At 37.3% G+C, this 227,717-nt stretch overlaps 6 protein-coding genes and 1 long non-coding RNA gene across 14 annotated transcripts; 2 read left to right on the forward strand and 5 right to left on the reverse strand.

Annotated features, from left to right (window-relative positions):
- Positions 1–15,850: 15,850 nt before the first annotated feature.
- On the reverse strand, positions 15,851–27,039 carry LOC125278136. The gene is made up of 6 exons (XM_048206976.1): positions 26,912–27,039; positions 23,886–24,431; positions 20,455–20,610; positions 20,089–20,300; positions 16,722–17,035; positions 15,851–16,370 (listed from the first exon to the last, which is right to left on the reverse strand). The coding sequence occupies exons 1-6, from the start codon at positions 26,920–26,922 to the stop codon at positions 16,161–16,163; spliced, it is 1,449 nt and encodes a 482-aa protein (XP_048062933.1). The 5' UTR covers positions 26,923–27,039; the 3' UTR covers positions 15,851–16,160.
- A 249-nt stretch (positions 27,040–27,288) lies between these two features.
- Positions 27,289–33,269, reverse strand: LOC125278137. Its single transcript, XM_048206977.1, has 12 exons — positions 33,052–33,269; positions 31,967–32,654; positions 31,797–31,882; positions 31,606–31,686; positions 31,400–31,463; positions 31,185–31,246; positions 30,853–30,931; positions 30,551–30,765; positions 29,827–30,094; positions 29,571–29,680; positions 28,228–28,466; positions 27,289–27,640 (listed from the first exon to the last, which is right to left on the reverse strand). The coding sequence occupies exons 1-12, from the start codon at positions 33,066–33,068 to the stop codon at positions 27,390–27,392; spliced, it is 2,160 nt and encodes a 719-aa protein (XP_048062934.1). The 5' UTR covers positions 33,069–33,269; the 3' UTR covers positions 27,289–27,389.
- A 3,249-nt stretch (positions 33,270–36,518) lies between these two features.
- On the forward strand, positions 36,519–53,820 carry spint1b (serine peptidase inhibitor, Kunitz type 1 b). The gene is made up of 10 exons (XM_048206978.1): positions 36,519–37,110; positions 37,709–37,866; positions 38,198–38,339; positions 47,454–47,624; positions 50,349–50,387; positions 50,699–50,824; positions 50,909–50,956; positions 51,972–52,142; positions 52,237–52,302; positions 53,055–53,820. The coding sequence occupies exons 1-10, from the start codon at positions 36,702–36,704 to the stop codon at positions 53,240–53,242; spliced, it is 1,518 nt and encodes a 505-aa protein (XP_048062935.1). The 5' UTR covers positions 36,519–36,701; the 3' UTR covers positions 53,243–53,820.
- A 4,155-nt stretch (positions 53,821–57,975) lies between these two features.
- Positions 57,976–139,232, forward strand: LOC125278140 (pleckstrin homology domain-containing family G member 3). Of its 6 annotated transcripts, XM_048206983.1 has the most exons (20): positions 57,976–58,205; positions 68,202–68,287; positions 74,594–74,660; positions 111,211–111,668; positions 116,578–116,678; positions 123,998–124,067; positions 126,401–126,447; positions 127,730–127,880; positions 128,535–128,666; positions 128,795–128,977; positions 129,107–129,199; positions 129,712–129,798; positions 129,885–129,918; positions 130,035–130,130; positions 130,244–130,276; positions 130,736–130,746; positions 131,228–131,578; positions 133,468–133,575; positions 133,779–135,321; positions 137,327–139,232. In XM_048206983.1, exons 3-20 carry the CDS (start codon positions 74,612–74,614, stop codon positions 138,253–138,255), a joined length of 4,476 nt encoding a protein of 1,491 aa, XP_048062940.1. In that variant the 5' UTR covers positions 57,976–58,205; positions 68,202–68,287; positions 74,594–74,611; the 3' UTR covers positions 138,256–139,232. The 6 variants fall into 6 exon arrangements, with proteins under 6 accessions (XP_048062940.1, XP_048062939.1, XP_048062938.1 ...); XM_048206982.1 differs by lacking the exon at positions 68,202–68,287; XM_048206981.1 differs by lacking the exons at positions 57,976–58,205; positions 68,202–68,287; positions 74,594–74,660 and adding an exon at positions 104,633–106,919.
- Positions 139,233–140,624: 1,392 nt separating this feature from the next.
- cep170bb (centrosomal protein 170Bb) lies at positions 140,625–172,276 on the reverse strand. The gene is given in 21 exon segments (XM_048206980.1): positions 140,625–143,340; positions 143,437–143,488; positions 143,577–143,670; positions 144,540–144,628; positions 144,800–144,931; positions 145,408–145,446; positions 145,728–145,887; positions 146,012–146,243; positions 146,676–148,379; positions 148,496–148,622; positions 148,749–148,925; positions 149,276–149,608; positions 149,610–150,388; positions 150,761–151,258; positions 151,359–151,475; positions 156,476–156,590; positions 157,156–157,214; positions 157,440–157,518; positions 165,024–165,113; positions 170,296–170,448; positions 172,021–172,276. Coding segments are annotated over 20 exon segments (5,157 nt in total). The 5' UTR covers positions 170,401–170,448; positions 172,021–172,276; the 3' UTR covers positions 140,625–143,164.
- Positions 172,277–179,422: 7,146 nt separating this feature from the next.
- Positions 179,423–204,815, reverse strand: LOC125278141 (RAC-alpha serine/threonine-protein kinase). Of its 3 annotated transcripts, none has more exons than XM_048206987.1 (14): positions 204,352–204,815; positions 199,752–199,900; positions 192,610–192,738; positions 192,336–192,447; positions 192,027–192,153; positions 191,582–191,713; positions 191,357–191,422; positions 190,443–190,511; positions 190,128–190,253; positions 189,237–189,365; positions 181,102–181,316; positions 179,951–180,038; positions 179,759–179,861; positions 179,423–179,554 (listed from the first exon to the last, which is right to left on the reverse strand). In XM_048206987.1, exons 2-14 carry the CDS (start codon positions 199,795–199,797, stop codon positions 179,475–179,477), a joined length of 1,422 nt encoding a protein of 473 aa, XP_048062944.1. In that variant the 5' UTR covers positions 199,798–199,900; positions 204,352–204,815; the 3' UTR covers positions 179,423–179,474. The 3 variants fall into 3 exon arrangements, with proteins under 3 accessions (XP_048062944.1, XP_048062946.1, XP_048062945.1); XM_048206989.1 differs by lacking the exon at positions 204,352–204,815 and adding an exon at positions 201,913–202,307; XM_048206988.1 differs by lacking the exon at positions 204,352–204,815 and adding an exon at positions 201,855–202,307.
- Positions 204,816–218,429: 13,614 nt separating this feature from the next.
- Positions 218,430–223,388, reverse strand: LOC125278143. Its single transcript, XR_007187058.1, has 4 exons — positions 223,313–223,388; positions 222,502–222,518; positions 222,025–222,203; positions 218,430–218,526 (listed from the first exon to the last, which is right to left on the reverse strand). It is a non-coding gene; the product is annotated as an uncharacterized LOC125278143 (long non-coding RNA).
- Between the last annotated feature and the right edge of the window lie 4,329 nt (positions 223,389–227,717).

The following is a 227,717-nucleotide window of genomic DNA, read 5'->3' on the forward strand; positions in this document are numbered from 1 at the left end:
CTTCCGTTTTTTTTTTTTTTTTTTTGTTCTTTAGCTGCGCTCTGCACTCGGCAACCAGCCATAAAAATGGATGCTTGGCTAATTAAGAAGAAAAAAACAGCTAAAGACCAGGCTAACACTGCCAACAGCCAAAATACCGTCCCGAGGGAGGCCAGCTTGAAAATAAACTAGCTAATGTTAGCAAAGCTACTTCAAGTGAAAAACGCCATAATGATGAAGAATGTGAGGAAAGCGGAACCAGTGGATGCTTTCGACCAGACACCGGAGCAGGTAACGTTACTTCTGAGGATTTGGGAGAACAGCCTCCAAATAAGAAAAGAAAAACAAGACCAAGGCCATATAAAGACTACTTTCTGAAATATGGTTTTGTTAATTATTCCAAAACGAACCAAGAAGCTCGACCCATGTGTGTTATATGCAGCGAAAACTCGCAAATGAGAGTTTAAAACCAACTAAACTAAAAAGACATTTGGAAACACTTCACTTCGACTTGGCAAAGAAACCTCTGTTCATATTATTCTGATAGATGTGCAAAGCATTGAATGTTATATGAAAGGCATGCATTGATTCTGTCTGGTTTTATTGATGATAGGAAGAAAAATAAATGATTGCCCTATTTTGCACTTTGTCTCATTAAGTATAAATTGTGTACACTGTAATGATGAGAATATGAAAACAATGAGATGCCCTGTCAACTCTTCCTTTTTCATTTCACCTCTGCATTTTACTTATTGTCAACAACAGGTAAATAAAAAATAATTGTGCTTTGTCAAATATCTGTATCTCTTTTAAATAGTTAAGTGGAACCTTAACTGACCTTAAAAAATGGTCATACATATTTTGTTAATGCATAAATTCTCTTTGTGATATATGAACTATATGGGCCTAATGTTTATTGGGTCACAAGGATTTATCGAATTAAAATGTGGGTCCCCAGAAAAAAAGTTTGGGAAACACTGATATAATGCATGTGAATGGTAGCATGTCTAGCATCAGCTATCAGATTAAAAAAAACATGCACAGACAAATCCATATTAAACCCTGCGGCTCGTGACGACACATTGATGTCTTAAGACACGAAACTGCAACGGTTGGAGTTAAAAATCTTCATCTGTGTTCTACTGAAGAAACAAATACACCTACATCTTGGATGAAAAATCTTCATTTTTGTGTGAAGTATTCCTTTAAGAACTGGGGTTGTCAATAGAAAAGGAAAACTGTTGTATAAAATAGATTCGTCTGAATGTGTCCCGCACCCTCAGTGCCTCAGCTGATGCCCTGTTCCCTCAAAGACCTTTAATGTAACCCAGCTCACTGCCCTCTGCGCCATCAGTACTGTCAGGCTCTGCACCGTGGTTCCCATTGGCCCTTCGCAGGAAGTTGTGCAGGATGCAAGTTGCCTTCACAATGCTGTCAACTGTCTCTGGAGCCACTTACAGATGGTGCTGGTAGACTCTCCAGCACTGGCTGAGAATGCCAAAAACATTCTCAACTACACATCAAGCCCTGGAGAGCCGGTAGTTAAACACATGCTGGTCATCTGGCAGATGTCTTCCAGGGTAGGGACGGAGGAGAAAAGTTTTCAAAGGGAATGCCTCATCTGCAACAATAACAAATGGTAACGCCCCCAGCTCTGGTGCAGATGGCAGATGAGAAGGCTTGAGAAGGAACGTTTAAACTCCCAGTATTTAAGGCCTGTCCCAATAAAGAATTGGAAAATATTCCACCATCGGTGTTGCTGCCTGATGCCCCTACATCCACCACTAGGAAGCGATAGTCAGCACCTACCAAGGCAAACAGAACCACAGAAAAGGTGCCCTTATAATTGAAAAACTGGGAGCCAGAATTAGCTGGTGCCTGAATCACAATGTGCTTCCCATCCAAAGCACCGATACAATTGGGGAAGTTCCATTTTTCAGAAAATCTCAGGGCAGTTGTCTTCCAGAACTCCTCATTGGAGACTGGCATGTAGGTGTTTTTTAAGGTCTCCCAGAGGACATCACAGGTTTGCTTCACAATGTTGGACACCGTGGAAATTCCAAGGTGGAAACTGGCGGCTATGGTGGTGAAAGAATCCCCAGTGCTAAGGAATATGAGGAAAATAAATGAGGAGAATTGATTAGTAGATAGTGTAAATAAACCATATTTTATCAATAGTAAAAAATTATTGTTCAGACATGTGATTAACAATAAAGGGTAAAACTATTCCTGGGTCTTCTGTGATGATTTGAATTCAGTTATATCCTGTCATTGTGTGTTATTTGTGTAACCTTTGTTACATTTTTTAGCTTTACAATAGAAAACTAAAATACCTTGTGAATGTTTATTTAAACTATAGGTCTAGCAGTTGAAACTTCTATCTGTAGTCCATAGCCATACAATTTCCCCACTGTGGGACAAATAAAGGTTTTCTTATCTTAGACAGAAGCCTATTTATAGCCTGGGCTACTCACAGTATATGTGAGTGGGTTTCTTTTCTGTAAACGAAATGTCCAGTAGATGTCACTAGCTATTCAATCAACATTAACCTTTGACAGGTATTGCATTTCTCAGGAGATTACAGCTCTTGTGGGAGTACATGCAAGTCGCTGTAGGCTATAGACTAGGATTACATAACCTTTTGAGGTAAAACTTGTTGAATTTTTTTTTTTAAACCTAATTGTGTCAGTGACTATGGAAAGTGAATGTGTTGCTGTCAGTATGACTGTGGCACTTAAATGTTTACATTGTGACTGGAAACATCATAATATCAACACTTGAACATGACAATCAGTGACCTGATATTAAGAGGACAGCTCACCTTAAGCAGACTGCCAAACACTGCTCCGGATCGATTGGTTCCCAGAAGTTTGTGGTTTGTCTTGTCAGATGCGGTGCCACTGTCTGGAGGAGCTCCTCAAATTGTCCCATGGACATTCTAAAGTAAGTACGGAACCGGCCATGATAAAGTTTTAGCTCCTGTACAAGATTAGCTTCCATGGTCGTATCAGGACAGATAGGAAGTTCATAGGTCACAAGGCTGGGCTCTGGGACAGAAGTGAACTCTGGAGTGGACTCATGGACTGAGGTGGACTCTGGAGCAGTCTCATGGGTTGGAGTGGTTTCTGGAGCTGACTCATCAACTGAGGAGCAGTGCACGGCCCAAACACACAAAATGGCCATAGCCGTAACGGGTAACACAATTGACAGCAGCAACACCTCAGAAACTCCCAGACTTAACATTACCACTGGGATGCTCGCTGCTCGCACCAACGTCAGTGGTGTGTCCTCCAGACTTGAAGCCAGTCTCCAAAGCTTAGGGAAAGCCTTACTGTCTACATGTGCAGTGCACCGGGAACACAGATGTGGCACCCATGATGGCTGAAGACTCTGGTGAGGCACCTGTGAAGGCTGGAGACTCTGGCGTAGGGTTCGTAATGGCTGGAGGCTCTGGTGTGGCGACCATCTTGTCTGATGACACAGGTGTAGCGGCCATGACAGCTGGAGGTTCAGGCGTTGCAGCCATCTTGTCCGAAGACACAGGCGGAGTGGCCAGCTTGTCCGAAGACACAGACGGAGCGGCCATCTTGTCCAAAGACACAGGTTGAGCGGCCCATCTTGTCTGAAGACAATGGCTTGGCGGCCATTACAGGACGAGACTCTGGAATGGCGGCCATCTTGATCGGGGACTCTGACATGGCAGCCATCTTGTGAACAGGCTTGGAAGTGAGAGCCATCTTGTGAACAGGCTCTGATGCAGGAACTAGGACGAGAAGGTACATAAAGCACAGGAGTGGCAAAAGCATTATTACTGGGCATGGTGGGTAAATGAAGCCTCATGAAGCACTGAGGCTTTCCCCTGACTGTTCCTGGAAAAGATTCAAAGCTTCAAGAGTGTCGAGAACAGCGCCATCTGGTGCTTATTTAAAACATATCAGCCAGAAGCTTTTGGAAGAAGCTCTGTCAGATGACGTAACCACCACACGCTCCACAGTTTCATTATGTGTACAAATAAAAGCCTTACACGTGTGTTTCATTTGTCCATTAAATAAATTAATTTACCCTTTTAAAGTGTGACAATAAAATATTATATGACCTTACATGATTTAATATGATGTAATGTACTAATACTACACGCATTCACTAGTGAAAAAGGACATTGTGGTTATACTATCATCTGTTTTTAAATGTGCTTATGACACTTTGATAGTGCTTGTGTAACTGTAGGAAAGACAGAAAGGGGATAAAATTGTGTTAATTATTTTTATTGACCCATCAAGACTGAGACAACGAGGACTCGTTAAGTAAGATCTGGGGTTCGAACCTTCTGATACGCAAAGCGAAACGCGCACGTGATTGGATAGAAAGTGAGGCTTCATTTGTCATCGATCACGTGACCAATACACACCCCGATAGAAACCTTCGCTAGAAATTGTGCCGCATGCGCGATACGCACATCGAAGCCTCAGTGTCATACGTAACATCACTACATGGTGGTGATCTTGATGTGCCAAGCTCCATTGCCATCAGATGAGTGCAAAGTCAGGCAGGTCCGTAATGACCAGAATGACCAGAAACAACCCAGCTAACACACGACGTAACAGTTACGTAATGTATTCGTACTTTTTGGTAATTTAATGACTTACTAACTGACAACGTAACTGCGACGTCGCATGCCAGTAATTTCATTACCTTCAGATTACCATCTCACAACGTCGTCAGTACGATCTCCTAACGTTATAAGAAAACCAAGGACGTTCCAGATACGTACTCTATTGGTAATATAATGGTCATTCCATGACTTACTGGCAACGTAACAGCAACGTCATGTGCTGGTAATTTCATTACCACCATCATTTACACCTTCTTTATATGTTATTATTAACAGAATTTGCCATTTAAAATGTGTAATTAAACGTCAGACACAAGACTGAAATGTCCCTTAAGTCAGAATATGGATGACTGCTTTTTATATAGTGACGTGACATACAGCGCGCGCCTCCACAAATGGAGTGCGCGCGCGCCCACAGTATGTTGACAAGTGAGTGAAGTTAATTTTTCTGAGAGAAGAATTTATTTTTCCGGGGTGACAACGAATAAATGGCTTTTATAAAAATGTATAAAGTTAACTTTGGAAAGACACAAAACCTTTTTTTATTGTTATGTTTACGTTAGTGCTGGTGGCCGTTAGAGTTGCCATGGCAACCGGGAAAACGTTCAAGCTGCTGGAGAGGACAGCGTCAACGTTTCTCCGTGTTTCTCGTCAGTTTTATAGCAATAAAGTTCAACAACTGCGTCAGATTGGTTAAGTAACATTACCCACAGTCTACTAAGTACTTTTGTTAATATTTTTACCTCTGTGATTATATGGTATCTTTCCTTGATCGTCTGAAATATATGTTAGCAAAATGTTACGCTAGCATAGCATATGTTTTTTAATAATACTGAGTGCAAAACGTCTTGAATGCTTTTAGGCTATATGTTTTATTTTATTATTTTTATTTAGAGTTTTGATCATGTTCTGTGTGTTTTTCACAATAAATGAATTTAATTCATTTTGAGCTCTGCATTCATCATTCACAGCTGTTGGAATAGCCTTTAAATTAGTTTGGGCAAATGAGGACATAAATTAGGTTAAACTACTGCATGTCCGCCCATAGAAAAACAAATAAATATAAAAATTACCAACTGATTACCAGCACACAACTATTGATACACAACGTTGCCACGACGTTGCAGTTACTAACTGGCAACGTCACAAAGTTACGTTGTGGCAACGTATCCGGGAATTTCACTTTTCCGGTTGCCACAACGTAACTAGTTACGTCGCCACGACGAAAGTTTGGTCACCAAATTACGTTGCAGTTACGTAACAGTCACGTATTTTGGTTAGCTGGGAATGGATGCAATGACCAGAAACTTTTGGAATATGTAGAATATGTTGGAACTGTAGAATATGTGTGTGTCATATTTATTCATGTATGTTCAGGAGCCAGATGTTTGAAAATGGACATGGTAAGGGGGTGTAGAGCAGGTGTTATGTTCTGTGGAGGTCACACATTAAATTGGTTCATCATAAAGTTATCACACGACTCCTCTGTTTTCTGCACATCTACGTGGTGTCAGAAGCTGGATCGCTGACAAATCATGGCTCAAAATCTGCAGCTCATATATCCGCTCGTATTTGATGACGACATCGCTAACAACTGGCTGAAATTCAAGAGGGAATGGGACATATACTGCAAAGCAGGGCTGTCGGACAAATCAAAAAAGGTGCAAGCTTACACTCTCCTCAATTTAGCTGGTTCGGATGCCCTAGATAAATATTCATTTAAGTCATTTCACTTTCATGAGGGTGAGGACAAAGAGGATCCTGACACATTAATAAAAAATTTTGATGAGATATGCTTGCCAGAACGAAATGTGATAATGATAATAATGATAATGGGTTCTATGATATTAGACTGTGTAGCCTATAATAAAAGTAATGAATTTCAAACCTGAACCAAACATATTTTTATTCAAAGACCAACAGTTTGTCATTAGTCTTTAGTCTGCCACAAAAAAAAACAACAACATTAAAATCATGAACTCAAATGTCATTGTGAAAAGAAAAAAACAATGACTGTTGTAAGTAACAGTAAGTAACAGTGCATAAATCAGACTTTTCTGTATAGCCTAATGCTAATAAGCTTAAACGAAAATAACGAAATAATTGTGTAGTGAAGTATTTTTTTGTACACAGTGCTGCGAACAATCAATCACTCCGTCCTCATCACCGTCCGCATCACTGTCCTCCTCGCGGCTGCAGCAACTTGCACTCTCTTCATCAAGGCTTAAACAAAAAGGGCATGCAATGCATATCTAAATTCGCGGCCAGCCGCCTACGGTATTTTTTTAGAACTTAGAAAAAAGATGCTGCAGCCAATGAGCAGCCGGCGGGGCTCACGACTCAACCTCCGCAGACAGTTTTTAATGTATATGAGACAATAACTACTCAAGATTTTGCTTTAGTATAATTTTCGGGACAATTAGGGCCAGATTCGGGATTCGGGACAACAGTTTAGATTTCGGGACTGTCCCGAATTTTTCGGGACGTCTGGTCACCCTAGATAATGGCCAGACATGCATTCAATATCATGGTGCAAAAACCTGACGAAGGTATTCAATCTTACATGGCTACATTAAAACTATTGGCTAAAAAATGCAACTTCGGCTCGCTAACTGATGAACTAATAATGACACAGTTTGTGCTCAACTATTAAAGGAAAAAGACTTGACATTAGAATCAGCAGTCAGGCTATGTTTGCTGTTTGAGCATTCAGAAAGGAGTACTAAGGAGCTCAAGAGAGAGGCTGAAGTGTGTGCAGTGCAGCAGAACAAAAGGCGATGTAACAATTGCGGGGGTGAGCACGCTTATGGAGCGCAACAAATGCCCGGCTTTTAACAAACGCTGTAACAACAAATGGAATCACTACGCTAAGTTTTGTAGATCCAACCCTCAAAACATAAGTGGGCGTATGGCACCATTTAGTGGAACTGGTGAAAAAAACCTACACAGAGTAAATGAAGTGGAAAGTGAGGTCCACCAAGATTATTTTCATTGTGAAAGTGTTGACCTGCTTGCAAACAAAGGAAAAATATTCACCACTCTCTCAACAACCTGTAACAAGCAAGTCAAGCTAAAAATAGACACTGGAGCTAAATGCAATGTTATGTCTTTATCCACATTGCAGTATGTTGACCACAACACCAAAATTGACCACTCAAACAAAGTAAATCTGATAGCCTATGGTGGTCAAACAATTCAGACACTGGGCACTGCCACCCTTTCAGGGGGAAAATTTTTATTCCACATAGTGGATAGAAATGTTAAGAGCCTGTTGGGTCTTCCAGACAACATGAGGTTAAATCTCATACAATTTAGCCCAGAAGTACATGCAGTACAACAACAGGCTCCTGAGATGAGAGATTATCAGGACTTGTTTCGTACTGACACTGTTGGTAAGCTTCCAGTCATATATCACGTGCGCCTGGATGAATCGGTGCATCCTACTGTGTGTGCCCCCTGAAGGATCCCGCTGGCCATGAAAGACAAAGTTGCACAAGACTTGAAAAGGATGATCAGACTGGGTATTATCTCGCCAGTGGAGGAGGCTACTCTGTGGGTATCTGCCATGGCAGCTGCAGTCAAAAAGGATGGTACGGTACGCATATGCATTGACCCTGTGCATCTTAATAAGGCTCTCCTGAGGCCTCATCACCTGTTAAAGACTGTAGAGCAAGTGATTACTGATATGCCACAGGTAAAGGTCTTCAGCATTTTAGATGCAAAGTGTGGATTCTGGCAGATCCCTCTGGATGAGGAATCATCGAAACTCACAACTTTTATGACCCCGTTCGGAAGATACAAATTTTTACGAATGCCATATGGGATTTCACCTGGAAGTGAAGTTTTTCAGAGATGCATAGAACAGCTCTTTTCTGGACAGCCATGCGAAATGATAAAATAATGTCGTGGATGACATTTTGATCTGGGGCTCTCCTGTTGAGGAACACGACAAATGTGTGTTAGACCGTGTCAGAGCCATCAATATGCAGCTGAACCCGACAAACTCGCATTTGCATCAAGATATCTCACTGACACTGAAGCATGTTATGCACAGATTGAGAATGAAGTCTCTTGGGACTAGTCTTTGCCTGTATAAAATTCCATGATTATATATATGGCCGCCCAGTAACTGTGGAGACGGATCATCAGCCCCTCATATCTATCCTGAGGAAGCATCTGCACACAGCGTCGGTGTACAGCCAGCGAATGATACAGTAACAGGATAACAAGATAACAAGGTGACGTGGTCCAATGAGTGTCCAGTGAACTGAGTTGCAGGGAAACATGAGGTGAACAAACAATGGAGACACAGGGAACACAGACAGGGATCGTGACAGATTTATAATTCATTATATATATCATTTGAGGAACACATTTAGACTAAAAAGTAACTATATCCCATATTCAGCTGTTTAGGCTCACTTACTTTTATTTTGATAAAGTAAGTACAAATGATGTGAGGAATTGTGCAAATGCACTTTAATTCTCATGTGATAAAATAGCCAGTTATGTTTTAGACTTCATGACTATGGATGCTTATGGGTAGCAATATTCAATTTGAAATGTAATATGCAAAATGGCAATGCATTTCTGTATTTAACTTTACATTTTCGTACCCCAAGTGCAATCATTTCTGATTTGCAATCTCAACAACCATTAATGAATAGTTGGTGAATTCAGTGATATGAAAAGGAAATCACAGTATCTGAGAACCTAGACTTTATAATATCATGTCTGTTGCATGTATGTTGTGTAGAATCCATTTGTTCATTATTCTACTCTTTACAGTCTTTACTGTCAGAGTTATTCAATATGATTATAGCTTAAAAAGAATGTCAGACACAAAGATTTACTCCAAAAAAATCTACACTGCTCAAAAAAATAAATTAAATTAAAGCTGCAAGCAGAGATGAAAGGGCTCTCGCACCTGGACTCACCGCCACCCGGTGGCCTTAGGAAAACTGTGAACATTGGGTGATATTCATTTAAGCGGATGAATAGAGGAGAAATATGGCAAAGTCATTTTGATGGTCAAAGTCATATACAAATGTGTTTCTGGGAATGAATTGCAGTGAAAAGCATGCCATTTCCTGTTTCCAACAGGTGGCGCTATGACTAACTGAATATTGGCATATAGATGTCTTCAGGCCAGGACTCTTATCACACATGTAAAGTTTGGGGCAGATCAGACACTGTATTCCTGAGTTACAACAGTTTCCTCTTTCATGGCGAAACATCAGATTTTATCAGGCCGCCATGGACACGCTTTTCAACAAAAACTCAAAATCTTTGCAATATAACATTGTTAAGGCGTTAAGATTAGACTGACCATATATGATGTGGTTCTGGTTAAATCTCTATGAGGAATTAATCACAGTGTGAAACAAGTCATTTCCTGTTGCCAACAGGTGGCGCTATGACTGTAACTGAATATTGCCATGTAGTTGTCTTCAGGCCAGGACTCTAATAAAACTTTTGCAAGTTTGGGGCAGATCGGACATTGTATGCCCAAGTTATAACAACATCCTGTTTCATGGCAAAACATCGAATTTGTCAGGCCGCCACGGACATGCCCTTCAGTGAAAAGTAAAGATCTTCGCAATTTAACGTCACAAAGGCCTTTAGATTAGACTGACCAAATATGATGTTGAGAAAATTCTAAATATTTCACTTCCTGTTGGGTTTTCAGATTTTGCACCCAGGGGCACGAAGGGCGCTTAAAGGGTTAGTTCACCCAAAAATGAAAATTCTGTCATTTATTACTTACCCTCATGCCGTTCCACACCCATAAGACCTTCGTTAATCCTCGGAACACAAATTAAGATATTTTTGTTGAAATCCGATGGCTCCGTGAGGCCTGCATAAGGAGCAATGACATTTCCTCTCTCAAGATCCATAAAGGTTCATGTGAGTTCATGTGAGTACAGTGGTTCAATATTAATATTACAAAGCGAACGAGAATATTTTTGGTGCGCCAAAAAAAAAAAAAAAAAAAAAAAAAAAACGACTTATATAGTGATGGCCGATTTCAAAACACTGCTTCAGGAAGCTTCGGAGTACAATGAATCAGTGTGTCGAATCAGCTGTTTGGAGCGCCAAAGTAATGTGATATCAGCAGTTTGGTGGCTTGACCCGTGATCCGAATCATGATTCGATACGCTGATTCATTATGCTCCGAAGCTTCCTGAAGCAGTGTTTTGAAATTGGCTATAACATTCCCTATGGCATCTCCAGAATATTTCATGTCTGTCACATGTGCTCAGTGTGAACCTGCTCTCATCCGTGAAGAGAACGGGGCACCAATGGCAGGGCACAGATCACAATAGAAGACGTCGAGCCCTCATGCCACCCCCATGAAGTCTGTTTCTGACAGTTTGGTTTGAAACATGGACACTAGTAGCCTGTTGGAGGTCTTTCTGTAGGGCTCTGGCAGTGCTCCTCCTGTTCCTCCTCGTACAAAGGAGCAGATACCAGTCCTGCTGCTGGGTTGTGGCCTTTCTACCTCCCAGCACTCCTTAAATTCATAAATATCCACATTACCGCCTCAGAAATTACTAATTTTTAATCAATAAATATAATTAGAATAAGACACAGAGCCATTACAAATCAAATGAAATCATTAACAACAAAATTCATCTTTGCATTGCAGAGGTGGCAGAGAAGATGCATCTGAATTGCTAAATTACAAATGTATAAATAACATTGAAAATAATGTTTTAAAAATATTTTTTTATTGAATGTTTGTATAAAAGCAATATCATGTTTACAGTCATGCTCAAATTTGTGAAAACAGCTCTCTTGTGATATTTCACAGTATAATACAAAAATCCAGATCTCATACAAGTACTTTTTTGCAACCATATCTTGATTTTTTTGAGCATTTGTATTAATTTTGGTGAATTTTTTTGACTCAATCCCTCATTAATTTATGAACCGGCACAATAAATAAATCAAATTAGAAGTAAATTATTGATTGCATTTGAAGCAGTAAGTTTTACATCCAATCACATTAATGATGTTAATAAATAAATCAGATAATGCCCCAGCAATTTTTGCAATATCCCAGCAGTTGTGGTCTTGACCAGTCTTGAAACAAAATCCCGAGCCCTCTTAATCTGAGACCGAGACAAGACTGAGTAAAAATTGAGACCGAGACAAGACCAAGACCTTCAAAAAATGGTCTTAAGACCGGTCTCGAATACTACAATACTATTGGACAGACTGATATCCCTGAAGTTTAATTGACTGTATTTAATTTTTAAGTTTAATCATACTGTGATAATTGAGTATTCCCTTAATTTTTTTGAGCAGTGTATTTCAGAAACACATTTGATTGCTGTAACACAGTTCGTATGTACGAGAAGAAGGAGAGTTCGCGGGAACCGGCGAACGTTGAAACAAACTTTAATATAAAATAAACAAAGAACCCTTGCGGACGTCTGCCGGCCACACAAACATAATAAAACATAACGTAAAGTCCAGGCCTGGTCCTCTCTCGTCGTTCACTGTCGTCGCTCCTCCTTCTATGCTCCCGGAGCTCTTCCGTGAGAGACTCAAGGCCGGTGCACCTCCCAGGTGTAGCTCGTTAACTCTCGCGCCACCGGCCTCGTGCCGTTCCCTCACGTCTCTTGCCCGCCCTGCTTGCCACAATTGTTTTGTTGTTGTTGTTGAACCTATTCTTCAATGTCTCTATCACAGTCTCCTCTACACTGACACAGAGCTGTGCACTTTAAGGAGGCTTTTTTTGCAGCCACAACTTAAGAGTGGACTGGCTTGCCTGTGGAAGAGTTGACCTCAATGGTCTCCAATCGCTTGGGTCCATCCAACCCCAGACTGAGATGGCATATTTGGTGCCATCACAAATGTTTTTTCCCTCAACAGTGTCCCAAATGCCACCCACAACTGCTCAATGTCCAGCTCTGACACATGTGTAATGGCTAGAACCACGACATCTGTGTCCACAGTGCACAAGGTGACCTTTTTAAATCCTTTCCTTGCAGAATCTGTCACATGGAGTAGCATACTTCCCTCTGCCTCTTCATGTATGAAGGCAATCTGATTTGATTCTCGTGCAGGCCAGTGTGCCAAAACAGAAACTGAAGACTTTCTTGCTGTCTCATGGTACACCAGTTGTCAATGGTGACAAGCAGATAGTCTTGAATCAGTGTACTGATTGTAGGTCCATATCATCAGGATGTGGAGACTACTGGCAGTTACAAATCCAAGGTCCTTCCTGTGTTCTATGCCTTCACTGGCTGTGACACAATATCTGTATTTGCAACCAGGGGCAAGAAGATAGCATGGGATACCTGGAATGCAGATGACAACAGAGCCCAAATTCCCCCAACTAAGGATGTACTGGTGCAGCACCTCAAAAAAGCAGTGTACCAAGGAGAACAAGCTGGGGTTGGTTGGACCCAACCATTTGGAGACCATTCCCTCCAAACATGCCCCTGTGGGGCCCATGCTGGCTTTTTGCGGGACAGTGGGCTAGGGCCAGCCCACACCAAACTTACTGTAAACAGGCCCAGTGTGGGCTTGCCCAGGCAAATCCCACAGCTTTGGGCTCACTGCAGGCTCTCTGTGAGCAGTCCACACTAGCGAACTGCCCACATTAAGCCCATGATGGCCCAGTGTGGGCCAGCCCCTTCAGGCCTAGAGCAACTTTTGTACCTCTAGGCCCATAACAAGCTGAAAAACACTGTCACATGACTAGCAGCAACAGAACATTAAACGCTAACAGATCTGTCTAGATCTCAACATCTTTACATATTACAATCCAGTTTGACTATTTCTTTCATACAAAACTTTTAGATGTTGAAGTTTTATTGAAAATAGTACATTTTGAAGTGACCGTTATGGATATGAGTGTTTGTTTTAGTTGGGCTCTTGACCCTTAACTTTTCAGCATCAGTTATTCTCTGGCTGCTATAACTGTGAGTTTCTGAAATACATTTGTTTTAGCAAAAATTGCAAGAGAAATTTTGTTAGATAAAGTTGATTACTTATTGATAATTCAATCATCATGTAGTGGTCAGAATCAAAGAGATTTACATTTTACAGAGAAAGATTTAGGGAATATTTGAGTGCCAGTCATTGACCATTTCTTTTTTAATGATCATTAAAGGTGCTAAAGAGGATGTTTTGTTTTATACATTTTTGCAATATTACTTGAAACTGTCTTTACTAACTGATAAAAGACTATTTATTAGGTGCACTGAAAGGAATAATATTAATATAAATCATCTGTGCATGAGGTAGGGCCTTAAAAACATCAGCCAATTTGACCAAATTTTCAGGGGCACTGCGCTAGCAGCCTGCTGGGGACCCTTACGCTAGCCCTAAGTGGGCCCGTAAAGGGCCAGTACAGACTTGTTTGCAGGGTTTTGGTCATCTCTTCCACAGTCAAGCCAGACTATCCTTTACTCTTAAGCTGTGGCTGCAAGAAAGGCTGCCGGTCGGCAAAAAAACATAGCACAAAAAAGTGTATAATAAAAAATGCAGAGGAGTATTCTATGGTTGGTTGCGCAATCAACTTTTGTGATTGGCCAAAATAGCTGCAGGTTGCTATGGCGGGCCGGAAGGTCCAAAAATATGGCTACCGACTTGTCGCGGGAATTCACTATACAATTGCCAGCAGCCACTGAGTTTACCACTGATAGGCCGGCGGTGCATCTGTATACACACTCTCCTCACGCAGCTGACCACTGACTCTCCTAAGATGGCGACTCACTTTCCTCACGCAGCCGGCGAATCACTTTCCTCACGCAGCCGGCGAATCATTTTCCTCACGCAGCCGGCGACTCACTTTCCTCACGCAGCCGGCGACTCACTTTCCTCACGCAGCCGGCGACTCACTTTCCTCACGCAGCCGGCGACTCACTTTCCTCACGCAGCCGGCGAATCATTTTCCTCATGCAGCCGGCGAATCATTTTCCTCACGCAGCCGGCGACTCACTTTCCTCAGCCGGCGACTCACTTTCCTCACGCAGCCGGCGACTCACTTTCCTCAGCCGGCGACTCACTTTCCTCACGCAGCCGGCGAATCATTTTCCTCACGCAGCCGGCGAATCATTTTCCTCACGCAGCCGGCGACTCACTTTCCTCACGCAGCCGGCGACTCACTTTCCTCACGCAGCCGGCGACTCACTTTCCTCAGCCGGCGACTCACTTTCCTCACGCAGCCGGCGACTCACTTTCCTCACGCAGCCGGCGACTCACTTTCCTCACGCAGCCGGCGACTCACTTTCCTCACGCAGCCGGCGAATCATTTTCCTCACGCAGCCGGCGAATCATTTTCCTCACGCAGCCGGCGACTCACTTTCCTCACGCAGCCGGCGACTCACTTTCCTCACGCAGCCGGCGACTCACTTTCCTCAGCCGGCGACTCACTTTCCTCACGCAGCCGGCGACTCACTTTCCTCACGCAGCCGGCGACTCACTTTCCTCACGCAGCCGGCGACTCACTTTCCTCACGCAGCCGGCGAATCATTTTCCTCACGCAGCCGGCGAATCATTTTCCTCACGCAGCCGGCGAATCACTTTCCGCAGCCGGCGACTCACTTTCCGCAGCCGGCGAATCACTTTCCGCAGCCGGCAACTCACTTTCCGCAGCCGGCGAATCACTTTCCGCAGCCGGCGAATCACTTTCCGCAGCCGGCGACTCTCTTTCCGCAGCCGGCGAATCACTTTCCGCAGCCGGCGACTCTCTTTCCTCACGCAGCATTGACTCTCCTCACGTTTCTTTTCAGATACTGTGATGGTGCAATAACTAACTACATCTAGTAAAGTTTATCATTTTTGTGTTGTAAATGTAATTTATTCTGAAGCAATATTCCCATCAGTGTTCTGTAAACTGTTGTTAAGATGTAAACTATTAATCATCAGATTTGTTTATGCTCCCTTAAAGGGATAGGTCAATCAAAAATAAAAATTCTGTCATCATCGACTTACCTTCTAGTTGTTCCGAACCTGTATGAGTTTCTTTCTTCTGTTGAGCTAAAAATATATTTTGAATGTCAGTAAACAAACAGCTGACTGTAGCGAGTGACTTTCATAGTAGGAAAAAAAAATACTATGGAAGTCACTGGTTACCATCAACTGTCTGGTTACTGATATTCTTCAAAATATCATCCTTTTTAGTTCAACAGAAGAAAGAAACTCATATAGGTTTGGAACAACTAGAGTGCAAGTCAATGATGACAGAATTATCATTTAGGTTTAACTATCCCTTGAAATTGATTGTCATGGCATTTTTTTTTTTTTACATTTATAAAAAGGTAATTTTCCCCTAACCTTGGCTATCAATTTCATGTTAATTAGAATAACTCACTGTAGGGCTTTTACCATTATTTTTTCCACGGCAGAGGAAACAGAATCTGCATCAGAAGTGGCATTTAGATGCATGTATAAAATATGAATGTGCAAAACAAGCATGAAAAACACTGTTTAACAACTTTACAATAAAGATCTATAAAGCTTTTGTGGATTTTACAATTATCTTTAATATACAATATTCTGAAAAAGTGACATTGCCATGCTTAAACACTGGTTCTGCAGATTTTTGCCCCTAAACAGTGACTGTTTCACTGAGTCTTAGTGCCTCCAAATAAACATCCAAGCCAAAACACTGACTTGACCTTAGGGGATTGATGTTTTGAGTTATTTCTCGGAGCACAGCCTGCCGAAGCGATGCAGGGGCCTCAGGAACTTCAACAGCACCACAATCCATGGCAGGAACAGGACCATCCCAGTCCACTCCAAAGTTAGTGAAATCCATCTGTTAAACCAGGATAGATGAGGGGGTTAGTTCAGTTTGGAATATCTAGTGTTCAAAATATGTCAAATTATTACATTTTAAAAAATGTATTGTTATAGACAAGTAAAAGTTGTAATTAATGTCAAAATAAAAACAAGGCACAAGCTGCTGTGATGGAGATTTCAAAGCTAAAGGGTGTTCTCAGGCAGAGTACCTAAACCTCCTTAAACACCATGCAAGTTTCCATAAAATAAAGACAAAGCAAACAAAATGTAATAATTTATTAATAACTGTAGTTCTGTGTAGTGTGTCAGGTGGTCACCCTAATCCAAATCCTGCTGAATTATCTAATGTTGTTTCAATACAACTCACTGGATCAGCAGGAAAATCTGTGTTCAACAGTTGACCTGAAACCCACAACTGTTGTGGAGATCTGTTGCCTTCAGATGAGAGGGGATGTCGGTCCCACACCCGTCTGAACAGGTTAAGGTCCACGTTCAATCTAGGCACCATGACATAGTGTAGACATATGAGGTCTTTTTCATTGTCTGGGTCCAGTGCTCCAATTTCCTGCAGATACTGGAAAGCTGCATAGTAATTTGACGTAACTGCACACCAGACATCCCGCCACAGACGCTCAATACGCTGATTGTGAACACTTCTTCCTGTTATATAGCTGGTCTTCTCTAAGGTGTAAACATAGAAGAAAAAGAGAAACAAACAGTCACTGTTACTACAAGAAATAGTATAAAATTGTGTAGAAATATGCACACTACTAGATGAACATTTGGCTACAAACATTTCTTCCTATAACTACATTTTAAACATTTATGTCAGTGGTTCTCAATGTTTCTTTGAGGCCCCCCCCCCATTATTGCTAGTAGTAGTAGTATTATAAACACAGAATAATATTCAGTACTATTCAGGGAAGCATGTAATTGAATGCCAAATAAACATTTTAATTTCACTGAACAGTTGGAATATAATTATTACTATTTTCCAAGAAAGCAAAACAGCCTAAAACAAATTTGTTTTACACTCATAAATATAACAGAAATATAATAGAAATTTGTCATTCAAACTTAAATTAGGGAGCTTATTAGAAACACCAGCCAATGAAAAAAGAAGCTTTCTTATTAATCCACTGGAAAACAAGAACAATAAAACAGTAACATTTTTAGGGGCCAAGCCCCAAAGGGGCTGTAGCCCCTATTGTAATTGTACGTTTTCCCTTTTATTAGGGGCCAAGCCCCAAAGGGGCTGTAGCCCCTATTGTAATTGTACGTTTTCCCTTTTATTATTATTATTCTTCCTCCCGAATGGGAGTCTATGGCAGCCCTATCAACGGAACGTGAGAAAATGATGAAATTTGGCACACTTGTAGTGATGGTCATGTCTAGAAATCTGACCAATTTTGGAGTCTCTAGGACCAACTCTATAGCGCCACCACCAGTTCAAAAATTCAACATTCTAAAGTTTATAACTTTTGAACCATTTGCTCTAGAAAAATACAATTTAGTACATCTGATTCGTCTCTTCATGCTGATTCTATTCAAATTCTTACATTAAGTCTCCGCCCATTACAGTAGCGGCCATTTTGAAAAGTACAGTATTCCGTTTTTTCGCTACTCCTCCTTCAAAATTTGTCCAATTTTGTCCAAACTTTGATCAGGTGATCTTTGGTCTGAGCCGCACAGAAATGACTGAACAGATTTTTTTTATTCATCTTTGTTCAAAAGTTATGATGTCACGAAGTTAACGAGGTTGACCCAAAATTGCTATAGAGGCTGTATCTCGGCCAAACTTTGAGCAATCAAAACTAAAATTGGTACACTTGATCAAGACCATGATCTGAGGTTCCATGCCAAATTTGGGAACAGCGCCACCTACAGGTCATGAGATCTGAAAAATGGCTATTTTGGCCAATAACTTTTGAACACTTTATTAGAAATCAAGATCTTGGTGTCTATGGATTCCCTGTGCCATGCCGAATCCGAGGATATCGAATTCGTCAACATCGGATGAACCACGTGTCCGCCATTTTGAATTTTGTCATAAATTGCAATAACTTTTAAACAATTTGACATATCTTCACACAAATTGGTATGTATGACCTTTAGAAGGTCCTGAAGGTACCTGAGAAGTTTCAACACAGCGCCACCTACTGTTCCACAGATGTAATGATTATTGCAAAACCACTTATAACTTTTGAAAACACTTTCCAAAATGTGTATGCTTTATGTCATTTTATTCCCTGGCTTATGCCGATTCCGACGATGTGTCATTTGTCATTTTCCTTAAATGTACCTGTCCGCCATATTGAAATAAATGGAAAACAGTTTTTTTCGCTACTCCTCCTACAATTTTTGTCCAATTTTGTCCAAAATCAGCTCAGGTGATCTTTGGACCGAGCCGCACAGAAATGACTGAATGGATTTTTGATATTCGCTACCATTCCCAAGATATTCATCTCTGAATGTGACCTTGCTTGTGTTTGTTGTCTTATGCTAGTTAGCTTAGCATGCTAATTGCTTAGCATGCTAACCAGTTGTCATTCTCTTTAATGTGGCTCTTCAGTTATCAAGTTAACCATGAGCTTCATTAGCATTAAGTTAGCTTAGCATGCTAATATGGTTAGCATGCTAAGTAATGCTTTTTTTGTGAATTCTTTGTTAGACTAAAAGGTTTCTTCCACAGTCTGTTGAATGTGCATCCTCAAGTAGCTCAATGTGTAAAGCCAGTTATCTGAAGAGCCCTGTATCCGAAGTTAGTGGGTTCGAATCCCAGGTGGAGCGGTTTTATAAAATAGTGTGTTTTGATTCCTTTACTGCCTCTTGGATTAGAAATAAATGCTTTTTGTTTCATGCTGTGTTCATTTTCATCTAAGCTTATGTACATTCTGAGTTCATTCTTGCCCGTAATTCTGAACCAGCTGTTTCATGTTTGTTCATTTTCTGCTGTTTTTCCTCTTCCTGCTCTGTATTGCACTACAGCATGATGAGCTGCAGAATGATCTAAAGTGCAGCTTTATAAGAATTCTTCATTTTGAGTTCATTTTCACATGAACTAATAAACTTCGGCAGGTGTGGAAACATTCACTTGCACAGTGGTGCAATGAGATGAGAAATGGACCTTGGACCCGGAGGTCGTGGATTCGAATCTCGTGTGGGGTTCCTTTATACAATTGTGTGTAATGAGTCATTTTGATACCTTTTTTATCCAAATAAGGATTGTGCTAATCTTTATTCCTCTTCAATGAGATACAAGTATTTTAGTTCATTCCGTGTTCGTTCTCTGAACTTCTATTGATTTTCATTTCATTTCCACCTGTCCTTCTGAACCAGATGTTTTGCATGTACATTCAATTTCTGCTGTTTTTGCTCTTCCTGCTCCGTATTGCGCTACTGCCCCTACTGGGGCTTGGCCCCGAATTGCTGCTTGCAGCTATATTCTTAAATGTGTTTAGTTTAACAGTACCAGTTTTGATATAGTGTCTGGATGCTAGCCAGAAGCTACATTAATTTGAACAACAACTGTGCTACAGACAAATAACACAAACACTAAAGTGAAGAGAAGTTGCTATGGAAAAGTCATCTCGTTTATTCAGATCGGTGTAAACTGGCAGGTTTTAGACCAGACTACATCATACTCTAACGGCGCAACACATCCCAACAAAAGCAAATAGAACCCGTTATTGTGAGACAGCATACACTGGGTGTGGCACGATGCATGTTGTTACCTGGCCCACGAAGAGGATGCTCCAACATAAATCTTGCCACATCAACATTCTCACCACCCTTATCAATCCTCACTCTACTTGGCAAACCAAACTGCTCAACAGCTTCCAAAAATGCCTCCAAAACTGTTGCTGCCTGGTTGTTGGTGGAAGCCTTCAAATACATGATTTTACGACTGAATCCATCTATGCCCCCATGGATGACGATGCGCCACCTTATAGGATGCACAACCAGTTTAGCTGTTGCACACACTTTCTGCCACCAAATTCAAATTGAATGTGCTGTGTTCAAAGGCATTGTAAATCATTATAAACACACAATTGATTTTTTTTTTATTATTTTAAAAAAATAACTAAAAAAAAACCTACTTGATCAGTCTGTGATTTCCATCGATGTGCCAAAGAGACAAAGGTGAAGGAACTGAATACACTCTTCTGTGAATGAAATTAAGGTGCAATCCACGCAGCAGGGTGCCCACTGGATCCACAGCCTTCAGTGTTTCCCGAACTGTAGATCGTGTTACTCTATATAAGAGCGGAGAGGACAACAGCATTAGCACTTCAGATTTGTACTGTAATCTTATCTTTACCTTCCCTTCTTAATAGTCAAGTCACCTTTATTTATATAGCGCTTTTTACAATGCAGATTGTGTCAAAGCAGCTTTACATTGATAACTGGTATATAATTTTGGCTGCACAGCAGCTCTTAAATAATAATGTCAATGCAGGCAGATCAAAGCACTGTTGAATATCAAATGTCCAGTCAAATGTCAAGTGTCCCCAACTAAGCAAGCCAAAGGCGACAGCGGCAAGGAACCCAAACTCCATCAGGTGACATCAGGTGACAAACAAGTGGCAAATAGGTGTTAAATGGAGAAAAAACCTTGGGAGAAACCAGGCTTAGTCGGGGGGCCAGTTCTCCTCTGGCGAACAGTGCTTTGTTACAATCAGGTTGCTATCATAAGTCTGATAGGATCGCAACAATCAGAGTATTTATTTCAGTTCCATCCAGTTGAGGATCATATTCATCACGCCGGTATGGACGGTCTGTTGAGGAACTGTGGCACTGGCTGTCGTGTCGATGAGGCCTTCACAATGGATGATCTAGTTGACTCGATCTCTGCTGATACTTCAGGGCTGCGTTGTGGTCATGTCCAGTTGAGGATCGTATTCATCATGCCGGTATGGACGGTCTGTTGAGGAACTGTGCTACTGGCTGTCGTGTCGATGAGGCCTTCACAATGGATGATCTAGTTGACTCGATCTCTGCTGATACTTCAGGGCTGCGTTGTGGTCGTGTCCAGTTGAGGATCGTATTCATCACGTCGGTATGGACGGTCTGTTGAGGAACTGTGGCACTGGCTGTCGTGTCGATGAGGCCTTCACAATGGATGATCTAGTTGACTCGATCTCTGCTGATACTTCAGGGCTGCGTTGTGGTCGTGTCAAGGCGCAGGTCCTTGGTCTGAGCTGGATACGGCCCGGATCCGGCTGACTACGGTAAACCTCGGGATAAACAGAAAGACTAATATTAGCGTAGATGCCATCCTTTTCTGATGTAACAAGTACATCTGGTGTTACAGGAAGTGTTCCCGGTTCCGGCTGACATAATTTATGCAGCCTAATAATCCTTTAACGGATTTGAAAATATAAATTTATAATGTGTTATGTGTATGCCAGGTTAAAGAGATGTGTTTTTAGTCTAGATTTAAACTGACAGAGTGTGTCTGCTTCCCGAACAATGCTAGGAAGATTGTTCCAGAGTTTAGGTGCCAAATAGGAGAAGGATCTACCACCTGCGGTTGATTTTGATATTCTAGGTATTATCAGCTGGCCTGAATTCTGAGATCGCAATAAACGTGAAGGACTATAATGCAAGAGCTCGCTCAGGTACTGGGGAGCTAAACCATTTAGTGTTTTGTAAGTAATTAGCAAGATTTTAAAATAGTAACAAAATGGCTCAGGATAACCAAGTATACTATTCTGTAGGCTTCAGTTGTCTGTACAGTTGCTTAGATCAGTTTTCAAACTTTGGTCTGGAAAGGGATGCTAAGATTCCGTATAACAATAGGAAGAAAGTTTTTGTGGTGCTGTCAAAGTTAACATGTTTACAGTAATTAAATAAAGGGGCAGGGTTGTAGGACATCATTAAACTTATAAAATGGCTTTGGAATAGGGTTGCAAAATTCCGGGAATTTTCAAAGCTGGAAACTTTCCATGGGAATTAACGGGAATATATGGGAATTAACGTGAATATATGGGAATTAATGGGAATAAACAGGGAATTTGCAAAATTACAGGTTAGCCTATGACAGGGTACTTAAATGTAGTTGAAAAGAGCATCTTGCAGCATAAGTTTGGTTAAAACAACCATATTTAGTGCAATTTTAGTTTAATTTTTACCCTGACATTGACACAGCACACTACTTACTGCAGGGCTATTGAGGCCACACCCCCTGCATGCACTGTGCATTCTCCCAGTCCATAACTTGCTCATTTGATCAAAAATACAGAAAAAAGCAGTAATATTGTGAAACATAACTACAATTTTAAAATAATGGCTTTCTATTTTGATATACATAAAAATATAATTTATTCCTGTGATGCAAGGCTGAATTTTCAGCATCATTTCTCCAGTCTTCAGTGTCACATGATCCTTCAGAAATCATTCTAACATGCTAATTTGATACTCTGTTATCAATGTTGGAAACAGTTGTGCATAAAAATTTAAAGAACATCATTTATTTAAAATAGAAATCTTTTGTAACAATATACACTACCGTTCAAAATTTGGGGTCAGTAATTTTTTTTCTTAGTTTTTTTTTTCAAAGAAATTAATACTTTTATTCAGCAAGGATGTGTGAAATTGTTAAATAAAAGTGATATTAAATTGATATTGTTAAAAAAATTCTATTTTGAATAAATTCTATTCTTTTTAACTTTTTATTAATAAGTGAATCCTGAAAAAAGTATTACAGGTTCCAAAAAATATTCAGCAACTGTTTCCAACAATGATAATATCAAATCAGCATATTAGAATGATTTCTGAATGATCACGTGACACTGAAATAAATAAGACATAACAATTGTTGCAATAAAAATATATTTATTTTACATATTTACTAAATTAGAATTGAATGTGAATAAATAAATAACTGTTATTTTATGATATGACCAAAGAAAATGTTTATATTTGTTTTTATATGATACTTTTTATATTATATATTATTTTATATTATAACATTTATATAAACTTCCCAAAATTTCCAATTAATTCCCATAAATTCCTGTTAAGTTTTCAAATTGCAATATTTCCAAAATTCCCCAGGTTAAATTCCTGTGGAAAGTTTCCGGAAATTTACCGGAAACTTTCCGGCCCTTTGCAACCCTACTTTGGAACAATATTTTTTGTAAAAAGCACTAAACAAAGTAATTAGAACTGAATCAAAAATGTTTACAGTACACCTATTCAATAGGAAAAAAGACATCTAACAATACAAAAAAGTATGGATTTTATAGATATTCTTTTAATAATTTAATTTGGCATTAAAAGGTTAATAAGCCAATATAAAAGCAATTTCATGATTTTGAAAACATTGACAGTATCACACATAATTTTTTACACATACAAGTAGGTCTTTATCCATGAAAAATATTGTTCCTATATATATTTTTGAAAACTAGCACTAGAGGTCACATACAGAGGATCATTATTATAATAGGGGGCCCTCAAAAACCCCAGACTTGCATCTACATTGTAAAAAGCCATAAATAAATAAAGGTGACTTGACTTAACTTACTTGATGCCTGAACTCTTGAGATATCCAGACACCATGGCATATCCTGAATTCGGACACTGTTGAATGAATTCGCTAACCACCTTTTTCAGGTCTTCAGCTGATATCTGGGTGTATGTTTGTTTCACAGAAAGCCCATATTCCTTCATTCTTCTCTTGACAGTGCTTAAACTGACATGCAACAGGCGTGATATCTCAGGAATCGTGAAGTCTAGCTCAAGGAGGTATTCCAACTGATCCATGCTGATGTCAAAGGCAGGCCGTCCCTTCTCACCAGTATGTTTAAGCACTGGAGCTTTGTAGCCATGAGATGTAGATTCCTTTGTTGATTCAAGCAGCTCATGTGCCTCCTGTAATTTCTCCAGTGCACTGTCCATGTTTCCAAAAGATGACCGGTCAGCACATTTGCCAAGCAAGGAGATTACATTCTCTATTTGGTAGACCACACTATCAACATCATCTTCTGAAACTTCAGGGCTTGAAAGTTTCAGTCCTAAAGACGTCAGAAACTCTGCTATGTGGGCTGCAACATCCTGAGACAGCTCAGTCCTAGAGTAAAGTTGACAGCAAATGTGTATAATTAAAAAAAAAAAAAAAATTCTTTAACAAATTCACATGTGACACACAAGCATACTTTAAGTAAATATTACTGCTATAATATCAAGTACAACTCACTTGTCATTATTAAGTAAAATCTACTTACTATTGAAATAAACATACATAAAGAAATAATTAAATATTACTTAATTAGGAACCTTGCTTTCAGCAAAATATTAAGTAAATCTTACTGTTATGAAATAAGTAGATTTTAATTTGTGTAATTTTTATTTACTTAGTTTTATGAATTTATATTACTCCTTATAATTATGTAAACATTACATATCTCTTTTGTCTAATATTACCACATAAATAAAATACTGTTCTTTACCTTTACATTAACAAAAGTATATCAGTCATATTTACATGACCTAGTAAAGTATGGACAAGTTTATAAAGGGGCATTCACAAAAAACATGACAAGCACAACAATTGTATTTGTCACCAGGGACTGGAACCCTTGTAAAATTCAATTCAATTCAATATAATGCAATTATATGTACTTAAAGTGAGAATTAAAGCAATCACTCCTGCTATATAGCTCTCATTTTACACTCTACTGGTTCATTCTGCAGTGTATCCAAAACCTGATCCAAATCATGTTGAAATAAATAAAAATAAATAAATAAAATCCTCATAAGTTTCTTTTTTAACAAACAATTTACAGATTGTTTGAGCAGTACAAAAAAAATAATTTGACATGACTCGTATGAGAGGCATTACACTTAACTGTTCAATTAAGTTTAATACCATCATAAAAAAAACAGTTCTACTAACTGTGTTGTAATCCCTCATTTGGGTGAATTAAGAGGAAACATTCTAATTCAATAATATTACGTGGATTTACTTTTCAAAATTAACGTTAGCCAAAACATAATCGCTCCTGGCAACAGGAGCATTAGTATGGTGACCGGGAAGGGACATGTTCGGGTCACTTAGTTTTGTCGTGGCCACGACATATAAAGTCGTGGGAACGAGATATTTTTCTCGTGGCCACGAGTTAAATGTGTAAACAACCTGTGCTACCATAGCAACCTGGAACTACCAGAAATGGATAAGATTATAATACTATTTATTTTTAATTAAGAAAAAGCGCGAAATTAAACGATTATAACATGTTGCCTTTTGTGTTGTGTGCGATGCCTACAGCAGCATTCGACTTAAGTTTATCAATAAATATTAGAATATGCCGTATATTTTATCACATCCAACATCTTTTAAATCCATTTACTGATTGTTAATTTTTTATTTCATATTTTACATTATTTATTATTATTATTATTAGGCTATCATTATTGGATAAGTGTTTTTTATTCATTGTTATGTAGCCCTATTTGCTTTATTTTCCCCTTCATTTCCCGTATCCTTTCTGTAGGCCTATATTATGTTAGCTATATTTTATAAATACTTTCAATGCCAGTTCATGCCAATAAAATGTGACTTTATGACTGTATTGACTGTAGCCGTGAAGATAGGATAAATGAGCGTCTGTTATCATTTACCCGTGACAGCATTTGAAAGAAGTTCGAATAATTAATTATTATTAATTGGTTATGTTAAAAGAATATTTAAGCTAAAAATAAATCCATTCACTGATATAGCCTAGACAAAAACTTAATATTGTTCATCATTTTATTCATTTGATTTAGGTTTAATAGGCATATTAATAATAATTATAATAATAATAAAGACACGATCAGATTAAAAGGCTGTGAATTGGGATGGATAAATGGGATGGATACATGTTTTCTTCTAGGCCTTTATTATTTAATGTTCTTACATATTCTTTTATCATTAAATGAAGTTTGTTATCAAATTGATAATAACAAACTTCATTTGAATGCTATAGTGGCAACATCGCGCGCAATAGTGCGATGATGACTATATAGACAGCATTCAAATAATATATTAATATAATAATTTCTTAATTCCGCCCTTATTTTATCATTCTTAATTCCAGGTTGCTATGGTAGTGCAGGTTGTTTACACATTTAACTCGTGGCCACGAGAAAAATATCTGGTTCCCTCACCATATGATCTCGAGGCCACGACATAAAGATGTCGTTACCTCGACAAAATCATCTCGTGGCCACGAGTTATTATCACGTTCCCATTAATTAATATCTTGTGGCCACGACAAAACTAAGTGAACCGAACATGTCCCCTCCCGGTCACCGTACATAAGGCCTCGCTAGTAACGTTATATTAGCTTAGCGTAACGTCAAAACCAAACACGACAATTTATGAGATTAATATATTTTATAGAATTCTATGAAGTTACTATGATAAACCAGGCTATGTCGATTAGCAAGAATTATAAATATACTGATTCTTGTGAAAATACCAAAAATGGCTTGAAGAACACAGACTGACCATATTAAAAGTCTAAACTGTTGTAAAATAGATTATTAAAACCTGGATAGCTCTCTTACCGCTCAGACATGATGCAGGAAACAATTTCTCAACGAGTCATGCAAACGGCAACAAACAAAAGATCGGCCAGCCTTCAACTTTTCTCACCACAAAGTACATCACGAGCGCGTTGCGTTCTTTCCACCGCATTGTATTCTGGGTAGTGTCCCAGCAGTTGAAAAATGAACGAAATAGTTATTAAACATACATTTTATTTTGCAGTTCAGTTGCAGTACTGAAATAGTTATATATTTATGTCCTTGTTATTAGTAATAAATGATTATTATATTCAAATTGTATGGCTTCCTAAAAAACTAGTGAATGTGGACTAAGACACTATAATTCACAAAAATCTGTGTTCAAGAGATAGTCCAAATCAAATAAAAAAATTGTGGACAATACACCAAATAGCAAATGCTTCCAAGATTAATCAAAATTTATTGAAAATGAGCAGATAAATTTAGCAATGCATTACATATGGAATTTTACACAGGTTTGTTATATTTCCCCAAAACCAGCTGATCCATGAACTGCCTCTATTAGGATCTCAAGAAGCTCATTCTCAGAAGAAGTACCTCTTGGTAGATACAGCACTGTTGAACAGGTAGAGGCATAGGGAAAACGTTTAGATGCACTCTCTTGGTCGTAGAACTGAATTTCAGGCTGCTGTGGGAATCCAAGCGGTGGCACCGCATCTGCTCCGGTCACAAACGCAAGCAGGTCTTCAAAGGACAGCTGCACTTGTTTTTCTGTACAATAAAAGTTACAACACAGAATGCAGTTTACGTGCTCAGTTGTTCCTTTCTAGTACTAATCTATTTATTTACTTAATGTTAATTATGCCTAAACACAAACAAATGCCAAATTTATTGCTTATTATTTTTAAAGACATGCCATGGTGCAGTAGTACTTCACAAACATTGAGAATGCATGTTCAGTCCCTGAAAATAAGTACATCCTACTGTTTACAAGTTACAGGCACCCCAGTTGTACACAAACAAGTAATCATACAAAATCTAAACAGCCAAAATTACAATCTTCATAGTCCCACTTGCTTGTTCATTAATAATGAAATGTAATGTTTTAAAGGGATAGTTCATCAAAAAAGGACATTCTGTCATTATTTATTCAGTCAGACATGTCTTTCCCACTTTTTTATGATAAACAGATTTAATGTAGGCTTTTATTCATATAAACATTAAATCAACACATGCATGTGCATTCACATTTTGTAGAGCATTTGGAATATGATGGTCAGTAAATGACAACAGAATATTTATTTTGTTGAAGTATCCCTTTTTTGAAGTTACTTCAAAACTATTTCTTATAAATGTACCTTCAATTGAACTGAGAAGACATTCCCAAGAGAACATTGTGTCCTCCTCTGCTTCCCGCCTGTTGGAACCCATCTCACTCCAGACAACTTTAAATAATGATCTGAATGATGTCCTTTTCAGTAGCCCCTCTTTGTGGGTGAAGATATTCCTGAAGGAATTCCAGTGCCTTTCCACTGTCTCCCACAGTTTACCACAAGAGTTAACCCCTTGTTTAAACTGGTTGATCATGTTAGAAGATCTAAAGCATATGAAGACAATACATGAAAAATGTATACAGCTTATCACAATAGTTCACATCACCATGGTGAAGTCGTGGCCTAGTGGTTAGAGAGTTTGTCTCCTAAGGCACCGAACCCCCAACTGCTCCCCTGGCGCCGCAGCATAAATGGCTGCCCACTGCTCAGGGTGTGTGTTCACTGCTGTGTGTGTGCACTTTGGATGGGTTAAATGCAGAACACGAATTCTGAGTATGGGTCACCATACTTGGCTGTATGTCACGTCACTTTAACTTCACTTTCAATAAAAACAATTTGGTGTAAAAAAAAAAAAACAGTATGGCATTTTGCTTGTTCACTTAAAAAAATAAATCAACACAATCAATGTTCAACAGTCAATGTTCAGACTAATTAAAGTATTTGTATTTTTTTTTTTTTTTAATTATACCTGCTCCCAAGCACATGAAAATGGTGTAAAACAACATCCAAATGTCTTGGGTTCTTTTAGGCAAATGGATGAAATTTATAACAATTTGATAACATTATGTAGGCTATCATAATAATGTTTCACGAGTTTGTTTGCCAAGGAAACCTTTAAGCTATTGAGGTTAAATGTATTTGCTATTGAGGTTAAATGTATTTGGCTTGATATCAGCAATGGAGGTGCTCAAGTGAGTGGCTTTGACCTTTGATATATCTTAGGGACTACTAGAGGTTGTAAGATAAGTATGGATAGCATGAAGATTAAAAATATTAAACTACTAAAAGCACTAAAAATATTTATCAAGTAACCTAAGTATACCTGATTAAATTTAGCGATGTGACATTAAGCGATGTGACATTAACTGCTTGTTTTTCAGAATATTATTTAAGTAATAGCTAAGTAATAGCACATTTAAGTTAACAGTTACAACTGCATAATGTTACCACTTTTTGTGGCAAAATGGCCAACCAATAGAGAAAAGTTTTGGTTTGCAAGAAAAAAAATAGAGAGAACATTTTTTTCTTTTTCAACAATCGGTTTCACCCGGATGTACATCACAATAATGAAGAAAAGATTTGTTACTACTTCTGTTTCATTGTGACTTTAAAACCTCAAATTTAAACTATGTAATCGATAATAATACCTGTGAAAAATGTTTGTGCTGTATATCTGCGGCACTCCACATTCAGCAATCCATGCCCCAAGATCTTCTTTAAGCTTAACAAAATCTTCTTCTGTGTTGCACTGCTTAATCTTTTGTAACAAAGGTGGGGGGGAGAAAAGAGTTAAACACAGATATTCCAAACAGAGAAATATAATTTACAAACTTTTAACAAAAACAAAACTATTTATACCAATCTACTTGAATTTTTGGAACATGTTAACCAATTAGTAAATACCTTAAGGACATTTTCCTGCACCTCCCTGTCTGGCAACACCTCACACTGGAAGTTCTCTACATCTGCATCCTGACCGCACATTAGCAAATACAAATCTGGGTCGAGTGCTTTAAGGTCTGGTCCTCCATGTATCAGAGACCAGGCAGTCAGTTTCCCTGCTGTATAGTACCTGCCCTGATCTAGAGATGACTGATCATACGTAAAAAAGAGGTTTCCTTCCTGTCCCTCAAAAACTCCCAAGGATGATTGGACCTCCTTCATCAAAAGCCTATAACAAATTAAAGAAATGGCTTTGGTTGTAATAATCAAACAACTACATAATTTATTTAACAATTCAATACACCCTTTACAGTTTTAAAGATAAAAAAAAAAAAAAAACTAACACACAAACAAACCCACCAAATATAACAATCAGTACTCTTTGCATGGACATCAGAAATCTGGAAGATTTTCAAGTGTATGTCCTTAGTGTGTAGATAGTGCAAATATTTATCAATGCCTGGCCCTCTTTAAGCATAACCGTTTAGATTTATATGAAATTCTAACACTTTTATTATACCATTCTACTTGTAACATCCACTAAGGTAACAGATGTTGTATAAATAATTTTCATTTTCAGTACGATCCAACTTAGTTTTCAATATCTGTAAATTTCACTACTGGTCGACCTCTAATTTAAACTTAGGTGCATGTAAAGGTCAATGTCTGACCCATAAGAACCCACCTGAAAAACTCCCTTGTGGGACCACCATGGTCTTCAGCAAGCTCACCCACAAATTCAACCTGTGGTCGTCTGTGCCATGCAAAGCATGTTTTGCCAAGGGGAGTGATGGCACTTTGCAGTACACGCTTTCTTCTAACCACCACAGTTAATGTAGTTTCATGATTAATGTTTTCATTTCTGAAGTTACTTAAAACCTTAGCGGGGTCATCCTCATCCTTCATAAAACAGAACAAGACAAAGATTGGGTCAAACATTTAAAAGACTGCCTGCTAAACAAAAGCACAGAATGACAATTCACTCACATGAGCTGGACTGTAAGGTTGAGTAGGAGATGATAGCATCTCTAAATCTTCCTCTGAATCGCTATCCAGCAATACGTCTCTATAAGAAAAATAGTGAAAACAAATACTAATACAAATACAATGTTTATATATATATATATATATATATATATATATATACACACACACACATACTGTATATACTGTATAGCTTTTTATTTAAAGATAGGGTTCATTATGTAAAGTGTACATGTATCTCTGACATGCAAAGGTAGCACAAGGTATCACACTAGCAAAAAAGTAAATTAGTTCTTAATCATTAATTTTTAGTTTAAAGAGCAGAAACAACAAACCCCAGTGGTGTATACAAACACCCTGTATTTAGTCCTGCCGCATGTGTTGTCTGATCTTGTCCCTATAAATAAAGAGTTACCATCACCACATAGTAACTAAAAAATAAAATATTAATTATTATTTGTTACAATGAAACATCTACTTGATTTCACAGTTTCTTTAAACTATTTAGAATAATGCCGCCATAACATTTTGCATTGTAATTTACACTCACAGTTTGTGGTGATGTTGTCTGAGGACATGTGTCATTGTCTTCTGCAAATGTCTCCAGGTCATATCTGGGTAGAAACATGTTGAATCATATATTTTCAGATGAAAATGTTCCTTTAAATGTGTGACTTTGATTTGTGAGCCCAGATGACTTACAAAAAAGTAATCGCAAGAATAAATTTTATTGCAATATTGCTATTGACTACTTACTCTTCAGTTTCTGACAATGAAGCAGATGAGTCTTTACTTGCATCTTTATCTTCAGTGAGGTCCACTACTGTGCTGCAACTCCTAAATCAATAATTAAACTAAATTTAAATTTTATCTAAATAAATTTGTTGCTTTGGCAAAAAACAAAGTTAAGCATTCTGCATCAGTTTCTTAATTTTGTTAAAACATACCTTGAACAATTGTTGACATGTTCTTCCAGTTTGTGAACAGCTACATGTTTAAGGCACAACCTGCACATCTCAACAGCTACCTCCTCCTTCATCACAGGGCAAATAATTTTTAAACTGTATTCACATTTTACAGCATGAAGTGCAATTGCACAAGAAATTCTGTAATAAACCTTTACTTCAGGCTCTTCTGGTTCTATATAAATAGCTTGCTGCAGTGGAACAATATAAGCCAAAGCTTTGTTGAGACTACTCTCATTTCGAAGAAATTTCACGCTGTAGCCAGAATTTGGCACTGGTATCTGTGCCCGGCTCCTTCCACATCTCATTATTTTAAACCCTCCAGCCTGTCTCAGCAAAGGATAAGCACTGAACAGTTGTTCACAAAATTCGGTGTATGAAGAGCTGTTATTATTGGGGAAAGTGATTTTCTGTTTTCCCAGCCCAACACTTTGCAACACACTACGCTCTTCTGTTAAAGGTGCCATTTCAGCCTTAGGGTCAGCTAGACAAAAAAAATTATGGGACCAGGGTGTTTCATACACTCTGCGGGACTGAGTAGACCGCCTTGCTGCTGGCTGTCGATAAGGCTGGAAAAGTCTTGAAAGATTAGCCAGCACAAAATCTGTTCTGGAGGTTGATGGCTGAGGGAAATTAATGGAATTTCGAAATTGATGAGATTCATTTGTTCTCACTGCCAGATGAGAGGAAATAGACCTTATTTGGCCCTCACATGTATTATGTTCAGTAGTAGTTGCTGCAGTGTCAGCAGGGTTTGAGTGTCTGGGTGTTTGGTTATTCAGTAACAGCTGAACAGCCTCCTGGATAAGTCGGGCAGCTTGCAGATTTGTGTCACTTGTGCTAAAAAGAAAAAAAAAAGAGAAAAAAGATGTGACATTACATTAGTACATCAGATTACATTAACCTACATGAGATATAAAGATTTTTAATAAATGTAATAAAAAGATTATTGTGATTAAATGAACAGTAATTGACAATAGACTATGCATGAACAAAAACAGACACAGAATTTCACATAAATCTCTTCATGTGCTCAAGTTATTAATAGTTTCTAGTTTCTAATCAATAGGCTAGCTATTGTCCAAACGCTAAAAGTACCAAATGTTGCAGACAAGATCATACTGTGCAAAAAAAAAAGAATAGCAACCAGCAATTCATGGAAAATAACAAATGGAAATTGAATAATTAATCTGGTAATGTGCAGCCAAAGTGATAATTTATTTATGTAGATACTTACTTCGAACTGGCTGCCATATTTAAGCAGTTAGATAAACCTAAAGGATGAGAAAGTGGGAGCCACAATTATCATGTGCTTTGCCTGTGAAATTCGACTATATTTAATATTCATATTGACTCATGAGTTGAGTATGGCAGATTAAGTTACATAAAGTTAGCCAGCAAATTGAGTGAACATAATTTGTGAAATATAACCCGCCAAATTGCATTGGGATTTGACATCATTATACCCGTCAGTTATCGTTCAACTTTAATATAATATAAATATAACTTAAATATATAAATATAATATAACGTGATGTACTTTGAACTCAAAGAGATGAAGTTTCCCAATACTAACCCGCAGCAGAAGAACATACCTCAAAAAGGCACCAGGACATCAGTCTGAGATCGGAAGTGGGCGGAGTAGAAAGACCAGGAAAAAGCCCTTCTTCAACTTGGACGGATGATGTGGAGGAGTGTTTTGTTTCCAAATTAAGGATGATAATGGATAGTTTTCTTAATGAGTGTTTGGACAAAAATAGTCTGGGAATTAATTGCATATTTATGGAGATTTTTTTTTTTTTTTTAATTTGTCATGTACCTGCTTTGCAATATTTTTTGGTCAATTTATTTTCTTTGGTATGATTTCGTAAAAGCAAAGCACAGCTAATATAATGGCTTTGCTACTTAAGGGAAAAAGTTAATTTTATTAAAATTACATAAATCACTTTTGTGTTTTGTTTTTGGGTTTGATGGATCTGAATTTGCTTGATTCATGCAACCGTGTATAGAACTGTGTAATGTGTATTATGTACTATGAAAAAAGGCTAATTCTGAAATGCTTAAGAAAAAAACAACAACAAAAAACCCATTTTATTTCATTTTTATGAGCATTTGAAAAAAAAAAAAAATTTACAACACAAAGATGATAAACTTTACTAGATGTAGTTAGTTATTGCATCATCACAGTATTTGAAAAGAAACGTGAGGAGAGTCAATGCTGTGATTTGCCGGCTGAGGAAAGTGAGTCGCCGGCTGCGTGAGGAAAGTGAGTCGCCGGCTGCGTGAGGAAAGTGATTCGCCGGCTGAGGAAAGTGATTCGCCAGCTGCGTGAGGAAAGTGAGTCGCCGGCTGCGTGAGGAAAGTGAGTCGCCGGCTGCGTGAGGAAAGTGATTCGCCGGCTGAGGAAAGTGATTCGCCAGCTGCGTGAGGAAAGTGAGTCGCCGGCTGCGTGAGGAAAGTGAGTCGCCGGCTGCGTGAGGAAAGTGATTCGCCGGCTGCGGAAAGTGAGTCACCGGCTGCGGAAAGTGATTCGCCAGCTGCGTGAGGAGAGTCAATGCTGCGTGAGGAAAGTGAGTCGCCGGCTGAGGAAAGTGAGTCGCCGGCTGCGTGAGGAAAGTGATTCGCCGGCTGCGTGAGGAAAGTGAGTCACCAGCTGCGGAAAGTGAGTCACCGGCTGCGGAAAGTGATTCGTCCGCTGCGGAAAGTGATTCGCCGGCTGAGGAAAGTGATTCGCCGGCTGAGGAAAGTGATTCGCCGGCTGCGGAAAGTGATTCGCCAGCTGCGTGAGGAAAGTGAGTCGCCGGCTGCGTGAGGAAAGTGAGTCGCCGGCTGCGTGAGGAAAGTGATTCGCCGGCTGCGTGAGGAAAGTGATTCGTCCGCTCCGGAAAGTGATTCGCCGGCTGAGGAAAGTGAGTCGCCGGCTGCGGAAAGTGATTCGTCCGCTGCGGAAAGTGATTCGCCGGCTGAGGAAAGTGAGTCGCCGGCTGCGGAAAGTGAGTCGCCGGCTGCGTGAGGAAAGTGATTCGTCCGCTGCGGAAAGTGATTCGCTGGCTGAGGAAAGTGAGTCGCCGGCTGCGTGAGGAAAATGATTCGCCGGCTGCGTGAGGAAAGTGATTCGCCGGCTGAGGAAAGTGAGTCGCCGGCTGCGTGAGGAAAGTGATTCGTACGCTGCGGAAAGTGAGTCGCCATCTTAGGAGAATCAGTGGTCAGCTGCGTGAGGAGAGTGGCCTATCAGTGGTAAACTCAGTGGCTGCTGGCAATTGTATAGTGAATTCCCGCGACAAGTCGGTAGCCATATTTTTGGACCTTCCGGCCCGCCATAGGTTGCAGCCAATAGAGACAGAGCGACATACGTCATAATCTGAAAACCACGCCCAGGGGGGGGAAACAATCCAACCCTTACCCTCTCCATTGACTCTCCATTGTATTGTGTGAAGCTGCCTCCTTGTCGTTTCTGACATATTCTGCTATATGTGACAGAGTGTTGATGTTGAATGAAGAGTTTGTGCCACACAATTCATTTATGTTGTTCTGACCTCTTTATGTGCCTGTCTTGATATTCAAGAAAAAAAATCTTTGGAGGAAACATGAAATATGTTTAATATTATTATAGATTATAGAAGATTTTATATCTACATACATCTGAAAAGTAATAAACAAGTCTTCCCAACTAGAGTCCAATAGGGTATATGTCGAACGGAAAACTAGTCTCATTGCATCCGCTTGTCAGAGAAAGTGTTAACAGCAATATGAACTGATGGCATATTTATGGACTTTAAAGGTAATCAGCGAAACTACCAAGTTTACATTGTTATAGGTGTTTTATTCTATTAAATATCTGAAGAAGAAATATGAAAAAAGTTTTTAAATATAAATCTGCATGCGGGGGACATCAGTTATGCTCATCTTTGCTTGCTCCTTTTAATTTATCTTGAATAAAACAGCAATTTTTTTCATGAAGCACATGCAAAAGACCTAAACCGGAAGTAATCTGATCTGTTTTACAGAATATGGAAGTTAGATTGCGCAACCCCTATATACAGTCCAATATGTAGGTTTACGATAGAAAAGCTAAATGTTATTAAAATGGTGACTGACCAAAGCCATTGGCTTGGTCTGCCAGAACAGTTAGCACAGTTCCCTATTTTTATAGCCTCACTGCTTATTTCCATATAGTGAAAATTAACTGAAATCCAAAAATGACAAAACCTATAAAAGAGCAACACTCTGCTTAACATTTTCTTTTGTGCTCCACAGCTAAAAGACCGAAAATCATGAAAGGCAGTGAGTAAATAGGCCTATAGCATTTTAATTTTCTGTAGGCTAAACTATTCCTTTAAGAAAGTTAGTCCATATTTGGTAAATTAATGCAATACACTGTTTTAGTTGCACACAGAAACCCAGAGGCCTTCTTTCATTGTGATTTTAAAGACACAAGGGCAAAGGGAAGAAAACTGTAGGCTACATTACAAGGTAAGTGGACTGAGACCAATTTTGGACCAAAAAGAAAGTCAACTTCTTGGGATAGATGGAATGTAAAATGAACTTTAATTAAATTCAGTTAAAAAAGGAAATGAAGTGGGAAGACACCTGCTAGCCAAAATGCTGTCTACGTAGGGCAAATCACAAGCGATTGAGACACATCCGCAGACTACGTCACCGCTTAATTTCCTCGCTTCCACAGGTAAAAACAACACACACCTGAGCGCTGAAGCAGGAAGAAATCAGATGAATGTAGACACCTTTCGACAGGAAACCCGTGACAAGAAACGATAATAAGCGACTGATCTCGATTTTTACCAGTCAATTCGGTTGACACTACAGCTAAAGTGGATTGGACCGCATGCGCAAGTATCTCACATAAGGATCCCTTTAAATCCATCAGAAATGGGTTCATGTTTTTTTCTTTTCGCGTTCTTTCTTTTTATTCTCGGTGATTTTGGCGGAGAAACCCAGAGCGAGATATCTGCACAAGACCAACAGTGTGTAAGAACTTTCACGGCTGGTCGGGAAGACTTTGTTCTGGACACGGAAGAGTCGATCAAGGATGGGGCCGTTTTCCTGGCGAACCCGAGCGTAGAGCGTACGCACGAGTGCACTGTTAAGTGCTGCAGAGATCCAAGATGCAACCTGGCTCTCGTTGAGGACGGAAACGAGAAGATATCCAACAACGGCTGCTTTCTCTTCAACTGCTTATACAAGCATACATATGTCTGTAGATTTATTCAAAAGCAGGGGTTTACAAATTATATATTGGATTCAGTCTATGAACATTACCTGAACGGCCGCAAAAGTGGTAAATTTTATTCCATGCATTCACATTTTTGATTATGTTGTTAAAGTCACGATTCATGTGAAACTTTCGTTTCATGCTGACTTTAACATAAAATGAATTAAAAAAAATTCAGACTGTTTTGTCCCAGTGCTCCAGCATCAGTGTACTATAAGTGTTACAGTAGTAAAATATAAATAAACATAAGGTCTCCTTCAAACACTTTAAGAATCTTTCAGTTTTTTTGTAATTTTGTATAGGGGTACATAGACTAATTGCATTCATCCACAAATACTTAAGGCACTGTTTGGGGTCCCTCAGACTGCCACATTAGTGGAACCCTCTGGAGAATCTCTTGGCATCTTTTGAAAGTGCCTCAGTGTACTCATGATGTATTTCAGGTTTTATGGGTTCCATTTTGGGTGCCTAGAGGTTCTCTTAAGGGTTTTGATCTGAAGATCCCTGAAATGGTACCTCTGGTATCTTTTCATTTTTAGCTGTATGTTAAAGATGTATTATTTGTCTTTAATTAAGCAAGGTGCAATTATATTAATTTTATTCTTATTGAAATCTGAGTGATTGTCATTTCAACAATAATATGACTATGACTATTTTTCTTCAGATAAGAAGGACAAACCTCCTATTGCCAATGCTGGACGGGATGTGGTGGTCCAGCCTCATGAGGAGGTATTGCTGAATGGCATTGAGAGTTGGGATGATAAGAAGATCGTAAACTACCATTGGACCCTCATCCGTGGAGCTGAATCTGTCCAGATGGAGGTATGAGAATATGAGCAGTCATGTTATGATATTAATGTTGATGTGGTTATGTTATTATGTTTCCAGTTATGATGGTAAGACTAATTTAAAAAGAAGAACTATCCCTTTAATTACGACTAATGACCATTTTAATTCAGCAATTTGGTGGAATGAAATGTCAATTTTTAGAGCACGTTACCCAATGTGTTCTAAACTGCTTTAGCTTCAAGACCCTGATCGGATGTCAAGTGGCAACAGACTTGCTCATTTTGGTCACCTATGACTCGTTGTTTTATGGCAATATTGGGATAATACCCAACATCTGATCTGTTTCAAAACAACTGCTCCACAGAAAACAGAATTGCCGGACCAGATAAAGGTGTCCAACCTGATACCTGGGGTGTATGAGTTCAAACTGACAGTGACGGATTCAGCAGACCATTCTGATTCAGCTAAAGTCACTGTTTTGGTTCTCACTCCTGAGCAATCTGAGCGTGAGTGTTATCTTTGATTCTTCTTTTCCCAACCACTCCCAGACTTTTACCTTTATGAATATGGCTCAGGGTTTATCTCACTGTAAATGAGAAACAAAGCTATTATTATTTCATTCCTCTTTTATGGAGTTGTTCTCCTTCCTGTGATGTTTGTAAATGTTTAGGAATACCATAGTAAAATAGTTGAGCCAAATGAAACCAATAAGTAGTCGATTAACTTGGAAAAGTTGTCTACTAATCTAGATTATATTTTTTGAACTTGTCATTGTTTACTATTAATATTGTTGGCTGTTATGGCAAACCGCTTGTGACTTTCCTTTTTTGTTAGTCGTTTTGGATAAAAGCATCTGCTAAATGAATAAATCTAAAAAGGAAGGATATTAAGGTTTTCAGACGTCTAAATGTCGTAGGCTGACAAATAACTCCATAATGTAGTGATATGTTAGGGATGACTCTCTGTTTTTATTGTTTGAGAAGGCTTACCGCTCCCTCTATGAATGTGCAGAACCGGTTTGACGTGTTGCACGCTTTGAGTCACAGTTGCGCAGTATGGATAACTGCTCTGCGTAAACACACAATTCAGCAAGGACTTAATGAATTGCAGCAAATAGCAAAGATTAATTAACTTGTGGCATTCTCAGCCTTCTGTAACCTTTCTAACAGAAAGGCGATGGTCTTCATTGTGTGGCACACAAAGGAAGATATTTTGAAGAATGTGGGAAACTGAGCAGTTCTGGGGAACATTAACTTCCACAATATTTTTTTTTTCTACTATGGAAGTCAATGGTGTCCCAAAGCAGCATGGTTACAAACTTTCTTCAAAATATGTTCCTTTCTGCTCAACAGAACAAATAAATGTATACAGGTTTGAAACGCATTGAGGGTGAGTAAATGATGACAGAATTTTCATTTTTGGGTGAACTATCCCTTTAAGTCCACAAGACTGCTAGTTCATATGAATTGTGCTGTTTGGGAAAGGGCCATTCTCTTTTTCCTTTTGATGGTTGATTACAATTAAAGGATTAGTTCACACAAAAATGAAATTTCTGTCATTAAGTTCATGCCGTTCCAAACCCGTAAGACCTTCATTCATCTTTGGAACACAAATTAAGATATTTTTTGATGAAATCCAAGAGTTTTTTTTTTTTTTAATTCCCCATAGAAATCAATGTAATTACCATATCCAGGGTCCAAAAAAAGTAGTAAAAACATTGTTAAAATAGTCAACATGACTACAGTGGTTCAACCTTAATGTTACGAAGCGATGAGAATACAGTGCAGGCTTCCGGGTTCTACGTCAGAACTCGTTATTGGCCAGCTTCTGCATCAGCATCACACGTATGCGTCATGGTGCTCACCAGGGTTGCCAGGTTTTCATAACAAAATCTGCCCAATTGCTAGTGTTGTGGCAAAAATTAACCCGACTCTACTGCATAAGAGATAAACACATCTGCCTTTCGAAAGTTTTATTTCTTGCAAGAAAGGTCAGGCAGTCATACAGGCACACAGGTAGCTGCAGAGTGTAAGACAAAGAACGAAAGCTTCCCCTCACTTTTATATCTCTAACCTCCAAGGCTGAAGCCTCTGTCCTTTTACAATATTAGGAACACCTCTTAGTGGCTCTAACTTTCCACACATTGTTAGCACAGACATGTTTTTAACATGCATCTTGCATGTTCCCATACCATATCTTGCTCTTTCTATTTCTAACATCTACGTTAAACACTATGTTAAACATTACTACTTAAGCCAACATTATATTTCATAAGAATACAGGTAAAAATCTTATGAAAAATTAAAATTTCCACAACAATTCCCCCTTATTAACATTCATTAATAATCAGTCACTACATGTTTCACTAGGATCAAATGTATAATAATAAAAATATTAAAACAAGCAAATCTAAGTTATCACATCACCTTTATACTCTTCATCTCTGATCTTCATACAAACAACAAATTAAGATGCATCACCCAATCATAGAGCTAACAATAGCATCCTTCATTTTACAGACATATAGCATGCACCATCTTAGTTGTATAACATCTTATCACAACAAATCCATTTCATAGCCCACAATGTGTCATTGTCCAACCTCAGTGGTGATTTGGAATTCCTTGAGCTGATTTCACCTGTACACAAACTTTAGACAGGATAGAAAACATTTCTTTGCAATAGTTCAACATGTTATGTTCACACAATTCTGTTAATGCCACTCATTGTTTAGCCCCTTTCAATTCCCAAAAATGGGGTCTTCCAACCTAATTTAAAAAAATGTTCAGGCATATTTTCAGCCATACATTCGTTAGTTACCCTCCCCCTTTTAAGAATAACAGGTAAAAATCATATGAAAAATTCAAATTTCCACAACACTAGTCAAAACTAGCCCAAAACCAGCCCAATCGCGTTTCAGGGGTGAAATCCGCGTTTTTGCCGGGGTTCCCCTAGTAAAATTTGCATTCCATGGGCTAAATATCAAGTTATTTGGAGTCGCTTCAATCAGCGGACATGGAAAAACAACCCTCGGCAACAGTTTAGAGTAGCCCAATTCTGCGGGAAAACCGCTGACTGGGCAACACTGGTGCTCACGTGAACAGTGTTGGCCAATTGTTGAAAAGTCATTATTTTTGTTTTGTTTTTATGCACAACAAGTATTCTCGTTGCTTCATAACATTAAGGTTGAGCCACTGTAGTCACGTTGCCTATTTTAACTTTGTCTTTACTACTTTTCTGGACCTTGAATGTGGTAATTATGTTGATTTTCTATGGGGGAAAATACCTCTTGGATTTCGTCAAAATTAATTTGTGTTCCGAAGATGAACGAAGGTCTTACGGGTGTGGAACGACATAAGGGTGAGTAATTAATGACAGAAATTTCATTTTTGGGTGAACTAACCCTTTAATTGCTCACCCTCATGTCGTTCCAAACCTGTAAGACTTTCGTTCATCAACACAAATGAAGATATTTTTAAATAATGGTGTTAGTTTTTTCCGTATCAATTCCAGTGCTAGTCCTCATTCTTTTGAAGTGTATGCAAGGTCAATTTGCAGCGCTAAAAACAGCTTGTCGACAACACGAACAAAACTCTTCCAGGCCTCAGCTACAACTCCAGTGTCAAAGTAGACATTGTTTGCGGGCACCCAATGAAGACCATAGGCAAATTTGTTACATTGTTACGTAGGTATGTAACAGAAAGTCAAGTCGTCACCTTTATTTATATAGAGCTTTTTACAATGCAGATTGTTTCAAAGCAGCTTTACAGTGATAACAGGAAAGTAATGTAACAAAGTTTGTTTTGGCTGTACAGCAGCTCAAGAAGAAAATAGTGTCATTGTCCAGCTTAAGTTCAGTGTTGATTCATTTCTGATGTAAAAATCATTACTTAATTTATCTATACAGCAGCTCTGGATAAAACAGTGATGTCATCATTCAGTTCATTTCAGTTCTCATACAATGGTGTCAATGCAGGCAGATCAGTAATATTGTTGTTGAATATTAAGTGTACCCGACTAAGCAAGCCAAGAGGCGACAGTGGCAAGGAACCCAAACTCCACCGGTTCAGAAAATGAGACTGGAATTGCTGATGTCTCATTTCGGCAGTTCATAATCTATTCTTTCTTTCAGGAGACAATAACTTTATTTGTTGTGCACTATTTGTTGTGCACTTTGATCTTTAAAACTTTGCAGATTACAAAAACCGTTATATTACACACAAAAAGCATGATTTGGCCACTTTAATACAAACAATGCCTTGAGCACATTAGGAACTTTGTTTACACCCCTGCATCTTGAACATGTGCCAAAACCTTTGTTCCCATGTGCAGGTTTCAACAATATCTTGAAATTTAAAATGAACTTGCAAATAAACATGTCATGTCATGTTCTTAATAATCTTGCCTCTTCATAATTATCTGACGTTCTTCATATTTACACTCCTGCTCGTACTTTAAAATCATCTTCTGCACTCACTCTTGTTCTCCCTCGAACTCGCACTACTTCTATGGGGTCATGAGCCTTTAGTCATGCAGCTCCTTATTTATGCAACTTGTTGCCACAGGATGTGCGAAACAGTGAAAGTCTTCGTGTTTTTAAGTCTGGCCTTAAGACCCATATTTTTAGGCAGGCTTTTAAGTGATTATTTTTATACTTGTATCCAGTCTGTCCAGGCTGTAATAATGATTGTTTAATGATGATTGTTTTATTGTGCTTTTGTAAGGTTGGGTTTAATAATAATAATAATAATAATAATAATAATAACATGGATAACATTATTAAATATTATTATTATTATTATTATTATTATTATTAACAACTACACATAAGAAAGTCAAGTCGCCTTTATTTATATAGCACTTTATAAAAAAATAAAAAAAAATATAGCACTTTATACAATAGAGATAGTTTCAAAGTAGCTTTATTATACAAGTAACAGGTATTATCAACAGGCCAGAATTTTGAGATCACAATAGACATGAAGGACTATAATGTGTTAAGAGCTCGCTCAAGCACTGAGGAGCTAAACCATTTAGTGCTTTGTAAGTAAATAGCAAGATTTTAAAATGTATACAATGTTTAATAGGGAGCCAATGCAGTGCTGACAGAACTGGGCTAATATGGTCATACTTCCTGGTTCTAGTAAGAACTCTAGCTGCTGCATTTTAGACCAGCTGGATTTTGTTTATTAAGCATGCAGGGCAATCACACAGTACAGCATTACAATAATCTAGCCTTGAGGTTAAACTAATTTTTCCGCATTCGTCATTGAGAGCATATGTCGTTGGCAAAATGCAATTTTACATATGCTAGAAATGTGGCTTTCAAATAAAAGGTTGGTATCAAAGGTTCCTAACTGACAATGATGAATTGACAGCAGTCATCAAGTGTTAGACAGGCCGAGGTTTTTGCGCATTCTGTCTCCTATGGCGAATTGATACACAGCTGCCCCCTCTCACTCACTTGTCTCATTCACTCCGGTTGAATAGTGCTTGTATTGTGCATAATTTTAGTCATTATATGGCAGGTTTCGTGCTCAACACCAAAAGTGTGCGAACCACTGATCAATATGAGTGGCGGTCTCATAACATAAGGCCGATTCTCAAACACCTCACGAATACCAAATTGACTTCTTTTTCATAGCTCGCTTAAAAACATGCTGTCTTGCTGAGTAAATACTTGAGAGGAAACACATGTTGTGTAACAGTATGTTGGATCCGTGCATAAACTCTTAAAGTGACAGAGGTCTAATATTCCTGCTTCTGTCTGTCAAGTTAATCAAAGAACAAATGATAAAGAGACAATCACTCGCTGCTCTTAACTGAATATCTTTTGTAACTTTAATTGTAAGCATGAATATTTAATTTTTTACAAAAAAATATTCAGTGTTATTTTACATTAATTTCTGTAGTATTTCTTACCTGAATACTACTGCTAGACCTACATGAATAAACTTAAAGCCATTTGCCTCTTTATTCTATTGTATTTATTTGTGCAATCATTTGCAATTTGCTCTTATTTAATTACTGACTGTTTCTTTCTGTAGTTCAATGATTTAAATAAAGCCTCCCTGTGTTGTGTGCAAGTTATTGAAATAGTATATATACAGATATAGTATATTAAAACACATTTTAGTTCATATTCCATGGTGTTTCAAAATAGCATAGTTGAGTACACTTAGATGTTCTTAAGATTATCTCAAGAAGTACTAAAGAATCATTTTTAGTATATTAAGTACAAAATTAGCGCATGAAAATAGAGCACTTTAAGTACATTATAGAAGTGTACTTATTTTGTTTATTTTTTAACCTGGGTTTTGGAGACTCCAGGTCGGATGCCATTCTAGAAAATGATGGCCTCCACATAGGCGTAATTTGCGGGTTGGACATGTCCCCACCACTTTTTGCCAGCGTCAATATTGTCCCCACCACTTTTTGAAACGTCTTGCGGCATGGTTGTACCCAATACAAAAGAAACATGTCCATTTGAAAAGCAATTCGTTCATTTATGTTAAATAAGAAGCAATTTGGCACTGCAATGTTTGTTTTTATTTATTTTTAAATCATGTTGAGTGTTTGTTTCCACTGTTATCAGTGGCAGGACAATGTTCTCTTCTCAGTGAAGTCAAGTCACCTTTATTTATATAGCGCTTTTTACAATGCAGATTGTGTCAAAGCAGCTTTACATTGATAACTGGTACATTATTTTGCACACCAGCTCTTAAAGAATAGTGTCAATGCAGGCAGATCAAAGCACTGTTGAATATCAAATGTCAAGTGTCCCCTACTAAGCAAGCCAAAGGCGACAGCGGCAAGGAACCCAAACTCCAACAGATGACATCAGGTGGCAAATAGGTGTTAAAATGGAGAAAAAAACCTTGGGAGAAACCAAGCTTAGTCGGGGGGCTAGTTCTCCTCTGGCAAACAGTGCTTTAAGACTCAGGTTGCTATCATAAGTCCGATAGGATCACAACATTCAAAGTATTTATTTCAGTTCCATCCAGTTGAGGATCGTATTCATCATGCCGGTATTGACTGTTGTTGAGGAGCTGCGCCACGTGTTGATGAGGCCTTCACAGTGGATGATCTAGTTGACTCAATCTCTGCTGATACTTCAGGGCTGCGTTGTGGTCGTGTCAAGGCACAGGTCCTTGGTCTCACCTGGATACGGCCCGGATCCGGTTGACTACGGTAAACCTCAGGATAAACAGAAAGACTAATATTAGCATAGATGCCATTCTTCTTCTGATGTAACGAGTACATCTGGTGTTATAGGAAGTGTTCCTGGTTCCGGCTGACCTAATTTATGCAGCCTAATAATCCTTTAACGGATTTGAAAATATAAATTGATAATGTGTTATGTGTATGCCAGGTTAAAGAGATACGCATCTCTTTAAAGGGATAGTTCACCCAAAAATGAAAATTTGATGTTTATCTGCTTACCCCCAGGGCATCCAAGATGTAGGTGACTTTTTTTCTTCAGTCGAACGCAAATTATGATTTTTAACTGCAACCGCTGCCCTCTGTCAGTCAAATAATAGCAGTGGATAGGAACTTCAACTATAACAGTAAATAAAACTTGCTTAGACAAATCCAAATTAAACCCTGCGGCTCGTGACGACACATTAATGTCTTAAGACACGAAACGATCGGTTGTGTGAGAAACCGAACAGTATTTATATCATTTTGTACCTTTAATACACCACTATGTCCAACTCCGTTCAGCTTCCGGTGTGTGAGGTCTGATCGCGCTCTGACAACGGAAGTGTTGTCTCGCGCTCATTGAAGTATATGGGCGAGACATCACTTCCGTCGTCAGAACGCGTTTTTTGACCTCACTAACAGGAAGCTGAACGGAGTTGGACATAGTGGTGTTTTAGAGGTAAAAAATGATATAAATACTGTTCGGTTTCTCACACAAACCGATCGTTTCGTGTCTTAAGACATCAATGTGTCGTCACGAGCCGCAGGGTTTAATTTGGATTTGTCTAAGCAAGTTTTATTTACTGTTATAGTTGAAGTTCCTATCCACTGCTATTATTTGACTGACAGACGGCAGCGGTTGCAGTTAAAAATCATAATTTGCGTTCGACTGAAGAAAAAAAGTCACCTACATCTTGGATGCCCTGGGGGTAAGCAGATAAACATCAAATTTTCATTTTTGGGTGAACTATCCCTTTAACCTGGCATACACATAACACATTATCAATTGAACCAATTTTAAGTCAATTTTAGTCTAGATTTAAACTGACAGAGTGTGTCTGCTTCCTGAACAATGCTAGGAAGATTGTTCCAGAGTTGCCAAATAGGAGAAGGATCTACCGCCTGCGGTTGATTTTGATATTCTAGCTATTATCAGCTTGCCTGAATTCTGAGATCGCAATAGACGTGAGGGACTATAATGCTTTAAGAGCTCGCTCAGGTACTGGGGAGCTAAACCATTTAGTGCTCAGTCTTCACATACGTAGATGAGCGCTTCAGTCTATCACTTAACTCCGTTGCGGAGACTCGCTATTCGTTTCTGTGAAATCACAAAATAAAATGCACACAAATGTGACCCTGCTCTTGATATACAATCACTGATGAGAAAAAAGTAATAAACTATTTGAGGGCGGATTAGAACCCAGAACCTGTTTGTCTGTTGTAATTCTCAAATCAAATATGGCTTCAGTTGTTGCAAGTTGAATGTCAATAAGATAAAACATCTATAGTTCTTGTATGTCTTGCTACCATAAAGCATGATGTCAAACCCGCAGCATATTTTATTGAAGAGCTGCTGCAGATGGGAAGATTCTAACCACATTTATGGAAGTTGTGAATGCAAACGCATTTTCATTATCTGCATTCAGTTACGTAAATTACTTGTGATGTACACTGCAAATAATCGTAAACTGTATCACTCTACGTGGTCATTCAAGGGCTGTGTTGAAGGTTTTTTGGCTTTTTCTTTTTATTCTGTGACAACAGACACTATGATACTGTGATCTGCTCACCCAAGTTAATCAACAGTATCTTTTTATTTATCATATTTCATTTGATTACATACAGAACTTTTTCTTAACATGTATGCTCTTCTAATCTTTATTAACATCTTTAACTGAAGGGTTCGTAAAGAAGGAAATGCAAGAAATGTCAGAAAGCATTTTGAATTATGCCTTAATACTTTGGTAAGTATTTGGTAAATGATAAAAGTTTCAGTTTACACAACTGAAGGTATAAAAAGGTGTAATTCCTGGCTTAAAAATAGTATTATACGAAAATGAAATGCATGTTAATGGCAGGTGTAAAGGAGTCACTGTTCATAATGTGGGGAAGGAGGAGGTGGGAACCGACTGAATTTAAACATAAATTTTAATCAAGAAATAAAATTTAAAACGGAAACCAAAACGGGTGACAAGCACTTTTTAGCCCACTGCCGCACACGAACATAAAAGTTCATCTGTTCTCACGGCTCTCTTCCCCGTCCTGCTTGCCAGAGTCAAGAGAGAGTTTTGGATTGGGCCAGTGAGCAACCACTTCACAATGCGCAACAGCTATGTTTTCTTTTCTATCTTTTACAAAATCTTTTTTTTCTGTTGTTCTTAGATGTCATGACTCTAATCTATTCCAATTCCCACTAGGTCACTGTTTGATCCCTAAAAAGGAGGGACCCTGCCGAGGTTCTTTCCCTCGTTGGCATTACAATGCTGCATCTAGCAAGTGTGAGCGGTTCTTCTTTGGAGGGTGTAAGGAGAATAGCAACAACTATCTCTCTGAACAGGAGTGTTTAAATGCCTGTAAAAACACGAAAGGTAATGCAAATCTCATTGTTTTGTAGCAGTGTTGTAATATAGGTTTAAAGGAACACTATAGGAATAAAGGAAATAAGTCTTCATTTATGTATGTTATTCCAAACCAGTATGCAGCTTTTTTCCTTCAATGGAATACCTAAAGAGAATTTTTAATAATCTTCACTTGGTGATTTACTACACCTCATTAAAACGTCCATACTACTCTTCAACTCTTCTGAAAATTTAATTAAATTTTGTTCTTTATTAATTATCTTTACCTCTGCTGCAGTTCTTCAAATCAAATGTGGCGTCAGTGCTTCAGGTTGGATGGCAATAACATGGAACATCTTTAGTTCTTTTTTGTCTGATTCCTATACAGCTTGACATCAAAACTGCAGAATATTTAATTTAAAGAGCTGCTGCAAATGGGAAGATTTTCAATACAAATTCAAAATTCCCCTTTGGTGTTTAACAGAAAAAATTACAGCATATGAGTGCAAAATGAGGGTGAGTAAATAATTTTGGTTGAGCTGCTCTATATGGCCATGCAGACATTTTAGAGAATGCTGTGCATGCAACTTTTTCTGTGTTCTAAAATAACATTACCCCTGTGCACAAAGTGGGTCTATAAAAAATATTTGTAACACTGTACTTAAAGCCTTTATATATAATGCATTATTAAAGTATTTTTGTAATGCACCTTATAATGCATTGTATGAGCTCATGAATAATTGTAACCACAGTTAAAATACAACATAATACTTGTTACGCTTTTAGAAAGTATAATACATTAAAACACATGACAAACAACCAATTTCAGATGTAACAAGGAATCTGCAAATATTATAATGCATATTATGGTTACAGTTATTTATGAAAAGATATAATGCATTATAATGTACATTATGAATACCTTCATGATGCACTATACATTTGGGTGACTTTAGTGAAGAACTTGACTGGCCCCTACTGAACCCTTCCAGAACATCTTTGGGATGAATTAGAGTAGCAGCAAGCTCAAAACCTGACCTCACTGATGCTTGTATCTTGCACATTTAAAGGGTTTCATCACCCAAAAATTAAAATGTTCCCATCATTTACTCGCTCTCATGCCATTCCAGATGTATATAACAAACGTTTTTAGAAGAATAATCCATCTCTGTGTGTCCACATATTGCAAGTGGGTACATACCTAAAATCTGACACTTCAAAAACCATGCAAAAAGAAACAATGCAACCCCGGTTGATTAATCTTCTTGAGCAAAACGATAGGTTAAAAATATTTTTAAACTCTCATTTCCATACCATGGGTTCATGCTTGATGTAACACATTGCAAAGCTTGATTTATTTATTTTTTGTTGTGAAACCCTGCCGAGTTTTCTGCTTCTGCATCACTTTACGCTTCGCAACTTTCTGCCATTTACATCAAGCGTGAACTCCTGAACCCACATTTAAAAGTTGGCCAGAAGTAGTGGCTTATACACACACACACGTCTGGTTCACTATCCTTGGAGGGACTCTCCATAGACGTAATGGTTTTTATACTGTACAAACTGTATATTCTACCCCCTAAACCTACCCATCACACGCATTTGACGCATTTTGATGTTTAAAAAAGGTCCTGTATACTTGCATTATATGGACTTTTTTATTTTTGGTTGGAGTTTCCCTTTAATTTCAAAAACATGGCAAAAAATCATTATTTCCTCTCTTTGCTACTATAATAGTTTACACTGTTTTGGTCTTTCCACTATAAGCTGGCACATGGATGCAGAGATTTGCCCTAATTCCTACGCAAGTGCATCAGTGAGGTCAGGCACTGATGCTGGGTAAATGGGCTTGGCTCAGTTTGTGTTCCAGTTGGGTTTCATGTCTATGACTTTTGCAGGCCAGCCAAGTTCATCTACACCAGACTCCACACAAAACATCTAAAGGGATCTTGCTTAGCATTCATATTCATATTCTGTCCGTAATAGAAAAGGTTATCGCCAATCTGCGGCAGCGATGTTGAAAGGACATCGTTTTCTTGGATTTGTCCTCACAGAAATCATTAGAATAAACAACCCCATTAATTAGAAGGTGCCCACACACTTTTAACCATGTGTATTCCTTTAATCCTTTAAAGGGGCTATATGTAAGATTTTTACTTTAATAAAGCATAAAAATACCCCAATATGTTTGCAGATATTTAGGAAACATGCTAAGTTCACCTACATGTTTCTCAGAAAAACAATGCTACAGCCAGATATTCTACTTTGAAATGTGCGTTCCGTGTCGGAATGTCTGTCTTTGTTTTGGTCTGTGCGAAACCGTATGCTGCCAGTTTATCCAATAGTATTTCGACATCACAGGTTGCCAGTTGGCGGAAAACAGCCATGGAAACCAGCAAACAAACTGGGTCAGAGAATCGCAGATTCTACCCAACCTAAAAAGCCTCTGCATCCATTAAAAAATCTCTATGAATGACAGCATATTAAAACACAGATAAATCAACTCATCAGCTTACAGTGTGTAAGTCTCCTCAGCTTTCATTGACAATTGTGCTCCCTCTTGTTGTGTGTCCACCCGCGTCTTTGAACGAGGGAGCGGGGCAAACAATATTTAGAATTTGGACTGCAGTACCCATTTCGACCACTGGGTGTCATTCTTACATAGAGCCCCTTTAAGACATTTCCTTGATTAAATCCTCAATCTCTCATGGAATATTAGTAAGTAATGTCTTCTCAAATGTTGTCTGTCTGCAGTAAACTCTGGTGGAGAGTCAAGAAAGGTGGTTACGGAAGGTATATTTGCTATCAATCTCCCCTCAGTCAAATACTGTACTGTGTATATAAACTTTCCCTAGAGCAGTGGCCTCAAACTCAATTCCTGGAGGGCCACAGCTCTGAACAGTTTTGCTCCAACCCTAATCAAACACACCTGATCCAGCTAATCAAGGTCTTCATGATTATTAGAAACATTCAAGCAGGTGTAAATTGGAGCTGGTTGGAGCTGAACTCTGCAGGGCTGTGGCCCTTGAGGAACAGAGTTTGAGACCACTGTCCTAGAGTTTGTTGCTCATCTCATTCTGTGTTTTTGTCTTTGTGTGATACAGACTGTTCTTCTTCATGTGGAGAAGACCAATTTAAATGCTCTAACGGCTGCTGTGTGAAGAAAGAGTTTGAGTGTGATGAACAGCGGCAGTGCAGCGACGGTTCTGATGAGGAGAACTGTGAGCAATGTGAGACACTGCACCATAACCACACACACAAACATGACTCATGACATGTACTCAGTTTTTATTTTGACTTCTTTGACTTTTTAGTGAATAAAAGCCTGAGTCGACTTCTTCAGATTGGGGTGAATAAAAAAGGTGAGTTTTATGCATCGATGAGAAATTATAATTGAATTGCCATGACACACAAAGCCAATAGTGGGCCATCAATGAGCACCTGTCGGGTTCGTTTTTGCAGTGTGTTCCACACATCGGCTGTAGTTGGGCTCATGTTGGCAGCAGTTTGTCCGATTGAGCATGTTGAATCGCTGTCAATTAGAGAGATCACTCTGATTGTTTGTTCAGTTTAATTAATGAGTCCGTGCACGAGAATAAAAGCACAAGTGATGAAAGCTTAGCGAAGAACTCAAGACGGCACAGACAAAGGCTGGTCTTATTTTACATCATCTTACCTGCGCATTACGCAAATATTTTCATAACAACATGAGCTGACTGGAATGAAGAAAGTGATCAGAAATTATTGATATTCAAAATGGTAAGCAAGAGCTGCATTAAGAAATAATTCACTTCAAAATTTAAACCACCATATGTAACTCACTCTCATGTCATTTGGAAACTTTATGATTTTTCTTTCTTACATGGAACACAGAAGAAATTTAGTAGAATGTCCTGGCTATTCTTGTCTATATAATAAAAAGTGAATAGGGTGGTCAAGCTGCATTGAATATAAAACAAGACAGCCCATACAAGTCTTTTGAAGCAATTTCATTGCTTTGTGTAATGAACAGACCAAATTTCCCTCCCCACATTTGCATTGCATATTTTATGAAATATGGCTTTTAGATGCATTGAGCAAAGTTTGATTCTCTCACATCACATAACTGATCATGACAGCATTTTGAATAAGTGGAAATGCTTATGAGATATGAGAGCTATGGCATAGTGGAATTTTAGGGTAGACTATGTCTGTATTATTTATTATTGTTCCTTATTACTATTGATTCTAGATAAACATGTTTTCATTGATCAACTTCTAGTGTTTTTTTTTTTTATTTTTGTTATCCCACAAACAGTTTGTGCATTAAACAGATTGCTTATTTCTTCATAAGCTTTAATTCTCTTCTAATCCTGTTCTCCTATTATGATGGTGTAGCCCACTGCACAGATCCCCCTGTTACGGGCCCCTGTCGAGCCAGTTTTACTCGTTGGTACTATGACCCTCTTAACAAAAAGTGTCATCGCTTCACCTATGGTGGCTGTGATGGCAATGACAACAACTTTGAAACAACAGACAACTGCATGAACAACTGCTCAGGTGTCACAGGTATGAATGGTGCTCAAGTCTAAACAACAAGATATATTAGTGATGATGGCTGAAGTATAGATTTGATGTATATTTCTGTTGTCTGTCTTTGTAGAAAAGGATGTGTTTGCTAGAGGATTGTTTGTAATGGGTGATGAGGAACTAGGGGAAACCCGGTCAGGTAATATCTAATCATATTTTTATTATTTTTATAAACATTATATATATATTTTTTTATATCTTAAAATAATATTCTTGTACCTCATTGCTTTTTTATTAAACATAAATACATTTTTGTGAGGTTTATAATTAAAACCTAATTTGAGATATGCAGGGTGAAGCAAGGAAAACTACACCTTACCTTACATTTAGATAACAAGGTGATATAATGGATGGCACTCCTCACTTTGTTGAGGTGGAAAAACAAAGTTCTTTATGACCTGCAGTATTTCTTGTATAAAGATTTAAATGCAAAAGAAAGGCAGGAGAATAAGCTGTTTTTGTTAATTTTAAGTTTAACTTAAAATGTTTGAAATATTACATAAAAGTAGGCTGTTTAAATGTTTTGCCACTTGCTTGAGCTACTTAATATATCCCTATAGAAGTAATAAACTGAATAATCTGTTTAAATTTAGTGCATTTACATGTGAATGTCTATGAAAGACTGTAACTCTATTGTGTACAAAGATAATCACAATGCTGAAAAAAAAATTTTCAGGAGCAACTTTTGAAATAAAAATAATGAATAAAGATGTGTTTGTGATATACAGCCACGGATCAGTTGCACACTGCAAATGCATCATATGTGAAAGCACAATGAGCCTGTGCTGCATCTGCACCGCATACTTGCAGTATACTGCAAACTGAGTATGTGTGAACCTGCCATTAGTTCAAGCAGTGCATGTTCTAGACAATTCTTTTTTCCTCCCTCAGCTTCTGTTGCCCTGGCTGTGGTTTTGGTTGTGGCCATCTTGGCCGTTCTGGCTGTGTTGGGTTACTTTTTCCTCAAGAACAGGAGAAAAAAACATCAGCATCAGCGTGTGGCCACCAGCAGTCCTCCAGTAGCATACAGTGAAGAAGAGAAACAGATGGTTTACAACAGCACCACTGCCAAAGCATGACTCTATCATCTTTAAAACTTTATGGTCTGCCACTCAGATCTACTGTAGGCTGGCTGCAGTGTAGGATGGGTCATATGATTAATTCCTTTATTAAGTATCTCAGTTACGGGTTCCTGACCTTAACGTGAAGCCATATTACATGTTTGGTCACTGAACCAGGTCTTTTATCTCAGGCTTTAATGCACAAGGTGTTTCGTTTTAATGTGGATATTTAGAATTGGTGTATTATGTTACATTGATCAGACCCAAGTGTCTGTGTTTGTGAAATAAGAGAGAGTTTGTAAAGTAGATTTTGGATCTTTGTAACTCCTTAAAGATGGTCTTCTACCATCAGAGAATTTTATATTCTGGTTTTGTAAGCACTTGACCAAAGATAATGTCTTTTTGTTTTATTTGTCTTAAGATTTTTGAGGGGATTAGAATTTCTTGAATTATCTATATTGAAATTTGTTACATTTTTAATTACATATATTTTATGGTGTGACATTGTATTATTTGTCCCATGAAACAATAAGTTCTTGTTGCACCAAATGTAAAATGTCTGCCAGGTGTTTATTAAAGAGAACTTATTAATTTGAGTGCTTGAGTGATATTCCAGTTATTGAGTACTGGGACGAAACTGGGGGGAGTTTGATACATGATATATTTTTGCTTGTATGTCAATATGGGTCACATTTTGATGATGACAAGGACATCACTGTTTTCTGTAGAGCTGCTTTATAGCTGAATTGAATTCATTTCATAATTGATGGACTTTACACCGTTATTAAAGCTAAACATTGACACTATTTTCCTTTTAGAGGTGTTTTACTACAGAATTTAACTATTTGCATCATTGAATCATTTTCCTGTTTATCCCTGTAAAGCTGCTTTGAAACAATCTGTATAGTATAAAGCACTATATAAATAAAGGTGACCACTTGACAATTAGTAGTTTTCAGTTACTGACTTGCATGGGGGACATGGAGGGCAAAACAACCTTAGAACTGCAGCACAGGCCTGTACATTTTCCATCTCAAAAGAAAAACAAACATGTGAACAAAATGCAAGTTTTGGGCACTTGTGATCCATATATAGCACATACTGCATTATTTCACTCACTAGACAGTTGGATATTTTAAAACGCTTAAGGTGAAAAACACTTAAGGTGACTTAATGTACTAAATCAGCATTTAATTTCTATTTCTAAAAGTTATGAGATTGTGCTAACCTAAATATTAATCAACTGGTAGACCTCGTTATGTTTGGTAGACAGCACAATAGCGACATCTATTGGCAGTAACGAGTCTCAGTTGGCAGTAAAATAGCTACCTGTACTAGAGGACATGATAAAAATAAATCAAAAAGCAGAATAAAACGTTATAAAATGGACAGAACATATGCTTACAGGACAATCAGCAATAAATTGAATTTAGTGAACTTTTCCATATAAGTACTAACGTTATAACGGGCAAAAATAGGGCATAAGAAAATGGGCCCATTGCTGTTGCTTGAAAGTTGGTTGCAATCATCGGCTACGAAGAGATTAAAAGGGAATCTAATTCTTATCTTTGTTCATATAGCTGCAGAAAACGCGTGTGATGATGACATCACATGGAACCTGTTACTTTTCTTAGCGCTTATCATAATGGTCTTATCACATTTGTTTTATAGATGAGGATTTTTATTGAATATTTTATACATATTGTTGACACAAATTTACATTTGTATGTCAGATACTTTGGAAATAATAGATTAAAATGTATACATTTACAGTATTCGTATACAAACATGTAATTGTTTCAGTGTACAAATAACAAGAACGCTAATAATAATGAATGGGCATCAGTATGAGACTTCAAGCGCCCCCTTGAGGAAAGATTTCCTGCATAATTATGCATATTTCCTTGAATACTGACCTGGTTTCTTTCTTGTCCACTAGAAGACACAATTTCTCCAATATAAAAGTTATAGCCAATCACCTCCATGTATGCTATGTACTGTATGTTGAAAGCTAGTGTTTTGTCACAATTCACAATCATGTTTGTAATAATTTTGTAATAATTAAAAGTATAAGTACTAATCATTTTTTTCTCACTAGGATTGTATATCATAATAAAATTACATTAAAATTATAACATGCCAGTGACCTTTTCTGTTGTTATGTCTTGTATTTTTTTTTTTTTTAATTTTTTAATTTTATTTTATTTTTTTGTTAACTTCTAACTTAATTCTTCACCTTGAATTACTTGATCGACACAATGGTTTTAGACAAAAGCCAAACATCCACCCAATGTTTCCATGGAATCTGTCACTTCAAAGCAAGTCCTGACTTGTTCGGTCTTGTCTGAAATGTCTTAACTAAGAAACCAGCCATTATAATATCATCATTGATCTCTCAGTGACCATACTGAATAACAAAGCAATCTGAATTAAAGGATAATATTTGACTCTCAACTCAAAGGGATAGTTCACCCAAAAATGAAAGTTTTGTCATCATTTACTCACCCTCAAATTGTTCCAAACCTGTATGAATTTATTTCTCCTGCTGAACACAAAAGAAGATAATTTGAAGAGTATGGGTAACCAAACAGTTGATGGACCCCATTGACTTCCATAGCATGGAAAAAAGAAATACTATGGAAGTTAAGGGGGCCGCATCAGCTGTTTGGTTACCAACATTCTTCAAAATATCTTCTTTTGTGTTCAACAGAGCAAAGAAACTCACTTTAGTCAGAACAACCTGAGGGTGATTAAATGATAACAGAATTTTCATTTTTGGGTGAACGATCCCTTTAAATATCAAGGTTAATTTATTCATTAGGGAGTGGCACCTTTTATAAATTTAAAACACCACCAAAACACTGTATAACTCAGATCAGGGCAGCGTTTCCCAAAAGCATCGTAAGCTTAAGTTGATCGTAGCTCCATTGAAACCAATGGAGCTACGATCAACTTAGGCTTACGATGCTTTTGGGAAACGCAGCCCAGGTTGATAACGTTCACGTGATGGTTGTCATTCTTTTTCACCCTGTTGTTCCATTTTTCTTTTGCTTGATTTTTTTTGGCCAGGATATGTGCATGCTGATTTGTCATACAATGAGGCAGGGTCTAAGGTTTCTGAAATACCAGTATGTTTACATTCTTACTTTTATCGATTCCCTAAAATGAGCGAAAGTGTGTTCTTTAAACAGATTTCCTTTCTTAGTGTGGGATGTTTTGTTGTTTGCCATGAGTCATGTAAGAATTAACTTCAAGACACATAGTCTTCCAGTTTTTCTGGTTAAGGACAGTGTTGACGTGGGAACAGAATTCATACACCTGTCCAGCTGGTTGCGTTGGTTGACAAACACGTTTGTGGCATGTCTTGGCGTGTTTTGTTTTAATGTTCATCTTAATAATGACATATTTGTAGACTGTCATGTGAAAAGACTATATATTTATAACATGAGTAAAATAACGGTTGCGTAAGAAAGCTGTGATGGTTGTTAAAGGTACAGTTCACCCAAAAATGATCCCATGATTTTGTCACCCTCAAACCATCCTAGGTGTATATGTGTATATATCTTCTTTCAGACAAACACAATCAGAGATATATTTTAAAAAATATCCTTAGTCCTCCAAGGTTTATAATGGTTGTGAATGGCTGCCCAAATTCTCTATATGTCATGACATAGTGTAGAACGTCATGGCATTGTGTACTACATCGCAGAAGTTAGCGCTTTTTGGACATATGTCGAATGCATATGGCTGCCGTGCTGGAAGCTCGTTATTTTACTTTATAAAGTTTTAAATAAGGATACTTGTCTTACACAAATGCATCGTTTCACTTCAGAAGGCCTTTATTAACTCCCTGGAATCGTATGGTTTCATTTTTTAATGAATGGATGCATTTTTTTGTCTTCAGAATTTGGGCAGCCATTCACAACCGTTATAAACCTTGGAGGACTAAGAATATTTTTTATCTCCGGTCATATACACCTGATGGCTTGAGGGTGAGTACATCATGGAATAATTTTCATTTTTGGGTGAACTATCCCTTTAAGATGACTCATGAGACATACTTCCTGAGTTTTATCTTTCATTAAAGCATAAACTTTTGCATCATGCATTTTTTTAATCCCAAGAGTCATAAATGTCTGTTTGTCAATCTATACATAAACGTTAGGACATTAAAGGGACATGGTGCCATTTGTGCCTGAAAATTTCAGTTGCTACTTTCTAAAAGTGTCAGAAAGTTCAAACTTTTATTTTTAAAGTTGGAAAAGTGACATCTCAACAGGGTTGAACTAAACACCAAATCAATCAATCAATCAATCAATCAATCAATCAATCAATCAATCAATCAATCAATCAATCAATCAATCAATCAATCAATCAATCAATCAAAACAACGTATAGTGAAAGCAGAATGTTTTAATTTAAAAGCTACATTCAGGTCTGTTTCATTTCTTTATTCTAATTAACCCATTAAAATGTAATGATGATGAATAATGTGGACATGCAAATTGAAATATTTAAAAAGAAATTAAAAAATAAAATTTTAACAATAAAGAAATAGTATGCTATAAATATGAATAAACTATTAAAAATCGTAAAAAAGTAATTTATTTAAAGTAACTAATTACTGTTCCAATACAGTTAAGTAATTATTATCGTATGCTCTGGTAAAAGAATTTCATGAGCGCGCAAACGCACATCGACACCGACGCGCACACGTCCTTAAACAGACGCGCATGCGCACTCGTTGACTTTCGAAAAAAGCGGAGTGTTACAGGAGGCGAACATGATCATGCTGTCATCATTACAGCTACAAGCAACAAACGGGGGAGTTTGAGCAGGACAGCCTTTTTTTATTGTCCTTTTGTACCTCGACAAGTCTTTTTTTCGTGCCACAGAGCCTTTGTTAACATAAATGCAACTTTATCACGGACTGTTTGGCTGACGTCTTTCGAAGCTTTTAAACTTTATTTCCCTTGAATTGGTAAGTGCTTGTATGAGCTATACCTTACGTTCCTAAACTTTATTTTATGTTAACGGTTTTAGTTTTTATCATGCTTTCATTTTGTAAATGTGTAAAAATGAAGTTATCTACCTCCACTGATGTTTTCCGGGAGGAATGTAAAGTATGTGGGCATTGTATTCACAAGCAAACTGCAAAAGTTGAAAGTGTGCGTTAAATGCCATATGTTCGTCACCCGAAAGCGACAGTCACTTGGATTGTGGATGACAGCTTCGATAATAAATATTTGCATGTTATATACGCTATATATTTTATTCTTTTAACTCACCTCTTAGTTTAAACCTTTGATGAGATGATTTGAAGCTTTGAAAAAGGGGTTGAAAATAAGACGATTTAAAAACCTTGACTGACTAGATATAGACCTATATGCAGCTCTGTCGAACAAGAATATAGGCTATAGCATACACACAGTGTGGATCAAAAGTCTGATACAATATTGAACATTTTAAACAGAAAAGTTGTGATGTAAAATCAAGTATTGCCTATATTTCAAATTCTGCACTAGGTTACTCATCAAAAGAACTATTTCCTCTCTAGTAGATTAAGCAGACACTTTAGCAGAAAAACCACAGAGGTAGAAAAACCTCTGATCGGAAGACTTGCCACAGCCTATCAGTCTATCAAACAAGATAACAGTTGTTTCACAAGTTTCTACAGGAAAGAAAACAGATCTGCAGGAAGACCTTCAGTTGTATAATGCATGTAAAAGATACATTTCAGCCAGAGAATTGTGAAAGAGGCAGGATTTGTGACTCAATCTCTGAGGAATGTTCTCAGTTATTAGGACATCTTTACAAATATAAAGCTCCTGCCAGTTTTTATCATGTCACTATGGGCTTTGTACATTTCATTATGTGTGGAAGATGCAAAAAATTCCTTGAACTACCATTAAAGCTCTTTTACCCACCTTCACTGCTAGGCACATTTGTGCGTCTACTGGCTGTGTCTAAGGCTATGTCTACATTAATCCAGATACATTTTTCCAAAAGTTTCTCATCCACACTGAAATGTCGGGAAACACTAAGTTTACCTGACTGTGCATGTGTAGAACCTCATAAAAGATGATACAGACAGAACAGACGTAATCAAGTTTTCATGCTATTCTTCTGGAAGGATTATTTAGCAAAATATCTCACCATTCACTGATTCGTCCAGGTCACACTCAACCACCATTATATGTTCAGTCTAAAATGTAACTGTCCTCATGTTTTGCCACAGGACAAATGAATTGCAGGACTGTGATATTTAGAGTGAACAAAGTAAGATGTCTTTAGCAACAATGTGAAAGTGAATAGCACATAACATGCTCAATACTGAGATATCTGACAGTACAATGTACACATGACATGACTAAACATGCGTCATCATTTTCGAATACCTCTGTTTTCAAAGTCCACGCTACAACGCAAAAACTGCGTTTTCAAATGTATACATTTCCCGTTTTCAACAAGTTCAATTTTCGCAGGCCAAAACGGAGAGAAAAAGATGATGTTCAAGACGTTTTCAAACAAAAACGTATTAGTGTAGACAAGACCAAAAAAAATGTGGTCAGCTGCCTACCTAGCAGCATGTTTGGGCATCTTTAGTTATGAGTAGCCAGGCGTTTAACTTGTCTGGTCTTTGTTGTAGCTTATTCTGGTGAAGACCTGCCCATTTGACAGGAAGCAACCAACCACAGGTTGTTATAGTTGTATGTTGAGTTTAGTGGAGTTTATCCAGTGATCAGTGATCAGATTGTAGCCAGCACTTGTTATTTTATGTGCACCAAATGTTCAAGTCCAGATAAGCTGTGAGCTGAGGTGATGCAGAGTATGTCTAAAGCCTCTTACACACAGATATTTTGAAAAAAAATCTGGAAAAGTTGTTCTGTTATTGCAGACTTTTGTTCATTCACACTACTAGAGATTTTCATTAATCTGTGGTCTTATTCACATGCATCCCAGACAGTCCTGTAAAGTGTGACATCTTATGTACTTGTCAAGTAAACCTGCTCTTTCATCACTACCACACACATCCCCTACAATTTTCAGGAATAAATGTCCAGTCTGAATGTAGCTTGTGATGTTCTCAAATCCTGTCTAGGTAGTCAGCTGATTAGGTTTGAGAACCAGCCACTGGTTCTTGGCACTAACAGGTTGGGGAAGTCTTTGTTAATGGGTCCCATGTGAGAGTGTGTTAAACCTGTGATAGAATTGTAGACTCACCCAGTTCCTTTTCCAGTCCTGCCTGTGGCTGAGTTCCAGACAGCTTCTTTCATTTCCTGATCCTGGACAGATAAGGAAGTAACACTCTGTTTAAAAATTGCACTTGTCTCCAGTTTGTAGGCAAATCCTTGCTTAAAGAATCATAGTTTTTTTAATGTTGTTGTTTTACTCCTGTTGTTTTTTGAAGTTACCATAGATACCATAGATAATGAGTGGTTAGAAATGGGTCAGTGGTCCAAAAGATGCAGTACTGGGTTCCTGTTATTACCACAGTTTGTCTTTTTTATCACCAGGGCAACTTGATGTCACTAAACAAACTCTGTTTATTGACTAATATTTGCCTTAGCCTGATATTGGAGACTTGTTATTTGACTGTTAAATCTGCTGCTCTTTGAAATACACAATCAGTCAAAGGTTTAGACATACCTTTTCATTCATTATTATCACTATTTTTCTCCTGTATACAATAAGAGTAAATCAAAGAGTCATCAAAACAATGAAATCATACTAGTGGATGTTTGGTAATTATGTAGTGGACAACAATTATGTTATTTATTTAAAGGAGTTCCCATGTATACTGGGCACTTTTTAGGCAAGGAAACCATTTCAAATAAGGACATTTATATGTAGTTTATATGTAGTTTATATTTTACAGTTTACACCATTGATTCTCAATTCTGGTCCTGCTGATTATTCATCTCTGTGTGATGATGTTACAGGGTGCGAATTAATGCATTTTGTGAAGTGATTTTGAGATTTGAAATTCAGAATCAGTTTTTTAAACTAACTACAACTTATTTTAAACATTTACAGTGTACACCTTCATATAAAAAGGTCTTTAGGATCATGAGAAACAAAAATTCTACCAAAGATGCCCAAATCTTTGACTAGTGGTGGTATTTATGTTTGTATTGGCTGTGTCAGGTTTTCTGAGCTATGACCAGACCACTGAAACACAATCAGCGGAAGTACAAACAATAGGATGGTGTTTGGTCTTCCTTAACCCTTCCATTTCTGTGGATTCATTGTTAAAATGGCTCTATAATGCTGAACCTTAACCACAGCAAGCTGTTTGGACTGCTTGGAACAAAGTTCCTCAGTTCAAAGAAAGGGATTTGACAGTACCTCAAACTAAAGAAATGTTCATTTAAATTAATTTCAGGGTGATAATAATATTTGGTTTTAGGAAGAAGCCTAAGCTAGAGAAGAGAGTTTATTATTGATTTTTTGCTTTTAAGGTGATTGATTTTTGTTTTTTTAGACCTACTATAGAGAAGACTTGCGTGGCGACCTTTTCACAGATGGACATGAAGGTTGTGTGCCTGTTGTATTCGCTGTATTCGTCCAGTCAATGTTATTGACCTCATAAATGCATATAAGATTATTAACCTGGGGTTTTACTGATGTACAGTGTAAAATCTTGAATAAATTTTTAAAGTATGAACAGTGTGAAACTTGAAACAAACATAAAAATTAAGTTTAACCAGGGTTTAGAACAGGGTTCTCAAGTCTGCCCCTCGAGATCCTTCCTGCAGATTTTAGCTCCAACCCTGATCAAACTGTAGTTTTCTAGTAATCCTGAAGACCTTAATTAGTTTGTTTGGGTGTGTTTGATTAGGGTTGGAGCTAAACTCGGCAAGAAAGTGGATCTCCGGGGGGCCCGAGTTGCCCACCCCTGGTTTAAAATTACCCTGGGTTAACAATTTCAAGTGTAAAAATCCAAATATGAAGGAAAATATGAAGCTCGTTTTATGCCTGAGAGTTCATAAGGGAACTATTAACATATCAGGGAATTGGCAATATAATAATAATAATAATAAAACAAACAAAAAAATCTCTGAAATGTAATAAAATTAAAGACAAAACACAAGTGGATATGCAAAGATGTTTTTAACATTACTTAGATCCACCTTTTTTTTTCCTGAATGCGTAAGTCTGGCCTGACTCTTAGCGGAATTATCCTTTATGATTTCTGGTCTCTGGTGTTTCTAGTTAAATTAGCATATCCAAGTTGATATGAAAATGGTTTAAAAAGCACATGGCTCCATAGTACCATAACTTTACAGGGTCGCATTGACCGTCTTTTGTCAGAGCCTCACTCGTCAACGTTTAATGAGTGCATAGATTACATGAAGCTGCCTGAAGTTAGCTACATTGAAAAGAGATGGGTGCTCATATACAACATACAGCTCCTGATCGGGTGAATTTCGAGGCGGGTTATGTCCTCAAATTGATAAGAGTGCACATATACTTGTTATAGGGAGTATTTTAACTCAAGTGTTACAAGCCATGCTTGTTTTCTCTTGCCAGTCTTTGGCATAAAATTGCAAGGAAAAGCGCCGCATATGGACATTCTTTTCAGATTTGCTGATGCTCAAAACACGTACTTTCCAAGAATTTCTTCAGTTTATTGCTGCTGTTGTTGTGGCAGCAGTCAACAACAGCACAGCTAAAGCTTTTTAGTAATGTTCAAAAAGTTTCTGTTTAAATAATTCAGTCACTCTTTTTACCTTGTTTTAACAATGGGTTCCTAAGGAGACTGTAACAGGACAGCATCCAAACGGAAGTTAGAATCCATCATGGCGGTGCTCATCATTTGCTCAGGAAAAAGGTGGATAGCTGAAGTTTGGAACTCCCGATTTATAAATTGCTACAAAGTAATGTAAATGGTCATTATACAGTGCTCTCCACAATTATTGGCACCCTTAGTAAATATGAGCAAAGGTGGCTGTGAAAATAAATCTGCATTGTTTATCCTTTTTATCTTTCATTCAAAAAATTCACAAAATTCTAACCTATCATTGAAGTAAAACAATTGAAAATGTGGGGGAAAAGCTCATTATGAAATAAATGTTTTTCTCTAGTTCACGATGACCACAATTATTGGCACCCAATTATTGCAACTTCCTTTTCCCAAGATAACAGCTCTAAGTCTTCTTCTACAATGCCTGGTGAGTTTGAAGAACACCTGACAAGATATCAGAGACCATTCCTTCATACAGAATCTCTCCAGATCCTTCGGATTCCCAGCTCCATGTTGGTGTTTCTTCTCTTCAGTTCACTCCACTCATTTTCTTTAGGGTTCAGGTCAGGGGACTGGGATGGTCATGGCAGAAGCTTCATTTTGTGCTCAGTGACACATTTTTGTGTTGGTTTTGATGTTTGTTTTGGATTTTATCTGTTAGTATTTGATAGAATCCATGATGCCACGTCCAGGACCTCCAGCAGAAAAATAGGCCAACAACATTAAAGATCCAGCAGTATATTTAACCGTGGGCATGGGGTACTTTTTATCCATGTGTGCACCAAACCCATCTGGTGGGTTTGCTGCCAAAAAGCTCTTTTTATTTTTTTTTTTTAGTTTCATCTGACCATAGAACCCTAAGTCCCTTTTGCAATTCCAGTCTTGTCTGACACTGAATATGCTGGAGATTGTTTCTGGATGAGAGCACAGGATTTTTCTTGAAACCCTCCCGATCAACTTGTGGGGATGTAGGTGCTGTTTGATAATTATTATTTTTTTAGGCTTTCTGAGACTCAAGACTCAACTAATCTCTGCAATTCTCCAGCTGTGATCCTTGGAGAGTCTTTGTCCACTCAAACTTTCCTCCTCACCATGCATTAGGACAATATAGACACATGTCCTCTTCCAGGCAGATTTGTAACATTTTTAGTTGATTGTACCTCTTAATTAATGCCCTGATAATAGAAATGGTGATTTTCAATGCGTTCGCTTTTTTCTTACAGCCATTTTCTATTTTGTGTAGCTCAACAATGTTTTGCTGCACATCAGAACTATATTCTTTGGTTTTTCCCATTGTGATGAATGATTAAGGGAATTTGGCCTTTGTGTTTACACATAATTGTACTCCTGTGGAACAGGAAGTCATGGCTGGACAATTTCATGCTCCTAGTCACCCTGGTATGCTAAAAAAATTATGAATATGAATGGGAATATACTTCAGAGATATTTTACTCATAAGAATTTCTGGGGGTGTCAATAATTGTGGCCAACATGTATTGGAGAAAAACGTATATTTCATAATGTGTGTTTCCCTCCAATTTCAATTGTTTTACTTCAATGATAGGTTAGAATTTTGTGAATTTCTTTGAATGAAAGATCAAAAGGATAAACAATGCAGATTTATTTTCACAGCCACCTTTGCTCATATTTAACAAGGGTGCCAATAATTGTGGAGGTCACTGTATCATAGTGCATCCCAAACCTGTCCTGGAGTCCCCCCCACCCCATCACCACCACCACCACCACCACCACTGCAGATTTTGGTTACCCAATTCAGGTCTTGCAGTCTATATATATATATATATATCAATATATGTGTGTGTGAGTGTATTTCTGATTTCAACTTTAAAACTTGCCGTCTCATCTTTGGACACTGCAAGAAAACACATTTCTTATCTATGAAAACTTATTTAAACATAGCATTAAAAAAATGTGTGAAATATATCACGAAAAAAAACAACAACTTGAATTGCTCTGTTTGTAAGTCGTCCCTTCGTGAAGATATTCAGTTGCTCACTTTCGTTTGGAACACCCCTACAAACACCCCTTCTCGAAGTCTCCTTCTCGAAGTGCCCTTCAAAGGCGCAAAAATGCCGTTTGGAATTTGCCCAAAATGTGTATAAATGGGCGGTCTCCAGGAGAGGTTTGGGCATGACTAGTGCATCAGCTTTCTTGGAAGCAGTGATCATGGCTGTATGTAAACATGCTGAGAGATGTCTATCTGTGCTTATTTTAGATTTCTGCGTCTATTTATCCTGTGAAAATCACTTCCTCTGTTAGTTACCAACCTTCAGTAACTGTACTGGACAGAATTCCTTGGAAGCTTAACACCCCCTGTCATGCTGTCTGCTTTCTGTTTTCTGCACTGAGGCAGCTGTCAGATAAAAAAAAAAAAATTGTAAATAAAAAAATGGCAGAGCTGGGCACATATTCTCAAATATACAGTAAGTGCAATAGGTACCAAGAAAGTTGTTCCTTGTGGTAAAAATGTAGTTAACCACATTAGTTGACATGAACTAAAGCTAAGCAATACGTCTACAGCATTTATTACTTTTAGCTAGCCTACAATTGAGGTCAAAAGTTTACATACCCCTTGCAAATTATGCAAAAATGTTAATCATTTTAACAAAAAAAGAAGGGTCATGAAAATTGCATTTTATTTTTTATTTAGTACTGTCCTGAATAAGCTATTTCACATAACAGATGTTTACGTAAAGTCCCTAAGACAAAAAAAAATAGCTTAATTTATAAAAATGACCCAGTTGACCCAAATGAAAGTTTATATACCCTTGTTTCTTAATACTGTGTGTCGTTACCTGGATGATCCATGACTGTTTTTGATGATCCATGATTGTTTTTGATGATCCATGACTGTTTTTGTGACTTTGTTTTTATGATGGTTGTTCTTGAGTCCCTTGATTGTCCTTAGCATTTAAACTGTGCTCTGCTCTTTAGAAAAATCCGCGATGTCCTGCAATTTCTTTGATTTTCCAGCATCTTCTGCATATTTGAACCCTTTCCAACAATGACTGTATGGTTTTGAGATCTATATTTTCACACTGAGGACAACTGAGGGACTCGAACACAACTGTTACAAAAGCTGCAAACATTCACTGATGGTCCAGAAGAAAACACGATGCATGAAGTGTCGGGGGGTGAAAACATTTTGAATTGGATGAATAGGATAAATTGTACTCTTTTGTCCTCTGGGAAACATGTAAGTATCTTTCGTAGCTTCTGAAGGGCAGTACTAAATGAAAAAATATGATCTTTAAACAAAATATGGAAAAATTGCACATCATCTCCTTGTTCAAAGGTTTTCACCCCCCTAACTCTTAATGCATTGATTTTCCTTCTGGAGCATCAGTGAATGTTTGCAGCTTTTTAAAAAGAAACAGTCATGGATTATCCAGGCAATGACACACAGTATTAAGAATCAAGGGTATGTAAACTTTTGAACTGGGTAATTTTTATAAATGCAGTTATTTTTTGTCTTGTGGACTTTATGTAAACATTGTTATGTGAAATAGCTTATTCAGGACAGTACTAAATAAAAAATAACATGTGATTTTCATGATCCTTCTTATTTTGTTAAAATTATTAACATTTTTGCATATTCTGCAAGGGGTATGTAAACTTTTGACCTTAGCTGTAAGTTCTACATTTACTAATACATTATTAAAATCAAAAGTTGTATCTGTTAACATTAGTTCATACACTGTGAACTAACATGAACAAATATTCAACAATTGATTTTTTTTATTAACTAAACATTAACAAAGGTTAATAAATGCTGTAAAATATATTTCTCATAATAAATTAAGGTTAACTAATTAATTAAATAATGTTAATAAATGAGACCATATTGTAAAGTGTTCCCATTTAACAACACTTGAGAAAATTATTTTCAAGTTTTTATTATCTCACATTTAAAGTATATCCAGGTCAAAGGAGTGACAACCTGTTCAGCAGAAATGCAGCTAATTTCATTGGTTAAGTTTACAGTGATGGGTAGGTTTAGGGATCAGTGTTAGGCAATCACTGTGATTGACATGACCAATAAAAACTTTCCACTGAACTGGTTTGTGGAAAATATCACGCACAACAGTACATTCTCTGAATTCAATCACAAATATGTTGCTGTGTCTTCTTTCTAAGGCTGCGCCCTCAGGAAGTCGCATTTGTCGGCCGCATACTTCATTGAGGTTGCCTCATTTTGGAAAAGTAACCATTATATTGCAAAGTAAGAAAGAACTTACAATGATTTGTGCCTCATGCAGAATAAATCAATTTTATAATGTTTACTTTTCTGAAATGAGACATCTTTGATGACATATGTGGCCAACAATTGTGACCTCCGGAGGACGCAGCCTTTGAAATAAGACACAGCATTGGAGTACTAGTTGTGTTTGATTAGAAAAACATGCTGTTGGGGGTTTTCCAGGATCAGGTTGGGAACTGCTAAGTGGGGGACCCCAGACAACATTCACACATTTTGCTCTTATCATTAGTTCTTTAAGGAATACAATCTGTCCTACTTTGTCTGACTGGGAAGGCCAAGTTTCTGAAAACCTGTGGTTGTTGATATGTAGATGTAGGCAGTCATGTTGATGTTTTGGGTTTCAGGATTTTCAGAGTGAGACCTCAAATGGTGTGCTTGTGTTATTCTGAGTTAATAAGTTCAAGTAGTTTAATGCAAGGCTTCTGAGGGAACACAATCACATTATATGATGAACAGATTTAACTTAGTTCATTTATTTTATTCACATATAAGCATTGATCAGCAGGACCCAATCTTAGTGCATATTAAAATATGGTAAAAGGAAGCTCAAATGTTCTTGTTTGATGTGCAAGAACCAACAAGTTTTGTTCTTGCATATCACGTAATATTCACATACTTAAAGCTTGGTTTTATGTATGTGCTTTGTTCAGTGTTCATATTTGAATAAACAGGTTACATGCTAGACTAAAATTTGTATCCTGTAATGACATTATTGCATATAGATGAAATTTTAGTTTATTGCCTTGTTGCACGCCAATATTTGTTATTTGTGTATCTTCTTGTCAATATGCATAGGTTAGTGTGGTGTCACATAGAGGCTCCCAGAATAGGCCCTCTTGTATCTGTGCTTTGCCTTGTCATGTGATCTGGCACTGGGCTGTGAGGGGCTGTTTGTTCATTGTTGTTCTCCAGCTGTGTCATTTAACCCCTATCCCTCTTTTTTTTAGCCAAGTCTGAAAACAAGATTTAGTTTCTTATGTCTCCATGTCACATCATGCCTGCTTTTCGGAGCTTTAGGAGTCACTTCAACATGGTAAGTCTCATCAGCATTTCAATGGGTATGTTTTTAGAAAATCAACCTAAACTTATAGTTATCTCTGCATGTAAAGAATGGATAGGTGAAATAGATGGAAACCACAGAAGCAGATAGAGTTTATCTCGCCATCACAAAATGTCACCCTCAACAAATCACTATAGGCAAACCAGATTTCAGAGAGGAAAGAGTATACCCTTCCACAGCGTTTGAAACCTTGGTCTTGTGAGCTAAAAGTAGTAAATTGATTTATGGCTCATTAACGTTGTAGCAGATTTAAAAGATGGGAATTTTGGAAATCCCCTACAGTATGATAGGAAAATGTTTTTTTTTTTTTTTTTTTGGATTTGATTTAGATTGTGATCTGTAACCTAACCAGTGCTGTAGGCAAGCATTAATGATTCAGGGTAGCTACAGGCTGTATGACCATGCATAAATGTATGTTTGTTATGGGTTATGTTATTGCCTATGTTATTGGTTAAAACATAAGTTTATGACTTTAGCCATGACACCAAGACAAGTCATGATTATAGCTGTATAGCCTTAATCACTGACATGTTACTGTAAGGTCTGAATTATTAACTGAAGCTTGAAGCAAAGCTTTGCATTGCCATAATAAATGATTACAACATAAATGTTAACATTATTTGTCTTATCCCAGCCTAATACACAGAGACAACTAAACAATGTTTTAAAGTATTATTTTCAATGATCCTTTTCATGAACAAAAAAGACGCAGTTTGAGTGTGTCATTGTTGCAGTCATTCATCTTAAATGCTGAGGGGTGTAATTTCAGTGATGAAAGTGGCGTGAAACAGGAATTTCTAAAAACAAAGGTTGTTTTCAAACAAATTTCCTGAACAGTCCCACAGTCTGCCATTGGCCTAATAGACAGATACTGTAGTCCTGCCTCAGAATGGCTCTGTTTGGCTGGTCTGGATGTTTAAACAAACAGAACAGTGTTTTAATAGCATGACAGAGCCACAGTGTTTATGCTTTCTGTTTGCACTTCTCAATTAAGCTGGGATATTACAAAGTATTTTAATAAAAAAAAAATGATACACTTCTCCTTTAAGGTGGCTAAGGATGATGGCTTTTTGTGATAACCTACAGTACTTGGGGGATAGTTCACCCAAAAATGAACATTTTGTCATCATTCACACTCATGTCTTTCCAAATCCATAAGACTTTTGGGTAACACTTTATTTTACAGTGCCGTAGTTACACGATACTACATGTACTTACTATAGTAATAACAGTAAATTATGCATAATTACAAGTAACTAACCCTAAACCAAATCCTAACCCTAACTGTAACTCTATAGTAAGTACATGTAGCTAATTAATAGTACTCAGTACTTATTTGAGTAATTACAATGTATCTACAGCACTGTAAAATAAAGTGTAACCGACTTTTGTTCGTCTTTGAAACATATAAGATATTTTTTAATAAAATGTGAGAGGAGGGACTGAGTTCATTTACCCAAAACTTTGACTCTTTGGATAATTCAGAATGTCAAGGTGAATGTAATCAAGTGCTTTATTCCATGTCTTCTGTAGAGACACAATCATTTTATATGATGAACAGATTTATTTATACTTGAAATGCGAGAACCAGTCCGGTTTGTTCTTGCGTGTCAAGCAAGTATGGTAGAGCTTCCATTTACCATATTTGACATGCTCTATGTATGTGTTTTTCAGTGTTTATGAATAAAATCCTCTGTTCATCATACAAAGTGATTGTGCCTCTTAATAATAACCTCTATTCATATAGATTACTTTTTCAAGTATTTCCAGAGCGTAAAAGTTTTAAGTGAATGGACTTTTTGAGTGAAAAGTTTTGAGTGGAGGGACAGAAATCTCATTCATTAAAAACATCTTCAATTGTGTTTTGAAGATGATCAAAAGTCTTATGGATGTCAAACAACATGAGGATGAGACTGATGACAAAATTTTCATTTTTGGGTGAACTATCCCTTTTAAGATAGGGTGTTAACAAACCATTGACTGGGTGTAATCTTCCAAAACAGTTACATAATAGGTAAACTACTTGGCCAAAGGTATGTAGACACCACCTAATTAACGGATTTGACTATTTCACATACACCTATTACTTACAGGTGTATAAAATCAAGTATACAGCCATGCAATCTTTATGATGTACCTTTTTGCTCCTGTGAAAGTCATGCAAGCATGTGTTGTCTTGCAAGGCACAAAACTAGACAAATCCTAATTATCAGTACACTTTCCAAAATGGCTTAAATGCAGAATTTACTTTATATACATTTGTATTCTGTATGTGTGCATCACACAACGTATGGAAATAAACAAGATTTAAATTGGATGAGAAAAAAGGAAAGTATGTCTGAAAATACAAATTTACCTCCTCTGGCAAAACTAATCCTGTTGGAATAGGACTACAGTTTAGTTTTGTTGACCATTTCAATTTCTCTCCCTGACCCTTACAATTAAACAAGCTGATTTTGCCACTGCACCTTCAGTACATATCATTGTTGTATGTTATTGAGCTCATGATTGTGGTGTCAAAAACATTTTTATGTTCATAATTTAAGTAAATGGTCTGGATGGACTGGAAATATTTTTGCTAGGTAGAGCATGAAGACATGAAGAAATTATTTCAAGTATTTTAAGAATTGTGGTATGACGTTTTACTTTGATGTTGACTTTTTACTTTGAAGATTGATGTTGACGTTTGTGGATTATCATTTTTATGTTAGACATTATGCAATACTATAGTATTAAAGTGGGGTAATAGGCTTTGGTTTCAACATGTAGAGGTCAGATCACAGCTGTGTGCTGATCCAAGCAAAGCTTTTGACCCTCAGTGTCAGACAGTAGAAGGAAATGATGAATGGAGACTGGAAAGCATCATAGCCTTTATTGTGCTTGTGGAGGAGGAAAATGTTTCAAGAGGTACTTAGATGCTGTGGCTGTTTTTTTATTTTATTTTATTGGCTGGACTGCAGATGAATAGTTCAGAGTAATGTGTGCATATATGTGAAGCCATATAATAGATGAGCAAGCTTAGTCCCACAGAAGTAAATAAGAGAAATGAAGTGTCTTTTTTTTTTTTTTTAATCTTTCTCCTATCCCAATTTAATATTTAGAGACATCTATTACTAAACCATTTGTAGGTTAATTTCTTTTAACATTGTAAATGCCGTGTATCTATGGTACCATAGAGCATTGCTGTGATGGTTTGAGCAGTCAAACCAAAATTACCTCACTTAATGTCATCAGTTTAGGACAGTACTAAAGTGTCCCCTGTCAAATGAGGAGGTGCATTCTGAAGGAATGTTGTATTTTATGGACTGATAGATGAAAAGAAAGTTGAATTTATTAATATTCACAGACAACAACATACAGTATGAGCACTTCTTTTTCACCAAACGAACACCTTGCCAGTATGCACACACCTGTGAGCGCATATCATTTGAATTTTATATTACAAGTTGCAATGTTTCCTGGCGACCATAAACAATGAACAATTACACTTTTCATTGGCACATTGCAATGCAAAAAACTAATGGTGATCTGTCAGCTTTGATATTCTTCATAATGACTGACTCACTGACTGTTTAAATGTTAACAATATCTACATTTTTCTCCATATTGTGTTCCAAAAACACAAAACAAAAAAACCTATTTGATTATACTAAGATTAAACAAGTGGACTTTAGTTCAAACCAATCAAGCTAGTGTTCCTTCACTTCCATATGGCTCAAATCTCTTTTGGCAATGGTGACATAAATACATATGCTGACTGTTGACCAGTGCTGCACAGGTCAAACAAATGACCACATGAAAGGATAAATGACAAGGATGTTCTGGTTGGCAGGATCATTTGTTTCTAAGGAAATGGTAACTGGGTGTGGGATCCTAATGTTCCTTTAGTTTTATGGCCTGTCCTGAACCAAAGGAAATGGATTTATTTTCATAGGTCCATCATAGGCCTAAGTGTGCTGTTGGTGCAGTTATTGCTTGCATATTACTATGAAACAACTTTCTATATATTTGCTTTAGTGAATTAAATCCTTAACAAATGACACTGTGAGAAAAAAATGAATATAATGTCAACATAGAGTGTATCTGAGTCCTAGACAGTCCTAAGAAAACTATTAGAGAGTTTAGGAGCCAGGTAGGAAAGGATCTACCTCCTTTTGTGGATTTTGAAATTACTATCAACAGACGATAATTTTGCAACTGTAGTGGTTGTGATGGATTATAACACTATGAAAGACTGCATAAGTAATGTGGAGCTGGGCCATTCAAGGCTTTGTAAGTAATTTGCAAAATTTTAAAACTGGACAATGCGGTAGCCAATGTAGAGACGATAATATTGGGCTGATTCTAGTTAGGATGTTTCTTGATTCTTCTTGAACCAGCCGGGGCTTATTTACCATCAGGACATTCACCCAGTAGCACATTACAATAATCTAGTCTGGAGGTTATTAATGCATTAATAAAGTTTAGCATTGTTTTTGAGATGAAAGAAGGCCTTTCTATGAACATTAGCAATGTGACCATTAAAAGACAGTGCAAGCGTAACACCCAAGGGCCGGATTCACGAAAATCTTCTTAAGAAGGAAGTTAAGAAAATTCTTAAGATAAATTCTAAGAAGTTCGTAAGAATGTTACTAAGTGCAATTCTTGGAAAGTTCTCAAATATTTTCTTAAGAACATCTACATTTTTTCTTAAGAAGAAAATTAAAGGCTTTGTCATTTGATTAAAGGTGGGCATTACTGAGCTTCATAAGACTCGTCGAATGAAAAAACACCTCAAAGCCTGTCTTGCACTGTTTTGCACTGCTTGCAGATTAATCATAATAAGTGCACAGACTATTTTTTGTACAACTGGCTTGATAGGAGTTAATCACTCAATTATTCCCATTTATTTGCGTCTTTCTTGCTTTCTCTCTAGAATGAATGCGTCTTGTATCTTTGTGCTGCCTTGCTAGTTCTAGCTATAGTGAACGCATCGTACATATATGCATTCATTCTAGTGATTTTCCTGATTGATCTGTGTCACTTCAGATTACTTGTCAACATTCCTGTTACTAGTAATATGTATTATATGTAGTGTTTTGTTGTAATGCTATATATGTGAAACAACCCAATAAATTCATTAAATATCCTATCTTTGGGATTTAAGACAGGTTAGAGGTTATCCTAACTTTAAGAAGTTATTTATGATGATTTTTAACATTTTAACCTTTTAACATTAACATTCTTTTCAGGAATATGAATACTTGAATACTAAATTTTATCTTAAGAACATTCTTAAGTAAAAAGTATTTGGGAACAAAAAATATTCTTTTTTTTTTTTTTTAAGTAAGAAAATAAGAAGAAAATAAGCAAGAAAAAACTAATTAAGAATATTTCATGAATGTGGCCCCAGGTTCTTAAAGGGTTAGTTCATCCAAAAATTAAAATTATGTCATTAATGACTCACCCTCATGTTGTTCCAAACCAGTAAGACCTCCGTTCATCTTCGGAACACAGTTTAAGATATTTTAGTGACGTCAGCAACGTCACTGTGGAGTCGTAAACGCAGATTGACAACAGACCCGGAAGAGAAGACAATGCTGGATAAAGTCGTAGTTTTTGTTATTTTTGGACCAAAATGTATTTTCGATGCTTCAACAAATTCTAACTAACCCATTGATGTCACATGGACTACTTTGATGATGTTTTTATTACCTTTCTGGACATGGACATTATACTGTACATACTGTACATTTTCAATGGAGGGACAGAAAGCTCTCAGACTAAATCTAAAATATCTTAAACTGTGTTGCGAAGATGAACGGAGGTCTTACGGGTTTGGAACGACATGAGGGTGAGTCATTAATGACATAATTTTCATTTTTGGGTGAACTAACCCTTTAACTGCAAAGAATGACAATAGTACAACCATGAGATACATATTATATTCTAGCGTCTTTTGTGTAGTGGCATTTGGTTCTAAGGTTAAAAACTTCATTGAAGTGCCTCTTTGGTTCATGTAGAAATAAAAAGCTGGGTGTTGTTAGAATATCAATGATAATGATAATGTTTCCCAAGGGAAGAACAATGGAAAAAATCAGGGGGCCTTACCTAACTTGTTTGAGCTGACATCTCATTTAAACAAAATCATAGGAGGATCTAAACTAAACAAAATCATAGGAGGATCTAAACAGTTTAGGATCTAAACTGCCCACAAATGCCAATGTGATTCTCAAGCCTATCCTACAGAATGTTGAATCTGCATGAGATGTTCACATCTTATTTTTCTCTGATTTACAGGAGTGAGGCCTCAGTGCCATGCCAGAGAAATCCCATAGCACAGCCCATGACGTCCCAATGGGTGAAGGTAAGACACCACCTCTCCTCTGTGTAGAAATTTTGGAGTAAAACTTCTCACAGCCAGAGCAAACATTTAATTCATTACTCATCACAATTCAACTTTGATGTACTTTTGGATAAGATCATCATCATTATTCCATATTTTTGCAGTACAGAAGGCAAATATCATATATACAGGTCCTTCTCAAAAAATTAGCATATTGTGATAAAAGTTCATTATTTTCCATAATGTAATGATAAAAATTAAACTTTCATATATTTTAGATTCATTGCACACCAACTGAAATATTTCAGGTATTTTATTGTTTTAATACTGATGATTTTGGCATACAGCTCATGAAAACCCAAAATTCCTATCTCAAAAAATTAGCATATTTCATCCGACCAATAAAAGAAAAGTGTTTTTAATACAAAAAAAGTCAACCTTCAAATAATTATGTTCAGTTATGCACTCAATACTTGGTCTGGAATCCTTTTGCAGAAATGACTGCTTCAATGCGGCGTGGCATGGAGGCAATCAGCCTGTGGCACTGCTGAGGTGTTATGGAGGCCCAGGATGCTTCGATAGCGGCCTTAAGCTCATCCAGAGTGTTGGGTCTTGCGTCTCTCAACTTTCTCTTCACAATATCCCACAGATTCTCTATGGGGTTCAGGTCAGGAGAGTTGGCAGGCCAATTGAGCACAGTAATACCATGGTCAGTAAACCATTTACCAGTGGTTTTGGCACTGTGAGCAGGTGCCAGGTCGTGCTGAAAAACGAAATCTTCATCTCCATAAAGCTTTTCAGCAGATGGAAGCATGAAGTGCTCCAAAATCTCCTGATAGCTAGCTGCATTGACCCTGCCCTTGATAAAACACAGTGGACCACAGGGTTTCCGCGGGGTCTTAAAAAGTCTTAAAAAGTCTAAAATTCTGAACTTTAAATTTAAGGCCTTAAAAAGTCTTAAAAACGGCCAGATTTTCATCCGAGGTCTTAAATTTCATTTAGTCAGGTCTTAAATTTTTTACCCATTTCCAGAAACGCTACCTGCTGAAAGTTATTACAAAGTAGCAAAAAAGTAGCGAGTCGTAGTTCTTTCTGGGGTATATTGGTGTTGGTATATACGCGGTGATAAAACTACAAATCCCGTGATAAATGCAATACCTGCCCGCGAAATACGTCTGCGTCTCCTCAGAGTTTGTTAACGTTCGGCTACGTGTGGAAAATGGGAAAGTGTACTTTCAACGAGACATGGCTAGATCACAGCGATTTCTGCTGTTGGTTACAAGCGATACCCAGCTCCAGGTACGAGGCTCACTGCAAACTTTGCAAAAAAAAAAAAAAAAAAAAAATCAATTAGAGAGTCTGGGTGTGAAGCGGTGTAAAGGCGCTGGAGTCACACGCCAGAGCGGAGAAACACAAGCTAGCCGCAAAATCCCTTCAGCGGACTCGGCCAATTAGCCTCACCACTGCCGTCGTCCTCCTCAATGCCTGGTTCCTCCGGTCTCCAGCGCAATATCATCACAGCTCCGTCGAACAACCTTCGGGGTACTTTTGGAGCGACTGACACATCGAAAGCCGAGGTGATTTGTATACTACACACGGTGACTAAACAAACACTAACGTTACTCATTTAATAGCAACAGTGAGATTAGCGATCTCTTCCAAGTGATGTTCCCTGATTCAGTAATCGCGAAGCCGTTCTCTTGCGGGCCCAACAAGATCGCTTATGGCGAGATTTGGATTGGGGGAGTTTATAAAGAGGGAATTGATTCGTACTCTTACCGGGCCGTATGTCGTAACGTTCAATGAAAGCCAAAATCAGACCACCAGGCCATTGTTCTGGAACAATGGAATTGTTAAGTCGAGGTACCTGGGCTCACAGTTCATGGGACAGTGCGGGACACACACACACACACACACACATACATATATCAGATAATCCATGTTAGATAGATACTCTAATTATCCCGAGGTATCTATCTATCTAAAATGGATTATCTGGTGTGAGTGTGTGTGTGTGTGTGTGCTACATTGGTTGTTACATGGGTTGGAGTAGCCTGTTCAATCTTTATTAGGCTATTAATATGCTGTTTTGTAATGTAAATAAATATGAGATGAAATCTATTCTATTTGAGGGCAAGTTTGTTTTAGCCTGTTTCATTTTGGGCCTAAGGTTTTGGGCATTTGGCACATTGATGTGTGTGGAAGGTTACTAATGTGATTGCTTTATCTGTAAATTAAATTAATGCTTTTTCAATGACTGAATTCATTGAAATAAAATGATTTTTTCAGAATTTCTTTGATTTGAATATTTTTTGGTAATGCGTCGTGTAGGTCTTAAATTTCAATCTTTATGGTCTTAAAATGTCTTAAAAAGGTCTTAAATTTGACTTACTGAAACCTGCATAAACCCTGGACCAACACCAGCAGCTGACATGGCACCCCAGACCATCACTGACTGTGGGTACTTGACACTGGACTTCAGGCATTTTGGCATTTCCTTCTCCCCAGTCTTCCTCCAGACTCTGGCACCTTGATTTCCGAATGACATGCAAAACTGAGCAACAGTCCAGTGCTGCTTCTCTGTAGCCCAAGTCAGGCGCTTCTGCCGCTGTTTCTGGTTCAAAAGTGGCTTGACCTGGGGAATGCGGCACCTGTGGCCCATTTCCTGCACACGCCTGTGCACGGTGGCTCTGGATGTTTCTACTCCAGACTCAGTCCACTGCTTCCGCAGGTCCCCCAAGGTCTGGAATCGGTCCTTCTCCACAATCTTCCTCAGGGTCCGGTCACCTCTTCTCGTTGTGCAGCGTTTTTTGCCACACTTTTTCCTTCCCACAGACTTCCCACTGAGGTGCCTTGATACAGCACTCTGGGAACAGCCTATTCGTTCAGAAATTTCTTTCTGTGTCTTACCCTCTCGCTTGAGGGTGTCAATGATGGCCTTCTGGACAGCAGTCAGGTCGGCAGTCTTACCCATGATTGCGGTTTTGAGTAATGAACCAGGCTGGAAGTTTTTAAAAGCCTCAGGAATCTTTTGCAGGTGTTTAGAGTTAATTAGTTGATTCAGATGATTAGGTTAATAGCTCGTTTAGAGAACCTTTTCATGATATGCTAATTTTTTGAGATAGGAATTTTGGGTTTTCATGAGCTGTATGCCAAAATCATCAGTATTAAAACAATAAAAGACCCGAAATATTTCAGTTGGTGTGCAATGAATCTAAAATATATGAAAGTTTAATTTTTATCATTACATTATGGAAAATAATGAACTTTTATCACAATATGCTAATTTTTTGAGAAGGACCTGTAGTTTATCATGAACTTCTTTCCAATTAATAATTTTTTGTTGTTTAGAAGATGTGTTAACTTTTGACCATCATGTTGCAGTGAATTCTATAGAATATTAAATTCAGTCCAAATCATTTACCATACATTGATAGAGTTGCACCAGTTGGCTGGTTAGAATGGTTCCCCTTCTGGTAGATGCTGTAACACAATAAAACAGATTTTCGAGCACTGAAATGACTAGAGTCATCATCTCATGTGAGTGTACATCATTCGTTGATGTGTTAGACACTTTAAAGGGGTGATGAACTGAGAAATCACATTTTCCTTGAGCTTTTGACATATAAAAGGTCATCATACTATAAGAATATGCTGTAAGTTTTAGAGCTGAAAACTTCCTTGTTAGCCAAGCTTTTATTGACACCAGACCCAGCAAATGACAGGATTTTCAAAGTGGGGATCTGTGACATCAAAGGGCAGCAAGCACCGCCTCGCAGAAGAAGATCAGCGCCTATTTCATCACTGCCTGTTTAGCCCTGCCCACCGATTTGCGCATGACATGCAATAGAATAGATAGCCTAAAGCCCTATTCGGACGGGATTAGTTTTACGTGGGGAGGTGGAGTAAAGTAATTTTACCTCAGGATGTCTGTAATATTAATTGGCCAATTCGCACGGGACAAGACATCTCCGTAAAACTAGCAGAAGTGGGAGGGGTAACGCGATTTATGCACCGCTGTCACCTCCCTGTCGTCATGTGGGTATACGTTGCTTCCTGATACGATGTGCGAAAACACATATAATCTAAATATATAAACTATAAATAACAGTTAGGTCTGATTTATTAATTAAATTCTGATTGGATTATGATGGTAATAGGCACTTAGCTAAAGATAAAATTAGTTTTGTGCCTCTGACAATTGCTTCGATCTTCTTTTTGCTCTGAATGGTATGTAGAAAATACTTGAGGATTGCCACAGACTTGTCCCACCACCTACAACACAAATGAATGTTTCTTCAAGTGCTTCCATGCTTGAAAAATGCGCAGAAAACTACTTTTAAACAGGAAATGATGGAATTTTACCGTACATATTTACAGCGGGTCTATTCGAACAGGATTAGTATTACCTGAGGTAATTTTTCCGGACCTTTTTACAGAAGGTAAAAGTCCCGTAATCTTTACTGACAATGTCCGTAATGATTACCGAGATGGCACATTCGGACGGGACTAAAATCACTAAGAAGCTCTGGTAATAATTACTTTACCCCCACCTCCACATTTAAAACTAATCCCGTCCAAATAGGGCTTAAGTAACATAGGCCTACGTGGTGCTAAACCAGATCGAGCTACCAAGCAATAAACATGCCGCTGAGGATTACAAAATATTGTGCAGTGCCTGGACTCGACAGTAATGCAACATGTAAATAACTGTGTTAATTCTAATGCCTGATCTGATATGTAATGTTTCATGTACAGTCAGATGTTCTTTGTCTGTATGTCAGTAAATCAAACCCATGACTAAACGTCAACTTGCATTGTTTCTCTTAGTAAGATGAAAAAAATCTATTATTTAACGGTGATTAAATTATATAAAGAAAGCGATCAAAGAAAGCTCCCTTTGCAATCGTTGGAGCAGCGCGCGCTGAAGCTGTCAATCAAACAGCGCAAGTTTATCAGTGACTGACGCAAAAACGTACTCGCTTACAAACGTAACCTTAGTTCCCTGAGATATTGAACGAGTACTGCGTATGGGGAAAAACTCCTTTTTTTCCTTGATACTGAAGCCTTTTTCAGTAACGCAGTGTAACTGCACGGCCATTGGTTCAAACTGGAAAACTTTTTGAACCAATGACAGTGTGGTGGAGCTGCGCGAGCCTATGGCGAGTCTGGCTATATAAGCAAGCATTTCGCCATAGGATTTCAGGTCAGTCGACTGAAGCGACGACACTAAGGCCCAATCCCAATTCTATTTTATACCCCTTCCGCTTCCCCTTACCCCTTCCCCTTGCCCCTTGAAACAGAGTGTCAAGGGGTAGGGCTGAAAATATTCCCCTAAGAAATGGGACACCACTACTAGACCGTTACACGTCATCATAAGTCGTCGCTAGCTCCTATGTCATAGATGCGCCGATGTTTATCACACACTTCTAAGATGCCATCAATAGCTGTAGTGATCTCTGTTGCTTGGGCGACAGCTATTTTTACTATTAGTGCACATATCTCACAGTAATCAGGCACAAGCAACATAAACGTTTAACAGATGACTCACTCCCAAAGTTGTTTTGCTGTGTATTTCGATTTCAAGAAACGCTGCTCGTTTTCTGCACGAAAACGTATGAGCTTGCGTGTTTCCTCAGGAGTCCCTACATACAATACTGATGAATAAGCACGCAAACTGAATGCACTTTTTGTTTATATCATGTAACGTACACGTATTTATGGACGTAACCACAACAAAACAATACATTAATCAGGCATGCGGCAAAAAGACAAGTTAGCTGCCACCGGATTTGAATTTATGTTGTCAAATCAACGCGGGTTTCAATAAAATATAAAAAAATATGTTGTGGAACTATCATAAAGTAAAAAACAGTAGCGAACTTTTTTCATAGCGATTTTAACAAATCTTTTTTCGGAGAACATAACCGTATACATGAACACAAGATTAAAGGCAACATAAAACAAGTGATTATTTATTACTAAAATACTGTTTACCGTAAGAAAATACTTAGATTTATGGGTCTCTCTGCTCGCTCGGTCAGCCATGTTGGAAATTTATCATACCCCTTCGTCTGAAGTGTGGTCCCGAAAAATCTTCGTTTGAAGGGCTACCTGGCCCTTCCCCCTACCCCTTCCCCTCCAACCAAATGAGAATTGGGACACCCCTACCCCTTCACGTGAACGCGCGAAACAAAGGGGAAGGGGAAAGGGGAAGGGGTAAGGGGTAGAATTGGGATTGGGCCTAAGTCGTACAGCCCCGTGGCATGGCAGTAAATGCAGTACTCGTTCCATATCTCAGGGAACCAAGATTACGTTCGTAACCGAGTATGTTCCCTTTCGATACTTCACTCATACTGTGTATGGGGAATGAATACAATCCCGCCTTGCTATGGAAGGGAATGACTGAACCTATCTTGGACACCAGAGGGGTCCAGAGGATAAGTAAGGAGGCCGAAGCCGTCGAACCCTCATGTTACACATGCTAAGAAGGGAGCTGGCTCCCTTCAGTAAATGAGCATGACTGACGGGGCTACTGGAGGCTGTCAAATCATACTGAAAGGACCTGAGTGTGTAACGCTGGAACATTATAGAACCTGACAAAAGTGGACGGCAAGGACCAGCTGGCCGCCTCACAGATGTCTTTGATAGAGACACCACTTGACCAGGCCTTCAAGGAAGCCATACCTTTAGTGGAGTGGGCTCGTACTCTTATGGGGCAATTGAAACGGTGGCCGAGAGAGCTCAACGCGCTGCAAATAAAAAGAAAACGGATGCAAACAGAAAAAACACCAGCAAATAAAGAAAACATCTTCATCAGTTTGACAACACATGCGCTGCAAAAGTCCACAACACATACAAATATTGAAACACACTGCAAAAGTCCACAACACATACAAATATTGAAACGCACTGCAAAAGTCCACTACACTTACAAATAGACAAATGCGCTGCAAAAGTCCTCAACACATACGAATAGAGAAACATGCAGCAAAATTCCACAACACTTACAAATAGACAAACGCGTTGCAAAAGTCCACAACACTTACAAATAGACAAACGCACTGCAAAAGTCCACAACACTTACAAATAGACAAATGCGCTGCAAAAGTCCTCAACACATACAAATAGAGAAACATGCAGCAAAATTCCACAACACTTACAAATAGTGAAATGCGCTGCAAAAGTCCACAACACTTTCAAATAGACAAACACGCTGCAAAAGTCCACAACACATGCAAATACACAAAACGCGCTGCAAAAGTCCACAACACTTACAAATAGACAAACGCACTGCAAAAATAGCACATACCAGGCCCAGCGATCTCAAGCCCTTCTGCGATGATCTGGAGGATGATGATGATTAGGCTACTTTTAGAATTAAATTAATAATTTAATTTGCCCCACAATAATTTATAGCACATCACGCATAACCAACGCGCTGTAAGATTAGCTAACTCCTCATTTTTAAAAAACTACTTGTAACACCTACATCTCCTCATTTTTTTCAATATGTATGGGCCACAAGAGAAATATTAAGAAATAAATTAAGGATAAATAGTGTTATCAGAGCATGTTGAAGTAGGGCTCTCATCGCTTTTGTTTTTAGTTTCTTTTTCTGCAGTGAATAATTGACTGGGATATGAGACATAAAATCAAGTAAATTATTTAAAGGTGCCATCGAATGGAAAATTGAATTTACCTTGGCATAGTTGAATAACAAGAGTTCAGTACATGGAAATGACATACAGTGAGTCTCAAACACCATTGTTTCCTCCTTCTTATATAAATCTCATTTGTTTAAAAGGGGGGCAGGGAGCGCAAGGATTTAAAGGGACCGCACGCTTAATCGGTGCATATTTAATGATGCTTCAAAATAGGCAGTTAAAAATTTAATTTAAAAAAATCTATGGGGTATTTTGAGCTGAAACTTCACATACACATTCAGGGGTAACCTTAGACTTATATTACATCTTGTATAAACTGGTTCTAGGGCACCTTTAAAAATATATATTATTTATTATTAATAATTTATTAATAATATTTTTTTAAGGCAAAATAATATCCCCCAAATCGTTTGTCCTGGCGCCGGGACTGGCACAGACCACAACGAAAATCTTATAGGGAACACATTGACGTACCTGTCTGGGACCGCTGGCTCGGATTGTTTAATGTACTCATGGTGTGCACCTGAAAAGTGAGTTTTTTATTTTTTTATTTATACTTTTGTTTGTTAACATTCTGATCTTATGTGCATTATGAGCAGGCCTATTTGCAGAGCATTTCTCTATTTGTATGTGTTGTGGACTTTTGCAGCGTGTTTCACTATTTGTAAGTGTTGTGGACTTTTGCAGCGTGTGCCAGTGCACAAAAGCGTCCAGTTGAAAGCCCGCCATGGTGATTTTATTTAGGACATCACTGTCATGCTGTCTGATCGGACCAAGACGTGGTGTCCCTTCAGGACCAGCAGAAAGGAGTGAAGCACACTGCTAGCCTCTCCTGGCAGTTGATGTGTAGATGGCTTTCTGGCTATCAGATTGAATATGTATCATGAGTCTCACCTAAGTCTAGTCAAGTCAATTCAAATTTATTTATATAGCGCTTTTTACAATTGGTAATTGTTTCAAAGCAGCTTTACATATTAGAAGCACAGAAAAAAAAAGAGAAGTGGTTAAAAATAAGCTGTACAAGCAAGCGTGGTAATATGTAACATATACAAGATGGTGCTACATTAAGCCAATGTCGGCTGACTCCGCCAATGTCGGCTGACTCCCAGGGGTGGAAAAAAACCCCTAGGAGAAAAACCCAGTTAACACTGGGAAAAAAGTCCTAGGAGGGAAAAAACCCCTTGGAAGATATATATAATATATGTAAATGGATATGGAGATCAAAATCTGAATTATACATTTGTATTATAGAGATTAAAAATAGATTATATATAAATATATGTAAGCGGATACAGGGATTAAAAATCTGAATTATAGATGCAGCCAGGACTGGATCTGTAGGCCCATTGTCTCCTGGGCTACGTTGTAGTCAGGTCTCCACAGGTTCTCCATCTGATCTGGATACGGCCTGGATCCAGCACCCGGCAAACCTCAGGATAAGCAAAGAGACAGAAATTAGCGTAGATGCCATTCTTATTCTGATGTACAGGTATATCTAGTGTTATAGGAAATGTTCTCGGTTCCGGCCGACCTAATTATTGCAGCGTAACAATCCTTTAACGGATTTGAAAAATGTTAATGTATTGATAATGTGTTATGTGTATGCAAGAGCAAAGAGATGTGTTTTTAGTCTAGATTTAAACTGACAGAGTGTGTCTGCTTCCCGAACAATGCTAGGAAGATTGTTCCAGAGTTTAGGTGCTAAATAGGAAAAGGATCTGCCGCCTTCAGTTGATTTTGATATTCTGGGTATTATCAACTGGCCTGAATTCTGAGATCGCAATAGACGTGAGGGACTATAATGGGTATAGATATTGGGGAGCTAAACCATTTAGAGCTTTATAAGTAAGTAGCAAGATTTTAAAATCTATACGATGTTTAATAGGGAGCCAATGTAATGTAGACAGAACTGGGCTAATATGGTCATACTTTCTGGTTCTAGTAAGAACTCTAGCTGCCGCATTTTGGACCAACTGTAGTCTGTTTAAAAGCCGAGCAGAACAACCACCCAGTAGAGCGTTACAGTAATCTAGCCTTGAGGTCATGAATGCATGAACCAACTGTTCCGCATTTGTCATTGAGAGCATATGTCGTAATTTAGATATATTTTTTAGATGGAAGAAGGCGGTTTTACAGATACTAGAAACATGACTTTCAAATGAAAGATTGGTATCAAAGAGCACACCCAGGTTCCTAACTGAGGATGAAGATTTAATGGAGCACCCGTCAAGTGTTAGAGAGTATTCAAGGTTTTTTCGTGAGGAAGTTTTTGGTCCAAAGATTAGGATATCAGTTTTTTCTGAATTTAATAATAAGAAATTTCTTGTCATCCAGTTTTTAATGTCAGCTATGCATTCTGTTAGTTTTGTGAATTTGTAGGTTTCGTCAGGGCGCGAGGAAATATAGAGCTGAGTATCATCAGCGTAGCAGTGAAAACTAACACCATGCTTCCTAATTATCTCTCCTAAGGGCAGCATGTACAGAGTGAAAAGCAACGGTCCTAGTACTGAGCCTTGTGGTACTCCATACTGAACTTGTGATCGATACGACATCTCTTCATTAACTACTACAGACTGATAACGGTCAGATAAGTAAGATTTGAACCATGCCAAAGCAATTCCACTAATGCCAATATAGTTTTCAAGTCTTTTTAAAAGAATGTTGTGATCGATAGTGTCAAAAGCAGCACTGAGATCCAATAACACTAATAGAGAAATACAGCCACGATCGGATGATAAGAGTAGATCGTTTGTAACTCTAACGAGAGCAGTCTCAGTACTATGGTATGGTCTAAATCCTGACTGGAAATCCTCACAGATTCCATTTCTTTCTAAAAAGGAGCACAGTTGTGTTGAAACTGCCTTTTCTAGTATCTTTGACAGAAAAGGTAGATTCGAGATTGGCCTGTAATTTACTAAATCTCTCGGATCTAATTGAGGTTTTTTAATAAGAGGTTTAATAATAGCCTGCTTAAAAGTTTTTGGCACGTATCCTAGTGTTAAAGATGAATTAATTATATCAAGAAGTGGACCTACGACCTCTGGAAGCATTTCTTTCAGTAGTTTAGTCGGCATTGGGTCTAACATACATGTTGTTGATTTTGATGATTTGATAAGTTTAGATAATTCTTCCTCTCCTATAGCGGCGAATGATTCTAGTTTTACCTCAGGGACACTACAGTGCACTGTCTGAAGCGAAACTGTAGACGGTTGCATGTTTTTAATTTTCTCTCTAATATTGTCAATCTTGCAAGTAAAGAAGTTCATAAAGTCATTACTGCTGTGCTCTTTGGAAACGTCAGCAGTTGAATCTCTGTTTCTAGTTAATTTAGCCACTGTGTCAAATAAATACCTAGGATTATGTTTGTTTTCTATTAAGAGATTTGAAAAATAAGTAGATCTAGCATTTCTTATAGCCGTTCTGTACTCAATAATTTTTTCTTTCCACGAAAGGTGAAAAACTTCTAGTTTTGTTTTCTTCCAGCTACGTTCTGCTTTTCTCACAGCTCGTTTTAGAGCCTGATTGTGCTCATCATACCACGGCGTTGGATTAGTTTCCTTAATCTTCTTTAGACGTAAAGGAGCGACTGCATCTAATGTGCTGGAAAAGAGAGAGCCAATAGTTTCTGTTGCAGCATCGAGTTCTTCTAAGTTGTCAGGTATACTAAGGCGATGAAACTGCTCGGGGAGATTATTTATAAAGCAATCTTTAGTGGTAGAAGTGATGGTTCTACCATATTTATGGCTGGTTGGTGGTTTTGTAGCCTTGGCTAACTGTATTATACACGAGACTAAATAATGATCTGATATATCATCGCTCTGCTGTAGAATTTCAACAGCATCAATATCAATTCCATGCGACAGTATTAGATCTAGGGTATGATTACGACAATGAGTGGGTCCTGACACGTGTTGCCTAACTCCAATAGAGTTTAAAATGTCTGCAAATGCCAATCCAAATGCGTCTTTATTATTATCTACATGGATATTAAAATCACCAACAACAAGGACTTTATCCGCAGCCAGTACTAACTCTGATAGAAAATCAGCAAATTCTTTGATAAAGTCAGTATGGTGCCCTGGTGGCCTGTATACAGTAGCCAGCACAAATGTCAACTTACATAATGTTACATAAAGCACCATCACTTCAAAGGAATTATATTTGAAATTCTTTTGAATGATTCTGAATATATTACTATAAATTACAGCAACACCTCCCCCTTTGCCTTTCTGTCGAGGATTGTGTCGATAATCATAACCTTGAGGACTAGACTCATTTAAAGTAATGTAATCGTCTGGTTTTAGCCAGGTTTCTGTCAAACACAGCAAGTCTAGTTTATTGTCTGTGATAATTTCATTTATGATAAGTGCTTTTGAAGAAATAGATCTAATATTCAGTAACCCAAGCTTTATCATTTGTTTATCTGATTTATCTGTGATTTTCATTTTTTGAACATCAATTAAATTTTTACCCTTAAAAGGTTTCGGAAGTTTTTTGTATTTACTAGTTCGAGGTACAGACACAGTCTCTATGTGATAATATCTAGGTGAAAGAGTTTCTATGTGCTGTGAATTATTTGAGTTCTGTGACGTGAGGCAGCTAGCAGACGGTCGGTTTAGCCAGTTTGTCTGCGCCCTGATCTGGGCCCTGGTTTGTCATGGTTTAGCTCTAAGACTATTTGCCAAATTTCTAGATAGAAGAGCAGCACCATCCCGGGAGGGATGAATACCATCTCTTTTCAACAGATCAGGTCTGCCCCAAAAGCTTTTCCAATTGTCTATGAAACCTATATTATTCTGTGGACACCACTTAGACAGCCAGCCATTGAGTGATGATAACCTGCTAACTATCTCATCACTCCGACGAACAGGAAGAGGGCCAGAACAAATTACTTCTGCTGACATTGAATTTGCGAGTTCACACACCTCTGTAATGTTCAATTTTAGTGATCTCCGACTGGCGAAGTCGAACATCATTTGTGCCGACGTGGATAATGATTTTAGAATATTTACGTTTAGCATTAGCCAGCACTTTTAAATTTGCTTTGATGTCAGGTGCTCTGGCCCCCGGCAAACATGTGACTATGGTGGCTGGTGTCTCTATTTTCACGTTCCGTGTAATAGAATCGCCAATAACTAGGGCACTTTCAACAGGATTCTCAGTGGGTGCGTCACTGAGTGGGGAGAACCTGTTTGATGTTCTAATCGGAACGGAAGAGTGGTGTTTGTTCTTGCCACTATGCCGCCTCACAGTCACCCAGTTAGCCTGCTGCGTGGCTTCTACAACCGGAACCAAATGTGCAGTGTTTACTAGGCTAGTCGCATCCAATGCAGCATCTAAGGCCCTTTCATTCTCACTATCCTCAATTAAAGTTTGGATGCGTGTCTCTAATTCTGAGATTCTCTCTGTCAGCCTGACAATATCCCTGCATTTATCACATGTGTAAGTCTCACTGCTGACAGAAAGAGCTAAGCTGTACATGTTGCATTTAATACACATGATAATCGTCGGACATGACTGACCGTGTTTTTGTAGAGTAGTCTGTCCGTCGCCGTCCGAAAAGCTGCATCGCACACGGGACTCGCTAGCTGGATGTCTCGGTCGCTTGCCGGTGCCTGGGGCAAGGGTGATGTGCGGGACGCTGTACCTCACGGTGGATCTGTGAATGCCGGGCAGCAAAGTCTCCACAGCTTCCCGATCTGGCGAGGACAGATCAGAATAACATACATCGGATAAATCCGCCATTAGATCGACAAGGAAGGTTAGTTTAGAGGGGAAAAAAAGAAAATAGACGGTAGCTAGCAGGCTAGCGGGCTATGGCTGACACTAGGTGATTACGCTGGTAGATTACTAGTAATAAATCGTTCCGTTTAGTAATACTATGCAATAGGTTAAGTAATCTAGTGAAAAATAAGAAAGTTATATTATGTGAATAGGAATAAAGAGAAGGATTTAGGATAAACTCCACGAAGCTTCGAGCGTAGGTCAGACAGCAGGCAGGCAGCAGCCAGGCAAAACACTGAGCAGTGAGGCAGAGAGGCAGACAGGAGCAATCGAAGCCGATGTAAACAGAAAGTCAGGGGAGACCATCATGTCAATTCAGCTGAGAGTCCGAATAAGCTCGCTCTCGCACTCTCGTAATGAGAGCACTCGGCGAACGTGGTTTGCGGGGGTGGACCCGGCAAATGACGCGTTCGGAGGCACGGCATTTTGGAACAAACGCCAGCGAGAATACATTTAGAAAAATAAGCTCTGTATACTCACCTGACGGAAGACGGCAGGGGATGAGCTGAAACGGGTGCTCTCAGATGCTGAAGGTGGCTCATGAGTGGCACGGTGAACAGCTGCTAGAGAGCGACGATTCGCCAGAGCGGAGTAGGCGTTAAGACACTAGATCGCAACCACATAGTGGCACGACATTTGTAACAACGCCGCGATCGCCGTGAAAATGGTGGAGAAACTGCTCTTTTAAGCAGAAATGGCTCTTTAAATCGCTCGCCGGACAGCGGCAGGGGAAGCGCTGAGAAACCGGAAGTGGTGAAGCGGGTGGCTCTGCGAGGGCGCCGGCGCTGCAGGCGGTTGTGAGTCTCAAATGGTCTGCTGCGTTGCCTCTTCAATGGCGAGAAGCAAGCTTAATCCACAGCGAGCAGGCGAGAGAAGGCAAAGGCGTTAAGTCTCATTGTTCAGCGAAGAGAAGCGTTGTCGTCGCTGAAGGAGAAAGATCTGAAATCCTATGGCAAAATGCTTACTTATATAGCCAGACACCCCGCCCATTTGGCGGGCTTTGGCACGCTGCATCGTCATTGGTTCAAAAAGTTTTCCAGTTTGAACCAAAGGCCATGCAGTTACACTGCGTTATTGAAAAAGGCTTCAGTATCAAGGAAAAAAGGAGTTTTTCCCCATACGCAGTATGAATGAAGTATTGAAAGGGAACTCCCATTTTATTCAACGAATATCTTAGTTATAACGCGTTTACACTGTTAGTGAAGATGAAAGCATTCATTAGTGTGCAGAAAGTTACAATGACGAGATCACTGCTTTCATGTGCTCAACAACATGTCTGTGATCAGCTACACAGTGTTCATCTCTGCAACCTTTCATGCCACAATCTAAATATAATGCCATAGATCTAAATGTAATGCAACACTTTTCACGATTAGTTAGTCTTGAGAGTTGTAATAATAAAAACGCTCTAAAAGAGAGAGTAATACTTAGCTACTTCAAATGGAAATATGTTAGCCAATCACAGCAGTGAAGTCTCACAGCAGACACACCCCTTAAAACAGAGTGTTCAAGCTGAAAGCCCACCCTGGTGATTTATTTAGGACACCACTGTCATTCTGTCTGATCGGACCAAGACGTGGTGTCCCTTCAGGACCGGCAGAAAGGAGTGAAGGGCTCGACACACTGCTAGCCTCTCCAGGCAGTTGATGTGTAGATGGCTTTCTTTGCTTGACCATAAGCCAAAGGCTGGTCTGCCCTCGCACAGAGCGCCCAACCCATGTTGGACGCATCTGTCAAGACCACCATCATCCTGGATACCGCCCCTAGGAAAACCTCACGGCTGAACCACTGAGGGTCCTTCCAGGGGTTCAGAGCTGTTAAACAGGCCTGATTCACCCTGACGTGAAAGCGGCTGTGCCGCCAAATGTGAGGTGGGACCCGAAGGTCTAGCCAGTGCTGCAAAGGCCGCATTCGTAGGGGGCCAATGCTGTAGAACTGGGGAGGCGGAAGCCATCAGCCCTAGCATCCTCTGGAAAAGCTTCAGAGGAGATGTGCTCTGGTCCTGATAGAAGCCACAAGCTGCTGAATGGCCAGAGCGTGGTCTGGCGAGACTGACGCCCTCATTTGGGCTGAGTCGAAAACAGCTCCCAGAAACAATATACATTGGCTGGGGAGCAGTGAGCTCTTGGTGAATTCGACCCTGAGTCCCAGGCACTCAAAGTGGCTGAGGAGCACGGATCTGTTGTACGGATCTGGAAACTCCGCATTTCACAACAAACACTGGAGAAACAGTGCCCTCATAGTGAGAGTGCTCGCTCTCAATAAACACGGCTTGCGGGGCGAAACCAGCAAGCGTCTCGCTGAGAAACTCAGCAAACAACACAGAAATATGCTCTTTCAAATGAATATATATCATGAGTCTCACCTGAGTCTGGGGAGAGCATCATGTCATACTCAGCTGAGCGGTGTCAGAAGTGAGACTGCTCTTCCTCAATGAACACGGCTTGTAGAGACGGAGCCAGCAAGCGACGCACAGAGGTGCAGCATAATACAAACAGAGAGCATGTGTCATGTTCAGCTGAGCATAAATGAGCATTGAGCTCGCTCTCTTAGTGAGAGCGTTCATCCTCAATGAACGCGGCTTGCAAGGGCGGGGCTGGCTAGCGACATGCTGAAAGGCTCGGCCCTGAGAAGAATATGCTCTCGCGCCTTCATTGCGAGAACACTCATTCTCAATGAACACAGCTTGCGGGGGGCGAAACCGGCAGGCAACGCGTTGAGAAACTCAGCAAACACAGCAGAAATGTGCTCTTTTCAGATTGAATATGTATCATGAGTACCACCTGAGTCAGGGGAGAGCGTCATGCCATATTCAGCTGAGCGGTGTCAGAAGTGAGACCACTCTTCCTCAGTGAACGCGGCTTGCGGGGGCGGTACCAGCAAGCAACGCGCACAGAGATCCAGCATAATAAACAGAGAGCATATGTCATGTTCAGCTGAGCATAAGTGAGCATTGAGCTTGCTCTTTCAGTGAGAGCATTCGTCCTCAATGAACGCAGCTTGCAGGGGTGGGTCCGGCAAGCGTCGCGCTGAGAGGCTCGGCATTATAAAACAAACGCCTGAAAATATGCTCTTGCAGAGGCTTCAGTCTCATGGGAGGGAAACAGAGGAGGCTGATAGCCTAGAGATGACTGAAATGGTGACATCCCGGTGGCTGAAGAGGGGAGAGAATTATGGGCGTACTCAACCCACGGTAATTGCTCACTCCAGGACGAAGGGTTTCGAAAGGCCAATGTACGGAGCATGCGCCCCAAAATCTGGTTAGTGCGTTCAGCCTGCCCATTTGTCTGAGGATGGAACCCTGACGACAAGCTGGCAAATTGAGGGCCCCTGTCTGAGACTATGTCCAAGGGAAGACCGTGCAAACAGAAAACAAGCTCGATGACATTTTGGGCGGTCTCCTTAGCAGAGGGGAGTTTACAGAGCGGAACGAAGTGGGCGGCCTTCGAAAAATGATCAACAATAGTGAGAATGACCATGTTATTAGTTGAAGCCGGTAGGCCGGTAACGAAATCCATGGCAATATGAGACCATGGACGAGACGGAATCGGAAGGGGGCTAAGGAGCCCCGCAGAAGGAGAACTACTCGATTTAGTTTGTGCACAAATAGCATATGAAGCGACAAATCGACGCATGTCATGAGCCCTTGAGGGCCACCAAAAACGTTGGCTAACCGCAAGAGTCCCTCTAACCACAGGATGGACGACCAGTTTAGAAGAATGTCCCCAGCGGAGGACAGCGGGACGCATGGACTGAGGAACGAACAGCTGACCTGGAGGAAATTGACGAGAAATTGGAACATTGGCAAGAGCTGCTTTGACCTGTCTCTCGATTCCCCAAGTAACGCCCCCCACCACACAACCCTCTGGCAAGATAGGTTCTGTGGAGGATGCACTCTCCGAGGTACCGAACTGGACAGGAGAGAGTGTCAGGCTTAGTGTTCTTTAAGCCGGGCTGGTACGAAATGGTAAAATCAAAGCGGCCGAAAAAAAAGCACCCAACGAGCCTGACAGGCATTTAGACGCTTAGCTGTTCAGATATACTCGAGGTTCTTATGATCTGTCCATGCAATAAACGGAACAGTGGAACCCTTTTAGCCAGTGGCGCCACTCGCCTAAGGCCAAACGGATGGCGAGAAGCTCGCGATTACTGATATCATAGTTGCGTTCGGCTGGCAAAAGACGATGAGAAAAGTAAGCACAAAAGTGGACCTTATCATCAACAGGGGAACGCTGGGAAAGTACCGTGCCAACAGCCACGTCTGAGGCATCGACTTCGACTATGAATTGTCTCCCGGGGTCGGGCGTTACGAGAATATGTGCTGTGGTGAACAGCTCCTTAAGCTTATCAAATGCAAGCTGAGCAGCTTCGGTCCAGACGAAGCACTTCTTCAAAGAGGTGAGAGCAGTTGGAGGCACAGCAATGCGACTGAAATCGGAAATAAAACGGCGATAAAAATTTGCAAACCCCAAGAAACGCTGGAGTGCTGTTTGGGAATCAGGAACGGGCCATTCAATTACCGCACGCACCTTGGCTGGGTCCATACTGATGCCATCAGCAGAAACCACCGAGCCAAGGAATGATACCGACCAAATCATGATACTCCTCCAGCACTCCAGACAAATCACCAGGTTCCTCCTGTAAAACAGAAACAGAAGAAACAGCAGGGACAGCAGACACAAGACATTGAATGTGACATGACAAATTCCAGGACCGAATAGTCCCCCCGGCCCAGTTAATCTGAGGATTATGTTGAACGAGCCAGGGGTGACCCAAAACGATAGGGGCAACAGTTGAATGAAAAATAGAAAAGGAAATAGTCTCTTGATGATTGCCAGAGATGGTGAGACTCATCGGTACGGTGACATGATGAATTCCAGGCAGCTCACTGCCATCTAGAGCGAACACAGGGGTAGGATCCTCTATCTTGCGAACAGGAATGTTTCTCTCCCGGGCCCAATCCTCATCCATGAAGTTACCCTCCGATCCCGAATCAATGAAGGCTTGACAGGAAGCAACGGCACCAGCCCAAAGGAGGGTGACAGGAAGAGTGGTGACAGTCCTAGCAGGAGGGGAGTGTGAAGTAGCGCTCAACAGTATTCCCCGATCTACTGGCGTGCACTTCCTTTTAACGGACCTGAACGGCCGCAGTATGTGCATAGGAAACGAGCAGTCAGGGCCGGTTCGTTCCACAAGCATGTCGCAGAAAGAGTGTGGAATTCGATGGCGTAGTCAGGAAAGGAACGTTTCCCCTGGCGCAGCACAGCGAGCAGACGAGAAGCTTCACGTCCAAAAACGGATTGATCAATGACCTTGATCATCTCCTCCTTGAAGGCGATGAAAGTCGTACAACTGGCAGCCTCCGCCTCCCAGACAGCCGTAGCCCAGTCTCGCACCCTTCCAGTCAAAAGAGAAATGACAAAAGCAATCCTGGCGCGGTCAGCCGCGTAAGTAGAGGGCTAAAGAGAAAAAACAACTTCACGCTGGGTCAGAAAGGCTCGGCATTCGGTTGGCTCACTCGAATGCTTGTGGCAGAGAAACTGGAAACGGTGATTCAAGTCCGTCATCTGGGCAGCGAGACTCTCCACTGTGTGTCTAGCTGCAGAGAGCTCTTGCCCATGTCTGCCCAACAAAATTCCCTGCCATCTGACGGCTGAACAGACGGATGCCATATTTGCCGGGTCCATAGTGGTCGGGTAATTCTGTTATGCAACTGCAGAAAACCCAGAGGCAAAAGGAAAGTCGAATAACAGCACGCTGCAGCTGGAGAACAAGAGGAGAAGTGTCAGTTCGTCTCCTGAAGGAAGCCCCAGTTAAACTATGGCTCGGTGGTTGATCTGGAGTGTCTCAGGTGGCTGATGGAGAACACCAAGGCCGGTGGATGGATGAAACCAAGCCTGCAGAAAGAAGTCTCTGATAGACGGATCACAAATTCAGTTACTGGAATTGTCACTGGGACTGGGACCGGGACTCAAACTGATAACACAATATTATATTTTAAATATTAACTAAATTAATAACTAATGATTTTTACAAAGGAATGAATCAGTACTGAACTTACTTAAGCTGGACAATGACACCATTTTCTTCTAGAGCTGCTGTGCAGCCAAAATTGTTTGCCAGTTATCACTGTAATGCTGCTTTGACACAGTCTGCATTGTAAAAAGCTATATAAATAAAGGTGACTTGACTTGACTTGACTTATTGAACAAATACAAACACACACACACACACACCGTGAACACACGCCCAGAGCAGTGGGCAGCCATTTTTTTGCTGCAGCATGGCCAAAAAAAATCGGGCCACCCCACTCAACCCCCCCCCCCCCCCCCCCCCCCCATTTTGACACGCGATCTGAATCATGATTCGATAAGCTGATTCAAAAATTAAAATTCTGTCATTAATTACTCGCCCTCATGTCGTTCCACACCCATAAGACCTTCGTTCATCTTCAGAACACAAATTAAGATATTTTTGATGAAATCCAATGGCTCAGTGAGGCCTGCATTGAAAGCAAGTTAAAGGATTAGTTCACTTTCAAATAAAATTTTTCTGATAATTTACTCACCCCAATGTCATCCAAGATGTTCATGTCTTTCTTTCTTCAGTCGAAAAGAAATTAAGGTTTTTGATGAAAACTTCAGGATTATTTTCCTTATAGTGGACTTCAATGGCATCCAAATGGTTGAAGGTCAAAATTACAGTTTCAGTGCAGCTTCAAAGGGCTTTAAACGATACCAGACGAGGAATAAGGGTCTTATCTAGCGAAATGATCGGTCATTCTCGAAAAAAATGTAAATGTATATGCTCTATATCAGGGATGGGCAACTTCGATGGTGACGAGGGCCAACACTTTTTCTCCTTGATACCAGGGGGCCAGAATACTCATCCAAACTCGCACCTTTTACACCGTCTTACTCAATTTACTTTTTATTAAAGGAAATTAATGTATAATTAATGTAATTTGTTTTTAAAGATTTTATGAACTGTAATACAAATGGGAAACTTTGTTTTCAGTTGACAAGCAATATTAACTTCTTTATTAACAATATTAACATCTCAATGGCATTTTCTGTAAATTTGCAACAAACACATGTACAGTCTATTTTGATTACAAGCCTAGAGAACATTTTCAACTCAGCCTCGTTAAAGTGTTTATTTTAAAATAGTTGTTCCATATGTCATTATAATAATCCACATCCACATATTACCATGAAAATACTATTTTAAAAAATGTATAAGAACATAATTAAGTGCATACATTCCTGTCATTCATTTGGTAAATGGGTTTTGTTGACTCTGCATTTTATCTTTGAAATCAAAGACAAGCGCAACTCTAACGTCACATGTGTATGTGTATCTTTCATATTTCTCGTTAGCCGCTTTTCCGCTTTCACCGTTTTCCACTGTGGGGTGATAACGGAGCTCTTCAGTCATTGCCTTGGTAACACAATAGTTTACACACAAAATGCGAGCAAAAGTGCATGTTTTGAGCCATGAGCAACAAGAGAAGTGCACATGCCTTGGGTTGTTTTTAAAGCAGGTAAATGGATTAACAGACTGGATTATCTGGAGGTGAATTGAGAGACTTTACACGCTGTCTCCTCTGGTTAGTGTAAACCCAAGCTTTCACATGTGAGGGCCAGCCAAGTGACATACACTGTAGTGTCCTATTTTGGATGCATGTATTTCGCTGTATTGTTATAAGCCATTGTTGGATATATGTTTGCCAATTTTGGATATTTACCTACTTTAAGGTGAATTTAAAGAGCAGTGTCACTTGAAGAGAGCTGTGTTACAGGTAACAGTTGTTTTTAATATTCTTTTTTTTTTAAACAAAGCAGTATTGATATAGATAGATTTAATTGTTCCAAAAACTTCTTCAGAGGCCATTTTTAGTTTTCCACCAACCATTGAACAGCATACACAGGATTGTGGGATATCATGCAATCAAGGACACATGCTGCCTCCAAAAAGCCATGACTTTATTCAATAATTCACAATTGTACCTTATTGATTAAATGGGAAGCATAAATGATAAACATCCTAAATTATTCAAATATTTTGCTGTGAGCTTGTTAGCACATTGTGAACTATATATACTCCAGCTTGTATTTTCCTAGTCTTTGTGTGCTCTTCCAAAGCAACCACCTGTTTTAGCTAATTAGAGCCTTTGTAACACAAAACACATAAGCACACAGCATGTGTTGCACAACAGTACAGTTCATTATCATTAGTGTTATGTTTTCTACAACACATTGTGTCTTAATGAGTTCTCAGGTGAACTGGAAGTTGTCTCTCAGCTCTGTTGTTATGCATTGCGGTGGCTATGTGAGTGAGTCGTGGGACTCGGGCTCTGTGTGTGTGTGCTGTAGCTGTCATTTCTGCAGAGCTGAGCCGTGAGTGATGTGTTGTTGTCTGCTCTGATAGGGGGTGGGACACCACTGCTAACTCTAAACTCTCAGTAATTGAATAGATTTTTCACTCTACGACTATTCTACATCTGCGGTGTGGAGGAGACCAGGCAGTGAACATTGTAAGGTCAATTTACCTCTGTCATGTGATTTGTCAACTGTATGGCTGGAGATACTGTTTGTCTGTAGACTCCCTTAAATACATTGAGCAGGATATTCCACCCGTCAAGTTGTGTGAACCTGGATGTCTTGGAAATCACCAATTTGAAAGACAAATCTCTACATGAAGGTGTGTGAATTTTGTTTGTTTGTTTTAGTTGGCTAGATTAGACTGTGTTCCAACTGTAACCTCTTTACATTTTAATTTCAAAACAGTATATCATTGCACTAAAACAAATCTTCAGTTTTGGATGAAATGAGATTTAATAGGACCTAATGTTATTTAATTCATTACATTATATGCCAATTTGTTTAATTAATTGTCTTTGTTTGAGTTATCTTCAATAACAAGTTAATTTTAAAGACATTACATTATACATTAATAGACAGCTTTAGGGTGTGTTCACAGTTGTCATGTTTGGTTCTATTAAAACGAACCCTTGTGCGATTGCTCTGTTAGTGCGGTTCATTTGAACGTGTGAACGCTGCCATCCGAGCCCTGTTGCGCACCAAACAAGTGGACCGAGACCGCTGAAAAGATGGGTCTCGGTCCGCTTCCAAACGAATGATATATGAACGCAACACGGACCAAAGACATGTAAACGAACCAAAAACAGGAAGATGAGACCCTAAAAAGTACAGAATCCTCACACATATCGTTTTTCTCATCATAGTTGCGAGTTTGCCCATCACAGGCATCAGACACGCGTCTCCACACAGCAGAACATTTGTGTGTGTGTGACAGAGGGATTCCCGCCGCAGTTTTGACTCCTTTACACATTTTACAGTTTTTCTCAATTGATTTGACACATTTCTCCAAACTCGGATCACTATTCTCAAAACAGTTAACACAGTGATCTGAACACTTTGTCATTGTCCTAAACAGATTGTACGTTTTCATTCATTTCACACAAATTGCAAATCATGTGAATCCTTTTCTCAAAACACTATGCACAAAGTTCTCAAATGTTTTCATAATAGTTAGTACACCCAACCAATACTTTAATAAATCAGGAAAAAACGATCACAGCTTTTTTATTGGCTTTACACAATTCACAAACATTTATGTATCATTTGTCCAAACAAAACGCTATGTCCATGTCAAACAAAAGACATGGACATAGTGAAAGTGGACAGCAGGGTGGAAGGGGAGGGAGGAGAGGTGGATTTCAAATGAAATCAGAATTACTCTAATTCAGTGGTTCTGAATCCTGGACCTGGGGAGCCCTATTTGAGAGTATGGGGAATTCTGGATTCAGTCCCCAAATTTTATTTTTTGTTAATAAGAAATTCAAGATAAAATACTTTGGCATAATGTTATGGTTGAATATACATACAAACAAAAGTTGTTGAGATAATTGAAATACTTTTGCTTGGCAATTTGTATATTCTCAAATGTCAGGGTGGCACAACTGCAAATATTTTATCAACTGACAAGGTAATAACCTTATACTGATAAGCCTGATACTGTAATGCAACATCCCTAGGACCCCAATAGATCTTTGTGGGAGAGCAAAAATGGTTGCAGATATCTTTAAAATACTGATAAAAACAGATAATCTCAAGTATGGGTAGATATATATTTACAAATATTTGGTTGTACCACCTGACAAAAAAGTAAAAAAAATAAATAAAAAATAAACACTTTGAAATGTTATGTAACAACTGAAACTTGTTTAAACACATTGTTCATGACTCAAAAATATGCATTACATAATTTTTTAGAATTTTTCTTTTTTTTTTTAAATATTGTTTTGAATCTTTTATTTGCTCAATGACCCATATAGGCTAACAAAACCTGTTGGAAAAACATTACAATAAATGTGTTTTTCATTAGTGTCTTTGTACATCCACAGCTGAAAATGTTCTAAAATCAATAGACAATATGCCTGTAGTTTTGATGTTAGCATATACTTTTAATAAATGCATTACTAGAAAAAAATGCAGTGTTTTATTTTGCAGTAAAGTTTAACTGTTTGGCAAATGTAAGAGTGCGTTTAGATCGCTGTGTTAACTGTTTTGAGAACAGGTACATTACCTTGGAGAAATGTGTCAAATCATTTGAGAAATAATGTATAAGCTCTTCACGGGTTCCCAGCTAGCCAAAATACCATCATATGCAGGCTACGCACACACAACAAGAACATTTACCTCAGCACACAGCATTGTTTTGGATGTTCAGTAAGTTCTGTCTCAAAATAGGCAATACATCATAAAATTTGACCAGTCAGGTTGTGAATGTGTCCCTGTGTCTTTAGGTTCGGTATCTTTTGGTTCAGTGATAAAATTGCCAATCTGAACACTTATCGGACCAGGACTGTTTTTGTTTTTTTTCCCCCCCTTTTTGGTCCGAACCAAACGAACTGAACTACAAGTGTGAACGCAATTAGAAGAAGGTGAATATTATTGGGGATCCTGGCTGCTCAAGCCCTTTTCGTTAGGATCATTATTAAATGAAACTTTGACAAAAAAACACTGTCATTATCATCTTGTTTTTAAAGGCCCTTCTAGGGACGAGTGTTGCAAATTAGCCTTTGCTACAAGCACTATGATACTTGCATTAGATGGCTGCTGTTTAAGGTTTATGTATCCCTATTCAAATAAATCATTATCCCTATTCAAATAAATCATAAATATTTAAATTATAGATTTACAAGATATCACAAAAAATTTTGTTTTGTTTTATTCCATTTTTGGTATGTAAGGAATATCACAAGCAAGAGGGTGTTATGGTTTTATATAAGCACTGCTTGTGTTGTTATAGGAGTAACAAGGATGATATTGCATTTATTCAGCAGTTCAACAAACACAGTTAATATTGAGTATCTTACATTTTAGATACAGTATTGCCAGATACTTTGTCTGTTGTTGCTCCACCAACACAAAAAAAATATTTCCAAAGAAAGCAACAGCAGAAATGGTATAATACCAAGCAATAAACGTTAGTGGTGTTTTGTTCCTCAATGATTCAGTGTTTTTGAACCAATCAGTTCAGATTTAATGACTCATTGATGAAGAAATCACCCCATCCTCTCATTCACTGTAGTAGATGTCATATCATCCACTACATGAGAAAAGAGTGAATGAAAATAAGTGAGTAGTTCTGGACACTGATAAATATCTGGCATTGGAGAGGGACATACACAGTTCTTTAAAATGACATTTGGACACCACTACAAAATAGTGCATGGGGCAGATTTCTGTGTTGTGGTGTTCCTGAAGATTTATTGTAAATGTATTTATTTATTTATTTTTTTAAATAATTAGTTGATATAAATTGACAGCTCCAAACATATTGATAAAAACTGTGTTTTAACTGTATTGTTTTTTAAGTTATGTTTTAATTTCATGTGCATGTTTTTGTTTCTGTGCTTGGGTTTGGGTTGGCATTCTGTCGTTTAGGTCATTCCAAGCCCGCTGAGCAGACAGTAATGTTCTGCCTTGGATACAATGCTCGTCTCTGTCTTTATTAAACAACAATGAGTCTGTGTGCACCGCTGAAGCAGAGAAAAAAAAATTTAACCATGTTGCCATTCTGGGCTAAATAACGAAGCCGTTTCCTATTTTAAGGTGTTAAGGTGTTTAGCTGTTAGTTTTTTTTTTTTTTTTTTTTTTTTTTTTTTTTTGTACAGTGTATCTGTATATTTTTGCTCTATTAGTGTCATGTTAGCAGGGCAGGTTGATTGCAATAGATTGAAAAAAAAAAAAAAAAAAAAAATGCAAGTTGTGTTACTGAAAAGGAAGTATGTATAGCAGGACATTGGAGTATTATTATTATTTTTAATTCTTGTAATACTGATTATCTGTGTTCAATATAAAGGAAAGAGCCTCTTCCTCAAGAAGATTATCCAAAACAGATTCTGTCTATGCTTGAAATGGCATACTATTGTAATGGGGCTGGATTCACAAATCTTTTTCAGGAAGAAGTCAAGAAATGAGTTTGCAATTCTCAAATATTTTTTAAGAATCTTTTTTATTCTTAAGAAGAAAATGACTTTGGTGTTATCTGATTTTATGCTGGTTCTTGCTGAAGACTCGCTGAACAACTCTTGTTTCTGTGCTGCCTGGACACTTTTCCATTGCAACTGGCTTAACAGTTCAGCACTCAGTGTAAAAAATTTTTTTTTAATGCTTGTATTTTAAATGGTTATTTTTAAAGAGCATTTTTCAAGATGGATAGGTCTGTTGCATTAATTTGCACTTCTTGTGGTCTCTCTACAGTGAATGTGTCTGGTATCTGTATGTGTGCTGCTAGAGCAATTGCGTCCTGTGTATGGGCTCTCTCGTATGTTCTGAATACTGCAGAAAATTATGTTATGTTATTACCCATTTAGGATCAGCAAAAGATCAAATTAAATTTACAAAAGTTTTTTGTTGCTGTCACTTTAAGACTGAATGCACAGATCTAATATATTGACACACACGATTTTCTCCCAAATGTTTACATTCACTTAAGACAATAACCAACTGTGTTTATGTGAACCTTGTATGTTTTTTGCCGTAACCTTTCTTGTATTTACAACATTTGTATTTAACATTTTAACATTTTAAGCACAATAAGACACGAAAGAGGAACAATCTAATATCATCATATTGCACAACCCTGAGATTAACTATAAGAGTAATACAAAAAATAAAAATTAGGTTCCTATATACCTTTTTTTTGTTGTTGTTACTGAAATTTGAATTCAGCAAAAAGTCATGATCATGACCAATCTTGGTTTTCATTATCAAACATTGGTGTCAATTCAGAGAATTTGACCATAGTAGTAATATGTATTATGTATTAAGAAAAGTTAATTATCCTAATTTTAAGATAGAGGATGTATTGATGTTGATTTTAAAGAACTTTCTTTTGAGGAATGTTTAGGGAATTGCCCAATGTTTACCCCCACCCTGCTGTATACAAACAATTTGTGTGTGTGTGTGTGTGTGTGTGTGTGCGTGTGTGTGTGTGTGTGTGTGTGTGTGTGTGTGTGTGTGTGTGTGTGTGTGTGTGTGTGTGTGTGTGTGTGAAATGTGAGGGAATGTTTTCTGTTGGGTTTCACAAATTGTCTTGTTTGAGAAAAACATGAAAATATACAGTTAAGGTTCACACCAAGGATATAGTTCTAAAAATTGTTCTAAATGTAAAAAAATAGCACAGCACAACTATAACAATAATAACACAGAGAAACAATATTGTCTAGAATCACTTTCAGAATAATTTTTTTTCCAGCTGATGAACAATAAAACATTGACAGCCAATCAGAATCTATCCTGCTTTAAAGAGCTTGAGCATTTAAAGCATCAGGTGACAAAACTGCAGCGTGCACTTACACCATACAACAGCAAATAGAACTCCATTAAAATCAGTGATGCTGTCTACACTTTATGCAGTGTGGCACGGCAAATTCTCAACAGCAAACTGCTTGCCCCATTCTATTTCTGATATGGTTAAAGGGCTTGCGCTTCTTCTGATAAGAAGGCCAAATGGATTTGCAACGGTCGTTTTGTCGCGTCCAGTGTGGACAGCTTCTAGATGATGCAGCGCGACGCAATGCGACATCCGGTTGCGTCTAGTATAGACATGGTGTTAGAATAAACAACAATATCGCACAATATCGTCTGCTGGCTAATATATAATTATCTTTATAGTTATCGTTCTTGGTGCGAACGAGCCTCAATGTTTACTTTTTGTTCAATTTTATTCAATTGAATTAGTTTGGCATCAGCTGCATTTACAGTTGGTGATTTTTCTATAATCAGTATAATTTGGCAACAGTTCATTGTTTTTCCGCTTCGGCAAGCAGTTTGGGTGCAGCTTTGCTAGTGCGTGAAATCGGCCACATGGCACCTAACCAATGAGAATGTGGAACAAAGACAACAATTCATAACAATGGAGCATAGGTGCATAAGCTATTGTGGATCCACTTGCTTAAATCCCTTCGTAACCATGAACAAATTACAGAATACTTACGTTTGGCATTGGAATAATTAAAGGACAAGGATGACAAGGAAAGTTATATTCATGTTAATATTAATAAGCAATCCCCATGCTCATTCTCTCAAATTTCTCAAAATGGGAATGCTGAGCATTCAGATTTTATATGCACTGCATGCCATTGATACACTTACTGTACTGTAGTCTTGGCCAAAGTATTAAATATCATGTAAAATGTTGTTGAAGAAGTGAGGCCAAAGTTTTAATAGTATTTATATCTTTAGAAGGCTATCCACTATATCCAGACCAATTCAGTCATTTCAGTTTGATAATCATGTTGATTTTTTTTTTTTTGTATCTTTCATAATTGGTTGGCTGATGTTGGATTTTTCATTTTAGACTCTCGTTTACACCTGTTAAATTTTGTATACTTTTGCAGTCATTTAGTGTTATTTAAAGCTGCTGTCCACAACTTTTTTTGTGTTCAAAATTGACAAAAATTATGTAATGAGAATGTACAACATGAATTCATTTTCCAAACCGTGTTTTTGTCTTACCCTGAATCATTATGGTACACTTATTGTGTTTAAGTGTTTTTCATTTCAGACCGGACTGGTAGGACCCGCCACAGAGTATCACAGTAACTGCGTGACTCGCCATAGACATACACAGAGAAAAGTAGCTCCGGCTACATTGTTCTTCCGCAAGACTGTTTATTAACCGCTAGAGGGCCAAAATCGTGGACTGCAGCTTTAACTTATAAAACTATAGCAATTAAATACAGCGAAAAATAGAAATACAAATACAAAAAATAGAAATACAACAACTGATTTATGCTGCACACATAGAGGCTTTAGGCTAATCATTTGGCAAGTATAGATACAGTCCTAGAGACAGAAACAGTGGCATGACAATGTTTGTCACAATGTCAAACACACTGGAGGGTTAGGAAGACAACAGTTTTTTTTTTTCCGTCATCCTATTCATATTGAATTCACAGTTTTAGAATTCTTTTCCAATATCCATTACAATAACAGGAATATTGTTGGATGTGTTATGGATTTGTGGTCTCCAGTTGGAGTGTTTGGAAAGCTTTTGTGAAGTTTGGCTTGACATTGTTTCTTTTTCCAGCACTGTCAGTCTTAACAGTTCTCTCTTACCATAACAGTAATTATCATACAAAGATCGCCAGTTGCCTCAGATTGTTGTTGTTTATGTTTTACTGTAATCTATTACCATGTGGTTCTTATTTAATCTTGAAGCGTTAGAAGGTTTTAAGACTGCGGCTTCGAATGTTTGACCACTGTTCATGATAAAACTTGGTTACAGTGACCAGTAATTTCTTAATTTATGTCAGGAGTGCAAAATAACATGCAAAGTAAATCAATAGTTATTGTGCATAGTTGAATTAATATTGATAAATTTACATTTAATATTTCTTTAGACAGAATCATTTCTAATAAATTTCCACTAAATTTTGCAATCCGATGAGCATTACCAGCTTCAACCGCTGGTTTTCCTGTTGCCCTCTCCTGGGGATCACTGATCAGAATAAAATGTTTACATTAGAAATGCTAAGAAGATATAGCGTTTAGCTTATAATAAGCTACAAATAATATATTTTTGCCTCATATGATTTTGACATATTTAATTTTTGGCAGGAATTAAAACGAGGCAGTGAGAGACAGAAGAACAGAGTGTTCAATGGATGCTGAACATGCCAATTGATCAGCTGACAAAACAGCTTTTCAAAAACACAGAAAAAAAAAAACATGTGAAATTACATGTGATCTAGGACCTTTATCCACTTTTTTTCATTTTCTTAATACTGTATCTGCTTCCAGTTATTTTAGCTGTACAAAAATGGTCCTGTATAATTAGACTGGTTTGTTTGTAGCTTGTAGAATTATTTGGTTTCCTGCTAAGATTATCATAGCACCTAAAAAGATTGCTTCTCGATCAAATCCTGGGCATTGATTGTGAATTAGAAAGACTGGTATTTATTTATTTATTCATTTATTTATTTATTTATTTTTAACTAACCTAAGTACCGGTAGTCTTGACACCCTTAGTATAAATATTAATGGACAGAACTGGCCAAGACCTGAGTCTATGATGTCCTCATGGCTTTTATGCCCCTAGGGACCGCTAGCCAGTTCAAAGCTAGTAATAGGTCACCAGTGACGTTTATCTTTTACCCCACTGGCTTCAGAGAAAGGCTAGTAAATGGAAAGCTTGCTTTTAACTCAGAACAGGTGAACTTTATGTGTCCTACACTCAGAATTCCAGGGCATACTGTTACATTTTAGTAGTTGAAATTTGACTATTTAAGGGATAAAAGGTTTATTAAAGGTGATTCTTTTTCTTTTATATTAAAATGCTTTCTCATACAGCTTAATATGCAGAGGTATTTCATGCAATTACAGATGCGGCATTTTGACTGTACTTTTGCACAGTTGAGAACACATTTCAAGAAAGAGTCTGAGTTTGCAATATATTTCCTCCTTCCTAGCTACCGCGAAAAACTCGCTCTGTCTGGATGTGCTTAAATGCACAGTAAGGATTCTTGTTGTATAGTCTATAACACATGTGCACTTCAATAAACCCAAAGAACACAGGTTAATGTGTTTACATGCCGGGAGAAATCAGGGTAAGGGGCAAAAATCTAGCTGTGTCAATTGGTTTATCAGTCGATCAGCAGCTGACTGCAGCATATTAGTATAATAAAACCAGCATGTAAAATGTCCCAGGCTCTTTGCCCTACCCTGCCTCATATTACAGTAACGTTAATAAAACTTAAATACATTAGCTTGTCCATGAACACGATTTCTGCCTGAGTCCCATTGGATTGCTCTCCATCGGCTGTGGAGGTGAAGAAAACAACTCCCATGATTCCCCACTCATCATGGCATCATCAAGCTATGCCTTTGTTATTGTTTTGAATAAGCAAACTCTAGTGGCAAAACTTATGTACTGTACTTTGCCTTTTAAGATATGTAATTTGTAGGATGTTTTAATGGTACCAGGATTTCTCATTTCATGAACCCTTTAAATCACATTAGCAAGTTCAACCAATTAATAATTACATTTTTTCATCAGTCTTTCTTCCATCATTAATGAGTAACTACACAGGAACAAATGAGTAACACAGTATTAACATCCTAGTAACTACTAATAACTAGCAACAAACTTCGGTTAACAAATTAGTAAGTAATAGCAGTAAATTAGTAAGTAATAGCAATAAATTAGTAAGTAATAGAATTAAATGCTGTAATTCACTATTAGCTGATCAATAACTACTATTTTTTCATATCTCCCAGAGAACTTCTACTACTATTATTTTATTGTGTTTTGTTGCAATGTGGATAAAGAGAGAATCTGTGGGGGGGAAAGTGGTATACTGGTTCTTTTATTTTAATATTTATTGTTCTGTGGATTGAACACATTTTTAGAGTGATTCTCAATATAATTGGCCTCCTTTTTTGACATGATCCAAACAAGAGCATGCGCAATTACTTTAGCCTCTCTGCTTATCTTGCTCCCTCTCTTTAAAAACTCCTTACTGGTCACAGCTGGTCTGGGGTCTTTTTTCAGTGGAGGGACAGACAATCCAAATGGAATTTAGAGCAGATAATCATGTGAGTTGCCCAATTCTTCACTTACAGATTTATCATATCAGTGTTGGTTTAATCTAAAACATTTTAAATCTTTCTAGTAATCTTGGATTTAAACAGTTCTTTGTTGTATTATTCCAAGTCTGTAAATTCATGGCAACCTGTAAATTACATAGATGTGGTTACTTAGAAATGAATTTTCACATCAAGTTGTATTGAGTCCAGCCACCTTTTCTTGTTCTTGGCAAATGAATACTTTGAAGGAAGAGACCTAGATGGGTTTTTCACTGCAGTCTTTGCATTCCTTAAGTCTTACTGTGCTACAAATGATTATCAGTTTCTCAACCCTTTTATGAGCACAGCCAAGCACAGTCATTAGGCCCTCCCTCCTTGTAAAGAGGCGTGCAATATTTGTTCACATGAGCTGGTGTGTAACAGTTGACTTTAAATCAGTTGAGAAACCAGTGCCAGTGTTGGACAGTACCTAGAAACCATATTGGGAAACACTTGAATGAAACTACAAAAAAAAAAGAGCATGAGAACATCAGAAAGAAACCTAGTGAGCTGGAGGCAAGTCGGCACCAATCCATAGTTTTTTGGGCCATTGTAATCTTGGGGAATGGTTCTCCAACCACATCTGAAAATTGCTACCATTAAGAGTATTTGGGAAGAGAGATGGTGGTTTACTGGATTTAATCTCAGGTTATCACAATGGTTTGGTAAGTCTAGAGGCTTTACTTTTACTCTTTGTGGGCTTTTTTGCCCTGAGTCACTTAGATTTAGATTTATTGGAACACTCAGAATTTCTACCTTTCAAGAAAAGGATTGAAGAGCACTGCTTTCAAATTCAGAGTCTTTAGAATCTTTAAGGTCTCTGACTAGAGGTCATTTAAAAATATAGGATTTATTGAAAACTTTTTGCGTTACTGAGTTTGTTTTGGTACATTCTTAACTAGCTTTTAATTTGGAAAGCTGGCAGGTAAAGCAATGCAGTAGTTAAGTCTTGAAATGATGAGTTTGGATGAGGAGCTGTACTCTGATAATAATGGTCTGATATTCCTGATGTTGTACAGTGCAAATCTACATGACCTGACCATTGTTGAAATGCTTAGTTGGTCATCAAACAATATCTTTGGGTTATTTGTTGTCCTGGTTGGTTTTAGTGTTGTAAACCCGAGTTGAACATTGATGTTGTGGTCAACTAATAAGTCTACAGGGATTACAAGGAGTTATAATCGCAAGGTGGAGCTGAGGATGACACTCCACTCAAGGCAAGATCAGTCATGATGTTGTCAGTCATTTTTCCTTGCCTAACTCAAATCCTCTAGCTTCAAACATAGAGTCCTTGGACCTGCTTTCTCAGCCAGGGATGCCAATCATCTGTAAATCATAAAAGTGTTATCGTAACCTGAGACCAGTCATTCCGAAATCCAAAGCCAATATGGTGGTTTATGTAATAACCACATGTGGCTCTTACACTGTAAAAGTACTTTAAGGTCTACATAGACAGCAACTCTGCGTGCTACACAAATTGTACCCCTTATTTGAACAGAAGATTTGACTAGCAGTTGATTCCATTGGAGTTCCACATGATACACTAAGCATAAAATGTGTAGTGTAAATTAGTCCATTTTAATTAAATAAGATTGAATTATTTCAGTTGTTTCTTCATACTGAAAGACCAACTGAACATCCAGTCAAGACACTGTACAAAATAGGAGTTAGTCTCAAACTGTAGGACATTTATTCACACAAAGCAGTTTGGCTCAATAAATGTGATTTAAAAAATGAAGCCATATTATTTGTTTTATTGACTTTGTGGCATTGTTTATTTGTAAATGCTTGTCCATTTCCATAGGCTAATTCTTTTTTTACACACACAATATCATTGACCACCCTCCAACGGTTTGGAGATATAGAGGTGAAAGTCCAGTTCAAGGCATAAATGGGATGGGCTGGCAGGAGACGCCAGTGCTGTTCGAAAGTGTTTACTTTCAAAATGCTCGTATGGAAATGAAGGGCAAAAAATGGGTTTCCTCCCTCTGTCCTGCTGTTGACCTCGAGATTACTTTTATAGGCTGGGAGACAGTGACTCTGAGCAAGTATGGGTTTATTGTTTGTCTGTCTTTTGACAGGTTTTTATGAATCTTAATTTGGACTTTAAGAAAGTGCTTTTAAGAACATATCTGTGAAGGCTGTAATTGAATGAGAAACTCTTCATATCACAGGTTAAATGAGGTACATATTAAAAATGTTCTGCATAATAAATCAGTTATATATGGTGGCCTTCCTCTGGTAGATCTACACAGATTATTTTCTTTTGTTTTTGCAGTATTGTCCTTTTGTTAGGTTCAGTTCTGATCAATGTGGTTGTGAGATCATTGCCTAGTTATGTTAATATGCTTTGCATTATTACTTGATCAGATGCCATGCATTAAACTCTTACTGTTCCTAATCTTTTGACATGCACAAAACATGATTTTCAAAAGGCATGCATGCATTCCTGTCATATCAAACTGAATGGTAGTTTTGGATGAATGTCTGTTGTGAATTTCTGTTCGCAAATGTGTCTTTCTTGCTAACATATTTATCATGTGCACAGTTTGGGAAAGTATGAGTAGTTTCATGTTTAACCAGATATCAACCTAATTAAATAGGACTTTCTTAATACTTATTATTTGATTGATCTTTCAGGTAAATGTTCAATTTTGCAGTCATGGCAGATATACCCATGTATATCTATAACGTCATCTCTTTGTAAATCCTAGAACTGATAATACCGTGCCATTTAGTTTAAGAACAGAGTAATAATTTTGTTGTCTTGCTTCATAAACTATGTGTTGTGTATTGTATATTATGCAAAAAATATTACATAATAGCTAAATGATACACAAGTCCTATACAGAGTCTGACATGGAGATTTCATAGGATGGGGTGTGCAGATAACTACAATCATTGAGTAAGACACTTATTTGTTTTGTTGGGCTGTCTAGATATGTCATGTACTATATTTCATGATTTTTATAGAATTGTGTTGAATGTCATGAACAAATACAGAGTTCATAAAAGTTAGTTAGGGTTGAATAGTATGACCAAAATCTTATATATCATTACATGTTAATTTTCACACGCAGATGGTTATTTCGCGAGCACCCAGCTTGATGAAATTAAAGGCACAATTCCATGTCTGTGGCCATAATGACACCTGCAGTGATTACTGAGCTGTAATGAGCTGAATAGAAAATGACTATTTAATAGCTTAACATCAGTTCACAAATTAAATATACACAAAATCTGAAAATTGTTGCTGCTTTCTTGTTCAAGTCCTAATTGCTTAAACTTGAGATTTATACATGGTTTTAATAAATGTAAAATACAGTACAAGTACTGCACGATATACCAGTACTAGAGAGGTATCGCGATACCCTGCTATTAAAAACGGTACGATATGAAATTTTATTAGTACCGGTACTTTAAGAATGACAGGATTCTAATAAGAGCTGTATTTCTCAATTTTCGTCAATGTATGAAAGCAGTAATCAGGACATCTGTGCAGAGCTTTGCTTCCACTACCTGCAGGGAGTAAAATATATCCGTGCAGCGCATGACAAAGAAAGCAACAAAGAAACATTCATGCATGAGAAAATAAGCGCACGCCGCCACGCACCGAAAGCCACATATAGATAGCATGCAATCACAGCTTCAGGTATCTTTTGTCGATTATTGCCTGTGAATGGTCAAAAATGTTAAAATGCACATCCTGGCGAATATTTACGTAAACAGTCAACTGAGTCGGGAGTCTTTACTAGTGAACAAAACATTTGAGAAGGAAATAGGATGTGTTCCAGTGTAGTGGGTCCATGCAAGTCTTAAAGTGACAGTAGCCTAATAAACCAAAATAGAAAATCACCCAATACTTGACTGAATAACTTATATATTTTTATACTTATATATTTTTTTAAGAATCAGTTTATACTGATGTACTTGAATGCTACTATTAAATAGACCTACTGTAACCTGCCTACCTGAAAAATGTGAAGCCCTGTTTATTTCATTTGTATGTTAAATAGAATGTCATATTGTTTGATTTCATCTTTGCTTTAATAACAGAGATAAAATAAAATAACTATGTTGTGATTTATAAAATTACATTTAAAAAAAATAAATAAATAAATTACTCAAAATGAAATAAGATTTTGGTCATGTCATTTGGTCATCCCTATCCCAACCTGTTCAGAATATTAGCATGATTGATATTTGATAATGTGATTGTTGCAAACATCACTGTAAGAACGTTCACACTGTGGCATGTTTGTTTATTTATTTATTTATTTTTAAATAAAGGGGAGGGAATGGTCAAAAAGCAGGCCACGAACACTCTGGACAAGTGATGAAAAGTGGAAAAGTGTTTTTTAATTTATAATTTATAAAACAATGAATAGTTAATAGTTAATTAAGTTCTATCATATTATTCAATTACTTTTACAGTTTTAGTTGTTTAGTATCGTGACAACACTATACAGTACATTAACATAAACATAAAAAATACCATTCCACTGGTTCTTTTTTGCCTAAACCAGCAATTAAACTAAAAGTGTTTTATATCAGCTACTCTTACATTTTCACACAGTAATACATCCCAGTGGATTTTAGAGGGGATCCATTTTGTTACCATTTGTAATTTAAGACTAGTGTTCTATTGGAAAAAGTAGTTTTAAAATCAAATGTGGTGATCTTTAAGATAACAGCATGGTGACTTTTGGCTACTTGTGTAATAATTAGTATTTAAGTCATTTCAGTTCAAATATTGTTGCCCTGTTAAAAATATATCATGCTTTGTTGTTGGTTTGATTGCTTCTATTGTTCTCCTCATTTGTAACTCACTTTGGATAAAAGCATCTGCTAAATGATTAAATGTAAATGTGTGAGAAATGCATTGTGATTGTCCACAGTGTGCAGATAAATCACTCTCTGTGTACCTCTATCTCTTATTTGCCATTTCTTCTTTAGAATCACCTCGGTTGTCCACCGCGTCTGTTGGCAGTAATGATCGGGCCTCCACTGCTACGCTGTCCGATTGTTCTGACTTCACAGATGTCCAGAGGCCCGTAAGCTTGGTCTCCACCATCTCATCCGGGTCTGGTTCCTCTCGGGACGGCGTTCTCCTGTCAGGTACCCCATCTGCTGGTGTGCCCATTGAAGACAATGTGGATCTGGAGTTAACACCTGCTGCTGATTTAAATGAGACTCAGGGCACTAATCTCGCCCAAGCATCCTGTCACTTTTTCCAGCAAAACAGCAGCAACACTGTTAACAACAACAACAGCTCCTCCGTTTCCAACACTTTCTCTCCATTTGCTGCCAACACCATGGCACCCAACCCTGAGCTCACCTACTTGGACCGTGTGGTCATGGAGATCATTGAGACGGAGCGGATGTATGTGAGAGATCTGCGGAGTATCGTAGAGGTCAGCATGAGTCTTAAACTTTCCAAACATTTACAAACAAATAGGGCTGGGACGATACATCAATTCTCAATCGATGCAATGAATCTGGATCAATCTTGATATTTTCTCTCTCTAATCAATTCTGAGCTTAGTTTTAACAGCAGATGGCGTTCTAGGCTAGTTTTTAACAGCACACTCTCAAACGCTCATGAAGAAGACTGCTGGACAGCGCTTGTGCGTTCGGCTGAGTCATGTAAGTGGTTAAATATACTTGCACCTTGGCTCAGAATGCCTTTATGATGCGAGATTTGTAATTCGCTTCAAACTTTTCGAACTTTATGAATGATTATTTTAGGTTTAAGTGGTGTGTGTAAAGGAACTGGAAGCAGGCTGTGTACGTGTGTTTCTAAAGCACGTATAGTAGTGCCATCTGCTGTTTAAAAACTAAGCTCAGAATCGATTCGAGAGAGAATCGTGATACATCGGAAAATATCAGAATCGCTCCAGATTCTACGTATCGCGAATCGAGATTTGATGTATTTTCCCAGCCCTACAAACAAATGCTTGTTTTCAAGTGTCAATCGATTAAAATGTGCAAAAATGTAATAAATTACATGATATGGTAGATTAATTAATCATATAATAATCACAGTTAATCACATATATCAAGATTTACTGAGAATGAAGATGAAGATAATTGAAAAATGAAGATAATCTAAAGCAACACATTGTTGTAGACAAGTAAATCATTCATTAGTTATTATCAAATCATTGACTATAGTCATTATATTGTAGGCTATAAATTTTACAGTTTAGTTTGTCTGAGGTATACTTGGTGGCAAACTGCAATTTTGTAATTGTTGGTCTGTGTAAACAAGTAAGGTATTTCACAATGTGAATTTTTCACTCTACGATTATTGTCTGCTTAAAAAAAAAAAAAAATCATGATTTCTAAGTTTATCCGCAAATTTACCTTTTATGTAAGAAGAAATACCCCCACAAACTCTCTAGAGTTAATTTCAGAGTTTTTGGACACTAAGCGGCTTTCCTGGGGTAAATAGCATGTGATATTACAATAGCAAAAGCACAATAGTAATTGATGTTGTTCACAAGCAGTTTTATTGACGTTTTCAACGGTTGAAACATGATTACATTATGCATGATACATTTCAGTAAGTTGCATCTTTCAACATTCCTTCTGAAGTTCATTCATATTTATTTCATGCTATAACTAGTAAAGAGAGATGATCAGTTCACGTGCACTCCGTGTTGCCTAACATGCCACATTATAGAGGATCAAAAAGACTCAAATTCATGTTTTTTAATGTTTTTAACTGTAGCTTCCAAATTTTTATGATTTAATAACTGTAAACATTTTAATCATGGTTAATTGTGAAATCAGTTAATCCCTAGTACTAGATGGATGTCTTTGGCCATTTCTTTGTTTGATGTTTAAGACGTCGTGTTGAGTTTTAAGTAGTAAAATTTTTAAAAACACACCTGAGACCCTGCTTTCAGTTTTCTTTTCAGTCGATCCCTTTACTTTGCGTTAAACCTTTAGAGATTATTCATAGTCATTTTGACATGATGAATTTCTACACTTCTTGAAACAAAACCCAGCTCAGAAACTGAAAAAAGCTGTTTTTTGCCCCTAGTGTAGAAAGTTGTAGTAATAGATTCCTTGCAGAATTTCCTGAAATGTTGTGCTAATGAACACTGTTCAACATATCACACATCGGCCATGATGGAGTTTCGCTAAAAATACTTTTTTAGAAAGATGGCACATTTCTGGAGCTTTGCATGTGAAATGTCAACAGTGAAGATTACAAAAATGAATACATTTGTGTATTATTAATTAATGACAGAATTTTCATTTTTGGGTGACCTGACCCTAATGACTGATTTGAATATCACTACTCAGTTATTTACTTAGAGTTAGCATGAAATGAAAATATTTTCAAAAAGCATGTTATTGATCTTATTGTTAATGATTCATCTATGCATACGTCTTAATTTTTTTTTCTTAATTTTTTGAACTTGTAATTTCATTAAAATATAACTCGATCTTCTGGTGAAACAACAGACTTCTCTCTGGTGATGTATTCCGGATTTCTCAAATCGTTTAGTCTGCTTAAACCCTGCCCCTTTCTTACAATCACCTGCAAGCTTGCATTCAGAGCTGCATCCATCCGTACAACAACTGAAGAATAGAACCATGTCCCAACCTTACACAATACAGTAGAAAAGATCTGCTGATACATCCGTTACATTGCAGCTTTAAGCTGATTATTCCATTAGGAGGTCAGTTCAGTGCACTGGCGTCAAGATGGGTGTGTGGTTAAACCCATCAGGTCATATCACGTCTCATACTTCATGTTTAATTCCCATGCTACTTTATTCACACTTGAGTACATTTTTTCTTTAGTTGTTGAGTGCATTTGAAGTGTAGGAATTGCTTATTATGACTTGTTAGCAGCCAGGCATCCTGTGCACTGGGATTATCACGTTATATAACAACAGGTTTGACAATTGGATTGTGCCAGCTTGAGTCCTCCAAGTACACAACACAATGTCATACAGCTTGAAGTGAGATTACGAACAGTCATGAGGTGTAAACATAAAACGCATTATCACATGCTTAAGTTGAGTTTAAAAGGACCACATAAACATGCATCACAATATCATTATTTATTTAAAAGTATACACTTTGAGAGAATTTAACACATTTAAATTTTAATTTATTTGAGAAAATGAGTGGACGGATACATGACACAGCCCTGAGATCATGCAGTCTGTGACTTCGGGGGTGCTCTAAATCCTGCCACACCATAAAGCAACTCGCATAGTTTTCCATTAAATTACAGTTTGTCCCAAATCATTGTTATTGTACTCACTGACTTCACCCATAGACAATTTTTCAGTAACAAGTATTTTGTTGTTTGACAGATAGAAATTGCATAATACAGCCTTATTCTGATATTTCCATTTGTGCTGTTGCACCATTGTTTTTTGTATGTTTGTTTTTGTTTTTGTTGTTGTTTTCAAATTTATAACAAGTATCCGATTCCTGAACTTAACTATCAAATTCCAGAATTGGAATCGATTTTCGATTCCCAACCCTAGTTAAAATGTTTTCTCATATCTCTGCCTTAGTATGCAGAGACTAAAAGAATCCTGACCAATCGACACCAATGACGTGAGATTGATTTGGGTCAGTCTGTTTGGCAGGCAGTCATTTAAAAAAAAATGTCAACCAATCAGTGTAAACCTGCATTCTTTCTAACAGCTTGACACAATCAATCAGTATCTAATTGCTCTTTACCCGAGCCTCATCTGAACCTTGCAGTTTATTCTACTGAAGGACTGTGTAAGGATTGATGCCAAATGTGCTTACATATTCTCAACCTAGTGTCATTTCTGTCTGTGGGATTACATTGAAGCTATTGGAGTGAAGGGCTTCAGCAACTGTCACATGCACAGAGAGAGCCGAATTATGTAATCCATTAAGGGAAGGAATTAAGGATTTATATTAGAGATGGACACTCTACTTATATACCCAGCACTAAATAAGGCCAGTGTCTGATCAGAGCTCGAAATAAAGTGTTTTAGTGGCTTATAGTGGACGTCATCATTTGATATGGCTTTTGCAAATTTGCAAATTTTAAATACATTATAGTTTTTGTGAAATTCTACAGACCCTGATGTTAATTGTGGGTGTATAAATCTTGTTTACATCCAGCTGTCCTAATTTGTATTCTAATTGTACATTTGAAATCAGCCATCAAAATGATAGACTACTATGGAGTAAATATATAAAATGTATAGAAAGTATAGAATTTGGTTTAGTACTTTTATGCTGTTTGTTTTAAATTAAGCCATCATTTCAGTCAGTGCTTATATAAAAAAAAAAAAAAAAAAAAGCAAAAGCTTATTCTAATTAATATACTTACCCTTTTTTGTGATAATCATGGAAATCAAAGTGGCGGCTCTAGGACTTTTTTCAATGTGCTGTATTTATTGCATTTTATTTATTCATTTTCTTTTAATTTATTAAAAAAACTATACATTTATATGGTCACATTGTAAAGTGTGCACAGTTAGTAAAGTTACTAAAGCACACAGCAGTTAGTAGTAGACATATATTATCAATTTCACTCAACACCTCTTTATTATTTTATTATCTTACCAGCTTTGAATAAATAACTATTTATTAAAGGCTGGTGACTGACAGTCCCACCTACTGGCCAGTAATGAGCCCTTCACACAGAGTGCTTTTGTGCTTTTAAAATGTGATAAAAATGGAAAAGACGCATGGTCTGGAGTCACGTTTTTAAAACTTGTACTTCTTTTATCTTGTCTCATTTTAAAAACGTGGCACGACAATCTGAAAAAGCAAACAAGACACAACGATCAAAGATAGCTAGGGTGAACAATTTGCAAAAATGTATAATAAAATCTGCATTATTTGACATTATATGAATCTTCAGAAACATCACAGGCTTCGGACAGTACATCAGGCGTTTATCTTCTGAGTTATTCTAAAATGTGTCTGAAGTCTGCTGTGTTTTTTTGATATTAAATTCACCATGAAATCAAATAATTGAACAATTCTTTTCTTTTTTATAAATGATTTTTCTATGCACATCCTTTAAAAAAAAAAAAAAAAAAAAAACATATGTCCTCGTAATCTTTTAAAGGGTTAGTTCAAAAATGAAAATTCTGTCATTAATTACTCAACCTTGTGTCATTCCAAACCTGTAAGACTTCCGTTATAATAATATAATATAATATATTTTTTAAAAAATTGTTTTTTTAATGTTAGTGACACTAAGTGTAAACAGGAAAGTCTTAGGTGGGCTGTGCTGGTGCTATGCAAATTAGCCCTGCCCTGCTTTCATGCAAGTCAAAAATATTCATATTTCTCTTGCAGGATTACCTTGCTCACATTATAGACACTGGAGATCTTCCCATCAAGCCAGAACAGGTGTGTGCTCTATTTGGAAACATAGAGGACATCTATGAGTTTAACAGGTAAGAACTCATTCATTATGGCAGCCCAATCAACCAACACCAGCACCAAAAAGTCAATTTATTGACTGTTTTGTTATTTTTATTTATTTTTATTGTATTTATTAAAGTGTGTACAGACATAGGAATGCAACACCTTTCCATAGATTTTGTGTACAAAGAAGTATCTTAATTTTGCAACATTTTGATGTTATTTTAATTTCTTATTTGATAACAATGGTGAATAAAGGCCTGTTCACTTTACACCAAGAATGAGAACTATAAAGATAACTTTATTAGCATCCACACCAACAGATTATTTTTATTGTAAGCGCGCACTGCAGTTATGTCGTCTGCTGAGCTGAAGCTCATTCCTTACTCCTAGCCCTGGAAAACGGACAAATACTAAATTTCTGAATCTTCACAGACTCAAAATCTGGCCTTTCTAACACTGAATCTGTAAAGACTGACTACCCCATAATTGTAAGTATCTAAGCTAAAATACAGCTTTTATACAAGAAAAACTTAATTTTACCTGGTTTATCTGGTAACGAGAAAGCAGACATCACTGCAAAGGAGGCTCTCAACTTGAATATTTGAGAGTGTCAAATTTCACCCTCTGACCAGTAATAAACTCTTATATTAATAAGTCGCAGATGGAATAGAATGAATTCCATGGAAACAAGTTACATGAAATAATTCCTAGTATAAGAAGGTTTTTTAATAATTTCAAATCAAGGTATGATCACTTGGTGACAACTAGTAAAAACTAGGTGCTATTTAGGTCACATGGTTATTTACTGAAAGGTGAAACAACCATAATGCCTTTTAATCAGAGAAATGTTTAACTGATATATTTAAAAATGTACTACCCGAATGTATTTTAGAATTTGTATCTTGTTTCTTAAATGTCTTATATAGTTATTTGTTTTATTGATTTTTATTGACTTTGGTCTCACCATATAACCGTATAATAAATAAATAAATAAATAAATAAATAAATAAATAAATAAATAAAAAATAATATAAATAATAAATAAACAAATGTCATCTGCCGCTTTAAATGCTGATGACTCCATTTGTTCCTCTTTGTCATTACCATATAGCTATATCGTATGGTGTGAACTTCCTGAGTCATAATAAGAACAATTAATAAAACTTTATAGTTATCATGTCCTTGATGTGAATGGCCTTTAATACTTTGTTATTACTCAGTTTTATTGTAGAAACAATAACTTTGAAATTTTGATGGAATCTCTGCTAACTTTTTTGTTTTAGCTAAATTTCTGAATCTTCACAGATGGACATTCACTTTTAGTTAGTGTTGCAATGTAGAAATATTTAGCTCTGATAGGAAAACCAAAAAAAGAGCAGTGTATCTTATCACAGTATGAGTAATATTTTACAGTAATAATCTCATCGTATACTTATTTTGCTGGAATTGAAATTAACAATTATTTATATATTAAAGTTGGCAAGAAATGGAAGTGGCAGTAGTCTTTTCTTCCATATTGTGACATCTCTGAGTGAAACGGCTTCTTGAACAAGAAAAAATGTAGGGTGGGATTCAGGACTTAATTTATTAAATTTATTGGATCACTGGATGGTTGTGGTTTGCTATTGCTGTGATCTCATGTGAGTGACAGGTTGTCCCACCCTTGTGCCAATAAAAACGTCATCACAGAAGAGAAGGGAGGAGAAGTTATTTTGATTAAATATTATGAAAAAATAATAAAGTGCTGGGATAAATCATTAATAATAATCAGTGATATAATAATCACTGCAATATCCCATAAAAAATAAGAATTGTCCATTTTAATTTCGTTGTGTCTGTAAATATGTGATTAGACTTACTTGTGTACATTTGTAGCGAATTAAAAACTTATATATTAGGGCCCGAGCACCAATGGTGTGAGGACCCTATTGTAATTGCTCAGTCAATTATTCTTCTTCTCCGAAATTAATCTTATTTTTGAGGGCCTAAACATGCTCAAAAACTCATGAAAGTGGTGAAAATTTACATCTGATATGGGTTTCAGAATTAGGTGTGGCAAAATGGCTCGATAGCACCACCTACAAAATTTCAATTAAGCGCCCTTCACATACAGGTATGAAATTTGGTAGACGCATGTAACAGCCCAATACCTGCAGCAAAGCCCCTGGGTGCAAAATCTGAAAAACCAACAGGAAGTGTGATATTTTGAATTTTCTCTGCAAAATTTTTGCAGTTTTTGCCATTTCCAGACATTGTACTTTAACAAACTCCTCCTAGAGCTGTAATCAGATAAACATCATATTTGGTCAGTCTAATCTAAAGGCCTTTGCGACATTAAATTGCGAAGATCTCTAGAGTTTTCGTTGAAGGGAGTGTCCGTGGTGGCCTAACAAAGTTTGATGTTTCGCCATGAAACAGGAAGTTGTAGTAACTCGGGTATACAATGTCCGATCTGCCCCAAACTTCACGTTTTATTAGAGTCCTGGCCTGAAGACATCTACATGGCAATATTCAGTTAGTCATAGTGCCACCTGCTGGCAACAGGAAATGGCATGCTTTACACTGTAATTCACTCCCAGAAACACATTTAAATATGCCATGAAGTAACAAACATGTTAGAAACACATTAAATAATGCAACACTTGGCTAAGTGCTAAAGTACATTAACGCCACAAAACAGGAAGTTGTTGTAACTCAGGCATACAATGTCCGATCTGCTCCAAACTTCACATGATTGATAATAGTCCTGGCCTAAAGACATCTACATGGAAATATTCAGTCACAGTCAGAGAGCCACCTCTTGGCAGCAAGAAGTGTAACATGAAACTGCATTTATTTTGTCATATTGTTTTTTAGTTTGTTTAAACAAAAAAAAATCATCCTCAGTTGTCTCAGACCTTATTCTTACTGTTGTTTTTTATGGAACGCATTCAATACAACTATACAACAACAATAATATAATAGTAGTAATAATAATAATAATAATAATAATAATAATCATTTATTATTACTGAACTTCATCTCTGCAAGTTCAGTGTAAAAAAAACTTTTATTATGCCAGAAAGACCAGGGGAAAACCTTCAGCTTCTCATTTGATTTACTGTATAGCAATTCTTATTACAAGATTGTTGTCATGTTGTGTTTTCTCAAATTCACATTATAAATGGCTAAAACTCACTGCACTTGACTTTGCAATTTTTACTCATGTTGGGCATTTGGTGCTGGCAGAGTGTTCATTTTGCACTTTGTATATAACTATTATTGAGCTTCGAGTCACTCTTACCTGTATGCCTAAATATTTTTTCAGTCGCACATAGTCCTCATTTTTATTTACAAATGACTAAGTGGGTCATAATTTTGTAGCTTTGTCCACCTTTGTAATGCATGTTCCTTCATACGGCACAAAATTGGCATGTACAATGGTGCTTATGTTTACACAGAGCCCCTTTGTTCAAGAATGCTCCCTGCTTTAACGTGATCTGAAAGAGAAAAAGAGAAGGGAGAAACCATTATACCAGTGGTTTTCAATCCTGGTCCTCGGGGACCCACCGCTCTCTTTTATCTGAGAGAGAAATCATTTGAGATATGAAATCATTCATCTTTAACTTCATAGAGCTCTCTCTTAACGAGCTGATGATCTGAATCTGGTGTGTTAAATTAGGTATATGTAAAAAAAATAACAAAGCTGTGAGTCACCAGGACAAGGATGGAAAACGTCTAGGTTACGTATGTAACCAAGTTCCCTGAGTAGGGGAACAAGACACTGCTTCCAAGTTGACCGTGCCACATCTGCCTCCACTCCATCACATCTAGTTCCTCAGAACTAGAGTGGGCCAATAGCATGCTCTCTGCCGGACCGGAAGTGGCTGACGAGTGGGCTTCCTGAGTGGGCAAACTCAATCTGCGAGCCCCACAATCACAGTCGCCACGCTGCCTTGGCAGCAGTGGGACCTGAGCTGTGGGGTGCAGACACCTGACTCCCATTCCCCATAAAGAGAGCCAAGCGGCAGTGGAGCGTCTTCACTGTGAAGTCGTCACAGTGAGCACAGCCAGATCCCTCGAGGGCTGACTGAGCTTGTTCCGCTCTTAAACAAATGATGGAAAAATCATGTGTCATTTAGTGTAATAAACCTCACACACAGCATAACACATCTCCCGAATCTGCTGGTCATAGTTTCTTTTTTATTAAACTCCTGACAACAGACATACAAACAGATATTCACACATACACAAACAAACGGCTTCCTGATGACAAGGAAGCTGATGACATCTTCTCTAGGCATCCTTTTATAGTCAGCTGATGCGCCTGTTATGTCACCTGACTGCGGTAGCCAATCAAGATTGTAGTGTATTCACATGCTTGAGACACAGGCTCACGCGAAGAAGCATTTCTATATCGTCAACTTGGACACAGTATAAAAGTTCCACTTTGAAAGGGAACCACTGCACTACACTGTCTAATAGCTTATCTGTAGAGATGTTCCGATACCCCTTTTCCATTCCCGATACCGATTCCGATACCTGAGCTCAGGGTATCGGCCGATACCGAGTACCGATCCGATCCGATACCTGGGTGTGTATCTGTGTGTGTGTCTATATATATATATATATATATATATATATATATATATATATATATATATATATATATATATATATATACTACTAGCCCTGTATGAATTGATAGAATTATTTATGGTGTGCTTCAGACTTATCCCTTAATAAAACAAGAACAAAAACATACAGTAAACTAGAGTGTTTTTATTATCTGACATACATTTGTCAGTTATATTATTTATTTATTTTAAGTGAAAATGCAGCCACAAATCTAACACTGTAAACTGAAAAAGGTATATTAGTTTTACAATATAACTATAAAAACAGTGCAACAAATAAATCTAGGAATATAATTATATAAGAAAATAATCTCTTTAAAACTTGAAGTCCAGATTCAGAAACTATTTTGTTAAATAAAAATCTCACGTTTTCGACGACTGACAGCAGCTGGTCATCCAGAACAATAAACCCGACAATTTTGTCGGTTATCTTTATTTGTCTTTTGAAAACTTTTCTCTTTGTTTGAATGAAGCTGGCACGCCTCATCCTTCTCCATCTTAAGCGCGTCAAACGCCCGAATCGCTCAATTCGCACCGCGTCATTCACGCGAATCGCGCCGCAGGAAGTCAATTCGCGTCTTTGCATTGACTTAACATGTAAATCACTCGCGCTTATCGCTTCATTCGTGTCTGGTGTGAACGCAGCATTAGCCTTTATGTAACCATCGTGTTGCGCGGGGTGACGCATCTTCAAATGCTTTATTAAGTTATTTGTGTTAAAGTTGCCAATACTTGTGTCACTCGAAATTGCAGCATTGCATATGAGACATGTCGCCGTTTTACTGGTCTGAAATACTGCCAAACAGCAGACATAATGCTAGCGCGTTTTCACTTCTCCGCTGCTCTAAACAGTGGTTGCTTGTGGCAACACAGCACAACTTCCTGTGTTTGCATTCTGAGCCACGAAGAAGAATTAATTTCCGATTTGCTGCGTTAAGCAAAGATAGCGGGCACAACTAGGTATTGTTTAAGAAAATGGTATCGGATCGGTACGTGAGTTTAAATACTCGCCGATACCGATGCCAGAAATTTTTGTGGTATCGGTGGTATTTCCGATACTAGTATCGGAATCGGAACAACCCTACTTATCTGTCTTAACAAAATGTTACCAATTGATACATTTTCTCATTTAATTTCTCATGACTCCTTTTCATATTTTAATTTACATGCATTTATATGCATTTGTTAGATGTTTTGATTGAAAGTGATTTGAAGTGCCAGTATATTTAGCCAGTATGTGTGTTCCCTGCGAATCAAAACACATGACTTTGCCAATGATAGTGTCTTGCTTTACCTGAGCTATAGGAAGACTGAAACATTAAAGACCCCAAGAAATCACTTTACTGGTGCACTTTTCTTCTTTCTGTTGACATTTTCTATTGGAACATGATTTCTGTGGCACATATTGATGGACTTTTCAAATAGCCAATAGGCTTTAGGTAGGCCACAGGTACAAGAACCATGATTTGTTCGACAAAGAGAAATTCTCATATATAGAACAATTATTTGGACAAAAATCTGTGTAGTGAAAAATGGTCAATTTGATCATCAATATTTTTGGTCCATTTTCCGGTAAGGTGCTGTGACTCAAGGTTAAAGATTCCACCGAGATGTGTGTTATTTTTCTGTCAGGTAGTAGTGACATTTTTTGCATGCTATTCCATATAAAACATTTGATTCTGATTCCAGTTCACATGGATCTGCATAAACGACTAATAATTCTGTATTATGCAGGCTAGACAAGTAATTTGGCGATGTCACTTTGTAAAGAAAGACTACGTGTGCGCACATACACATTCAAATACACATACCTATAGACTAAACAAGTAAATGACTGGCAAGAACGCATTAAAAGTGTTCTGTTTTCAGTTAAAAAGGTGTCATTTAAGCGGCCCCTAAGTTAATAATTAATGATTTTTACAACAGATGTCATTCAATAAAAAAACTTACTTTAGCTTGATAATAACATTTTCCTAGAGCTTCTGTAAATCCAAAACAATCTCTGTCCATTAATTTTCCTATTATCTCCTATTATGTATTGTAAAAAGCGCTATATAAATTTAGATGACTTGATTTGACTTGACCTTTCTTCACCTAACCAGTTATTAGTCCATTGTTTTTGAACGTAATTGTCTCCTCACCTGTTGTCAGGTGTTGGGCTACCCCAGAGTGATACTTTTCTCCTCAATACCATACAGTAAGTAAGTGAGTGAATGATTGTCATGTTTCTGTTTGTCCTTCATTACAAATGCATGACAGAAAATGTGGACATAATTTCCTTTGTTTGCTGTGGTGTGATGTCAGCTAACCCCTGAGTTGCGCTTTCAAATCCATTTTAAACATGGATTGAACCTAAATATGAACAGGAGATTCAGATTTCTTATACTAGTGGCAAAGAGAAGGTGTCTTTTATCATGGCAAGTTTTTAAAAGGAATAAGCCACTTACCAGTGTTCATCACAGTGATTTTACTATTAAGGAGATTTAAGGCTCTCCTTAAACACACTTATGGACACATATATAGATTTGTAAGAGATGTTCTTTTCCACGGACCATGGATAAGAGGATGACTGACTTGGCTTCTTTTCTGTATCACAAGGCCTTTTGCCAGCTTAACGCTATAATGACCTTATGAGTTTTTCTTTACAGTGTGCAGAGCATGTGGTGTTTTAATGAACATTAGTTTGATGTTTTGGGGTTTGTAAACATGTTTTCTCTCTTTCTTTTTTTTAGTGAGCTGCTTCAGTCACTGGACATGTGTGACAATGATCCTGTGGCCATTGCCAGATGCTTTGTGATCAAGGTGAAGTTTAAACTGGCTCAGTACCTTTTATGGCTTAAGATCTGATCATATTTCAATAATATGTTTATGTGTGTAACTAAACAGGAAATATAATAAGTGTTATGGTTTATGGGTACACTGTGTTGCTTTTTTTTTTTTTACAAAATTTATATAATGAGAAAGTACATCATGAATCCATCTTCCAAACCACGTTTTTGTCTTATCCTAAATCACTACGGTATGTCTGTAATAAGTGTTTATATTCCTACTATTTTAAACTGCGCAGGACGACACTCACTGAGGAGTAGCCCAGTACCTGCGTGACTCGTTGTATACATAAACAGTGACACAGTGTTGGGGGTAACGAGTTACAAAGTAACGGATTACAGTAACGATATTACTTTTCTGGGTAACGAAGTAAAGAAACGCATTACACTAATAATATTGGTAACTACACTACTTTACTAGACTATAGGAACGCGCTTTCCTGTGTTACCCAAGCTGTGTTTGCCTGTGTGTAAAGTTCTGTCTGTTTAAGTGGTGCGTGCATGCGTGTGCCTGTATGTGTGCCGTTGCCATAGAAATCTGCTGGAGCGGGAAATGGAGTGAGACAGGGGGTTTCGGCAGGCCCGGCGCCACGAGGGGGCAAAAGGGGGCATATTGCCCCCTCAGATCTGATTTGTGCCCCCTCAGTTTCAATTTGTCCCCTTTCACCCGATCGATTTTAACTTTTTTAACGTGTACGATAACACCGGTGTGATGAGAACGCTCAATACGCTAAATTCAAACCTGCTTTCCCGCTGCTGGCGCTGAGCCAGAGATTGACGCGCTCTGTGCTTTTCATATTTCACAACTAAGTTTTCAACCATGTTTATTTGAGGTTTCAAACGTTTGAATGAGGACTGGGCTATATATAAAAAAGACATTTATAGTTTGTTAAATGCAGATTCCATACACTCATATGGAAGCTGCGATAATCCTTTAAAGTTTACTCTCTTATCCCAGTTCACCAGCCACTTACGTTTATTTCGGGAAAAAATGATGAATTTATGTAATGTAAATCCGACAGATCCTCTGTTTTATCAACTAACATGATCATTATAAAGGTGTTTAAACAAAACACATTCACTTCCACATATATGACAATCGGAAAATATCATATAATTCATGATATAGTTAACAAGTTTGTGAATATTTTAAGTAAAAAAGGAAAAACAAAATAAACGCGATACCTGTAGCTTGGCTGCATGACGCGTCGCCAAGGAATGAATGTAAAATAATGTTCTAAAAAAACAGGGTTTCCCAAACGGGGGTTCGCGAGGGAATTGCAAGTTGATGACAAGCAATTAATTAAATTATACTTAAATCATTACAAATCAAACAAATCGACTAAATAATAATCAAATAAAAAAAAAACTAAATTTGGCAACAAAACTTAATATTTTATTTCTTTATTTTGCATGTGACCAAGTTACAGAACTGAACGCATCTGCTCAATTCAAAGTGGGCTGAACGAGAGTCGCACTTCACTTTGCCCATTTCGCCTCACCTTTGACTGAGCGCCTATTTAAGCGAGTTTGTCTGTATTGTTTTGTTGTTGGGTTTTTTATTAAGAATAATAATAAACTCATCATTAATGAACCCATCATTAAAATGCATTCACTGGCGTTCATAACCGTGTGCGTGTCCACTTGCGCGGTGCCGTTATGAATGCCCGTGCGGCCGTGAGCATTATACTTTCACTTTTGAATTAGCGATTCAAAGCCTGTGTTTTGAAACTTGTGTGTTGACACCATTTTAAAATGACCCCACAATAGTCTTCTTTATCCTGTTGTTTCTGGATTTTACGGTGAGGCATATTTCTTTGTGCAGACTGGGTTATTGTTCTTTCATATGGTTCAATATTTATACAATAAACTCTATGCAGAAAGGTTAAGTGATGATAGGGCTATGATGTTTGTCCATGTATCTACACGGTAAATTAAGAAAAAGTAAAGTAAAGTAATAAGTAGTGAAGTTACTTTTCAAATGCAGTAACTAGTAAAGTAATCTCATTACAATTTACAGAAGTAACTAGTAACTAGTAACTAATTACATTTTTTGAGTAACTACCCCAACACTGCAGTGACAGTAGCTCCGGCTACAATGTTCTTCCACTAGATGCTTGCAGTTTTGTTTATTAACTGCTAGAGCGCCAAAAGTTACATAGTGTACCTTTTAATCATTAAATTCTTCATCTTTACATGGAAACAACCTAGTCTCCAGAAGAACAGTGTGCTATGTTTGCATTGTGTGATGTGAATGTGTACTGTTGAGAAAAGCATTTACTGACTTTTTTTCCTCCCTGTATTTAGCGTGAATATTTTGACATCTACACACAATATTGCACCAACTACCCAAAGTAAGTTGCAATAAATGACCAAAGTAACGCATAATGTATTATATTGAAGAGTCTTTGGCTAGGTTGTCAGATTAATGTGGTTTCCTACATAAAAGAAAAGCACAATTGGTTTCTTGGTAATATTATTTACAATAATATGATGCTGTCATTTTTGTTTAACCTTGGACTTGGCAGCTAATGCTAAAGTTAATTAAAAAAAACAAAAAAACAAATACTACTGTGATGTGTATTTAAAACTGTAGTTTATAATTTTAATACACTATAATTTTTTAACATTCCAGTATTGAGAATTTAGGGCAGAGATGCCCAATCCAGGTCCCGCCATTAATACTGTTTATCACAGCAATTAGATATTTTTTTCTTGTTTTCTGTAAAAAAAAAAAAAAAAGTGAGTTTCTGCTTAAAACAAGCAAAATTATCTGCCAATGAGGTAAGAAAAATAATCTTGTTTCTGTTTGAAATCTTGTTTCTTGTTTCTGTCCCAAACAGAAACAAGATTATTTTTCTTTAAAAAAACAAACAAAAAAACAATTAAAACATAAAACATTTATAAAAATAAATATTTTTATAAAATACTAAGTGTACAAAGTCCAATTATTTCTCTGGTAAAGCAGCGTGCAGCTCTTCATTAAGATTGAAGACGATCGCCTCGTTCAAATAATGTTGCACAATTAAAATGAAAAAACGACACACACTGCATCATGTAAGTATAAATAAACTAAAAGTTTTAAAGTTTGACGTTTATTTTTGAAATAGTTTAGTTCAAATAAGTTTAATTTCTTGTCAAAACAATGTCTGTCGATTATTTTCTGACAGCCACACAGAGAGATGGGCAGGGATTTATATAACGCCGCCCTCTGAATGTAGATACGATGGCTGGATTGTGTTTATATTACAATGAGATCCGATCACAATGAGTCCTCGACTACCTCTGGGCTAGGACACGCTGATTGGATAACATTCCTATCAGAAGTGTGTTTACACTTGTATTTTAAATGTGTATGTGGACAACATCCGGATACAGGTCGCATGTTAATGCCAAGTGTAAATGCAGCCATAGAGTCTCTAATGTTCTGAACCTGTAGGTTATCTTTACAGTATGTGCTGCTCAATACTGCTGTTTGAAGCATTATTTATTTCCCTTGTAAACTTTTACTCATTTATAAATTATCAGAGGGTTATTATTTAATGTTGTATGTGAGTTACTCTTATCGTTTGTATAGTGACATATTTGTTAGTGTGTACTGTGCTGTTTTTTTCACCATTCATACTCTCTCCTTAGCTCTGTGGCTGCTCTAACAGACTGCATGAGAAACAAAACTCTTGCCAAGTTCTTCAGGGAGAGGCAAGCTACTTTAAAGCGATCTCTGCCTCTGGGATCTTATCTTCTCAAGCCTGTCCAGAGGATCCTCAAATATCATCTGTTACTTCAGGTTAACCAACCATTCCCAGAATAATACTATAATAGAATAGAAAAGGCTTCAAATCACCTGCTTTGAGCAATGCTTCCATTATTATACATGATCATTTTTGTTGGGTTATGATAGTTTTTTTTTTCATTGTATATTGTTACATTGTGCTACACCTCTTCTTGTGCAGAAAAGGGCTAGATCAGTGGTACTCAACCAAAATGGATCACAGGTCTGTTGTGATAGGAATATGGACAACAGGGGATAAAGAATGCAAAATGCATAAAAGGAGCATTTAGAGGGAAGAAAACACTACCAGCATTGTTGTTGGCATCAAAGGCTGTGTGTCCAATCAAATCTACAGTATTTTAGTGCAAATACATTGATCAATTTATAAGAAATCACACTTCTGCTGTTGTTTATACAATTACAAAATTGTTCTATTTAGCCTATGTTATGTAAAAAAAAAAAGTGCATCTCATGGGCCTATACAGTTCATGGTAATTTTAACAGGTGTTGTGATTATTTATGGACAATTTTGGTAATGTTAGGTCATTTGAAAAATCTGGCTTGTGAAGCAAAGATTGTAAATATGAAGTTAATGGTTATTGTTTTTTTGTTGTTGTTGTTGTTGTTGTTGTTTTGTTTTTTTTTTTTGATGTGTCCTTTATATTGTAGGAGATTGCCAAGCACTTTGATCCAGAGGAGGAGGGTTATGAGGTGGTGGAGGAGGCCATATACACTATGACTGGTGTTGCATGGTATATAAATGACATGAAGAGAAAACATGAACATGCTGTTCGTCTTCAGGTAGGCTCACAAACACAAAAAAAAAAGTATGTGTTATGTGCATGTTTCACAGCTCTTGTTTGTTTTCAGCATATTTAATTAAGATATGAACCAATTTACAATATCTGTACTTCCCTCATCTATCTCAGGAAGTCCAGTCTCTGCTCATAAACTGGAAGGGACCTGATCTGACTACATATGGAGAACTGGTTCTCGAGGGCAACTTTCGTGTCCATCGTGCCAAGAACGAGCGTACACTCTTTCTCTTTGACCGCATGCTCCTCATCACCAAACGAAGAGGAGAACATTATGTCTATAAGACCCACATTTCGGTATGACAGCTTCTGCATTCGTAGCGAAGTACTAATTTTTCCATTCACGTCTAGTCTGAACAGTCAGCTCTAATGTGAAGTTGCCATGGAAATTGTTGTTTTCTCTCTTGTTTCTCTTTCCTCATGCAGTGCTCAACTCTCATGTTAATTGAGAGTGCCAAGGACTCGCTATGCTTCAGTGTCACTCATTACAAGCATCCCAAACAACCTCATACTGTCCAGGTGTGTCTTCAAAGATTTGTGTCTTCACATGAATAAAAATCTTTTATTTATAAAAGGATAGTTCTGCCACTGTCATGTTGATACAAACATTTTGTTTACACAAATGCAGAACTCTTTAAAAATTCTTTACGCAGCCCTTGCCATACTATGACATAGTGACTATGTCTGTCTAGAAACAGAAAACACAGAAAGTCTTATAGAAAAAGTCATTCCTCAGTGCTTTGGTCATCTGAAGTGGTAAGATAGTGATATGACACTGCAGACAAAAAAAATATTTTGCTCTTTTTCACACAAAGCTATCCATATGGCTTCAGAAGACTGTCCATATAACTGTGGACTACTTTAATGATGTTCTTGTTGGAGCTTGACAGCTCAAGCTCACAATGAACTGTCATTGTGATGAAAATTCTGGAATAGGGTCTGGAAAACATGGAATGGCATGATATTGAGTAAATAATGAAAGAATTTTTTTTTTTTATTGAACAACTCATTTAATAGTTGATTCTCAATAGGCTAGAACAGTGGAGGAGAAAAAATTATGGGCTCATCATATTAAACGGCTCATTCTAGAGAACCATCAGGCTGTGATACCACAAAAGGTGTGTAATGATTAAATAGCCTATTCTTGGGTTTTGTATTTGAAAACACAAAATTCAATTTGACATTTTGGATGTTTCTCTTTTAGGCAAAGGAAGCAATCTTGGAGATGGATTCTATTTGTAAGTATTTAAAACCACTCATGAACACATTTCATGTTTCATACCTTTAGTTTTTTAAACAAGTGTAAAAAATAATCATGGGCCTGTTTTTTTTTTTTTTTTTTATAAAATTTAAGACAAAAAGTATAGGTACAGCCCTGAGAGACTCAAAAAGTCTGTGTCGTGCCAGTCAGAGGAGTTTTCTAACTCTAGACAAGGCCGGAGACAGTCAGGTAGGTGCCCAATACACTGTATATCTTGCAATTATAAAACTTATTAAAAAAAATCTTGAAATTATTTTATTAATTTACATTTTCCAATGGACTGCTACTTCATTTTCCACCAGAACCGTCTAAAGAGATCTTGAAGAACACTACAGGTAAATCTGCATGTGTCCATTCTGTTCTAACTGGATATAAAGATATCATTTTGATATCTTTAAATAAAAAGTTCATTAGTGTTAGCTGTTGGCATGTCATAAAGATACAGTGCAAAAGATTTTGCATTTTCTAGTGTAGTAAAACATTTATTTCCAAATTATATTAAGTTTAATTTAGGGTAAATGTTTAACTGAAAAAAAGAAAAACTGAATTTCAGAAGAAAAAAAAAACAGTATTTGTAATATCCGCCTTTTGTTTTAATGAACTCCCAAAATGCAAAACCTGAAAATCCATGTTGTATGATTTGAGAATGGAAGCAAGAAATTCTACAAAGTATGGCTAATGTCACTTAATTTGCTTACATTTCTTTTAACTCTTCTATTCTGTTATTTTTTTTTTTAACTCTTCTATTCTTTTTCTTTTATCTGGCTGATCTGATGTCTGGGTAAATTCTTCAGCAATACTGAAGGTAAGAAGCCAATAAATCAACCAAATGAACATTTAGAATTGTTTGTAAACAGTCAGATGTAGTTAATATTGATAAAAACCAAAAAGAAAGGCCTAAAAACACACATTTGTCAACATCAGATGACAAGAAAAAGTGTACAACTGTACAAAGTTGTTTTTGATGTTTACTTTGTTGTCCACAAGCTTCTTGAAGTGTTAAACAGGGGTGGGAGAAAGAACAAATACTTATTAGTAATTGGAAAAAATTTAATTAATTCATTAAACCTACTTCAAAAAAGTACATTATCAGAAAAGTTATTTACGTAAATGTATTTTAGTAAATGTAGCACTTTACTACCCACTTCTGGTTTTAGAGTGAGCTCAATGAACAGCTTTCAAGAAGTAGAGCACCTTTATTCCCCAAGGGGAATTCTTTCTGTTAGTTTGGGTCATGTCCTTGTACCTCATAAGAAGAAATCTTTGTTACTTCATTGTGACCCCAGCATTCTGACAGCGAAGGGACATTGCCCGCTGACAAGCGGCCTTTACAAGCCACTTCTAGTGTTAGCTCTCTTGGCTTGTGCGAGTCTTCAGCTGAGAAGCCTGTCGCACGAGAAGAATACTCTCTTGAAGGCCTGATTCCCAGTGATAATGAGGAGCCAGTCCATAGCTCGCCATCTCTGAAGGGCAGATTGATGCAAGACAATGAGGACGAAGCAGAGGGGGAGGAAAGTGACTCTGACGATATTCTAATGGAGGACAACCAGGTAGCTGACTTTGCCAGTTCCATGTTGGCTGCCATTTCCTGCTGGCACTATAGAGCCAGAGCTTTGCTTTCCATGGACTTCACAACGGTGAGGTTCTCTGCCACCAGAGGGATTCTGTCATACCTGACCTGCAACTTGACCTGCATGTCTGCCATACCTCCCTACCATGTTGCATGTGCTCTTACAGAATACCTTAATCCACTAACAGCTCATATAAGCAGAAGCTAACTCTGTAGATCGTCAGCACTGCTAGAGGAACTAAACAAAATTGTAACAAGGAGTTACCTTATTACAATTCAGCACACAATGCATATACTGTACGGTACTTATGATTAATTTTGTTCACTGTATTGCTTCGTTTCACTTTGTTGAGAGAAACTTCTAGTAACAGTGTTATTATTGTCAATGATAAAAGTTTGATCAACAGTTTTTCAATGCTAAAATTTTTTTTCTTTGCATTCAAAATATTAATAATAACACCTAAAATAATTGGCCCACCCATGTTTCAATCCAATGAGTCCAATGAGATTTGAGAAGCACTTTATTTTACAGTCCTGTTCCGCAAATACATACTATGTACTTATTATTACAATTACAATAACTAGGTACTAACCCTGAACCTAACCTCAACCCATGAAATTACCTTAAATTACCAAGTACTTTCTTAGATATTAAATATTGTACTTCAGGGACATGTACAGTAAGTGCACGTACTGTAAAATAAAGTGCAACCGAGATTTCTAAGTGTGTGTGGCTCTCTAGCGCAATGTCACAGAAATACAAAGTAATATTATTTTGAAAATACTTCTAACTAATGACCAGGGGCCAATTGCACCAGCTGTGCATAAGTTACAACTTAGCCTAGTTTTGACATATAGGAGCACATAGTTACAACTTGCACTACTAAATAGGCACTACTAAATATTTTTGCATTGCACCATTAAACTTAGTTGAGATGCATCTCTGCGTCATAACTAAATATTTAAGGAAGTCTCCAACCAGGAGTAATGGTTGGAATAAAATAGCAGACTGACTGAATTGCATCAGTAAGCTCTTGTTTTACTTGACAGACTTTTAGACGATCATTGACAGACAATAGTTATATGATAATGCTGACATTTACACTCACATTTTAAAAGAGAACATTATGTATGTTATATTTTTCAACAGTATTTATTTATGATCCTTATTCATTTTAAATACAGTTTCTAACTGTTATTTATACATATAAAAATACCTGTTATGTTATTTATGATTAAGTAATATTGTATTTTCATGGAAACATATTTTTACCATTAATTACGTGAGGCAAAAGAAGTTAGAATCAAGGAACTGAAATTCACAGCATTTCAACACAACCTTTGCTCACATATTTGAGGGCTGCTTTCAGATCATGGTGGATGAACGTCATATTATTCAACTACATTATGCATTACTTTATGGAGATCTTACAACCTACTAACTATGTTCTGCCTTAAGAACAAATGGTGCAACGAAATAGAGTTACAAACTAGCTAGTAGTTACTAAGCCTCTAGTATGGAACTTGCATTCCAGTTTAAGAACTTACAAATTGCTGGTGAAACCTTTCCCAGGCCCAAAAGGCAATCTGCATGCACATAATTGTGCAGAAAAGTCCACAGAGTTCATTCAGAATTGCACTACCCATCATTCACAAAGTTCTACATATCCTCCGCCCCTTGTGTATTTGTTAACACATTTTGCCATGCTAACAAAACATTTTCCGATAATGACAGATTTTCCTCCCAAAATCAGCACAGAAAATGTTGGAAAATTCTACTTCATGTGGGCTTGCTAATGATTCTAACTGAGAATAATTTTCTTATTGATACTGAGAATAATTGTCTTATTGATACTTGTATTGCTTATATGTGTAAGTGTAAATATTCTTATGCATTTACTTAAATTGAATTGTTGTCACACACCCATAAATGCTAAAAACATATTTTTATGTTAGGAAGAAGAGGGGTGTGAGGTCACTGGGAATAATTTTAAAAGAGAAAATGGCCCATCAGTTGAACAGGTGGAGGCATATCTTATGGATGAAAAGTATATCTCAGAACAGGTGAGTTGTTTACGTAACTTATTTATTATATAATTATATAATATATTACTTAATTATTATAGAATTGTACTTACTGGTTATAAGTTAATTTAGTAAGTATCATGAGGTTATTGCCGATACCCAGCCATATTTTAAACAAAACCCAGAGATCAAGAAATTCTGCTTGTAAATGTAATTTGACTTTCTCTTCTTACTCTCTCAAGGAAAAATCTCAAAACCTGAAAATAGCCTCTTACTGGGGATCCACTGAGAAATTAATGCCAGACACCTTTTGTGATCCAGAGTCCATAGAGGTGGACCAACAGATCCCAAATATTCAGGATCTGGAGTCGGCAAGGGAAAAAGATGATCAGAAAGGTCCCAAAGAACAGACAGAAGAGGCCCCATCTCTGTTACAGCAAACTGATACACCTGGTGATTCTTCAGAGGAAGAGGAGGATGTAGAAGAGAAATCAGACTCCACTAGCATCCTACCATCATCTGTGCTTGATAAGGCCAGCGCCATTGCGGAACACTTTGTCTGTACCGCACGACGTAGTAGCATAAGCACAGATGAAATGCGCTCCCTTGGTTGCCCATCTCCATGTCTTCCCAGCAGGACTGGAAGCACTCTAAGTCTGGGAGATGCCCGCATTGTTAGCACCTGCTCTGAGTCACATGGCATTTCATTGACCCAGGAAGCCCCTCCATCATCAGACTTCATGATTGGGTCATCAGGGGACGACAGTCTTTTTGACTCTGATCGAAGCATCTACAGAAGAAGGGATTCAGTGCTTTCCCGGCAGGATCAACTACTCATTGACAAGATAAGGAGCTACTATGAGAATGCAGAGCACCAGGATGCTACTTTTAGCCTAAAGCGTAGAGAGAGCCTCACTTACATTCCAAGTGGGCTTGTTAGAAATTCTGTTAGTCGTTTCAACAGCATTCCTAATGATAAAGGCCTTGACCTAGAGAAGACCAACAGTACATCTAGACCTGATAAAGCTATAGAATCTCTTTTTGTTACCTCAGCTCTATCAGAGACCAATTTGAGTGCAAATTCAGCCTCTCTGGAACATCCTGTTATCAGTGCTTCCACAGATTTCACTAGGTTTGACTCTGATGTTGATGGTTTCATGAAACCTCAGTCCATCTATTACCAAACTGAAAGTCATCCGGAAGAGGTTTTCCGTTCCTCTTCTGAGATGATCAAAGTCTGGCAAGATATGGAAAGAGAGGTCACTAGATGTCAAGGGGACCTCAAAGCACTGAGGCCCAGAGAAAGTCCTTTTTATAGAGGGACCAGTCCCAGTCTACCCAGGAAGGATCCCAACCTTGGTAAAAAGACAGAAGCCAAAGGTGTTGATGGACAGGTTATATCTGAAGATTCAAATCTGAGCACTATCAGAGAGGAGTCCTTCACACCATCACCTTGTAAAGAGAAGGAAAACCATGCAGCCAGTGAGAATGATGTCATCAGACCCAGACAATGGGAGGATGAAGTTAGACCCCTTAGAGCTCTAGCCCCCCAAATTATCAGGCTGAGAGCAGAAACTGAAGATGAGAGAGACACAGGAACTCAGTCAGCAGAAGATGTTTTTTCATCCCAAAACAAAGTTTTTCATCTTGCAAGGAAGTACAGTCAACGCATTAAGTGCACACAACCAATGCTGAGACAGAGGAGTCAGGAATCTGGGGATACATGGTTGGCCACGAGGAACCTTCTATCGGTGGTGGAAGAAAAGCCAGAGAAGGAGAACAAGGGTAAGATGGATCAGACTTTTACTATAATTAAATTACTATAATCAAATCTTTATTTTAAACAGCATTTACAACCAATTTTCTTCCATACCACAATATATTTCATATCTGTGAATATAACCGATATCTGTGTTTGCAGCAATCTAGACAATCTGTCTTTTTGTGCATTATTAATGAGTCTTTTTGTGTATTACTAATGAGTAATTGAATCATTTACTTTGTTCACTGAATCAATATTCATGATCATTCACGCCTCTTTGCATACAGCCTTTCTAACACAATATATTGATTTAAAATTTGTAAGACATGTTTGGTTTTGTGAATGTGTGGGCTGGATGGTTTTCACAACGTTTTGTGGCAAAAAGTCTAGGCTACAAGATCCATGTTTCAAAAGTCTTGTGAACAAATATTCAATATTGTTTTTATGGTCTAATTTCAATAACTTAAAAAAATCACTTACCATGCATAAATGTAATTTTCTCAAAACTGCAAACTTTTACATAATATTTTTGTATCAGAGTTTGTGCTACATACAATGTAATCAGACTTTAGCCATTAAAATGTTATAAGTAACAGAAATAAGCACTAATGTCAGGGCATGTCAAAACATCTCCAGGGCCCAGAAAAGACCTCAGACCCCAGAGGGTTAAAAACACTGATGCTTTTGAGAACGAAATGCCACTACTGTGTGTTGCTCAAAAACATGCTTCAGCTTTTTTGACACTGTTCATTTAAAAAAAAAAAATTAAATTAAAAAATAGACAAAGACAAGGCATGCGACTTTGTGCAGATCTTCAAAATAGCATTATTGTGCTTGTATGACATTGATCAAGTGAAGCGGGATATTAACAATTAACAAGTATTGTGACAATTTAGTGTTCCATGCCAGAATAGAGCTAACTAAAGTACAAGTACCTGGCACATATGGCTGATAATAATTTTTTATGCTTGTGTTGGTTTCCAGTTTGAAGTTGTTGACATCTTTTCTTTTTTTTTTTTTTCAAAATATTTTTTAAAAGGGGACCTATTATGCCCCCTTTTAAAAGATGTAAAATAAGTCTCTGATGTGTAAGTCTCATTCACCCCAGAGTGTGAATGTGAAGTTTTAGCTCAAAATACTCCACAGATAATTTTTTATAGCATGTTAAAATTGCCACTTTTTGGGGGTGAGCAAAAACGCGCCGTTCAGTGTGCTGCGCAAATGAGCTGCTGCGCTTGGCCTAAGAGGGCGGAGCTTCAAGAGTTGTGTCCGGTGTCAGGAGTCAGTCAGGATGCACTATAATGTCAGAAACTGCGAATATATGCTGCATGGAGATAGAACAGGTATAGTTTAGTATAATTACTGTTATAACTTATATTGTCTTCTTGTTTTTATCCACTATATTAGTACAAGCCTGTTTACCAATGAGTTCACACAAAATATGAAGCATCTCTTTTCATTCTGGAAATCACTGTAAGAGCTTAAAGGATTAGTCCACTTTTAAATACACTTTTCCTGATAAATTTACTCACCCCCATGTCATCCAAGATGTTCATGTACGCTTACGCTGAATGTTCTACGCCTTCCCTAATCTACTTACGGAACGAACGCGGTGCCAGTTTCGTTTTTTTCCGTAACTTGAATAGGGAAGGCGTACTAAAGAGGTCTTATTTGTCCAGTTTTCCTGTGCCTAATGTGAAGTCACATTGCCAGGAACCTGCAAACTGCTTGTTCTGAGACACTGCTTATGATTTATGGGGATTAAAATAAAGGAGTGGTTGGATTTTTATCATTATAGGGTGGTTTTGTACACACACATTTATGTCCAAACACCATGCAAAAGTTTTATTTTGCAAAAAGACCTATTTTGCATAATAGGTCCCCTTTAAATATAAATTGGTTGCTGAAATATATATTGGTTGCAGTGATTCTGCTTAATGTTGTTCAATCTTTAATGTACTATATATCCAAACATAAAATGATCTTATGTTTTGCTGCTCCACTTACATTTGGCATTTTGATTAACAGGTAAACCAGACTTGATGCTGTCCATGGCTGCAAATGATCAGGCTGATTATGATAGACACCAGAAGTCCCAGATTATGACTCCCAGCCCAGTCCACACTCCCAATTCTGTCAGTAGCCCAAAGGTCTTGTCCCCACATCTGTCTCATTCCAGGAGTCCTATTAGTCCTCCACCTGAGAACTTCAACTGGCCAGATGTCCGTGAGCTTCGCTCAAAATATGCACACATTAGCAGCTCATCTTCTCAACCACTAGTAGGCCAAAGTCGTTCTGTGTCAGAGAGAATGTTCGATGGCAGTTCTAGAAGACGTTCTAGCTGTTCTTCTAGCCGCTTAGTTACCTCTAATGGCTGCACAGACTCTTCAATTAACACATTTTATCCAGGAAAGGATTCGGGAGAATTGCTGACTCGAATGCATCGTGCTGGTTCTCTAGACCAAAAATTGGGTAGTTTGTACTTGAGTGATCTGCATAATCTTCAGAGTAAAAGCAGTGGCTACTATGTCTCTGCTCAAGCTACCCTTCCAAATGAGAAGAATATAATTGTAGTTGAGAAAGTACCTGAGGTTACACCATCAGTAGAGATGGACCTACCTACCAAAGAGTGCATGAAACAGGAAATAACAACAGATGATAGCTACGTCCAAATTCGCTCACCAACTTCTCGTGAGAAGATCTCAATTATGGCTGTCATTGACCGCTGTCGGGCATATCAAGAGTCAGAGGAATACCGTCTGAGGGAAGAGGGAGCATCCAAGACAGAACAGTTACCTAAGACTGAAAGGTGCAAAAAACTTGAGAAAGCTCCATCCCCTAGAGAACACTTAGATGATGATGATGTTAAAAATGCATTGGATTCTGGGAAAAATGCTGACGCTAGTCAACACAGTGTTGTCAAGAACCTCAGAGAAAAATTCCAAAACATAAGATAAAATCACTTGTTTTAAGGTACATGTATTTTATGTTTCAGAAATACTACAAAGTTGTTGGCTTCATTCATTTTTTTATGTCTTGACCACTGAAGGTATGGTCAGCACATATGCTGTAGCCAAATAAATCATTTGGCAAATTTAAACCTCAAAACTAATATTCTTTACATTTTGCATGCTACTTTACTGGTATTTTGGACACTGTTTGATTTATGTTGCCTACTGTTAAACCTAGTAGAAACCTATGGATTTTTTATGGTCTGAATGTCAGGCAGAAAGTGTAAATATTGTACATTCTTGTACATGCATTCATTCTGTTGTACCATTCACATATTTGATTGTAGATGTACATGTGTGTGTTTAGTAGTTATTTTACATAAATGTAAAGGTTACATTCTACTTTATGATTGTTTAAATTTTGGCAAAAGTATCTCAATTCATGTAATACAGTAAAGTCTAGTCTATATTTGCAGAGTAGTGTAATTACAGTCTAGATTCTAAGTGGAACATACCACTTGAAAACGGGTTTTTACTCAACTTTTAACTAGATGGCATACATGGGACAAGTGTTATTTTCCTTTGTACCTAGGTAACTAGATCCTAATGTTTAAAGACATAAGAACAAGTAGTACAGTATGACCATTTTAATTATATTCTAAGCTTACCATGTGTCATTGTGGTGCATGATATATCTGCCACTAACACCAGACTTTGGGTAATGTCACAACAACACTGTTGGTTTAGCAGCCCATGACTAATGCTGATGGACTGGTCTTTGCGAAATCGGTAATTTTCTTCAGAACCGCTCTCATTGATCATTGTTTGTGTGTGTGTGTGTGTGTGTGTGTGTGTGTGTGTGTCTGTTATTTATTAAGATTCTATCTATCTGACTTAATACAAATGCACCAAGAAATACAGTTCATAAAGTGGAAAGTCTGGAAGATTCACTCCGTAATAAAACCGAAGAGAATTCAACTTTGCAAAAGACTTGCACTAATTTTTCATGTCCCATTTTAATGACTCTGGTCTGCAGGCCTCAATGCAAATCTTATATAGTCAAACCAAGAGCATTTATGCCTCCTTTCAACACTGTTTCCAAGGATTAAACAAATTAGAACTTGATAAAGCTTCAGTGTCCGTTCATTTTTTAATTTTAATATGATATTCTTATGCCAATGTTATTCAGATATGAAAGTCTTTTAATGGAAGGTTTTCTTCATTCTACGTGCAGCATACATGTTATGACAACATTAACCATCTCTGAGCCATGGTAACAGATTTGCAGCAGGTCAAAACATGTAACAGCATCTCATACCTCATACAGTATTTACAATTTGAATCCCTCACCCAGCCAAAGTCATACAACATGCTTTGGATTTATAAATTTACCAAAATTCTAAGCAAGCGTTTGAACTATTATAATTTTCCTTACGTTTGATTATAGAACAATTGCAGAATTACAATAATATATAAATATGTTTCTAAATAATAATAATGTCCCGTTTTATGTTGCACCCTTTCAGAAAATCATTGATCAATCAAATGATTGGTGCTCTAAATATGCACACTGAGGCATTTTACAAATGGGAATCAGTGATGTGTTGGAATATTCCTGAATCATGAATGGCAAAGGAATAGTCTTACATGATCTTAATTTCTCAATCAAGTCAATTTACTTGAACTATAAATGTACTCTCACTAAATAACCTGCAAGAGACAATGAGGAAGTTTTCATTTTAAAAGGCAATGAAAGTAAGCCACACAATGGCCGCATCTGGTAAAGGCATTGTTAACAAAAATGACAAAATATAAAATATATTATTTTAATACTTCAAATTTAAGTATTCTAGGATGAAGTATTTTTAGCCAATCACTGTGAAATTGGGTCTCCACAGTGGTCTCTACTGTAAGTTCAAATGTGTCCTTAAGCAAGGTTTATGAGATCCACTGTCATAAGGAAAAGTTCATACGTCTACTTTGACGTGAAAAAGTGCTTAGCACCACGTCAGGGTCTAAGGCCGTTTATCAGTATGAACGTTGGCGTGGATGTTTAGCTTACACACACTCTAAAATCAAATCTGTGCCTACGCATGTTTTATAAATGAGGCCCACACCAGTCTTCATTTGGTATTGCTACAATTACTTTAAAAAAAATCTATTTTATACTGCCAACAATAGACTTGTATTAGAGAGGACATACGTCCAACAATATATTATTTTCCTGGATCTGGATATGTCTCAAAATACACAAATACTCAAAATTACAAAGAGGTATCATGAACAACACATTTTCATCTCAAATAGATTCTCTCCACTAAAGTTTTTCTACTTTTTTCTATTTATTTTGTGTAGTTCCATTAAAAGCAAAATGGTTGTTAATGGCTTAAATAAATTTATTACAAATTAGATGAAAATTGCAATACACTTTGGATGTCAGTGACATCTGGTTAAAACTTAAAATGAATTTACATTACTCTGTTTATAATAAAAGAAAAGATAGAGAACCAAATAAAATGTTAGCAAAAGCTGGATTTGAGCTCATCCCAGGATGTTTGATTCAAGTTGATTTAAATAGTGTAGATGTATGAGTCATATGAAATGAAACATGGATGTCGAACCTGTGTCATCACAAGATAATTGCTGTTGCTGTTAGTTACGAGTTTGGAAGTTCTACTAGCATCAATGGCAAAACCAGATTGCATATGGCACACATGCAATAATTCCAAAATAATTATTTCATTTGCATACATCAAACCATTCATTACACTCAGGTAAAAAAAGAAACTAAAGCAAACGATGGTGAGCTGTTAAAACATTAAACAAATCTACTGTGTACAATCATTTCTCAGTGCAGAAACATTTTTTCAAGACTGACTTGTAGAGCCTTTTTAACATTGAATGGTAAAAAAAATAGAAATGCTGTAATGGAAGATCACAATTACAGACACAAAGCAAATACAATTCAATACTAACATGGTGTCATACATTTAACTTGGATTCTATGATTTATATACAGGCATAATAATATGTACATATTTAATTGGCCATATTTTAATTGAAGATATGTCATTATAGCAACACTATGAATTCAAATGAAATAATTTCACTCAATTAGGCTATGGGTTTTATTGAAAAACTTCTGACATGTACATTTAATTCATGGAATTATTGAATAGCAACTCCATGGATTACAATAAGTATTAAATAAATAAATAAATAAATACAATACATACTAGTAATAACATCCCACTCTGGGTGAATTCAGGTGGGCATCTTACCCCAAAGGTCTAATTTTAACTCTAACCCAATGGTTAGAATGGTTAAACACTGTTCCCGGAGAACTTGGCTGAACATCTTACCTTACTAAAATGCAGGGTGAATTGGGACACTTTTTCCAAGTCATTTCAACAGCAAAAAGTATCCCAATCACCCTAAATTCACTCAACAATTTCCTAAATTGAATATTACTGACATTATTGTTGTGGATCTCATTCAGGATATTTAAACATCATTTTGATGCTTTTAAAACATTCAAAATCACAAATACATAGAACATATGACACTTATGTAATGTAGGCTAGGCTAATGTAAACGTGGGGGCGATAGCCTGATACATCCAGCTGTTTTTTGTTGTTGTTGTTGTTGTTGTTGTTGTCATCAATGGTAGCTCCTTGTCATCCGAAATTAAAAACAATCACTTTGTTGCATACAATCATAAAAGCATATAATATAGTGGGGCAGGGTGAAGGTAACCCGTTTTTCAAGTTTTAACCTGTAACACAGCAACAACACTTCACAGCATCACACGATACTATTATAATCTAGCATTCACTTACACACGTAAACTTAAACACCCTTATGACTCCAGACATATGTGGTGTATTTGCAAAACTACGGTAACCAGGAGGACACTTGTTCGGTTCACTTATTTTTTTCCTGGCCATGAGATACTGATTTTTGGGAACGCCACAGCATGTTGAGGTCACGACATATTAACACGAATTGACTTGAACATTAGCTGAGGAAGTTTTTTTCTTTAAGAAAAATTAACATGTACTGGCCTATATATCCATGTATATAACCAAATTAATTGATATTGAACTTGAATAATGAAATTTGGGCCAATACCGCAATGTTACCAAGTCTGTGGATTTCCTGTGGAATTGGGTTACTTTTAAACTGTTGCTGTGGGTAGATTTTTGTTTTAAGGCGCTCTTGTGGCCACAAGAAATCCTTAACATAGGATCTTGTGGCCACAACATATCACATTCCCACAAGATAATATCTCATGGCTACAACAAAAGTGGCTACTACAAAAGTGAACTGAACATGTTCCCTCACAGTCACCGTACTAAAAACATTTATGCCAAAGTTTGATTACTTTAAACAATATTTTTGATTATTATTAACAATATTTTAACTTGCTATATCTGGGAATTCAACAGTAGCCATATTCTCAGAAGCAGCAATATTCAATTAATAACTTTGATAGCATTATATTTAAAACTGGTAAATCTTTTTTCTTTTTTTTGCAAAGCAAGCTAATGGCAATGCCCTTGTTGAAGGCAAGTACTAGGTAGTGTGTATTCACCCTTTTTTTCATGCTGTAGATTTGTAGCAGCCAAGTGCATTTCATGATTGACAGTGAACAAGGAAACAGACGGCAAAACAATACCTACGCATTCACTCAATCATGAATGACAACATGGCATACGGACAATCGTTCAAGCAAGCCACTGATTACAATTGTTGAAAGGAATAATGTTTACAACCTACTTTAGCTTGTGAAGTGTGTCTGCAGTCTTAGAGAAAGCATATGACTCATATTTGCACCACAGATAGTCTCACAATACTTTACAAATACGCCATGAATATGGCAGTCTCCAAAGAGATGTGCAGTTGTTTACTATGCTTATACTACATATCGCCCTCCCTCAGGCCCTCTGGGACTTCGCTTTGCACTTGCATTGGTATTAGAGGAAGTGGGGCCGGTAAACTCCTTGGAAGCAGATTTGCTCTTTCCCCTGGAAGAAGTTGCCATAGGGGGCAACTTTAGGATTCCTCCAGGCTCAACAATAGTGTTGATCACTAAGGAATAGCAAAGACAAAACACAAATGGATATAGAGAAAACACAAGAATGTGTAACAAGGTCAAAGTTAAATATCTAAGGCTAATAAACTCACCCTCAAGTTGTCTCTGGACTCTTCGCAGTTCTTGGAGAATAGATGAGATTTCCTGCTTGCAAAGCAAGGAAAATAGATTACAAAATCTCTGAAATGAAAGTCTGGTCTTGGAAAATGCCTTTAATCAGGACAGAATTTACCTTATTAGATGTCTTAAGGATGGGAACCTCATTTTCAGCATTGATTGTTGCTTCTATTTCCTCCCAGACTTCAGTCTTGTTATGAAACAGAACTCTAAAAGAAACACAATATTCGTAGGACAGTACAGACAAAACACCTGGGGCCGTATTCACAAAACATCTTAAGGCTAAAACTAGCTCCTAACTTGCCGATTTAGGAGAAACTCCTAAAATTAAGACTGAGACGCACATTATTTTTAAGAGTCCTAAATTTTTGCTCTAAGAGTATTTCACAAAGCATTTTAGCACTAAATCTAGCTCCTAAATCTGTGAAATGTTAGGAATAGTCAAGAGGACTCCTAAGTCACTAAGACCAAATCACAAACAGTCCTAATCCACCCAAAGACACTTTACACCATTGAGGCAATAGCGATAGAGCCTTGGGTGCTGAACCTTTCAAAGTGGAACCTTCATAAATGCAATACATTTTGATTTATAGATTTGAATCTACAATGAGATGCCAAAAATAAATCTTTAACAAATAAATAAATATGAAAACCACTGCTACAGGTAATTGCACTATGAGTTCACATTTACAGATGACTGAATAGAGTAAAAATGTATTTGGTGTGCTGTCCAAGAGGATTGAGGGCTCTGAGCTTGGAATTTAGCCCAAACTTTTAGTGGTACGATAAAATGTTTTGTGAATACGGCCCCTGGACACTTTGTTCTAAAGAACATCAAAATGTGTTGTGCTTTTCAGGTCTAGCATTGAAGCTATCTACTGTATATGCTAGTGTACTCCTACAAAATCAATCTTTAGCAGATACACAAAGTCTCTTTTTTGTGGTGAAAATGGACATCCTGGACTACACATATTTTCACATATTCTCTTCAATGAGAATCTCCAGCTAGCAAGTGGTTTATGGTTATGATGTACCTACAGCCTACTGACTTTTATATAGGAAATATTTTAATTCATACTTCATTTTCTCTGCTAGTTGCTCCGTGTTCTCTCTGATAGCCTGGGAGAGCTGGGAGACTGGGTTCAACATGAGATTGTCCAGAATTACCTGTGATTAAATTAAAAGTCAAAGGTTAAAATGAAAAATGATGTAATTGTAATTTATCTATACCGTATCTGAGAGACACTGCCATTGGCTATGCAGGTTGTAACACCCTGAGCAAATGACTAATGGATCAGTTTATTTGTGTAATGAGCAAAGGATTTGACCAAATTTGACCTCTTCACGGTTCCAGGGACGCCGTCTGGAACTGTCATGGTCGTTCATATTTGAGTCCTGGTCTATTGGACTAGTTGAGCCTGGAGGAACCTTTTGATAGTTCAGACTTGCCTCGGGTATATGCTGTACCAGCTGTAGATTAATCAGGGATGGGAAAGCACCAGTAAGAACACGTGGACATGAATTGCAGGTTAAATTTGATGTTAACAGACAAACATCTCTGAGCTCAGATTATAATGGAAGCTTCAGAGATAAAACTCTGAGAAGATATTTGTATCATCATGCTAATTCAGTTGTGAATAGCAAAGGGTTCTATGTTCACAGTCGCCATAGCAAATTTGATTCTAATTCCTCCATGACATAGCAGGACAATCTCCTCAATATGAACATAAGCTGTTTTGTGAACATACAGCCTTAGGAGTGAGTTTGGAAGTGAGGTTCCATGCATTAGGGAATTCCCTCATGCAAATAAATCAGTAAGGCAGCAGTTTCAACAACGGGTTCCAAAGCTGGACATCAGACAGCTGTTAGTACATTGATATTGGTTCACAGAGAAAGTATTTTAATTTTGGACAACACTTGGTGATAATGAGTGATGAACTCAGCACCTGAGGTAACAGGAACCTCTGTAATGATGCAAATGGTCTCTGCACAAAAGAGAAAATATACAACAAAACGCAAGATTGCAAGATTACAAAAAAAACTTTTACCTTAGTCTTAATCCTTTTTGGGACACAATATAATTATTATGAGGTGTACTTCTCCAGGACTCACCAACCAAACATGCTTGGTTACCTTTTCTCCTTGTTTTGCTAATGAGGAGAATGCAAACATTTGCAGCATGTTCTGCTTCATACTGAAAAGGTACTGGAATGGGCCAATGATGGGATGTCATTTAACCAAGCAAACAAATTAAGGTTTGGCCTACCTCCTCTCTGGTCGAGATAGTAGATGCAGGGGTATTTGGGATGGAAGTTGGGGAAGTGGTAGCTCCTATGCCTGAGGATGCCTGGGAGTCACCATCCCCTGCTACATCATGGATTTCACGTGCAAGAATGGCAAGATCTTTGGCCAGGTCTTGACTCAGCCTAAAGGAAACAAGTATAAATTGAAAATAAAATAAAAAAAATCATCAATCATAAATATGCATGCACACAGTACCTAATGCATTAACATAAAACACCAAAAAAAAAAAAAAAAATTCCACATAACCTGGCAATCTCTGCACTATGAGTAGACCAATTCTGGAAGTGTTCATTCTGAGTTTCGTCCTCTTCTGTTTCCAAAGAGCCACATTTTAGCCTCATCTGAACAGTCTTCTGTGGTGTCTGTGTCTGAGTTGAAGCTGAGGCATGGGAGCGTTTTTGCTTAGAGTTGGAATTGGTCTCAAACTCCTCCTCTGAGGTAGAGGAATAGTCTGAATCCTTTTGTCTACGGTGGGAACCTCAAGTTTTAAATAAAAAAATAGGGAAATGATCATTTCTAATTCAAGTATCAGGTTTGCGATTTGAAACATCAAAGTGACAACATTGTCAGTGATAATGAAAAATTTATGCCACTCCAGTGGTCTTGTCTAGAACTGTAGTTAGAGATCTAAGGCCCGGTTTCACAGACAGGGCTTAGCCTAAGCCAGGATTAGGCCTTAGTTCAATTAGGATATTTAAGTAGCTTTTATAAACGTACACTAGAAAAAAAAACATTACTGGTGTGCATCTTGAGACAAAACAATAGCGCTGACATATTTTAGATATGTCAGTACAAGTTGCTTTCAGTTAAAACAGCTCAAACATGCATTTTATTCTAGGTCTAGTTTAAGCCTTGTCTGTGAAACTGGATGCAAGAGTTAAAATTGACAGATAAACTGACAGATACTCACCAGCTGTGCTACTGTGTTTAACTTGGTTAGAGCGGGTACGAATGGAGGAGTATTTCCCTACTGATGCAGTCCCTTTGCTGGTAGCCTGCCTCACCTCACTTGAAGCCCCTTTCCTCACAGTGCTACTCGCCTCTGTAGGTCGGTTGGAAATGCCATGCTTGCTTGAGGTGGACTCATTGTCACTTGGAACAGTGAAGGATCTAGTGCGTTTCCGAGGCATGGCAAGAATGTCCAGCCTTGAGAGTTTCTTGCCTTCAGCAGGAGTCTTACTGTGGTCGGAGCTTTGAGATGCATGGTCCGTCTCTGCACCCTCATTGTCTGAGGCCTCACCTAGTCGAGCTCGGCGGAGCATGGAGGCACGGGTTGGTCTTGGGGCTGAAAGGCTATTGGATCGTGTCAGTACCTGATGGCTTCCTTTGGTAACCTTATTGGGTTCCTCCTTTTGCAGGGGTACAGTGAGTTTTTTGCGGTTGTTGGCCCGTGAACTTGATTCATGGTCAGAAGCAGCAGCTTCAGGCCACAGCTGTTGACCATGCTGATTATCTGAAAGGTCTAAAGAACCACGGTTACCAGCACTGCGACGAAGTTGGAGCCGACGACTCATTTCAGCTTTACTGGTATTATCTGCTGAGGCACGATTTCTGCGTTTTTCTGATAGCCGTTCACGGGCTGTAGGTTGCCGTGCTTTGTCTTGTGCAGGTAAACCGGAAGATAATTTCTCCTTACGCGGGTCACTTGCAGATGTGCGCTTCTTAAGTGCACTGACAGGAGCATTTTTACTGCTGACCATGCTTACAGTACTGGCGGTATCAACATCTGAATCACCAGACAGGGAGTCCTCTTGTGCAGGAGAGCTTCCGGTTTTTAAACGTTGACTAGATCCAGGTACCTTCTCTTCTGATGATGCCAAAGATTTCTCTGCTTCCTTAGGAAAGGGAAATGTATCTTGGACAGTTTCCTCTGTATCCAAGCTTCTCAAAGCAGGATGACTAGAGATATGTGGTAATTTCTTGACTTGAATGTTGTCACTTGGCCTATCTTTGGTAAAACTCTCCTGCCGAACAAATGAGGTTGAGGTCTCTTTGGTGGGCACTACATCCCTGGTATGTGCCTGAAGGTTCGGGGCTGACGAGTTGGGCTTCACTGGACGCCTAGACTCATGGCCACTCAAATGTTGTATCAAGACAGTGGTTGGAGGCATCTTAGGAGAGTAGTCTCTCTCTGGCTGTGAAAGAATTGGACTTTTGGATGCATCTGACTTGCATGAACCCTCTTCAGAACCAATATAAAATGAGGTGGGTTTGGGAGTGTGAGTGGGTGGTGGCATCTCTCTTAACCCTTTAGAATGGTTTACATTTTCAGAAGGTGAGGGTGTTGAAGTTCCTCTCTTTCCTTGGCTCCTTCCACTCCTATCAAGGACAGAGCTGTCATCTGAACGGCTGGTGTCACTCAAACTGTCTGGGTCCACGTCATCTTGGACACGAAGCCTCTGAGTGCAGTCCTGCTGCTGTGGTGCTCTAGAACCTTTCTCTGGTGGTTCATGGTCCATGTTTGTTTCATGCCGGATCAAGATACTAGGGGTTGTGTTCTCAAGTTTTTCTCCTGGTGGAACCCGAGGAAGTAGCCGTCTGGTCCTGGAACCTTGACTGCCCTCTGATTCTGAGATATCTGAGCTTTGACTAATCATTAATGTCACTCTATCATCTTCAAAATCAAAAGAGTGAAAACTGTTATTTTGCTGGCCTATTCATAATGACATTAAAGTTTGTATTGAAATGCCTATTTGTTCAAACACAACTTGTGATTTTCAATGAAAATACCTCTGTCTGCAGGCCCACTTTGGGGTGGAATTCCCATAGATCCTTGTGTAGCCCCAGGATCACTATAAGTGTCTGCTAGGCTGGCCCAGCGTGAGACCCATTTAGGCCCTCCTACACCTGGATGTGCCTAAATCACAAAGGGCAACAACTGACAATCATAATTGCATTAATTGTTCACTATTTACTGACACAGTTAGGGCAACATATCTGTAATGAAGGACAGCACTGTTGTCAGAGCAGTACATTACAATACCTGCAGTGAGATGACTTGGTCTCCACCATGGCCCTGTGATGATGTCGACATTACATCAGCTGCCATACTGTGGCTATGACTAAAGAATAGTTGCTCATCTTTACCATCATCAATCACAGGCCTATAAACTCCAACAGTCTGACCACTGTATTCTGGTGCATCTAAAACACCAAACACCTGTGAAATGTGAACAAATATGATTTACCATGTTTCTAAAAAACTACTGTCTTCCATTGTTCTGACCACATTGGTAAAACAGGTAGTGCATCCCAAATTCACACCAGCAGTTGAAACAGAAATTTACATTTCAGACAACTCAAACATTGTACTCAGTACATTGCTTTGAAAGTGCCACAGAGCCACAGTTTTCTACTCTTACCATTTAACTTACCAATTACATACTTATAGTATCTGTGTATTAAAATGTGATAGGAGAATTTAACACCAATTGTAATACAGTATCTACATATATACTATATCTATAGTGTCTATAGTATCTCCAAAAAAAAAGAAAAAAACTTTGTCACCTGGTCAATCATACTTCTAGCTTCCTCCACTTCCTTATCTTGTGACTCTGTCTCAATTGTGTAGGTACCAGCGTCACTCAGACTGTCCTCCTCCTCAGTTCGGGTCACCCTTGAGCCCTTAGTTTCAACACCACTAACTAATAGTGGTGAAAACTGGGGCACAGATGACCCAGCTGAGCAGACTGGGGAGGCACTAGAAACTGGACACCTTCCAGGGGCTTGAGAAGGGACAGAGACAGGTGAGGATACTGGGAGAAGAGACTGGGATAATGCAGGTAGCTGAGAAGGAGAAGACGGGTACGACACAGAAGAGGGTCCAGAGGGTTCTGCTGGCGGAGGGTAAAAGAGTGAGTGATGGGGACATCATCACAGGTGGGGCAGACATGGGAGGTGGGGAAGTCTTTCCTGTATCCTTCAAGAACACTGCAGTAAATTCCTGAGCAAGACTGGACTTCTTGCCCACACTTCCAAAAGGCTTAATGGAGATTGCTGGTGAAGAGCGAGATGAGGTCCCTAATAAAGATGTGCTGGTCCCATTGTCTTCTGTCTTCTCTCTCTTCAGTGAGCTTGACCGCTGTGAACCTACATGGCTTGAACCTTTCAATGGAACAGTGATTTGCTGTGTTGGAGGAACATGCCCATGCACAGAGGCTGGCCTTTCCCCATGAGCCAGACCTTTGCGTCTCTCTAGTTTGGCCTTCAATGCAGAGTAGGAATCAGCATGTGCAGAGTTGTGGGTAAAGGACTGTGACCGCTTCTTTCTGGGATTATCATCAAAGAACTCAATAATAAAGGCCTGCTGGGTGTGAGGCTCAGTGTGAATTGGCTTAACCTCTGTCTGGGGAGGAGAGGAGGCTTCTTGTACAGGATGAGCCTCACTTTCATCAAGATCGCTTTGATGGTGTTTGTGTGGCGAGACTGACTGAGGATGATGAGTTTTTGGTATTGACTGCTGGGACAGAAATGATTCTGATTGTTCGGATGTCTTTAATTGAGCTGACTGGTGTGACTGTACTGATGATTGTGATTGCATGGAATGATGTGACTTGCTGCGTTTTCCTTTCATTACAGGGTCTTCTGAATCACTCTGGGTTCCATCTTCATGATGGTGTCCTATTAAGATTACAAATTTAGTGTATATTATGGCTGCCAATCTAATGCATAAATGCAGTGCAACTAATTATAAAGAAAATAATGTGATAAAAATGAATGCAATTAATCATTCCTCGTAGCCTATATGTCAGTTCTATAATAATTCTATAATCATTTTTTGCTAAAATCGAGACAATTGAAGCTTGAAGCAGAATCATGTTTTTGCGAAGACTACAGCCAGTTTGCCTCACCTAGACCTATACAGAGCAGGCAGCACAGCCACAGAATGAATAACGAGGTATTCACACAGGACACGTATATATATTTTAGAATATTATGCATAGAACATTTGGTATCAGTGTGTGTTTTAAGGTAGTGTAAGATGTCTCTTACCTTTGAGTGTCCGAATATGCATTGCTAAGTCACTCTTAGTGCTGTACACATCCTCACAGGGTGGCCGCCTGCACATCATGCTAACATCACTCTGCACAAGCCAATCAGCCACCTTGCTCTCAGCTGACAGAACCTCTGTGGGTGTGGCTGCCAAAGAATTACTTGGCTGCTGCTTGCTACGCTGACGAGAGGAGAACTTGGTCACATGATCCTTGATTTTAATCTTGCCTGGCATGCAGTCATCAAACTCGATAGTAAAAGAAGCATGACTTTGGACAACTGGAGGAGTAGAAATCAGAGGAACGTTGGTGTCTTTGGTTGGGATGTCAATCAAATCTGTCTCTGGGGACTTGGGATGCATATTGAACTCCTTTGTTGGAATTTCAAAATAGCTGGGCTCTCGGTGGTACAGATAGGTTGACTTGGCCTGGCTGTCACGAATCTCTTGAACAGAGACGTTAAATTCATCCTCAGCTGTCGGGGCCTCCTTTGTGATCTCTGTCGACAGACACCCACACCAAACTGTAAATATGGTAATAAGACAAATGTCCATATCAAAAACATATGAAAGTGGCCGTAAGGGAGGACAAGTGCTTACCTGAATGATTGTCACTTGACCTTCGTACTTCATTGTGTCCTCCCTTGTTCCCAGAGTCCTCCTCACCCCACCATGATGGCTGGCCATACAATGGTGTTGGTCTGGGTACAGGGGACTCTGAAGTGGAACACATGTAAACACAGAAAGAGAAAGAGAGGGTATGAGAGATAAAGAGAGATGATGAGTTACTTACCATACTAAGCATAATTTATTCAACAAGCAATTCTTTAACACTTCATCACTGTCATCACTGCTGGAGTAGCTCTTACAGTTTACTATAAAACAAAATATATAGACTATCATCCTTATTCCAAACATCTAGCATACTGGAACAATCTGTATTATATTTTGACTTTAGAAAATGTGTTAGCCATATGACCAATCAGTATGTAATGAAACAAGTTTTCTTGTGGAAATCTGATGTCCAGTATACTGGACATTAAGTAGACTTTTATACTAAAGTGTCTATACAGGTGCTGGTCATATAATTTCACTAATTCCATTCAAAAAGTGAAACTTGTATGTTATATTCATTCATTACACACAGACTGATTTCAAATGTTTATTTCTTTTAATTTTGATGATTAAAACTGACAACTAAGGAAAATCCCAAATTCAGTATCTCAGAAAATTAGAATATTACTTAAGACCAATACAAAGAAAGGATTTTTAGAAATCTTGGCCAACTGAAAAGTATGAACAAGTATGAAAAGTATGTGTGTACAGTACTCAATACTTAGTTGGGGCTCCTTTTGCCTGAATTACTGCAGCAATGCGGCGTTGCATGGAGTCGATCAGTCTGTGGCACTGCTCAGGTGTTATGAGAGCCCAGGTTGCTCTGATAGTGGCCTTTCAGCTCTTCTGCATTGTTGGGTCTGGCATATCGCATCTTCCTCTTCACAATACCCCATAGATTTTCTATGGGGTTAAGGTCAGGCGAGTTTGCTGGCCAATTAAGAACAGGGATACCATGGTCCTTAAACCAGGTACTGGTAGCTTTGGCACTGTGTGCAGGTGCCAAGTCCTGTTGGAAAATGAAATCTGCATCTCCATAAAGTTGGTCAGCAGCAGGAAGCATGAAGTGCTCTAAAACTTCCTGGTATACGGCTGCGTTGACCTTGGATCTCAGAAAACACAGTGGACCAACACCAGCAGATGACATGGCACCCCAAACCATCACTGGCTGTGGAAACTTTACACTGGACCTCAAGCAACGTTGATTGTGTGCCTCTCTTCCTCCAGACTCTGGGACCCTGATTTCCAAAGGAAATGCAAAATTTACTTTCATCAGAGAACATAACTTTGGACCACTCAGCAGCAGTCCAGTCCTTTTTGTCTTTAGCCCAGACGAGACGCTTCTGACGCTGTCTGTTGTTCAAGAGTGGCTTGACACAAGGAATGCGACAGCTGAAACCCATGTCTTGTATACGTCTGTGCGTAGTGGTTCTTGAAGCACTGTCTCCAGCTGCAGTCCACTCTTTGTGAATCTCCCCCACATTTTTGAATGGGTTTTGTTTCACAATCCTCTCCAGGGTGCGGTTATCCCTATTGCTTGTACACTTTTTTTCTACCACATCTTTTCCTTCCTTTCGCCTCTCTATTAATGTGCTTGGACACAGAGCTCTGTGAACAGCCAGCCTCTTTTGCAAATGACCTTTTGTGTCTTGCCCTTCTTGTGCAAGGTGTCAATGGTCGTCTTTTGGACAACTGTCAAGTCAGCAGTCTTCCCCATGATTGTGTAGCCTACAGAACTAGACTGAGAGGTGTTTTGAGTTAATTAGATTAAATCTGATTAGAGTGTGGCACCAGGTGTCTTCAATATTGAACCTTTTCACAATATTCTAATTTTCTGAGATACTAGGCGTTTCTCAATGTCAAGGATACTTCCTTGGCAGGATTGGTCCTTCCAAGTCACTTCCTTCAGAGGCTAGGCAAGGCTCCTCTTTAGCATTCGGAGAACACGTAAATGAAACAGACTAGCAACTGCACGTTACGTCAGTGAAAAGGAAAAAGAAATGCCGGTGACGGCAACCAAGCTATCAATTGTTAAATGACTGTCCGGTTCAGTTAGCCATCAATAACGTAATTTGTATTTGTATAATTTATAATATCAATACGGTAGTAATTTGTACTGGCATTTAAATGTTAAACTTTATTTATCTGACATATTTACTACAGTTATAACAAATGTTTGGTAACGTAAATATACTTACATTTGAAAGCATATTGCCCGCTAACGTCCGACTTTTAACAAGATTGCAAAGCTGCATAGGATTGTGGGAGATTTTAGAGCGTGAAGGCTACACATATGAATCCTTTCCTGTATATGGGATATTTTTTGAATGAAGGACTCAGTCCTTGTTTGAAATTCCGAGGATCCTCGACATTGGAACAGTCCTTCGACGGATGTCGATGACGTAGCATCCTCGAAATTCTGGCTTCCGAGGATCCTTCCTTGACATTGAGAAACACCTACTGAATTTGGGATTTTCCTTAGTTGTCAGTTATAATCATCAAAATTAAAAGAAATAAACATTTGAAATATATCAGTCTGTGTGTAATGAATGAATATAATACAAGTTTCACTTTTTGAATGAAATTAGTGAAATAAATCAACTTTTTGATGATATACTAATTATATGACCAGCACCTGTATTACACACAATTAGGGGTGTAACGATACGCTCAGGTCACGATACGGTATGTATCTCGATACAGAGTTCACGATACGATACGTATCACGATATTTTGAACAGAATAAAACTGAAATTCAAACAAGATTTATTAAAAAAACATGAACAAATTTCAATAATGTTCCTTGTTGTACATACAAGATCACATTTCAATAAAATAAATAAATATAACATTTTAATAAAAACCTTCTGTATTCAAATTAACAGTTGAATAGGGCTGTCTGTCACTGAAAAAAAATGTTAAATTTAACATGAACTTAGAATTATGAATAGGGGCCGTTCACATATCGCGTCTAAAAACGCGTGGAAGGCGCGGCCGCACCGCTTCTCCTTCTTTCCAAAGCGCTTGCGCTCCTGTGGCGTCGGTCGTTGCTATGCAACCATGAACTGAGCTCTCCAAGAGGATCAGGATGTTTCTGCAAAGGATAAATGATTTCTAGCCCTTGCATTAGTTTTACTACGAGATATATTGATGGAGATAAGATATAAAAACCACCATGAACAGCTATGATCAGCTGTTCGGCTGAGCTTTTGATGTTTTGTTACGGAAAGGCCATAGCTGATCGGTTGATTCTTGTCACACGACCTGCGGTGCGCTTGCGGCATTCTGAGAAGTTGAGAATTGCATGCGCGTCGCGACCGCGTTGATCCCATTATGAGCGCGCCTGCCGCCCGGCTACATTTGAAAATAATAACTGACTTGCACGCGGAAAAGACGCAATATGTGAACGGCCCCTAACTTAAAGCAAAGCATCGCAAGCGTCTTTTGCTTTTCTGTGAGCACAGCTGTTGCTGTGCACTGCGGTGAAAGAAAGCCACGACTTTTCTCACGCGACCATGCAAGAGACTGACATGAGAAACGTTTAAACCTGCTTGCAAGATTCAATGTGTGCCCGAAACACTTACTGAACTAGAGAGCTGATTGAGACACACCATCTACGATAAATCGTTACACCCCTAATACTTATAGTAATTTAAAAATGTGGTAGCATTGGATCTGGGGTGAGTTTCCCGAAAGCATCGTTAGCCAACTATGGTCGTAAGTCCCATTGAACTCTATTGGTAACGACGGAACTTGCGACCATAGTTCGCTTTGGGAAACGCACCCCTGGACAGGAAGGATAACTCTGGGGGTGCTTCTCAATATCCCTCCTCGTCTCCTCGCTCCTCCGTCCTCCATCCTATGACCTGGAAAACAATAGAGCTCAGCCATCTATTAAGGATATCTCAATTCTCTAATTGCACCGCGAGGAGGCGAGGATCGAGGAGTGAGGAGGCTTCCTGAGGAGTTATGAGCGAGGATACACAGGTGCATCCTTTGCGGAAGTCTTTCTCATCGAGAAACGTGACGCACGTATAAATTCTCCTCCCCCTTCATATCTGTCACAATAATATAAATGTATGCTTTACTTTTACAGATTAAATAAACTTTATATCTCATATATTTCAACTAGGCATCTTGCTTTATTAATATTTATTATATTTTTTAAATAACCAAACTTTAACAACATGTGGATAGATCCCTCGAGCGCAGCTGATGACGCTTTGAAGTGACGCTAAAGGGAGCGAGGATTTATCATTTCACTTGATTCAATTCCTCCGTCCTCTCGTCTTTTCCTTGCGTCCTTCCCTGGCATCCTGAAGGGGTGGAGCTAAGACGTGAGGAAAGGAAGCAAGGAAAGGAAACGAGGATGCACAAATAAGAATTGAGAAGCACCCTAAGAGTTGGAAGGGGTGTGTCGCGATTCTGCCTTCTCACATCGCGATACAGGTTCGTGGACCTGCGTATCGCGATTTCGGTTTCATATCGCATATCGTTACAGCCCTACACACAATGCATGTTAACAATTACAATAGAACAAAAAACAATAACCATGTGTAAGCTTATCTAGAAATTAAATACATCATATGAAATGTTGCCCATTAGAATTACTCTTAGCATAATCTATGCACTATAATGTATCCTAACCCTAACAAATATTATTAGTTATTTCTACAGTTTCTATTATTATTACTATTATTTCAATATTCTATCTAAAAACTCAAAAAAAAAAAAAAAAAAAAAAAAAAAAAAAACATGTTGCTCTTCCAATTTTAGTTTCTGTAAAATTAAAAATGATAATATTATTTGTAATAAAAATAGATATGACATATATAGGAAAATATCTTTAAGGATTATCTTTAGTATCTGTCACCTGATCAAAAGCTCAACTAGGAGGGGTTTACAAACAAACCAGGCCACTGTAATGCAGTGTTACATCTGTACTAGAAAAAACAGAGATTAACAAATACTGTAGATAAGAGACAGAATCTTATTGTTAGATATCCTCTGTACTCCATGTTACAAAGCATTTTATTTTATTCTTTTTATCACTCTCTCAATTTATTTTTCTCCTGACTTTGGTCATTCTTTATCACTCTCACCTGTGAGACTCTTGCGTTCAGAACGCTCTAATTTAGACCTTTCTTCCTGCAGGTTCTGTTGCTTGCCCTCTGCAGATTTTATGCCCATCTGCAGCTGACTGGTGTACTTCTCATGCTGACACAGCAGGGGGCAGCCCACCAAAATATTAAATGGATAAAACATACATAATTAGTTTTTATATAGATCAGGGGTGCCCAAACCTGTTCCTGCAGATCTACCTTCCTGGAGAGTTCAGCCAGAGATTGTATATTATAAGGAGATGTGAGGGTCTGTATCTCTTACCATTGGAGGAAGCGTAACAGCTAACTTAATCACAAGCGGCACCTCTCAGCCTATTGTGTAATGGCAGTGACATCAATGCCCGCCATTCAAAATTACTTCCCTGCGTACCGCCTATGCGTACCACCAGAGCTGGAGCGTTAGCATTAGCAGTTATGTTTTTTTGGATAAAGGTTGCAGGCTTGCCTTGCAGTAGCTTTGGTTCAGCTCCAGCCCTGCTCAACACACCTGTCTGTAATTATCAAGTGCTCCTGGAGATCTTAATTAGCTGACTCAGGTGTGTTTTATCCGGGTTGGAACTAAACTTTGCAGGTGGGTAGATCTCCAGGAACAGGGTTGAGCACCCTTGCTTATAGATAGAACATAAAATAGACACATACACAAACAGATAGAACCATACCTTGAGGGCCTCTTCAGGGACTTTATGTTGACTCTTTTCAAGAATATACACATGTGAATGTGCTCTTAATGTTAAGTCAGTACATTACAACTTAGATGTATATAAATCTTAAGCAGACAGGAAGCAGGTAGCTGATCAATAATAAACTAGTGTCCAACAAGGCTGTGACTCATTCAAATCATGGTAAAAATCTCATCAAAATGTTGTACAACAAACTGCCTCAACCAAATTTAATGTTTCATGCTCTGGCATGCATATGAAAAGCTAATCATGAAAAAGGATATCATATCCAAAACGAACAATGTCCGACAGCTTGAGGGTTATGTATGTTTGGTCTGGAATTCTCAAGTCATTCACAAAGGTCTGAAACAGGAGAAGAATATCAAGTGATGAATATGTGAATGAGATATTGAAATTCCACAGTGAATGAAGGCAGATTGTAAGGGAAAATGCTTTTGCCTCAGAAAATATATATATAATTATGCTTTAACTTCAATCTGAAAGGAATGAGGAACGTCAAAAGAAAATAGTCAAGATTTAAAGGGGACATATTATGCAAAATTCACTTTTATAAGGTGTTTGAACACAGACATGTGTCCACAGTGTGTGTAAACAACCAGCCTATAATGGTAAAAATCCACCCAATACTTTTTTTCTAATCCCCATTTATCATTTTCAATCTTTCAGAATGCTCTGTTTTATATTTCCCCCTACTCCTATGTAAGAGTAGGGAAACCCCACCCATGACTGCACAGTAAAAAACGTTGGGTTATTTTATTAACCCAACCGTTGGGTTACACATATTGGGTCACTAGGTTGGGTTATTTACCAAAAATGTTGGGTCATTTTTAAAATCGTTGGGTTATTTTTATTAATAACCCATCTGTTGGGTTAAATGCGGATCCCGTGACGGTTCAAAATTTAACGGTCCAGGGACAGTCAACGGAAAGAAGCTGCTGCAGCCTGATTATGAAGGTAAGCCATGTCGTTTTCGTATATAAAACTTTTATAACATTAGGTATTGTGTAGTGAAACATTAACTTACGTAACGTTATATTCTAAAACTGAATTTTATATTTTTACTAAGGAAGAGTAGGTCTCAGCAATCACTATCCAATATTACGCATGTTTTATGGTCTTCGTGATAATCTTTCATAATATGACAACTAAATTTGAGCTTCAGACTTTAAAAAAGTACTTTTTTTGTACAGGTCTTTTAGAAATGCGGAACGAAAGTGCCGTTTGAGACGAGCCGAGCCGCGCCGTTTATCAGCTCGGCCTACACAGCGCGAGCTCGGTCCTCGATCCTCGATCATACGGTACTACAACAGAGCCGTTTGAATTCGCTAAAATCTAAGATATTGTAAGATGAAAAAGCGCAATATTCCCAACAGCTTCTATGCAAAACCTGGAAAAACGTTGTGCAACCAATGAACGATTAGTTCATGAGTAGTTATCGATAAATAACCTACTGTTTATTAGATTTACTGTAGTAACACTAACTGCAAATCTGGTATTTGCAGAAATGTGGTATATTAATAATGCATGTTCTATATAGTAATGCATGTAAATGTATTACAGGGGTATCTGAAGCATCTTTGTACTATTATTTCTTATGAAGCTAACGTTATGTTAGTTCTTGCATTTGTGTTGTACTAAATGTGTTTATTCTTGTGTTTTAGACAAATGGAATAATTTGTGAAGCAAAGACTACAACAACCTGCTATTTAATGGAAACATTTGAAGGTAAGCTATTTAAATAAGTGACAACTTTTTTAAAATACTGACAATATTTCATTTTTCTGTTTTATTGTAACAGAACAAGAAGTGGATGAAAGTTTTATGCTGCTGGATGACCGTGGTTCTCAACTGGTCCTAGATTATCCCCAACAATACACATTTTTGATGTCTTCCTTATCTGACACCCTTTTACGGCCTTGGAGTCTCTCTGCTAACAAGCTGGTAAGTTAAATCAGGATTAGAGAGACAAAATGTGCAGTGCTAGGGCTACTACAGAACCAGGTTGGAAACACTGGGGTACAGTTTATTACTCTTGTTTTGTTTTTTTCTCAGTTGTCTTCCTTCATTTTAATACATTATGTTTTAATTTAAACAGAATCCAAGTTGTTTATGACCGACAACGATTTTGTATCAAAAGAATAAGTCAAGCCAAGCTAATGTGTTCATCGTACAACACCTCAGCAAACTGCATTTTGATCCTTTGGAACAAAAACTATTGAAGAAATGGAATACTGAGTTTAATGATGTTCAGAATAGTGAAGGGTTGTTTTATTTGGGAAAAAATGTATTGACCATGTCATGCTTGTGAAATTTGTCCACACACATGTGGTATAAATACAGTTTTTTTTAAACTTGTCTTTCAAGGATGGTCATGGAGAAACTGCCTTCAAAACCCTTCCCGCTGTCCTGCCATCATCGCCATGTCTCACAGATGGGAAAATGGTGCTGAAATGAAGCACAGCTTAACTGACAATCACCCTGTAAGTAAAAGCAACACTACAAAATTAGCTTTGATAAATTACACTGCTCTGTACATATTGATTCTGTTGTTAATGTGTTAGTTTACCCAAAAATGAAAATGCTGTCATTAATTTCTCACCCTCATGTTGTTCCACAACTATAAGACCTTCACTCATCTTTGGAACGCAAATCAAAATCTTTATAAAGATATTTAAAGAAATTTCTGTCCCTCCATTAAGAGTCCACGCAACTAAAATTTTTAAGGCCCAGAAGGGTTATTTGAAATTATTTAAAAAATGAAAAGACACTTTAAACCTGAAATTAAACCCGCCAGTAGGTGGCAGCAAGTCCCTGCTAAAGAGCGAGTCATTGAGATTCAACTGGATTCAACCGATTCATTCAAATGGCTGATCAATTCAGGAAGTGTTGCTCAGAGAATCAAAACAATTGTGTGGACTTTGTTTGGAACTATTTTCGTTGGCGAAATGGAGTGAAACAGGCGATTTAGTGTCTAAAATGAAAGTCCATTGATATTAAGTTATTGTTCATTAAACTGTACGCTGAATAAAATCAATATCACATTTGTAATTGTTGATATTTGGAGAAAAATGGTGCTGTGTAATATTGGTTAACTATATTAAGTGATATAAATATAAAGGATATACTGGAGCATTTTGCCCCTTACCTTGAATTCTGGGTCATTCTAAAGGCATTTTTATAGACTAAACCATGCGCAGTGAAAGTGTACACTCTAAATATGCATGCGCACTAGTCTAACCTAACTGTTATAGACTACGTCACATATTGCATGCGTGCGCTCAATGGGTTTTTTGGTTTGGTTTTGTAAATTGAGGGACATACTTGATAATTTCAGATCGTTAAATCAACAATTGTGATATCATAGACATAGACGATATATTCGCATACCCTACAACACTGGCCCGATCAGACAAGTGACTGTTCCGTCTACTGTCCCGAGTGTCGTTCACACTGGCCCCGGGCCATCGGGCAGTCCTTATTGTCGAGCCCTGAAACTTCATCCACTGTTCCCTTAACGCTGTGCTCTTTGGGAAGCTGAAAAAGGCAGTCTTTCCATCACAACCAAAAACACACTTCTTTGGTGACCACTGTTGAAAAATCTTTTAGCTTCCGTAACCCGAACGAAATGCGTTGATGGGCTCTCTTGCTTACAGAGAGAAGTGCCCATACAAGGAATTCCGTCCTTTATTACATGTAAGGGATACGATAAAGGGCCATGCTCGAAAAAAACTATCCGAAACCAGAAATAGTGAATCCGTCATACATCCAACTCGTGTTTTGAAATTTTGGGCATGTTTAGCATGAGAATACAACTCTTTAACAGTGTAAATAAGTCAGAATACATGAAATAGCATTAGACCCCCCTTTATGTAAAATGTAAAATTTTTCATTTACATAAAGGGGGGGGGTGCTAACCCTTTAACAGCAGGTGTAATGCAGTGACTATATTTTAATTCAGTACAGCACTGCTTCAGTGTAACTTTTACATAATTTTACATTGCTTATGTTGTCACAGTGCATGCCAACTAAACTTTATTTATTCTTTGAAGGTTGGCACTAATACAATTCATTACCTGGCAGTGAGACAAGCCAGGTCCACATGACTGATGCCTTGAGGACAAAGAGAACTCCCAAGTTTTTTATGTATATATATATTTTTTTTTGGATCCACTTCAAATGTTGACTATAAGAGGGGTTCTTAACACTGTGCCTCCTTAAGAACTTTGATCATCATCATTAGGTCCAACATTTGTGGTTTTATTACTTAAGGTTGTTTACAACACATCAATGCATACAATGTACAGTGTTGACCCACAAAATAGAACCGGAGTCCTATTCCATTATTCCTACCTGTCTCACTGTGGACCTCAAGCCCTGCTGTACGCGTGATATGTTTATTTATTGAAGGATTTAATGTTATGAATTTATGTGTACTCGTAGTTTTTCTTTAGTGTTCATTTTGTATTTGTGTGTTCTGTATATGTGCATATTTTATGTATGTTTTGAGTTTACGTGGTTGCGAAGGTTTTAAATATAGGTTTTAATTGTGTACTGTTTGCAAATTTATGTTTTGATTTATATTTACTGTACTTTTGTGTATGCTTTAGTATAATTAGGCCTACACTAAATTAGTAGTGATTACCTAAGATAGTTAAAAAAATAATAGTGTAATAATATTTAAATAGTGTTCTTTTGAATTTTTGTGTTTTGTATACTTTTTATTTATGTTTTGATTTACTCTGACTGTTTGTGTAGGTTTTGAATGTGTACTGTCTGTGCAAATTTGCATAGGTTTTGAATTGATTTACACTTGTGTTTTGATAATATGTAAACTTATATTTACATTAAATGCTCCACAATATTTCATTTGTAATTTAAAATATATTTGTTAAAACATATTATTTTATACAAATAAACAATCTAGAAAACAAAGTTTTTTATATATTAAAATAATGTCTGAATAAAAGTTAATAGTCAATTAGAAATAACCCAACAAGAACCCAACTATGGGTTAACATAGCCCTTCCCAACGTGGGTTATTTTTAACCCAACTGTTGGGTTATTGTTTTAACCCAACTGGTTTTAACCCAACCATTGGGTTAAAAATAACCCACAGTGGGAAGGTGCTTGTTAACAAGTTGGGTTACTTGTTGGGTTATTTTTAACCCAACATTTTTTAGGAGTGGTGATCTGCCCTTTTAGCAAGACACACCCCTGAGTGAGAAGCACAGAGTCCGCCATTTCTGTTTACTCGCTGTACCGCTACTAGATGATTACATGTCTGCACCAAAAAAAAAACAGGATTACCAATAACATACAAGTCTCCATAGACTCTTGGCATCTGAGCCACTGAGGAAACCGTGGTTGAATTTCATTTTTGAAGAAAAAGTGCTGGAGAAGGTCGGTAAAATTTTATAAATTTGCGCATGACTGCTTCACCAACGAGGGTCAGTACAATGCTGGATTCGCAAAAAAGTAGTTCTAGATGGGACAATGCAAGTCATCCTCATTTATATAGCGCTTTTTACAATGCAGATCGTTTCAAAGCAGCTTCACAGTGATAACAGGAAAATCAATGGACAGAGATTGTCCATCAATACCAATGTTTGTGCTCTAACTTCATATCAGAGGCACTTGTGGGATTACAAATTAGAATCGGTTTAAGATCTGCTGATCCTACATCCTGACATCATCACATAAATACTAAGTGAAGTACACTTATTTAGCATTTTAAGGTAAAGATGACTCAGATGAATGATTCGTTTAGCAAAGTTTCAGAAAGAGTTTTATGCCGTCTGTTCTCTTTATTGTAATTAATGAGTCAGATACTGAACTCACCTTTTGCGTTGATGGCTCTTGGAGCCCCTGTCCTTTTTCTTTGAATAGTTATGCTGTTTGGATTAGGACTGAATATAATTTGCATGCTTTGTTTAAGGTTGTCTCCCAGGTGCTTTGTCTCAATGCCAAGCACTGCCCCCCAAAATGTATATAAACTTCAATGTACACTGCCTTACTTAGACTTGGATGACTACAGCGACGCACAGCGCGTTTCTCAATGAAAGATATCCCAACGTCTCCTGGTCTCTGCTTCAACCAGGAAAAAGGTTCCTACACACTTCATATTTAGTGAAAGTTTGCAAATTTCCTTTCTGAATGAGCTTTCTAGAATGCTGTATGGCTAATGTGGCTCTCTGTATTCACAGAGACTAACTTAGAGATATGTCATTAGTTTTATCCTGAAACGCTCACCGTCTGCATAATTCATAAACGCACATTTATTATGCACTGTATAGTGCCCTAACCTATACAACAATTTATAGATTAACATGACAGTACATGCTAGTCGATGAGTTGATTCAACTCCACAACAACTACATAAATGTATTCACTAACCATCCAGGTGCATTCCAAAAATTGGAACCTCTTCATGAGCTTCTCCATCTGTGTCCGACTCCGGTTCAAACATGTAAGGCTGCAGTAAACAAATGGTTATTTCTGACATTTTGGCTGGATGAGATTCACCTGTTTTGTTGACGGAGTATGCAAAGCTTGTAAAGGATTCCGATTATACAGGATTTATATTACATCTTGTGAAAGATTTATATTACATCATATGTCCCCTTTAACAATATTCATAGTACAGAATCTACTTTTGTGTTACACAGAAGAAATACATAGAGCTTTGGAACAATATGGGAGTGTGAGAGAATGATAGATTTTTTTTTTTTTATGTGTGAACTATCCCTCTAAAGAAAGTTTCCAATCCTAAATTAATAATACCTTTGTCATTGGGACTGGGTCTAATTCAAGGGTTAACCTGTTAGCCAGCACCCCCGCTTTTGGAAAATCCCAAAAAATGACATACCCAAACTAAAACAGATACAGTTCATGAACCCTTTGCACTAAAAGCATAAGTAAGGTCTCATTTGAAAGCAGACACTTTGCAGTTTATGGTAAACTCATAATTAATTATTGTCACAATGAAGAAAATAGTTAAAAATAGCTTCGAAATTTTGAAAAGTTATTAGAAATTTATTTTTATGAAATATATTTATGAAAATAAAAGTGAAGTTGGCCTTGTGGCAATCTAGAAATGCACTGCAGCTAAAGCCACATGTCTGACCATGTTATATTTAAAATCTGAAGATGATAAGTTTAAAACTCTGAGTTTTATTACATGTTTTTCAAGACCATGTCATGAGACTTTATTTAGAAAGGACTCTAAAATGTTAACTGATGTTTATTGTCATCTATTCAAGTGTATTTTCTATGCTTTGTCGTGCAAACTGCCCCATTCAGTTTCAGTCTCCCCTGAACACATTTACACCTCTACAGCCTGCTTATGGCTCTTATTCTTTTCTTTTGTCTCTATTATAATTACTGATGTTCTATTCAAGATGATTTAATCCCTCATTTCATTCACCAAACTTCTCACTTCACCTTCTTTCAAACTGTATCTAATGCCCTTCTTGGAAAAAAAGAGAAAAAAAAAAGTGAGCTTTACGATTAAAAATTATTTATTTGCATTAGCTCAGAACAGGTGCATCCCTGGGCTTGTTAGCATGTTAGCTTAGCACACCAACAAAACACGACAATTTATAAGATTAAAGCCACGTTTTTTTCTCCAAACTTACTAGTCGATTGTTTTAAATAACCTTCTTTGATGTGATGTAGCTTTGGATCAAAAATCAGACAGAAAATATATAATTTTAGGCTATTCTGCACAATGAGAAAAGCTATTTCGATTAGCATTGCATTATAAATATAATCTACTATTATGATCCTCTCTGTACTGCAGTAATCTCTGTACTGTCTTTGCACTCATGTTTTTATGACAGTATTCTTACCCCATTTAAACTTCCAAGATCCTTGACGAGGTGCTCATCTGTGGCAGGGTTATAGTTGATAACAGCATGCTGTTTATCCACACTACGAGACTAAAGGGCAAAAAGGCATCTAAATTAGGCATGTTGATAATTCTTTATAATATTTTCAACAAATCTGTTTACCGCTTTGCTCACTGCCCTTACGAAAAAGAAGTATACATCAAGTTCATTTTATCAAGTATACTTTTTCTATCAAGTATATTTTTTAAGTATACTTTATGTAGTAAGTATACTAGTATAAATGTACTAGTAGTAAATTTGTAAGTGTACTATTTTAATACCGCTTGGGACTAAATTGGCCCAACTGAAGTATACGTTTAAGTGTACTATAAGTGTAACAGTAGTAAACTAGCGCACAGCTACGTTTCTCATTTGTACTGCATCTGTACTACAAGTAAACTTATAAGTATACTAGTAGTTTACTATTTTAATACTAGTAGTACAAGTTTTGTATATGAAAGTACACTTTGAAATATACTCTCAGTAAACTACTTGTTTAGTTCAAGTATACTTGTAAGTTTTCTTTAAGTGAACATAACATTACACTTATAGTTTAATTTTTATGTATTATTTTTGCATTTTAAGTACTACTACTGTATGTTCCTATTTAGGTATTATTTTTTATTCTTGAAATACCTTTAACTGTACTTTCACTCTTTTCATTTTAAAAAATATTTTATTCTAGATTCATAAATCCTTTTTTATCAACACTTAAATGTGGGTAAGTTTTATAAAAAAATAAAATATAAAAAAAGTAAACATTTTAAATAAAAAGCTGAGAAAATTGCATTTGTCAAATACTATGGATTCGGTACTCTTTCAGAAGATGCATAACAGAGCCCCTACCGTATAGCCTGAAAATTCAGTCAATGGCGAGGAAAAAGTAATTTCAATTTTAAATATATTTAAAATTGCACTAAAGTATACTTGTCTTATACGGACAGAAAAGTCTAAGTATATTTCTCAGAAGTACATAAAGTATATTTCTGAGAAGTATATAAAAAGTAGACTGAAAGTATACTTATTTTTAGAAGTATACTAATAGCACACTTGAATAAACGTCATTTTCGTAAAGGGTGATTATATGATCAAGTGAACTCATGAAATAAAGAAACGCATGTTGCAGGTTAGTTTACTGGTACACGGCAAAAACCTCAGGGTTACATGAACGGCTCAGTGTTGTAGTTAATAAACAAAAATAGTAGATTCACTCTACAAGTGATGATTGGTATGTGCACAAAAGTTGTTGAAATCCGCAATTGCTGAAAGTGCTTGCAATCTTTAAAACTCCAGTCCTGGAGGACCAGTGTCCTGCTTTGGTTAGGGTTAGAGCTTTGCTTTCTGACAGACAGTAAAACTGGCCATCCAGGAGTTGAAGAACCTGACAGCAATGACATACTTTTTTACACTTTACTGTCAGGACCACCATTGTTAAATATGATTGATGATTGCATAGAGTTTGTATTTGCTGTATGGTTCTGTTCTGAGCAAGAATTCGCTGTGCATTCCATGCAGCCTGTGGATAAGAGCAGGGAGAGCAGCAATAACTCCCCTTAGGGTAACAGAACAGAACTAACATAAATGTGCAGATATCATTAACGTCAATAATTTAACATGTACACATTTTTCAAGAATTATTTTGATTCAAGGGGAATCAGAAGGCCAAATCCTGACTGACGAGAGGAGCTGGGGATGGAGGAGGGTAATTAGCACCTGAGAAATGCGATAGCTACTGATAATACTGAAGAGCTTATATATTGATGCTGTGATAGGCATCGTATTCCTATAGGTAGACGTGAGTCACCTGGAAGTCAGCTGATCCGAGCTTGACTGACGTGACCTGCCAGAACTGAAACTATACGCTTAATGTTTGGACAGTGACTCACATGCAAGTTCCCAAATATGAATGACAGGAAAGTTATTAACTGTAACATTGAAAGATCTGTTATTAAACAAACTGCTTATGATTATGCTTTTATTTTGCTTTTTTGCCCCCATAAATTTAAATGTTTTTGTTGCGCAATGTACACAAACCGTTTAAACTGATTTGTGTACTGGTCCTTTGAATTTTATTTATTTTTTTACATTTCTGTTAAAAATATTGTGCGCTATGTGCATGTAAAATAATAATAAAGATGTTTATTTTGTCTCTTGAAATTTCTCATTTTTATTTTCTTTTTTAGAACTTCTAATGAGATAATTAATAATAATGAAATTTAATAATTAGTCGTAACACTACAACAAGGTTCAATAGTTAACATTAGTTAACTACATTAGTCAACATAATGAACTGCACTTATACAGCATTTATTAATCTTTGTTAATGTTAATTTCAATATTTACTAATACATTATTAAAATCTTGTTAACATTAGTTAATGCACTGTGAAGTAACATGAACAAACAATGAACAACTGTATTTTCATTAACTAAGTTTTACGAAGACGCAATAACAAATGTATTGCTCATGGTCAGTTCATGTTAGTTAATACATTAATGTTTAACTAATGAACTTATTCTAAAGTGTTACCTAATTAGTTATGAAGCTAGTTTCAGGTAGGACCATCATGGATTTCCTGCTGGTTTATGCTGAATTTTTCAGTAGGGATGCGATTAGTTCTCATGTCTCCATGTTTAGTTTATTTAGTTTAAAAGGTTAGTTCTCCCCAAAAATGAAAATTCTGTCATTAAGTATGCACCCTCATGTTGTCCCAAACCCACAAGACCTTCATTCATCTTCGGAACACAAATTAAGATGTTTTTGAGGAAATCCAAAGGTTTCTGAACCACACATAGGCAGCAATGTCATTGCACATTTTGAGGTCCAGAAAGGTATTAAAGACATCGTTAAAATAGTCCATGTGACTACAGTGGTTCAATCTTAAATGTTATGAAGCGACGAGAATACTTTTTGTGTGCCAAAATAACGACTTTATTCACCAATTTCTTCTCTCCCCTTGTCATTCTCCTATACTGTTTATGTAGTGAACCAAGTGCAACGCTTCCTTGTTCTACGTCAGAACGGCGACTCATTATTGGCTAGCTCCTGCGTCAGCATCACACGTATGCGTTGTGCTGCTCATGTGTACAGAGTCGGCCAATACAGAGTTTTTTGTGCGCAAAAACAAAACAAAAATAATGACTTTATTCAACAGTTTCTTCTCTCCCCTGTCAGTCTCCTACGCTGTTGACATAGTGAACGCAGTGCAGCGCTTCCGTGTTTACATCCGAATGCCGGCTCAGTGTTCACTACGTAAATAGCATAGGTGAATGACAAGGGGAGAGAAGAAATCGTTGAATAAAGTCATTATTTTTGTGTATTCTCATCGCTTCAAAACATTAAAGATGCTAAAGAGGATCTTTTCGTCAACTGAGAAACCAAAGACTGTTAGTGAGTTTTTGAAATGAGCGCATGCGTAAGAACAACCCCCCTCCTTCACAGCTCATTTCGAGGGAACGCCTCCCAAAACTCGTGCACAAGTATTGGAACACGAGTGTTTACCACCGGCATTCGCTGTGTCGTGTTAGTGGATTCATTATGTCGGACTCACTGCAGGTAACTCATAATCTGCAGTTGTTACTCCTGTCTCCTGACAAAAACATTGCATGCGGCGCCTGTAGAGTGTGGAAAGTTACTGGAGCGCGCAGCTGCGCATGTCTCGCACAAGGAACGTCATGGCAGTGATTGACAAGCCAGAGGGCCAATCCGCGCACGTCTTTCACAAGGAACGTGATGGCAGTGATGGACAAGCCAGAGGGCCAATTGTTTACGCGATGATCACGTAAACGATTGGCTGATGTTTTTAAGGCCCTACCTCGTGCACAGATGATGTATATTAATATTATTCCTTTCAGTGCACCTAATAAATAGTCTTTTATCAGTTAGTAAAGACAGTTTCAAGTAATATTGCAAAAATGTATAAAACAAAACATCCTCTTTAGCACCTTTAAGGTTTAATCACTGTAGTCACATGGACTATTTTAACCATGTCTTTAAAACCTTTCTGGACCTCAAAAGATGCAATGACGTTGCTGCCTATGTGTGGTTCAAAAACCCTCGGATTTCATAAAAAATATCTTAATTTGTGTTCCGAAGATGAACAAAGGTCTTATAGGTTTTGAACTACATGAGGGGGAGTACTTAATGACAGAAATTTCATTTTTGGGTGAACTAACCCTTTAAGAGCGACAGCCAGAGGTTTTCAGTGTATGACAATTTAAATTTTGGTCTGCTCCTCACACAAACCTATTATATGGCTTCAGAAGACATTACAGTACAGTATAGTACAGTACAGTACAGTACCGTACAAAATAGCTGCAGTCTGAGTGAACATGTCTCAAGCTCAAATATGTTGTGGCTGTTAATGAAAATAATGAAATAATAAAAAAAATACAAAAGGTCTGCCTTTTTTCTCTCGCAATTGCGAGTTTACAAAACTCTAAACAGGTCAAGCATTTACTAAGGCATGTTACAAAAGAAATTTGTGCACATTTGATCTTTTTGCATTATTGATATGATGGTTGAGCAGCACATTATACTCCAGACTTTGTGGGATCCTATTAAACAGATCAAAACTGATAAATTGACTCATTTGGATGCAACAGTGGACATTAACCTGGCTATTCAAAGCAGTCTGAGCATTTTTATTAGATGAATATAATATAACCACCTAAGACTAATCTTTACATCTGAGGCTCACACAATAAAATCTTTCATGCAAAGTCCTTTATTATGAAATACATAAATACATTGTTCAAAAATGGACTCGTGTTAACCACTTCAGGAAATTGTTTCAAAGTGAGCACTGGGTTTTGGCTCACACCAATGGACCATTACTGACACAGATTTATGACAAGTTCATAAATCTGTTCTCCCAACAACAACATAACACAACACAAAATACTCCAGCTGTAGAGCTAGCTTTGTAGACCATTTAATCTGTTTCTTACAAAAGAGATTACAGGTAGATATAAATAATTGCAGATAGTATAGATTTTCATGTTCAAAATTCAGCATATTATTTTGAAGAAATATATGTAGTTATTAAGCACATTCTTCATATGAGTTTTAAAAGTATGAAAACTTAAACATGCTGGTGTTCAGCCATTAACACTAAGCTTTCACTATAACAATAGCTGCCATTATGCCAACAGTTCCTGATGCATTCACAAATATGGTGGTTAAGACACACTTTTTATACTTCAAGGGAAGGAAGGGCACATGAAAAACCTACCTGCAGCATGAGCTCGCAGTCCTCCCGGCCAACAAAGATCATTTCCCGTGGCAGACGGTGACGAGTACCAGAGCTGCTGACCAGGAACCATGATGTCACACTCATCTTTGTTGCTCAGAGAAACCCCTTTGCATTCTGTAAAAGATTGTGTTTCTTGAGAAGAAATATAGGTTTTATTTAATATTTTAATATTATAAGGAGAAAACAGTCAAGGAAACCCATATGTCTTGTCAAATCACATGAGCTGATGATGTTATATTACATAAGTACTTCAATAAACATTGACAGGTTAAAGAACAGGACAGTTTCATTCGTTTTCACTGACCAGATTCAATGTTAATGTCCATAAGGACACATCTCACATTATTCAGTGGTTGAGAACTTGACTAGAAAAAAAATATAGACCTATAAATATAGAACAACAACAAAAAAACTGTACCACAGTTCATTATATCACAAATGTTGAATTCAATGCAGCAAAATTATTAGCCAGAACCAGTGATGTAGGTTACACCCTTGAAGTCTATTCCACCTGAGAGCCTTCGACATAACAGGTTAATTCAGCTAAAGTATTACAACAAATTCAGCCTCTAAGCTGATAACTATGATAACCATCATGTCTCCATCTTCCAGTTAATGACAACAACAGAATTGTGGTAAACGTAAGACAGAGTTTCCGAATTTTAGACAGCACTAGTGAGTGAGCTGGTAGACAGCAATGTGCTGCATGTTAAGCCTTCAACAATTCACCTTAACCAAGACTGTAATTATATAATCATTATTTAATCCTCACAATTGTACAAGACTTCATGAACCCTAACGTATAGATAATGCGTTCTTGTTTGAACTATAGAGTTCAGGTTGTACAGGTTCTCCTCAAAATGTATGCTTAACAGTTGCATATTTGCTGACAGTGTTAACACGTTATTAGATAAGACAGCTGTCTAGACATGTTACGTCGGAATAATATTTTTCAGATTTTTATTGAAAATGTAGCCTAGCTGTTTCATAATAATAAGGGGGATTTAGATTTCTAAAAAGTAGATAAAAAGTTTAAAGATTTTTTTCTAAGATTTTTAAAAATCCTAGGAAGTCCTAGGAAGGTTTGATATTTCCAGAGGCCTGCACATATAATTCATCTTTCATCTGTTCGCCTCAAAGAGACGATAAAAGCGTAGAAAATATTCATGTAATACACAATTAGCCTGCTTATTTTCATTATATTAGTGGACAATAGGATTCAGCATGCAAGTATAATTTTGTGTAGGCTATTTTATTACACACTTGCATTAAATCGGGCCTACGTCTGCTCCTTACGATCATAATAAATGACTCTGAGCAGCAATGGTTTGGTGATGGAGGATCAGCTGCCGTCGCACCATCACAAGAGAGGCACCTTCTGCTGCCTTATTAATTTCTCTCCTTCTCAATTACATCAGACATGAATGTTATAACAAACTACACACACTATAGGCTAGTGTACATGCCAAATCCACGAATTCACAGATATTTAGCCATGCTGATTATGGTAGCTGAATTAAGATATCTCCGATCTGAATTTATTCGCGTAATTTAACCACGTATTGAACTGTCAATACATATGTACAAGAATCGTTATCACGTAGCAAAACATGAACCTTTCTGCAGTGTGAAACGGATAAATCTAGTCCGCATCTGCCCTTTTATCTACAGCCTCTGATGATGCTGAATATCCTCCGACCTTACCTACTATACTCCAGATGCGCTGATCTCTCCCAGATAAACAAATGAAATGTCTTCTTCTTGCTTTCCTTAACACGCTAGACGCTTCCCCGGCTACACCGTTATTCAGTGAAATCCAGTTTAAAGGTCGTGGATTCTCATCAGTGTTGTGGTTCCATGTAGACTACACCCTCTCCCGTTAGACACAGATCATGCTGTCATGGCATCTGTGTCCAGCGCCGCCACCGGTGCATGTGTACAGCAGAGCACTGCAACACCACTGAACTAGACCGCATTCGAGTCGGGTTCAATATGAGGACACGGATTTTTCATTGGATACAGAAAATATATATTTTTATGCTGAATATATAGTCAATATTCATATTATGCATCCGAGTTACTTTCGAAAATGTAACACTTTCAAATAATTTTTATAATCATTGCTTCATTGTCACGGGTTGATGCAGGCAAAGGACCGATTTAAAGGCATAGTTCACCCAAAAATTAAAATTCTGTTATCATTTACTCACCCTTAAGTTGTTTCAAACACAGAAGATATTTTGAAGAATGTTGGTAACCAAACAGTTTATGGACCCCACTGACTTCCATTTTTTTTCTTTATTATGTTTTATTAACGTAGTTCGGGAGGAACAAATAAGTCAAATAAGCTACACAATCATTACGTCATCTCATTACGTCATCTCAACCAGCTGTCAACAATCTGTAATCAACATATCTACCCAATCGGCATGAGTTCAGGCCTATATATAATCACAGTCAAACTCACCCAAGGATCCTCGACAGTTTCCAGAATCCCTCCACCACCCTGTCTCCTCACACTCTCTGGGCTACTTCATATAACCTAAAGTGGTTGTTCATATAACAACCCGAGGGGGTGGTTATATGTTTAAAATACGTTTACCAATTAATTTACCTGACTTATTTGTAAGTGTGAACTCGTGAACCATACTATGGAAGTCAATGGGGCCATCGACTGTTTGGTAACCCATATTCTTCAAAATATCTTCTTAACAGATAATGGATCTGTGGATGTTTAAGGAATAACAGATTGGTGTATGGCTCTGTATGTTTTTGAATTGCTCTCAGGACCAAATGAGAAATTAAATTAAATTGGAAACAGGTGATCATAATCAGTAACTACGGAAACCAAATCAGTTACTATGGAGACAAATGACATGGGGACTAGACTCAGGGGGTGCGTCTCAATCAGCTCCCTAGTTCAACAGTCAGGGCACTGATCAGGGAGTCGGACATTTTAAGGGCTGTCTCAATTGCAAAATCCTTCACTCTCTAAAAAATCCCACAATGCACAGTGAAAACCAGGGAGCATCTCGCTGTTCCTTTACTGGAAGTTCTGAAGAGTGAAACATAAATCATGCAAGCCAACTCACCACACATAATGACATGGGATAGATGTTTTTATTTTGTAAAAAAACAAACAAACAAATCACTATTAAATTATATTTCGGCATAAACAAACATCGCTAGACAAATAATGAACATAATGTAGCTAACATTTATGGCTAAAATGTTTCAGGGATATGTAACAATCGAAGTAGGCCTATTTATCATAATGTACTTTTAAATAACAAACAAGTAATTTCAGAAAGATGTTGTTCATAAATACCAGTAGTGACTCTGTACTGTAGATGTTGCTATGTTGCCAGAAATCATTGCCCCAATATGTTTTGAGTCAGTGTCCTGAGCAAATTCGTGTATGCGATATATTGATTCACGACCTGGGCAGCTGATTGGGAAAAAAACCCAGGGAATGAACTAAATTTGATGAACACAGACAAGAAGTGAAAATTTATAATACTAAGAGACAGTTTGCTACTACTGCATGTTACTATACAATAAAATAAGAAATGTCAAAATGTCATACTGCTTTGTTTCATACTGTATAGCCCATTTTCTTATATGTATTACAATGATCAATAAGAGATGTTTGCTAAAAATTTAAATAGTTAAACATGGCACAATACTTCATATAATAGATTCATATATATGTTCATAAATGTGTTAGAATTGATGCTTACTTACAAGAACTGATCTCAAAGCAATTCCATGACAAATACTGTATATTCTCAATTTCCTAAGCATAATAATTTTTCCCCTAAAGGTGTGAAATTCATCAACAAACACAAGGAGATAGTCTTTAATCCAAAAAACGTTTATATATATATATATATATATATATATATATATATATATATATATATATTTTTTTTTTTTTTTTTTTTTTCTCTCTCCCAAACATGTTCTAGTTTTTTTGTCTTTCAGTCAGCCCTCTGCTAGAAAGAAGACAATAACTCTAAATAAAGCTCGTGTTTTTTTAGAGAAACATTCACAATTTTAGAATGGAGTGTATCAATACAAAATATTTCATTTTAGCAAAGTAGAAAAACATATATAAAAAATATAAAAGCAAAGTAGAAAAAAAGAAAAATATAGAGATACACATTACACCAGCAACCAACAATCAATATTTTTGGGGGATTCATTATTAAAATATGGACCAAAACCATTCTAAGAAATGTTTGGTCTGTGCAAATTTTGTACCAATGTTTATCTAAAATGCTGAAACCTGCTTATTCATTGTTATGCATTTTTAAATATGCTACATTTGCAAAGGCTTGCAAAAAATGAATTTGCAGCTTATTCATTGGGGGGGGGGGCAAATCATATAATTCTTCCAATGCCAAATATGCCAAACTGTTTTGCTTAAATTAACTGCAGTGCTGTTTTCAAAATGAAGGGTCTGGAAAGTTTAGTAAAAAATTCCTTGAAATGCAATTCTTACATGAATTCATATACAACATAATAAATATTGGGTACCATGGAACATAAAACAAATAATTAAGCAGATAGATTGTTTGACAGTTTTAGTTCGTTTATGCAGTGTAACTATTTCCTGCTACAATAAACTCACATGAAGACAAACATCAGTATTGTTTCTTGACAATTGGGAGTCATGAATGTATGAATACATTTCATAGACAGATCTTATAAATTATAAACTGCACTGACATACAAAAGAATTTCCTTTATAACCACTATAGCTGAAAGCTTCAGTTCATGGCTGTAACGTTCAAGCAAATAATGCTTCCTCAATGGTGCAAAAACAATCTACAATCCTGATTTTCTGAATGGAGCTGTTCTGTTTGAGAAAATTCTCAGTGGTTAACAGTATCTTGATAAATGCATTGGATCTTTTGAAAGATCATTCTAATAAAAGGGAATCAAAACAAACTTTTTTGAGTCTCCATCTGTAATTAAAGGGATAGTTCACCTAAAAATGAAAATTCTGTCATTAATTACTCACCCTCATGTCGTTCCAAACTCACAAGACTTTCGTTCATCGTCGTAACGCAAATGGAGATATTTTTGATGAAAACTGAGAGCTTTCTGTCCCTCCATAAACAGCTTACACAACTGAAAATTTGACGCTTTAAAAAGTTCTTAAAAAGATCGTAAAACTAATACATATGAATTGAGGGGTTTAGTCCAAATTTTCTAAAGAGACACAATCACTTTTTCTGATGAACAAATTTAATTTAGGCTTTTATTCACACATATAAACATTGATCAGCGAACATAAACAGAAGCTCAACTGAACATGATTGCCGTGAGAGAACAAACCTCTTGCTGAAGCTCAAACGTGCTGAGTAACACACGATAATGAACTTCACTGGTTCTCGTACACAAGCAAACATGCTTGAGCTTCCGTTTACCACAACTGATGTGTGAGTTGAATGTTTATGTGAATATAAGCCTAAATTCAATCTGTTCATCCTATTAAGTGATCAAATCTCTTTAGAAAATGTGGACTAACTTAATTGATAAGAATTAGTCTTACGATCTCTTTATGAACTTTCTGAAGAGTCAAAGTGGTAGTTGCATAGCTGGAGGGACAGAATCTTTCAGATTTCATCAAAAAGGATCTTCATTTGGGTTTCCCGATGATGAACAAAAGTCTTACAGGTTTGGAACGACATGACGGTGAGTAATTAATGACATTTAATTATTAATGAAAATTAATTTTTTGGGTGAACTATCCCTTTAATTACTTCTTTGGTATTCAGGTAATATTGTGTCCTCATAGGACACAAACCATGATACACTACATTCATATGTAAGGACCACATTTTTAAGTACAATTAAAGAGGAAAGATGAGAAGAAAGAAAGTAATACGGGTTTGGTACAACATGAAGGTGAGTAAAGATTAACAATTTTCATTTTTGGGTGAAATATCCACTATCCTTTTAATTTAAGAAACAATGTGCATTTGTGAGAAGCTAGCTAAATGTTTAATAGAGAATTAGACTGAATAATAACCACTGGTGAAATCTTCACAGTGTGAATTCCAGTATGGGAAGGGTGTTACTACTTAAGAAGTGGAGTGCAGCAATGGCTGTGGATAAGGTATTAGCAGTGCCACAGGGGAGTGTTTTGTGCAGAAACTGTGTGCATGTGTGTTATTAGTGAGGAATAGTTTGCCCCAAAATGAAAATTCTGTAATTTATTCAACCTCATGTTGCTCCAAATAAATCTGTATGGCTTTCTTTTTTCAAGCATGCTTTAAGAATACAAAGGTGGAATGTTCAAAAATGCTCTGGCAACTGTTCCATATAATGGAAGTGAATGGAGACTGGGACGGTCACACCGTGGTTACACAAGCATCGGAATGTGACATTGTCAAAAGAAACTTTAATCCATTCAAAATAGTGATGCTGTCTACACTGGATGTGGCGTAGCCAAAAGAAAACTGATGCCCCATTCCATTTCTGGCATACACCACATGCTTGGGCTACTTCTGACAGCAGGACAAATGGAATTGAAACATTCACTATGACACATCCAGTGTAGACAGCCTCAAGCTGTTGCGCCTTGATGCTACAATGGTCGTGACCAGTGTGGGCATGAGGCTTGTTGCATGAAGCCAGTTTCAGTTGCTACCCAGGTAAATTTAAGATTAGTTTCAGCAAACTCTGTTTTTTCCTGCTCAAGAAGGTGGATTGGATTTTAGCAGTGTTCATCGCCATTAGAACTTACGTTACAGGCTAACCTACTTCTGAGCAGGTTTTATTCTGGGTTAGACATTGCATACCAAAACTGGACCAAAATTAGCTGTGAGCAAACTGACATGCATATACAGTGCCCTCCACAAATATTGGCACCCTTAGTAAATATGAGCAAAGGTGGCTGTGAAAAAAAATCTGCATTGTTTATCTTTTTGATCTTTCATTCAAAATATTCACAAAAATCTAACCTTTCATTGAGGGGGGGGGGGGGGGGGATGTTTTTCTCCAATACATGTTTGCCACAATTATTGGCATCCCTAGAAATTCTTCTGAAGTATATTCCCATTCACATTTACATTTTTTAGCACACCAGGGTGACTAGGAACATGAAATTGTGCAGCCATGACTTCCAGGAGTATAAACATGAGGAAACACAAAGGCCAAATCCCCTTAATCATTCATCACAATGAGAAAAACAAATAATATAGTTCTGATGTGCAGCAAAAGATAGTTGAGCTTCACAAAATAGAAAATGGGTATAAGAAAAAAGCTAACGCATTGAAAATCCCCATTTCCACCATCAGGAAAATAATTAATAAGTTTCAATCAACTAAAGATGTTACAAATCTGCCTGGAAGAGGACGTGTGTCTAATTCGTCCTAATGTGCGGTGAGGAGGAAAGTTTGAGTGGCCAAAGACTCTTCAAGGATCACAGCTGGAGAATTGCAGAAATTAGTTGAGTCTTGAGTCTCAGAAAGCCAAAAAAAATATCAAACAGCACCTACATCCCCACAAGTTGTTCGGGAGGGTTTCAAGAAAAATCCTTCTTTGCACATCCAAAAACAAACTCCAGCATATTCAGTTGTCAGACAAGACTGGAACTTCAAACGGGACCAGCTTCTATGGTCAGATGAAACTAAAAAATAGCTTTTTGGCAGCAAACCCACCAGATGGGTTTGGTGCACACATGGATAAAAAGTACCCCATGCCCACGGTTAAATATGCTGCTGGATCTTTAATGCTGTGAGCCTATTTTTCTGCAGGAGGTCCTGGACATCTTGTTCAGATACATGGCATCATGGACAATGATCCAAAACAAAAACATCAAAACCAACACAAAAATGTGTCACTGAGCACAAAATGAAGCTTCTGCCATGGCCATCCCAGTTCCCTGACCTGAAACCTAAAGAAAATGAGTGGAGTGAACTGAAGAGAAGAAGCACCAATATGGAGCTGGAATCTGAAGGATCTGGAGAGATTCTGTATGGAGGAATGGTCTCTGATCTCTCCTCAGGTGTTCTCCAAACTCATCAGGCATTATAGAAGAAGACTCAGAGCTGTTATCTTGGGAAAAGGACATTGCAATAATTGGGTGTCAATAATTGTGGCCAACATGAAAGAAAAACATTTATTTCATAATGAGCTTTTCCACCCATTTTCAATTCTTTTCCTTCAATGAAAGGTTAGAATTTTCTGAATTTTTTGAATGAAAGATCAAAAAGATAAACAACGCAGATTTATTTTCACAGCCGCCTTTGCTCATATTTACTAAGGGTGCCATATTTGTGGAGGACACTGTATATGTGTGTTTGTGTGTGTGATGCCATAAAGCCAATAACCCTGTATCTCTTGCTCCAAATTAAAGCAGTTCATAGTGAAAGAATTTAGACAAAATTGCCCATCTTTTGCTGCTAATTATTTATTATATTTATATTATATGAATTATAATTATGTGTAATTCATAAAATATTCATTTAATTATTATATGAATTGACAATTAATATTAAACTTTGCATTTAAATTAATATAATATATACATATAAATACAAGCTTTAATATAAAGCTTTTAAACTGATTAAGCTTATATGTTTTCTTTTGAGCTCTTCATGAACCTATATAAATTATTATTTAAATTCAGTTAATTCACTTGCATTAATATAGTCAGGTATTTTTTTCAGCTGCCTTCTCAAACATTCGCTGCACCTGCTTTGTAAATGGGTTTAAATTCAGGATATTTTTCATAAAAATCTCTTAATATTCAACAGAGAAGTGAATTGGGCTGCTCTCTCAAGACAAGTGAATCAAACTGATGCTCTCCATGTTTGGTGTGACTGGCACACAAACATCACAAACTCTGGATCAAACTCTGAGTTGACAGAGGACATTTATATTAAGCGTTGTAAGGCCACTGAACTTGATCTAAACCAGGTTGGGTTTGTATGTTTTGTCAAAACCTACTGTGAAACTCAAAGTTTGTTCAACTAGCTTCATGCAACAGTGTTAAACTGTTGAAATGACGTAGAAGTTTTGCCAGGATATTAAAAAATCTGTTCCAAATAAGGAAGAAAGTCATACAGCTTTGAAATGACATGAGGGTAAGTAAATAATCACAGAATTTTAATTTCTGGGTCAACTATTTTTTAAGGGGTTCTTTATGCTGTGCCACTGGCAGAATATGAGAACTGAGGAAAGTGGGGTCTTCTATCACTGTCAAAGGACTCCATGTTTTCATCTGGAAAAAAAAAAGTTGTACTTAAAACAACACAGATTAAAAAAAAATTACCAATGAAAAATGAAATGTATTCTTCTAATTCATTTTATATCCTTATAGAGCAACCTGTAAATCACCACTAGATGGCGCCTTCATTATCAACCAAATATCTGTTAATTGAGAGTTTTAGCATGTAGTGTAAGACAGGGTGTAGTGTAATGTCACCTTGGCCTGGGGGTGTGATGGTGATAGTCTGCCCTGTAAACTCCACGTCAAAATAGCGAGTGTCTGTCTCTGAGGTTACCTGGGGCTTAAAAGGTGGAATAAGCTGTGGAGAAACAGAAAAACAATATTATAGTGACATTCATTTATGACCTAAAGGTATTTTGTCAATGACTACATGCTATTATTATTCACCTTTTTCTCATAAACATCTTGCCACTCAATGCCTTCAAAGAACTTATGCTGCATGATTTCTTTTGCATCCTCTGGACCTCCACCTAACCTGCAAAAAAAAAAAAAAAAAAAACCAAAAAAAAAACAAGAACAGATAAACAAACACCTGAATAGATTGCCAGATTCCCTTGTTTCCTTTAAGGCCTCTTCCAATAACAACTTTCAGAAAACTGTTAACTAAAGCACACACTCATACACAAAACTATGCTTTCACTTATTTTTGACAGTCACATTTCTAGTTCTATTTTACAACAAAGCACCTCTTTCACAGCAATTCCTTAAAACATAGTAGGGCTTTTCACACTTCAAATAGTTTACCCTGTATCATTCTAAAACCATGGTAAATGGAATCCTGGGTTTGAGTTATTTTGCTTCAAACTGTAAATTCCTAAACCGTGGGTTAACGTTGTTGTTTGCATATTTGCAGTGTCATTGTCATTAAGTGGATGAACGCAGGACAGACCATTTACATAAAGGCTCTAGCATTACACATCCTGATATTATATTTTGCTGAATGTACCATCAAGTTTTTCCTGAATGGACTTTTCGGGCTATAAAGGTAAAAATAAAACTCCCCACTTCTAAATTACAGTTGTAAATTGTTCCTCTACCCGGGGTAAGGAACAGCTGTGTTTAGAAAGACACTAACTCATGGTTAAGTGCAGTGTGAAAAGCCCTATTCTGATTCACACTAGTCTATTTGTCAATATAATTTGGTCAGCTAGTCTGAGCTGGTTTTTGAGGGTTTTTGACCCCTCTTTTTGCTGGTCAGGCTGGAAAACCACCTGGCTGACAAACTAAAAGACAACCAGCTTAAACCAGCTACTTACAATTTAAACAGGCTAAGACTATCCAATCAACTTAGGTTTCATTTTAGCTGTTCAGCAGGGATATATAATAAAAAGTGTTTACTCCATTCAGGGTTGCATGTAAATTGCAACAATTCAAAGAAATAAAAATCTACTAAAAGACTCACAGACTTCCAGGTCATGCAATGAATCAATTACTTGAGAGAAACACATCCTTCATTTATCATGAATTCTTAAAACAATGTACATTGAGGGGACCAAACAACACTAAGAGTGACTTCACAACATTCAGAGGTCTCACACCGCTGTTTTGGGTCTTTCTGGAGCAGTCCTGACAGCAATGACTTTGCCTCAGGCCCAAGTGTACGAGGGAAACGGATGTCATCCATGAGGATTAATTCAAAGAGCTTCTCATGATCCTGGTTGTAGAAGGGCAACCGGCCGCACATCATCTCGTACATAACCACACCCAACCCCCACCAGTCCACTGCGCGGCCATAATCATTGTCCTCCAGAACCTGAAAAAAAAAAAAAGCAACAGAGAACCTGACCCAAAAACTTTAAATCTGATCATTTCAAAAGTGGGGCAAACAGGTCAAGATTTTGCTGGTTAGCAGGGTAGATGACATAACTACATTATTCGGGCAAAAAAAGTGTGTTTGTCCACTGACAAGCATTCGAATAGCTGCTGTGTGTTCTGACAACATAATTTATTTTTGCCATGGCACTGTGCATGTACCATCAAGTATCTGTGCAAGTGGTGCCATCAGCCATTCTGCCTTGTCATGAAATAATGTTTTTTCCAGTGTGATTAATGACATAACAGAACAGATGATTTTATGTGGAAATGGTTAAAGTTGATGGTGCTATATTTTACCAAACATATTTCTAAATGCTTGGATGATGGAAGTCAATTTCAAGTCAAGACCATTTTTATTTTTATTTTATTTTCACAATACACATTGTTTTAAAACAGGTTTATAGAAATCCAAAATGTCAATGTTTATAATACCTTAATGCCAAAGTGTCCACATTTAGCAGTTTTGAGCTGGACAATAGGATAATTTACATGATGATAAAAAATAAAAAAAATCAAGCAGTTGAGATTTGCTATTTAGTACATATCGTTTTATGTGAGCATACTATTTAAGAAATAATCCACAGCTAGCTGTGCATTAAACAATTTTAATGCACAACATGGAGGCAAAGAACCACCTGACGCGAAGTGGAGTGCAGTTACGTATGTAACCCTGGGTCCCTGAGTAGGGAATGAGACGCTGGCGCTATAGGAACACCCTCCAGGTTTCTAGACCTTAAGGCCAGAACACACCAAGCTGACGCCGACGAACTTAGTGGCGACGAAAGCAGACTGCGGGGTTTGCTCACCTCGGCAGCGTCTGTGTCCAAAGTTGCCCTGCCACACCAAACCGACGCTAAACAGCCAACGGCCAAGCAGCAAAACAGCAGGCAGCAGTAGCTGAACAGCTAATCACAATGATCAGATGGCCAGACGGACCGACAAGCTCCAACGCCGATTCAACATTTCGAATCGGCCGAAAAAGGCCGACGAGGACCAACTTCAGCTGAACGGTGCGGAACACACTGAGAAAACTTAGTCGGCAGACAAAGAAAAACTGTCCGACGGCCAGAATTGGGATAAAATATCAAATGGTCTTCATTAGCCATCATCAAAGATGCCCTTTATGGTTGCAAGCCATTAAACGGACAGACTGGACTGATGAAACCCGTGATGATTAGTCTACTTGTAAAGCCAGAATTTGATGTAAACAATAGATTAAATAATATTTGAACCTTTCAACATTTTACATTTTTTTCTCACAGTTCTGACTTTTTTCTCACAATTTAGGTTTTTATATCTCCCAATTCAGATTTTATAACTCGTAATTACGAGTTTATATCACAATTCCTGCTCTAAGCTTCTGAAGCTCTGCGTGCGTTCCACATAAACACGCAGAGTGCGAACAGGACAAAGCAATGCAAGGGCTGGGTCTGCCTCCTCCAGGGGCAGCGCTTGCAAGTTTACCACCTGGTCCTGGAAGGGAGTAGTGGGAACTTTGGGCACATATCCAAGCCGGGGTCTCAAGATGACGTGAGACAAGGCCGGCCCAAATTCCAGGCACGATTCACTGACCGAAAATGCTTGCAAGTCCCCGACCCTTTTGAAGGAAGCGAGCGCGGTCAGTAGCACTGTCTTCAAAGACAGATGCTTGAGCTCAATTGACTCAAGGGGCTCAAAGGGAACTCTCTGTAGGCCTTGCAAGGATGACAGAAAGGTCCCAAGAGGGAACAAGACGAGGCCTAGGAGGATTTAACCTTCTGGTGCCTCTCAGGAACCTGATGATCAGGTCATGGTTTTCTAGTGACCTACCACCGACCACATCGTAATGTGCTGCGATGGCAGCCACATAGACCTTCAAAGTGGAGGGGGACAGCCTCTGCTCCAAGCCACCTTGAAGGAAGGAGAGCACAGAGCTGACCGGGCATTTCTAGGGGTCTTCCCGGTGGGAAGAACACCACTCAGTGAACAGACTCCACTTCAAGGCATAAGTGCGCCTCATAGAGGGGGCTCTAGCTGAAGTGATAGTGTCAACTACCGCTGGCGGTAGGCCACCTAAGTCCTCCGTGTCCCGTCAAGAGACCACACATGGAGGTTCCAAAGGTCGGGACATGGGTGCCATATGGTGCCCTGTCCCAGGAGAAAGCAGGTCCTTCCTCAGGGGAATTCCACCAGGTAGGGGTTGTCGCGAGGAGCATCAGCTCTGGGAACCAGGTCTGGTTGGGCCAGTAAGGTGCAACTAGCAAGACCTGCTCCTCATCCTCCCTGACCTTGCACAGAGTCTGTGCGAGAAGGCTCACTGGGAGAAACGCATATTTGCGTAGGCCCCAGGACCATCTGTGTGCCAGTGCATCTGTGCCGAGGGTCCCCTCGGTCAGGGAGTAAAACAACTGGAAGTGAGTGGACTCCTGGGAGGCAAACAGGTCCACTTGTGTGTAGGAACAAATCAGCTCAAATGAAATACTTAATTTATAGGGAATTATAAAGAGTCATTTAGTTTACGACCGAGCAACTGAATCATCCAGAAAGGAAATGAGAGAGAAAGAGTTTTAAGAGAGAATGAAATGATGAGCATGATTTCTAGCAAAGTATGCACTTCAAAAGACCTGACCTGAATGAACCATGAATCATTAATTTAATGCACCAGTTCAGCGTAGAATCTGGAGGCACTTGGTTATCGACTTTAAATGGGAATCTCCTCATCGGTGTCCTTGGATGGAGAAAAGGGTTATTCCGAAGTCTATGATTTGTTGCAGGATTTTTCAGGTCCGGATTGTGGTTAGGTAAAAACCAATCACGTTTGAGCCTGCTAGCAAATGAAATTAAGTCTCTTGTCGTGGCTGGAGTTTAAAGTTGAGGCGGCAAAAGTCGTTGGTTAAACTTTGCGGCAAAACTTAATTTAGAACCTGCTTAGAACACGAGACTCTAAACGGAAAAGAGAGTTAAAGTAAAAGAAAAGGAAAGTGAGTAAAATTTGGATGGCTTGAATGAGCTGCTTGTCTGTCCTTTGTCTTAAGCCCAAATCCTTCTTTGTTCCAGGATTAGTTACTATAGTCTTCAGCTTAGTCATTGTCTTAGTCTTGTCTTTGTTCTAGTCTTCTATTGTCTTTGTGATGTGACTATTAAACTTAGGTGTTTGTCCCACCTCTGTGAGGAGTTCTGACCAATCAGGTATCGTCTTGTTTCAAAGGTGGCTTTTTCATAAACTGAGTGTTTACCTCAGGCCTCTGGAATTGCCGGTCTCGGCAGAGAGTACTGTTTAGACATGATTTCTATTAAATGGAATATGAAACATTTTACACAGATTTCATTCAAGCCATGATTTGAATGGAAAAAAGAGATTTAATACATATCAAACAAGAAATACTTTCATTCAAACATTCAATAGTTATATAGTTACATGAGTTGTGGGTGTTGTAAAACATAACTGGTCACATGTAGCATGTGTAGACATGATATCAAATTTATGCAGTTAAAAGATGTTTGATAAGTCCATTTAAAATTGTTTGGAACAATTTGATGCAGTTTATTTGTGTCTCTGTGAGTTTTTCTGTGTCATTCATAGGTCACTCAGAGAAAACAGGCCTGCATTGTCTCTGGAGATCAAAGACTCTTTATCTTCTTGTTGCTTAAATTGTGTTGTCTTTTCGAACATTTGGTTTCTACAAATGGCTTAAAAATTTGCCACCTTTCCTTCAGTCAGGAAGCATGGGTGCCATAAAAGTACTTAGCAGGGGGTTGTTCTGTAGACGGACTGGAGCCGAAAATTAGATTCTCTAAACTTGGGTTTCTGGAATTATGTTTTGAAAGAATCATCTGAACAATTCATTTGTCTGGTTCGTCCTCAGTCCTTACATGTGCATCGCCAAATCGGCTCCAAATCAGCTGGACCAACTGGGGATGGAGTCTCCATTCCCCCGGGAGCGTGAGCGTCAAGAGCCCGTCGGCTGCATGATTGAGCTCGCCCGGGATGTAAATGGTGCGTAGCAACCTGAGCCGCCGCTGACTCCAGAGGAGGAGATGGCAGGCGAGTTGCGACACCCTGATGGTTGATGTATGCTATGGTCGATGTGTTGTCTGTCTGGACCAGTACATGCTTGTAATGCAGCAACGGTCGAAACCGGTGCAGGGCAAGGAGTACTGAAAGCAACTCAAGGCAATTGATATGCCACCGTAGTTGGGGTCCCGTCCAGGAGCCTGAAGCTGCATGCCCATTGCATACAGCACCCCAGCCGGTGGTAGAGACATCTGTTGTGAAGACAACAGGAGCCTCTGAAATTGCTTTAGTGGAACCGCTGTTTTCCATTTGAACGTATTCAGGCAGTTCAGCACCGACTGCGCATGCTCATTGGTTGACTGAATCCAACTCCACACCGAGAAAAGAGATGCTCTGCAAGGGGGAGAGTTTGCTCTTTTCCCAGTTGCCCCGAAGCCCTAACTGGCCAAGGTGCTTGAGCACCAGGTCCCTGTATTCGCACAACTGATCCCGGGACTGAGCCATGCCAACATAGATGGCCACGATCGCTGTGTCACATGCCACTTTGCAGGTAACTGGAGAGAGCGATGAAACAACCATACGGCTCCGAAGCAAAAGTATGAATGAAAGTGAATATGCCAGTCCTATTTATACCCGGATGTGCTGGGTGGGTGTGGCACGGCATATAAATCTCACTGGCCAATTCCCATTGGCTCGTTTTGTACCATTTGGAGGTGACTGAGGCTCCCAAGCGAGACCCCATTATATCAGCATCGACGTAACGTTGAACGTGACTGACTGAATGGGAACTTTCATTTTCTGCCACCAGGTAGGCTCCGCCCACAAAAAATGTCATCGCTGTTTGTAAATATCTAAATGGTCTATTGTTGCAGTGTAAGAAGTTCGACAAGATGTTGAGTGCAGTTTCCAGATGACGAAAGTCAAAACATTTACTGTGAGTGTCCTTGCTTGTAATGAGAACACTGAGGCACGCAAATGGAAGATAAACACCACTTAAAGTAAGTTTCTATAATACAGTAAAGCTCTGAAGATAGCAAGGGCAGGTAAACCATCTTCCTAAAGAACAGAAATCTGAGGAGTGATAGCATAGGCGCATCTTTTTAAAGCACTGGATATGCGGTGCCTCGGAGGTCGGCACTTACATCATCAGCCAACAAATTGTTGTTCAAGGTTCAAGGTTGTTTTATTTATATAGCACATTTAAAAACAGCAAGCATGGCTGACCAAAGTGCTGAACAATAAAGCGAAGGAAAAAGAAAGTACAAAGTGCTACATACATTCACATCATATACTCATACTGAATTAAAAGCTAAAGAAAAAAAAGTAAGTTTTAAGAGAAGATTTAAAAATAGTTATAGACTGTGTCGATCTGATATAGTCCGGGAGACTGTTCCACAGCCTGGGGCCAGCGATAGCAAAGGCTCTATCACCTCTCTGCTTTAATCGCGATCTGGGGACACAGAGAACTCTCTTATCACCAGATCTCAGATTTAGTGTGGGATTGTAGGGATGGAGTAGCTCTGACAGATAGCTTGGTGACTGGTTATTTAGGGATTTAAAAACAAAAAGAAGAATTTTAAATTCAATTCTAAAATGTACATGTAACCAGTGCAACGATTTCAAAATTGGGGTAACATGATCAAATTTGCATTTTCTTTTGAGAAATTTTGCAGAGGCATTTTGCACTAGTTGAAGACGGAACCTGCATGGATCGCAATCTCTAAGTTTTTTTCGGAGAGCGAGGATCTAATCTTAAAGAGGAGACGTAGCTGAAAAAAAACAAGAACTAATCACAGAGTTTATTTGTTTTTCAAATGTGAGGTTCTGGTCCCAAAAAACACCTAAGTTTTTAATGCAGGAAGAGGTAAAACGAGTAAAGTAGTCCAGGTCGATGTTTTTGCTACCAGAGCTATGATGATACACCATGTTTTCTGAAGATGGAGCCCAGAGGAAGTAAATACAGAGAAAAAAAAAGAGTTGAGATGGGTCGAAAATTACTGAAATCACTATCATCAAGTGAAGGTTTCTTGAGAAGAGGAGTGACAGTAGCTTCTTAAAGGCTATAAGGGATAGTCCCTGAACATAAGCATTTATTCAGAAAAGACACAAGACATGGCCCAACTATATCAAAAATTTGTTTCAAAAAACGAGGAGGAAGAATATCATTAGGACAAAAAGTAGGTTTCAAATGATCAATAATTTCTCTGAAAGACTGAAGAGAAACTGGGTCAAAAACACTCCATATGGCTGGAGAACAACAAAAGTCAGGCGAAACATCAGCCACTGGTTGCAACCGAGATCTTAGAGCAGTGATCTTCTCAGAGAAAAACCTTGAGAAACCTTCACATAATGACACTGAGGGATTGGAAATCACATTCACAGGAGGATTTAAAACAGAGTTTAACACAGAAAATAAAGCTTTGGAGCAATTATGATTTTTAGCAATTAAACTAGAAAAGTACTTAGACTTAGCAGATTTCACAGTTTTCTGAAAAACACCAAGACAATTTTTAAGCATTTCATAAGAAATTTGCAATTTGTCCTTTTTCCATTTATGTTCTGCACTTCTACAGGCTTGCCTCAGAGTGCGGATGCTATCATTAATCCATGGTTCTGTTTCGATTTTAGACTTTTTAGGTTTAAGCGGAGCAGTGGTATTTAAGACCTCTAAGCAAGCAGTATTAAACAGACTAAGATGTTGTTCAGCATCTAAGTCTGGTAAGGTTGACTCTAGGGACAGAGACAAAGACACCTCGTTGAAGGTGCTGGTGAAGTCATCTTGAAAATGGGAGGAAAAGAAACAAGCCCATTGTACAGTATGAGTAGTGATTGAACTTGACTGAGGAAGAGGCACAGTAAACAAAACAGGCATGTGATCTGAGAGCAAAGTGTCAAAAACCTGAACATTCGTGGTGGAAAAGCCATGAGAAAGAACCAAGTCCAAAGTATGTCCATAAATATGCGTAGGATCTTTCACCCACTGAACCATGTTAAATGAATGAATGAGATTAAAAAACTCCATAGTAAAAGGTTTAGACTGACAACACACATGAATATTAAACTCACCCAGCAGAAGAATATAGTTATACTTGGTTACACAGTCACCCACAAATGCAGTAAATTCATTAATAAAATCTTTAACTAAGTGAGGAGGCCGATATACCAGCGCTAATAGAACGGGAACATCCCATTCCAGTCGCAGTAGCAACAACTCAAAGCTGCTGTGGATAGGAGATGGGATTGAGCTGCAGTAACTACTAAAACTGTTCTTTAAAATAACCGCTAGACAGATAGTCTGGAATATCCACGACAAGGTTTGGAAAGCACGATTGCGATCCAGCCACAGAGCTTCCTAACTCTGAGTTGTAAGTGGTCATAAAAGTGTCACGAATATCCAGAAGTAACTGGCGATCATAAACCAGAGGCGAGTAGCAGTTCGACACAGAGAGAAACACAGAGATAACAAAAAAGAGCAGAGACACCAGACGACATGCCTCAAACATCGGCGCCATCTTTTTTCTCTATCCAACTGTTGTGACGGGCTTCAGACAATCATCACACCTGGAGGGTGTTCCCATAGTGTCAGCTACTGACACAGCATCAAGTGAACCTATGAAAGGGAACTTAAATTTTTCAAAAAAAGGAGGGTGACAGTCCAGGAGCCAGAGGGAAATTTGTGTAGTAAAAAAAGTACACCTTGTAAAAAAAAAAATAGAGATAGAAAAAGAAAATAAAAAAATGCTTCTTTTGTTCCTCGTTCCTCCTTGGAATTCCTTCTCTATTCGCTGTTCATACAGAAATTATTAGAATATATTTTCTAACTATTAGCGTATGGAACTCATTTCACATCAAATGTTTTATTACCTCTGGAGCGAGATACTCTGGTGTACCACAGAATGTCTTCATTGTTGCTCCCTCTGTAATTCCCTCCTTACACAGGCCAAAGTCTGTGATCTTTAAGTGGCCATCTTTATCCAGCATCAGGTTCTCCAACTACCACAGAATAATTATATTCCTTATAATGTGATATATCTGTTTGATAGTGATGCAACCAGTAGCATTATACTATGGCCGCATTTACATTACATGGTTCAAGTGACACAAATTCAGATTTCTTCCTCCCGTGTGGGACAGATCGGACCCACGAACTTGTAAGCAAGAAAAAGCACATGGATTTTGATATTCTCAGATTGGTTTCAGGCCACATTCATATGTGGAAATAAATATGATATGAATTGGATAAGTGCATTTGCGTCTGTCATGTAAGTGGACAGATCGGATATTCCCATGTCAATGTGAGACATACGTCATTGAAAAAGCGACGGTGGTGAATGACGTCAACTCAGGTGGACACCAACTGCAATCACATGTCTCTTTTCAATTGAATTGCTGACCTTTAAAGAAGGTGCGGAAAGCAAAAGCTTGTATTATCATTTCGTCTGTGTTCATTGTGCCATTTTTAATTCTTTTTCGGCAAGTTTTCCGCGTCAGTACGTCTACCTTGGGTTGTTTCGCCAAGTGTATAGTGTAAATGTAGATATTGGATATGGGTTACTTTTAAAAGAAGATATAAGATGGTCAACAACAATAAAAAAAATGGATATAGTCAACAAATCGGAATTGGGCATCAAGAACTGCAGTGTAAATACGGCCTAAATACACTTTTCTGACAAGTCATTTCACACATTTATGTTTCATCCTGTATGGAATTCATTATTTTTTATTTTTTATACTATATTTTTCTATTTCTCTCACCTTTAGGTCTCTATATACCACGTTTCTCTCCGAATGAAGGTAATCCAGGGCTGAGACAATCTCTGCCCCATAAAACTTCGCTCTCTCTTCCGAAAAAACTCGATCTCGTGATAAATGAAAGAAAAGCTGTAATAAAAGAACAAATATCAAGATGCATTGGAATTGTGAATATTCTGGGGTAAAGTGGTTTATAATTAATACACACATTAATTGAATAAACATTTGATTGTGTGCAAAATAAATGAAAATATTTATTTGGTTAGATTTAATGAACAAATTCAATCATTGCTAAATTTCACCTTTACAAGAGCTCACCTCTCCTCCATTTGCATACTCCATGACAAAACATAATCGGTCATGAGTCTGGAAAGAATACTTCAGACCCTGCAACACAGAGGTGAGATTAGGTGCACATAATTTTTTCTGTTTTTTATACATCTTATGTGTTCACCACCGGAGGTCTCTTTCCCCTGAATATTGATTCGGACTTCATTTCCCAGCAACCCACATACCTGGACTGATTACACACACCTGAAACACCTGAACTCCATTTCACAGACTATTTCAGCGCTGAGCAATCCACACTCTGGCTAACATTTCTGAGCGCTTATTCCCTATGTTGTTGCCTGGTTTTGACTTTTGCTATCCTGGTTTGTTTTTTGATTCCTGCTGCCTGCCTTTTGACCCTGCCTGTCTGTGGATTACTCTGTATTTGATTGCTGCCTGCCCTGACCTACTGCTTGTATGACTACGTAAACCATTTTGGCTCATCCCTCTCTTTTTTTTTTTCAAGCAAAAACTGTGGCAATTGTAAGACACTTGCAATGCAAAACAGTATAAGGAGCCAGGCAATATACACAGTTTTAAAAGTATGGCCAAAAGACTTGAGCATTTTCTGATTTTAAACTTGGAACTCTGGTTCTTTTATAAGTGTGTTATTGCAACCACAATTTTTTAAGAGTTGAAATTCTGTTCTGTGGTTAAAAAAAACAAACAAACAAACAAACAAACAAACAAACAAACAAACCCTTATGCCAAAGTCGATAGAACTTAACTTTTATTGAATCTGGAATGTACCATAAATGACATTTACTAGTGATTTACTAGTGACTTATGCCAAAGTCGATAGAACTTAACTTTTATTGAATCTGGAATGTACCATAAATGACATTTACTAGTGAATAAACCACTAATTCTAAAATGTTTCTACTTTGATAACATCTGCTTACAGTTAAGAAAGGGTGTTTGGAGTTCTGGAGGACCCGGTTTTCAGTAAGTGTGTGTGCTACCTCATCCTACAAATAAATAAGAAAATAACTTCTTAGAACTTCTTATATACAGTAATTACAATTTATGTATAATTAGAAAAAAAAAACATTGTACAGGTGAATACACAATGCAATGTTTAAATTTACTGGAAGAAAAAGTAGAGAAAATAAAAGTGAAGAACCTACTTTTGCTACTATCACATCCTTCTTGAGAATTTTCATGGCATAATATTTGCCCGTGGCTTTTTCCTTCACTAGTATGACCTTCCCAAAAGTGCCTTTCCCCAAAAGTTTGAGGTATTCAAAGTCATGCATTGTCTGCAAAACATAAAGAGAAGCCTTTGAGAAATAGTTTTAAATGCATATCCAATGAATCACAATTATATTAGACTTTTTTTTCAATATTTTATTCCTTTTTCATCATCTTATAGTGTTTTTACTTATAAGATAAATTATTTTCTTTAAGAAAAGAATAAGAGAAAGTATTTTAACATACTCGTACTCATAAAAAAAAAAAAAAAAAAACTTCATTCATACTCACTTCATTTTTACAATTTTTATAGAAATAGTTAAGAGAGGACCAGAAATTATGGGGGGAGATTCAGGCCTAACACTCCGGCTGTAATCCTACCACTTTGAGTCGAGGTTTGGACAGGTACATCTCCATGTCCATGGGGTCAGGTGAAGAGTCCATTCTCTCTTCCTCCTGCTTCTGTAGACTATCTGCCACAGCCTGGATGGCCTTTGTCCACTCCTCCCTGCAGAAAAACAAGAAAATTACACAGGATACCTCTTTTTTACAGCTTTCTTTTGTCCAATGAGAGTTTAAAAAATGTACTTTAGGGAACTTGAGGAGTGCTATCATGAATTTAAGCAAAACAGTTTATACAGTAAATTAACTGTACTGCATACTGTTTGTTCATGAATTTGACAAACCAACCTTTCTTCTGGGGTCTCAACATGAAAAGTGCGTTCAATAACAGTAGTCCACTGAAGGCACCGAATAATAAAAGTGTTTGTCTTCGGTCGCTCCGTCTTCATCAGCTGACATTCTGAGAGAATACAAGAGAGAGAAAAAGGGTGTGTGCATTTTGGTTATTTTGGGGTTCTTAAGTGAGGTTAGGAAAGGATGCAAAAAGGGCTAGATGAGGGAGAGATTATTTTTCACCTGTAAATTCTCCCCTGCAAACTGTTAAAACAAAACGGATACCTACGCGCCACTGAGAAGTTATTGAGTGGAGTTTCCAGCTGGTCAATATCTTGCGGTCGCTCTTTGTACCCAATAAATGTTCCATCACTCTTGAGTAAGAAATATCTTGGTCTCCATGTCTTTATGTATTCTCCTAAAAATAGAGAGTGCATTTAGATTAGTAGAACATCTTTAACAAAAAGCTTCTAAACATAATACATAAACACTATTATGATGTTATTATGAAGCCAAGTTTTAAAGTGAAGGCATAAAACGGTAATGAAAACTCTCTGTGATATAGAGTATATGATAAAAATACATTACTGTTCAAAAGCCATTTGTTTAATCAAAAATGCAGGAAAAACTAATACTTTGAAATATTATAATTTAAAATAACTGTTTTCTATTTTAATATGTAATGTAATATAATTTATGCAAAGCTGAATTTCAGCATCATTACTCTCAATCGCATCATCATTCTAATATGCTGATATGCTGCTCAAGAAACATTTCTTAATATTATTAATGTTGAAAACAAATTAATATTTAGTGGAACTTTGATGCATTATTTTCAGGATTGTTTTGATGAATAGAAAGTTCAAAAGAACAGCATTTATTTGCAGCATTTTAAATGTCTTTACTGTAAATTTTTATCAATTTCACCCATTTTTGTTGAATGCGTTAAGTAAGAAATTTTACTGACCCCAAACTTTCGAATGATCATGTACGATAAATATCTGTGTAATTTACATGAAATACATTTAGGAAGTTGACCAGTATGCTTCATTTAAAACTGCAAGAAATGCTGTTCTTACCTTAGAATTTTTGTCTTGTTTCCAGTCTAAATATCTAAAAATTCTTAGATCAAGAAGCATTTTCTTGACAAGTAAAAATTATTTTCTTGTTTTTAGAAAAAATAAGTCAAAATTAAGTGAGTTTTTCCTTAAAACAAGCAAAATAATCTGCCAATGGGGTAAGCAAAATAATCTTAATCCAAACTGAAAACAAGATTATATAGCTTATTTTTGGTTTGAAATAAGATTATTTTGTTTTCCCCATTGGCAGATTATTTTGCTTGTTTTAAGGAAAAATTCACTCAATTTTGACTTATTTTTCCTGAAAACAAGAAAATATTTTTTAGAAAATGCTTCTTGATTCAAGAACTTTAAGATATTTTGACTAGAAACAAGACAAAAACTCTAAGTAAGAACAGCATTTTTTAAACAGCATTCTGTACATTTCTTATTTATCTATTTAAGTGAACTGCAGCAAAGGTGTTTAAAATGATAAAAACCTACAAGAAATGGTAACCAGTAACAGCACATAACATATACACTTTCTGTTTAACATTCATATTTTTCAAATGTTAACTTAAAATCTTGAGGGGTTTATATCAGTGGTTCTCAAACCTGTCCTGGGGACCCCTCACCACTGCACATTTTGCATGTTTCCCTCATCTAACACACCTGATTCAACTTATTAACTAATTAGTAGAAACTGCAAGAGTTGAATTGGGTGTGTCTGATGAGGGAGACATACAAAATGTGCAGCGGTAAGGGGTCCCCAGGACAGGTTTGAGAACCACTGGTTTATATAATGGAAAGTTATATAAAACTCCACGTCAGGGTTATAAAAGGCAAATAATTTAGGGCTGCATGTACACGATATAACGTTTTAGCATCGATATCGCAATGTGGGCATCCGCGATGTCAAGTATATGGATCGTAGTTGATCAGTATGGACCAGGCACCACGATTCAAAATGCACGTGATTCTCAGATTAATTGCAAAGTTTAACCATCATAGAGTGAAAGTTTATCATTTGCACGTGTTTTAAGTCCTGTCAGTTTAATCATTCAAGCAATTTTAAACCATTTGTGTTTAAGAAGATGAAAAAGAGAAATTCAGAACTCACGCACTATTTTCTTTGCGTGCACACAGAGCTACACAAACAGCATGCACACACCGACTGCCGTTCTCTGTTTGTGATTAAATGGACATATACATGCAAAATTATGTCAAAATGCCCGTCTCAGCAACTATCCTCGTAAACAGTCGCTTATGGTTTACGTGAGCGTAAACAATTGATTAAAAAAAACAAATGTATACCATTATATTTGATCTGTGCATTCGCTCTAAAATTGACAGCAGCCTAATATTCCTGCTGCTGTCTGTGTCATTAATATTAATCAAACAACAAAATACAAAGAGAAAATCCCTTTTGTAGTTGTAATAAAGGTTGATTATATTTCATTTATACAGTGAAGACTACCCAGGTAAAAAAAATTCTTCTTTAGTACTTCTAAGATAATCTTGAGTCTTGAATCTAGAACATCTAAGTGTACTCAACAGTGCTATTTTGAGACACCATGAAATATGAACTAATATGTGCTTTTAATATACTATCTCTGTATTTAAAAAAATTTATTTAGATACTACTTATAGTACATTTGAACCCATAATGTACTACAAGTGGAAACTAAAATTAAATAATATTAAAAGCACATTTTAGTTCATATTTCATGGTGTCTCAAAATAGCACAGATTTACCTGAAAACATAAAGCACTGTTTATTTCATTTGTATTTTTGTTCTATTGTATTTATCTATGCTTGCAATTTATTATTTTCTATGCAGATTGACTCCCCTACAAAATCACCCCAATCATTGTAGAATGATTAATCTTTCCAAATAGTGCTATTTAAGTCATCTGGTGATTTATTTATTTTTTTTCATATTACAATAAATATCGCAGAAAAACAATGTCAGTTTTTTCCAAATATCATGCATCCCTAAAATAATTTACTTCAACTAGAAAATGTAAAATGAACTGGGATTTGAAGGGTCTAGAAAGCTAAAATATCTTATGGCACCTGTAAAATTTTGTCTAGGCCAATCTATCTTATTCTGTTACCACTTGTAGAGGGCACTTAAGTTATTACTCATTACTTGTCATCTTACTAAAAAAACAGGATGATATGAGTGAAATAATTAGTGAATAAATACAAAATAATTAAATGTTGTATTAGAGGTTTACAATCAGGAAATAAGATGTAAACTAAATAAGTCAAATTGTACTATTTCTATTCTTATGTAGACACCATTATCTATAATCAACATACAAATTCTTGTAAACTACACAAATTTACAGTACAACTGTCACTGGCTGTTCTTTTTTAAACCACATAGATTGCAAGTCCACACCTACGACTAGTCCATTTCTTCTTGCTGGGAAAGTACCCTGCACTACTTTCAGGTAAATAGTGAAGGGGCATCCCTGAACCCTTATAAAAGAGAAAGATGAGAATTTTCTTTATTTGATGAGCTTATCTAGAGCCATCAAAACAAACAGGAAACTGCTGTTTAGTTCTGAATAACTTACTCAAGATAAGGTTCACACAAACTCAACTAGAGTGAAAAAAAAAAAAAAAAAAAAAACTAAGATCAAATAAGAGCAAGACTGTCTCTGTCAAAGGCCAGAGTTCACATTATTAATCAGTCGAGAGTAGTTGCCACCTACACAAACCTGCACAAGATTACTCAAAAAAACAAAAACAACAGTAAGAAGTCATGACTGATGTTGGTGTTTGGGGTTTTATGGTTGTATTTTCATTTCTTTGTCTTTTTTTTTATTTTAATGCCGCCACATGTGGGACTTCTGGTAACTAAGAGTCGGATTCTTGAAAACAGGAAACGACACAAAAGATAGCGTGGCCACACAAGCAGTTTAAAAATGAGCTACTGCTTTTGCTGACTCATTTCTGCACTGATATACACACACAAACACATGCACAGTAAGATCATATCACATGATCGTCCAGGGAGTGTGTCAGTTTTTATCTGTGTGACAGAAAATAACCTTTTTATTAAAAGGAAATACTTAATAATTCATTATTCTTTTTTTGTTACTGATAATTTATTTTATAATAAAAAGTTTTTTTTTTTCTTTTTTTACTCATAATAACACAATAAATGTTCTGCTTGAATACACTGTAAATAATCGTCCAGTCTCTATGTTAGATTAGGCAAATCTTACCTCTTCATATACATTTAACAACATTTAACATCTCAGCAAAGTTCTCAGTTGCAATTTTGATTGGTTAATAAAAAAAAATAAAAAAACTATAATAGCCTGGAATTTGAGCTATCCCAAACATCCAAAGAAACGGTCTATGGATTTAACACATGGTGAAATATTTAAGACCCTATTTAGCATCAAGCAAAAATCCAAAATAAAATCCAGTATTAGATATGATTTGTGTCAGCAATACATTCTTTCATCAGGTAAAAGTCAAGAAGTTCCCCTCTGCGAAAGATCAATCTTCACTAGCAACATTTGATCTAAGCAGCTGTCTGTGATGAAAAACAAACAGCCCAGCTCATTTGTGTGTGTATACTTAATCAACGAGTTTGTGTGAAAATTGTTCTGTTCCAGATTAAGCACAGCCACAGTTTGCACTCAATGACTTCCTTCTGCTTAAGGACATCAAGTAAGTTTATAGATGGATGAGCAGAGGATGTTAGTTAGTTAGTTAGTTAGTTAGTTGGTTGGTTAGTTAGTTAAGGGGATTATGAATAAATCTTTAGGAAAAGCATCTCTGAAAACAAACAAATCTCATATGTCAAAATAAAGTTTTGAGAAAAACAAATGTGTGAAACCAACAGAATATATTCAATACAATGTCCTGCATGCCCCCAGGGCTACACATAGAGGAAAAAATAACTTCCCAAATCCCTTGTGGGCAAAACAAGCCTGCCGCCACACTAAGCAGCATAAATCCAGGCAAAGGCAGAGCTGCTTTTCATCTGGGCCTAAAGTGCCATTACGGGTGGTGTCTGTCTGCATAGCTGAACTGGAATGACCTTGCCTACAGAAGCACACAGCCCTACACTGTCCGACAGTCCATGCCTCGTGGGCCCTGGCAAACTGAGGCTAGCAAACACTCTGAGTGCCTCAGGGATTGATATTCAGCCCTTTTTCTGTTTTCTGCTTTGCCACACCCTCTGTTTTTTTTTCCCTTTTTTTCTTGCACACTGTTGCGTCTGCCTTTTTGGCCCAATGACTCTGATGCTCTGTGGTTTGCAAGGACAGACATGCGCTCAAAATTTCCATGCTTTGAAAAGTGCAACACAGTATTATCCTCTCACTGACACGTACCGTTGGAAATTTTACTTGAGAAAAATGTGAATATGATGATGTTGTTGGCTAATGTTGAAAATACTGAATAAATGACAAAAGTAGCAAAATATAAAAACTGATAGAAGAAGCAGAATGGCAACTTTTGTAATGGCTATAACCACGCACACTCTTTTACATTGTCACTGACAGTTTGTTTACACTTGGCGCAGAACAGAGTGGCCGTTTTCAATTAATTCCTATGGGAGTTGAGTTTATGCTTGTGCTTGCACGGTAAATTGTGGCACTGACAGTGGATCGTAGAAAGTGTTGAGAGCTGTCGAGAGCATCTAAAAGTTGAGAAATCCTGTGCAAACAGCTGTAAAGTTCAAGTAGTGATGTCTGTCTTGAGTGTTTAAAAATATACAGATTGTGCAGGAGTTTCTGCTGGATTTAGTGCTTAAATCATATTGTTCACATACTGGATGCTTTGCAGTTGTTACATATATTAAATATATATATGTTAAATATCGCAATTTAGGGTGCTTTCATTGTGAGTAGGCAACTGGGTTTTTACTTTGAGCATTCCAAAACAAAGCTTGCATCTTTCCAACTGTAATAGTGTGCAAGTATAATCATTATATGTGCTGAATAAAAAAACATCGATTAAATATGCACGCTACAAGACACCCCAAAGCGAGTTTTGCCACTGCAGTGTATACACACTGTGAATATTACTGCTAACAGGTAGTAGTGTGAGGTGGACTTCTAAAATGATGAGAAAGTCCCCTCTTTAGGTTTTTTTTTTGTTTTTGTTTTTTTGTTTTTTTTTGTCATTTTTAAATTCATTTGAAATAATTCATTTCATGTTTCATTTGATAGTAACACAGTTTGAACACCCAAAACATACCATAATATTTTTGCATGTCATATTATTGTCTGATCAAGTTGTTGCATTTTGAAACTTTTTACATTACCTTAAGTAATAACTACAAAATTACAGTAACAAATAATTTTTTTCAGTATATTTTATTTGCTGCCAGTTGTGGGGGCATTTCTTAATGTAGAAATTTATACTTTGTAATTCATATGAAATGAACAGTAAACATACAGAATATAATTGTTTGACAGTTCATAATCACCTCTTACCTGGATAACTAACATAACCTATTATTGATTTGACTGCACTGACACTATCGGATAAGAACAAAACTTGAACTGAATTGAGCTGGATAAAGACACTATTGCCTTCTGTGGAGCTGCTTTATAGTTGAAATGAATTCATAATTGAAGAACTTTGAACTGTTTTTGAACTGAACTGAAATCAACACAGACTCAAATTGAATAATGATACTATTTTCTTCTGTAGAGCTGCTTTACAGTTGAGTTGTTTCATCATTGATGAACTTTGCAACACTGATATTGAAATAAATTGAATTAACAGTGAAGTGAATAATGGCACTTTTGTCTTTTGTAGAGCTGCTTTACAGCTCAAATTGAATTTGTTTAATATTTAAGAATTTATGCTTTGAAATAATCTGTACTGCATGAAGTGCTACATAAATAAATGCGAAGATTTAAATTATGAACTTATAATCAAGAATACTTTTGTGTGGAAAAAAACAAAAATAACACGCATGTGTTGTGCTCACGTGAACAGCGTTGGAGACTGACAAGGAAGAGAAGAAAGTGTTGAATAAAGTTGTTATTTTTGTTTTGTTTTTTGCGGCCAAAAAATATTCTTGTTGCTTCATAAAATTAAAGTTGAACCACTGTAGTCTCACAGACTATTTTAACGATGACTTTACTACCTTTCTGGGCCTTGAAAGTGATAATTACGTTTATGTCTATGGGTGGTCAGAATGGATTTCATCAAAAAGATCTTAATTTGTGTTCTGAAGATGAGTGAAGGGCTTATGGGTTTGGATTATTGGTAATAATGGACCCATTATTATAAAACTAACCCATTATTGGTAATAATGGAAACAAACAAAACAACATTTTTCTTGTTTCTCATGTCTGAAACTGGAGGAAACCCTCACAGAATCTTTACCTCGCTTATGTAGCCATCCTTCCTTCACAATGGCAACATCACTCATTGTGGCTGGAGAGAAAACCCTCTTGTCCCTTTGACTCGGACCAGGAGCAGAAGGTGGGAAGTGCTTGGTGTCTTCAGTCTAGACATTCAGCATGACAAGTGGTCTGTAGGAAACAGAAGGGGAAAAAATGCTGATCTTTTTTCACCAAAAGCTATAGGAACATAATGGTTATTTATCCAATTATCAAAAATGACTAATTATGACCTAGTCAACTAAAATGTATGACCTAGTCAAAGTCACTTAAATGGATGGTTCACCCAAAAATGAAACTCTGTCATCATTTACTCACTCTCAAGTTGTTCCAAACCTGTATGAGTTTCTTTCTTCAGCTGAACACAAAAGAAGATATTTTGAAAAATGTTGGTAACCAAACAGTTCAAGGTCCCCACTGACTTCCATAGTATTTTTTTTACATACTATGGAACTCAATGGGGTCCATCAACTATTTGGTAACTTATAATCTTCAAAATATCTTATTTTGTGTTCAGCAGAAAAAGAAACTCATACAGGTTTGAAACAACTTGAGAGTGAGTAAATGATGACAGAATTTTAATTTTTGGGTAAATTATCCCTTTAAGATAATATTACTGTAGATTTATCCCTCTGTTTCAGCTCAAAGTGGGCTTGCAATTTTCAGAAATGGGACTCTTACAGAATATATTTATATTGTGTCTGTTAAAAAAGAAAGAAAACCACACTGCAAAAAAAAAAAAAAAAAAAAAGAAGAAGAAGAAGGAATAAATCTACACAGTGTTTTCACCAGACCTTTGCCTACTTTACAGCTATGCACACATTTGGCATTCTCTAATTATTTATTTATCTTGGTAATTATGCAATTATGCATTATGTTGTATGCATTATGTATGCATTATTATGCATTATGTCTAGCTGGTAGACCAACATAGCCATGCTCTTTATCATCAAAACTTTAACTGGTTGACAAACATGTTCAAAAAAGGGTTTTCAGATTTATAAAACCATAGGTATGCCAAAACCTGCAAAAAATCCCTTTATAATTTCCAATTAGTGGAAGAGACATGTACAAGCTTTATTCCCCACCTCATTATTAGTCTCCTCTCCCAAAAAAACATATTGTATCTGGAACTTACAATGCCTAGCTTGACTATGCCTAACCTCATATGCTTATCATTTACATATGCATAATTCCCATTTAGACATGTGATACTACCAAGCTTAACAGTCCCTGCGATCAGGTCCAGATGAAACCAATGGAACACCTGTATGTGGAAGCATGAACTGCTCAAACTGGAATGATCTTTTTTACTTTTGCACACACACACACACAAAAAAAAAAAAATTCAGTAATTTTGATAATTTCAATTGGAATTCTAATGACCCATAGAATCATTGCCATTGTGCATCCACTACTATTATTGCTATTTATAGCCTAAATTCATATAATATTTTAACTTTTGAATGATTTTATGTAATTTTAGTGTTTAACTCCATTCATGAGTATGACATTTTTAATCAAAATTTGTGTATTAAATGGAAAGCAGAGTTTAAAATCATTCTGTTTATGTCATTACTTCATTCACACCAACAAAAGAGTGCGTAAGCATGGTCCAGAGTCAATCGTAAAGACAAATTGACAAGTTTTGCAAATTATCTCTTTAAAAGGCACAATGGTTAGTTACAGTATAGTATTAGAATGAGCTGTGTCAACAGGGGAATAGCTTTGACTGTAGTTTCTGAGTTCTGTCTATTAAAACCTGCTGCCCTTGATGCACCCCACAGCTATGCAGCCTCCGGCTGCTTGGAATGCAGTGAGAAAGAGCAGCGTTCTCCTGCCTCAGAGCCGTCTGAAACAACAACCCTATGTGAACTTCCCCTCCCCCTGCCTCAGTGATCTGCAGGTACTCCTCTGATACAAAACACACATGCATGCACAAAACATACCATCACTAACCCTGGGGTGGCAACACATGTGAGAAGCAAAGGCTGCAAGCCAAAAAAAGTTAGCTGACATGCAATCACATAATCTATGAGAACACAAGCATACACCAAAAATACACACTGAAGAACCATTTACTCACAATGATGCCAAGCAAATGCAAAGGTGCACACAGACCTACAACTCTTAGGCACAACTACCTTCTCTAATGTCTCTGTCTGTCTGTCTGTCTGTCTGTCTGTCACACAACCCCAAACGCACCAGGGAAGTCTCATGTGTGTCTGGTGCTGCCACTGCAGCTTGTCTCTGAGAACGGCCCCTCCCAAAGCCGCCACGCTGCGGGAGAAAAAGAGAGGGTAAAAAAAAGTGGGCGGGCGACCAAAGCCTGTGCTCAATGCAGCACTCCATATGAACTCAATGGCCTCACAGATGGTCACGTGGCACAAATAAAGTGAAAGAGTGAGAGACAGAGGCCACCCACTTCATTCAACATTTCTGCTCTTACTCGTGGCTCAGTGAGAGAAAGAAGGCGAGGAAAATGCATCAGTTACCCCAGGTTTTAGGAGCGCTTAATAACATATTTGGCACACAGAATTGAGTTTAACTTGCATGTAACTTGCATGCCAACTCCTGGTATGTATAGTAAGGCTGTATATACAGTACCGGTCAATAGTTTGGAATCATTATGATTTTTCCGTAATCATTTACGATCATTTCGATTTTTGAAAGAGTTTGATCAAAAATACAGTAAAATATTATTAAAGTAATTGTATTCTATTTTATAATATTTAAAAATGTTATTAATTCATGTCATGGCAAAGCTGAATGTTCTCCAGTCTTCAGTGTCATGTGATGTTTCACAAATCATTCTAATATGCTGATTAGGTGCTCAATTATTATTGGCACTCAATTATAAATAATGGTTGAAAATTGTTTTTGCTGCTTAATATTTTTGTGGAAACCATGATACCTTTTTTCAAAATTCTTTGATGAATAGAAAGTTAAAAAGAACAGCATTTATTTGAAAAAGAAATTTTCTGTGACATTATAAATATATTTACTTTCACTTTATCAATTTAATGTGTTCTTGCTATTCAGTATTAATTCAGTATTCAGTATTGCTATTAAAGTATTAAGTAGTAAAGTATTCTTTTTTTTTTAAATCTTACTTACCCCAAACTTTTGAATGGCAGTTTCACAGTTTGCATGAAAAATATTAATTAGCACAACTGTTTTTAACATTGATAATAATAACAAATGTTTCATGATCAGTAAATCAGCATATTAGAATGACTTCTGAAGGATTATGTGACACTGAAGTGTAATAATACTGAAAATTCAGCTTTGTCATAACAGGGATTAATTACAATTTAATATTTAAAATTTAAAATAAATTATTTGTGAGCAAAAGAGCATTCAAACACATAAAACAAATCTAAATTATTCCAAACTTTTGACCATTAGTGAATGCTACCATAAGGTTGAAAAATAGATATTGAGATGCTGCTCACATGAGTCAATATTTACAATTCATTTACAATTCATTTACAACAATTACTTTGTAAATAAATTATTAAGGGAGTATTATTTACAAGATCAAATGTTCAAATACATCTCCAGAATTCTGAATTATTCTGGACAAGACAACAAGGCCCGAATTACTGCTTTTAGAGCGCTGTTTGTTTTTATGTTCAGTTACTTAGCAACCACTACACCTCTGGTTGAGAATGGACCACCTTGAGAGAGAGAAGTCTGATTTTTCAGCCTGAGGACAAGAAGGTTTCTTTTAAGAATTTCTTAAAAAGGAGGACATGATTGCTCTCTCAGCAACTAAACAGCCAATGAGCAGTGGGTTTTGACTAATACACTTAAGTAAAGTTTTCTAAATTTCTCAGACGATTAAATGTTGATGGGATATAAGAAAAGTCATGAGGCATCCCATGAAACTACTAAAACTAATAATCTAATTCATAAAACAATCAATAAATCCTGTCCAATTCACACAATTCTCAGGGTTAGCTGGTTTTAGCAGACATTTATAGATTTATGTCAAACATTTATGACCGTTTCCTACATTCTAAACATCTGTTTGAGAGACTCCACAAAGAAAACATTCCTCCTGGCGACTGGACACTAAACTTCAGCTTTGGTTGCCACCACAAATGTACAAATGTCCACCTCAGACACAAAATAGGCTAACATCCATCCCTGTATATGTAAATTATGCATTTTGGTGATAAATGACCACTAGACCTAAATAAATAATTGCTCTAAATGAAATAAATAGCTAATATGATTTGAAATAACTGACAAAATAAATTAAAATAAAATAAAATAAACAAACGTTGTTAGTTTATTTAGAGCAGTTCTGCATTAGGCTAATCAGCTGTTATGCACTGCCCTAAAATAGCAAAATAACTTTAGAAAATGTGATAAATGATTTACTTGACCATATGATTTTTGACTTATGAAAAATATTGCAAAATATTTCTGTCTACCATTACGGAGTTATAAGTTGTGTAAGCTCGGGCAACTTGAGCCGTCATGCAGTTAGATGCCTGAGGAACCCATCTCTCATATGATAAACATACGACAAAAAAAAATCTCTATATCCACATATGTACAACATCATGTCATACCCCAACACTTCAGATGCGACTTCGGCTCATTTCACAAATTCTTCATGCTTCTTATTGTACATCTTATTTCCATCATGTTGTGGGTAAAAGTATGTCCTGTAGAAGTTACTCTTCCCGCTCTTATTATTATCTCTCTCCTCGGCTTGGCGTGTATTTCATCCACCTCGTTTGGTTTTCCCTTCGTTCGTTCGGGATATTTCAGTTTGATGCAGTAGTGAGCACTGAGTTGCGCAGGCAGTGACGTCAGGTTGTCTTAAACAGACCCAACATTTCCTCAAAGAGACGGTATAATAATACTGGGGTTCTTTAGTACGGAGCCCGTGAAGTTACCTGGAGGATAGGAAAAAGGACACAGCGGGCAAGTTTACATCTAATAAGGTTAAGGAAGTCCACTTTAAAATACTCCATAAAATCTATCCTGTTAATTTCACAATTTCTAAATATTATGACATTCATGAGAAATGCTCTTTTTGTGGTACTTTAGAAGAAGCAGGTGCCTTTTTTGTAATATAACCAAGCAATTTTGTGCTGATTTGTTTTTTTGTTGTTGTTTTTTTTTTTTTCAATCCTACAGAAGTATAAACTCTTTTGTTATAAAAGATATCATTTTTTTATTATGAAAACCCTGAGCTCATATATGTCTTGAATATGTTATCTCATTTATCCATATCTTGAATATGTTGCCAACTACTTTCTTTGGTAAGCTACATTTTTCATTCATAAACAAAACATAGCCTATGGTTTAAATCTCCATTATGTCTTCCACTATTTCTTACTGAATTTAATTTTCTAATTTCATCCCTCAGGCGGATAAACAACGATAAAAGTGTCAGATTTCTGATGCTCTATTGAAAAAATTATTTAATTTTAATACTGTGCTTTTCTTAATTTATGTATGTAAATCCATGTGTTCACTTAATTTTGCTCTTTATATCTTATTCGAGATATAAATATGATTTCTCTGTTTATACTTATTTGTTCTGCAATAAAAAAAAAAATAATAATTAATTAAATTAAATTAAAAGAGACACACAAGCTTACAATGTTCCATTTTAAGATGTGGGAGGGTGGAACTTTTCAACCAAATACTATGAGTAGTGTAATCAAATGAGCCCCAAAACAGTGCTAAAAGGGTGAATTATTGATCAATTATTGAAATTATAGATATAGGCTAATGTATTTATAACTAGGGTTGTTACTAGTATCGGAAATACCACCGATACCACAAAAATTTCTGGCATCGGTATCGGCGAGTATTTAAACTCACGTACCGATCCGATACCATTTTCTTAAACAATACCTAGTTGTCCCCGCTATCTTTGCTTAACGCAGCAAATCGGAAATCAATTCTTCTTCGCGGCTCAGAATGCAAACACAGGAAGTTGTGCTGTGTTGCCACAAGCAACCACTGTTTAGAGCAGCGGAGAAGTGAAAACGCGCTAGCAGTATGTCTGCTGTTTGGCAGTATTTCAGACCAGTAAAACGGCGACATGTCTCATATGCAATGCTGCAATTTCGAGTGGCACAAGTATTGGCAACTTTAACACAAATAACTTAATAAAGCATTTGAAGACGCGTCACCCCGCGCAACACGATGGTTACATAAAGGTGCGTTCACACCAGACGCGAATGAAGCGATAAGCGCGAGTGATTTACATGTTAAGTCAATGCAAAGACGCGAATTGACTCCCTGCGGCGCGATTCGCGTGAATGACGCGGTGCGAATTGAGCGATTCGGGCGTTTGACGCGCTTAAGATGGAGAAGGATGAGGCGTGCCAGCTTCATTCAAACAAAGAGAAAAGTTTTCAAAAGACAAATAAAGATAACCGACAAAATTGTCGGGTTTATTGTTCTGGATGACCAGCTGCTGTCAGTCGTCGAAAACGTGAGATTTTTATTTAACAAAATTGTTTCTGGACTTCAAGTTTTAAAGAGATTATTTTCTTATATAGCCTAATTATATTACTAGATTTATTTGTTGCACTGTTTTTATAGTTATATTGTAAAACTAATATACCTTTTTCAGTTTACAGTGTTAGATTTGTGGCTGCATTTTAAGTTCTTTTTCACTTAAAATAAATAAATAATATAACTGACAAATTTATGTCAGATAATACAGAAAATACTCTAGTTCACTGTATGTTTTTGTTCTTGTTTTATTAAGGGATAAGTCCGAAGCACACCATAAATAATTCTATCAATTCATACAGGGCTAGTAGTATATATATATATACAGATACACACCCAGGTATCGGATCGGTACTCGGTAGGCTATCGGCCGATACCCTGAGCTCAGGTATCGGAATCGGTATCGGGAATGGAAAAGGGGTATTGGAACATCTCTATTTATAACTACTATTTCAACATTAGCTTTGAGAGGAGTTTAGGGATTTATAGGGGTTTAATTGTGTTTAATTGCATAGCCTAAATAAATTATAAAAAACTTGACAGATCATTAGTTAGAAATTTAACAGTCCCCTGGTTGAAACAGCTTGGCTTGGCTACAGTTCACTGATCTATACTGGGACCAGAGGTTGCGTTAGACTTTAACATTGTCCGTCATTTTGACGGACAGGGTCGTAAAAATTCCGTCATAATCTATTACTACCCGTCATTTTAATTTTCATATTTTAATTATAATAACACATTTAATTGCTTTTATTTTTGTTCACAAATAAAAGCAATTAAATGTGTTATTATAACATTTGAACAAAAATAAAAGCAATTAAATGTGTTATTATAGCCTAATTAAAATATGAAAATTAAAATGACGGGTAATTCACACGTAAAATTTCTCTGTACTGTACTATAGGCTACGATTGTAGCTATTAAAGAAAACGTAGTTTCATATTTATGTTTAAATAGTCCTATGTTATATTTTAAATTCATCTATTTGATTATGAAAAGTTAACAGCATGAGAAAGATGCATCATAAGATGCGCAATATATCGGGAGACATGGAGAGGGTCAGACATGATTTTAAACACTTCATTAAGTTTTATTTTGTAGAAAGCCTTTCTTTAAAGTGAATTTCGTTTTGTAAAAATTGTATCTTAATTTTAATCAATGTTTCATTAACCAATTGCCTGGATGTAATAAATAAGAAGCAAATATACCAGACAATATAATCATGACATGGAGGCGCGGGCGCGATCACTGGCGCGTGAACTGGAACGCGTCAGCTAAATGAACCGAAACTCAGCGGCTGCTTGCCTCACAGACATGAGAAATATATCTACAGAAAGCTTTAAATACCTACTTTAACGAAAACGAATTAATTCAAAACGAAAAGAAATAGGCTACTCTGATTATGTAGACTAAACCGAATGAAGTGCATTCTCTCTCTAGCGCATCCATGAGGAGATGATGAGAGTCAATATCAACTTCATCTTTGCAGCCGACACTGATTCAGAAAACATTACTTTATTAATAAACAATTAAAATGTCTCCTTGCTGTTTTGCGCATGCATGAGACCAATATCGATTCGTAAATCACAATCGATCTCTTGGTAGGCTATATGCTGTTTTCAGTTGATGATTAAACAGTGCATTGTGCGCCTCCCATCCAAAAATCGCAATAGGTTTAACGCTTTGTGTTGCTTTTGATATGGAACAAAAGTCTCAGATTTCAAATTCTGTCCATTTCATTAAGAAATTCAAGCAATAAATACCGTTTTGGCGCTCTTTAATGTGGCGTGATAGAGAGTTGTAGCTTCTGGGTACTCGCCTGTGCGTTATCAGTATCAAACGCATAGCAAAAGATTCCTGCCATTTTATTTTTGTTCTGGATCCAGTGCTCTGCTGCTACATTGGAGCGCACTCGCCACCAACTGGACAGGGGTGGGAATTACAGTTACAATTTACAGTAGATCACCCTGAGTGTAATCTGTCACCGTGACGGACGGCCTTCAGATTTTTCCGTCATTGATAAAAAAATTCCGTCAATGACGGAACATTTTCGGTTAACGCGACCTCTGACTGGGACATGTTGTCACTCTTTGGGGTAGGTTGCTAAATAGCCTACTCAAGAATAGTAAAACAATTATGAAACAAAGCCATTGTAAATGTTAATGTAGAACAGTGTTTGCCCCACCATTGCACCTTTTGTATATCTCCCTCATCTAACATGCCTGATTCAACTCATCAGCTCATTAGTAGAGACTGCAAAATCCCCAAATGGGTGTGTCCCATAGAGTGACATCCAATATGTTGCAGTGGTGGGGGATCCCCAGGACAGGTTTGATAAGCACTGATTTAGAAAAATATCCTTTTGGACAACAAGTATTGTATTTATTAAATTACAGTATATATGTTGTAACATTTAAACACGTGACAATGATTTTTCACAAATTTCTGACCTGAGATTGATGAAAAATGTCCTTGTCTTCAGAGCACAGTTCAATACTGAGATATAGCCATATGAGAACATCCCCATGTAACAACCCATTTCTTATAAATAAATGAATACAAGCCTATTAGGTTTCATAATCTACAGGATTTGCGTGTATAATTTTAAAAGAAACTAAGTCATACAATTTGTTTCTCCTTCTTTTCACTATGCCAATAATAAAGAACAATATAGCCTATTATTTATTATTAGCAATAATGACAGAAGTATTTTTTTTTTTTTTTTCATTTGGGTTTGGTTTTGCAAAAAAAAAAAAAAAAAAAAAAAAAAAACTTATTCACAATGCAACAGAACCTTCCATACTGGGCTGAGATTATTATTTTTTATTTTCAAAATGAGATCTTTACTGTAAATGTGCTGTATGTAACTGATCTTGATTCATGCTTAATTTGGAACCATGTACTACTCTTACTGTTTCTGCCATAGAAAGATGTGGTAAAAGTGTTGTAATAGCACTAGTATGCTAGTAATTCAGCATCAGTTTAACCTGTTGCCAGAGTTCTTGTCCTTTGAGGTGGTTGCCATTTAACCCTCTATGGTACTGTGTTGCCTCAAGGCAACATTGTACCATAATGGAATTGCATAAGGCCATACAGGCATAGTTTGGAATACAAATGTATTATATTTGTAAGGAAAAGTGTTATCTAAAAGAATTATCTAAATATATTTGATTAAATATATACATTTTCTCATGCTGCCTGAGAGCAACAGCTGGATAAAAAATGCTACTTTTTATTAAATATGAAACTTTTAATACATTAAAAACTGGATAAATTTGTTTGTTCAAGTGTCTAGTTAAAGAAATTGAAGTTTTCAATAAATATATTTATTTTTTTCTACATGAAAATGACAAATGTTTAAATTTGTCCATTGTGGTACAATGTTGCCTCAAAAATAAATAAATTAAAAATTCATGAAAATGTTTACTGATATTGTTAAAGTGTCCAATTTTAAGCAGGAAAAACAACACAAATAATTTTTTCCTCATTGATATTATATTGCGTACCAGAGGGTTAATACAAGGTGCTTTACCGCCACCAACTGGTAAGGAGTGTAAATCGGATTAAATAATTTTTTTTTATACTATATTCTCTTATATCACAGTTGCTTCCAAATATTTCATTAAATCATACCTGTTGTATCCTCTTCCTGTTGATTTTTACGTCTGATTCTCATTTGTTGTTTAATTGTACTCTTACCCTATTGTTGTTTAATTTTAGTCTTACCCTGCATTAAGCTGTTTGGAGGATGGATGAATATTTTTTGGTATAATTTTGGAGGATGGTGAGTATAGTCCTACTATATTTAACAATTATGTCCATATATCTTTGCTTTTTAGATTCTTTGCACTACCAACTGATATAAAAATTATTTTTACTCCCACATGAGCTGGTATCCTATCATCTGAATCCTATCATTTGTAATATTGCAATCAAGATGTCTGTTTTTCATTATATTCCTAATAGGGTTAACCCTAAATTTTCATATGTTAGCCTATGCCTGACCCAGGGAACATGGGACCCTTTGTCATGAGTTCATTATTTGTCATAAAAATCTGGGGAACATAACAACCTGAATGAACCTGAATGAAACATCACAATGACTAGGGAATGGCAAACCAGCATCCCATGCTGGTCCCAGCATGCAAAACATATATGCTGCCAATAGTGCTGGGTATAACTGATTACATGTAATTTGGATTACGTAATCAGATTCCAAAACTTAAGTACTTGTAATTAGATTATATTACATTTTAAAATACTCATAATAATCAGACTAAAGTTACGTTTTTATTGATTACATGTTATTCTCAATGGCTGTAAATTATTCATAATTCACTGATTGTCAAAATACAATTGGGTGAATTGGCAGTGGGAGGGATCACACAGACCAAAACAAAAACCCACATTCTGACACAGAACGCACATTTCAAAGTAGAACGACTGTCTATTGCTTTTTTGTGTGTATGTTGACATGTGTTTCCTAAATATCTGCAAACATATTATGGTATTTTTTTTTGTTTTAGTACATAAAAAAAAAAAAAACATACAGCACCTTTAAGTTCATGGCTTTCTGATGTCGCTTAATTATCACATGACATGCAGGTAAACATAAAATATTTCAAACATAAAATATAAGTGTTTTATTTTGATTGTTTTTATTTTAAAATTATTTATTTTAATTCTAAAGCTTTATGATTTAATTAATAGCTTTTCGTTAAACTCATAAACCCCCATGCAGTTCCATTACAAACCCCAGTCTGGGAAACCCTGACGTAATCTAATATTTAATGCACTGTTGTTGATAACAAAGAATGGCATATTTTCTTTCTCTTTGTATTTTAAATCAATATGTGAAAAATTAGTTAGGTCAAAAGTAGGCCTAATCTAAAAGTAAAAGTTTGAATTAAAGTTGCAGTCTTTTCAGTGTTCATTTGTCTGTTCACATTATACTTTGCTTGTGTTTATTTGCCTGTGTTATTTGGATTTAACTTCTGAGTGTGACAGTAATGGATTATGTTACTAATTACAATTTTTTGTCATTTAATTTGGAATCAGTAACTGACTACAATTTGTAACTGGCTGTCAACCAGCAATGCTGGATTGGGACGCAACCTTTGAAATTTCTACACAATTTCAGTAACTATTTGCCAAGCATTTTGGGACTTCTTACTAAAATCACCATGAATTCAAAATGAACAATTCTTATTTTTGTTAATGGAATATTGCAGTGTTTATGATGATTTATCACTGTACATTATATTATTATTTAAATTCAGAAATGAACAAACAACAATGATCCAATCAATTCCTATAGACAAAATTATTAAATTTTCTTCTCTCATTCAAGAAGCTGTTTCACTTGGATATATGTTACAATAGGGAAGAGAAGATTATCACAATTTCTGTTTCATGCCAAGTTTGTTTTTTTAATTTTATTTGTTATTTTAAAATTATTTATTTACAGTAGGCTATATGGCTACACGGTTTGGATTTATTTCGTCATGTAGGCCTAACATACTTGACACCACAATTAATAAATTGTGTCCTCTGTTACAAGGAAACTACTGAACATACATTTAAGAAATTTATTTTAAATGGCAAAGACCGCAAGTGTGGGTATTGGATAGGATCAGACTTTGACTGAATTCTGTCCACACTCCAGCATGAGAGGTGCCGGTATGCACGTAACTAGTTGGTTTGCAATTGCAACCCAACATCACATTTGTTGGCCATAAGCGGGTGCGTCCGAAATCACATACTACATGAGTAGGTACTACATTTGAATTTGAACGTATTTCCCGACCGTTAAAACAGTACGACAGTAGTATGAATATGGGTAGTATGAATGGAATTCGGACATACTACATCCGCCATGTTAGGGCGTTTCTTCAACTAGGTGCACTTTTAGCCTTGTGAAGTTGAATAAAAAAAACTTGTTCAAAAGCCATGTAACACATTCTCGTATGTTTAAATAATATCTCTAGTTTTAAGATCTGTAAGAGGACAAACTTAGATTACAAGAGAAATTGTTAATATTTTACAGTTTTTCCGACACACAATGAACAAATGTCATTTCCACCACATCTCAATATACCGCTGTTATTTAAAAATAGAATAATTTATGCCACTTAAGAATTGTCTAAGATCACTTTTTTAACTAGTTTTACCAGTTTTTCCACAATTTACATTAATTATACATTTGCCAATGAGATAACTCAACTGCTCTAAGGACCAAATGCTGAACTGTACACCTGTCACACTCTGAAATTTAATATTGGTTTGGGTAAGAGCTTATTAGAAAATAAATAACTTTAATTTTTATATTAAGTAGAGCATGATCTCATAAATCGTGGATACATTTTTAATGTGTGATGATAACTTTTTTAATATTTTTTAAAAATGTGTGTGGTGATGGAAATGACAGGGTGGTGGTGGAAATGACAGGGTGTGGTGGAAATGACAATGAGTTAACGTGAATGTAAAGAAACAGTAGAAATATTTATTAGAAAAATACTTAAATTCATCACACTCATTAAACAGAATTCACAGAATCATTAAACATAACCACACCTGTTTTAGTGTAGTGCTGAGTTTGATGTATAAAACTGATTTGTCTCACAGATGAACGGTTACAGTGCATACTGTAAATAACTGACACAAACTGCTAAATAATTGTGAGAGTTTGATACTGAAATGTTCTCAGTAGTCTCAAATGAACACTTATCTTCTGTAAAGAGTAACTGTATCATTTAAACAGAGGTGTGGAATGTGGAAAATTTTGAGCACCTTGAATGTGTGTGTATGTATGTTTGCATGTGTGTGAGAGAGAGCATTTGACAGATCTGTCTCTTTTAAGTCTCTCCTTCATATTTTATAGGGTCAGCTTTTATTTTGTCCCTATAGGCCTGTGACCTTTCTTTTGTTGTCTTAGGTGGCATCTTAAACACAGAAAAAATTAAACCAATTAATATAAAAGTAATATAATTTAGAAATAAAAAAATCATAATATAATTATATGCACTATATTGCCAAAAGTTTTGGGACACCTGCCTTTACATGCTCATGAACTTTAATGACATCCCATTAATCCATAGGTTGAATATGCAGTTGGTCGACCCTTTACAGCTATAACAGCTTCAACTCTCCTGGGAAGGCTTTCCACAAGGTTAAGGAGTGTGTTTATGGGAATTTTTGACCATTCTTCTAGAAGTGCATTTGTGAGGTCAGGCAGTGATGTTGGCGAGAAGGCCTGGCTCACAGTCTCCGCTCTAATTCATCCCAAAGGTGTTCTGTCGGGTTGAGGTCAGGACTCTGTGCAGGCCAGTCAAGTTCCTCCACACCAAACTCGCTCATCCATGTCTTTATGGACCTTGATTTGTGCACTGGAGCACAGTCATGTTGGAACAGGAAGGGCCATCCCCAAACTGTTCCCACAAAGTTGGGAGCATGAAATTGTCCAAAATGTCTTGGTATGCTGAAGCATTAAGAGTTCCTTTCACTGGAACTAAGGGTTCAAGCCCAACCCCTGAAAAACAACCCCACACCATAATCCCCCTCCACCAAACTTTACACTTGACACAATGCAGTCAGGCAAGTGCCGTTCTCCTGGCGACCACCAGAACTCAGACTCGTCCATCAGATCGTCCGACAGAGAAGCGTGATTGGTCACTCCAGAGAACACGTCTCCACTGCTCTAGAGTCAGTGACGGTGAGCTTTACACCACTGCATCCGACGCTTTGCATTGCACTTGGAGATGTAAGGCTTGGATCAGCTGCTCGGTCATGGAAACCGATTCCATGAAGCTCTCTACACACTGTTCTTGAGCTAATCTGAAGGACACATGAAGTTTGGAGGTCTGTAGCTATTGACTCTGCAGAAAGTTGGAGACTTCTGCGCACTGTGTGCCTCAGCATGCGCTGACACGCTCTGTGATTTTACGTGGCCGACCACTTCATGACTGAGTTGTTGTTGTTCCCAATTGCTTCCACTTTGTTATGATACCACTAACAGTTGACTGTGGAATATTTAGTAGTGAGGAAATTTCACGAATGGACTTATTGCACTGGTGGCAACCTATCACGGTACCACGCTTGAATTCACTGAGCTGCTGAGAGCGACCCACACCTGTGACCATGAAAGTGATTGGAACACCTGAGTTCAATGATTTGGAGGGGTGTCCTAATACTTTTGGCAATATAGTGTATTATTATAAAAAGTATTACACAACTATACTCTCGCAATCCATATCAATTGTACTTTGTAACCATAAATGTCATTTCCACCACAGAGGGCAGTGTGGTGGAAATGACTGTGGTGGAAATGACATTTCTGTAGTTTTTTGTGAAAAAATGGAAGATAGCTTCACTGATTCGCTTTGAATTAATACTTAGCATTTCATGTATGCAAAATACTCTTATTTAACTTAAAATTTTTAGCTTTTTAAAAACACCCTTGAAGGTACAGCATGTTTGGAAATGACGTAGAATAAATATATTAACTGATCTAGCAATATTTACCTTGATTTTTCTTCATTTTTTGTTGATGAAAATTTAAAATTTCCTCCATGTCCAACATGTGCTCTAATGTCACTGAACATTTCCACAGAAACCACCTAAACAATCTTTCACACAAACTTTTTAAAGGGACATTACAGCATTGTGGTGGAAATGACACCAATACTGTGCGACAGCTATATTTTGTATAAAAAGTAATATTGATAGTAGTCTCACATTAAATACTGTAATGTATTTTAATTATTTTACTAGTGCTTAATTCAGGTACATTAATAGTTACCAGATAAGTCATATTTTTAAACTGTATTTTCATTGTTGAAGTTTAAAAGTCTGGGTGTGCGACAAGGAGAAAACAGTGATTTTGGCACCTATAAGGAGGTTGAAAAATATGATAAATGACAATAGAAAGGTAGTAAAAAGTTTTTAAGGTGGTTTTATTGTTAGTTTGATAAAGAAAGAGGAATTTGTCCAAAATTATTTGTATTTTTAAAAATATGCCCAAAGGACATAAAAGTGCCCATAGTCTAAGAATCACCCGTTAATGTTGTCACTTGTTGTCATGAGTCATCACAACAGCGCGAAAATTTAAAGGGTCTGCTCTACTCCGCTTTCATCGGCAATGTTTTTATTAATGCTTACCGCTTTCATCTGTGTTTTAATGTCGATTCAATCAACAGCTCGGCGTCGGTCAGCTGCTCGCAGATCACGCTTTCTTCAACAGCTTGTTAAATATGTCAAAGTATAATCACCTAACGTATTTAAAACAGGGCTCTCAAGTGTCACGCATTGAGCGTGACAGTCACTCATTTCGGTCTTTTGTCACGCACTCCCGCCACACATTGTATTTCTCACGCAGAAAAACTAATTATTTAATATGCCGCAGCGCCCAAAATGTATCTGGCCGCGCCGCTCTCTCTATGGCAGTGTTTCTCAACCAGGGGTCCATGGACCCCTAGTGGTCCTTGACGTAATGCCAGGGGGTCCTTATAAAATATCTGAATATTAATTTTTGTATATTTTGACATGTTCCCATAAAAGAGGAAGATAATATATGTATAATGTACCTGACAATATGACTAGGACAAGTCAACAAATGTAGTAGAAGTAAATTATACTTGATTGCATTTGGTTGTCACAAAGACATTAATGATACAAATGCGCCATTTTTATTCTGGGGTCCTTGAGGATGGTTCCAAATATGATGGGGGTCCATTACTCAAAAAAGGTTGAGATTCACTGCTCTATGGAACCGGGCAGGAATCAAGCGTGTCTCGAACCTGCCACTTATCAGCCAATCAAAAAAAAAAAGAAAGAGGCTACACAATAGCCAATCAGAAAATAGCACTATTGTATCTGGGTAAGATTTAACGCAACAACCAATGAAAAAAAAGCAAAATATAAACTTTTAAAACTATGACACGACAACTTGACTGCTGTTAGATAATCAGATAATCAGCTTCAGTTTTTCATGAGTGTGAACTTAGACAACAGTTTTACAGCCTGTTCATTGACACCTGCTCAGAACAAGTAGTCTAGGCCTAGTTATATTTTGCTATCACACAAGGACTGACATTTTGTTACATTAAACATCTCTCTCTCCAAATAGTTTTAATAATTTTATTAGCACTAAATAAATTAAATTACCGTCTGATAATTGTGCTCCTTTATATGGCAAAAGTGGGAGTCATAGAGCAAAATAAGTAGACTAGCACCAATTAAGTTTTTGTGCACTATATTCAAAGTCATCTGAAGCCATTCCATAGCTTTTTTTTTTTCTTCCAAGAATTAGGCTAGAATACTTTTTGCTGCTGAATTATATACTCACCTAGTTTATATTTTTATTCATTTTTTATTTTTATCTATAATGAAGTGGTGTGCATTCTGGATTGGTTAACAAATCAAAGAGTGACCATTAGTTCCACAAATACAGTCACAGGCTCCTACAAATAAATTAATTCAACAAAGGTAACCTCTTTTGCTACATATTTTTAATGGTTTAAATGTGTACTCTACATGTTTGACCACTTACGAACTCTCATTTAGCCTACTATATGTTGTGTACATGACTAATGTGCCCAACCATCAGCAATAAATAAATTACTTTTAGAGCACAAAATTGTTTACAAGAGAACAAATTTCTTCATTGATCTAGTCACTTAATTTTGCTCTTAGAATGCACTAGATTCATGCATTTAAATTTAAAATGTACAAAATTTAGGGGGTAGTGGAGATGTCACTCTTGCCTCTCTCCAAAACTTGAGAGCCCTGTATTTAGCTAGGAAATTTTACCTCAGAATAAAAATAAATCTGTGAATTTCACGACAGAGGCTGATTTGAAGCAACGAAATTAAGTAATTTATTGTTAAAAATGACTGCATATAAAAATACATGAGAAACAAAAGACATGAAATAAATAAACAAACTTGAATACATTATATATAAATAAATAATGTGTAGATGTGTAGAGAGGGAGAGAGAAATACACAACATAGCCTAAATATTATATATATATATATATATATATATATATATATATATATATATATATATATATATATATATATAATGATAATGTTTACATATTCTAAAAAAAAAAACTAAACTGTGAGCTCTACAAGCTGCCGCCTGAATGTTGCTGTCCGTTAATTTTTCTTATCTCATTAAACTGCTTAATAACAAACGTCTCCGTTAAATAAAACAGTTTTAACAAGCGGTTTTAATGTTATCTCGACCTGTTCGTTAGCTTGATGTGCTTTCAGTAATAATGATTAAACATCCTGCTGAAAAAAAACAATAGAAACCATTACAAACCATCAGCCATTAACCATTAAAACCATTACAAAATGGTTTCCATTACGTAGTGTGTTTTGGGCACATTCCATTAGGATTTATTGGTTTGTATTGGTTTCCATTACAGATTTGTATTGGTCTTTATTTGCAAATATTTAATGGTTCCCATTGTAGTTTTCGTATTGGTTCTAATGGTTCCATTACAAATTTGTATTGGTCTTTATTTGCACATAATGGTTCTTCCCATTGCAGTTTTTGTATTGGTTCTAATGGTTCCATTACAGATTTGTATTGGTTTTTATTTGCAAATATTTAATGGTTCCCATTGCAGTTTTTGTATTGGTTCTAATGGTTCCATTATAAATTTGTATTGGTTTTTATTTGCAAATATTTAATTGTTCCCATTGCAGTTTTTGTATTGGTTCTAATGGTTCCATTATAAATTTGCATTGGTCTTTATTTGCACATATTTAATGGTTTCCATTGCAGTTTTTGTATTGGTTCTAATGGTTCCATTACAGATTTGTATTGGTCTTTATTTGCACATATTTAATGGTTTCCATTGCAGTTTTTGTATTGGTTCTGTTTTGTATGTTTAACTGGTAGCTGTTAATTAGGCCATTGATTAATTAAATAATTTAAATTATTACTACAATTATACACTGGTTTTCTCCTTGTGGCTTAACCCCTCAAGAATATATAATTTTAATTTATATAAACTGCACACCAACTTTCAATAGCTAACTGTTCAGGTTGTGTTTTGCAAAGAATTAAGAACATGAAACTGAAATCAAAATTATACTTGGATCAAGACCATCTTTTTTACTAAACCCAGCTGGAAATAAACATCTGACAAAAATTATTAACATGATATTTTTTATTATTTAATGTGTAATAGAAATACAAGAACTATGAACTGTGTTTGTGGCTTCACTGTATCCACTGTGGCTGGCTTAGACCTGCAAAAAGAAGGAGAATTCATTAGGACAATGTACCTCTTAAACCACATTACCAGTACATGAGATTATCCATACATTATATATTTATATGGGACTCTCAAAGAAGTTGCAAGAACATAGTTGTTGACACAACTTCATTATTTCATCCAACATATTTGGGTGTACTTTGAGCAGATTCAAGATTTTGAATTTTATCCATTAGTCATGTCAGGTTCATAGCATGACAGTCATCTGTTATTTAACCTTCTCCAGTTGTAGGTTAGTGATGCGCGGGTTGTCTCATAACCCGCGAACCCCGCGGGTCGGGTTGGGGCGGGATAAGAAATTGTCACTTTATTTGCGGGGCGGGTCATTAAAAAACAAAATTAAAAACAAATCCATATGTGTTGCGTGCAATTCCCTATAGCCTATATTAAATGTTTGGGAATATCTATTTTCATATTTTTTTTAGGTTCTTTGATACGGTTACAATATGAAGGCTGTAGCAACGTAACCATTTTGGAAATGAAGCGTAAATGTGAACATCAAAGATTTCTTATGCTGCTGCGCCCTCTATAGGACCAGCGACTAGTCGACGTCAAGCTTAAAGTCCCTGTAAAGCCCTATTAAAGTCTGTGTTCTGAGTATGTCACACCACAGTAAAATGTGTTATTAACCACCCAGCCAAATTTGAATGATTAAAAAAACGCCAAGTAAATTAAATAAATTATCAAAATCTTGAAAAAATTAGCAGTATTCTCTGCTCTCAAACGCTGGGGGCGTGTCCGCTGTCGGCGCTGAAACCACACCCACTCGCGAGAGCTGCCGCCTCAACTTATTTGTCTAATCAGTCAAACTCACTGATGCATATAAACAAAAGAATCACGTTAGAGGGTTGCAAAATTTAGTAGAGTTACTGTGGACCACCTACTAATTAAGCACACAAGGCAACATACACTCATTGGTGGGCATGCACTGCCGACTGTTGTCGAGTCAACAGGTGACGGCGCCATGAGACGGGAGGATGAAGGCCGAGGCGGGAGATAGTCTGTTCAGCCCCATTCACCAATAACAGCAGATTGTCAGTGAATCCCAGTTGTCTGATGAAAGTTTGTAAAACTCTCCCGTGTAAAATTATCACAGCAGAGACTAATTGAATCCACCCCTTCTTCATATCAAATTTAAATAAGGAGAACAAGCTTCTTTTGTATATTATCGCAACCAGGTAATATGCATTTGTGTGATGAAGGCATTACTAGCTAGCAAAATGTAGGCTGTATAACTAACAGTATTGACACTCGAGATTAAGCGGGCAAGCTGCTGTAGCGTTAGGGGTGGTGCCATGCTCGATTACTCTAGTGCGTCAGACAGTTATATAGTGTTAGGGGTGGGGCCATGCTTGATTACTCTAGTGCGTCAGACAGTTATATAGTGTTAGGGGTGGTGCCATGCTCGATTACTCTAGTGTGTCAGACAGTTATATAGTGTTAGGGGTGGGGCCATGCTCGGTTACTCTAGTGCGTCAGACAGTTATATAGTGTTAGGGGTGGGGCCATGCTCGGTTACTCTAGTGCGTCAGACAGTTATATAGTGTTAGGGGTGGGGCCATGCTCGGTTACTCTAGTGCGTCAGACAGTTATATAGTGTTAGGGGTGGGGCCATGCTCGGTTACTCTAGTGCGTCAGACAGTTATATAGTGTTAGGGGTGGGGCCATGCTCGGTTACTCTAGTGCGTCAGACAGTTATATAGTGTTAGGGGTGGGGCCATGCTCGAGGGCTCCAGTGCGTCATCGAGCCCCCAGTTTAGCTCCGCCTTTTGTGAAAAGGTTCCTGATAATTTACTCACCCCCATGTCATCCAAGATGTTCATGTCTTTCTTTCTTCAGGCGAAAAGAAATTAAGGTTTTTGATGAAAACATTCCAGGATTATTCTCCTTATAGTGGACTTCAATGGAGCCCAAATGGTTGAAGGTCAAAATTACAGTTTCAGTGCAGCTTCAAAGCGTTCTACAGGATCCCAGATGAGAAATAAGGGTCTTATCTAGAGAAACCATAGCTCATTTTCTAAATAAAATTAAAAATTATATATGTTTTAACCATAAATGCTCATCTTGAACTAGCTCTCTTCTTCTCTATTTGAATTCTGGCAGTGTAGACACTGCTAAGTGTATTACTGCCCTCCGCAGGCCAAAGTTTGAACTAACTGTTATATACTATTGAACTAACATATTGTATATAAAAATTAGTTCAAAGCTTTGACCTGTGGAGGGCAGTAATACACTTAGCAATGTCTACACTGCCGGAATTCAAATAGAGAAGAAGAAGAGAGCTACAGTGGGTTCCAAACGGGATATATCGCCCTCCGAAGGGCACTTCGGAGTGAAAACAATCATGGCCGCCATATCGAAGGGTCGTTCCAAACTGAAGTGCTCAAAACTGACCACTTCAAAGGGCCCCTTCGGAATGAAGGATTTCGAAGGGTACAACTGATGGACACTTCGGGCCCCCATGATCCTTTGCACAGGAAAGTTGTTTGACGTCACAGAATGGGTAGAGGAGGTTAGGAGTTCGATTTTACCTATAAATGTATGTATAGTATTTTTCTGTACTATTGTAATATTTATATGAGTTAGATTTAGTAAATTATTATGGTCAAAACGACAGTGTACTTCAACAAAAATACTTTACAGCTCCCTTTATTAGTCCATTCAAATGTTTCAAATACATAGACACAATATACAATATGGTGTAATAAACCTAAATAAATAAAATAACGTTAAACAAAGGGCGCCGCTTGCACAATCTACTCCTCCTTGATTGTCTCGTTAAGATGGCGCAGAAGTGCGTTCCAAAAAAAGAGGTTTTTTTAACCCCTACACCCTTCATCCCTTCGAAGCTCTCACTCCGAAGGGGAAACCATCTGAAAGGAATTAGGGCATAGGGATGAGCCCTTCCGAATGGAACGCAGGGCTACTTCAAGATGAGCATTTATGGTTAAAATGTATAAACATTTTTTTTTTTTTTTAGAAAATGAGTGATGGTTTCTCTAGATAAGACCATTATTTCTTGTATGGGATCGTGTAGAATTATTTGAAGCTGCAATGAAACTAATTTTGACCTTCAACTGTTTGGTGTCCATTGAAGTCTACTATATGGAAAAAAATCCTGGAATGTTTTCATCAAAAACCTTAATTTCTTTTCGACTGAAGAATGAAAGACATGGACATCTTGGATGACATGGGGGTGAGTAAATTATCAGGAGTTAAAAGTGGACTAATTCTTTAAGTGAAAACTCTTTCCTAAGAATTTAAGGTTCTCTAATATAAAAGTTCTCTATTTAGGAGAACTTTTAGTTGTAAGATAAAACATTTCGTGAATACGGCCCCAGGTATATTGGACCAGGTTTGGTGTTAAAGTCTGCAGGACAGTGGTTCTCGAGGGCCAGAGCTTAGATCACCTACAATATGTTATGAACATGACTTTCAGAGAACCAGATTGACTGCTAGATTGATCACTTACAACAGTGGTGTCCAGTCCTGGTCATGGAGGACCAACGTCCTGCAGTATGTAGCTCCAACTTTCTCACACACCTGCCTGTAGTTTCTGGTGATCCTGAAGACCTTCATCAACTGGTTCAGGTCTGCTTAATGGCTGGAGCCACAGTTAATTCTGCAAACAGGACTAGATGGCAATAAATACTGAAAAGAGAGAGGACAAACAAAATTTAATGGTATAAAGCCAGTTTAAAAATTGTATTCATGAATATGTATAATAACATCTGAGAATGTACACCACTGTACTGAAAAATACAGTATTTGCCATTTAAGTGAGGATCATCTCATTTTTAAAAAATGACACCTGAAATATTAACAGATAACATAAGCAAAATCTTCATGAAAATACAGTTATATGATGCAAAGAGAGTTTTTGTAAATGTGCATGACAAATCTACAATGCAAAAACTGAGAATGTTTGACTGAGTCAAACAGTACTTACAGAGCAGAACCAATGAACTGATTACACACAAGGAAGAGGGAGAAAAAGAAACAAAAATTAATATATCAGTCAAATATTGCTCTGTATGGATGAACGTGCTGATTAAATGTACACATTCAAGAAAAACTATTATATTAATATTTTAGTGATTTATTTCATGGCCTAAATGTTTTACTTCAGTTATATCTTTTCATAATTAATTAAATATTACAGATGGTTGATTTAATTTGACAGTTATCTTTTCGGGTGAATATAGGCCAATGAGTCCTCTCTCTCTCTCTTTCACTCTCTGTCCCCGCGCGTGTACGCGCCAGCTTGTAAAATCTGTTATTTTTAGGTCACGATAACATGATAGTAATATGACCGTAGCTTATGTAACGAGATTTAATAAGGGTGTGCAGCTTAGTTATTGTATTTACGTCGCTGTTTAAAACTTTAATACAAAGACACAACTCAGCCCGGCCATCATGGCTAGCTCAGTCGAGTCATCGCGTAAAAACAGCAACGGAAAAACAATAATAAATAAAATTAACACCGAAATGGATGTAAAACAATTCAAGGTAATGAATTAATGCGGTTTTTAAAGTATATTACCTCAGATTACCAGAAAATGAATTGTCCGAGCGGCTAGTCGACCGATATAACCGTTATAATTTAAACGCAGCAAGCTAAATAATATAACTTACTCATCAGATAAACCACTAAAGCGGGTGTAATTTAATTCCAATTAATTAATTCATTACCATTTCGACCTGTTGCACTAATTTTAATAGAAAACTCAGAAATTACTATAGAAATATAAAAAGCTTACCTGTTTGCGGTACCAGTCGATTCCGGAATGACAGTTCATGGATGCTGTTCCAGCAGTCTCATTGGTTAGAATTAATCACGTGATGTCATATTATTAATAATTTATATTTATTTATTTATTTATTGCCATTTCAGAAAAATAATATATTAATATTGTGTGTGTGCATTTTATATATATATACACACACTACCGTTCAAAAGTTTGGGGTCAGTAAGATTTTTTAATGTTTTTAAAAGAAGCCTCTTCTGCTCACCAAGGCTGCATTTATTTGATTAAAACAATAAAATAAAAAATACAGTAATATTGTGAAATATTATGACAATTTAAAATGACTGTTTTCTATTTTAATATATTTGAAACTAATTTATTCTTGTGATCAAAGCTGAATTTTCAGCATCATTGCTCCAGTCTTCAGTGTCACATGATCCTTCAGAAATCAGTCTAATATGATGATTTGATGCTCAAGAAACATTCATTATTATTATCAATGTTGAAAACAGTTGTGTACAATTTTTTTTTAAATTCTTCGATGAATAGAAAGTTCAAAAGAACAGCCTTTATTTAAAATAGAATATTTTCTAACATTATAATTGTCTTTACTGTAACTTTTGATCAGTTTAACTCATCCTTGATGAATAAAAGTACTGATTAATTTTATTTCTATCCCCTAAAAATAAAATTAAAATTCTTACTAACCCCAAACTTTTGAACGGTAGTGTTTAATGTTACAAAAGATTTAGATTTCAGACAAATGCTGTTCTTTTGAACTTTCTATTCATAGCATCATGAAATAAAAATGTAAATAACTATTTTCAACATTGATAATAATCATAAATGTTTCTTGAGCATCACATCATCATATTAGAATGATTTCTGAAGGATCATGTGACACTGAAGACCGGAGTAATGATGCTGAAAATTCAGCTTTGATCACAGAATAAATTACACTTTACTGTATAATGACATAGAAAACAGCTGTTTTAAATTGGAATAATATTTCACAATATTACTGTTTTTGTTTGTATTTTTAATCAAATATATGCAGGCTTGGTGAGCAGAAGATACTTCTTTTAAAACATTAAAAAATCTTACTGACCCCACACTTTTGAATGGTATATATATACACACACACACACACACACACAGTTGTCTCAGTCTGACTTTATTGGTCTGGGAGCAGCTACAAACAGGTAAAGACAGTACTTGTCTTACTATCTTGTTGACTGTGTGCAGTTTTAGTTATGGGATGGGCAATTGAATGTAATGACATTGGTGACATTTTACTAGATTGTTAAAAATAGTTTGATTAACCCTGTGCCTTGAGCATTTAATCATAAAACAATGATTTAACTTGTACTGTGCTGTGAACATGGGGGGTTGCCCACAGTAAACCTGCTATGGGCCCCTGAGCTAAGGGCCCCACATGGGCTAACCAACTGGGGGCCTGTGTGGGTTTTCATGGGGCCCCAAAGAGTTTGCTCTTGCCCACACAGCCCCTCAGAAAACCCACACTTAGTGGGAAAAGGATGAAATCAAATTAAACTTGAGTTCTATGTTGATAAATTAAAATTGATTTCTGGATATCGTTATGTTATTTTTGTACACACACAAACAAACACGTTGTGCTTTCATGTTTTATGGGGACTTTCCATATACATAATGGTTTTTATACTGTAAAAATTTTATATTCTATCCCCCTACACTAACCCTACCCCTAAACCTACCCATCACAGAAAACATTCTGCATTTGGGAAAATGGGACAAATATGACCTATGAATATGATCTAATATGACCTACATGACTTATATGAATGAACAATTTTGTGTGAATTCTATTAAACAATACATATATTTAACAGTATAATTTCTACATATTACATAAGGATAAGCTTAATACCATTAAACAATTTAAACAATTTAGTTTGTGTGTCATATTTAATCTATTTTGTTGTGTTGCAATAATTGTAAAAATAAATAAATCTGCATCTAACCTAAAAATTGTGTATGTGTACATCATTAAATCAAACTAAAGAAACCACTCAATTTATTGGAGTTCTAATGGTTCATACTGGTGTCCAGATACCAACGTGTAATATATAGTTTGCCAAAGATGTTCTATTGGTCCTTAATGGTATCCAATAGGCAAAATATGCTACCAATAGAAGAAGGCAAATTACCAATAGAAACCCACTTGGACCATTATATTTTCCATTAAAACCAATACAGGCAAATAAGCAAAACTTGCCACCAATAGAAAAAAGCAAATTACCCATACAGACCCACTAGGACCATTACAGTTTCCATTAAAACCAATACAGTTCCCTTTAAAACCATTAAAACCATTACAATTTCTGTAATGGTTTCTATTGTTTTTTTCAGCAGGGTTTTTACAGCCGACTCTTAATCTTCTCATTACATTGTTTAAACTTTCAATAAGTCAGCCGTTTACATGCATTATGTTAAACAAGTTCAATTTAACCACAAACACCGTTTTTCCCTGAGGTACTTAAGGACTTGAATGAGCTGCATATCGCCGCTTTCCGCCATTTTCGAATTTGTAGAATCCTCTCCTGTGGCATCACGGGATAGCGCAGCGTCCATCGAATGCCTACTTCTGGCCTACTGTTTTTCGAATACTATGAATTCGGACATACTACTCGCCTCGCATACTGTTTTTCGCATACTATATAGTAGGGAAGTATGCGATTTCGGACGCAGAAACAAACGTTCTAGCATTTTAGCACTTCCGGTTCCATAGTGCCGAAGTCTATTGGGTTTTTTTGAACGTTATTTCGGTTAAATGGATAAAATAAGGTCTGTGGTGAACACAATCTCAAAACACTTCCACGTTTTATTCTACAACATAAAATACACCAGTATTACCCCACACTCGTGATTTTTTGAAGCTGTTTTTAAGCTGTTATGTGTCTTGAAAAAGGCTGTTGCTAACAAGTGGCTAAATGGGACTACAGAGGCTGTCGGGGAGATTAAACGTCATCACGCCGAACAGATAAGCTCAGTCCGCTTTTACAGCCTCATCATGCTTATAATTGTGCTCTTACAAACTTCTAACTCAAACGTTCTGGGAAACGTTCTGTTTTTAGATTTAAAAAAAAAAAAAATGAAAGGGCTGTCGGAAGCTACTAGTGATGGTGACATTGAACTCGTGGGACCGTGGTGTAGTTCGCTTATAGCCTACCTTTAGCTTTTTACTTCTGGCAACTGCATTTAGGCTTTAAAATGTATAATCCATGTGTTCATCTGTGAAAATTATCTTGATGGACAAAACGTTTAAGTATCATAAACTTTTGTTGCTCACAGAGCTTTTCTTTTTTTCTTTTTTTTTTTTTTTTTTTCTTTTATAATCCAAAAGCTTTTGGAAAAATCCTATTGGGTTTTTCTATTGGGAACCAGCGCCTACAAAGTGATGTCATATCTGTACCACATAAAAACAAAAAATATTTTTAATAATTGGCTCCAAAGAGTTATTTATCAATTTTTCTTATCCAAAACAGAGGGATTATCCAGATTTGTGTACCCTTCCCTGTCTTTAGCTGTAGATAATCACACCTCCAAAAATATAGATAAGATTTTTTTTTTTTTTTTGGGGTAATAAATCTCATAAATTAAAGAAATATGTTTTAGTAAACAAAAGGAGTGATGGGGGTCTTGAAGTTCTGAATTTTGGTGATACTAACAATACATTTAAAATTAAAGATGTTTGCTTGGGTCAGATTCTATGTGGTATTTTATTCCTAATAATATATTTAATAGGGTATAGGTGGCCTCTCTTTTTTTATGAAATGTAATTACTCCACTGGTAAATTACCTAATAAACTGGCTTGATTTCATCAGCAAGCTTTGTTAGCCATGGAAACTGGTTTACAACTACAATATTTGGATATTAAAATTAGAAATAGATTTTTTTGATAAATGGATTGATAAAAACATAATTTCTGTTGCTGATCTATTCAACTCTAAAGGTGATTTGTTATCTTATGAATGTTTTATGAATATCTATCAATGTCCTGTTCCGTTCAAAGAATTTAACTCTGTTATAAAAGCAATTCCTGATGGATAAATATGTCTGATGAAAGCTTCCCTTACATATGAGTCATGCTCAAAACAACTTTCACAGTTATGTTTGGGAGGTGTTTCACTTTTAAGTAAAGAATGTAATAATACATTTATTTGTCAACTTTCTCAATCTCGAAACTCAATTTCTCCAAAAGGGAAAAAAAATTTGGGTTCTAAAATAGATAACATTCAGTGGAGGAAAACATGGTTATTGCCATATAAATAGCCTACTGTATACCCAATAAAGTGAAAGAAGTGCATTTTAAAATTTTGCATAATATGTAATGCTCTTGTGTCAAAATTTTGTGATGTAGCTGATATATGTGTA

The sequence above is a fragment of the Megalobrama amblycephala genome, linkage group LG11 (assembly GCF_018812025.1).
Source record: "Megalobrama amblycephala isolate DHTTF-2021 linkage group LG11, ASM1881202v1, whole genome shotgun sequence".
Classification (NCBI taxonomy): Eukaryota; Metazoa; Chordata; class Actinopteri; order Cypriniformes; family Xenocyprididae; genus Megalobrama; species Megalobrama amblycephala.

Excerpts from the sequence above, each read along its gene's own strand:
- LOC125278141 (XM_048206987.1), bottom strand. The coding sequence starts at position 199,797 with ATGAGTGATGTTGCCATTGTGAAGGAAGGATGGCTACATAAGCGAG. Across the intron at positions 192,739-199,751 it reads AGGATGGCTACATAAGCGAG|GAGAATACATAAAGACATGG; the intron begins GTAAAGATTCTG and ends CTCTATTTTTAG. Across the intron at positions 180,039-181,101 it reads CAGAAAGACCCAAAACAGCG|GTTAGGTGGAGGTCCAGAGG; the intron begins GTGTGAGACCTC and ends TTTTTTTTGCAG.
- LOC125278140 (XM_048206981.1), top strand. The coding sequence starts at position 106,820 with ATGGTTCTCCAACCACATCTGAAAATTGCTACCATTAAGAGTATTTGG. Across the intron at positions 129,200-129,711 it reads AACAACCTCATACTGTCCAG|GCTAGAACAGTGGAGGAGAA; the intron begins GTGTGTCTTCAA and ends GATTCTCAATAG. Across the intron at positions 131,579-133,467 it reads TTTCCATGGACTTCACAACG|GAAGAAGAGGGGTGTGAGGT; the intron begins GTGAGGTTCTCT and ends TTTTTATGTTAG.
- LOC125278137 (XM_048206977.1), bottom strand. Across the intron at positions 31,687-31,796 it reads CATGTCAACAATTGTTCAAG|GAGTTGCAGCACAGTAGTGG; the intron begins GTATGTTTTAAC and ends TTATTGATTTAG. Across the intron at positions 27,641-28,227 it reads TCTTCTCAGTTCAATTGAAG|AAAAACAAGTGCAGCTGTCC; the intron begins GTACATTTATAA and ends TTTATTGTACAG.
- spint1b (XM_048206978.1), top strand. The coding sequence starts at position 36,702 with ATGGGTTCATGTTTTTTTCTTTTCGCGTTCTTTCTTTTTATTCTCGGT. Across the intron at positions 37,867-38,197 it reads CTGAATCTGTCCAGATGGAG|AAAACAGAATTGCCGGACCA; the intron begins GTATGAGAATAT and ends ACTGCTCCACAG. Across the intron at positions 52,303-53,054 it reads ACTAGGGGAAACCCGGTCAG|CTTCTGTTGCCCTGGCTGTG; the intron begins GTAATATCTAAT and ends TTCCTCCCTCAG.
- LOC125278136 (XM_048206976.1), bottom strand. Across the intron at positions 20,611-23,885 it reads CTCAAGAGTTCAGGCATCAA|AGTAACACGATCTACAGTTC; the intron begins GTAAGTTAAGTC and ends GCTCTTATATAG. Across the intron at positions 17,036-20,088 it reads GCATCCTCTTCGTGGGCCAG|AGAAGACCAGCTATATAACA; the intron begins GTAACAACATGC and ends TTTACACCTTAG.